The following is a 288,358-nucleotide window of genomic DNA, read 5'->3' as shown; positions in this document are numbered from 1 at the left end:
TTTAAATTTTAGAAAAGACCGAAAGTATCTTCGTAACTTATCTCTATTATATTCTGTTATTCTCGTTTTACAGGTATTTCCAGTAACCTTGAACGACAGGACCCGAACACAGACAGATCGAGGACATGTAATATTTCAAAGGCTCTCCCACCGGGAATCGAAACTGAGACCCCGTCTACTGAACTATCTGATGGTTGGGGTGCCTGGGTCGTTCACAAGGCAAGTAAGCTTGAGACGGACAACATCGTCTTCGTGGGTTTTCTCGGGACACTCCCACTTTCTCATTACACCATTTTGTTAATCATAATTCGCTTGCTTCAATCATAGTCTTCCTCAACCTAACACGCATAATCGTTGGACATTAAACGTAAAGATTTCATTTTCAAGCTGTAAACCCAAACCAATCCGAATCGAAAAACAGTTGTGTTTTCTATTGCTCATTAACGTTTTTTCCACAAAAAATATGTAGAAAAAACATGGGGAATCGTAATTCAATTCAAAAATGTAACAGCAGACTCATAATACCTTAACCTAAAACGAAACAACTACATATCGTTTGAAACATTTCCAAAATATGTACGGATATTCTGAAAAGTGCCAATCAGAGTTGGAGTTGTTCAATGATTTGGTGGGTCGGTGGGTCAAGTGGGGGGGACGTTTTCTGAATGTCAGTTGGTCGTGGGTCAACAGCATGTGTCCCACTGCGACCCACCACCCAGCATTACCCACTGTGACCCGCCACTCACTATGACCCACTGCAACCCACAAAACACCGACATACTCTGCTCACTGCATTGTAGACAGCATCTTCTGAACAGCATGTTTCTTTTAACACTCGACCCTAGCCACAGAAACTAAAAACACGTTTCTTATTGGTTGCAGTTTGCGATTGTCCAAACCAGGCCTGCAAACAGAGGGGGCAAGAGCGTCTGTCTCCCTAAACTTTTCATGATAACTCCAGAACTCAACACAGAAAACTTAATTTAGATATGTGTAAGAGAATTTTTAATCACTTGTTCCCCCTATCATATTCATGGCCCCTCTAAACCACTGTGGCTGGTTGCAGGCCTGGTCCAAACCTGATGTGTGTATTGTGTTGTAATAGAAGAAAATTGTCACTTTGTTGTGGTTGAAGAAAATTGAAAAAGCAGTTGAGGTTAAATTATATCATGGCAGTCAAGGTGGAACAAAACGAGCCCTGCGGGGCTTCTAATGCGTTCCTCCTCCTCCTACTACTACTATTACTATTACTACTACTACTACTACTACTACTACTTCTACTACTACTAATATTACTACTACTACTACTACTACTACTACTACTGCTACTACTACTACTACTTCTTATACAGTGGAATCGTATAGCAAAACTGCACACGTAACGTAAGTAAATCACTTCTTTGAGTATTCTCTTTTATATAAAAATAGAAACAAATCCTTGGACCTGGTTTGAGTCCACGCCAAAAGCAATTATAATTACTAGTGCACTGCACTAGTACGCGCGGCTAAGACCGCCAGTAACAGTGATTTCTGCTGTATTTATATATGCTACGTGGCGATAAACTGATAACTGCAACTTACAACCTCCTATGAGTAGGGTGGAGCGTGATTTAAAAATATGTTTCTGAACATTGGTGAATTTGTCTACGTTTTACTTTCAAGGCCTCCATTTCCCTTTTTCGTTTGTTTCCGTTTACTTTCCTGAGATGAGTATCTCTAGGTGAAAAAAGAACTTGAGCCATTCTTGGTTATTGATATTTGTAATTGTAATAATAGCAATAAGACTTATACTACTACTTGGCTTTCGAGACCATGAGTTTATAGAGGAGCTAACTACAGGAAAAAATACGTTTTTGAATCACTGTAATATATAAGTTATTATATTAAAAAATGAAGTACTATGTGTGCCTAATCGTTACGGTCAAATTGCAGTCAAATGAAATGAATTTTGGTATATAGTTAGGCCTTAATTCAAACTTGGATGTTATCATATTGCTTTCATTGTAATAATATCCTAAGGTATAGTGGGGATAAGAATTTCTGCAAAAAAAAAAAAAAAAAAAAAAAGAGTATCTTACAAGCCGTTCAACTTACGGAGCTGAAATGCAGTATATTATCTCTTTATTGAAAATGAACAGAACGTCTCCTAGCATTTTTTAAACTTCTACTTTATGGGGAGGGGCGGCACTTTCTATATATATGGGAAATTGATAGTGGGTTAGTTTCTAAAAATAACCGAAAACAATCGATATTAGTTGAGACACAAACACTACAGTGCTTTACATCATATATTCATATATGCTTAAAATCAGGGGCGGATCCAGGACGCACTTCTGCGAGGGCAGTGGGTTGTAATACTGCTACTTAGAGCTACTTTTAAGAGCTCCGAACTCTGGGTTTTATTTATATACAAAATAAGAAAGTTTCCTCTTCTGAGGGGCGTTCTTACTATGCGCTTTCTACTATAATAATTGCTGAAGCTTGTTTATTATATGAAGCGCTTAAAGCACAGGGCAATCAACCCATAAAGTTGTGAGAAAAATAGACATAAAATGTATAATATAACCTTCAGTGCGTTGGTCTACTTACCTTGATTTGGGACTGCAGCAATCATGTCAAAAAAAATCGACAAGTACACTGCATTTTCCGAGTGGTCACGGAAAACAGACTTGGAGAAAGGTTATTTAAACAGTTTAAAATAGAAGGAATCAGTTTCAACTGAGACATACAATTTATTATAACAACTAACTTCAAAGAATAACATATAAAGATAACAATGAGAAAACCGATTCCTGGTGAAATTGCTCCGCAATCACGGTTTAATGTCGTTCGAAGTAATTTAACTTTCTTTAACCTATTCATTCAAAGTCCATTAATTTAGATTCAATTTAGAGGTTATTATGTTCAATATAATTCCAAATATTTTACCAAATCTAATGTTATTAATTACATACACTATAGATCTAATAGGAGTCGGGGCCATTCCCAAGTAGGTGACCAATACTCACCTTAAAGTTGACCAAAATATGAAAGAATAAAAAAAGAGATTTAAATTTAGATTTTGTGAATATTAATCACTCACTCACAATGATCCCGTTTCCTTATACAAACCACTAATACACTTCGTTTAACTTCTCATATTCACGACACTATTTCGAAACAATTTCACTACCACAAGATTTTACATGTTCACTTCGTGTAATTACATGTTAACTTGGTGCATTACCTTTGCTTACTACCTGGTTCGATAGGTCAATTTCTACCACGAAACTTAATAGGTGGCAGCAATTAACTATTCGCAATGTTCACCAATGTTTCCATCTCTTAATCGAAATCACAATCACTGACTTTTTTTTTCCTTATGCTTCATATTAAGTTCCTCCCCTCTGGGAAGTTTTGCTTCTTTACAATGGTTATCGAAATGAAAAGAAAAAAAAAATATAATTCACTGTTGAAGTCAAATCACTGCATGCAGAAATAAGGATAGTTCGACTCACCAAGAGTAGTCCAACAACTTCCAGATATTACACGATTACCAATGTCCGGACGTCCTATCTTAAGTCCCAGAAGTAGATGTTCACAACAAGATGAGATCTTCCTCCTTATCTACCACAGATTGACTGGAAGCACCAATGAGATGAAAAGAGTGGGAAACATATCTAGCCTTCGGGTTGACAAAATCGCCTTTCCTCGACCAAGCAGTAGATTCAAGGTAATCAGTTGTCTCAGAAGCAAACACAAACATAGTGGATCCACATAATTCTGAACCTGCAGAATTGTAAAAATACACAACAGTACATTTCTTACAGAAACATTGCATAAACTACACACAAATATATATATATATATAATTTACATTATCTTGGAAATGAACAATTTCTTTTTTTTCTTTCTTAGTTTAGTCATTATTATTATTAATATGTGCAACACTGTTTACATTTCTTGGAGGTAAGTACTTCTTTATAAATTGAACATGACGTTTTAACTTTACATCAGGATTACTAATTAACTCAACCCACACAGTATTGGGTGTTACATAATTCAAAAGTTTGAATGGACCGGAATATTTAGTATCAAACTTGGCATAATATTTCTTATCCAAGGATGATTTTAACATTTTCTTTACAAGTACTAATTCTCCCACAGGCAAATTACTAGGTACATATTTTTTATTATAAGCTTGTTGTCTCCTTTTCCAAGCTTTCTCGATGTTATCAACTATAATATCATTAATCTCTTCTTTATTTTGTGATTTCTCTATTATACCCAAATCTAAAATCCAGTTAACATCTAATGGATTGAACATTTTACGCCCAAGATACAACTCACTTGGACTTTTCTGAGTTTCACTATTTTCAGTTATATTCAAAGTATATTGGATTTGATAAAGATAGTTAGCCCATTTGGTATGATTCTTATTAATATAAGATCTGAGTATCCCTTTAATCGTTTTATTCATACGCTCTGTTCTGTTCGAGGACATAGAATAAGGTGAAGTACAGATGTTTTTAATTCCTAGGCTAAACAAATACTGTTTGAAGTACTCACTACTGAAGTATGACGCATTATCATGCAAAATAGAAAATGGATACCCGTAAGTTAGAAAGATCTTAGTTAATTTAGAACAAATTAATTTAGAATTCAAAGATCTTAAAGGTTCTATTATAACAAATCTACTATAACTATCTGTCAAAACCATAATGTATTTAAATCCATTACTAGTAGGCAAAGCTCCCATACAATCTAAGTGTAGGACATTATTTGGGTATCGAGGCTCCTTAGAATAATAAGTACCATAAGGTTTCCTATTAAGTTCTTGGCTCTCTTGACAAATTTTACATCGTCTCACGAAATCACTAATTTCAGCATACATTTTATCCCAAGTAAACCTAGATGCAACCTTAGAGATAGTTTTCTGGATCCCACCATGACATCCCCCCACTAATTCTTCGTGCCAATACTTTATAACAGAATAGCGCAAAGAATGGGGAATTACTGCACGTAAACCACCATATTTTCTACCATTAGTTCTTTTTAATAGCACACCTTCTTTCAATATGTACGGATCCTTATTTTCCTTTCTCTCTAAAGCTAAAATTATCTCTTTCAACTGAGGATCTTCTCTTTGATGTTCAGCCAGTGGTTTATTAAAGATGGAATGACTCCAGAAATTTACAAAAGAAAGATGGACCTTCTGTTCATTAATAGTATTAATCTCTTCTATATCACTGTTGGGTGGAGTAAAGTCTACATAATTATACATACGACTGATGTAATCTGCAAGATGGTTTTTAAAAGAGCGCAGGTGAATTATATCAAAAGAGTACTTACTTATTTTCTCTATTAAAGAACCATACTTCTTTTGCCTTTTATGATTTCTTAATATCCAAGATAAACTAGCATTGTCAGTATAAATAGTGAATTTCTTTTGCAAGTAAATATCGAACTTATCTAAAGCATAGACTAAACTTTTCATTTCAAGATCGAAAATACTTTTAGACCAATCACTAGATGGAATCATTTTCGAAAAGAAATATACAGGACGAAGACGTCCTTCATCATCATATTGACTTAAGATCGCGCTATAAGCCCTACTACTACTATCTATGTGGATTACAAAAGGACTAGAGAAGTCCGGGACTTTCAATACAATATGATTTATAATGGCCTCTTTTATTTGATCTAGTATCTCATCTTCTTCTTTTCCCCAACGAAATGGTATTTTATTTGATTTTAAAGCATGTAAAGGACCCATTAGTTCACCATAATCTTTCACAAATTTTAAATAATATGACAAGAAACCAATCATCTTACTCAACGCTCTACGATTTTTAGGACGAGGTAGATTTTTAATTACCTGAACTCGGTCATCATCAATCATCATATATCCACCTGAAAATATATAACCTAAAAATTTTATTTTATTTTTACATAGTTTAGTTTTTCTTTTAGAAATAGTAATACCCCATTTTCGTAATCTCTGTAAAACTAGCTCTAATATTTCTTTATGCTTTTCAATAGTATCAGTATGAATAATAATATCGTCACAAAATATATCTAAATAATCTCCTAAGAGATCTCTAAAGATTTTATTCATGATACTAGAAAGAATAAATGGCGAGTTTATGAAACCCATCGGCATTTTCAAATATCTTAACAACCTAGTTGGAGTAGCAAAAGTAGTATATTGCCTAGAGTTTTCATCTAACAATAATTGGTGGAAAGCTCCCTTGGCGTCAAGGACGCTGTAAATCTTATGTTTACCTATATTGGCAATAGTAGCTTCAGCATTAGGAGCTGGAAATCCAGTTACAAGCACTTTTGAATTAATATTAAAATAATTTACCACTAGCCGCTTGGTTCCATCGCGATTATTAACTAGGAAGCACGGAGAAATGTAGGCAGAACTGGAAACTTCCTCAATTACCTTTTTCTTAATTAATTCATCCAAGTATTCATCTAATTCACGCAACTTATGACGTGGCATAGGATATGGTTGAGCTATACTCGGACTTAAATCATTCATTTTAATTTCATAAACAAAATCTTTAACTGTTCCTAATTCTTCATTTATAACGTCCTTATATTTGTCTAAAACGTTCTCAACATATGGTATTAAATCGTCAGAAAAAATATTTTCATGAAGGTTTACTGTACCTGTATTTTCTTCCTCCGGATAAATATCATGGATGGTAGGATTGGAAATTGGTACTCCAGCTGGAATGTCTTGATACTGTTCACCTCCCCTAACATCATGGTCCTGAAGTACAGTGGAAGATCGCTGGCCGGTCCCTGGTTTCGGTTGCAGAACTCTGGACTCCTCCCTACAAAAATTCCGCTTGGCTCTCTTGCGTTGTGTATGGAAACACTGCTGGGCTGTCTGGCCGCTGTTCATGGAATCAGCTGATCGAGGTTGACAAGTGGTTGACGGCTGAATCGTTCGCTGACTAGGTCTGGGTTTCCCCGCTCCCCCTGCGTCAAGGTCGTGAGGCGACACAGAGTTCTCAGGACCAGACCTAAAACGAGAAATTGGTGGGCACAGATCACTGGATTCACAACTAGTTTGTTTCCATTCAGTTAATTTTACGGTTAAATTTAGTTCCGTAAAGTTCAACTCACGTTTACGAATGTTTATATTAACGTTATATTTTTGTAGGAAATCAAGTCCCACTAGCAGTTTTAAAGATGAATGTTGAACCACCGAAAACCAGTTTACAAACTTAACACCATTTATAAAATATATTAGTTCCACTTGTTTAGAGATTTTAATAGGTTCAGAATTCATGACTGAGAGGGTAAAGTTCACTACTCTAGTTTTTGGACGGCACCTACGTTCAATCCTGGCCAACACTCGTTCTTCAATTAAGGACAGGCTACTTCCAGAGTCAATGATACAGGGATACAGATCTCGACAAATCGAAACAGGCATTTGTAATAAGGAGGGAGGTTGTTCCTCACTAACATAGTATGTTTTTTCTCCACGAATATTTCTTTTATTATAAGGACACATTTTCCAAAAATGATTATTAAGACCACATAAATTACATTTACTAAAATTATTCCTCTGCCTATTTTTCTCGTTAACATAACCAAGGGGCTTTACATTCTGATTTTGTTTTTGTGTAATAAATTTATAATCCAACCGGTAACGCCGATTCATTTCGTAACTTTCTGCAAATGCAACTAATTCCTTCTCAGTATGGGGAACTTGAGTAATTATCATTAAATCTCTTATTTCAGGTGGTACAAGGTTCGCAATAGTTTTAGTTAATTCATCCTCCGACATTTTCATATCAAAAATGAATAATACACTTAATTTTTCCTTAATAAAATCTACCAGAGATTCCTCTACTTGCATTATTCTATACAACGTTATTTTCAAGAATTCCATTTTTACTAGCGGAGTAACAAATCTTTCTAAAAATGCTGTTATAATTCTTTCCCAGTCAGTGGTGATATTCAATAGCCTTTGCATTTCCTCGAATGCTGGGCCTGTACATTTACTCAGAGAAGCCACTAACAAAGCTTCTACACAATTTTCGAGTTGGGCTTGTAACAAGTCAAATTTTAATAGAAATTTACATACTTCAAAGCCATTACTTCCATCTATTTCAGGTAACTGACTAACCTGCTTTTCTATAGCTTTATACATGTTATCACCCAAAAGCTTATTAAATTTACATCTTATAGCTGGTCTAACAGCTGGCTTTAACACGCGATGTGGAGGAAGAACCACACCTGCGAAATCAAGCGAGGAATCGTCATTGTTTACTCGCTCGTGTCCGCAGGCATTCGCTCTTTCCCCTTCGCCAAGGTCAACTAGGAGAGAATTCGCCTGGTCATTCTCACCCGTTGAAAAACACTCAAGAAGGTTCTGTGACATTTTTTCCCCCAGGTTTAAATCCTAAAACTATAATTTCTAATATTACGCCTAAATTCCTTCTCGCTATTTTCACTTATTATTACACTTTCAATTAATGACTGGTCTTTCATTCGTACTTCTAATACTCAGGTTCAATTCCAAAATAATATACATATACCTTTCTTTTTAACCAAGTCTTAATATTTCCCGGTAGTAAGCAAAGGTAACTAAATATAATATGCAGCAATCATGTCAAAAAAAATCGACAAGTACACTGCATTTTCCGAGTGGTCACGGAAAACAGACTTGGAGAAAGGTTATTTAAACAGTTTAAAATAGAAGGAATCAGTTTCAACTGAGACATACAATTTATTATAACAACTAACTTCAAAGAATAACATATAAATATAACAATGAGAAAACCGATTCCTGGTGAAATTGCTCCGCAATCACGGTTTAATGTCGTTCGAAGTAATTTAACTTTCTTTAACCTATTCATTCAAAGTCCATTAATTTAGATTCAATTTAGAGGTTATTATGTTCAATATAATTCCAAATATTTTACCAAATCTAATGTTATTAATTACATACACTATAGATCTAATAGGAGTCGGGGCCATTCCCAAGTAGGTGACCAATACTCACCTTAAAGTTGACCAAAAATATGAAAGAATAAAAAAAGAGATTTAAATTTAGATTTTGTGAATATTAATCACTCACTCACAATGATCCCGTTTCCTTATACAAACCACTAATACACTTCGTTTAACTTCTCATATTCACGACACTATTTCGAAACAATTTCACTACCACAAGATTTTACATGTTGACTTCGTGTAATTACATGTTAACTTGGTGCATTACCTTTGCTTACTACCTGGTTCGATAGGTCAATTTCTACCACGAAACTTAATAGGTGGCAGCACATTAACTATTCGCAATGTTCACCAATGTTTCCATCTCTTAATCGAAATCACAATCACTGACTTTTTTTTTCCTTATGCTTCAGGACTAAAAATTTCATCCGTTCTTTCATTGAAAAGTATTGATAATACAACAATAAAATAATTAGGCCATAATAATATCATTGAAATTCAGTATAATTTTACTCATGACAAACACTTTACCATCTTATATTGTAAAGGTCAGATCCATCGTTATTGAAAGAGCAGTGCTTCATCGATTGACGGTAGAAATTCAAACTCCGTTTAGTTAGAATTTCACAATCTGATTGTATTACAAGTGTAAACTCTTTAATCGATAGAGGCCGCGGATCATGTTAGAGTTGATGACGATGTGTTTTGGTGGGTCAGTGGTTCATGGTGAATGGTAGGGTCGGAGTGATCATAGTGTGTACTGGGCCTTAGTAGGTCATGGTGCGTGGTGGGTCACGGTGGGCCATGGGTCAGACAGGGTCACGGTAGGTGGTCGCTCGTGGGTCACGGTGGATGCTGGGTCAAGGTTTCATTGACCACGGCCTCTCCGGTTAACTGGTTTGGGTTCGGTTTAAACTTGAAAAAGAATGTGTCCGTTTATTTCAGAAAACGAACCGTAATTTGGTTCAGTTTTGTTTGAAAATAGACACTATATTGCCACTTTTCAGAATATCCGTATACATTTTGAAAAGTTCCAAACGATATGTAATGGTTTCGTTTTAGGTTAGGGTATTATGAGTCTGCTGTTTCACTTTTGAATGGAATTACGATTCTCCATGTTTATCTATATATATATTTTTTTTCTGAGAACACGTTAATGAGCAATAGAAAATACAAATGTTTTTCGGTTCAGATTGGTTTGGGTTTATAACTTGAAAATGAAATCTTTACGTTTAATGTCCAACGATTATGCGTGTTAGGTTGAAGAGGACTGATTGAAACAAGCGAATTATGATGGACGAATTAGTGGAATGAGAAAGTGGGAGTGTCCCGAGAAAACTCAAGAGCACGATGTGTCCGTCTGAAGCTTATTTGCTTGGGAACAAACCAGGCACCCCAACCATCAGATAGTTCAGTAGACGGGGTCTCAGTTTCGATTCCCGGTGGGAGAGCCTTTGAAATATTACATGTCCTCGATGTATCTGTGTTCGTGTCCCTGTCCTTCAAGGTTACTGGAAATCCCTGTAAAACGAGAATAACCGAATATAATAGAGATAAGTTCCAGAGATATTTTCGGCCTTTTTTAAAATTTAAACTTGAATTCTCTGGACTATAGTATTTTATCATGACCGAAATCAGTGTTTCATCGTTAATAAAATATTGCAATCGTAAACGTTTGCAATTTGCTACGTAGACGAGAATTTCTTGACTCTTACTTAAAAGAGCGGTCTTAGGGTAGTGGCTTGAGCATGTGTTTCGTGGGTTAGGTGTCAGCGGTTCGAGTCCCTCCGAGGATTTTCAGAAAAATATTATAATTTAGAATGTCGATATTTCTGAAGTATAATAATATGAAATATAGTCAGTCAATTTCTCTCGTTCTTACAATTTAGAATTGAAACGTCTTCCTTCACAAGAGAAAGACTAACAACATGATGTCACAGTCTACAATCTCGTTTCCTACTGTCTGATAACTTCGCGTGTTTCAAAAACAATTCATGAATACAAACAGGTCATTCTTCAGGCCTAGTATGAGTCATAAATATGTCTGAAACGTCATTGTGGGATTATTAAGTTCTTTCACTCTTACTAGAAATAATAATATTTTCGTTCGCCATTTTCAACACGTTCCATATATTCGTTCAACAAAAATTGGTCAATAGGAACTATTCTTTTTTATATATTTAATTGTACATTTTCTAAAATATCAAAATAACGCATACATAATCCAATGTCTTTTATCCAAATAAAGGGTGTTACTATGTATCGCAATGAAGAAAAATGCTACTTAGTTTCCGTTAAGGCATCCGAATGTTCGATTTTCGTATTGCCCAGTAGCTGACACCTTCTTCCCCTCGACTTTTCTTATCAAAGTATCTCTTATAACCCATTTGTGTCCAAATTATTTTTCTTTGAATATTTGTTTCTATTGTTGATAAATCTTTACTTTGGACGTAAGTAAATGCCTGACATTTTATACAACGATATATTCTTATTATAATGGTATTGTCAATCTGCACCCATTTTGTCAATACATAATCAGAGGCGCAATAATCAAACATATATATATAGTTAAAAGAGAAAACGTTATTATTGACAAGTTGTCATGGTAAACAGTATTATCAACATGATACACGAAATGGACGGCTATCGATGGAATTTGTTTGTGTAAACAAAAAGAATAAATCAACGATAACTGGATACGAGTGAGGTGATTTCGAAGGATTAAATAAACTGGTTAGTAGCTATTAATTGATATGTTTATTGTAATAACTTGATATATCTGCGAATTAGGGCTAAAGTGTTTATCCGCTTTATCTCGATAGCCATCCATTTCGTGTATCATGTCGATAATACTGTTTACCATGACAACATGTCAATAATAAAGTTTTCTCTTTTAACTATATATATATGTTTGATTATTGCGCCTCTGATCATGTATTGACAAAATAGGTACAGATTGACAATACCATTATAATAAGAATATATCGTTGTAAAATGCATTTTTCCATTTTCAGTGCATAGGTTTTGAGATATCGGATGTCGACATTTGTCGACAATTGTCACAAATGGCCCCAGTATGCATTCTCGTTTTCTTGTCGACAAATGTCGACAATGGGCATGAAAAACATCATGAAAAAAGAGCAGAAAATGTTTACATATTTTGTTATTTTTACTCATTAGCCAATGACAAGATTATATACCATGTTCTTACAACTTCTTCATTTTATTTAAAAAATAATTATGACATTATTTCCTAAAAAGGCAAAATTTCTGCAGACACACTTTCTTCAACTATGCTGTAATACAATATTATATTATCTAATGCAAACAATATTATTGCTGTAAATGTATTTTTTCTAGATATTAATGTTAACACCTTAGTTTTCCAATTAAAATGTATGTTTTAAGTGTTATAATTACCCCAATAATGATCATTTTCTTACTAAATAACTATTACCTGATTTTGAACATCTCGCACGCGTTACCAGCCTCTTAGGGACTTCTGTGAAACACCGCACTGCAATTCATATGACAACCAATTTGACATATGATACACTTCTTTCGTGTAGCTTTTCCGCATAGCCCACACCTCACTTGCGTCTCAGACGTTTCAAGGTGGTGTGTATAGGCCGACAAGTGCACTTCATCAGGTACCCGTTTGTTAACTTTCATGGTTGGTCTACCAGCTGCAGGACGTGGTCTGGTGAACATTCCTAAGTATGCTCGAACAACATATCTAGTAAATCCCAGCAAGTCCAGGTTCTCTGAAGCACCTTTAGGCGTTAAGCGATATAACTGCCATGCATTGTTCATAGTCACGTTAAGAACGTAGGAAATCATTGGCCAGTACCACTTCTTACTTCTAATATTAATGCGATACGTTGCAATATTTTCGTCAAGTCGATCAACTCCCCCCATGTATGTATTGTACGTGACGACAAAAGCTGGTTGAGGGACAATATATTTCTTTCTGTGCACTTGACCATCTTTTCACTGCAGAACTTGGATGCGTACCACAAGCTGTAGAAATGACTTACCGCACTGTAAACATTGTATCGAACTAATGTAATGCCATTTTTCTCATCTGTTACTTGAGAGTGGCTACCTCGAGGACTCTTTTTAAATTGTTTTGGGTCTGATAGCGGTGCTACCTTCCACCCTGTTATTCCTTATTGTTCCAGTTGCCTGATGGCCTTTCTCTTTGAGGTAATGTACGAATGGAACCGAGGAAAAGAAATTGTCAAAAGTGTCAACTGTCTTTCCTGTGGTAGTTCCGATATGGGGTCCATAACCACTGATCCACCAAGTTCAGGCATCGTATTTAAATATTACCCGTTAACGCATCTTGGTAAGGTTCGCCCTGCACGAGGTAGCCAACTCTGGTAGCTAGTGTCCACACTTTGTAACCAAATGATATCGGCTTACCATGTATGTGTTGTTTAGCACCATGCCGCCCGAAATATGGAACCATGGATTCGTCCTCGGAAAGGTATAGATCCCCAGGCCAGTAGTTACGGCACCTTTCATTTAACACACACCACATTGGTCTTATCTTACCAAATCTGTCCTTTGCATCTATTTCCGAATTATAGCAAAAGTGCAAATTCCTCAAAATTTCCTCAAACCGGTTTCTTGACATAGCTTTTACTACAGCAACATTGTGAACGTCGTCAGCTATTTTCCAGTACATTCTGGTTCGGGGAAGAACGTTATAACCCGATAAAAGAAGGATAGCAGAAAACAAACGGAGTTCATCACCCGACAAATTGAAAGACATGTTCCCCTTTTCTTTGGCGTATTGCACTGTGCAGTCAACGATAAATTTTATAACATCATCGTCAAAAAATATCTGAAACAAGTCTACAGGTGTAAAATCTCTTTCTAGAAATGCTGGGCGTTGAAATTCCTTTTGAGAACTGTCTGGAATATCACATTTCTTCCAATCACGCATTTCTGCAGAAATTTTTTCTTTTTTTCTTGGTGTGAAATGAGTTTTGACTTTTATGAGCACTTGGTTGTTCTTATGTATCAGAAACACTCACGGAACACAAATTTTGATCCTCTGATTGAGAATCACAATCACATAGCTCCTGAGCCCAGGTTTCACCATCACCACATCTATCCTGCACCATTCCCTCTTCTGTTACTTTCCTAAACACCAGCTCTGCTCCCGCTCGAAGCTGATTTCCTGATAACTTGTTAAGATCACCTGAGGGACCATCATCATCACTGTCTCCATCACTCACCATTCCGTTTTCTGGTGGCTCGATGAACACTTTAGCCTCCAGAAAGTCTTCAGTCTGCTCATACTCTTCTAGAATGGAAGCTATCTCCTCCACCGTCAAACTGAAATGAGACGAAAAGATATATTATTATTATTATTATTATTATTATTATTATTATTATTATTATTATTATTACTATTACTATTATTATTATTATTATTATTGTTGTTGTAAAATCCTGATTTTCCGCGTTGGGAATATGCGTGGGCGTTCCGAGAGAAACATTCAATAAAACTACTGTACTGTTCCGACACCACTTAACTGTTGGGATAGAAATGAGAGGCACCTAAGAGCTGCGGGATAACAATACCAAATTTATAGCAATAAAGCACACACTAAATGGGGGCGACTCCACCACTAGTCTTAGGTGACTAGAACCATGAGCAAAATTAGACAGGGTAATGAATATGAATTTAGTGTTAAAATAATTTGAAAATAACCAATGCATTTTTATTGAAAATTGGTAGCAATAAGGGTGTTAAGGAATAGATGGTAGAGCAAAGGAATAGCAACTAATTTAGAACAGTCTCACCCTAATTTGAAGTAGTTCCAATCTCCTCCGTCTTACTCATAGGTGATGTTTAGGCGCTGTCCTCGAAGTTCCCGTGACTTGCGGGTTGAGTTGTCTTAATGAAGTCTATGTTAAAAACTTGTCCGACAAACAACATGGCATTGAATGCCGGTCCCAAAGGCAGGGAAACTCCGATATGTCTCGCGTCGTGGTTGAGATCCAAAGACCAAGATCGTGCTCTCTCAATTGCTTTTGAATTGACTGTGCCTCTGACGTCAGAATGAGATGATGGTGACAGCACAGAGTTTCCTGAGCGTGGTCGATTACCCAAAACTGACATCGACCAAGTCCGTGTTTCTACATGTCATCGACTCAACACAAAGTTCTCAAACTTGCTCCTGAGATTGCTAACGTTGGCAGGAAAATGAACCAAAAGGAGACTCTCCTGAGTCAAAATACTTATTTCTATAATCATTACTTCCTTGTTGTAACATCGTGTCGTGGGTAAACGAACGAAACGGACAATGTCTTGTAGTAGCCTGACTATGAGGGGCCAATGAGGTCGAACCAATTGAGAGAAGCAATTGATCTAACAAAGCAAATTAAAAGCGTCGCGTGTGAGACTGTTAAAGGGTGAAAGTTCTACAGGTCGCCAGCATTGTTTATTACAAATTACAAGTACAAAGACTTCCTCAATAACAGCAAAGCAATAGTTAATTAATCTATCGATGTAAAGTCAGCTAGCGACCTACAACCGAATATCGGTGTTAATATCATCAGGCAGTGAACTCTTGAAGGCTGCTTGACTTCCATTGATGGCTGGTTGAATTTCCACATGAAATAAAGATGTCCTATCTTGTCCTTACTTCATATCCGGTAACAGTACTACGAGCCGTCAACTAAGAAAATAGAAAAATAGACACTTTGTTCATTGTTTTTAGTTTCTGTATTGAAATACAAATAGCTTTTGCTGTACTGTACATATTATCACTGTTTACATTATGTTTTATGTACAGTCGGGTCAAAAAGTCGGGACAGCCCCTAAATTTATTCGATTCCCACGAAGAACGAGGAAAACCAATAAAGTAAACAATCATGCGTTCTGGAAATAGTGTTAAAACTAAAGCTATTGACAATGGCTCATAGTGCGCACAAAAGTCTCAAAATGCCGAGACAACAAGAGGGGAAGTCCAATTTTTTTGTCCCCGAGTGTACAATACAAAACAATAAGTTACTAGGCTAAAATAATTTTTACTTTATTTTGCTCATTTCCCTTATCAGCGACACATGTGCCACTAAATTTCGCGGATAAGATGGAGTTTACTGTATTATTATTATTATTATTGCTAGCGTTGAATTATAAATAACAACAATTATATATCTCTGTTTCAGTGAATATAGGGAATATACGAATTGTTGCACGGCATCGATTCAAGTAGGAAATTTAATTCTTCTTCTTATTATTATTTATCGATTTATTTATTTATTTATTTATTGCAACTCAAGGATATCTAGATACAACGGCTTCTGTGTATAGTGCTATGTTGTTGATGATGATGATGAGTGTTCTGCCTGAAGGCAGGTCTTTGATCCGAAGGTCCCTGGGCAAGGTGAACCCATGGTAGTTTGCCATTGCCTTCCATGAGATGATGATGATAATGATGACGTCCAAAGGACGTGACCTACAGTTTAACGTGGGATTACAAGGCAACGAGCATGACCACTCATCCACGGGGGACACTATGTTGATGAAGGAAAAGTTAAATTTTAGTGTTTCTTACATATAAGAGAATAGAAATACGTTGTTTTCTACCAGAAAGTGACTGTAAAATACTTGGTTTGCCTTCCCCCCTCCCAGTTGGAAACATGAGGGGGCAAATGGCCTATTTTAATCTAAAGTTTACGCTTCTGACGTGAAAACAATATTATTCTCCATTCACGAGAGAAGGAAAGTGAATGTACGGCAGTGTGGAGTTCATGGTCTCTCCTGTGACCCCTGTCAACAAATGTCGACACGAAAATTAATGTCAAGATAATACAATGTTCTGCAATGAATAACAGGAAATTTAATAAACATTATTAAAACGACATGTTCTGATAATAAAATTACTGAGCTACTAAAGAAAAGTGACGTAATAATATACAGTAATATACTAACTTGTTAGAGAGAGACATTGTATCTTCTGCTCGCTTCCAGATCTCCATACACAATGCACACCATGTGACACGACGCGGGATGTCGCTGTCCTTATCGTATACAGTGATACCAGCCAACACTAGAGAAAAAAGTTGTCTCGCTTACCTCGATTTTCATTTCAGCTCTAGGGGTCCCAAAACGTCACATCTACAAGTCGACAATGGGCACAAGTGGGATAAGGCAATTCATCCTTATAAAGGATCCAAAACATTTCTTAATATTTTTCTTAACTTGAGTATACTTATTTGCATTGGAATAGAACGTAATACTGAGGTATCAAATGTACAGTAATAATAATAATAATAATAATAATAATAATAATAATAATAATAATAAAAATAATAATAACTTTATTTTCAGTGCCGTGAACAGCTCATTGGCAAAAATACAGCACTATGTTAAGACTATTATACAATCATTTAAAACAGACCAGAAAATTTGTGATATAGAATGAATATTAGTAGGTTAAGACCCTTGTCAGAAGTTTAATATATTCACATTACAAGATTAAAGCTGATTATAAAATAAGATTAAAATAGATACAGTCAATATCGTAAAATACTATTAACAGAACTATGGAAATTAAAGTTTCATTAAACTATCGTTAAAATAATGAGTCAACTTTGCTTAAAATTTCATATCTTCTATGTAAAAGATCCTGGTTACCTATTGTCACATTTCCACATAAAATATTAACTAGAGATATTCTGAAGATATATAATAATAATAAAATCAAGACCCTTGTCATGAAGTTAAAACAGATTAATCTTTGAAAAAAAAATATAATTAAATAAAATCATTGCTCTATTGTTTCTCCCAAAATATGTTCAATTTAAACTGTTACAAGACACTGTCATTCTTCTCAATATTTCACGTTTTGAATTTAGTGCTACCAATGTTGACTGACTTCTTACACTATAACACGGCACTCTTATTCCTATATTTTCCAAGCAGTAATCGCTACTATATTTATTATCCAATACCATTTGAATAAAGTATTTATCCATAAAATTTCTTCTTTCTGCTAGAGATTGAAGTCCCCAAAAAGTTAACCAATATTCATACTCGTGTGTATAGTAGTCCTTTTTCATTTTATAACATAGTAGTCGTATAAAACATTTCTGTACTGATTCAAGTTTGTTAATAAGTATATTAGACAAACTGTTCTAAACGACTGAACCAAATTCAAGTTTGGATCTAACAATTGTCTTATATAAGTACACATCAGAACTACCATTTAAAAAATCAGGCCATTGATTAAAAATAAAACCTATTGTTTTCCTCGTTGATTGCACTAAATCATTTATGTGATTACTAAATTTCAATTGTCTGTCATAAATAATGCCAAGATCTTTAATTTGTTCTACTTTGTTTATTGTTACTCCATGAATTTTATATTTACTGACAAAATATTGAGTTTTATTAGTAAATGTCATATATCTAGTTTTTCCAGAGTTAATAGTTAATAAATTATTCTCGCACCAATGGTTTACTGCATCTGAGTCTTTCTGCAGGAGATAATTATCATACTCATTATTGACTATTCTAAAGAGCTTTATGTCATCTGCGTATACCTTTTGAGTACCTTTTGAATACCTTACTTTTCCAGGTAGGTCATTGATGAATAGAGAAAAAAGAAGCGGACCCAGGGGAGACCCTTGAGGTATTCCCCTCCCTATTTGACCTTGATAGATGTTACCTTGCCAATTTTTACTTTAAGGCCCTTTTTAGAGGCCGTTTAGACGTCATGATAAATCATCAAGGGTAGAGATAAATTTCAGAAATCATAACGTCTAAATTAGTTTATCTCATGATATCTCTCCTGCATATGATACGATGCGATAAGTTCGACATGTTCAACTTATCGCATGCAAGCCAGGTATAGCCCCCCGTAGAGAAACAAAGGAATGAATAGGTCACCGCTTCCAACCCTCCTTGGCTGCCAGCTTCTTGGAAGGAAAGCGGGAAATATCTGGTTAAAAACAGGTTTTGTTAAGAATTTGCTTATACCTGTCGTCCAGCGGTTTGTTCTGTTGACAAAAAGGAAAGAAATATCTTTTCCCCGGTTTCTGTTTATGAAATGCGAAGAGACTTCCAAACTACGAAAGCTACAACAAATTAACCGCTTCAATTTGGTTTGCTTTGATATCTGAAGTTTAACCTCGGCTAAAGCAAAGGTAGATCCATAGTTTAAAATGAGATAAAACCGACTAGCACCGGGAATTGAAATCTGAACCACATACATCAGAAGCGACACGTCCTTGATTGAAACCATTTTCATGTCTTCGAAACAAGTCATTATAACCAACCAGAGATGGCCAACACATCAACCATGGTCTCTAGCCTACCGGCAATCGTGAGAGGTAGCCCGCGGTGGTCTGTGTCACACTATCTGTATCAATCAGTCTCGATGGACTGATTTCTAGTTTCTGATAACAAATGAACGTTTCTGAGAAAATAAAAATGAATTAATTAGGTTTTTTTAAAAATATTTAATCTTAATTTTATTGTTCGTATTTACTTCTTCTTTACTGTCCATCACGTCCTCATTATTAATCTATATTTTGATTAGTAGATCACTAGAGAATTCGGAAATGAGAAGTAGCCCTCAAACCTTAGAAAGCCTAGCCACCCCTGTTGTAAACCTATTCAACATTGTTTTATTTTCGGTTCTTACTCTGGCTTGTCAATCAAGCGCTTTAGTGCTTATCTCATGTTATTATAATCAATTTCGAATTCCAAAATTGTATATAGAAACTTCATAATTAAAATTTCGAATTTTGAATTTATGTATAGTTATTTCATACTTACTTTACTTCTATATAAATTGTATTTTATTTTAAATTATCGTATTAAAATATTTGAACCAAAAGTCACCGCGTTAACCATTATGTTAGTCGGGTTAATCTTCTCCCTAGAACTTCTAAGATTATATGTAATAACATTATATAATATACTGTTCCATAATTCATGCAATTTCATGTCATAATATATATATATATATATATATATATATATATATATATAGATAGATAGATAGATAGATATAGATATAGATATATAGATATATATACAATGATTAAATGAGCGCATACAGTAAATTAGAAATTTTATAATGTAAAATTCAATTAAATAACAATGTACTTGTAATTATAAACCATCATTATATCCACCTGCCATTTCGTCCTCTGTCAAGATGTCCACTGGCCACTTCCTCCATTAGTTTGGGCTGAAATATTTCCTGCTCTTTTGACCATTCTCAATAATATGTTCTTCTGTTATTTTCTGTGTAAATGATAAGAAGTGACCTAGAAGAGGCCCTGATACCGTATGATATGGTCAAATTAAGAAGCACTGAGGAATGATTTGAAAGAGGGTTGCCCAAGATGGAATGTTCTGGAGAAATGTTGAAAGATCTTTATCAAACATTGGATTGACAACGGTTGTAAATAATAATTATCATGATTTTATATAATATTTTTGATTCCCCAGATAATACAGATAATTCAAATTAAACAGAGTTGTTAGATTGATTTTCCATCTAGTATAAAATAACTTATAAATAAAAATTTATTGCCGTTGCTTATAGCCTACCCAATTTGCAAATATATTACAGTGCGGTGTCTTCTAAACGACCCCCCCCCAAGTTGTAGAATTCCTCTAAAGATTTTTGAAAATACCTGCAACAAAAGTTAAAAAGTCATGAATATCCCCTAGAGTGTTAGATTCTCCTCAAAATTAACAGAATTAGACAAAACACTGCTGGTGGTTATTTTACAACTTTATCTCACAACGGTTGAAGAGCTTTACATAGTTCATAGTTCATAGAAATGAATAGTCATAGTTCATTTCTATGCTCAAAGTTAATGTTCTAATTTGCAGTTATTCATTGAGAAACTAATACTGCAAAATTCTAAACTTCGGAAATGAAAAATCAAGTAAAATGTTTTGTTTTAAATAGATTATATCTATATCTATCTACATTATAACTCACAGCATTATTAATCTAATTAATGCGCTTATCGTAGCTCCAGTATTCGGTTGCAGGGGCGTAAATAAGGGGTTTGCGGACCCTGCATTGTGGGGGGCCCACACCATCAGGGAGCTCAAAATTGTGAAGTGGGACGTAGAGAAGGGGTCCCACTCCACGCTGTCTACGGGAGAGCCCAAGCTTTTAGACGCCACTGTTCGGTTGTGCCATTTGTTTGTATGGCTGGAGAAATCAAATTTATGTCAAGATAAATTTGACTTCCAGTTCTGGTTTTGGAGAGTCGCTTGAGTAATCAATCACATTGAAATTAAGATCAATGTACTAAATACTATGAGGTCAATTCGGAAAAGGACTGCCGTTTGATATCAATGGCACACACTCGCAGATACAAAATGTTTATTATACACATGGGAAAAATATCACATTACATTACTTTTCAACATATTCACCATTCAAATTGAGGCACTTGTCATAACGTTTTATAAGGTTTGAATTCCTTCTTACAAAAAAAAAAAAAAAAAAAAAAAAAGTGACAACGTTTTTTCACAGCGTGAAGCTTAGGGTTATTGCCATATATATAGTATGATTTGTGTCTTATTCCGTAGCTCATTGGGTCCGTGCAAATTCCCATTCCCGCGACCAGTGTTCGAGTTTTCGTTTTACTACTTTTTTATTTTTATTTTTTCATCGATCAGATAGGACTCCAGTAAAGAGGAAAATATTGTTACAGTTAAAGGTGTGATTCGATATTCTGCTAGTATTTATTTATATATTTATTGTCAAGCGAACAAAATGAAGTAGAATTTTACAAGCGTAAAACTGTTCTAGATTTTACTATTAATAAGTTTACAGCTCAAAAATAAATTGAATGCTCTTCAATTATAGTCCATAATTAGCTATGGTCAAGAAGATGGATTTAAGTTGTTTTGTGTGTGGTCCGCACATTGGCATCCATCATCTTTAATTCTGGAACTAAATATAACTAATTTTATTTTTCGTTTAGAAATAAAATAGTCACCTTTAGCTCTGAACGAAACAGAGAGCATAGTGCAAAAGGTCACTATGGCATTACATTTCGTTATGTAAAGAAATGAAAAAAAAAGTACATTTATACTTGAAAATGTCGAAGATAATTAGACAAATATTATGAACAATTCTATAATGGAATTAAGCAATAATTTATAATAAAATAAAACTGCAATGAAATGCAGGTGATATGAAGTTAACAAAAATGTTTGCCCCTATATGCTGAAATACAAGTTTCTTGATCAGATAGGGAAACTTCGCCTTGAAATATACACCATGAATTTGATTCTCGATAGAATCTGAAATATGTTAAGATCATGGGATTATTTATCGTAGGATCATAGTTTATACTTCATTTTCTTCAGCACAGTGGCGGATCGAAGGAGGCAGGGTGCGAATTACCGAAGGGGGGGTGAGGGGGATTTTCCCCCTCAATCACATTTTGTTCCCCCCCCCCCAAAGAAGTCAGCTGAAGTATCCCCACCGGGGATGCTCGCTTTCCCCCTCAAACTATGCTTAGTATAACTCCAAATTTCACTGATTTTTGTTATTTCTTGTAAATTTAATCTTCTAGCTGTATTTCGAAATGATCGATGTAAACTGTTCAGTTTTGGTCATTTCTACTTACCACCTAATTACCCACTATTTTCAATGTTGTTTAGTTGAACTATATTATTATGACTACGGTTGTTAGTTGCAACTGTACCTTCGTACCCTTCAGTTCGTCATCGTTTGTGAATTTGAATGTACTAATTGCGTATAACAAAGCCACATATAGATTTATAAATGTTCTTAGCGGTTGGCCAAGAAGAAGTAAACAAATAGCTTCTTCTACCATACTTGTCGAAGTTCGGATATGTCATATTCATCCTCTATATTTGTATCGATTATCATCTTATTTTAATTTTTGTTATAACATGTTATTTCATTTTCCAGTGTACTCATTGTTAGCACATGGTCTTCATTTCCTAATAGGTTGTGTGTATGCAACTCAAAAGTTGCATTTAATTTGTGATAATTAGCATAATAATCACTGCTTTTACAGTTTACGGAAATGAACTTTTGAAACTGTACTCAAAATCTGAGATATAAGTATTCTCTCGTAAGTATATGTTAACGTACACGCTGGGGGATACGCTCGTAGTGAGCAGACATGTTAATGAAGGTGATTTTTAGGTGAATAAGCGAATAATTCAAGATTTGTTTCAGCATTTGTTAATACGACTGGTTCTCCGTGTCTGTATAAGCATTTCAACTGGAGCGTTTTTTTTTTTTTTTTTTTTTAAAGTTAACCCTTCATTTTTCCATCTTTTCGCTGTACATTTTGCTGTCCACGCTAATAATGTTATCTGAAAAACTTCAATGTTTTACTTTATTTGAGTAACGTAGCCCATAGTGAATCAACTCATCTTCAACCTAACAGTAAAGTAATTTTTAAGTGTTGACTTTCTGTGCCCATCACGGAATCGATATTTGGAGAAAAAAAAAGTCGTGATGAGCACAGCTTTAGCTGAAAGTAGAAGCACAAGCTCGAAATTTGAATTGAGAGATTTTAAACATTTGGCTTTCGATTTGACCTTGATGTGAGAAATCGGGACCAGCAACAATCCATTTATTTGATAGGCTAATATCTAGATTTTCTTTTTTAAAAAAAATGTCCGGTTTAACTGATAATTTTAGTGGTTTTCACAAGACTGAAGTAGATTTCTTTTCGCAACCTGTATGTATTAATTCAAAGTGGAAGCTTTCAATATGAGTGGAAAAATTAACATATGCTTGTGATCATGGCTATCGCTCGAGCCGAATTATTAACTAAATAAACCTTAGAGAGCTACGGGGACAAGAGTGAGTACAACATTAAAACACGTTCAGAAAGGTTTAGTGGGGTGTGTGTATGTCAGACAATATATATGTGCATAGTTATTGTCGATAGATTTATTAAATTAATAAATCTCTTATTTATTACAGATGTCACTCACTCACACACACACATACACACACACACACACACACACACACACACACACACACACACATATATATATATATATATATATATATATATATATATATATGGGGGGTAGGGCATTTATTGTCTCATTTTGAAATTTGAACCTTCAGACTATGTCCTTTGGCCTAATTTTAAAATATCTCCCCCGAATCTAGATTATTTAATTCGCACACTGGAAGGAGGGGCTATAGGGGCTCTAGCCCAGCCTTGACGCTCAGGTATACACTGGATAAAATGGGGTTCAATTCTGATTTACACTGGATAAAGCTACAAACTACGATTTAGTCCCTTTCTTTATCATATCCTGGATCCGCCACTGATAGAGCATAATTTTCAACAGTACCACTCATTTGTCCGTATTATACACCAGAAACTGTAAAAAATCGAGGAAAACCGGGAGATTTTTCGATTTTTTCGAAATTATTGCGTCCTTCTGGCCCGGGCTTGGGTTCAGTTAGGGATATGTTTTTTCTTTTTTTGTTAAACGTAGTTATGTAGACAATACGTGTGCAATATTTCAATCCTGTATCTTGAAAATTAAGGTCGGGAAAAAAATTTTGCAATATATATATATATATATATATATATATATATATATATATATATATATATATATATAATATACTGTTCCATAATTCATGCAATTTTCTACAGCACTGGGAGAATATGAAGTTTTCACACTATTAATGTAAAATTTGGCACTCTTATTGAGAAATATCTTAATTTTTTGAATTTCTAAAGGAAATAAGAGAAAATTTCTGTTTAGCCCCCCTTTTGGGGGTGTAAACACAAAAGTACATTTTCCTTATGGGAGATTCAATGTTAAATTTTGGAAGCAGTTTTCTCCAATAATTATTCGTAAAGATTTTGGGGCAAATGAATTGTATTTGTTACAAAATGCAAAAACACTCATTAACAAAGCTAATAAAGCTGTCTCAAACATTATTTTGGGAAGGCCCCCCTTTTGGGGGCAAAGGGCGTAAAAAGGTGGTGGGTGATGTGTTACCAAAATCCCAAAATTTATTTTCGGTGTGCCAGTAAGCGTCAGGTTAATCACGAATAACACATAATTAATGCTCCAATGCTCCTTGCATGTGCCAGGGACTTATATGGGGCTATAGCCCCCTCTCAAAAATATAAAAAAAACTCCATAAATATCCTTAGTAGGGACATACGACAAGAAGGTATTTTTTGTTAATTGATGTGAAATTTGGCGTCACTGTAGCAAAAGAGTATGCGGTTTTCAAATCTGGAATGATATTTTGGTAACGCACCATCTTAGGGGGGCAGAGGGGGCGAAGCATAATTTGGTGGATCTTTATAAAAATTTCAAATTTTATTTTGGAAATTTCAGGAAGCGTTAGATTAATCACAAATGATACAAAATTAATATTCCGATGCTTTTTGCATGTACCAGTGACTGATATTGGGCTACAGCCACCCTTTCAAAATTCATGTAATTTATGATAAATATTCTTCGCAGGTCTTAGGGGGGCACAGGGGGTGAATCAACAGATGATGGATCTTTATAACAATTCAAAAGTTTGTTCCGGAAATGCCAGTAAGCGTCAGATTATTCACAAATGTCACAGAATTAATATTCCAATGCTCCTTACATGTGCCAGTGACTTATATGGGGCTATAGCCCCCTTTTAAAAATAAAAAAAATCACCATAAATATCCTTAGTAGGGACATACGAGAAGAAGGTATTTCTTTGTTAATTAATCAAAAATTTGGCGGCATTGTAGCAAAAAAGTATGCGTTTATGAAATCTGGAGTGTTATTTTGATAACGCACCATCTTAGGGGGGGCAGAGGGGGCGAAGCATAATTTGGTGGATCTTTATAAAAATTTCAAATTTTATTTTGGAAATTTCAGGAAGCGTTAGATTAATCACAAATAATACAAAGTTAATATTCCGATGCTTTTTGCATGTACCAGTGACTGATATTGGGCTACAGCCACCCTTTCAAAATTCATGTAATTTACGATAAATATTCATCGCAGGGACGTACGGGAAGAAGGTAAATATGCTTTACAATTAATGTGGAATTTGTCATTATTGTAGAAGAATGTTTTGATTTTTTTTTTAAATCTTGAATCTAGTGTAAATGAATATCGTCTGTCAGTGTACCAGATTGAGGATATAACTTTGTTGTTTTGTCATCACCGGAATATAATCAAAGATTTTTGCGTTTTTATAAAACAAATTGGACTCTTTTTATAGCATAAAATCACATATACAAGTCACCTGTATATTTTCTGCCCACTTAAGCAAACCAACTCGAACACAAAATGACAATGGAAAATGCCGCGGGTATCACGAACGAAAAAATCTTAATGAGAAGTAATATTTTAAAAGTTAAAAGTGTAATAGGTGACCTTTAAGTTTCAATAATGTTTTCTTTATTCATAAAAAAAAGCATATATTTTCCCTACTTCTTCCACAATAACTGTATGATCCCGCTTTCCACGCAGTAGCTTACTCGTATACTGCACTTGTAAGCACGTCAGGAAATCGTATACTACGGACACATGGTTCTTATAACCGTGTTTCTCTTTTCAATTTTTGGCTTTATCATTTCAAGTAATTCTTCAAATAATTTATCCGGCATTCTAAAATAGTTCGTGTACATTATACTGTCTTCAGTCCTGATTACCTGTACGAGGTTAGCATGAATCCCATGTCCGTATCGTCTTCTAATCCAATCTTTTACCCAGACTTTTCGATTTCTTTTCTTTTTTAAACATAAATACAATGATACCATTGCCACAGACGTGATAAAGTTAAAAGTTGCAGCAACCCTGTCTTCCATTCCAAGGTCTTTATCTCACTACGGCGGGAACAAATTAGCGAGAAACAGGAATTGTTCTTTTCTGACTGACACGGTGCTCACACCGGCTCACACATACACACACACACACACAATCACAAACAGCGTGGTCATCTTTCGTTTGTCTAGGAGACACTCAAAGTTTCTGAAGTAGTTCGCATAATCTCCGAAAGATGTCAGACCCTATAGACCATGTGCTAGAGATATCTACGGAAGATATCGCTGTGTGTAAATAGAAAATATCTCACCTGCATATGATAAAAAAATCTCTACCCTTGATGATTTATCATAACGTCTAAAAAGGGCCTAGACGTTATGATAAATCATCAAGGGTAGAGATTTTTTTATCATATGCAGGTGAGATATTTTCTATTTACACACAGCGATATTTTCCGTAGATATCTCTAGCACATGGTCAATAGGGTCTGACATCTTTCGGAGATTATGCGAACTACTTCAGAAACTTTGAGTGTCTCCTAGACAAACAAAAGATGACCACGCTGTTTGTGAGTGTGTGTGTATGTGTGAGCACCGTGTCAGTCAGAAAAGGACAATTCCTGTTTCTCGCTAATTTTTTCCCGCCGTAGTGAGATAAAGACCTTGGAATGGAAGACAGGGATGCTGCAACTTTTAGCTTTATCACGTCTGTGGCAATGGTATCAGTGTATTTATGTTTAAAAAAGAAAAGAAATCGAAAAGTCTGGGTAAAAGATTGGATTAGAAGACGATACGGACATGGGATTCATGCTAACCTCGTACAGGTAATCAGGACTGAAGACAGTATAATGTACACGAACTATTTTAGAATGCCGGATAAATTATTTGAAGAATTACTAGAAATGATAAAGCCAAAAATTGAAAAGAGAAACACGGTTATAAGAACCATGTGTCCGTAGTATACGATTTCCTGACGTGCTTACAAGTGCAGTATACGAGTAAGCTACTGCGTGGAAAGCGGGATCATACAGTTATTGTGGAAGAAGTAGGGAAAATACAAGCTTTTTTTATGAATAAAGAAAACATTATTGAAACTTAAAGGTCACCTATTACACTTTTAACTTTTAAAATATTACTTCTCATTAAGATTTTTTCGTTCGTGATACCCGCGGCATTTTCCATTGTCATTTTGTGTTCGAGTTGGTTTGCTGAAGTGGGCAGAAAATATACAGGTAACTTGTATGTGTGATTTTATGCTAGAAAAAGAGCCCAATTTGTTTTATAAAAACGCAAAAATCTTTGATTATATTCCGGTGATGACAAAACAACAAAGTTATATCCTCAATCTGGTACACTGACAGACGATATTCATTTACACTAGATTCAAGATTTAAAAAAAAATCAAAACATTCTTCTACAATAATGACAAATTCCACATTAATTGTAAAGTATATTTACCTTCTTCCCGTACGTCCCTGCGAAGAATATTTATCGTAAATTACATGAATTTTGAAAGGGTGGCTGTAGCCCAATACCAGTATCAGTCACTGGTACATGCAAAAAGCATCGGAATATTAATTTTGTATCATTTGTGATTAATCTAACGCTTCCTGAAATTTCCAAAATAAAATTTGAAATTTTTATAAAGATCCACCAAATTATGCTTCGCCCCCTCTGTCCCCCTAAGATGATGCGTTATCAAAATAACATTCCAGATTTCATAAACGCATAATTTTTTTGCTACAATGCCGCCAAAGTTTTGATTAATTAACAAAGAAATACCTTCTTCTCGTATGTCCCTACTAAGGATATTTATGGTAATTTTTTTATTTTTAAAAGGGGGCTATAGCCCCATATAAGTCACTGGCACATGTAAGGAGCATTGGAATATTAATTCTGTGACATTTGTGAATAATCTGACGCTTACTGGCATTTCCGGAACAAACTTTTGAATTGTTATAAAGATCCATCATCTGTTGATTCACCCCCTGTGCCCCCCTAAGACCTGCGAAGAATATTTATCGTAAATTACATGAATTTTGAAAGGGTGGCTGTAGCCCAATATCAGTCACTGGTACATGCAAAAAGCATCGGAATATTAATTTTGTATCATTTGTGATTAATCTAACGCTTCCTGAAATTTCCAAAATAAAATTTGAAATTTTTATAAAGATCCACCAAATTATGCTTCGCCCCCTCTGCCCCCCTAAGATGGTGCGTTACCAAAATATCATTCCAGATTTGAAAAACGCATACTCTTTTGCTACAGTGACGCCAAATTTCACATCAATTAACAAAAAATACCTTCTTGTCGTATGTCCCTACTAAGGATATTTATGGAGTTTTTTTTATATTTTTGAGAGGGGGCTATAGCCCCATATAAGTCCCTGGCACATGCAAGGAGCATTGGAGCATTAATTATGTGTCATTCGTGATTAACCTGACGCTTACTGGCACACCGAAAATAAATTTTGGGATATTGGTAACACATCACCCACCACCTTTTTACGCCCCTTGCCCCCAAAAGGGGGGCCTTCCCAAAATAATGTTTGAGACAGCTTTATTAGCTTTGTTAATGAGTGTTTTTGCATTTTGTAACAAATACAATTCATTTGCCCCAAAATCTTTACGAATAATTATTGGAGAAAACTGCTTCCAAAATTTAACATTGAATCTCCCATAAGGAAAATGAACTTTTGTGTTTACACCCCCAAAAGGGAGGCTAAACAGAAATTTTCTCTTATTTCCTTTAGAAATTCAAAAAATTAAGATATTTCTCAATAAGAGTGCCAAATTTTACATTAATAGTGTGAAAACTTCATCTTCTCCCAGTGCTGTAGAAAATTGCATGAATTATGGAACAGTATATTATATATATATATATATATATATTGCAAAATTTTTTTCCCGACCTTAATTTTCAAGATACAGGATTGAAATATTGCACACGTATTGTCTACATAACTACGTTTTAAAAAAAAGAAAAAAACATATCCCTACCTGAACCCAAGCCCGGGCCAGAAAGACGCAATAATTTCGAAAAAATCTAAAAATCTCCCGGTTTTCCTCGATTTTTTACAGTTTCTGGTGTATAATACGGACAAATGAGTGGTACTGTTGAAAATTATGCTCTATCAGTGGCGGATCCAGGATATGATAAAGAAAGGGACTAAATCGTAGTTTGTAGCTTTATCCAGTGTAAATCAGAATTGAACCCCATTTTATCCAGTGTATACCTGAGCGTCAAGGCTGGGCTAGAGCCCCTATAGCCCCTCCTTCCAGTGTGCGAATTAAATAATCTATATTCGGGGGAGATAAAATTAGGCCAAAGGACATAGTCTGAAGGTTCAAATTTCAAAATGAGACAATAAATGCCCTACCCCCCATATATATATATATATATATATATATATATATATATATATATATATATATATATATATATATATGTCTGTGTGCATGGGCGGCGATTAGGGGGGGCAAAGGGGGGCAGTTTCCCCCCCACTTTTTAAAGTAACCCATTAAGGTATATAGTTTCATTTGGAAATGTAAAGTTTTTGTATGTATTACTGGTTCATAGAAAAAATGGTGCCATATAATATTTGCCGTTGCGTGAGTACGTATTGGTTGTCTTCCCGTGGAGTTAAGAAAGCTACAGGAATTGGGTTTTAATTGCCACCGAAAATAACCCAAAAATTAACCTATTGGTGCACAATTCCAGCATACTTTCACTTCTTACAAGGGCTTGATATGTTAGTCAGCCGCTTTGAAACTAATTCAGAGAACATTTCGCAAAAAAAAAAAAAAAAAAAAGTTATTTAATTACACAGAAATTAACAATTCCTAAAATGTTTTTTCTTCTAATAGTAAGTAATATTGATTAAAGAGAGAGTAACATGAAACAACTTCTACCTTTTCCATTATTTTGCAGTGTAATATACGAGTGAAGTGGTGTGATTAGGGGTGTACGAGTGTATATACAATTAAATTTAGTGAATTCAACATAATTCTAGGTTTTAGGGTTATTTTGTATAACTGGAATGTGGAGTGATTCTAAGTATTGTTTTGATGTGATCAAAAAAAATTTAAAAAAAATGGAAAGTGCAACTAATGGCGACGAACTTGTTTTGGGAAGCTGCAAAAGTTTTTCTTTAAAAAAAAATGTAGCAAATGCTTGTAGTATTTACTGTCTTTCATTTTCATTAATAGAGTAATAACATACATTTAATAGCATGTGTGCAATTAAAAATTAAGTTCTTCATTAATCCCACTTTTAATATAACTTCTACAAAATAAGTCTCATTATTCATTACTATGATTAATATTGTCGTTTCTATTTATTTGTTTTGAAGATTTATTATTAAATAATCTGATTAAACAAATTTCCAGGCAGAATTTTAAGATGCTAATAAGCAAGGAATCAAAATTTATCTTACACTTCGTTGTTTAAGAGCTATTACCTACTCCTGTTGCTCTTGTCAATTTACTTAATAAAATATGAAGTTCCATATACGGTGAAAAAGATATTATCCTATTAGTTATACAACCTTTCGTCAAACAAAGTGCTAGAAACAACCAGGAAAAATTAACATTGATATACATTCAGATCAAGTTTTGCCCCCCCACTTTTACCACCCAATCGCCGCCACTGTCTGTGTGTGTGTGTGTGTGTGTGTGTGTGTGTGTGTGTGTGAGTGACATCTGTAATAAATAAGAGATTTATTATTTTTATAAATCTACCGACAATAACTATGCACATATATATTGTCTGACATACACACACCCCACTAAACCTTTCTGAACGTGTTTTGATGTTGTACTCACTCTTGTCCCCGTAGTTCTCTAAGGTTTATTTAGTTAATAATTCGGCTCGAGCGATAGCCATGATCACAAGCATATGTTAATTTTTCCACTGATATTGAAAGCTTCCACTTTGCATTAATACATACAGGTTGCGAAAAGAAATCTACTTCAGTCTTGTGAAAACCACTAAAATTATCAGTTAAACCGGACATTTTTTTTTTTTTAAAGAAAATCTAGATATTAGCCTATCAAATAAATGGATTGTTGCTGGTCCCGATTTCTCACATCAAGGTCAAATCGAAGGCCAAATATTTAAAATCTCTCAATTCAAATTTCGAGCTTGTGCTTCTACTTCCCGCTAAAGCTGTGCTCATCACGACTTTTTTCTCCAAATATCGATTCCGTGATGGGCACGGAAAGTCAACACTTAAAAATTACTTTACTGTTAGATTGAAGATGAGTTGATTCACTATGGGCTACGTTATTCAAATAAAGTAAAACATTACACTGAAGTTTTTCAGACAACATTAATTGCGTGGACAGCAAACTGTACAGCGAAAAGATGGAAAAATGAAGAGTTAACTTTAAAAAAAAAACCGCTCCAGCTGAAATGCTTATACAGACACGGACAATGACACGGAGAACCAGTCGTATTAACAAATGCTGAAACAAATCTTGAATTATTCGCTTATTCACCTAAAAATCACCTTCATTAACATGTCTGCTCACTACGAGCGTATCCCCCAGCGTGTACGTTAACATATACTTACGAGAGAATACCTATCTCAGATTTTGAGTACAGTTTCAAAAATTCATTTCCGTAAACTGTAAAAGCAGTGATTATTATGCTAATTATCACAAATTAAATGCAACTTTTGAGTTGCATACACACAACCTACTAGGGAATGAAGACCATGTGCTAACAAAGAGTACACTGGAAAATGAAATAACATGTTATAACAAAAATTAAAATAAGATGATAATCGATACAAATATAGAGGATGAATATGACATATCCGAACTTCGCCAAGTATGGTAGAAGAAGCTATTTGTTTACTTCTTCTTGGCCAACCGCTAAGAACATTTATAAATCTATATGTGGCTTTGTTATACGCAATTAGTACATTCAAATTCACAAACGATGACGAACTGAAGGGTACGAAGGTAAAGTTGCAAGAAACAACCGTAGTCATAATAATATAGTTCTACTAAACAACGTTGAAAATAGTGGGTAATTAGGTGGTAAGTAGAAATGACCAAAACTGAACAGTTTACATCGATCATTTCGAAATACAGCTAGAAGATTAAATTTACAAGAAATAACAAAAATCAGTGAAATTTGGAGTTATACTAAGCATAGTTTGAGGGGGAAAGCGAGCATCCCCGGTGGGGATACTTCAGCTGACTTTTTTTGGGGGAAAACAAAATGTGATTGAGGGGGAAAATCCCCCTCACCCCCCCGGTAATTCGCACCCTGCCTCCTTCGATCCGCCACTGTGCTGAAGAAAATGAAGTATAAACTATGATCCTACGATAAATAATCCCATGATCTTAACATATTTCAAATTCTATCGAGAATCAAATTCATGGTGTATATTTCAAGGCGAAGTTTCCCTATCTGATCAAGAAACTTGTATTTCAGCATATAGGGGCAAACATTTTTGTAAACTTCATATCACCTGCATTTCATTGCAGTTTTATTTTATTATAAATTATTGCTTAATTCCATTATAGAATTGTTCATAATATTTGTCTAATTATCTTCGACATTTTCAAGTATAAATGTACTTTTTTTTTCATTTCTTTATATAACGAAATGTAATGCCATAGTGACCTTTTGCACTATGCTCTCTGTTTCGTTCAGAGCTAAAGGTGACTATTTTATTTCTAAACGAAAAATAAAATTAGTTATATTTAGTTCCAGAATTAAAGATGATGGATGCCAATGTGCGGACCACACACAAAACAACTTAAATCCATCTTCTTGACCATAGCTAATTATGGACTATAATTGAAGAGCATTCAATTTATTTTTGAGCTGTAAACTTATTAATAGTAAAATCTAGAACAGTTTTACGCTTGTAAAATTCTACTTCATTTTGTTCGCTTGACAATAAATATATAAATAAATACTAGCAGAATATCGAATCACACCTTTAACTGTAACAATATTTTCCTCTTTACTGGAGTCCTATCTGATCGATGGAAAAATAAAAATAAAAAAGTAGTAAAACGAAAACTCGAACACTGGTCGCGGGAATGGGAATTTGCACGGACCCAATGAGCTACGGAATAAGACACAAATCATACTATATATATGGCAATAACCCTAAGCTTCACGCTGTGAAAGAACGTTGTCACTTTATTTATTTATTTTTTTTTTAAAGAAGGAATTCAAACCTTATAAAACGTTATGACAAGTGCCTCAATTTGAATGGTGAATATGTTGAAAAGTAATGTAATGTGATATTTTTCCCATGTGTATAATAAACATTTTGTATCTGCGAGTGTGTGCCATTGATATCAAACGGCAGTCCTTTTCCGAATTGACCTCATAGTATTTAGTACATTGATCTTAATTTCAATGTGATTGATTACTCAAGCGACTCTCCAAAATCAGAACTGGAAGTCAAATTTATCTTGACATAAATTTGATTTCTCCAGCCATACAAACAAATGGCACAACCGAACAGTGGCGTCTAAAAGCTTGGGCTCTCCCGTAGACAGCGTGGAGTGGGACCCCTTCTCTACGTCCCACTTCACAATTTTGAGCTCCCTGATGGTGTGGGCACCCCACAATGCGGGGTCCGCGAACCCCTTATTTACGCCCCTGCAACCGAATACTGGAGCTACGATAAGCGCATTAATTAGATTAATAATGCTGTGAGTTATAATGTAGATAGATATAGATATAATCTATTTAAAACAAAACATTTTACTTGATTTTTCATTTCCGAAGTTTAGAATTTTGCAGTATTAGTTTCTCAATGAATAACTGCAAATTAGAACATTAACTTTGAGCATAGAAATGAACTATGACTATTCATTTCTATGAACTATGAACTATGTAAAGCTCTTCAAGCGTTGTGAGATAAAGTTGTAAAATAACCACCAGCAGTGTTTTGTCTAATTCTGTTAATTTTGAGGAGAATCTAACACTCTAGGGGATATTCATGACTTTTTAACTTTTGTTGCAGGTATTTTCAAAAATCTTTAGAGGAATTCTACAACTTGGGGGAAGGGTCGTTTAGAAGACATTGCACTGTAATATATTTGCAAATTGGGTAGGCTATAAGCAATGGCAATAAATTTTTATTTATAAGTTATTTTATACTAGATGGAAAATCAATCTAACAACTCTGTTTAATTTGAATTATCTGTATTATCTGGGGAATCAAAAATATTATATAAAATCATGATAATTATTATTTATAACCGTTGTCAATCCAATGTTTGATAAAGATCTTTCAACATTTCTCCAGAACATTCCATCTTGGGCAACCCTCTTTCAAATCATTCCTCAGTGCTTCTTAATTTGACCATACCATACGGTATCAGGGCCTCTTCTAGGTCACTTCTTATCATTTACACAGAAAATAACAGAAGAACATATTATTGAGAGTGGTCAAAAGAGCAGGAAATATTTCAGCCCAAACTAATGGAGGAAGTGGCCAGTGGACATCTTGACAGAGGACGAAATGGCAGGTGGTTTATACATTGTTATAAGTACATTGTTATTTAATTGAATTTTACATTATAAAATTTCTAATTTACTGTATGCGCTCATTTAATCATTGTATATATATATCTATATATCTATATCTATCTATCTATCTATCTATCTATCTATCTATATATATATATATATATATATATATATATATATATATATATATATATATATATATATATATTATGACATGAAATTGCATGAATTATGGAACAGTATATTATATAATGTTATTACATATAATCTTAGAAGTTCTAGGGAGAAGATTAACCCGACTAACATAATGGTTAACGCGGTGACTTTTGGTTCAAATATTTTAATACGATATTTAAAATAAAATACAATTTATATAGAAGTAAAGTAAGTATGAAATAACTATACATAAATTCAAAATTCGAAATTTTAATTATGAAGTATCTATATACAATTTTGGAATTCGAAATTGATTATAATAACATGAGATAAGCACTAAAGCGCTTGATTGACAAACCAGAGTAAGAACCGAAAATAAAACAATATTGAATAGGTTTACAACAGGGGTGGCTAGGCTTTCTAAGGTTTGAGGGCTACTTCTCATTTCCGAATTCTCTAGTGAGCTACTAAACAAAATATAGATTAATAATGAGGACGTGATGGACAGTAAAGAAGAAGTAAATACGAACAATAAAATTAAGATTAAATATTTTTTAAAAAAACCTAATTAATTCATTTTTATTTTCTCAGAAACGTTCATTTGTTATCAGAAACTAGAAATCAGTCCATCGAGACTGATTGATACAGATAGTGTGACACAGACCACCGCGGGCTACCTCTCACGATTGCCGGTAGGCTAGAGACCATGGTTGATGTGTTGGCCATCTCTGGTTGGTTATAATGGCTTGTTTCGAAGACATGAAAAGGGTTTCAATCAAGGACGTGTCGCTTCTGATGTATGTGGTCCAGGTTTCAATTCCCGGTGCTAGTCGGTTTTATCTCATTTTAAACTATGGATCTACCTTTGCTTTAGCCGAGGTTAAACTTCTGATATCAAAGCAAACCAAATTGAAGCGGTTAATTTGTTGTAGCTTTCGTAGTTTGGAAGTCTCCTCGCATTTCATAAACAGAAACCGGGGAAAAGATATTTCTTTCCTTTTTGTCAACAGAACAAACCACTGGACGACAGGTATAAGCAAATTCTTAACAAAACCTGTTTTTAACCAGATATTTCCCGCTTTCCTTCCAAGAAGCTGGCAGCCAAGGAGGGTTGGAAGCGGTGACCTATTCATTCCTTTGTTTCTCTACGGGGGGCTATACCTGGCTTGCATGCGATAAGTTGAACATGTCGAACTTATCGCATCGTATCATATGCAGGAGAGATATCATGAGATAAACTAATTTAGACGTTATGATTTCTGAAATTTATCTCTACCCTTGATGATTTATCATAACGTCTAAACGGCCTCTAAAAGTTCTATTTGATAAGTAACTTTCAAACCATTTAATAATAATAATAATAATAATAATAATAATAATAATAATAATAATAATAATAATAATAATAATAATAATAATAATAACAATATAGCAGACAAATTCTGTATGAGGGCACATTGTATTAAATTCTGTAAAATCGCCCGTAGCGTTAGGCAGAAGTTACAAAATAGCCTGGATTGGAGAGGAGAGTCAGGACCATCAGGACATACCCTTTGCATACGTTCCTACAACTAGCTAAATGTTAAAACAGAAGGTTTAGAGGCAAATTTCATGTAGAAAGTAGGGATACAGAACTCACAAGAACCGTAAGAAAATTTGTTTTTAAGTAAAGGTTATGCCGGCTAAGCTACAGAAGACGTCGATGATGAGAATGAAAGAAATATTGGAATGAAGAAAGTGTGAGGAAGCGGAACCCGGAGGACACCTACACACAGGGTGTTTGTTCAGCACACTGCCCACTAGGCGGTAGCTGGGTGGTAGAGAGTGAACCATTAAATTAACAACACTTCAGTAATAATAATAATAATAATAATAATAATAATAATAATAATAATAATAATAATAATAATAATAATAATAATAATAATAATAATAATAAATGATGGTATTAAAAGTTTCAAAGTTGCCCTAAAATTTGGCAAAACTTACTTAAACGTAGGGATTTTGGAGAAGGGGTTCCGTACCTTTAAGAAACAAACTTTTGCAACTACCCACAGTTTAAACAAAAACCTTCCACTAAAGTTTCATGTAGAATGTATTCTACTGTATGTTTTAAGGAAAATAACTGTAATAAAAATAACTGAATATCACACAACAGTAAGGCATATAATAAACTAATTTTTAGGATATGCAAAAGTAATTATAAAGCTTTGCTACAAAAATACCTACAAAGACCATAATTGAATGAGCTCTGAAATACAAAATGACAAAAAGCCTATAAGATTCAGTCTACAGAGCAATTGTTACTTAAAGAATGCACATGCACTTTTTCAAGAATCAAGACAAGACGAGAAATGTTTACGATACTTTTCGTCCCGTCTCGATTCTCATCTAAAAAGCGAGACGATAATTTGAGTCAGTCTTGTCCCGTCTCGAATGTAAAATGTTAATTCCCAATTTTTTATTTTAGCAATGAGATGAAAAATTCCTCTTCTCGTGGGCAACATTAAACAAAACCAAAATATTCTTGCCAAATGTCTCGTTTCTGCTTGTAAATGGTATGACCTGAACGATAATTAGCTTCTAGCTTTAATCTTCTACGAAATAATAATAATTATTATTAGTTTATTATTATTACTATTATATTTCCTGAAGATTTGAAAGTTGTATGTTACATTTCTTCGTTTCAGAACGTCTTTCTTTTTTTTCTTTTTTTTTTGGATATAAGTGAATAATCTTCGGCAAAGTTTATATTAATAACTTGAGTTGTTTTTAAACCTTTGGTTCACATGTTTGTTTCTTCTCCACACGAAACCACAGATATGACTGATTTAATTCTCATATTCTGCATTTGTTTCAAAGCAGTCACCATTACCTGATCAGTGATTTATATTCGCCACGATACATTGTAACTAAGTTACAAGAGATTTACGTCCTATCTGAACGGCGCATGCACCGAGTCAACTTTTAGGAATCTCCCATTAAATTAGCTTTCAACGGAGCTAAAGGAAACGTATGTGAACGAGTACATAGAGTTCTCCGTAGCAGAATGGATAAAGTCATGGTTCGATAATTACAAGTTTCGTGGTTCGAAACCCGTCTCGATAGCTTCAGATTTTTAAAATTCTTGATTCCTCAGTTATCAAGATCCCTCTTTGCCTTCGTAGTCATCTGATGCTCTAAAAAGAGTTCTCCACCTTAATTCGACAACTATCTAATGTGATTCTCGCAGTTCAAAACCTTCCCTTCCTCTGTTTCACACAAAATCACAAGTTTCGTCGTAATACGAGTGCTGTCCGATCATTTCCCCCCAATTCTAAATCTGTGTATATGAATTATCCCTCTCTGTCTCCATACTTGAGTCTCCTCTCTCTCTCCCTCTCTCTCAATGTCGCCCAGGATTAATATGGCTTGAGATCAAACGTTCGACTTTTGAAACCAAATGTAAGCTCTCTAGCAATATGCTATCGTAACTCTATAAGTTTTTTTTTTTTTTTTTTTTTGCTAAAAGCAGTGTCTTTTATATTTTATTTTTTTGGGAGCGGGGGGGGGGAGATTCTCCGCCGACATAAGAGTCTCATTTTTTTAATTAGTGTATTACTATATATTTGATCAAACAATACGTATTTATGAAACTGAAGAGAGAGGGAATTACACCCTCCTGTCCTGTCCAAATAACGCCCGTGGTACATTTGCTTGCAATTACTGAAGAGAAATGAAATGAATCATTGAATAATACTCATTTCTGTCAGTAGATATTTAAGAACTCTGTGCGTGCATTACAGACTTTAGGAAGCACAAAACCTACTGCCGTTATTGGCAATTTCCATAGATTTCTTAGAGAGCATCTTACTAGCTTGCAGTCTTTAAAGAAGGAAAAGAATGAAACTAAAGGTCTTTATGAAGATCTGGGAACATTGTGTGACATTTTTTTAAATTTCTGCTCTCAAAAATATTTCAGAAAAAGCGAGTGGAAAAGACTATTTTAAAGATATAACGTCGTAAACTTGATTCCAGTTTTTTTCCAGCTGAATGGAAAGAATGTACTAAGTCACACACACTGCTTTAGACAAGGAGAGGTGGAGGAAGGGGAGGAGTTGGATTGAATACTAGAAGCAACTAGTCGATTGAGACATGTATTTCTGGATGCAGTAGGAAGCGGGGCAAGAGTTTGTTATTAATTTGGAGTTAGAATTTGTGTAACGATTTCTGTGCCGCGAAGTGTACCAAACTGTGCGTATCTTTCTTTTAATATTTCCTTTTTGCTTCGAAACTTTCAAATTATAATCTACAAAGATAACATCACATTTAGAAGAGGCTATATCAGTTAAATATCTGTTGGTAAAGGTTTTATTCATTTTTTCAAATAGTATCCTTTATTGGGCACCTTTTCTATAGGATTGGAAAGTGGATTGTAATATTAAAGTGTGCAAACCGTAACTTGGTACCTGTAAATCAGTGATGAGCAAATGCAAGGCCAAGACCAAGACTCGGGCGCGCACGAATACATGAACTTCTGTTTTTGGTCTGAAAAGCGAATAAGACTCCCTATTGCTTCGAAATGTGATATTTCTGTTGTTTTTGTCTTTTTCACATTACTGATAGCGATTAATGTTGGGGGATGGCGGGGAAATCCCCTCTCGTAAAAGTTTATCCCCGGCCCGGCTCGCAGAAATAACATTATATTTTTACATGGAATAAGTATTTTCTTTCCATATATTTATCAAAAACTTCCCCTTCTAGTTCGGAAGTTTAATTCAAACACTGGTTTCGTAGGATGGCCCTATAGGTTTGGTGGGAGATGGTAGGAATGGCCCTATATCTGTCACTAAATTTATTTTCTAGATCTGGCAATACTATATAAGTTGAAAGCGAAAGTTGATAAAATGCGAATTCTGGCAATACTGCAGTTAGTTCAACTGTATGATCTGGAAATTGATCCAGAAAGCTTTTTTCGTACCAAGTATAGTTTGCTGGATATTTGGATTCTCGCAATTGTTAACATATTGCGTTATCCACAAGTCCGGTAACACAAGTAATTTATTCCTTGGTGGTTGGTGTAAAGGGAGATAGGCAACAATAGATGGCAGCACTGTTCTCCTACACAAGTAACGTATTATTTATTATACCTTCTCTGCTGCTTCCACAAATTTAATGTTAGAGAGTAAACTTTCTGAAAAGAAAGTTCAAACCTATTCTAACGGAACAATCCGTGTCAATTTTGGATATTGTGACGTTAGAGCATTCCTCGGACTAGAAGCAGGCAAAGACAAGGTTGAAATCCGGTTAAATAAAGATGAAGCAATTTACATATAGATATACATACTTACTCATCAGCTTGACGTACCATACGTCAACAGCTGCCTTTTGTAACAACCTAGCCTAGCTGAGAATCGTTAACGTGCCTTCGAGGACACTGTGTTGCATACGCACAGTCGAGACCAGCACGCATACGCTCTTACTAGGATTGACAGCGCTTTTCAGTGCTGGAGGGTGACACACATCATCATCATCGTTACACTCTGTGTCATTATTTCATACACTACACATCTCGAAGCGTATCATATTCTTTCATTTGGGCATCAGCCCAGGGGCGGATTTTTCGATGGCGGACTCACGGCTAGGATCAGGCAAAACGATGAAAGGCAAGCACACAGGATTACCGCAAGTTTTAGCTGGACCCACCGATAGCAACACGAAGCTGAGGACCCGCAGGGATCCAAGTCACGCTTCTTCCACAATCAGTAAATCTCAGCAGCAGCGGCGAGGTTCTCAAGCCTCAGTTGCCTCTGCAACTTCAGTCATCTCTTCTGGCTCTGTACGCAGCAGATCGCCACATACTCCAGAACAGACAGACAGTTATGCTGAACGCCTTCAGCAATCTCCACCTACGAAAAAGCAACATCTCGCGTCTAATTCGGATCTTAGCCAAATTCCAATGTACACAGCTTCATCTTCAAATCATGCTGACGGATCTACTTCACCTTCAGTTCACTCAATGTTGCTCACGAATTTCGACGTGAAATTCAACAATGCGAAGCTCGTTGCCATCCAACTTCGCAAGTACCTACCTCGACCAGCTATATCACAAATAGTCCATACGAGGAATGGTATCATATTAAAAGCACCGGATCAGACTCTTCTCACTACAATCAAAAACAAAGTCCCCATCGACACTTTTGGTTCCAATGCGAAGATTCAAGCACTGAACTCTTCCACACGTAAACAGCCTCCACCACCGAAACGATCACCATTGTTATCTGTTGTGATTCGGGGGGTTGACCCCTCTTATACAGATGAAGAGGTCCAAGAGGAGCTCAAGCTAGAAGGTCATACTATTACGAAAGTTCTAAGAATCCGAAACGACCAAGGCCCTACTTATATGGTTCGTGTTCTCACAAACCACCAAGACACCATCGATGAGCTATTGGCATCAGGAGCCTACATTTATAACCACAAACACCGAGTAGAGCCATCACGAACACCAGTTCCTATGCCTATCCGCTGTGAGCGATGCCAGGTTTACAATGCTCATCAGACATCTGATTGTAAAAACATAAGTAAATGTGGCTACTGTGCTGGCCCACATAACACCCGGACTTGTAACAACTTGCAATTGCCACCAAAATGCGCCACTTGTAATGAACAGCATCCGGCCTACAGTTATAAGTGTAAGGCAAAGCCGGACCCTATTCAGGACCATCCTGAACTCGTCGTTCCTTTGCGACCACCGACGCCAGTTCAAACCACTCCACATCCAATTGACGCTCCTGTTTTATTGGACCAGCTACTAACGTTTCTGACACTAGCTCTGCAAAATATTCATCCTTTCATTAGGCCTCATATTCTACAACAAATCATTATAGCAGCAAAAACAACCTTCCATGTCAATTTTACTGCAACATATTCCGGCAATACTGTCCATTTCCATAAATCACATGCTACTACTATCGATTAATATCATGGCTTTAACCTTTCTCTTTCTCAACATCCGGTCACTACCAAAGAACAAAATTTTATTTGAACAGCTTCTTCTCGAAGAGCATGTAACAGTCTTCCTACTTAATGAAACATTTCTTACAAGCTCTCGCTCTTGTCGTTTACCACGATATACCATGCTTCATTCTGCAAACCCTCTACCTACACTTCGAGCTAATGGGGGAGTGGCCATAGGGATTTCTCCTCACATCCCTTTTCGCCAACATCACTATACTGCAACAGCTGTTCCCGAATACCTGATTGCCACTGTTTACTTCAAAAATATCATAATCACACTGGCAACTATATATATAAGACCAAACCATCCATTACCTGAGCAGTTCGTACAATATATCTCCAACACCTTCAATAGATATATTATCATGGCTGACTTCAATATGCATAGCCGCAGCGATGGTGACCGGATCAATTTTGTTAACTTTATAACGACACACACTACTGGAATCATTCTTGATCTTCCGCAAGCTACACGTCCCATCTCAAACACCAAGCCTGACATAGTCATCGCCTCAGCAAATCTTGTCTCACACTGCAATGTCGAAATCCTTGATCTTCTGGGCAGCGATCATGCACCCATCAAGCTCGTCTATAAACCATATTTAGCTACAACTAGTTCTTCATTACCATTGCGAGTGACCTTGCGTTATGATAGAGCTAAATGGGATCAATATCGTACACATATTTCAGACCTCACCAGAGATCTAACCGAACCCACAACAAGCGATGATTTATATCAGACTGTAGACACCATTACCTCTGCAATCCAAGAAGCCAGCAACTTATACATTCCAACCACCCAATCCGTTCCCTATCAACCTAAGCTTCCGCCTCAATACATCGCTATGATCCAACGTTCACGCCAGTTCTATCGAGACTATCTTCGCACTCGCAATCCAGAAGCACTCCGACATCATAAACAACTCCAAAGGACAGTTCACAACTACGTCAAAGCATATAAACTTCGCTCCTGGGTGAAGACATGCAACAATCTTTCCGAAACATCGCATCCTACAAAATTCTGGATTCGCTTTAATGCATTGTGTGGGAAGTTTACTACTACACCCTACCCTATTTTATTAGGCGACACACCTATTACTACTGATCGAGATAAAGCGAATGCATTTGCAGACCACTTACAAGAAATTTTCACACCGTCAACTGACAACGCACCACACGCAGCAGACAGACTTAACACCTCATCGCCACAACTTCAACCAAATATTACTCATATCTTACCTACTAATGCTGCTGTCTCTGCTCTCATCACTGTTCAGGAAATCTCACAAGTTCTTCATAACAAACGAAATACTGCACCAGGCCTCGATAACGTGACATATCGCCAAATCAAAGAAAGTCCTATCTCACTTCTGCTTCTTCTTGCGAATGTTTACACCTTCATACTGCGAACTGGCTACTTTCCTTTAGCTTGGAAAACATCTAAGACGCTTATGTTTCCGAAACCACACAAACCGCCGCAGAATATTGCATCCTATAGACCTATCCAACTTACTTCCACCTTCAGTAAGATCTTAGAGCGCATACTGGTTAAACGATTACATCTTTTCATCGCCGATCATAACTTACTCCCAGTCACTCAAGCAGGTTTTAGGCCAGCCTTCTCTATCAACGATCAGCTACTCCGACTCACAACGCTCATCACACAACATTATAATTCAGCTCAACCTTCTTGTTTAGTGTTATTTGACTTGGAGAAAGCATTCGACAAGGTCTGGCACCTTGGGCTCATATATAAACTTATCAAATTCCAGCTTCCTATCTCATATATCCGCCTCATATATAATTTCATTAACAATCGTATCACCTATATCTCCGTACGTGACAGTTTATCACACCCTATCTTTCTATTCACTGGAGTACCGCAAGGGTCGGCTTTATCTCCTTTACTATATCTTCTGTATGTAGCTGATATGCCCCGATTACCAGATAAAGTACACCTCTTTCAATATGCGGACGACACGGCCCTTCTAGCAGTTGGAACAACTATCCAGCAGATCAATACTATCTTACAGACTGCTATCGAAAGCTTCTACACCTGGTGTACTCTCTGGAGGCTTACTATTAACGCAGCGAAAACTCAGGCCATAGTTTTCTTACCACCCAGACAAACTTCCAAATTCCGTAGAAATCCATGAAAACTCTCTCTCCAGGTTGATGGGGTGCCTATTCAACTCAGTAATACTGTTACATATCTGGGAATTACATACGACCGCCACCTTACCTGGTCGCAACACTTGAAAAATGTTACTACTAAAGCCTATAATAGACTTAATCTCTTGAAACGATTGACTGGTACCACTTGGGGCCTTAAAGCACACACCATACTAAATACGTACAAAGTTTTTTTACGACCAGTCCTCACGTACGGCTTCACTGCTTGGTTAGCTGCTCCGACAAAATTCTACAATAAACTCTTAATCTTAGAACGCCATGCTTTTCGTACAGCGTTCCGTATTAAGCTACCTAGTCCCACAGAGGAACTGTACCGCCGAATTACTTTTCCAACCTTACAATACTATCTTGAAAAGCTGCGGCTAACATATATCACCAAACGTTTCAAAACCCGACATCCTTTACTTCAGGAGACAATGCGATATTTAGCACTTCACCCAACACCTCACCGTTACTATCATTCTCCACTTTCACTTCTCTTCACCTTATATCACTATACTCTACCGCCGTTAGATCCCGCTTTACTTATCATCACAGATTACGTCATTCATGAACATCTTCCTCTCATTCACCCATCATTTCCAGCACAGTGATTACCATTAATTACTAACATGGGCCTCATTCGTTTTCATCATTGCCTAGAGCAGCCCCTAGGCTGAAGATAAGCTCATTTGTCTAACTAACATCACCCACGTGTTGTCCTGTGTATGCACCTCACCACATTATTCACGCCCATTACTAGATCATCTGTATCGTACATGCTATACTTCATCCTTCGTTATGATCATTAATGTTCTTTGCTTATAACATACTGTCTGATTATTTCCTTATGTATTTTCCTTTATTAACAATCATATATATGTAAAGTAACGTTTCATTCATCTATTTATATAATCTATCACACTTCTTACTTTTGGCACTTCTATTGTTCTGATGTTTTGCTTTGTTTTCTCACTTATATATATATTTCTATAATTATCATATTCATATTTATGTTGTGTTCAATTATACTCGCTATTATGTTACTGCCCTTATGTTATTAAAACTACACCTACCACTCAAGTATGATTATGATTGAAAAGATCATAATGTCCTAGTTCTAGTAATAAATAAATAAATAAATAAATTACTCTTAGCCCACCCATGCGTTACATTTTTAACATATTACCTTCACTTCTCACACCTAAGAGAGGGTGTAGCCCTCTAAAAGGGAGCTAGCCTATGGCTAGCACTAAAAAAAAAAAAAAAAACATATAGATATAGTAAAAGGATTTGGGTTTTGTTCAATGAATTCAGAAAAACATATACGGAAACGTTATATTCTTTATATCCTAATTACATTGGCGACTTATTTTCGGGGCAAAAATGTGCCCGCATAACATACTGGAAAATATTGCTGGAGACCTCTAAGCTGGAAAACAATGTTGGATCCAGTAACAATTTATGCTGGTTTTGCTGTAAATTATGCTATTAATTGGACGAAAATTAATGGCCCAGCAATCAAATTCCAGCACAACTTTTCTTTTAATTTGGAGCGGAGGGGACACAAGTTCGGGTACCATGTTGAACTCTAGGTTCCGTCTCCTTAGGATGTTATGAACATTCATCCCATGGAAAGCAATGGCAAACCACCATGGATTCACCTTGCCAAGGGACTTTTAGGTCAAATACCTGCCTTCGGACAAAATATCACATCATTCATTAACAGCCATAGAATAACACATTACAAAATTTTGACCCAGAATATATGCGAGACCATGCGAGAAAGTCTCGCGCGAGACGCGAGATGAGACTCAAAATTTTATGCGAGACGCGAGACGAGACGTCACATTTGCGAGACGAGACGAGACCAACATTTGAGGCTGCCAGATGAGACGAGACTTTTTCATTTCTCGTTTCGTTTCGTCTCGCGTGCATCCCTGTAGGGGAATGTCCACTCTATATAGAACACATCTGTTTTTCATCCTGGCATCACTCGTTTGTGAGGAAATACCTGTCGAAAGTGGATATGGCCGTTCTTGTAGAAATGCTTTTTTGTATGGTAGTATGACGGACCTGTTAATCTTAAGTATGTTGATAGTTATGAAATGCTAAATGTTGGTATTGTTGATCAGAACAATAGCAATCCTTTAAGGCCGATGGCAGGGCTCTGAGGTACTTCGTATGCGCACTGAGGGCATTTTTACAACACTATATTCAAAATCAATGCTTTGCTGTATATTTGTAGATTTTCAACATTTTCCTAGCAAGTCCAAGGTTTCATTTTCATTTTAATAATTTTTGTGGTCTCTCCATTAATGATTTTTGCTAGAACTAGCTGCTACTACCTGCTACCTGACAAACGTAGCGAGTTTCAATGAGTCTGGGCGGGCGCTCACTGCCCACAGAGACGGACTGCTAGTCCCGTTGTGTCGTGTCATCTTGCCACCAAGACAAGTCTTCGCTACATGATAAATCGCTGAATAATTTACTATATCCGTAGCTCCTCTCCAAGTAGCTCCTCTCCCAATAGAGATGCTAAATGAGGAAGCTTAGACGTCTCGAGAAAGACTTCCACAGTCGCGAGAAATGATGCCGGAAAACCGTTTTTTTTTTCTTTGGTCATCGTCTGACCCGGTAATTTTATCGCTAAGACCCAGAATGCTCCAAATCATAACAATATGCCGAACGAAATTTTACAACTTTTAAGTATCCATCACCAATCTCATGTATGGGCACCAGAGACTTTTGAAAGTGATTAATTTTGACAATCGAATTTTGTGATTTTTATTGTAGTTGATTGGACAACTCTCACTGTTTTGTTTTCAAATACGCAAGTTGCGAAAATAGTTTCTTTTCTGTAAACATTTCTTACACGGACTGATTTTTGGTTAAATTCATTATTCGTGTCGTTACCGTCCAAAAATAGGTTTATTTAGTTTAAATGAGATCTTTATTCTGCAATTTTAATAAGAATGACATTACGACGCAAGATGGTATTTGTAAATCTTATTTTCAAAATGTGGACTTTCTTTCGCTATCTACATAGGCAACCAGCATCACTGACCTTAAACGGTAAATTACTATTCACATTACATGAGAACAATCGAAAATAGCCTAATGCGCCTTTAAAAAAACATTTTAACAAAAACGCGCTTTCAATACGCTCCCAAATAGTTTCGCAGCATTTTCTGGTCATTCCGAACAATGTGTGCTGTATAAAGGTATACAGGAGACTAAAAGCTGTATTAAGAAACAATTATTCCAGGTACAAGCATCCGACCAAGAAATCAAGCTTGCTGTCACATGCACCAAGTTTTTGTCAATGTCATGAAAATGTTATTTCTATATTAATTTTATAAGCACACATTAAAAATTTCCAACGGATGCTTGAGCCTCGTAGCCAAGGCCATACCCATGTAGTCGGCACCTATAGTGTACGGAATTACCGATGTTCAATACTACATTTCTCTTTAGTTTCGAAAGAAAAACACGACTAATATGTTTTGAAATGAAATGAAATATCTAATTTAAGGTCCCACGATTATGCACCGAGCCTAAGGAAGACGGTGATGATGGGAAATGAATGAAATGCTGGAATGAAGAAAGTAGGAGAAAACAGGAAAACCCCGAGAAAACCCACTCACAAAGTGTTTGCCCACCAAAAAGCTCACATGGCGCAAACTGGGATTCAACCAGGGACCCCAATAACAACACGTGACTGCTCTACAACCGAGCCGGTACTTGTGCAAGACTCTTACGCAAGAGTCTTGGTCTTGGTCTTGCAGGTATGGTCTTGGTCTTGATCTTGGTCTTGCACTGCACCCCTTAGTCTTGGTCTTGGTCTTGCACCAGGATTGCTGGTCTTGGTCTTGGTCTTGCATGCAAGACTCTTGCAAAAACTGCAAGACCAAGACTCTTGCGCTCATCACTACTGTAAATTATCAAAACATAGCTACTAGACAGGAAAATATGTCAATGTTAAGTCACAAATTTTACACATAACTTATATTTTAAATTTAGAAGTAATTAAATTGAGAGAGATGGCTAATATCGTATGTATAAATGCACTACGATGACTAACCATCTCTTTTAGATGCTTTGTTGATTGTTTCACTCCCAATTCGAGTGTTTTTATGACATAATCTTGTGCTAAAAGCATCTTTATTGGAGCCAAAAGCCAGGAATTCTTAATTAAAAATCTCATTGTACAGTTTGTAACATATGAAGATATTTTGCTATTTTCTGGTAATATGTGATCCATTCTGTCCATCTGTCACATATGCGGTAGAGAGGAAAGCCGACCTTTGTTTGCGAAGCGTTTGAAGATTGTAGGTAACAAAGTAAAATCATATGTTTATTTTCAATGTCAGACTAGTAATTAAGATGGTTTGTCTCGCTTTTGAGCCCCTGTGTTCCTGCCCAGGGTACTTAGAACCATCCCTTCAAAATTTTGGGAATGGATACGTTGGATCAGCCCTTCAAATTTTGAGAGGGGTGCACAGCATCACTTCTTAAATTTTACAAATTGCCCAAATTAAAAATTTGGTACTTTAATATAGGAATGGGATATGTACCTCTGTAAGTTTGGTTGTTCCATCTCTTTCCGTTTTATTGGCAGAAATTTAAATGTGGGATGTTTCTTACATGAGGCAAGTTACATGACTATATAGTTGAGGTAGGGGTTCATATTTTTTCATAAGACTCAGATGCATTGACGCACACCTTTAAATTTTGAGATTACTCTTGTCCATTCCTTAAATATGGGAATTGACAAAAATATAAAATTTGGAAAAATTTCTAAGACTCGAATATATAACTCGTTAAATGTGGTTGGTATTGCTTGTTTCATTTTAAGGGTAAAACATAACGAAAAAGTCAAATTTTGGAAGTTATAGGCCTATTATATCCTCTTTGATGGCGATTTATTGTATTATATGGTTTAGTACAGGGGCTCAGTGCCTCATAAGACATGGGTAGGCCCTACATTGATGTTTCTTTCTTAAAATTTAGGAAGCGTCTATTGACCGAACTTTAAAATTGCGAATTCTCAAAAAATAAAATTTGATAAATATTCTCTAGGAATCGAATAGGAAACGTTGTAATTTTTGTCTTCCAACTTATTTCCCTCTAGTGGCCAAAAAAAAAAAAAAAAAAACTGACAAAATATTCTTTAGTTGTGTGTGATCCATGTCGGTTATTGACCTAATTTACCTTCTTTGATGCCTGAGTAGATGGTGAATTTTCTTACATAAGACACGGAAGCCCTGACATTGCCATACGTATTGACGTACATAAATGTGTCAATGTTTTGAACCAAATTTAGGTTCATAGCATTGTTATACAAACTCTATTAAGTGTTGTTTATACAAGTTTTGAGAGGTGATACCTGGACCAAACGTGTATGAAGCACATAAACCGTGATTTTTTTTTATACCTCATGTGCGTAGGCTATGACTTGTGGCTGCAAATCAAAATGTGACATTTTTGTTTTATATCAATAAGTTTAATTAACTACTTATCATGTTTCAACTCTTAAAATTTCCCACCAATGACTTGTTAGTCAATAATGCGTCTTCTTGTTCATTGCGAAAACTTTCCTGCTCTCGTAAATTTGCTTTATTCACACACTTTCATTGCTCTTACTTTTTAAAGTTTTTATACATACCTGAATAGAGTAGGACATTTCAATCCTTTCTTTTGGGCCCCAAGTCTAATAGTCATTCCTTCTCGCATTAATAACAGTACTACCCTCACTTGGTTTTCTGCAAAATTTCCCTTGTCAGTTTTACTTACTAGGTCAATCCATGCAAAGTGGCCGAGAAAAAAATTGGCACTCGACCTTTTTTTAAAAAAAAAAAAATTCTAATTTTTTCATGAATGTTTATCCTATATCAGGGTACTTCAAAATCACAATTAATTATTTTTTACAACATCCCATGGCGACACAGCGGCTGCCGCCACTTTGCGTTTTTTCGATTTTAGGCATTTACGTTGTTTTGAATATCTCAGCACGTGTTTGTCCTACCAATTTGAAAATTGCTGGACGTCTCCAACTCGTGCAGGGCTAAAACTTTGATCTCTTAACATTTTTGCCTAAAACCACTTGAAGGGGGGTGAAATCAGGGTCTACAGTAGCAACATTTTGGACATTGAAGACATGTTTGGGAAGAGGAAACAACTGACGTAGAGATCTGGATTTGTGTGTGTAGGTTAAGGTGACCAAATCGTCAACTAGAAAAAACGGGACATTTTTTTACGTTTGGATAGGTTACTCGCCTAAATATATGTTTTTGCCTCTCCGTTCTCTCTCTCTCTCTCTCTGTATCTCTCACAAAAAAGGGCAAATTTACACTTTTTTCATTTTAAAACCTATTGAAAAGGTTGTGGAATTAATTAAATAGCAAGTAACTATCAGCAACTAACAATAAATGAAATTTTGAAAACATTACTAAAATATATAAAACATTCATCAATATCTGTCAATCAACAATATCTCTCACTGGCAGAATTTATAACAAACTACTCTCAGCATCAGATTCAACTCCCTTTATTTGCTTTTTCTTACTTTTAAACATTATTTCATTTACTAGTCATTTCAATGGAGTCAAACGATTACACCCTCCCCGCTTGTCAAATGGCTAACGCGTGTGCCTTTGGTGGACGTGGTCCCAGATTCGATTCCTGGTGGGAGATCACAAATAAATTAATTTCGCAATCATTCATTTTCATTAATCATTCGTTTCCTTTAGCGTAAACGACACAAGAACGTTAAAGAAACAAACAAACAAACAAACAAAAAACAATTATAACAGTCTAGCGTGATTGGCAGAAACTGACAGTCATCACTAGGTACATACGATATTTTTTCGGTCGTCATTGCTCAAATAATGATCGATCGTAACAGTGCAATCAACAAGAAAAAACAAACAAACAAACAAAATGTTCATAGTTAATGATAATTACATTTAAAAACTAGTAAATACAGTAGTAGTAGCAGTAGTATCTGATATTGTAGTAGTTCTTTACAAAATAGAAGGAATGTAAAAAATATGGACGTTGCTCTCTTAGAGGAAACCGACTGCAGCAGAAGAGTGAGTTAACAGCCCGCGTCTTGATATGTCTATTCTACATCATAACCACTGTAACTCTGCAAAAGTTTCATTTAATTTTATTATATTCTTTATCGGATATACTTGGAGAAAAAAGAAGTTAGGAAAAAACTCAAATGGATACAATAGAGCTGCACATCGATGTTTTTATAACAGAGATTGTTTTTACTTTGCAATCATATTTAGTTATAATACCTAAATATGTTTACAGATTTCAGTTTATGCTAGTACGTTTACAAGTACGTTTAATGGACTATGTGATAACAGGACTAGATTTATGGTGAAAAAAAAAACTACTGAAATTTGTGGGAAGAAAGGTGGACAAAAACACCGTCTTAGTGTCGGAAAAAATATTAATTAATAATTATATCTTAAGTGTCATTTTAGTATTCATCTACCAAACTCTATTAGTCCATATATTTCGTCTTTCGTCCAGGGAAAGAAAGAATTCGTTTTCAAATACGTTATAATATACGTATAGGCTCTAGACGTTATAATTTCTCATAGCATAAGTAAAATCATGTTATATTTAAAAACATTTATAAAGCTAATAGAAAGCGTCTAGAAAGTAGGGATAATAGACATGACAGTTAACACGGAATTAATAGAAACAAGCATCTTACATTCGCTTCAGAATGAAGATAGGAAGACAACTTTTCAACTAATCCTACCTCTAACTAATTTGAAATAAATAAATAAATAAATAAAGTTTATTCGTTCATTTTGTTATCGATTGACAAACACATTCGTAGGATTAATTTTTCTTAAGTACTGATCATTGGAAACCTGCTTTGTATTCATCCAAATATCTAATTTCAACATGAGGCGTTAAGTGCTTAAAATAAATTACGAAACCGAAGTTTAATGTAAACAAAAATGAACTGAATATTATTCTCTTCTAATTTGCTTAAACTTTTGTGAACTCTGGAACTTTCGTAACCAATAGATCATTCATAATTTATTGATTAAGTGAATTAACTCTTTGAAAAAAAATGAAACCTAAGATCGTATAACTGACCATAGATTTTTTATTGAAAGAATATATTTATTTGGAATAATTTTGTTTTCAAATATCTGTACAAGTAAGTTAGGCTACATATTTTTACTGTATTATGTAATTGCCGTTATTTTAAACTATTATACTTTACTACAATTAAACATAATTCGGGTACTAATTCGTACTAATTCGGGTACTGTGTCAGTTTAGGTATCATACATTACTTTATGATTAATCTACTTCTTTGTTGAGAAAATATTCTCCTACCACTATAGAAATTAATTTATGTTGGGTGTGTTGCATTCCTGGGGTTCCCTTGATCAGATTCACTTTCAGATGGCTTAACCGTTATAGGTATATATACAACGTCAGAACATAAGTCGTAAAAAGTGTAGTAAAACAAGCACCACTCAATTTGTGCTAGGTCGCCGCTAGAATTGCATCTAAATGATTCGGTGGAGGGGTGTAGCAGGTATGTATCTCAAGGGCCCGGTCGTAGGAGTAGGCATATCAGCGACGGTGGGTAGGAGCTAAATTACGTAGATTGTTGTTGAAAAAAATAAAAATAAATGTCATATTTCATTAGTATTACAACGCTGGTGTGGTACTTCCCGAGTAGGTAGAAGTGCACTTTCTGCTTTATTCTTATGTATTTATGTTGTCGATTTAATATGGGTGGTAACGAAGATTGCAGATTATCTATAAGTAGCTTTAAATTTAATTTTAAAAATGGCCTATGTTTAGCAGAAGGGGTCCAGTTCTTTTCTCTAAAAATAAGTTATAATTTTGGTAATTTCTGTTCACATTCTGTTAGTTTATGGTAGGGTTGGTTAGTTTAATTTAGGTTAGGCTAGTTTAGGTTACGTTAGGTTAATTTAGTTGATGTTATATTAGTGTAGAAGTCCTGCATAATTTTCCAAAAAATGATAGTATTTCGCTTATTTCTACTAATATTACGTTAGTTTAGGTTAGTTCAGGTTAGCTTACGTTAGTTTGTTAGGTTAGGTTAGAGTTGGTTACGTTATATTGCGTCTAAGTACTTGCATCACTCATTTCTCCTGTAAATTTTGTGTTTTTTACGTGCTTCTGGACCCCTTGTACTAAACATACCCCTTAAAAATTACCAAAGATGTTGCGTAATAATATTTGACTGTTGGAAGTTATGTTGATTGTTTACATTGTAGTGAGTGTTTGCGCGCGCATGTAGCGGAAGTTGTATTTCTGGAGTGCGGCGGAACACTTAAACTGTAGTAAGTAGTTCGTTGCTTCATGCAGAAAATTATAATGCATTGATTACTTTTCGTTGAATTTTTAAATATTAAATGGTAGTGCGTGTTGTGAAGTATGATATCCTTATTTCATTAAAATGATTTTCAAAGTGTAATTGCATTCAGTGCTTGGAGTGGCTTTGTCGTATGTATATGTGGCCACTGACCGAGCTGATCAGTGTATTAACCCGAAGTGTGTTAAGTAGGAAAGAACATTCAAGAAGTATTTAGTGCGACGAGTAGGCGTGGTAAATTGAGATCGAAAATTGCACGCTTGATTGTTATGCGTATTCCACTTTGTGACGGGTGGGAAATCAGTGAGTGCTATAGTATTGTGGAGGTCGGTAGACTATACCCACATACAATGTGAGGTAAGTTAAGTATTGCAATACTGAGTGTAGGGTAAGGTTGCTTTAGTATAAGTAGTAGTAGTAGAGTAGTAGTATTAGTAGTATTAGTATTAGTAGTAGTAGTAGTAGCAGCAGCAGCAGTAGTAGTAGTAATAGTAGTAGGAACGGGTTAGAAGCCCCGCAGCGGTTGGTTGGGTTCTGTTCTCGACATAAGTATAAGTAGTAGCAGGCTGGCCCACAGGGACACCGGGACGTGTCCCGGTGCGCCCTCCGAAATGTCACAGTATAAATAAAGGTACAAGTTTTTAGTATTAAATTCTTACAGTTTTATTGGTAAAGAACCCGTGAAAGGTGCAGTGCGCCCTTTACATTAGGCGCCCTTCCGAGACCACATCAAAAATGAACCATTTTATTTACTCTTCTGTATAGCACAGTTCTGTACAATAAATACAGTTACTGTTGGCGAAGAACCCGTGAAAGGTACAATGCGCCCTTTACATAAGGCGCCCTACGAAATATCACATTACAGATAAGTGGTTTTAATTATCCTGTATACCAGCTTTGTTTAATAAATAAATTCAAATACTGACTGGTAGTACAGAACCTGTGAAGAATACAAGGCGCCCTTTACATAAGATGCCCTGCGAAATATCACATTATTTTTTAAAAATTTTATTCTTCTGTATTTCAGTTTTGTATTACAAATTCATACAGTTGCTATTGGCAGAGAACGGTTAAGAGTATAATCAGCTACAAAAAATATTATAAAGTTATATAGCTATAAAACAAAACAATGTCATACATCAAGAATAGTTCGGGTAGTCAAACATACGATGCATTTATGTAATACTACACTGACATTAGTCTCTAATTTACGAATTTTACAGCATCGAAGCTTTCACAGTTTTAATATGCATCCATATATCCAAGCATATTGATTGTTCCTGTGTGTTTTAAAGCAGTGTTCGGATAATCAGTACCTGTTGTATTTCTGAAATATAGCTGTATTAGTATCCGTAAAATGTGATCTTCCTGTCTCGACGGCACGGCGCGTCCTCAGGTTGTGGATCGAGGAGAAGGCCTCTGGGATATAGAGGTTAGCTGCGAATATACTGAGTAAGTAGTCGCGAACAGACAAGGAGTGATAATCCAGCTTGAGAATATGGTGTGAGGCTAACAACCTCATCCTGTGAAAATAAAGATTGTTCAGATAAGTTCGCAGAATCCTCGGATCAGAACTGATAACTTGGCACAAATTCCGCAAAGTAAAATCGACATGAGATTTGGATCATGAATTATAAGAAGTTTCTATAGGGCAGGCGCGTTAAAATTTGTAAAAAAAAAAAAAAAAAAAAAAAAAGAGTTTAGAAATAGAGGTTGGACCTAGTGGGATATCAGGAAGTTAGATGAGAAGGAAATGGAGAAGTCAAGTCGGTAAATTTTACGTTCTTTTACGGGGAAGAAATTAAAAACTACCAACCAGAAACAGGGCTTTCCGTTCACAAACGAATACGTAATATCAGCAATTACATAGGTTGAATTTGTTAATGATAGATTTTCTTTCACTTCTCTTAAGGGTCGGGGGTGTAATATTATTGTTTTAAATGCACTGCCCAACAGAAAATAAGGATGGCGATTAAAAAATACAGTTTAAAGAAAGAGTAAAATGGGTATTTGATCATCTCCTGCAATACCATATGAAAATTCTGTTAGGCTGTTTCAATGCGAAGGTAGTACCAGAGGGTATTTTCAAACCAATTATAGGGAATTAATGTTTGCATAAGGAAGGTTGTGACAACGACGTTAGACTCGTGAACTGTGCAATATCCAGAAACCTTATCGTGAAGATTACAAAATTCCAACATCGCGACATTCATAAATATACTTGGACTTCATCAGATGGAAAAACGCATATTCAAATTGATCTGTTTTAGTAGACACAAAAGAACAGTCTAGCACAAATGATGTTCGGTCGTTCAGAGGAGTTGATTATGATAGTGAGAGGGAGACTATCGTGGAATAAAGGAAATATTCAATATCTGAAAACGGAGCGGTTTATTTAAAAAAAAATAATAAAGGAGAGTCAGAGGGTGAGAGGGGAGCCAGATTGAAGTGTCGAGTAGACTCTCGGTTTTAGAAGGTTCGGAGTGCAGTAGTGTTCAAGATACTTAGTTAAAATAGAGATAACATTAAAATTTCAGTAAAAGAAATATTGGAGCACGCAGAAATACGTAGGAACAAACCATGGTTCAACCAGGAATGTACTAAAGTAGCAGAAAAGAGAAAACAGAAGAAACTGCGTTGGCTACAAAATCCGAACGAAATAACTGCATAAAATTTCATTGTCTTCTGGCAGAAAACCTTTAAAACTTTTAGAACAAAGAAACGCGACTTTTGAAAGTTAAAATTAATTAACTTGGAGATAATAGTGAAAACAAAAACATTCGGGGCATGTATAAATGCATCAACGAACTTAAGAAAGGCTATCAACTTCGTGATTATATATTAAAGAAACCTAAAGGAACAGTTCTCACTGATACAGATAGCATCTTAAATAGATGGAAAGATTTCTTTCACGATTTGCTTAACGCATAGCCAAACACTGATGCGCGTGGAGAAAGTGAAATACATGCAGCATAACCGTATATTCCAGAAATAGAAATAGACAGAAATAGAAATCGCTATTTAAAAAATTAAACACACATCTCCGGGTGTGGCGAAATTTTGGTTGACTTAATTTTAGCTGGAGGGGAAAAATTGTAGAGCAAGATACACAAACTCATTTTCATTATCTGGAACAAGGAGGAATTACCACATGAGTGAAGAGAATCGATCATTGTTCCAGTTCAGAAGAAAAGCAACAAAACTAATTAATAATTATCGAGGCATTTCTCTTCTGTCAACATCCAAGAAATCTTCTTAAATATTATATTAGCAAGATTGACTCCATACGCAGATGAAATTATTGGAGATTATCAGAACGGATTTAGGTAAAATCAGTGTGCGAATTAGATAATCTATATTGGGGGTCGATAAAATTAGGCCAACAGGACGTAAAGTCTGAAGGTGCAATACTTCAAAATGAGACAGTATTGTCTTACCCCCCCCCCCACACACACATAAATATGACATCTTTAATAAATAAGAGATTTATTTATTCAATAATCTACTGACAATAACTATGTATGTATATATTGTCTGACATTCACACGCCACACCTAATCTTTCTGAACATGTTTAAATGTACTCACTCTTGTGCCCGTAGTCCTCTAAAGTTCATTTACTTAATAATTCGGCCCAAGCGATAGCCATGATCACAAGCATATGTTAATTTTTCTACTCATATTGAAATCTTCATACGAGAAAAGGATTGTTCTTCCCGATGTCTAGCATCAAAGTCAAATCGAAGGCCAAATATTTGAAAAATCTCAATTCAAATTTCGAGCTTGCGCTTCTACTCCCCGCTAAAGCTGCACTTTTTATGCCTTTTTTTTTAAATATCGATTCCGTGACAGCTCAAGAAGTCAACACTTACAATTACTTTACTCTTAGGTTACAGATGAGTTGATTCACTATGTGCTACGTTATTCAAATAAAGTAAAACGCCAAATTGAAGTTTTCCAGACAACATTATTGGCGACAGCAAACTGTACAGCGAAAAGAAAGATGGAAAAAGCCCCCTCCAGTTGAAGTGCTTATACAGACACAGACAGGCAATGACATGGAGAACCAGTCGTATTAGCAAATGCTGAAACAAATCTTCAATTATGCGCTTACTCACTCTCACATGTCTGCTCACTAGGGGCGCATCCCCAGCGCGTATGTTAACATATAGCCACGAGAGAATATATCTCAGATTTTGAGTAAGTTTCAAAAGTTCATTTCCGTAAACTATAAAAGGCAGTGATTACTATGCTAATTACCACAAATCAAACGCAGCTTTTGAGTTGCATACACACAAACTACAATGAGGACCATGTGCTAACAAAGAATACACTGGAAAATGGAAAAAATATAACAAAATCAAAAATAAGATGACAATCGATACAAATGTAGAGAATGAATATGACATGTCCGAACTTCGCTAAGTATGGTGGAAGAAGCTATTTGTTGACTTCTTCTTGGCCAACCGCTAAGAGCACTTATAAATCCATATGTGAGTTTGTTATCCGCAATTAATACATTCAAATTCACGAACGACGATGAACTGAAGGGTACGAGGATACGGTTGCAAGTAACAACTGTAGTCATAGTAACATAGTTCAACTAAACAACGGTGAAAAAAGTGGGGAAATTAGAAAGTGAATAGTTTACTATTACCAAAAGTGAATAGTTTACATCGCTCATTTCGAAATACAGATAGAAGATTAAACTTACAAGAAATGACAAAAAGCAGTGAAATTTGGCGTTATACTAAGCATAGTTTGAGTGGGAAAGCGAGCATCCCCGGTGGGGATACTTAAGCTGACTTCTTTGGGGGGAACAAAATATGATTGAGGGGGAAAATCCCCCTGATCCCCCCGGTAATTCGCACCCTGGGTAAAACCGATCAACTATCGACCAGATATTTACCATTCGACTAATACTTGAAAAGAAATAAGAGAATACAACATCCTGGCACATCAATTATTGACTTTAGACTCTGGTAGGAGGGAAACATTGTACAACATGCTTACAGAATTTGCAATACCGAAAAAGGTAGATTAATTAAGATATATTTAAATGAATCCCAAAGTAAGGTTCGAGTAGAGAAATTCTTGTTCACGAGCTTTCACGTTGAGAACGTCCTGAAACAAGGAGAAGCGTTGTCGTCATTATGATTTAACTTTGTTCTGGAGAATACGATAAGGAAAATCAAAGACAGCAATCAGGTCCTAGAGCTGAATTTTATTTGCCAGGTTATGGCGTATGCTGATGATGTAAATTTAATAGGTAATGATAGAATAATAGAAATGAATTCAGAAATGTTAATTAACGCTTACAGGGATATAGGCTTAAAAGTAAATGCAGAGAAAATTAAATAAATGGAAGTTTGTCGGGATCGTAATACTGCATTTTATGGATGCGTTTGTAGCTCAAAATATAAAGCGATAATCATGCGAGTATGGTTGCGAAACATGGTCACTGACTCTGAGGGAAAATCGCAGACTGAAAGTATTTGAAAACAAGATTCTTAAACCAATATTCGAACTCCAAAAGGAACGGGAATGGGGAAAGGCGGAAACTTCATAAGAAGGAACTGCATAATTTTATACCGTTTACCAAACATTGTTAGGGTCATCAAGTCTAGGAGGCTCAAATGGTCAGGTTATGTAGCCAGAATGGAAGAAATTAGAAACGTTTTCGAAGTTGTAACTGGAAATCCAAATAGGGAAATGACCGTTAGGAAAACCGAGGCGCAGATGGGAGGACAATATTAAAATGGTTATCGCAGAGATTGAAATATAAAGTAGAAATCAATGGAGAGCATTTGTAAACGCGGCAATGAGCCTCCTGCGTCCATAGGCGTGCTATATTAAGTTGTTGATACATTTAGCTTCTTTTTATTTGACAGAAATGTTATTACAGGAATCAAAAATTTTTTCTGTAGTAAAGAGGATTTCGATTCGAGGTTAGCTATTTACGTGAATATTAAAACAAATTTGGTGGTGATTTTGATATAAAATGGCACCCATACTCTTTCAAAGTCTCTCTCTCTCTCTGTATTATATATATATATATATTCCCGTTTGTATGGGCGCCCTTTTAGTAAACTTGTCCACCGCCGTCATTAGTATCCCAGTACGGCCCTGGGTAGTAGTAGCAGTAGTAATAGTAGTAGCAGTGGTAGTAGTAGTAGTAGTAGTAGTAGTAGCAGTAACAGTAGTAGTAGAAGTAGTAGTAGTAGTAGTAGTTGTTGTTGTTGTTGTTGTAGTTGTAGTAGTAGTAGTATGATTATGATGTATGTATGGAGATTCCATATCGTCATGCTATTTGTATTCTAGGTTCTTTATTTTGTGGGAGGGGTAACTTGGTACATTGTTGATTACAAACATGTCATGTTACCACTTTTTCATAATAAGGTACCGATAATAAACATACTACAACGATATGGGATCTCCACATATGCTAGAATGGCCACACCAGCGTTGTAAAGAATTACCCATATTTCTTCTATATACTTTAAAAATCCACCGTCGCATATAAGAATGAATTAAGAATTTACCTGTATCGAAACATTGCCTTCATATAGCACTGTAATTCATCATGACTTCCTTATGCAATATTATGTGGTTAAAAGCATGCATTTTGCATGACATATTTCTACATTATTAGTCATGTTACATATTAGAGCTCCATATATTTTGATTACTTATAGATTCCTCTTTCATAAATTTTACAAATCTACAACTAAACTTTAATTGTATGTTGTAAACTTCCAAATCAGACCGAAAGAATTAAATTTTTTAAAAGTGTTTGATCTGTGTTGTTTGTTGAAGTTTAGCGTTCGTTTTTAGAACCGAAGCTCGAAGCTATAATAGACATGAACTTACAGTTTAAGGTAGAATCCGAACCGACATAATGTATAATAATTCATAATTACGAAATATTAATAATTACGAATTATTATTAATATTACGAAATATTATTAATAATTCTTAATTACGAATTATGAATTCATAATTCATAATAAAGTCTTCTAAAATTATGAAAAGTTAAGATGCAAAATGAAGGTGTTGACTACATAAATTGCGAAGTTTGGAAAGGTCATTTCAAAATGGAGATTTGACAATTATAATCATGATAGAGCGAACTGGTTCTGCCAGAAAAGGGACTGAACGAGTTAGGTGGAATGCAATAAGACACGTTTGGGAGGGTACGGTTATTCATGAAGCCATGAACAGTGAATCTGAAACATCACGACAACGCCTTGTTTGCCATAACAACTTTTTGTATCAAAACTAAGTTTCCCGTCTTGTGTATGGTATACTTATAATATATACATGTAAACCGTGAATTTCAGAGCATCGTGTAGATAATGACACGATATGAAGTGTAAATAAATTAATATCCTTAATTATGACTGAATTCAATTCTTAGACATGCATCAATTCGTGTTTTCTAAAAGAAAAAGTATGTCCAATACGGAATAAATGGATTGATGCTTTTCAACTATCCATAAAGAAAGTCAAGAAATATAACGAAAATAAATTGAATTTTTAAAAGAGTTCAATAAAAATAAATAAAAGTTATTAAACGTGGTATTTAACTTTCCAGCTCCTGTTCCTTATCCTAAGTTATGTCATACCGCAATTAGCTTTACGAAACAGGTTCCTCTGAAATACGAACTAAATTATAAGACATTTTCGGGCAATTTCATGCGAAGCAAACTCACCTCTAAAATAAACTACCCCTTTGGACTTTTCATATGAATTAGCCATTTGGTAGGATTATTAAGGGAATATTAGTTTATTAAATAACAACAAAATTACATGAATCGTACTTGAGAAAACTGTCAGAAACACCCCATTTAACTAACCATTACCAATATTTTCACAGGAAGTACTTGAAATTTTTATAGAGCAACCCACATTATGCTTTATTTTTTGTGTAATTGTGCTTTATTTTTTTTCCAAATTATGCTTTATTATGCTTTATTGTTAATTTCAGTCGTTGTTTTATATTAATCGTGTATAATGTGAAATATTTACTATGCATTAAATATTCTAAATATCTTGATCTATTCATTAATATTTTATGCATCTAGCTTCTTTCATATTTAATGAAAGTTCTACTTGATGCATTTGTAAAGAGATATGCTTTACTCGGGTCAGTATTTGTTTCACTTGTGTGCGCCTTAGAAGTGCATATATACAGAAAGGGAAAGTAAAAGATATCACCAAAAATACAGGAAGTGCTCAAGTTCAAGAGGTACACATAACAATATAGTGGAGTTCTTGTGTACTATTCATTGTTGGCGGAAAGTTTTCTTCATTTCCTTTTTTCCCCCACATCAAAGCATTACACCGAAAAGTTTACAGAAATAAAAATTAGCTTTTCATTGTTGCATTGTTATGTTCTCAATGATTTTGCTTTGTAAATATTGGTTTAAAAAAATATTAATATAGTATGTATGTTAAACTTGCAGTTAAACAGAATTTTCCAAGAATTGTGCTATATATTTTAAATTATGCTTTATGCTTTATTTTCTAAAATTATGCTTTTAAAATTACTTTCTTCTGGACCCTTAAATAACCACAATCATGTTCAAGATACCACCAATATGTCTAAATTGCTCTAATGCTTTTTACGCTTTTGGGTTGCTCTATTTATGATATATGCAGAGAATAGTCTGGCTGTTTTTGAGGAAATCGTCCGGAAAACTCATAACAAAAATAAAATATCATTTGTGGACTTTTTTGTCTGACAAATTATTTGTACTATATCGTCATGTTATTAACCAAATATATGTTAATAATGATTAATAAATAACTTAAGTCAATTTTGAGAAAATCGTCCGAAAACTACTTATCATTATGAATAAACTGTCACTCGTAGATTTTTCCCAGCAAAATGACTTACACCAAATTCAGAAATATTAATGCAATATTGGCATAAGAAAAATCGTTAGAGCGGTTTGGGAAGAAACTAAACTTTTATTTTCACCCTTCAGTATATTACATTTATTTTTGGGTTAAGAAGTAAACTCAAGAAGCTCTACTATAGAATTTTAAGTATAAAATCTAGCTCTAACTCGTTGACCAATGTGATTTCTATGGGAGTAAACACGCTAGGGTAGTACGGATGAACGAAAAATCAAAATCACTTTTTCAGTATGTAAAGGCCATGAAACATATAAATCAATTGAAATCTCGAATTCGATTTTTTTCACGATCATCGCTCTTACTTCATACTAGGTTTTGTTTACAGTTATACACGACTGACTGTGCGGCAAATAATTGGGGCAACGAATGAATTCAGGTTTTTCACGTAATATTTTATTTTATGGCACAATGATCGTCTGGAATGATCGTTAACAACAATATTAATTACATAGAGGACATACGTATGTGTGCTACGCATATTCTACTTTAAAGTACACCGTCTTGATAGAGTTTAAGGAATCAGAAAATAACGAATGTCATCTTTTCTTATAAGTAGGCTGCGGAAAAAATCACAAAAAACCACAGTCTCAATTTGAGGAATGTATGAGACATTTTTCTAATTGAGGAAGATCTATTTGATCTATTTCTGCGTTGGAGTATCTGGACTGGTCTTACATATTAGTTTATATACCAGCCGACACTACAGAAAATAGGTTACCTAACGTTTATGAAAAGACTGCAATTCAGATTAGACTACTGAAATTAATCTAATATCATGAACTCTTATACCAAGTTGTGTACGTTTTCCATACGTATCACCGTTGCCATTTACAAAACAACACTATCTCTAATCATAGTCATGTTTTCAGTATTTTTTAAAAACAATTTCTTACACCAACTTATGAATGGAATTTTAGCGCTCTTTTAGGCACTTTGTATGTTCGGTTCTTCCCCAAAAGCATTCAAATCATTATATTATATAATAACACCTCTGTGTAACCAATCAATAACAAACATTATTCTTTTTAATACAATAATTGAAGACTTCGGGGCAAAAACAGGTTAAGTCCAAAAAATGAAAATGTAAAGGAGGTAGCTTCCCAAGGGTTTCTCGTAGTCCGATTTTCTCCAAACTTAGCACATATATACTAGACCGAAAATAAATCGACAGGTACTTTTTTGTTTTTTTCGGAAAATAGGTTAAGGGGGCAAGGCCCCATTTTCAAAAAATGCCCCCTTGATTAAAAGGGTCAATTTAAAGAAACGAAACTCTACCGATGCAAAGATGACTTCAAAGTAGGAAATGTGGGTTTTGTGGTTTTTGCGAGAAAAGGATTGCAGAGGCTATGGTCCCCTTCGAAATGACAAAGGACCCCGCACAATCCTTATGGAAATTGGATTTCGGTGGAATTGCTTAAAACCATGTTATGTTGTAAATATGGTGTTCTTGAGAAAAAGTCTCAATGAGCACAGCCACAAATCACTGACCGTTTGGCCACTACAGGGCCACTTTTTTAAAAACAGGCGAACATAACGATATTTTGGATTTCGATAAAAATGATTAAACCCATGATATGTTGTAAATATTGTCATGATGAGAAAAAGTCTTAATGGGGATAACCATCAATCACTGATCGTTTGGCCACTACAGGGCCACTTTTTTGAAAGCAGTCGAAGATAGTGATATTCTAGATTTCGATGAAAATGACTGAGACTGTGATATGTTGTAGATGTTCTGATCCTGAGAAAAAGTTTCAACAGGCATAACCACAAATCACTGACCGTTTGGCCACTACAGGGCCACTTTTTCTGAAAACAGCCGAAGGTAATATTCTGGATTTTTGTAAAAATGACTAAAACTGTTATATGTTGTAGATATTGTGATCCTGATAAGAATTCTTAATGAGGATAACCACCAATCACTGACCGTTTGGCCAATACAGGGCCATAGTTTTGAAAACAGCAGAAGGTAACGTTATTCTGGATTTCGGTGGAATTGTTTAAAACCGTTATATGTTGTAGATATTTTGATCCTGAGAAAAAGTCTGAAGAATCACAACCATCCATCACTGAGCGTTGGGCCACTCTTTTAAACCGAACAAGAGGTAACGTTTTTCTGAACTTCGGTGAAATTGCTTGAAACTGTGATACGTTGTAGATCATGGTATCCTGATAAAAAATCTCAACGGACACAACCACCAACCAGTGACCATTTGGCAACTACGGGGCCACATTTTTTAAAACAGCAGAAGGTAAGGATACTAAGGAATTTTGGTAACCCGGAACCCTAAAAAGTCCGATCCCACAACCGGAAAAATGGATGGGAAGAGTAGCGGCCAACATCATTTAAGCACAGACAACATTCAGATATTCATCTTGCAGGACAAAGGAAAACCTTGGAAAGCGCTAGACAATTTTTCTCAGGGTCACGACACCTACAACTTATCACAGTTTCATGCATTTAAACCGAAATAAAAAATATCGTTATACCCGGCTGTTTTAAAAAACCTGGACCTGTAGTGATCAATCATAATTCGATGGTTGTGTCTTTTAAGACTTTTTCTCATGATGATAAGATCTTCAACATATCTTAGTTTTACTCAATCTTACTGAAATCCAGAACATCGTTATACTCGGCTGTTATCAAGAAAGTATCCCTGTAGTGACCAAACGATTAGTGATTTGTGGTTTGTCCATTGAGTCTTTTTTTCAGGATGATAATATCTACAACATATCACGGTTTCAGTCATTTTCACCGAAATCCAGAACATCACTATCTTCTGTTACTTTCATAAAAGTTGCCTCCTAGTGGCCAAACGGTCAGTGATAGGTGGTTATTCCCATTAAGACTTTTTCTCATCATCACAATATCTACAACATATAATAGTTTTATCATTTTCACCGGAATCCAGAACATCGTTATCTTCGGCTGTTAAAAAAAAAAAAAGTGGCCCTGTAGTGGCCAAACGGTCAGTGATTTGTGGCTGTGCTCATTGAGACTTTTCCTCAGGAACACCATATTTACAACATAACATGGTTTTAAGCAATTCCACCGAAATCCAATTTCCATAAGGATTGTGCGGGGTCCTTTGTCATTTCGAAAAGGGCCATAGCCCCTGCAACCCTTTTCTCGCAAAAAAAAAAAAAAAAACATAAAACCCACATTTCCTACTTTGAAGTCATCTTTGCATCGGCAGAGTTTCGTTTCTTTAATGTGGCCTTTTAATCAAGAGGGCTCATTTTTGAAAAGGGGGCCTTTGCCCCCTTAACTTCTTTTCCGAAAGAAACAAAAAAATACGTGTCGATTTATTTTCGGTTTACATGTGCCAAGTTTGAAGAAAATCGGATGAGTGGAAACCGTTGTGAAGGTACATCCTTTATATTTTCAATTTTTGGACTTAACCTGTTTTTGCCCTAAAGTTTTCAATTATTCATTTGTCTTTTAAACAAATAAATTCAGTGGCACTCTAAAAAATGCCTTTCTTGCCATTATACATTTTTGATCCACTTATTGTTCATTTGTACCACATACACTAGCTGACAGTTCTTGTGCAACATCTTGGAAGTAATAGGCATAGGTGCTTTACTGCTATGGATTTCTATCCAGTTGAACTGGATTCAAATTTCCACAGGTAATAAATTTTTCAATGTTTGAATTTCAATTTCAAACCATATTTGGTGTGATATGAATTATCTTCTCAGTGGAGAACGAAAGAGATGCGAGAGTGGCGTGGAATTTGAGTAGATCCATGAGTAGAGACAACGATTTACAAAGCTATTTCCTTCTTATGTTCCAGATTTTGATATTTTGAGTAAATTTCAATCATTTGATAGCCTAACTCATGTATAAATCTGTTTATTTATTTCTTCTCACAGAAAGCTCGTATGGTAGTAATATACGTATTATACACATATGAGTTATAATACCATTATTATATTTCATTCCTTGGACATCATGCTCGAAACAATAGAGATAAATCTTAGAAGGAGAAACTTTCCGTGCATCAACTATGCAGCAAATGGCTGTTTTACTGTTCCACAGACTTACTAACAGTTCCTCCTGGTTGAAATGTTACTTTAAGTTGGGTTGCATCTGCCCAGGCGTTTGTGATACCAGCAGAAGTACTGAACCCGATCTGATGGAATTAAAGTAGTCAAGGGGGAATTGTACAATATAGGCCTAATTTAAAATATTATATGGAATAATAAATATGGATAGCATATTTTAGTAACTTGAAATTCTAACACAAATGAGCAAGATTCAGATTTTTGATAAAATAAAGTAGCTAGAAAAATATCATGAATTAGTATTATCTGATTGAAACTAGGACACAACATTAGAAGAAAATCTTATTATATTGCATCTCTCCAACAGGACTTGAGTGAGCTGTTCTATCATGTATCTACAATATTTTGTCCTGGTCTGTGCATCTCTTCACCAAGTAGTATGTTTCGATTACTGTTCTATCGAGTGTAACGGGATAAAACACACGATGTGCGTTTACACAGTAAGTATGCAATAAATGAAATCTTAGTTTAATCACTTTTATATCCAGATAATTGGAGCCAAATAAAATTGGTAAGCTAATAATGAAAGGATTGCTGAAATGAATATAGTGGAAAAATATGGAAGAACCCCAATAAAATCCATGAATATATCAGAAACTTACATGCCTTTGTCATGTCATATGATGACAAAATATATCCACGAATAGGTTTCACTAGAGGTAAGAACTGTGCTACTAAGGATTTGCGTCTCAATAAGGACGTAATAGTACACTCTTGTGCCATGATGATTTACTACTTGATAATGTGTTCTTATAATCATATGTCTGCGCGGATATAAAATATCGCATCCGCATCTGCAGCATTTCTATCCGCACCCGCATTGACATCTGCAGATAATGAAGTAGCAACTATATACAACTTACATATTCTATAATAGTCATGATTTCGAAAATATTTTTAAACACATTTTAAATAGCTATCTCTTGTAGTTCTCTGAATCAAACGAAACAATACATTATATCAGTTTCCTCGTAACCAAATACAAACTACCCTAAATAAAATGCAATTGAAATCGCACAGATACAAATTACAAATTAATGAACGATATATGTACTTACCCAAGATCTTCAAATGCAGATATCAGACCAGAATAATACCATTTAGGTGATATCCCCTCTATCAAGTAATTTTAGAGCACAACACTAAGTTTTTGAACTTCATTACTCATAAAAAAGGAGCATTTGTTCATAACACAAAGGCGAAATACAAATAATCGTTATTAATAAATAAAAATTAATCACACCACCGCATACAAATTCACATAAAATCACACTCACTTCATATTTATAATAGAGGTTTTAATGCAAAAATTAAAAAAAAAAAATCGAACGAAACATAATGTTCTCCCTATTATTTGTCCCAGAGACAGCACACTCTCTTTTTACAGGTTGCAAATTTTGGTGTTTAAGGTAAGTTGTTGTTGAGAAAGATTATATCATCGACTGAACTTGGATTCAGACTAGTGAGTCGATCCTCCAGAGTATCGACCTGCAGTTAAAAAACTTCTTTCGGATGGAGTACTTGTATCGGGCACAGGGTGGACAAACAATGCCAATTAGCTCAGAAAGGGATACTGTTTTTTTTTTTTTTTTTTTTTTTTTTGAAAACATCAGGTAATGAGGTCAAAATCCTCGTTCAAATGAAACTTCCTTTGCACATATCTTGTAACTTCATCCATCCGGCTTGATGGACTTCCTGTGGCTTCATCATCAGAAGAATCTTCAAATTCATGAAAGACACCAACAGCGACCTTTTGCTTCTTTATTGGTAGAGATCGTCGTTCTTCTCGGATAGAGTTTTTCATCTTCTTCGCTACCATTTCTCTGGCATTGTTTTCAACTTCTTGCTCATCCTCTGAGAGAAATTTCATACTTTTCTATTTAGGGCGAAGAAAAACTGCCAATTTGTGGATTACTGTTATGTCTCACTTTTCGCTGATAAGTGCAAGCACCTTTTTCTTCAAGTTCTGAAGAAACAAACAGTCTTCTGTCTTTTGTGCCCTCAACATACTTTGAATCTTCTTTTTCCATAATGCAGCAAGAAATAGCGTAGGCCTTTTTGAAGCTGCAAGCTCATCAGAAGCTGCTTTGAGGGTTGAAAAGAATAGTATCAATTTTCTTAACAAATCCCTGTTTACATCATCTAACAAATCTTCTTTGTTTGCTTCCTTCAGAATGAGTAAGATGTTCTTCCAATGTGTTTCGATGCTTTCAAATATAATAGCGAGTGTCAATATCGCCCTTCAGGGTTTTATCGAGTTGATTCTGTAGTCCGGACGTTTTAAACAATGTCGTAAGACCACGGCAAGAACTAATCAAATACGAAGTATCATCCTCTTCTGTGTTTGAATTTGTTGTAGTGTTCTCTACACCTGTGTTTAAAATGTGAGCAGAACACGATATCCTTGTGTATTGCCGCAAAGCAGAGACGATATTTGGACTTCTGTCAGTCACAAACACTACCTGGCCAATAAATTCGATGTTATTGAAACTTCTAAATACGCGAATAATCTCAGTTCTTATATTATCACCAGTCTTTTTCATCTCAGCCAATAACCTAGTACACAAGACGCGTTTTTGTAGTGTTCCTTTGTGAATGTAATAGTGTGTGACCCCTAAATCATTTATTTTTTAATACCGATCACTACACAAATCAACAGTCACTGTACCACCAATACCATCAAGCACTCTCTTCACCTCACTATATACCGTATCTCGAAGAGACGCAGCTTCTTCTGTCAACACCTTAGAAATCGTGGTTGGATGTGGGAGTAGATCTTTTTCATTTACTGGTCCATATTTGGCACCCTTTTAAGCAAGAATTGCGAAAATTCTACAAAACCGTTCCCAGAAACAAACAAACAAAAATTTTTTGAAACAAAGGTCATAAGTCTTTTTTGCTTTAAGTTCGGTGGAAGTAGAACACAATTGTTTTATAGTTTCACATAAAAAAAAACTAATCATCGACGCCTGCTTTAGTTCACTTTTGTCTTTTGTTATATTTTATGTACCTGATTGATGTCCTTTGTAAGTGTAAACTTTCATGCGTTGCAAACATGCCACAATATCTTTAACTTTAGTGTCACCATCATACACATGACCAAAATGTTTCCATATTATTTGTTTCAGTTTTTTTTTCATGCACATAAGTATGTACTCCATGCTTTAATTTGGAAGTAATTGTAGTGGCTGAGGTAGCCTCCATCCCGAACTGGCACTAGTACCAGCAATTGCACTAAATTGAAAAAAAGTGACGAAACTAACAACGCAATACAATCTGCATGCTTTCACAACCACGCTTTTACTGAAACTAGAAGTGAAAATAACTTCGAACACAAATAGGAGGTCTATGCCTTTAATTTCGGGAAGAGGCAATTAAGAGTGGACTGGAGCTTTGCGAGGATGCCGTGAAAAATGGGATAAATTTAACATAGGATTTTTTCAATTTTGCATGATATCACGACCTACACTGCTCATTTGGAGAAAATCGTAAAGCAGGTTTACACATTTAACAATATTATTCAAATTCACGAAGTATTCATAAACTATGTGTGTGTAATTTGCTCAAAATTATTAATATCATTTTTTAATTCCCCATAAGGAAATCAAGATTTACCACTAAACCCGATACCGCTTTTTAGAGAAAGTAATGAGAATTAGCAATTGAGGTGCATACCTTCATAATCTTTGATTCGTCTTTATTGAACCTATAATTTTCTTATTTCTTATTAATTATTATCTACAGAGAAAATGCTAATTAAATTAAAGAGTGCACATTCTCGTAGTAATTAATGTTTAAAAAGTTCAGCATTTTCCCGTTAGATGACTCTGTTCAAAAATGCAGCCGGAGAAAGCAGGCATGCGTTCGTCTTCCGTGACTGGGTTTCTGTCCCATGCCGACACACCGCGGGTGGTGTAGGATGTCACCAAACCCAGTATGAGCGCTTATTTATTGCTAGTCGAAGGAAAGTGGGTGAGAGTGACAGATCTGTAGTTGCCACATTTTTCTTTTTGTGTTATTTCTAAAGTTATTATTTTTTTTTTAAAAAAAAGCACTGTATTAAAACATAATACCTAAGAATTTTGTATACGAGGAAACGATTGCAAAATTCCTAATATATAAAAAGTGATCAGTAAGGGATAATATTAATTATCATTATTTACGTATTACGTTTGTCCTACAGACTGCCTAAGTAGGTTTTAAATGAACACATTTGATTTTTAAAAAAATTAACTACTGAATCCGTAATGACTGAAAGAAACAACCAATTGGAATTGTGCAGCCCAAAAAATCATGATTATGACAAAAACACAATAACAAATTCACGCAGATGTTCATTTCTAATTTATACTTGAGCAAATTAAGCATAATTTATTGTTAGTATATATAGTATTATATTAGTGTTGCCTCCGAGATGGTAAGTATTTTGTAAATTTGAGATGAGATTAGAAAAATGACAATTCTCGTCTCATTTTCGACACTAGAATCGAGACAAGACGATAAATTTCACGAGTCTGGCGAGCAACTCTAGTTTATCCCAGTCTTAGTTCTCAAACTTTGTTTTATTGATACATGAATCATAGCATAAAAATCATAAATTGATAAATTAATTGTACGAACACAGTGAAGAACATTTATCAGTTTTTTTTAAAGAAGAATACGCATGTCGTTATTCCATATGGTTTGAATGTTATATCATTTCCTTCGTGAACCTCTCGTTACGCTGAAGGATTCTGATAACTTGTAGATGAAATTAAGACAAGTGAATTTTAAAACTACGGAAGACTCCCAAACCATCTGAATACAATGCTCAAATTTCGAAGTAGTCGGTTACATCTAAAACTGGTTGTAATAGAGGAATATTATCAATGAAAGAACCTGTTCCTGAGTTCATATTAGATCTATATTTATCTATCTATCTATCTATCTATCTATAATATATATATATATATATATATACATATATATATAGCTGTTTCTTACTGGTTTTGTTCAGTGGCGATAAGTGTTAAAACCAAAAGCGTTAATTTGAACCATTTCAGCTTGAATAGAGGGGGTTAAGGGAGGGTATAGAACCTATTCTTGGAACGCTGAATCGATTGCAAAAAAGGTATATCCTTTTCCTAAAAAGGTATGCCCTTCTCAATATTTTTTACAGTTCTTGCTCGGAAAATGAATATTAAAACCAGAAGTACTGTAAATTGAACCACTTCCGGTTTCGATAGTGTGTTGAAGGTAATAATATATACACTTTTGAGACCATGAATCGATTGCAGAAAAATGTTTTTTGCTATCTATTACCAATCCGAAATGATTAATTTTAATTACCTCTCGTTTGAATAGAGGGTTAATAGAGAAGACAAAACCTGTTTGTGGGATGTTGAACCAATTGCAAAATCCGCATCTCGATATCTCCTATTGATTTGGCTGTGATACCCTACAACAGGCAGACAAACTCGTTCTGTAAGACTTCCGACACTTATCCATAGCATAGTTTGGAAATCTAAAAAATCGGTTCATAAATTTTGTATGTGAATTTACAAAATGAAACGAGACGAGGACATCTTTTTCGATATTCGAAGTTAGAGAAACAAAATTTTCGAAAGCCAAACAAGATGTGACTTACAAAATTTACGAGGTGAGACAAGGAAACCTTATTTCTCGTCTCTTCTCGTGAACAGCACTCTATCAGACACATTTATTATTATATTGATAATAGTATTCGATCTGTGTTACAGAATAGACTTCAATGTTTATCAAAATTGGAGAGTGCGTCTATTACAGTACATTTCTTTGGTTTTGCTACAGTCAATAGGTACTATTTACATAGCGCTTCGCTTATTATTCTATAGCTGTTTATGCTTGCTGTGTTACATTGCTCTAGTTTCGCAGCAAAATGTTTACTTTATCTGAGTTACGGGAAAATAAAAGTGTGTTGCGAAAATGATTTTTAAAAATTGAAAAAAAAAAAAAAAAATGAGGAAAAATAGTCTGACCATTTCTTGACAATTTGGAAAGACATAAGGCAACGTCGTACCAGCATTGATGGGTCGGTTTTGCCAGCGGGAGGGTTGTCCGCTGGCGTTATTTGAGTACTGTTTTTTTTGGGGGGGGGGGGAGGATCTTTCCTTTGAGTTTTCAACCCTTTGTTGTTATATATAGTCTGGAGGAAATTCATCTAAACAAAAAAATTCAGTATGTCAGATCGCTGGCGCAAATCCCGGGGGCATGTCCCATCCAATCTTGGAACTGGGAGGGTACTGTCCCCTCAATAATCCGATTTGAAATGTGGTTTTTGGGGAGAAATGTGATGATTTGTGTCCGATCGTCACAAAGGAAAGTGAGATGAAACAGATGTCCCCCCACAATAAGCCTCAAAATCGCTTAAAAAAACAAACAAACAAGAAAGGTTATGGGAACGGTCTTACCCCCGCCCCCTTTGAATGTTGAAGACCGATTTGCGCTGCTGTGTCAGATGTTTCTTGAGTGTTTCTACCTAATAGTCCGGCAGTCAGCCCATGGTACCGTGCATGTGCGTCCGCATAAAATATTTTTGCATTTTCATGTCCTTTACATCCTCCTAAACAATATTAGGAAGGGTGTCGCTCTTACACCCTTGGGCATTTTCCATAATACCTATTAACCCTTTCGAATCCAATGACGTTAAGCAATTTTTTTGACTTTTTTTTCAAGTGTCTACTGCTTCAACACAATTCATCAGAATTTAATGGTTCATATGTCATTTTCTTTAAAATAATGCAGTCTTTCAAATGCTATAAAGATCATACTCTTACAACGTACGAGAAAAGGGAAATTTAGAAAAAAATCGGAAAATTACTCTGAAAAAAGTACCTTTTTCAACGTTTGGCGCCCTGGGTGAAAGCACGGTATCGCAATATACATTGAAATATTGGTAATGTTCATGCCAATTATTATTTTGATATGTCATATAATGACGTCGTTATAAAATGTTTCTCAATTCTCTGTGCAAGTAAAAAAAAAAAAAGAACCAGGTTTCACCGGTGCGTAGGTTAGGTTTTGATGCAAACTACAGGCTTTGGTACAAGTAAGCAGCTAATGTTTGATACTAATTGTCTGTAGTACTTCACGACGTTGTCTTGTCGTCATTGGATTCGAAAGGGTTACTATGGAAACTAAGTGTTGCTATTACTGATAAATCAAATTTTGTGCATATACCTCAAAGTTATTACCCTACCAAAAACTTCCCGTTGTGTAACACTCAAGGTTTTTCATCGATCCCAAGTTGCTTTAAACATCTTAAAAGTGTTGAAGAATATGTTTTAAAAGTATATATATATATATATATATATATATATATATATATATATATATATATATATATATAGTTTCTATAAAAAATATCCTTGGATTCCTGAAAGCATTGAACGAATTATGTGGTCTTTAGCACTGACCTGAACACTTGTACGTTTGCATTTGCAGCGGCGATTGTTTTATTTATTTATTTTTTCATTATTGCACCGTGCTTCGTCATGACAGAGATAAAACACAGTACATGACAGTTTAGCTGCATGGCATCGACAATAAGCTGTTAAGAATGGTTTATCAGATTAACAACGACAATGAATCATATCAAACACTTCTGGAGATGCCAATGCAGTATTTGATAGCAGTAGCACAAGAACAAGAGATTTCGACGCTTCTTCATGTTTCCAGCCATACAAAGGGGGATCAAATTTGGGAGGCTAAAATTCGCACCCTGACATCCATATCGTCGGCGGCAATTCAAAACCTGCTATGTGCATTTTGCAGGAGAAGCGAAAAACAGTATCCTGGTTAGCTTTTTGGCTTTATAAAAGTGATGTTATAAGTAATATTTGATGCTGCACGTAACTGGTACCTTCTCCTGCAAAATGCACATAGCAGGTTTTGAATTGCCGCCGACGATATGACAGTTTGAATGTGTGCTCTACGCACATCTCGAACAGTCCCGTTGTAGATGAGATACGTTTCAAATTAGGAGGTGGCGTAGCCTTTCGCCTTGATATCTTTGCCATCCACGCATCGACTAGTACATCAAATATATTTTCTCTGCTTTTGCTTTCGTAGAAACGATCATGAAATACTAAGTTTCTTTTACAACATCGCCGACATATGCATGAAATTTTCCAAGTAGCTTGAGTTTGTTGCCGCAGTGCACTCCCTTTTCGATGCCAAAACACTGGGCAACCGTGTCCCACCCTGAGAGAGCATGTGCACCTGGAAGATCTGGAAGAAATGCCTTATCTTTTTCTACGCTTGCACCAACGTCGATAACGGTCCTGATAGTCCCACTGCTTTCTATAGTTAACACTCGCGACAGTTTAAGTGTGAGAAGGAAGTACATGAGACGTATGAAAACATTGGTATTGTCGCACGTAACTGTGATACTCTTCACTCCCTTTTGGGCAATCCTCACTACTTGTTGCACTATGATCACACCTGCTTCGTATGTTGTCCGCAAATCAGTTCTGTGTGCTATCTCTTTGGAGTGAGGTCCTTTCCAGTTATGACCAATTTATAGTCCAGATTTCTGATATGAACATCAGTTAGAAGTTGCTGGATAATTAACTCTGTCAGTTGTATCTTGTTTTCAGTGACAGTAAATACATTTTCCGGGATGAAAATGATGTTCCCAAACTCGGCTTTTGCCTCCTGCTACCAAACTGGCCAGCTCAGGCCAATCGTGTGCCACTCTTAACGCTGTAGTTGCAGTATCTGTCGAATACCAAATACACATTAGATAACCTTGTCTTCTGAAACACGTATTCACATACGTTACTGGAATAGCCATGAACAGTTCCATTGTTCGGACAGTCTACTACCCACAGTATATCACTTCCATCAATCACTGTATCTTCTGGTCTGAGGATTACTCTTGCAGATGCATCAGCTTTTAGCTGATTCATCATGAGCGATTTCGTCTTTGTTATTCTCATCTCCCGATAGTGATCAAACATGGCAATTGGTACCGGGGCAAGTTCATGTTTGAGGACAGGTTGGAAATTGATGTCTCTTGGCCCTTGTGACCCAGGAACACGAGAGCAGATCAACGTGGCAACACATACATCTGTAGTTCCAACGCAAATGGACTTCCTGTTAATAGTCATCGTTATAAATTTCTTTGGTATGCAGAAACCTGCCTGCTAAGAAGCTGAATATTTAACCATTTGATCCATTTCAATATTCAACGCATTGTGGACATTCACTTTTTCTAATGCGATTCTGCCAGTGACTATGTTGGTAAGAGACTGGGAATGGTCATTCGTGTCAAACGGATCAACACACGTTTCTAGCTTACTCGTGAGTTTCTCTCTGTCAATTCTATCTGCTCGAATTGTTGCTGGTTTCTGTTCTTTGCGAGTAGTGACTTCATCCCTCTGACTGTCGTTGGTCAAGTCGGATAGATCTTACAAAATACGACTGAAAATGCGCATGCTGTATGCCCACGTCTTCATACTTTATGGTTTCATTGTCAGTCCGATGATTCCACGGGATCCTTTACCGTATCTCGTAAATGTCGTTTCGATGTACATGTCAGACCAGATGCCGTTCCACAGCCCTTCCTTGTGGTGCATGACGTGCTCCCCTTCCATGAATTTCTTTAGTACATCACCATGATATTTTTGCATTGACTATAAATAATACAAACCGTACCCTGTATAATTGTGATGATCAGCAGAAAAGAAATACGGTCAGCGTTTGCTTTACTGCCCATAGGTGTAGTGGTCATTCACCTTCACGTTCAGCTCTCACAAAACCCATCATAAAAAAAAGGCTTTACTAAATTTTCCACACCATAGTTTGGATGTAGAGCTGCTTGATGCTTTGTTTGTTTTAATATAAGCTCTTCCTTTGAATTTACCGCAAGAAAAATAGGTCTCTAAACTTCTTCAACAACCAATTGAAGAACTCTGAAATTCTATGGGAACATATTACCAGATAGCATTTTTGGAACACTTCCAAATGCTGCCTCCAAAATATCTTCAAGACCATTTCATGTCATCAGACATCCAACGCAACCAATAAAGATAATTAGTCTGTGCAATCCCCCAAGTTTTGGAATGAAAGTTGAAAACCGTTTGGGGTAAAACCAGCTGATGTGCATAGCCAACTTGTACAGTTGCTGGTCGTTTGTGAATATAGTCACATTTTGTCCGCACATATTGGTAAGTCGTATGTTCTCTACCATTGCTGTGAACATGGTGTCGAGGTCTGCAGGATCCATGTCTATTAAGGTGGTATATATGGCCCTTGTAGCTGTTAGAGAGTCTTATCCTTGCTGGCGGCACAATTATGTATTAAATCTAGCAAATTCTAGGGTATCGCGCTCAGTTACTATCCGTTTTATAAATTGGAAATCAAAGTCTCTACATCTAGATAAGAGTGTGCCGTAAAATGATTGTCAATAGAAATATTTTTTTTCTTACTGGCAAATTAATGTTTTCTCGTTCCACGAATACTGTATTTCCTATGGTTAATATAATTTCTGTTTGAATTTTCTGTATATACATAAATTTTACATTATTAAATATGGACTCAACAACAATGGTAAACTGCTCAAAGTATTCTTTGACCACTAAAATATAGGTGTAGACAGCTATATTTCTATGATAGAACAAGATCTTGGAGAGATATAAATGAAAATAGAAATTCCGTTAATGGCGGTAGCTTTTTGTACATACATAAATTTTACATTATTAAATATGAACTCAATAACAATGATAAACTGCTCAAAGTATTCTTTGACCATTAAAACATAGGTGTAGACACCTATATTTCTATGATAGAACAAGATCTTGGAGAGATATAAATGAAAATAGAAATTCCGTTAATGGCGGTAGCTTTTTGTACATACATAAATTTTACATTATTAAATATGAACTCAATAACAATGATAAACTGCTCAAAGTATTCTTTGACCATTAAAACATAGGTGTAGACACCTATATTTCTATGATAGAACAAGATCTTGGAGAGATATAAATGAAAATAGAAATTCCGTTAATGGCGGTAGCTTTTTGTACATACATAAATTTTACATTATTAAATATGAACTCAACAACAATGATAAACTGCTCAAAGTATTCTTTGACCATTAAAACATAGGTGTAGACACCTATATTCATATGATAGAACAAGATCTTGGAGAGATATAAATGAAAATAGAAATTCCGTTAATGGCGTTAGCTTTATGTACATACATAATTTTTACATTATTAAATATGGACTCAACAACAATGGTAAACTGCTAAAAGTATTTTTTTGACCATTCAAACATAGGTATACACACCTATATTCATATGATAAAACAAAAAGTTGAAGAGAGATTAATGAAACTAGAAATTCCGTTAATGGCGGCAGCCATTTCATATTAATGTGTTTTATACAAATTGCCCAAGGGTGTTAGGGCGACACCCTTCCTAATATTACTTGGTAGGGTTAAAAGATTATGAAAACGTGAAAATATTTTATGCGGACGTGAATGCACGGTACACTCAAAATCAGGGGTTTGACGGCCGGACTATAAATTGTGGGTCTTGAATCGGAATTTACCTGGTATACAAATGTACATTTTGAGCATTTTCAGTAATTCAAGATGGCGCCTGTAAAAGTGATAAGAATTTTTCTGGAACATTTTATCAATATGGCGACCGAATTATATATTTTTTTGGGGGGGGGGGTAGATTCCAACAAGAATGTAAAAACGTATGTGAAATTGATGAAAATGGAAAATTCAAATTCAGGACCCTCAAGCTAGGTACACTCATGTCTAAAATGATTGTCGCATATCTATAACTGTCTTCTTGTAAGAATAAAATTTGATAATAATTTTGGAGGCTACTTTTAATGCTGATACTATGTGTATAAGGGAAATGTATATTTGTGGTAAATTTCATAGGAAAAGAATTACAAATACGATAATTAGAATGAGTAAAACAAAATGTTGCTAAATGGACAAGAAAGTTTTATTTTCGTTTTATTGTTCTTATTTACTTCTTTTTTGACATGAAATTTGCCACATACATGTCTTTGCCGGTTATATACATACTAACATTATAAGAAATACCGGGCGAATTCGTTATCAAATTATATTCCTTCAACAATCAACAACAAATTTATAGATATGCGACAATAATTTTGAACATGAGTGTACATACTTAGATATAGTGTAATTTTGGGTTAGGTCTTCATGGTTTTTCCTGACACAACAGCTTAGTAGAACAGGCTTTTCGTGACGATTTGCAAGTATCAGAATCCCGGCTGTTTGTGCTTATAGGTCTCCTGATCCGAGGCTATACAGAGACGAGACCTACAGTTTGAAGTGGAACCCGAACCACTACTTGGGTATTCATCCGAAGCGTTGGACTTCCAGCAGGATTTAAACCTGCGACCACACACGTCGAAAGCAGGCGAGAGTTTCCGGACTCAATCCGTGGATATAACGTCGAGGTAATGATCAAACATAGTGCTGAGACGCTGTTTATTTTCTCGTGTGGCTTGTGCTTGGAAGTCCTTGGTTTGATCTTACAGAGTAGCTCGTTGCGAGAATCATAGAGCCTGGTTTTAGTTACATTTCGTTAGTACAAGTGAAGAAAAAATATTAAAATACTAAGTATTTATTTTTCACTGAGTATAGCGAAATAGTCGACTCGATAACTGCCAAACATGAGAACCGATTCGAATTAAACTTTCACACATTGCTTATTATGGTTCAAAGTACAAGTCAAGTTTTTTGGGGAAGAGAATCGTACAAGGGTAGGAGGTGAAAACGTCTCTAGAAGTGCAAAGATGTAGAAAAATGAAGGTAACATATTAAAAACGAATTTAATGACTATTTTCTGTTATAAGAGCTTCATAAATGTGCAAACATACTATATATGGTTTCAGAAAATGGATTCCAGAACTATATATGGTTTCGGAAAAGAAACAATCATGTCTTTCAATTGCTGTTCAATCTCAAACGAGAAGCAACATTTGTTGAAAGAAAAATAGTTGCACCAACATAAACGAGGAAAAAAAATTATTTTTCTGGCGACGAGAATGTATTCAATCTTAAAATATGTAGAAATAATACGGATCGCCATTCTTTTGAGTTGATTTTGAACTTAACGTCCCGTTTAGCAGCGAGGCTATATGAGATGTGGACCTACTGATTAACGTGGAATCCGAACCACATGAGCTCCCATCGGGAATCGAACCCGAGTCTCACACGCCAAATGCGCGTATGCTAACCTCTTAGCCACGAAGGAGCTCTCGCTACTCTTTTGTACATGAGTGAAAAAAAAGGAGAAATGCACGTAGTTTATTCTTTGGTTTGGATATGACGTACTGAACATAACAAATATGAATTACTGACGCAGAACTATTTGAAATTGATAATTTATCACTTTTGTTTTCCACGACCTATCAACAAATTGGCCAGTGAGGCATATAATTGACATGCGACATTTCTTTCCAATCAGTGGCGTATGGAAGGGAGGAGGCAGAGGGGCCGTTTCCCCCAAAAGAGGTCTGACAATGTACTTTGGTACTTTGACGTTTGTAATTTTTTATATATTTTTATGTTTATATATTTTTTGTTTATGATGTTTCTATATGTACCTATAACAAAACTTGCCCCCCCCCCCCAACACACATCCTGTCTATGCTACTGTTCCAAATGTAATGTAATGTGTTTTAACATGCCTGGAGATAACGAGATAAATTGATTGCGAAATCCATTCTACTAACGAGATATTGGATTTCAAAATTATTATTATTTTCATTTTCTAACATGAAATTGGCAAAACGAAACAAATACGTATTCTCTTCTGTATTCAAATCGTAAACAGGAAGAAAAAAAAAACATGCCATCTTTCCAAAGCGAGCTGAAGTAAGTTTTTTTTTTCCCCGCCTCACCCACGGCCTTCTCTCTCTTTCGAGGGTCAGGGCTCACTCCCGAAACAAAGGTTAGCAGATATCCTAGTAAATACTCCTCCTCCTGCAAGGGCACCCCTGCTGCGTTCAAAAAGGGGCGGGGAGAGGCAGCCAAGCGATATTCCATATACCTGGAGCTTCTGCCTTCCGCCACAGGGCGCTGTTTGACAGCTCCAAAAGAACAAGAAAGCTAGAATGTAGAAACTGAATCATGCTCCAGTCCAAGGATTAGAATTTACCGTTAGGCTGAATTAGGCTTTAGAGCCCCCACTCATTGTTAGACACACTTAGGGTCGGAGAAACAGCGCATTGGTTGTTCTTTCTTCCTTAACCAGAGGCCCAGAACATACATATACACTCACACATACACACACGAAGAGAGAGAGAGAGAGAGAGAGAGAGAGAGAGAGAGAGAGAATTGTTGTTTTAAAACTCCAATCCGTGGGGATTTCATTGAGGTCCTTGGCACCTCTCCGAAGAGAGAAATCTGCGGGGTCGCAAATGTGCATTCGGTATCTGTTGTACTTGAAAGGCAACAGTAAAGAAGAATTTTTTAAGAGAGAGAGAGAGAGAGAGAAAGAGAAAGATAAGCGTACTTTTTTAGATTTTAGCCAGTGAAGAATGATCCCAGACAGCAATTTAAACTTGCTGCAAGTTGCCACAAACTTGCTGTTACAAGGTAAATTAGCTTGCCGCAAGCTATACTATGCAAGCCAATTAGCTTGCTTTAAGCTTGTGGCAAGCTAGTTAGTTACATCTGGGCAAGGCTTGGGGCAAGCTTGTCTTCACAAGTTAAACACAAGTCAAATTATCTCAAACGCAAGCCAATTTAAGCGTATTCTCATCAATGGCAAGCTTTATTAAGCTTATTGCAAGCGAAACTCAATCCAAAGAAGTTATATGGAATCTTGCACTAAGCGAATTTAGATAAAACCGTATGAAATCAGTATAATTTAACGGTCTGACTAAATCTATGCTACAATATATTGTCCCCTCACCTCCCCAATTATCGGAGCATATGCACAACCATGAAAACACCCAAGTCTCCCATCCGCTTCTGCAAAACATCAAAATAAGCATAATTGTTACGGTTTAGTTGTGACACGCAACGCGCCTTTGCTTCTTACAAATATCTAACATGTTGCTATATTAGCCGCGAGTACTTGAAATTTCTACCTTTTTATATAAAAACGCAGAAAAATGTTTATACTTTAAACGCAGCGTTCAGATAAAGTTTATAGTAAGCTGTAAGTTAAACCTGAAGTTTATATTAAAATATCTGCAACAGTTCTGTATTCTTTCGCAAAATAAGTAGGCTCAAATCTGCTGCCATCTATGTTCACATTTATGCTTTATACGTAAATACTACAATTCGTTATGCCTCATAGCGAAATATGAGGAAATAAAGAGCGATATTATAGGTACGTGGGACTAGAGTACTAGAGTACTAGACGGAACAATTAAAAAAAATAATTAAGTTTGTCCTGTATTCAAGCTGAATGCTAACAAGACACTAACAACGCAAACACTACCTTATCGCCGAAAGTAAGGAGGTCAGCGTCACGTGGATTTTGAGAACAACTGAAAATCGAACGCGCGCTGGCTTTTTACTTCAATCTAAAGAAAAGCGTCTCGCAAGCGAAGCGTGGGTTGCCCGCACTACGGCTTGCGCTAAGCAGAAATAAGCTTTTGTGTATAAGCCAAAGCGAAATAAAATCAAATAAAAGCGGCAGGCAAGCTTGCGGCAAGCAAATATGCTGTCTGGGATGTGATTTGTTTACTATTTCGGTGACCTACGCGCTCCTTCAGTTTGTCACAAAAGGCAAAGATAACTCCGCTGACCAGATTTCAGTTTATGAAAGGGGGTGTTGTGTGTTAATTCAGCCAAGGACAAGAATTTTGGTTCTGATCTCTCAGACTGGAAAAACTGGCTGCTAAAAATACTGAAGAGAGCAATAAAAGGACAACTATCTCTTGTCAATTCTTGTCCCTTTGCTATCACTGAGTCACAAGCTTCAAACACACTTACTTTGATTTTAGTTATTTTTCAATCGGTTTGAAAACTTTTAATTCAAAACAAACGTTTGCTAGTGCTCTGTCCACCATCATCACAAATTTCATAGCGTTTTGTTAGGTAGGGAAAATATGTAGGAAACCATATCCGCTATCCACAGAGAAAAGAAATATATATCCGCAGATGCCCATATTGATGCAGATATCCACATCCGCGCAGACCTCTACTTATAACTGTGTGATCAGTGATTTAATAGTTTGATTTCCTTTTATGTTTTTCCTGTTCGATTTTAAAAATGAAATGTTTTTAAATGGGTTAGGAGCATTAGTATAACTTTTACTCTATCAAACACCAATGTGAACAATTTATTATGTGTGGACACTGTATACTCAAAGTTGATTATGTTAATTTTTAGTAAAATGATGAAAACTTCTCTCAATATAATATTCCATTAGTTGAGTACAAACTTTAAAGTGGCAATTAGCCGGCTCTATTGCCGGTTCATTCACATCATATAGAGTGAAATGCTTCTACTACCTAATTCTCAGGAATTGTAAGTTTGGCATTAGAAATATTGTCATGATAACACAGAATTAAAAAAAAAAAAGACGAGGGGAACAAAATATCAATGACAAGCAGCTAAAGGTATTATTGTTTCAAGGAACTTTATCATATTGGAGAATCGCAGTAATTAAAATCAAACTTCTTACCTTCAAGAGTATCCGAGTGAAACTAATCCGATAATGGCATGGAAATTTATTTCAGTAGAATTTTACTCTCTCTGAAGAACACTACATAGTCATCGTCAGAAAGAAAGGAAAGAAAAGAGCATCACAGAATGCTGATTTTAGTTTTAAAGTTTCAGCACACTGGTTGGTCGTCGTTGAATACATGCTGATCGTTGCATCTATACAGAAAATAACGCGTATAATTGTCTGTGAGAAGCAGTTGTGTATGAAGTACGGTATGCATCTTCAATGCTGGATAATGTCAATCGAATGTGGCCGTATAGTGAGCATGTAAGAAGCTAGAGTTATACAGAATTGTGGCTGGCACAGGTCAGGGTGTATCACGGATCAATTTGTAATTTGTCTTTACACGTTAGTATAATAGATATTTACCCAATATCTCCGGGGAGCGATTGAAGAGAAGGATTGTTCGAGGCACCCAAATTAACAGGTAGAAAACCTCCACTACAATCAGAAGCATCTTGGGACTCCTTCAGAATGGGAAAACACTAAAGAACAGTTGTTAACAGGATTCACGAACACCCTAGGCAGGTGCTTAGTATTGATAACATCTATGGTAGTCGGATGAGACTGCACTGGCGAAACATGTATAGGTGGTGATATTCAGCAATGAAGTCATACAATGTGCGGGCAGTTGTATGACAATATGCGGACAGTTGTCATACAAAAACTATACACTGGAAATAGAACAAGCGCATCTCACTATCCATACTATTAATTCAGTGAAGAATAATTAGTACGTTTACGCTTCTGGTCTTAATAATAATAATAATAATAATAATAATAATAATAATAATAATAATAATAATAATAATTAGACCCTTTCAGAGTCCGAAAAAATGACCCTAGATCCTCACGAATTCGCTTTAAATCTGGATCATTTTTCCCTGCGTTTTTGCAAGAGTCAAAGATAGAAATCAAACGATTATATTGTAGCATGTAATTGATAATTTCATTCTAGACAAACAAAATAGCTACAGGACAGAAAATTACGGCAATTTTAAGTTGCAAATGTTATACATTATTTATATTTTTAATCTAGAACTATTAAATAGGTGATGGACATAGGGAAAATATCGTTAACTACAAACCGGCTACGATGATTAACAGTCTGCTTATCACGATATGCAAATAGTTTCACTGTTAGTTCAAGTGTCTCCAAAACATACCTTTATGCAATTTAGGGATGGTACCGAGACCGAGACCGAGACGGGCTTTTATATACCGAGACGAGACCGAGACGGATTTTATATAACCGAGACGAGACGGAGACCGAGACAGGCCTCTATAAATCGAGACGAGACCGAGACGAGACTTAGGTCAGTCTCGAAAGCCTCGGTCTCGTCTCGAATATTGATAAAAATTAAAATTGCCTTCGCTCAAAATTTCTTTCATCACAGTGGATAATATGGGAACGGTTTACTGATGTACATTCCTGTATTTAGGGGATGCCTATCAGGCTCAAACCTCTCCCGAAATAAATTTGTGATCATTTTTTCGCACTGCACGTACAGCACAAATGTTTCTTACCCGTTTCTCAAACCTCTCCCGAAACAAAATCCACTGCTGATGTAGCTTTCTCTCTCTCTCTCTCTTTCTATATATATATAGACGGTGTTTCAAAACAACACCGACAACGTTTGGGAGATGATTCCTGACACCAAGATAAAACAAAAAGTATAGACCAACCTGAGTACACAAATGCTTCCTTTCGGCGTTATAGGCTGCAGAAAACACGAAAACATTAAATTTTTAAAAATACGCTTTCTTTTTCGAAAACTTTCACTAAGAACGAAGATCACTAAATAACAAACGAAGAAACAAATGTCTTGTACTTTGAACTTTGCTGTTTTAACCAAAACCGGTGCATATTATTGCAATGACACAGCTCGGGATGCGTCGAAGTCAAAACACAGCTGTTGAACAAAGTGTTGTTCTGTCATTCACGTGCGAATGAGTGTTCTACGAACGTTCATTTGACGCGTACCGTACAAGTGCTTCCATTTCTCGGTGTTAGTATGACTCAATTGAAGCGTAACATAGCAGCTAACCGTGGAAATATGTACGAGCCGAAATACTGTCTGCTACACAGTAATAGATGTAGAATAATGTATTACAATTACAGTAATTTTTTCCATAGTAGAAATTCATAGTAATGTGAAATACAAAAATATACATTTTTTCCCTGTCTTGCAATTTGTTTGCTATGGAATTAATAATTTTGTTTCGATTTCCTCGCGGCACACCAGTGGTCCATTCGCGGCACACCAGTGTGCCGCGGCACACCGGTTGGGAAACGCTGAACTAATATGTGCTCTATCCAAAAATTACAAGTTTCAGAATACTGCGGTACTCACGCAACAATTTTCAAATAGGGTGTTTGGCTAAGGGCATATAATTTGAAGTACTCACCAAATACCTCTGTAAAAAGCGTTGCAGAAGTACCGCAGGATACTGATACATAGTTATTTGGATAGGGCACACACTAGTTCTTAAGTGAAGTCTTGACCCGACTACGGTTGATCCCATAGTATTAGAGCTATGGACCATTAAAGTTCATTTTTTCATGTTTTCGGCAGCCCGTAACTCTGAAAGGAAGCATTTATGCACCCCGGATGCAGGGGCGTCATTTAGGGGGCAGGAGGGGGCAATTGCCTCCCAAGAGTTTGAAGAATACATATACTTTAATCTAATGTCTACTAATATAATAGTACAAAACGTGAAAGTATTATGTCGGTAGTGCTTTTGTCCCCCTCAAGCAAAGTCTGAAATGACGCCCCTGCCAGGATGGTCTATACTTTTTGTCTTATCTTGGTGTCAGGAATCACCTCCCAAATGTTGTTAGAGTTGTTTTGAAACACCCCGTATATATATATATATATATATATATATATATATATATATAGATAGATAGATAGATAGATAGATAGATAGATAAATAATATAAATAAAATAGAGTTTGTGTGTTTGTCTGTCCGTCTGTCTGCGTGAGGTCTGGGAACCAGACGAGTGGACCGAGAGTTGTCAAATTTTGGTCACGGATACCTTGATCCAGGCCCCAGACCAAGACGAAGTGTGTTTTTTTTATTCAAACCAGAGAGTTTCAGGAGGGGTCACTTCCAAATTCACACCATTTGGCTGATGGCTGGGATTACCGAGAAATGTAAAAATATTAAAAACTGACAGATATTAGTGTCATATCCATATTTTCGTGGTCACTGAGATCAATGGTGACACTTCCAGTAGCGATGACTTCCGCGACCCGGTTTGGATATCAGCACAATTACATAACAGGCATATGCCTTTCATGTTTTCTCAGGAACATGGGAATGTGTATAGTATGTGTCCTATAGTACCTCTGAGAGAGAAATCACATGGATGGCAAGGGATAGTCACAGTCCATGTCCGTCCCTAGGCACATGCCTAATATGTACCTGGGGAACATGCCTATTTTCTGGATATGTTCCCCATGCCGTACGCGTCAATGAACCACAAAATTACTCCCCAAAATATATTAAATCGCCTATATGCGTAATGTGTTTACATTAAGGCGAGTCTAAAAAACAGTTTAAACAAGTAAAAGAAAAAATGTACCCCGGGGTTGAGAAGGCGAACCACCAACCTTTCGATTACTAGCTGCGTGCTCTTTCAACTTGGCCACGGAGGAGATGAAGAAAACGTCCCTTGTAGAGGTATAAATTGTTGAGGTCTTTTGAATTTGGCTAATCAGAGTGCTCCTTTAGCGGCGTATATTCGACGATAACCGTTTGGGATCAGATAAAATCTGCTCGCCACGTAATTTTATAACAAAATGACGAGTATCTATTTACTTTATTTCACGGTTCTTCCATACTCACTTTCAAATGATCAGTGATAGTTGTCATCTAATAAAGTCGATGCGTTTGTTGCTTCTAGTACACAATCGCTTAGAAAAAGAAGTAACAAATGCATCAAAAGTGGGAGATGAATTTAGAACACCTCAATGTCGCATGCCTAGCACATCTTGTGCTGTTAGGATATCTGAAACAGTATGTACCTAAAGGACGTACCAGAACATGACAGATATATGTTCCAAATAACGACATAGAAACAAATGACTGTTAAGAGTGCGAAACTGAGCCAGGTATATAAATGCTATATTTGTGGTATATACCTAGTTGCAAATATCAATTAGGTGTAACAAGTGCCTAAAACTGTAAGAAGCTGAAGTACATACTTAGCACATGAATATCGTATGTGCCAAGTGTCGGGTACCTAAAAAGTAGCTGGGACACCTAAATGGCACATGCCTAGCAAATCTTGTGCTGTTAGGGGCACTTGCGAGGTGGTTACCGATATATGTAAATGTAGTATTGATTGATATTAGTGTCGAATTCAGTTTTCGTGGTCGCTGAGGTTAATGGTGAAACTCGGTTCGCATTACGTTCCAAATTCATCCCATTCGGCCTCGGGCCGGGGGTCACCGGGGGAATACCGAGAATTGTAAAAATAACTCAAAATGATCGATATAAGTGTCAAATTCATATTTTTTTCGGTCGCTAAGATGAATGGTGATATTCCCACAGGCGTTGACTTTCAAATGCAGCCCCCATCGGCTGGGAACCAGCGGGTTTCAGGGGGTGTTTCCCAGGATATGTAACAGTAGTAGAAAATGGCCGATATCTTTTTCTTTCGTTGTTCTGTTTGTTTACATAGATATTTAACTGACCCGTGGAAAGAATGGGTATATCAGCTAGTGTATAATTTTGTACATATTGTGTAAAATATTGAAGGGGAAATTCTTCTAGATACTCTGCAATACAACTAGATAAACAAGCAATGTTGCCAACGCTACATAAATTTGTATTGTATTTTTTCAAATTGCACTACGTAAGGTATTACATATTTCAAATTTCGATATTAAATAAAACCACAGTACCGCATATATTATTCAGTGTAACAAAGGATAATACAGTATCACTGTCATCAACATTTTGAAGATCTCTAATAACTCAAATAGCATGGATGGTGCAATGCGCATCAATTGTATCTTAGCGTCAAATACTATGATTATGGTATAAGGTATTTCGAATGAATGAAGGAACAAAGTTACAATAAATAGAGAATTTCTTTTTCTACAGACTTTACTTCGAAAACGCGCTGACATATCACGTCCCATCATGTAGATGCTTCCGAAAGACTTAAATGATCATAATGCCATTTACAATTGTTATTTCAAACCGTTTTAGAGATACCAAATAAATCAGTAGTGATTGTTATACTGCCAGAGTTGGTGTGGGTCAATGAAAACGTGACCCACGACCCATTGACACACCACTCACCGTGACCCACGACCCACTGACCCACCACCCACCGTGACCCACTCTGACCCACCACCCACCATGAACCTTTCTCATCCACTGTGACCTACTCTGAGTTACCAAAATCCATCGTCATCAACTCTGAACACGACCCACGGCCTCTTCTGTACTGACTAAAGAGTTTACACTTGTAATAATACAAGACTGTGATATTGTCACTAATCGGAGTTTGAATTTCTAGTCAATCGCTCAAGCACCACTCTGTTACAATAACGGTGGATCTGGCCTTTACGATATAATAGTGGTAAAGTGTTTGTCAGTGAGGAAATTGAAACAGTTCGAGGTGGGGGGAAATTAGTGTGTGCCTAAAATATACTTGTACTAAGAGAGTATTCTTGTAAGTGTTAATTCCTCAACGCATTCCAAAGAAACCTCTATTCACAGGAAAATACCCCTGTACAATATGGAAAAGGTTATGGTTTCTCAGTTCACAGTATTTTTCTCACAAAAGACTTGAAAAATCAGTTTTTCATAGTGTATAAAAGTGCTCGGGTACCCTCTGTGAGAGCATCTCCATAAAGTATGCTCATAATTGTAATTTGTGTAATCACTAAAACACAACGTTAAATTTAAGTTTCAAATATGCATAATTGCAATTATTATGAATATTTATTCAAAGTAGTTTACTTAAAGCAAAAAAGAGACTTATTAAAAATTAGGTACAAAGTTGAATAACACAAATAAGCCATTAGTAATACAAGTATACATTTTCCATAACTCGTAATTTGCCACCTTAAAACAAATCTGAAATCAGGTTTATTTCCTTCTCCTCCAGAACTTTTTCGTGGTAAATCATCCGCAGCGGAATGATGTCCATCCTTCAGCCAAGAAATAACAAGCTCATCTACTTTGAGCTTGTCTAGCGGTGGGCCATTAATAAGGCCCGGATTTTTATGTTTTTACATATTTTTTCCTTTGTATGTACGCTGGTGAAAATATGAAATGTTCGCAAATTACGAAGTAAGGAGCCATATAAACCAAAATCATATTACATATTTTTACATATTTTGAAGTCTGTTACATATTTTCCGTCTACTGCACATATTTTTACATAAATTCAGTTTCCTTGCTCCTTTTCGCTAATTTTCTTTAAATAATACGCAAATAAAAATAGGAATATATATAGAAAAATAACTCAAAAAGCACTTTATTTAATTATCTGTATTTTTTCTCTCACTTTGTTCAACCGATTTGCATTGCGGGAAAGCTGCGTTAAAACAAATCGTACACTCTACAATATGCAAAGAAACGTCGTATATATAAAGAAATAAAACAATATAAGGATTTTTGTGCTTATCGCCTTTGCAAGCAGACGCCACTCGGAGTGTGCCGACAAAACAAACTAAAACGCACACAGTTGGCTAGCTTTGTCACCTTTTCTTGTATGTGCAATCTCTACGGGTGGTGCTGTTTCTAATCATGTGTTTACAAAGTCTATTTGTTCCTTGTTAAAGCTTGAACGTATCTATCGAAAGTTAGTGGTTTTCAAACGCGCAGTTATAAATTTGAAAGTTCCAAAAGTAAGCGTTGTTTCTCTTAAATATTTTTTTTCTCTTTTGATATTCAATAATGTGATTTTTATTTCTCCACGAGACAATTTTATTTGTTCTTAGTGAAAATTTGAACGTATTAGTGACAAGTTAGTGACAAAGTTTTTCCATTGCGTAAAATTATTTAGTGGTTCATTGTTCGTCCCAAAAGTAAATGCCTTTTGTTTAAATAAATATTTTTTTTTGTTTATATGTTCAATAATGTGATTTTTTACTTTCTTAATACATATTTTCATTTGTTTCTCCTGAAAATTTGTACGTATCTGTAGGAAGTTATTTACACTTGTTAAGCTTTTATTACATAATATGTAACAGTATATTTATTAGCTAAGAACATAGAACAGACACAAAATAAACACGAAAAATATTTTTACATATTTTCATATTTTTAACATATTTCTTACATATTTCATTGATTTTTGTTACATATTTATGTACATATTTCGGTACTTTGTACTACATAAAAATCCGGGCCTTAGCCATTAACATTGATGAACAACAAGTTAGACAATGTTTGAGCACTTAGTCTATTTCTAATATCAGTCATCTGTAAATTCATAAGGGGAAATCCTCGTTCGCACTCTGTCGTGGAAATTGATAATACTTCTACCCGATTCGTGCAACTCCTCATCGACAATCTGCTTGTTAGACTTAAGTCTGATAACGATATTTCTTGGTCAGTTTTGAAATACTCAGCAAGAAGTATCATCTCTCTATCACCATACAACATCTTTTCCATATCGACCATATCAGTTGGCAATGTCGACTCATGGAGAACAGAAACTTCATCTACCATGCCTTCGATAGGGAATCTTGTGAATAAATTATCAATTAAAGCCTGATAAACTGATGATTTCTTATTTGTTTATAAATTTAATTTTTGTAATTACACATGAAGGTTTGATGCCATTACCAAGTCCCTTCCCCTCTCTAGAAAGTTAAAGGGAACGAGGCTCCTGGAAAGTGTTCTGAGGTGAATGGGAATTTCCCTCCTTCTTCCCCTTCAATTACCACACTGCTGTTTGCATTACGAGGAATTTCAATTAAATTATCATAGTATAATTATTTCCTTGTTGAATTATCGATACTTTTCAGTGGAAAAAAGGATGAAATTTGAAAGTTCCAAATCAAGGTAAGTAAACCAACGTAAAGGAAAAAAAGTGTAAAATTTTCCATATAATTATGCGTATAATCCAAACTTAAAATTTCCGTGTAATTAAGCTTACAGTACAAATTTTATGCCTATTTTTCTCAGAACTTTATGGGTTGATTGTCCTGTGCTGTAAGCGCTCCATATAATAAACATAAGCTTCAGCAATTATTATAGTGGAAAGCAATGGATATATGAAGCCAAGCACTGTTTTTTTGTTCCTGATTTATTTTCTTAAATAACATCGATCGTTTTCGATCATTTTTACAAACCAACTCACTACCAATTTTCCATATAAAGAAAGTGCCTCCCCCCATAAAGGAGAATTTTAAAAAAATGCTAGGACACATTCTGTTTATTTTCAATACACTGAATTTCAAATCCGTAAGTTTAACGGCGTGCGAGATACTTTTTTTTTTTCGCAAAAATTCGGATCCTCGCTACCCACTTAGGATATTAAGCATTATAATGAAAGCAATATAACTGTTGGATTAAGGCCTAATTACATACCAAAAGTAATTTTATTTGACTTTGCAATTTGACCGTGAGACCCGGGTTCGTTTCCCGGTGGGAGCTCATGTGGTTCGGATTCCACGTTAATCAGTAGGTCCACGTCCCATATAGTCTCGCTGCTGAAAGGGACGCTAAACTAAAATCAACTCAACTCAACTCAATTTGACCGTAATGATCAGGCACACAATTACATTCAATTTTTTATATAATAATTTATATATTACAGTTATTCAAAAATGTATTTTTTCAGTAGTTAGCTCCTCTAAAAACTCACAGGTCTCGAAAGCCAAGTAGTAGTATAAGTCCTATTGCTATTATTACAATTAAAAATATCAATATCCAAAAGTGTGTGTTCTTTTTTTCACTTGGTTAGATATACTCACCTCAGGTAAGTAAACAGAAACGAATGGAAAAGGAAGGGAAATGAAGGTCTTGAGAGTTAAACGAAGGCAAATTTACCAGTCTTCAGAAGATACTGTCTACAATGCAGTGAACAGAGTGGGTCGGTAGATCATACTGAGTCCGTGGGTCATGGTGGGTGGTGGGTTGCAGTGGGTCACGGCGGGTCACAGTGGGTCACATCCTGTTGACCCACGACCCACTGACCCACTCGGAAAACTTGAGCCACTTGACCCACTGACTCAACAACCCACTGTCCCACTCCATCTCCGTATTCTGCTTAAAATCACGAATTTGTGATAAATTTTTATAATGATTATTGCTCTACTTTGCTTCTATAACATTACAGCAATAGTTTTTGGTGGTTTTAACTATAACAAGTCGCAGTTACATTATTTTAAGCAGTGTTGACAACTTAACTAAACTGCTAAATATAGTCCAAATAACGTAGCTAAACTGCAAAATATTTTAAAATTACTCGTAATTTGTTTTATGGTGCAAGAATGTTTTGAAAAGTCGACATTTTTCATAGTCTTTGGGCTACTTATAACGTTAATGTCAAAGTTTCCGTTCCAACACGTCCGTGAACTTGGCCCCCCACTTTGAGCACTAACGATAAAATTAGTGTCAATCGTTAGTGCTTCTTAGTGCACCAACCCCTAACGTTAGTGCTTAATTAGTGTAGGAGCTACAAGTAAAAACATTTGAGAGCCAAGTTCACGCTGCCCCGCACTTCAAGCACTAACGAAGTAACTAGTGCCATTGGTTAGTGCATCGTTAGTTCTTCCTATTGCACCAACCCGTGACGTTAGTGCTTCATTAGTGTAGGCTCTAGAGCCAAAACAATGGTACACGCTGGCCCCCCCTCCTCAAGCAATAAGGAAAGAAATAGTGCCGTTCGTTAGTGCATCGTTAGTGCTTCTAGAAAATACTAAAAGTTTCGTTAGTGCTTCACTATTAGAGTAGATATAGCCAATTATAAGTCACGAAACTCCCATAAGAAATGATGGGGAATTTTTCATTGCGTCAAATTACCTCCAAATTCCAAAGCACTATTGACCTCTTCTAGTGCAATCGTTAGTGCATCGTTAGCGCTTCTTACTGCAAAAACCGCTAACGTTAGTGCTTCATTAGTGTAGGAGTTATAAAGAAAAACCATTTGGGGGGGCCAAGTTCACGCTGCCCCCCCACTTCAAGCATTAACGATAAAATTAGTACCATTCGTTAGTGCATCGTTAGTGCTTCTAGAAAACACTTATAGCTTCGTTAGTACTTAAATATTAGTGTGGTTATGACTAATTACATGTCACGAAACTCCCATAAGAAATGCATGGGGAATTTTTCATTGCGTCGAATTACCGCCGAATACAAAGGCACTAATGAATTCTTGTAGTGCAATCCTTAGTGCATCGTTAGTGCTTCTTAGTGCACCAACCCTAACATTAGTGCTTGATTAGTACAGGAACTACAAGTAAAAAACACTTTGGTCCTAGCGTGAACTTGCCCCCCCCACTTTGAGCACTAACGAAAACATTAGTGCCATTCGTTAGTATATCGTTAGTGCTTTCAGAAAATACTAATGGTTTCGTTAGTGCTTCACTATTAGTGTAGATATAGCCAATTGTAAGTCACGAAACTCCCATAAGAAATGCATGGGGAATTTTTCATTGCGTTAAATTACCGCCAAATTCGAAAGCACTAATGATCTCTTTTAGTGCAATCGTTAGTGCATCGTTAGTACTTCTTAGTGCACCAACCCTAACGTTAATGCTTCATTAGTGTAGGAACTACAAGTGAAAAACCCTTTGGGCCTAGCGTGAACTTGCCCCCCACTTTAAGTACTAACGAAAAGATTAATGCCATTCGTTAGTATATCGTTAGTGCTTCCAGAAAATACTAATAGTTTCGTTAGTGCTTCATTATTAGTGTAGATATAGGCAATTATAAGTCACGAAACTCCCATAAGAAAAACCTGGGGATTTTTTCATTAGGTCAAATTCTCACGAAATTCAAATGCAGTAGTTGTCCCTTCTCGTGGCATCGTTAGTGTTTCGTTATTGCTTGCTAGTGTACCAAGACCGAACATTAATGCTTCTCATCGTGAATGCTTTTATTGGCTAGCGTATAGTTAGTTTCCCCTAAGTTTTATTTTCTACTGTCCATACTGTTGATGCGCTAATGTTTGGAGTTCTGCAATAAGAGGTACTAACACTACACTATACTATAACCATTACACTATATGTGGTTATTAGTGCTTTCAAATATGTGGGAAATTTACAAAATGAAAAGTGCTGTGTCTAAATTTAGCCCCGCACGATTCTCAAGTGCTAGTAAAACATTTACATGTTTAGTGCTAAGTAATTTCACATTAGTGCACTAAACAGTAACAATAGCACTATCATACTTTAGTAGTTATTAATGAATAACTCGTTCGGGGCTAACTTTAGATTTTTCAACTTTGACACATTTTTTTAGTAATTGTGCCACAAAAGTGGGACCAACACCAGTGGGTAGTGCATTAATAGAGCCCTATTAAACACTGATTGCTGTCATAGTTTAGGAGTTACAAGTGAATAACACATTCCGTGCTAAATTTAAATTTATCGAAGTTTACAATAATTGTCTCACAGAGGTGGAATAATCGTCAAAGGTTAGTACAGCGTTAATACTCCAAAAAGCTCTAACGTTAGTGAAATTGTAGTTTGGGAATTATTAATGAGTAACTCGGACGAGACTGAATTTAAAAGTACCGAAAAACACTAATTTTCTCACAAAGGTAGGACAAACTTTAAAGGATAGTACATCCTTAAAGCTTCAAAAAGTAATAAGTACTAACGTTATTCCTATCATATTTTTGGACTTATTAATGAAAACTCAACCCGGTCTAACTTTAGGTTTTTCAACTTAAACAGTTTTACACTAATTGTAACAAAAAAGTAGGACAAACACAAGCGTTTACTGCATTGCTAGAGCTATAAAACATTAAGCATTCTCGTTAGTGCTTTCATGAATAGTCCAGATAGGATTGAATTTAAATTTTCGAACTTCACACTAATTGTCCCACAAAGGTAAGATAACCGCCGAAGGTTAGTGACTGTTAGTGCTTCATGAAACACTAATCACTTAACGTCAGTGCCGTCACAGTTTAGGAGTTTTACCAAATAACTCGAGCGGGGCTAACTTCAGGTTTTTCAATTTTTACACAATTATTGTAAAATTCGATAAATTTTAATTGAGTTCCGTCCGAGTTATTCACTGATAACTCCTAAACTATGATAGCACTATCGTCAATGCTTAGTATTTTTGAAGCACTAAAAAAGCACGTTCCTTTAGCGATTATCCTACCTTTGGATTGACAATTATTGTAAAATTCGACAAATTTGAATTTAGACTCGTACGTGTTATTCGTTAATAACACTTAAATTATAACACTAGCATTAGTGCTTATTCAGCGGAGGACTAAACGCTAGTTTGGTCCATTTCTGTCAGACAATTAGCGTAAAATTGTACAAAATTTAAAGATCTAAAGTAGCCTCCCCTCCGAGTTATTCATTTTTAACCCCTAAACTATGATAGCAGTAACATTAGTGCTTAGTGTCTTTCGGAGCACTAACGATGTACTAATCCTTGACGTTTATTCAACCTTTGTGGGACAATTATTGTAAAATTTGCTAAAATTAAATTTAACACAGAGTGAGTTATTCACTTATAACTCTTAAACTATAATCGCGCTAACACTAATGCTTCGTGTTTCGGGAAGCAATAAGGATGCACTTTTGACGTCTATCTCACCTTTGTAGGACAATAATTGTAGAATTAGAAAAATTTCAATTTAGTCTTGCAAATAATGTTCACTAATATAGAGTTGAATCAAAGCACTAACGTTAGAGTTTAGTGTACTAATGGGTACTAACGATGCACTAACCACGTCAAACGTTTTTTTAGTATTTGAGATGCGTGCGGGGCTAAATTTAAACACCACCAAATTTCCACCAAATTTAAAAGCACTAATAACCATATATTAGTATAATGGTTACTATTACGTTCGGGAATTTAACACAATGAAAAATACCCCATGTATTTCTTATGGGAGTTTCCTGACTTATAATTGGCTATATCTACACTAATAGTGAAGCACTAACAAAACTATTAATATTTTCTACAAGCACAAACGATGCACTATCGAATGGTAATAACCTCTTCGTTAGTGCTCAAACTGGGGGGCCAAGTTCACGTTAGGCCCAAAAGTTTTTTTTACTTGTAGTTCCTACACTAATGAAGAACTAACATTACTTAGGCTTGGTGGACTAAAAGCACTAACGATGCACTAAGGATTGCACTAAAAGAAATCATTAGTGCTTTTGAATTTGGCGGTAATTTAACGCAATATAAAATTCCCCATGCATTTCTTCTAGGCGTTTTGTGACTTACAATTGGCTATATCTACACTAATAATGAAGCACTAACAAAACTATTAGTATTTTCTAGAAGCACTAACGATATACTAACGAATGACACTAATCTTTTCGTTAGTGCTCAAAGTGGGGGGCCAAGTTCAGGCTAGGCTCAAAGTGTTTTTACTTGTAGTTCCTACACTAATGAAGCACTAATGTTAGGGTTGGTGCACTAATAAGCACTAACGATTGCACTACAAGAAGTCATTAGTGCTTTGGAATTTGGCGGTAATTTGACGCAATTAAAAATTCCCCATGCATTTCCTCTCGGAGTTTCTTGACTTACAATTGGCTATATCTACACTAATAGTGAAGGACAAACAAAACTATTAGTATTTTCTGAGAGCACTAACGATATACTAACGAATGGCACTAATCTTTCGTTGGTGCTCAAAGTGGGAGGCCAAGTTTACGCTAGGCTCAAAGGTTTTTTACTTGTAGTTCCTACACTAATGAAGCACTAACGCTGGGGTTGGTGCACTAAGAAGAACTAACGATGCACTAACGATTGCATTAAAAGAGATCATTCGTGCTCTCGAATTTGGCGGTAAATTAACGCAATGAAAAATTCCCCATGCATTTCTTATGGGAGTTTCGTGACTTACAATTGGCTATATCTACACTAATAATGAAGCACTAACGAAACCATTAGTATTTTCTGAAAGCACTAACGATATACTAACGAATGACACTAATCTTTTCGTTAGTACTCAAAGTGGGGGGCCAAGTTCACACTAGGACCAAAGTGTTTTTTACTTGTAGTTCCTGTACTAATCAAGCACTAATGTTAGGGTTGGTGCACTAAGAAGCACTAACGATGCACTAAGGATTGCACTACAAGAATTCATTAGTGCCTTTGTATTCGGCGGTAATTCGACGCAATGAAAATTTCCCCATGCATTTCTTATGGGAGTTTCGTGACATGTAATTAGTCATAACCACACTAATATTTAAGCACTAACGAAGCTATAAGTGTTTTCTAGAAGCACTAACGATGCACTAACGAATGGTACTAATTTTATCGTTAATGCTTGAAGTGGGGGGGCAGCGTGAACTTGGCCCCCCCAAATGTTTTTTCTTTATAACTCCTACACTAATGAAGCACTAACGTTAGCGGTTTTTGCAGTAAGAAGCGCTAACGATGCACTAACGATTGCACTAGAAGAGGTCAATAGTGCTTTGGAATTTGGAGGTAATTTGACGCAATGAAAAATTCCCCATCATTTCTTATGGGAGTTTCGTGACTTATAATTGGCTATATCTACTCTAATAGTGAAGCACTAACGAAACTTTTAGTATTTTCTAGAAGCACTAACGATGCACTAACGAACGGCACTATTCCTTTCCTTATTGCTTGAAGTGGGGGGCCAGCGTGTACCATTGTTTTGGCTCTAGAGCCTACACTAATGAAGCACTAACGTCACGGGTTGGTGCACTAGGAAGCACTAACGATGCACTAACCAATGGCACTAGTTATTTCGTTAGTGCTTGAAGTGGGAGGCAGCGTGAACTTGGCCCCCCAAATGTTTTTTGCTTGTAGCTCCTACACTAATTGAGCACTAACGTTAGGGGTTGGTGCACTAAGAAACACTAACGATGCACTAACGATTGACACTAATTTTATCGTTAGTGCTCAAAGTGGGGAGCCAAGTTCACGGACCTCGTTCCAACAATACATGTAAATGCAAATTGTAACTGAAATTAAACGTAACATGAAACTTCTCACAACTTCTCACATGAAACTTATCAGTATCACTAGTTGCTCCCTATGTCTTAGGTCTGGTATACACTTTAGATTAAGACCGTGCTTAATTAAAAGTTCTAATTACACCCTAATTACATTTCACTTGTTTTAGTTTGACCATCGACCGCCTCAAACTCGATCCCTACCATTTAGCTACACTGAAAAAGTCAAGTCCAGATATAAGGTGAAAATGAGGATAAAACGCTTTCTGTTGGGAACACCATGACAAGACGGTGGTGTCAATCATAATACTGGGTGCAACACTCTTATTTCATGCGGCGACGTACGTCAGTAATTGAGAGCACCAATTACTCCTGTGAAAACAGTAATCACCGCTCTCACTTACTGACGTACACTCATGTCCAAAATTATTGTCGTATGTCTATAAATATATTGTTGAAGAATATACTGTAATTTGATAACGAATTCGCCCGGTATTTCTTATGATGTTAGTAGGACTATGTACATAATCTGGAAAGACATGTATGTGGCAAATTTCATGTCAAAAGAGCAGTAAATAAGAACAATAAAAGGAAAAGAAAACTTTCTTGTCCATTTAGCAAGATTTTGTGTTACTGATTCTAATTTTCGTTTTTATGATTCTTTTCCCATGAAATTTACCACAAATATACATTTCCCGATTATACACATATCAGTATTAAAGGTACCCTGCAAAATCATTATCAAATTATATTCTTAAAAGAAGACAGTTATAGATATGCGACAATCATTTTGGACATAAGTGTACATCGCCTAGGAAATAAGGGTGTTTCACCCAGTACTATCATTGACACCACCGTCTTGTCATGGTGTTCCCAACAGAAAGCATTAGTGATGAGCAAATGCAAGACCAAGACCAAGACCCGGGTGGTCTTGGTCTTGGTCTTGGTCTTGCACATGCGGTCTTGGTCTTGGTCTTGCACTGGAACTCTCGGTCTTGGTCTTGGTCTTGGTCTTGCACACCTAGTCTTGGTCTTGGTCTTGGTCTTGCACACCCAGTCTTGGTCTTGCTTGCAAAAGTCTTGCAAGTTTTGCTTTTAAGAAATCTATGATTTTCATAAGGAAATTTTACTCTGTATATAAGGGATAATAAATCCTACATTCCGTCAATAGTGAGGGAAATACAATGTATGTTTCTAAATGTAATATATTTTACCTTCGTGTAAGTGTGATGATACTATACAACATAGGCGATGACCTTTACTTTTTTTTTTTTTTCAATGGGTGATCACGCTTCACTACTTATAAGATAAATCACAACATTTCGTAATATTTTTATATGTTTTAAGAGATCCAATACTCCACTGGTTCCCAAACGGGGAAGCTACCCCTAACAGTGAGACGCATGAAAGAAAACCAAGACGGCACAAATACCATAAATTGCAAAATTATTTTTACACTCTAAAGGCGCCAGATTGTTTTCTTTCCAACCACGATTAGCTCATCTTTGTATTGAGCAAACTCCCAATTAAATATTGAAATTTTGTTTTACTGATTCTAATATGTACTGTATGGGGCAGAAACAAGGACATTACGCAAAAACGATGAAACAATTAGACTTTCGAAATGTGGGCATGGAGAAAAAAAGGAGAGCATCAGCTGGGTTGAACGGAAAACGAATGCGAAGGTTTTAGAAATAGTAGCAGTAGGGGAGAAAAGAAGAATTTTAGATGTAATTAAGAGGAGGACATTGGCTGAGGAGGAACTGTATTATGAGGGACGTGGTAGAGGGAGGGGGCGAAGAAGATTATAGTTGAAGAAAGATATTAAGACAGAAAATTGCTACGTTAAGACGAAGAGACTAGCTGAGGACCACAGTCATCGAAGCTTCTCAGCTACAGCAGGTGACCTGCCAATAATGGCAGAATAGCTATTATTATGACGATGATGATATGTTTTGCAATATTGACCAAAAAAGAGAGAAAAAATTAAAATAACAATAATTAAACCTCTTAATATTTTAGAATATGAAATGAAATTAAATTTGTGAGTTTTACGTCCCACGATTATGCCGGCTAGGCTAAAGGAGACGGTGATGATGAAAAATGAATGAAAATGGTGGAAAGAAGAAAGTGGGAGAAAACGGGAGAACCCCGAGGAAACCCAGGCACACGGTGTTTGTCCACCACAAAGTTCACTTGGCGGGTGCTGAGATCGAACGCGGGACCCCAAAAACCAGAGCTGAACGCTCCACCACTGAGCCACCGCGGTCCATATATTTTAGAATAATTTGAGTGAAAACTGAAAACGACTCAACTGTCTATGTCTTTTGTGTAAACTCAATGTATATAAATACTTTTCACCTACATTAGAAATACATAATAACGGCATCAAACTTCAAGTTATTTGAAATAAGTACGAAATCACTCTCAGTTGTGAATATAGATTATTTATTGTTGTATAATGTTATATCGTTGAATCCTAGATATGCCGTATACCTAAGGGGGCTATAAGTTATATTGATAAACAATTATTCAACGTATAAGCATCCACCTATGAAATCAAACTTGCGGTCACATGCGCTAAGTTTTTGTCAATGTCATGAAAATGTTATTTCAATATTAATTTTATAAGTACACATTAAAAATTTCCAACGGATGCTTGAACCTCAGAGCCAAGGCCATACTCATGTAGTCGGCACCTATGGTGTACGGAATTGCCGATGTTCAATACTACATTTCTTTAGTTTTGGAAGAAGAACACCACTAATATGTTTTGAAATGAAATGAAATATCTACTTTAACGTCCCACGATTATTACACTGAGGCTAAGGGAAACAGTGATGATGAGAAATGGTGGAATGAAGAAAGTACGAGGAAACGGGAAAACCCACGCACAGGGTGTTTGTTCACCAAAGAAGCTCACATAGCGCAAGCTGCGATCGAACCAGGGCCCCATGTACCTGAGGTGAACGCTCTGTCACTGAGCTACCGTGTCCATAACATGCTCTAGTTTATTTTTGCTTATCCACTTCTTATGGACACAACTATTCTTCGTATGATTTCACAAAATCCAATCATGGGCCGTCGTGAATGATCAAATGATGACCAAAGTAAATCAGACACTGAAGTTGTTATAGCTTGTAACAATTCATAGAATTATGCTGTCAGTCGTCTCGTGAACAACCGATTCAAAAAACGACATACTGTAGCTATATGTTACAGGAGCAGATCGACTCACATGGATTGCATAAACTACTGGGAATACATTCACTCCGGCTGTATTTTTACTGGAGCTAAGAAGTTCACGTGAAAGATATAATGATTTTTCCCCTTCCTTTTTACATTCTATAAAAAATCAAGTAGTGTCTATACTTGTGCAAGACTCTTGCGCAAGAGTCTTGGTCTTGGTCTTGGTCTTGGTCTTGCACCCCTTGGTCTTGGTCTTGGTCTTGCATCGGGATTCCTGGTCTTGGTCTTGGTCTTGGTCTTGCATGCAAGACTCTTGCAAAAACTGCAAGACCAAGACTCTTGCGCTCATCACTAGAAAGCATATTATCCTCATTTTCTCCATATATCTGGACATGGCTTTTTTCAGTGTATATGCAATTATTCCAAGACTTACAGTTAATAATACGCATTGTGTTGATTTTTGAGTTGGTTTGTTTTAGTTTAACGTTCCACGGTTATGCTAGGGCGGCTAAAGGAGACGTGAGCTACTGATTATAGTGCAACCATGCAAATTGTATCGAACTTGGACCATGCAAATTGTAATCAAGCGTGCTGCTGACGGCTCTGCTGTAGTCTGCTTACGTCTCTGCGTGACATCATTGAAATTCTATGGTTAATCGGAGCAAAAAATAAATAAAATAAATAATTTTTAAAACTTTTTTTATACTTCACATAAACTACTGCGAAGAGTAGTACGAAGTGTAAAACAAGATATTTCCAAAAGGAAACAAATTATTGTTTTGCCCTACTTAGATGAGTAACAATAACTGTGAGTCCCCAAAGCTGATTTCGTCACCACCGAGGGGCGACATTTTTCCTAGCGTACAAAGAGATAGATCTGCAGTATCCATGACAATTTGTTTAAATTATAGCACTAAATTCTTCAATTTCTTAGGTATTATCCTTTCTTTAGTTCTCAGAGTAGAAATTTTGTAAGCCTGACTGGGGTTTTCGACGCCCTTATGGGTGAGGACCCCAGGATACTGTCCCAGTTGCTCCTGCCTAGTTATGGCTCTGGATATATGCTTACGTAATGCATTACGACCTTATGGACTTGTATAAAAAACAGAATGTACTTAAACTGACACGCGAACTATGCGAAATATCAGACTTTGAATCTAACTTGCTTGGTGATCCAAGCCAAGACTACACATAGCAAAGGTGAGTGCCTTAGCTCCCACCACAAGGTTCAAGAAGGTCGTGCTATAAAGTTTCAATTAAACACGGAGATGTGAAACGGTAATGAAGCATTTGATCAATTTGAAACAAAATATATTGTATAATAATTTATCCTATTTGTTAAGATAATGAACATTATATTCTGTTTTCAAAATGACAGTCAAAGCAGAATGTATTGGATAATAAATGAGAAATTGTAAAATTTCAATTTCGGTCCGATTTAATACATTCGTGCTGCTATGTGTTGCGTTATCCGTTAGGAGGTATTGATCAATTCTGATTCAAAGGAAGGAAATAAACTACTGTATTGTACTGGAGTTAATTTAATAGAGTTTAATTGTATAGGCAGTACTGAGGCTATATCAAACAAAGTCTATTGCTAAAATGTGAAATATGGGTTACTATTAGCGTTTTATCCCAAATATGATACACCCACTGATGATTGAACCTGGAACACATGCATGGAAATCATTAGCGCTAGCAAATTAGCTATGAAGAGGTACACCATACCATAATTGTCAAGAATGAAGGCATAAAATAAGAAGTGGAAACGACAGACTGTACGATAATAATACTTTCACAATTTTAATTTCACACTATTTATTTCGAGACTTTCGAGACGAGACTGAGATTTGTTCCTCGACACCGAGACCGAGATCGAGACAAGCATCTGTTGGCCGAGACGAGACCGAGACGGCGATTTTTGACTCGAGACGAGACCGAGACTGTACAAAGTCTCGTCTCGTCTCGTCTAGTCTCGAAACCATCCCTAATGCAATTACCTTCTTTGGGGAGAACACTAAGAAGTAATTATGGAAACCTTATAGAACTCAATAGTGTACAACCAAGAATACGCATATTTGAAAACATTCTTCTGCTTCCTTCAATAATATGTGACTCATCCCACTCGTATTTTGCGCATTACATTGAAAGAAAACGGGTCTTTGTTTCTAAACAGTTTGAGATTTCAAGAAACAATAATAAATTTTGCTCCGCATAAGGCGAGTTAAATTTCTTTCTTTCTGTTTCTCTGAAAACGATAATGTTACAGTGGATCATATAAAAACATCTGGATTTTTTTCTAAAGTTCTTCGGCCAGTAACTCAGTAACTAGTATTCAAAATAAACATAATAACATGACGAGAAAAATGTTTAAAATTATGAATCTTTATAAAAAAAATATTATGATTTGTTTGTTACATCTATCTGTTGTGCATTGGGTCCTTGGATTTTGTAGTACACAAACACCTTTGAGTTCTCTTGTTTCCTCACTATCGTTCTCATTATCCATCGTCTTTTAGCTTTGGTGCATAATCATGAGACATTAAACTAAACCGAAATGTTTCTCTTTTTAAATTAGACAGCGGCAAAAAAATATTTTAAGCTAAATTTCATTGCAATTCTGCCTTTTGTGAGGAAAGCATATTCGAATATTTAAAATTCAAGAATACTCCGGATGTTTTCCTTGTTTACATAAATGTTTTGAATTCTAAATTAATAGTATGCAACTACAGAAAGAAAGTAGGATTCTTATAAACGACTTTTTATTAGAATTTCAGTAGGTATATATATATATATATATATATATATATATATATATACTAGGTGAAGCATTTAAAACTGTTTTTGGGAATATCTGGAAAACGAAAAATCGGATTTTGAAAAAGTTGTAACAAAAGTTGTTCGTCTCGGAGGCGGACATCCACTGATACCACATTCAACCCCCTACCCCCACCGTCCGGGGGCAGGATGGTGGTTAACTTTGAAATTTTAAATAGTAACTCCGATTTTATTCCCGATTCCGATTGTCCATGTAAAAACACATAACTTTTGTATTAAAAAATTCTTTTAATTCCGTGATAGATGGCGGCGTAATCGACAAAATCAAAATGGCTTACAAACAGTTGAAAAATGAGGCATTCAATAGTGTTTTAGGGAATATCTGGAAAACTACAAATCGTTTTTTGGAAAAGTTGTTAATCACGAAGGGGAACATCCAATGATACCACACTCGACCCTCTACCACACTCGACCCGGGGCGGGAGCGGGTTAATTTTGGAATCGTAAACAGGAATCCCCTTTTGTTATTGCATATTCTGATTCTCCGTGAAAAAATACATAACTTTTGTATTGAACATTTTTTTCGTTACCTGATAGATGGCGCTGTAATCGACAAAAATTCATATGGCACTTGAAAAATGAGACATTTAAAACTGTTTTTGGGAATATCTGGAAAACTACAAACCGGATTTTGAAAAGATTGTAACAAAAGTTGTTGGTCTCGAAGGGAGACATCCAATGATACCACACTCGATCCTCTACCCCCACCCCCGGGGGCGGGAGAAAGGTGAACTTTGAAATCTTAAATAGGAACCCCCATTTGTTATTGCATATTCTGATTTTCCGCGAAGAAATACGTAACTTTTGTATTGAACCTTTTTTCGTTGCGTGATAGATGGAGCTGTAATCGACAAAAATCAAAATAGGCAAAATAAAGATGGGTTACAAACAGTTGGCAAAATTAAAGTAAGTTACAAACAGTTGAAAAATAATATCTCAAGAAATACACATCTGATTAGAAAAGTTAATACTTGTTATATCTTCGCAAATGCTACCAAATTACACAACAGTTGATTCCCCCCCCCCCACACTACCATCTCATATTCAGTTCTTCTTTCAGAAAAAAATGTTCCGGGGGCACTCTTAGTATTCCGAGAGGCACTGCTGGTACTATTCTATTTATTTTTATATTATAGACGTATTATTTTGGTCTCCTCCGGGGAGCACTCTCAGAGCTTCGGGGTTGGGCGGTGCCCCCCCCCCCAAAGAATGCCTGGAAGAAACACTGCTCATATTAGAAGGGCACTCTATAATCTGTAATGAGAAACCGGTGTTTTATATCAAAAACACTTGATTCTCCAGGATTCTCCAGAACTTAATACATTACTTTGTCCACATTGTTAGCGTAATTTCTGTCACAGATGACACTTAAAGAGACAGCACCAACATTCAAGGTTTGATTTCATCAATGTATTAAAATCAAGTTTTAGCGTTTCTCAGGAACAACGACGTTGACGTAGTAATAATTTGTTCCCTTCGGGATGAGTTCCCTTGCTTCTCACCATCCGGAGCAGGACGTTTGTGCGCAAGGCCGTTTCGGCGAGAGATGTTTGGGCGCAAAGCCGTATATCTAAATACGTTAATCTACTTAAATAGGTTATAATTATAATGTATTTCATAACGAGAACCCGGATGTTTTTGCATAAGTTTTGAAAATAGGTACTAATATCACAAATATTCTGTCATAAAAAATAACTGCACAACTTAATAAATTCAGAAAGATGAAATCTGACATCAATTTTCTTTAAATAATATTCAAAAACTAAATTTTCGTTACGTTATTACAGTATGTGCTATGGTAAACAGTCACTGAAAGTCTCAATTGTATTAAATGCTTAGGCCTATTTTTGTTCCAGTAAATTTTTGTATATGCCTAATGCAGGAGGAAAATAAATCTTATGTTACATTTACCATGACATTATCATTACATGACGGAATTATGGGCCAAACGCAGCAAGTATTCTACAATATCAACGGTTTCAAAATTTCTGTACAACAGTACGAATTTTTCATCTGCCCGTATATATTTACTTCTTTCCATGGGAGGGTTTCTTTTCGAAATATTGCCTCGTACACTAAGTTCTGCTTTTTTTCTGTCCTTCGAAGTGCATCGATCAATATTGTTCCGTCAAGTCGATCAATATTGTTCCTTTATTTTAGATATATTATAAGAGACAGAAGTTTGTTTTGGAGTGTCTCAGGCTGCCTACAGTAAATTTTATTTGGACCACTCCTCCTATTTCATTGAATAGTTAGTGCCTATTTTTATGAAATCTGAAATAACTTCCTGTTAATACAATAGAGTCTCAGCTATCCGGCCTAATGGACAGATCGAATAACAAAAAAGCATTCAATAAATACTCACTTCCTGAACCACCCACCCATAGCACTAAAAATGCCATTTATATTCCAAAAACAGCTCTTACTCATTCTTTCTGACCTCTTGGTACAGACCAGTACTTAATAAACATTTCCTAAGTTTTGTAACATTCGTCTTAATAATTTATTATAAAAAATGAAAATGCAAAAATGAAAATATGTGCAGTATTGTACACATTTTAAATCACACTTTTAAAATAACTAAACGTTTAAAAAGCGTTTTTCTTTTTACACAAATTACATGTCCTTATTACATATGTATTAATTTATTAAAAAGAAATATTCTTCCAAAATTAAATCGCATAGTACGGAGCAGGCCGGTAGCCAGCCCAGAAACGTAGGGCAGCGCGGCTGAAGGTAAGGGGACCCGATCTAACCATATTATAGTTCATTTGCAAGCCTACCGTGAAAATTTTAGGGAGGGGGCAGGAAAATTTTACGGCCCCCCTAGATCGGATACTAGAGATCCGAATAATCGAGAATCTTATTATTATTATTATTATTATTATTATTATTATTATTATTATTATTATTATTATTATTATTATTATTATTATTATTATTTTGTTTTACTGGTGCAGATAAGTTGTGCATGACGTGTAGGAACTTTGCTGTGTTCAAGATGTTATTTTTAGTTTTTGCAAAATTGTTGTGGAAGTTTTTTGAGATTTCCAGTGCCTATTTTCATATTTTAGTGCCTAAACATCCGGATTCTAGTTATGAAATACAGTATATGTAGATAGGAAACCTATTTGTATAAAAGGTTTCGCGTTCAAACATTTCGCGCCCAAATGTCTCGCACCCAAGCGGCCCCACTTAAACGTCTCGCGCCAAATGTCATGGACACTCATCATCGAGGTGCTTGTTTCAAGGCGAGTCCCCTTGCCTCTCACCATCGTGGTGCTTGTTTTAGGAGAGTCTCCTTGCTTCTCACACATCTCCATTGTTTACTGAAACAAATGTTCGAAATGATGCCCGTTTTCTGCAACATCCATTGCAAGTGTTACATGTACAGCGAGAGTCTGACCATGGATTGCGACGCAGGATCGCAGTCCTTGCTTCATAAACGGTAATTTGAATGATAAAGAATGTCTCGCAGAAAATAGGCACCATTTCGAACATTTCCTTATCACTTGTCAACGGCGTTTGGGGATGGGCACGAACAAGTTCGAGCTAGTTTTCGGTGAAGCTCGACTCGACTAGAAATAGATTTCTTTGAACTCGACTTGAAACAGACATATTTGAGCTTGATTAGTAAAATTCCCTCCAATTCGACTCGAATTCGAGTCGAGTCGAGTCGACCCAAAACGAGCCAAATCCTGTGTGTAGTTTCAAGCACTCTCTTCAAGTATCCTAATAATAGACAATATAATTATTATCAATGATACTACTGCATACTATTATTATTATTTATTATTACAACACCGTATATAAATATGAAAGATAGGCGGTTTGTATCTCAATAGTAGAAACTAGATCTCTGCCGACCTCGGTAGTGGTGAAGGTGGAATGCGCATTTGAATGAAATTGTAGTTATATTTTCTTCTACATCTGTCTACCTATCTATCTATCTATCTATCTATCTATCTATCTATCTATCTATCTATCTATCTATCTATCTATCTATCTATCTATCTATCTATCTATCTATCTATCTATCTATCTATCTAAGTATCTGTATGACTATTTCTGAAGAGAGTACGGGGAAGTAATGCCCCCATTTCTAGCAAATAAGGTACCATTCGATAATCTAGACTTAGGAAAAACAACATACTGTGCACCAAATTTAATTAATTATGAAGTTTTATCCTTAAAGGGACAGAGTACACATATATTGCAAAAAATGTTGAAAATTCAAAACATTAATACTATATTTATGAATTATCAGGGATCATCTTACTCGGAGCAATGATAAGTGCAGGGATGCAAATAAGCACTCGCCCACTCGCCTGGGCGAGTGGTTTATCGGTGCTGGCGAGTATTTAATGTCATACCGAAGGTAAGTAAATTATCTATTGTGGAATGTGGGCTAGTAGCTTTATCCTTGGACTAGTAAGATTTTGTTGCTTATTTGCATCCCTGGATTAGTGTATATCAGCATCATTTACACAATACGAAATATCAGAACTAAAATTAGAAGTAAAAAACAAATACTATACAACATAGTTTTGTAAATGAACTCCATACATCTTTTCTTCATTTCGGAGAAAATGTTAATATCTCTTTCTTTGAATTCACATCCTACAAAGCTTCCACATTACAAATACCCTTAATTCAGAAAGTCTTTTATTTGTCATACTATTCCTTAAGTAGGTTTTCACTTTTTCAGAGCACTCATTGAACGTTCACAACAAACTGAAGTTAATGGAATGCACAACACTATATTTAGGAACTTTGTTGTTTTGTGATTCACGCTTTGAAGTTCATTACTGAGAATATATTTCAGCAATTGAGGAAGGGAACTGTTTTAGTTACTATCGGAATATAATTTGATAAGTTCATTCTTAAACTGATCTGAGCTAAAAGTATGAGGAAAGTTGGATATCAAGTCATTCAGTTTGTTCTGTGGAAAAATTTATTGATAGATACAAAATTTTGTATAATTTATTCTACAAAGACCAGATTTTTGTATTTTTCAAATCTATCTTTCATATGCAAAATTATTCAGCCAAGAATGTTAAATAAAACTCTCCTTTGATTTTGAGATAAAAAAAATTGTTTCGAACAGAGCAGAAATTTCATTTTCAATTTGTTGTTCGGTAATATTAAATCTTAAGAATTATTTGTCATTTACTGTTTCTAAAATTTCATTTACGCAGAAATTTACTTCTGATTTAGTTTTTTTTCTCTGAAGAACACTAAACAGATGATCAGTATATATAAAGATCTTTCCATATAGAGAAGTAAGAATAAACATTCTGGATTTTTAAAATATAGATTAACCCAATTGCAGATTGAATTGACTAAGAATCTCGGCTGTCAGCTTTTATAATGTGCTCCTTTGTATTGCAAAGCTCACTGTAGTGCATTTGGTTGTGTATACTACTCGTGAACGATAATTCCACTATGTAGGTGATGGATGAGGTAATTGGAAATCTTGCTCTTGCAGAAGCCCTATGCGGCAAGTTGATCGAAAGAAAAAAAAAATAAAAAGCTGTTAAATTACAAATGAACGTTTTCGCTTCATTTTCTAAAATCTTCATTTGTAATTTACACAATGAAGATTTGTTTTTATCACGTAAATAATAACTAAATTAAGTTGGTGACCATACCTAAAACGGTTAAAGGGTAAGATTTTTGAATAATTGTCCCCCTCCCCCTGTATGACCTGACATTACACTGGTGTAGTCATATGATTGACAGACAAGTTTTGACCTCGAAATGTTTCAATCTCTTAATTACAGAAGCTAATCCATTAGCTGTTTCATTTGCAGAAACATCATAAAACCCTAAAAATCTTTTCTCAACTTGTCATTTAGACAATAGAGAGAAATTATGCTCATTCGAAACTTAACAGACGTGTCAGTTGTTTCGTCTGCCTGAATAGATTTAAACTGTATTTTTTTCAATTTTATTTCTTACGTGTTCCTGAATTCCAGTTATTACTGCTTGAATGAAGTCATTCTGAATGTCACCAGAAGTCCACTTGAACATGTTTTCAGTAGGGATGGCCAAATTTTCCAGAATCGGAAATTTCACTTTCGGGATTTTGGAAAAATGCCGAAAAGACGTTGCATGTTTCTCTGCTTTGTTCTCGATGACGTAGATGCTGGCTTTATCATCTGAGCATAGGATTTGAATATTAGTCTTCCCCCCACAAAGAAGACTAAGGGAGATGGTGAAATATTCCTGCACACCCCAATTCCAGGAATATTTTACCTTGATCTATCGGAAAAGCATGATTCTACTGACCAAAGAAGAAATTCGAATACAATCTTCCGTGACGCCACTCCCCTAAAACGCCACATTTAGTGAGTATGTTTTAAACTCTATTTTGTCAGTACTGTTTATGGTTTGCAACGGAACGAAGTATTCAAGCAAAATATACCTGTTATGAAAGTGAATAGAATTGACCTAAGAATTAGTTTTTTTTTTCTGAGTGCAAGAAAAAAATGTTGAGATTAATTATGTTAGTACTAGATAAATGAAAACGAGAGACGCAGGCGATAGTTTAAGATCAGTAATTAAGTCTATAGTTATGTTAGTATTATGTGATTGAAAACGAGAGACACAGGCGGTAGTTTTAGATAAATAATTAAGTCTACTGTGAGCAGTAAAATACAGCGATTGTGTATAAGAAAACATGTATACTAGCAAATAAACACAATGCTAAAATCAAACCAAAATCATTACAGAAAATTTAAAGTAATTCGATATTGTTTCTAGGACACAGAGGAAAATAAACATATATATTTAACATGTCAATAATACTTTGTGTTTGGAGCTATGTGCCATACTTCGAAAGAAAGGAATAAAATTATAAATTCGAATAATGTACCGTAAGTCAAAAAAAAAAAAAAAAAAATATTAAAGAAATAAAGATCAAAGTAAATAGTATCAAATCAAAACTAAAGGAACAGTGAATTCTTAAATCAAACTAAAATACTGAAAATATACGAAGGGTTGCAATCTCTTATTGCCACAATTGACAATATTTTATTAATGAAACAACTGACTTACAATGGTAGTATAGTGGATTTTTTTGTAACAATATAAATTAGTCAACTGTAAATATTGAAGAGTATTGAGTTCATAACCAGACATAGTATGTTATCTTAACTGCATAACATATAACTATAATTTACTCAATGCTAAGCCAATTATGACATAAATAAGCTAAATATTTAAGTATTAAAATTTTGCTTGTCACTTTCCGAGACTTCTTAACATCATGTTACATGCAAAATACACAGTTAAAGTACCTTATTGCATTTTCGCTTGGTTTTGACAAGACAATGGTCTTTCTTGCGGTATTTATAATTTCGTATAGACCATTCCATTGCGATGCTGCAGGATCCAGAATGATTTTTTTTTTTTTTTGCAAACTTGGTCATTTTATATGGACTATTGTCCTTGTTTGCCTTAATTATTTTTCCCTTTTACTTTGCCAAAAGCCAATATAAAAATTTACAAAATCTTATGAAAGTCCTAATTACATTTTCTGACAAAATATTGTTATCTAATGATGTAAAAATAAGTTGTTTTTTTTAACTTTAATTTACCTTGAGGTTTGCTTTCGTCTTTTCTGTGATTTTATCCAAATGTTAATTACTATTGAAAAACATTGTTATTTGACTACAGGTGATTCTTGACTATTTTGCTTTTGCTTCCAACGATTTCTTGATTACAAATACTGTCCTTGTGATTTTTAAAAATAATGTTATGCATGTATCTAGCAGTTAAGATATTACAAAAAACTTTGTTCCATTTTCACCTACCAAATTGCCATTTTTATGAATAAAAATGATGATTTTTTAAATTCTTAGTTCATGGTTTCATTACAATATTCTGTTGGCTCAAACTAAATGTGGTCTCTATATTTTTCGTTTTATTTTTTTTTTCCCTCAAAGGACAACGTTGAGAAATTGTTACCCAGGAAACAAGCTATAGAATTAAAATCTTGTTTGTCAAAATCCAATTTCATGACTAGACGCGTAAACACTACCACGACGTAGAGCTCATCCGTGGCTAAGCGGTTAGCGTACGCGCCTTTGGCGTGGGAGGCCCGGGTTCGATTCCCGGCGGGAGCTCATGTGGTTCGGATTCCACGTTAATCAGTATGTCCACGTCTCATATAGCCTCGCTGCTGAACGGGACATTAAACTCAACTCAACTCAACAACTACCACCACGTAACAGAATAATTTACAAACACACACACAGAGGTTGAAAATCCAGCCGCTATCAACTCGCTTGAACTTCACACTTGTCACTCTCGCAAAATACACAAAAGTGGTACAATTGACAAAACTTAAAATCTTAACTTTTCGCTAGGGGACCTTTTTTCCCTGATGTTGAAAACACATAGCGACAAAACATATAAACTAATGTTCTTCAAGAGTACGTTATAACAATTTAAATTTTTATAGAGGGAACTCGAAAGGTGATTTAAAATAAAAGCAAATAAAAAGAAATAGCAGTCTGTTTCTGACACAAATCTAGCTTAAAATAAACGAGATACGCAACCCTATAAAAGACAGAAAAATAAACGTCTTTTCACAGGTGCTAATACACAGCGAGTCTTTGGACTTAATTTCTCACGTGGCTGTTACTCCTAAGCTTCTATAGGTTTTTGCAAGGGAAATGGAACGAGCAGCGAGATAATGTTAAATTGGGAGGGTTTTGCTAGACGCTGTGCGCTCTGTCTTTGATATAGAAGCATGTCCTAGAAAAGTATCTAGTTTTATCCCAGAAAACAAATAAATAAATTATAGGAAATTTTGAGTTCAGACTCTTTACATTGCAAAATTTTAAGTTAGTAATTTAGACTTAATACAAATAAAGTTCTAAAGGGTAGACGCTGTCATCCCTGTCTCTCATCCAGCCTCGCAACTGGGAGAAGTCACGATTCCAAACAGTTCTAATTATAATTATTCAATTTTTTATGGGATGCAGTAAATGAGAGAAGGTGGAATGCGACAATGGATGTAGCAAAATATGAAAAGGAAAAAGCTTGTTACTGTATTTTAACTTTTGTTATATGTTGATTTTAAATGACGTGTCGACGCTAATGAATAGTTAAATGCGCCGCTTTCCTCTAATCTGTCTGCAGCCTGGAGAATAACCTGCTAGCAAAGAGACTGTACAGGTTTAAGCAATTTATCTTCCTTTAGAAACATTCAGTGAGAGGGAAACGGCTCACATGTGTAATAGTCATGCTGTAGAAAAACTGTAAGTGTGTTCTAGATTTATGTTTTTATTCTTTTGTATTTTATTTCTCAAGTATACCATTGGCGCAGTAAATATTTATATGGAGTTGTGAGGAAAAGGTGATACAGGAAATTATAAACAATCATGTTCTAAGATAGTATAATCAAAGAGTTGATTAATCAATTCTGTACATAAAGTTTAACAATTTACTGCTAAATACATTATTATTATTATTATTATTATTATTATTATTATTATTATTATTATTATTATTATTATTATTATTATTATTATTATTATTATTATTATTATTATTATTCAATTTTGCCTTCAAATAATGCTGCATAGAGTTGTATTGGAGATGATAAATATCAATTTGAAAGAGAACGAGACAGGAACAAATTTATACACTTCTGACATTTTACACCACTTCTGACATAACTTCGAAACGAGAGCTAATCTTGCATTTTCATTAACATTTTCGTTATCAGCATACCCGAAAACATAAAGACAGCTATTTTCATGCCAGTTACAGAAAAAAGTAAAATTTTGTTGGCTAGTGTAATTATTCGCTAATTTCACTAATTGTCTTTCTCTTGCAGAAAAAGAACCAATATGGTGCTTGTACAGATTTGGAAGGTAAAATAAGCACGAAACAAAAGGAGTTAATTCTAAGGAAACATAATGAACTGCGGAATAAAGTAGCGAAAGGTGAACAAAGTGGTCAACCTCCAGCTGCAAATATGCATGTCTTGGTAAGAAAAATTTGGATATAATGTAATTTATAATTTCCATATGAAAATCGAGAAAATATCAAACTATGACCATCTCTAAAGAAAGATCCAAAATTTAGGCTTATTTCTCTAAATTTTCATAAAACGAATTTCTTTAGAATTTCAGGGTCAAGTTTTTGATACAATACGTAGCAATTTATTTTGGTTAGAACATAACATGTGCTTAAAATTCCACGAAGATAGCATACATATGCCACAGACAGTTAGCTCATCTTTGTTACTCTTAAACATTTTATCAAGTCTAGGCCAGCGTAAATTTTCTGATAAATCAGATATAGAAGACAATTCAGTACATATCATCCGTCTATACATATTGAGTAGATGACATAGAAATAAGCATATGTTTTGGTCAACCACGACGAAAACGTAGACTAAAAGAAAAGGTGAAAATATTCAGAAAGGTTGTGGCGTATTATCGCAAGCAATGACAGGCAGCAACGAATTATAACGCAAAAACCGTCTTTGCAGACTCTCGGTCCAAGTACTGAGGAATGATTAAAAGCCCAGCTAAATACATATCTACGAGAAAATAACAAATTGAGAAGTATAAATTCAGATCAGCTACTGGATGCAAGGACATTCTTGAAGTTTGTCTTCATCAATTTTCAGTATAGATTCCTCCATGTGTCCTTGATGTTTCTCCGAGGATTAGACATAGAAACAGTATTAGATTTAACGTGCATCTTACTCCTATATACCGAAACTGGAATTTAACTCTTTCAGTATTGAGCGATATTTTGAATATAGATTTCAGATTCCTTCTAATATAAAATATACTGTATGAACTGCTTGGATCCCAAATGATCTAATTGCAAAATTGAAAATTTCTGGTAGAGAATGTCGAACGTATGACTTCCTTTACGCTAATAAGTTACAAACAGCTTACGCCATGGTTTCTTGAATTCGATATATATATATATATATATATATATACTAAAAGCAGCCACTAATTTAATATTTTAACTCATTGTATTCTTTAATATTTTTAGGAATAAGGGCGGCGACTTATAAATTATTTGAATGCTTAATCAAGAAATAAGAAACATAGAGAAACAGGAAACACAGAGATAAAAAAACATTATATACACATATTTGATTTAGAACTATAACATTATGATGACACTAATAACATGTTGATACCATGGATCAGATTAAGCAAAAAAAAAAAAAAAAAAAAAAAACTGGTTTTTCTCAGACAACACACTTGGACATAACATCATTTGCGAAACACAAAGAATGTACAATGGAACATTCTTCGTTACTAAAACATAACTAATTCATAGGAAACATAACATAACATAACATAAACATAACTAATTCATAGAAAACTGTAATGGATTCGCAGCAGAATATTCATTATGACTAAAACAACACGTTTGACAATTCTCTATATAAATATACAATCAGTGATATTACACATAGATATATTTTCACACTCCTTCAAGAACTAGAACTGAATATTTTAGTGATAAATGAAATCTTTGTGATACCTAAATAACAAGTGAATACTTCTCTCTACACCGGCAGCAATTCCAGAATTCTACAAGAGGGAAGTTACATCAGGAGTTGCTGGTAAACCATCTTTGCTTCCTCCCTGACTTTGTGGTTTCTAGTGATTTTTCATTGCTTCTCCAAAGTAACAAACGCTTTAAAATTATACTTGTCAATAAAAGTTGTTTATATAAAATTAAATTTAAAATTTGTGATTGCATTAGAAAGAAATTGTTTTCGAATTATAATGTAAAAAGGTTTTTGTTTGCATAATTTTTCCAGTCGATAGTTTGATTTAAAATTTTTGTTACAGAGAAATGAAAATTTCCGTTTGCATAAGATTTTTAGTTTATCTTTTAGGGATAAGAACGAAAAATATTTTCAGGAAACTGAAAAATATTTTCAAAGATTTATCTACAATTACAAAAACAATTTTAATGTAAGGAAGTCATTTCTATCAAAGCTATTTTCAAACAAAAAGCTTCAAACTTCAAAATTTGAATATGGAAAACTTTTAATAAAATATTTTTAACGAATTCTTTTAACAAGCACAACCAAAACTTTCTTTTAGTTACATACAAAGTTATTATTTGCTGAGCAAAACAATATACTTTTCAAAAAAAAAAAAAAAAAAAAACTAAATACTTGTGACAGTTTTGCTAACTCTGGCTTCATCAGACACTATGATATACAGGAGTAATGTACACTCCGGATCAAAAAACAGCTAACACCGTGCAGTTAGGCCACACAATATACACCTTCTTATCCCATAATCGTGTCAGGTAAAGTAACCCCTCTCCCTCCTCCTTTGTTCTCTCCTATACTAAAATTAGCTAACAACATAAGCGCAATTCTGATTTCAAACTACACATGTATTAGCAACGATAAAATGAAATAACAAAACCGAGACGAAAAAAATCATAAACTGATGTAGGAAGAAACTGAAACACACATAATGAAAAGTTAAAATCAATAGATGTCTATTACACAGAGATTCAAAAATGAAGCAGAGAGACAGAGAGAAGAAGAAGAAGAAGAAGAAAAGCGAGAACAGATAATACTGTGGAATTCAAACATAGTAAGAAAATAAACTAACATTATAAAGTTCCGTTTCCAGAAATCCAACAGTAATATAGAAATAACGCTTGTTTTCACATATTGTTTCACAACTATTCGAATATATAGAGGATGGTTTAAACATTCATTATGTCACTTTCATAATGAATAGCATACTCAATTTCCAGTAGAACTGTATAACTTCGAGACACATCTAGGATAATGTCAAAATATTAACATACATGCTTTGCTTCCGCGTGGTTCTATTGCAAATTCGGTAGTGTTCATTGGACGTACTGATCCAAAAACATATTCTAATATACCCAGTAGATAGCGTTGGTCATATCTTCTATTTCAGACTACTAATGGAAACTGAACAACAATTGAAACGAAACGAAAAGAAAAAGAAAGAAAGAGAAAATTGAAGAATGCTATTTTACTGCTAAATTTCTATCAGAAATACCCTATATTAAAAGTCCACTGTATCGTAAGGAAAACTTACAAGTGTTCGAAAGCAAAAGTTTATGTTCGTCATAGATGTAGCATGTTTTAAATTTCAACGTAAATAAATCACATTGAATTATAGGATGGAAACAAATTTTGTGTCAAACTAGTACAAATAAAATTCGGTGTTCAAATAACCAAAGAGGTTACCATTTTCTAGTCCTTTCCGAAGATTTATCTGTTCCGAACATCCAGCATTGATTTAATCTCTTCTAGATATAACGTAATTTGCACAAATAGAATGAACACGCTGAGAGCTCAAACTGATCATCTTGTCAGTCGGATGATGTAGACCACCACTGGGTCGAGGATTCAAATCCGTAGTGACCCAATAATTCGACTGAGACTCGGTAACCCAGAAGATCAAAAACAGATTTTACTTACTTCCGTGCGTTTAAGCAGTGTTTCTGTCAAAGATGACCAGGACTGGAGATGTTATCCCCAGAGCACGAAAAACACAACGCCGAAGTTTCCAGCTAATTAGATTATCCAGACCAGGTATATCGAGCTCTTGCTCCCTTTTAACTTTGGAACATGAGGTTTGTGTGTGTGTGAGTGTGTGAAGAGAGAGGGGAAGAAATGAAAGGTGCAAAGACAGGATAGGGAAACGTCAAGAAAGAGAGAGAGGGGGACGAATATAAATATGAAACATACTTATCATTGCAGTCTATCATGTAGAACGCACACTCTGTTTACTCGAATTTTCGCCAGTGATGCTTAGTAAGTTCTCCATCAGAAGATAAATCTCTCTTTCTCTATCAGGCGCTATTTTATGCGAAAAAAGCATATTACGTTATGGGAAATCGAACCAAGATTTCCCATTTGGAAGCCTAGAACGCTACCACTACACCACCGATTGCTTTAGCCAAACTGTTTAACAAATGGTGTAGTGTTTCTTTCTGAGAACGATAACACGAAAAGTGTACACTGCAGATCAATGATGTCTTTGGAATGTCCTGGTAATTCCCTTGCCCTTTCCCAACTAACATTCATAAATCGTTTCTATCATGATACAGATGTTTGCGTCTACATTCTTATGTATTGCTTGTCAAGTATGATAAGTTCGATTCTTCGCAATCCCTTTGTAAAAAATATCTAACTAGATTTGAACCTATGTTAGATAGCCGTATTATTCATAAGACCATTACATTACCCCTACACTATCGGGCCTGAAATTACATCCAAATATTACTAGTTTAGCCCTGATTTTTGGGACGAAACGGCTCCTTCCCGTAACGTCATTTGCACCAAAGTGCATACGAAATTCGATTATTCGACGGCCTAGGGGGAAATTAATGTCCACGAATAAAGTAGAAACATACAATCGTGGAAAAGTTACAGAAATAAAACATGTTTTGCAGTAATTTCGCCGTGAAAGTTTAAAAGTTCAAATAATAAAAATAAAAAAATAATAATAATATTAATAATAATAACCCGTATTATAAAATTGAAAGTAACTATGTTTGTGGCTCCTAATCTCCTGAACCACCCAACCGATCTTGATCAAATTTTCAACATTGATAAGGTTTAGATCTGGGACGACTTTTATTATTTCAGTTTGACGGTCCAACGTAGGAGTCGGAGAGAGGGAGATAAAATTGATTAAATTTTTAACATACGTGAGGTTCGGATCTGAGATGATTTTTATCATTTCAGTTTCACGGGAGAACTTGGGGAGGGAAATAGGAGAAGGAGATATATGAAAATAAATAAACCTTAATGACTCTTGAACTACCAAACAAATCTCGATCAAATTTTCAACTTAGATGAAGTTCGAACCTGAGATGGTTTCTTTCATATCACTTTGGCGGTGTAACTTAAGAGATGGGAAGGAGAAGCGACATTTAAAAAAGAACGAAGAATGGCCGATATTAGTGGCGAAACTATAATTTTTGTAGTCGCTAAGATTAACAGTGGCACATTTGATGCTGTTTAAATCCAAATTCAACCCCGCAACTTAGAGGAGGAAGACACATTAAAATGATCGAAATAACCAATATCAGTGTCGAATTCATAGTTTTCCGGCTCGCTGAGATGAACAATAACAGCGTTTGCACACGTCCCCGGCAATGCCGGATCCGGTTCCGACAATTCCGGCGATGGAATCGGCGGCAATGTAATCAAATGGTGGCTTGCACACGCTCTCCGACCCGGCAAAAAAGCAGGTGGAAGTCCCGGCACCTGCAAATGCAGCCGGACATGTCGGTGTCGAGTCCGGCTCCGGTTTTGTTGGCGGCAATGTTTTCTTATGCGTGGATGCACACGCAGCCGGTAAAGACGGAGCCGGCTTGCTGATAGGTTTCTTCAATCTAGCTACAGTGAGTGGCAAGGCGTTGTGTATTATTGTTTCTTTTCCTGTATTTGGATATTTGTTTACTTCAGCTTTTTTCGTTATTTTCTTTTTTCACATCATATGAATATATAATGAAGAATGAAATAATCAAAATGGCTGTGAGGTACCACAAATACAGGCTTGCTATTTACATAAATTCTCAGCAAGGGAAATTCGGAACTTGTTTGAAAAATAAACACACTGCTGAACAAGACTACACTTATTTAATATAAAACACACATTTACACGTGTAAATGTGTTTTTTTATATTAAATAAGTGGTCTTGTTCAGCAGTGTGTTTATTTTTCTTATTTGATTTGCAAGATGTAAGACTATTATTGTGTGCCATCTTTTTGAATTATCCAACTACGGCAACGCGGAAAGTGAGTCTCACAGATGTATGTATGCATATCAATTTGTTATCTTCTACAGCTGAAACTTACTTAAACGATTTAAACAAAGTGGTCGTTGGATTCGTTTTGATAGAGAATATGTCTTAGCATATATGAAGTCATAATTTAAAAAATCAACATGGCGGAAATGAACAAAATGGAGATACGAAGAAATTATGAATCTAGGATAGTTGTCCAGTGTTTATCCTATTAATTATGCAACCCAGTATATATGAATAATCTTCATAACAAGAAAACAAGGGTTTAAATATCCATCATAATCGAAGAAGTAGGCATTCCCAAGCATAACAAAGGTTGTAAATAAAATTAAAGTCAATAAAAACTAAAACACAACCACAGAAAAACTGAAAAAGCACAAACAGAACAAGAAAATTTCCATTCTTGTGTTTACATGCTGCTTTACCCTATAGATCATAATAAAAATATTCATGTACTCTGTCTTGTCTGGCATTTGTTCCATAGAACGATTGTGGACTGAGTGAATAGGCAGCCGCAATGTTGCCTTTCCAGAAGCTATTATTATTATTATTATTATTATTATTATTATTATTATTATTATTATTATTATTATTATTATTATTATTATTATTAATAATAATAATTTTTATTTTTAAATAGCGGGATCTCCGCCTGTTTCAATTTTGAGAAATTTAAATAGATGTTAAAATTATTGCAACAAAAGTGAAAAAAAGAAAGAAACCAAAAGAAGGCCATATACCTCGTGCACACACATCCACATCCACAAAGAGCAAATAACCTTGTTTTTTCGATCTTCTGTTTAGTCTCCCCCGAGGGGAAAATATAGAAAAATAATAGTTTGCAAGACTGCTTCTATCAATCATTGATAGCGATCAGGTTTCTCCTAAGCATTTTCCTATTGTATGGATTGTCTTTCTTGGCTCCTGCTAGATCATAGTACGTAATTTGGAAGGGGGGGGGGGGTTGTTGAAAGAGGGAAAGGAATGCATAAAGAAGAGTATCTTGTATAGCAGTATGATTTGATTTAATGATTATCAACACAACAGGCTATAGCCGAAATAGCCTATGTTTTTGTTTTACATGGTGCAAGATGCATTACAAAACGGTATCTATGAATGTTATATCGAACATACATATGTAGGCCTATCTAGAACAAAATCTCCCCTGGAAAAAATCTTCCTATGCTGAAGAAAAATATAATTTAGTTCCGTTTCCTCCGTTCGATTCCAGGAATGTACTCGATTCGTCCATCTATATGCAACTACGCAAGCCCGCAGGGGATCAAGGGCTTTCAAATCGGTCTGCAACCTTATCCCTTCCAATTATAGCAGCATTTAATTTTTATTTTATTTATTAAATTATATTTTCTATTTCATGAATTTATTTCTCCCTAATGAACAATTTTCATTTTTAAGAGTGGATGTTTCGGTGTAAACATTGGAACTTTTATACCGAACCAGCCTTACACCTAAACGTCCTTACACCGAGACACCCGTACACCGAAACGCCCTACACCAAAATGTCCTACACCGAAACAGCCGTATCCCTGACTAAAGTGTTTCAGTACGATGTTTTGAATTTCATTGAATTAGTGGAAATGGCACCTTGTCTATGGGACAAGATTACAGACTCATATAAAGACAAGGTCGAAAAGCAGAAAGCCTGGAAAGAAGTATATACAAACCTTGCACAAGACTTCGACACTATGGACGAAAAGAAACGAGAAGCGACAGGTATGTATAGGATAATATAAAATAACAGTGATTCAAACGCTTTCTGTTTACTTACAGTTGATACATAATGTACATTATATGTAAATGAAAATAAAATGTACAATCGAAACAGAAATGGGCCACTTCGATGGTTTCTTCGGGGTACGGACAATTTACCAGCGGACAATTTGCCACCAGCTTTCGCAAATTCTTGACAATTTGACGTGGATTGTGGGTTTAAGTATAGGGTTACTACCTATTGTGACTTGTCAAAATTATTAATTAGCCATGTTTTTCTGCAAATGTTTTTAATTATGCCTATATACGGACCAATTTACAATATACCTTTGTATACAATACTAAACAAAAGATATTTGGGAATTTAGACGTTAATGCTCCTACGTCACTTGATTGACGTAATACAATTAACCTTGTTCTTTGCCTTGAGCTATTTCTCAGATATTGAACGACGCTTCCATTTATTCAAGTCAGTGTGTAATATCACACGGCTGAATATGATTACTAATTAGTTGTACTAAGAAATTGACCGTTTGTTTAGACTTGAGAAAGTAATTTAAAAATTTCGAATCATGTTTCCGCAGGTTTTCATATAATGTATAAAACGAACCTTCCACATGAACAATGGATGGATCCAAATCTTTCTAGTGCTGCTTTGTTTCCTCTTTCTTCGCCTAAGTACAGCAAGGCAAGGATATATCGTTTATTTATTGCTGGACTCATGTTCTATCCTTCACGTTCAAACTCAAACTACCTTTCGGCACCGGCATTACCGGGGTGTGTGTGCAAAGCAGCGCCGCACCGGTTTTGCCGCCTGCGTGTCCAAAGCAGCCCCGGATCCGGTTCCGTCGTTGTCGGTGCCGGATCCGGCATTGCCGGGGACGTGTGCAAATGCTCTAACACTGCAGATGCCGTGCTCCACAACATAGGGTGGAGAGGATATATATCTCATCGAAAATGACCGATATCAAAGAGCGCTTTTAGTAACACTAAACAGTGACTGAGTAAAGGAACATATTACTATTTTCTCTCCATTTAACCCAACGAAGTGGGTAATTGATAATAATAATAATTATAATAAATGAAATGAAATCTTTGAGTTTTACGTCCCACGTTATGCGGGTTAGGCTAAAGGAGACGGTGATTAAGAGAAATGAATGAAATGGTGGAATGAAGAAAGTGGGAGGAAACGGAAGAACCCCGAGAAAACCCACGCACACGGTGTTTGTCCATCACAAAGTTCACTTGGCAGGAGCAGGGTTTGAACTCGGGACCCCATACACCAGAGGTGAACGATCTACCACTGAGCCACCGCGGCTCCAATAATAATAATAGACTACTATACTGTGAATGTGAACATTTATTATTATTATTATTATTAATAATAATAATAATAATAATAATAATAATAATAATAATAATAATAATAATAATAATAATAATTATTATTATTATATTAATAATAATACTTTTGAACTTGCACGGCGAAATTACTACAAAATACGTTTTATTTCTGTAGTTTTTCCTGGATTGTATGTTTTCCTTTATTAGTGGGCATTCATTTCTCTCTAGCCCGGCGAATAAATGAATTTCGTTGTGCACTTTGGTTCGTTCCAAAGATCAGGCCTAAAGTAAGTAATATTTCGTTTGTAATTTCAGGTGGCCCGATAGCGTAGGGGTAAGGTAATGGCCTTATGAATAATACGGCTATCTACCATAGGGTCAAATCTTGTTCACCCCAAAGATATTTTTTTTTAACAAAGGGATTGTGAAGAATCGACTTATCATACTTGACAAGCAATACGTGAGAATGTGGAAGCTAACACCTGTATCATGATAGAAACGATCTACGAATGTTGGTTGGGAAAAGGCAAGGGAATTACCAGGACATTCCAAAGACATCATTGATCTGCAGTGTACACTTTTCGTGTTATCGTTATCAGAAAGAAACACTACACCATGTGTTAAACAAAGTTTGACTAAAGCAATCGGTGGTGAGTTTTGCCGTGATCAGCAGAGTAGTAAACATCCCTGTGGTGTGCCTCCGATCTCAACGAGCTTTCTACGTTCGTTTGAAATTGTTTGTGTGATTAGTTTGCTGTATTTCAGTTGTGTGTCCTCAGTACCAGGAAATACAGTGTACCAGTGTAAACTAACAGTTCATACCAGTGACAAGCAGTTTATTTAATATAGTACCCCGTGTTGTTTTTTCAGCCATGAATAACCTACGGAAAAATACTGTGTGGTTTGCATTTGACAAGACTATAAGAAATATCCCTATTCGGTTGTGCTCATCCAGATTTGGGTAATTAATGAGTTACAGTTATCAATACACGATCTTGAAGTTATTCAACTTCACAATGATGTTTATAGCTTATATTTAAAATTTAAATCGGAAGAGAATGTTGACACATTTTTACGACGACACCCGGAATCACTGGATTTTCGACATGAAAATGGAATAGTAAATCAGGTCAAAATTTCAAATTGCTAGTATAGAGCACACTCGTGTACACATTTTGGATCTCCCGAGTAACGACGAACTCAGTGCTGTGCTTTGCCCCTTTGGGAAGATCATGTCCATAAATGAAGAAATGTGGTCGAGTACCCTCCCTTTTCTCATTTACAATGGCAATCGTGTTGTGCAAATATGTTTAGGGAAACATATTCCCTCAAATATTGCAGTACGCGGTTGTCGTGCTACTGTGATGTATCAAGGTCAACCACCCACGTGCTTCGTTTGTCTGGCTCTAACACACGTCGCAAGCTCCTGCCCTCACAAAACGAAACCTCAGGTGTCTTCAGTTCTCCTTACTGGATTTAAGATTTCTCACCTTTCCACTGGAAAAATGCCCATCACTCCGAACTTTTATCCGTCTTTCAGTGCTAAAATGATAACTAATGACCCTAATGACTAAAATATGGAATTGGGAAACACTTCAGTTGCCAAGGATGCTAAGGACTTCCCCCCTCTTTCAAGTCAACCTGAGCCACTTGTCACAATAGAACCAGAGGAACGGAAACGAGATAGTGGTGTCACCTGTGAGCACCCTATACAACTACGAGAGATACAACACGCTGTGCATACTGTTTCTTCGTCTGAGTGCCCACAAAAACAAGCAGAGTGTGTTCGCTCTCGTTCCTCTTCCACCTCCACTGTGGTAGTTTCTTCTCCCCCTTCAGTGGCTGTAGTGAGTGACCCAGTTTTCAAAAAAAGGAAATCAAAAAGGTTGAAAGACAATGAATCGAAAACAAGTGAGTCGTCTGTGTGGAATTCTCAGACTGTATCGGTCCCAGCGGCAGTGGCACTTGAAAACATAGCAATAGTGAATGAATAACACGTTGTTCCTTATGTACCTGTTGATTAACACCAATGTACCACGCGACAGTCAAAGCAAGTGTTCCGTGTAAAGGCTTCCTTTCCATTCAAGGGCAGGAATGTTACTTGTTTATACTTGAGAGGTAAGCATCTCCTATTGTTCTTCGATCCACACTACATGGCTATCGTTGGCGTTTACATTCTATAAGCATAAACATAGTGTTTACAAATGTGTCGGGACGTTCAAGGTTTTGCAGGGAAATGTTTGCTCTGTATTGTTTATTTATTTTTTCAATTGTTTATACATTGTTTATGCAAGTAATTCCTAATTCCACTTCACGATCTTATATCTTAAATATTCGAGGGATTTCTAGTGATAGTAATTCGTAATCAATTACGTAGTTTTATCACGCAAACATCGGATGAATTCATATTAATGCAAGAAGTAGCATTTTAGAATTGTATCCCTATGTATCGAGCCTATGTGAACGTGGGCCCTCAGCACCGAGGTACTGCAATATTATGTAAAAGAGGTATCGAGGTTAAGAATGTTGTGTATCTTCCATCTGGCAGGGGTATCGCCGTAACTTGTGATAATCTTACTGTGATTAACATTTATGCCTCGAGTGGTTCAAATAATAGGAATGCAAGAGAACAGTTTTACAATGAAGACATTTTACTCTTATTTCCCACTATTCCAAAAAAATAGTATTGACTGGGGACTTTAATGCTGTGAATCTTGGGATAGACACTACCTCGAAGTTCATTCCTTCCCCTGTTCTACAAAAATTAATTTCCTGCCTCAAACTCAAGGACGCTTGGGTTCAACACCGCCAGGATCTTCAGTTTACTTATAAGACTCAAAATATGTCTAGTCGAATTGATAGATGTCATACAACACTTGATTTAATCGCTTCTGTAACCGATATTCATTTATTCCATTCAGTGATCACGCAGCAATACTTTGGACATGCAAGTATAACCTAGGTGTTTCGGTTACTTACGGAAAGACTGCGTGGAAATTAAACAATCAATTACTTAATCATGCTGAAACGAAATACATCTTTCGTATGAAATGGGAGTACTGGCTCCGACAACGTCATTACTATCCAACTTTAAATGAATGGTGGGTTAAATACGTTAAGCCGAAATTACAGTTTTTTTAAATGGCAAGGTCAGGGGTGTAGCCAAGGGGGGGCCCATCGGGGCCGGGCCCCCCCAAATGGTTTCCTGCCCCCCCCAAATGACCAGCTTTTAAAACATCATGACCATCTCGCTTGATTCATTTAAAAGTAACAAAGTTTATTGACAATTAATAATTTATGGTAAAATAGTATGAAGAAATATTGTTTTTTTCCATACCGATCAAAAAATAGTATAGTATATCTTCCTTATACCGATCGAAAAATAGGATACTTTTTTTGTGACAGCAGATTACACAATTTACTGCGATTTATATTTGACAGTTTAAAGACAAACGTTTTAACAAGGTACGACAAATACAACTATAAAACAAAGGTATTAAACTGATTTGTAAGTACAGTATATTTTTATATGCTTTAACAAGTGTTTTAAAGACATAGAGGGTGGAAAATTTGGTGAGAAAAAATGCTTTTATTCAATTTGGATTTCATTCGCTCTCTCTTTTATTTCTACTCAGTGTAACAAAATAATTATGTTTTTTTAGTCACGAATAATAAATATTTTTGTCAGGAAACCGTAAAAAAATTAAGTAAAATTTCAAAGAAAATCAATCTTGTGTAGATAGGTTCTGTATACAAGGTCTTAAATTTAAATATAAAGGTAACCAAGAAAAGTTTTGTTGCTTTTTCACCCACCACCTTCGAACATTGATATGTCACCTAACCTGGAAGATCAAAAACAGTCCCCATCAGCATCAACGACCTTCTGAAAACGTTCTGGAAGGCCATGGAATCCATCGCGGTAGAACTTGGTGGGCCGTGAAACGAAGAAAGTATCAGGTGCATTTTGGACTTTTACTAAGGATTTGAACTGGCATCCTCAAAGGTTATTGTTCAAAGAATGCAACAGGTTATAATCGGACGGTGCAACACACGGGGAATATAGTGGTTGCAATATTGTTTCCCATCCAAGACGGAAAATGGTGTCCTGAGTCATCTTAGACACGTGGGACTTAGCGTTGTCCCGTAAACGAGGACCCATTTGGAATTCAGAAGCGATGGCTCCAGAGTTTTGAGTTTTTGTTGAGCACAGCTCAACTGCTGACACTACACATTTGCACTGATACTCTGACCAGCTGGTATCAGTTCTCGATGCACGATGCACCGAACACAGAGAAGGACCTTATTCTGGAACAATGCTGGTTTCGGCTGTTTTGAAATCGGTTCATGGGAAGCTAACCAATGATGACGGCGCCGTGGAGCTTCGTATAGGACCCACTTTTTATCACATGTCAACGCTGTGTCCAGAAATGGCTACGAAACGGTAAATAAACACAGGCGACTGCCGCGTTGCCTTCTGGCCCGGAGTCAAAATATGTGAGACCCATTGTCCCAATTTGTAGTGCTTCACAAGTTGATGGATGTGCTCCCGAATGGTTTCTCCAGACACTGAATTGTAGTACCAGTTCCTCTTTGTACATGTGTTGGTCTTCTGGCACGTGGTGTTTTCGGGTGTTTCGTCATCGTCCTTAAACTTGTTAAACCATCTCTGCAATGTCCGCGTCGTCACGACACCCTCACCTAAGGGCCTGGCTACAGCGGCGTTTGACCTCCATTTGAACTCGTTCAGCATACATGCTCTTATGACGCTCTGTGGATGTCCCATGTTCCCTCTGTCTTTACGCAAGTTCACGGTGTATCTGAATTGCCACAACCAGGCAGTATGTTGGATATACCCACACCAACAACTGACGTTCGCCTTATCTCCACTCGCATTCAACTCACGGTGTGAGGTCCAATTGAACACAGACTTCCACGAAAAGGGACATAACTTTCTTGGTTACCTTTATAGTTATGCACAAAAGTATAGCGTTTGGTCCCGGACAGTAGTTCTTGATTAAGCATAAAAACTATCTTGAATATAATTTATGAAAATAATAATAATAATAATAATAATAATAATAATAATAATAATAATGATAATAATAAGCTAAAATAGTGTTTTTATTGTTCCAGAAGAAAACCAAAGTTTGCCTTTCTTTCAGGCCTCAAAAACACTAGCAGCAACACTTTTTTTGGCTTTGTACATTGTAGCTGGCCCCCCCTCAAAAACGACGGGCCAACCCAACACAAACCTGCTGGCTACACCCCTAGGCAAGGTACTGAATTACAAAGAGAAAAACGAGGAAGTCTCGCATATCTGTATCGAGCTCTCCAGGAGTGATTGTTCCTCTCCAGTTCACAGCAAAATATGATGGCCATTAACAAACTAAGGCTTGGATCAAACAAACCCAGGCTACTTCGGTCAGAAAATATGCTCATAGCCTGCCTTCAGGTGGTTGTCTTTCCGATGAACATATTACTCTGTATCATTACATGGCTCAACATAAACGTCGGATAGCGAAGGTTATTGACGTAATAAAGCATGATAATCGAAGATCACGTCCCTCCCCGCGATACAGCAGGGTTTTTTCGATCGCTATAGGAACTTGTGCGCCAAACATGAGGCACCTCAAGATGGATACCAGCAATACCTGAATCTCCCCCTTCCCGTCCTGTCGGACAGGGAGCGCAAGTGCTTAATGTCGCCCATCACAGAAGAGGAAATAACTAAGACTCTGGCTCAGTGTAATCGTGACTCCAGTCCTGAGGAAGATGGATTATTGTATGATTTCTATCAAAAGTATTGGGATATAGTCGGGAAGGACATGCTTGCCCTATATAATGAATTATTACAATCTCCGAACGTTCTACAAAATGAGGGCCACGTGATATTTCTTCCAAAATCTGCAGACGCCACAGATGAAACGCAATATAGGCCCATAACTTTGTTAAATACCGACTTAAAATTGTTCACCAAACTTTTAGTGCAGCATCTGCGCAATCTCTTTGCTGATAAAATTAGTCCTTTTCAAGCAGCGCTCAATAAAGAAAAGAATGTGTATTATGCACTTACGAAGATCCGAGATGTAGTAGGATATTTTCTTTTTGCTCGAAACCGGCCTGTCTTTGTCGTTGGACTTTCAAAATGTCTTTGATCGCTTATCACATGATTATCTCTTTGCAGTGCTCAGCATATAAATTTCCGCGTAGCTTCCTTAACATTATCCAGCAACTGTATAGCACGGCGACAGCTAGACTACAGATAAATGGTTTTCTCACGCAGTCCATTTCACTGAAAAGCGGAGTGCGACAAAGTTGTCCCATGTCCATGTTTCTTTTTGGGCTTGCTCTTGAACCTCTTTTATACAAGTTGGCTGCGTATATACAACCTCCGCTTCACGACCTGCAAAATCTCTCCGTCACGGTCTATGCTGATGATGTGAATATTAGTTGTACGACATTATAACAGTTTCACTATATTATTGCCCAATTACGACAATTCAGTGATATTAGTGGTGAACCTATCAATTTCTGTAAAACAAAAGTGTTGACATTTCATAACTGGAAAATGGACTTCAACACTGGAAGTGTTGACATTTCATTCCACAGCTCTTCTCAACTGTTGAAGTAGTAGATCAAGTTAAAATATTGGGTGTTACATTTTCTAATAGTGACAGTATCCATTATGAAAGGATTTGAAATCCATTACTGTATAATGTGCGCGGGTTGTGCCTCCAACAAAAATTACACAAATTAGACCTTATCCAACGAATTTGGTATGTAAATAGTTATTTGTGTTCAAAATTATGGTATTAAGCACACATATATCCGATATCGGACCTATATCTTCGAAAACTTCATTCTGTTATTGGTTGGTTTATTTGGGCAGGACTTTATTTTCGTGACACACGTAACACCCTTACTCTACCTTGGAACCAAGGTGGCTTACAGTTCATTTCGATACGTGAGAAATGTAAGGCGTTTTTCTTAACCAATAATTATAAGCAATATCAATTTCCTGACAGTATTATACATCAGTGGCTTTCGTGCTGGATGGTCTCATTTCCAACACCTAACCCCTCTAATATGGAATCCCTCAAAGACGCCCCTATGTATATTAAATAATACGTCCAAGGTTGTATTATTTGTCAACGCTCTTCAACGCAGGTAAGGAGTACCTGGTATATGATTGGAAATGAGCTTGATCCTACTAATGTTAAATTAAAACATATTGGTGTACTACAAACGGATATGTGTCAATAGTGTGCTCAACCTGATACGATTGAACACAGACTGCAATTCTGTGCTCAATCACCTGATATCTGGAGAACGTTAACACGAATGATAAATGTCATCTGCCGTTTACATGCCACTGTGTTAGAACCTCAGTATATATTGTTTCCAGAATATCATTTCTTTCCGATCACAAAACACAATACTGTAACCTGGTTAATTGGACAATCACTTTTCTATATCATGGATACGTATCCGTGTGGCAATGTTTGATTACATTATTTTTTTTAATAATGCTTGTAAAAGATTTTCTGTACAGTGCGAAAACAAATATTTTGCTCACTACTTACGAATCTTGTATAATGAATATATGAACTGAGATGTTATAAGCTCCTGTAATGTAATCAAATGAAAATTTAAAAAAGGCGGTTAGTGGTAGCGTGCTAGACTTCAAATGGAAAATCATGGTTCGACTCCCCATCATCTAGTATGATTTTCTCGCATAAAATAATGGTTGAAAACAGAGATTTATCTTCTGATGAAGAACTTACAAAGCATCACTGGCGATAATTCGAGTAAACAGTGTGTGCGTTCTACATCATACACTGTAATGATAAGTATTTTTCATATTTATATTCGCCCCCTCTCTCTCTTTCTTGACATTTCTCTATCCCGTCTTTGCGTCTTTCGCTTCTCCTCCCCTCACTCTCTCACGCACACAAGCACTACATGTTCCAAAGTTAAAACGGAGCAAGACCGGGGGATCACATCCCCAGTCCTGGCCACCTCTGACAGAAACACCGTTTAAACGCAAGGGAATAAGTAAAATCTGTTTTTGATCTTCTGCGTTACCGAGTCTCAGTCGAATTACCGGGTCACTACGGATTTGAATCCTCGACCCAGTGGTGGTCTACATCATCCGACTGACAAGATGATCAGTTTGAGCTCTCAGCGTGTTCGTTCTATTTGTGCAAATTACGTTATATCTAGAAGAGATTAAATCAATGCTGGATGTTCGGAACAGATAAATCTTCGGAAAGGACTAGAAAATGGTAACCTCTTTGGTTATTTGGAAACCGAAAAAATGAAAATGAAATGTAATTTTTGAGTTTTACGTCACACAGTTATGCCGGTTAGGCTAAAGGAGACGGTGATGATGAGTAATGAATGAAATGGTGGAATGAAGAAAGTGGGAGGAAACGGGAGAACCCCGAGAAAACTCACGCACACGGTGTTTGTCCAACACAAAGTTCACTTGGCGGGGGCTGGGATCAAACCCGCGACCCCAAGCACAAGAGGTGAACGCTCTACCACTGAGCCACCGCGGCCCATTTGAAAACCGAATTTTGTTTGTACTAGTTCGACACAAAATTTGTTTCCATCCTATAATTCAATGTGTTTTATTCACGTTGAAATTTAAAATATACTACATCTATGAGGAATATAAAATTTTGCTTTCGAACATTTGTAAGTTTTCATTACGATACAGTTTGGACTTTTAATATAGGGATTTCTGATAGAAATTTAGCAGTAAAATAGCACTCTTCAATTTTCTCTTCCTTTTTCTTTTCGTTTCGTTCCATTTTTTTTTTGTTATTTATTTAGAAAACAACACAACAGGCTTAACGCCTAATTATACTGTCGTATAATACATACATAGATATATATATACATTTATCCGTACAATTAATCAATTCACTTCGAGTGTACTCAGAGGTACTCGGTAATAATCCTGTTTCTAAATACATATTCTGACATACTGAATATATCTAAAACATCAGTTTTACGACTCAATTCATTGTAGGAGTCACACATTCTCCACAGCGGAGATTTACTGAGAATATTTGTTCGTGCTCTTTCACAGAAAAATATATCAGTATTCCCTGGTCTTCTTTTGCCTGTTGGAACGCTCAGATATACTTTCGTGAGTAGCTCTGCACAGTCAATTTTATTATTTAATACTTTATATAAAAATAGTAAAACAAACATCTTTCGTCTATTCGTCAACGTTACCGAAATTCGAACTCCTTAATAAGTCCACGTAGGGAATCTGTTTGGGATAGAAAACTGTTTTCTTGTACGTAAGAATTTTTAGAAATTTAAATTGTATGTTTTCTATTGCTTGTAAGTATTTATTTACATTCGGTGTCCAAATAACGCACGCATATTCTAATCGGGACCTTACGTACCAATTATAAAGTTTAATGAATGTTGACTCCTTTCTAAACTCTTTATCCATTCTATAGATAAAACCAGGGGTTCTGAATGCAGCGTCAGAGATTGCATCGATGTGATGAGAGAAGGTCAATTTTGAGTCAAAAATTACTCCTAAATCTTTAACTAAATTTGGTTTACACAGAGATATGCGATTAATTATATGCGGATAATTGATGATATTTTATTTCCTTGAGAATGATAAAGACTTGCATTTAGAGATATTCAATGAATGTTTGTTTTTGTCATACCATTGCCTAACACCCTGTAAATCCTGCTCGAGTTGTGTGCAGTCATCTATTGTGCTTATTTTAGAATATAATTTGAGATCACCGGCAAACAACAGAAAGTGAGAGTTTTTAACATAGGTTGAAATATCATTAATTACAAGAAGAAATAATAGCGGACCTAAATGGGATCCTTGAGGAACACCTGATAATGTGGTAAATTTCGTGGTAATATATCCATTGTAAGAGACAGCTTACTCTCGATTGCACAATAGGAAGCGAAGTACTCTATTGCTCGTTTAGAAAAATTGAGAGATACAAATTTCTGTAGTAGCACGTCATGGTCAACTCTGTCGAAAGCCTTACTGAAATCTGTATAAATAACGTCCACTTGACCGCCTTTGTCCAATTCTCTTGCTATGTAATCCACTACTATTGCTACATTGGTTGTTGTGGATTTATTCCTTAAAAATCCGTGTTGATGTTCAGATATGACAGGCTTAAAATTCTGGTTTAAAATTCTGTTATATAATATGATTTCAAGAACTTTGCCAAAGGGAGATAGGATGGCTACGGGTCTAAAGTTGTCTCTCTCATTCCTGTTCCCAGATTTAGGAATAGGGCAAAGGAGACCTTCTTTTTATTTATTCGGAAATATATTGGTTTTAATAGACATATTAAAGATAATATGGAGTGGATGCTTGAATATATCTAAACAGCCTTTCACCGCATACGGTGGAATGCCATCTATACTAAAAGATGTTTTAGATTTCAGCGCTTTAATAGCCTGCTCAATCTCCTCTAATTCTATTTCCCTTATATGAAAAGTGTCTAATATATTACATTCCGGATTTCTTGTTATTAGATAATCCATGTCGTATTTAGCGGGTACACTACTATATACTAACTGAAAATAATGCGCGAATGCCTGAGAAATTTCTTTGTTATGTTTTAACTCGTTACCATTATATGTTAGAGAATCTGACGAAAGATGCTTGGTTTTACTTTTAATAAAATACCAGAACTGCCGTGGGTCTTTTTCTACAGTAAATTCAGAATGTGAAATAAATGCTTTGTACGCTCTCGAAATTTCTGATTTAATTTATTTTCGTAGTTTCAGGAACTGTTCACGATGGTATGCAATATTATTTAGCCCCTCTTTCCACTTTTTACGATGGTAAGATTTCCGTTTAATTTTTTTTATTATATCATAGGTAAACCAGCGCTGAGAACTGGCATTGACGTGATTTTTAGCAGGGACGCATCGCCTGAATACGTTATAAATCATTCCGTAGAATTTTGAAACAGTACAATTAACATCATATTTTGTAAAAGGCAATCACACGATATTTTGATAATTCTATATATAATTTTATGAAATCACCCCTTTTAAAGTTGAAACCAGTTACTTTAGGAACTTGCTTTAATTTAGTAATATGATTAAGCGTTAAAGATACTAGAATTGCTGGGTGATGTCTATTCTCTCGAACAAGTGGGTACTCTTTAGAAACAACTACATCTTTGATATTAGAAATTACTAGGTCTAATGTGCGGCCATTTGTGTTTTGTATGTCGTTGCATGATGATAAATAAATTAAGGACATAAAGTTATACACATCTTTACACTTGGTTGTTGAGGACATAAGATCAAAACAAGAATTTGTAATTTCTGCAGTATTAAAATCTCCGATGCAGAAAATTGTGCCTCCTGGTGGACAGTTACTCTCGATAAATTGATAAAACTCTATGTATATTTTTAAATTTGAATCCGATGGAATATAAATGGCACAGACAAATACATCTAAAGAATGTAATACTAATTTAACAAGAACACACTCCAGATTTGTATCGCAGGAACTTACATAGTACACATTATATTTTTTAAGAATAGCTATTATTACCTCACCCCCTTTACTCTTGTTAAGCAGGTCAAAATTTGTTGTTGTTCAGTTTGCATTACTAGTCTGAAATGGAGGATATGATCAACGCTATCTACTGGGTATATTAGAATGTGTTTTTGGATCAGCACGTCCAATGAACACTACCGAAATTGCAATAGAACCACGCGGAAACAAAGCATGTATGTTAATATTTTGACATTATCCTAGATGTGTCTCGAAGTTATACAGTTCTACTGGAAATCGAGTATGCTATCCATTATGAAAGTGACATAATGAATGTTTAAGCCATCCTCTATATATTCGAATAGTTGTGAAAAAATATGTGAAAACAAGCGTTATTTCTATATTACTGTTGGATTTCTGGAAACGGAACTTTATAATGTTAGTTTATTTTCTTACTATGTTTGAATTCCACAGTGTTATCTGTTCTCGCTTTTCTTCTTCTTCTTCTCTCTCTGTCTTTCTGCTTCATTTTTGAATCTCTGTGGAATGGACATCCATTGGTTTCAACTTTTTATTGTGTGTGTTTCAGTTTCTTCCTACATCAGTTTATGAATTTTTTTCGTCTCGGTTTTATTTCATTTTATCGTTGCTAATACATGTGTAGTTTAAAATCAGAATTGCTCTTATGTTGTTAGCTAATTTTAGTATAGGAGAGAACAAAGGAGGAGGGAGAGGGGTCTCTTTACCTGACGCGATTATGGGATAAGAAGGTGTATATTGGGCGGCCTAACTGCACGGCGTTAGCTGTTGCAATTTTTTTAATGCGGAGTGTACAATCTCATATACATACAACCGCTGAGACATCTTGCTTCTGGTTGATTCTTAGCAGCAGTCAGTCTCCTTCAAGTATACTGATTTGAAAGTTACTGTATAGAGGCATTTCCATTGTTGCTAATAACTAATCTTAACTAAGAATTAATTAAATTAAATATTTTTTTAGCAAAACAATAATTTAAAAATATGCATAAAAATATAAAAATAAAAACGATAATCATACCTTTCTTTTATTCGGTTTCGGAACATGGTCGCTTACTCGGGAAGAAGAACATGGACTGAAAATATTTGAGAACAAGATCCTGAGACGAATATTCTGACCAAAGAAAAGTGGGAATGGGGAATGGCGGAAACTTCGTAACGAAAAACTACATAAGTTATACCTTTTAGCAAACATTGTTAGGGTCATGAAGTCGAGGAGGCTGAGGTGAGCAGGTCATGTAGCCAGAAAGGAATAAAGTAGAAACCTTCTAAAGTCTTAATTGGGAGTCCAACCGGAAAGTGACTATTAGGAAGACCTAGGCGCGGATGGGAGGACAATATTAAGATGGATCTCACAGAAATAGGAGTACAAAGTAGAAACTGGATCCAGTTAGCTAAGGATAGAAGTCAGTGGAGAACTTTTGTAAATGCGGCATTGAAGCTCCGGGCTCCATAGGCCGTAGAGTTAGTTAGTGAATATACTATATATATATATATATATATATATATATATATATATATATATATATATATATAAGTAAGTTTGGGTGAATCCGGAGAGTTCCGATGTTTCTTTTTTTACTGCTGTCTCGCTAAAGAAAAATATCCAATATTTCTTCATATTATCAAGTGATATGTTGATATGCATGTACAGCCACACAAAAGTATCTCTCCTCTTGAATGCTCTAATTCCATTACTTGGGGTCCAGGTCATTGAAGTTGTGAGAACGCCTAGACAGATGGAACCCAACTTACACGTAACTTTTCTCGGTGCTGATAGCAGTTGGTAGCACTGAGTCAAGACTTTATGCAAGTAACATTGTGAAAAGATGACACACGAAACATTTCTCCATTCTGAGATGAATCTCTCTGGTTCAGAGGGTGTTGTCCAATGAACATCATATGTTAATCTCAATATTGCTGTGTATGTAATGTATTATTTCTTTATATACTGTATATTCAAAGAAATAAAAACACTGATCACACATGAATCAGAAAATGCTTGAAAGTAGACGAAAATATCAAATCTAGAACAACTGTTGGAAATAAGTTTGTAAATCACTGTCGTCATTGACAGACCTTCTCCAATTCTCCTTATTCCAACATCTTTTTCTTTCTAGGGAAGGGAAAAATTTGCTTGTCACACTGAGTATGCATTGAAATTGAAATTCAAACAGGAACACTTGAAAAAATTTCAGCCTGGCCTGGATTCGAACCCGTGTCTACCAAACTGAAGTTCAATGAGCTACTTTTTACTTACTTTTTTACCTTAGAAAGTTTTATTTCTTAAATAACTATTTGAAATAAACATTAAGAATTTTGTTAAGTAAATATATGAAATACAAATGTCGCTAGCATTATAGATATGTAGTAAATCTTTAGAAACAAACTTGAACACCTTCCGTCTATTGTGTTCCGGGGATGATATCAGTTTTGATCTGTCAGTTAAAAAAAGTGAAAAGAACAAACAGTATGTTTGATACAATACCTCTACAAATCCATATTTAGATGTTCTAAACCACAAATTAAGACGTTTAATTCGTATGTATACAATTGTAATCTTCTAGTTCAGCTTCATCATTTAGCCAGCTCAAAACTTTCTCAAAAGATGTATGGGCTGAATATGTATGTGTATCTTCTAAATCATCAGCATTTGGGTTCAGTGATAGTATTGTTGAAAATCGTGCAAATTAAATATTGGCAGTACTTAAAAACACTACAATAATTCCCCATTTGATCCTCGTAACGATACAATGCGTCTGCGACAGAAGGAATAACAATTGAATCGGGAATATGAATAAAAAGTGGAAAACAGAAGATAAAGATTAATTACAACAGAGATAGCATCAGTATCCAACCAAAGTATATTCTACTAGTTTCTCTCGTAATTTCTCGGTGATATTTATATGAAAAATATTGGTGGTCATAGTGAAATAAAAGAAAATTAAAAATGTTTTTTTTATATAAAACAAAAATAAAACAAATCATAGATCTTACTAAAACTAAAAAATGCGGAAAAATTACTTTCCTTAAAAAAATATATATTTATGCATGCCAAGAAAGAAAATGCATGGGGCGTGCTCTCACATAAAATCAATTTATAAATTCTTTAATTTAATTCTCATTTATTATATAAATATATACCTCAATTTATATCAATGATTAAAAAAAAACGAACTTACAATCGTAACATTATATAATAATATTATGTCAGACTTTAAAAGCTTATTAAGTGAATACAGATAAGAATGCTCTCCACTCTTTCTCACAGCTTTAGGTCCCCCGTTATGGTAGCTAGGCTAAAAGAGATGGTGATGATGAGAAATGAATTAAATGGTGCAATGAAGAAAGTGGCAAGAAACGGGAGAACCGTGAGAAAACCCAAGCACACGGTATTTGTCCACCAACAAATTCACTTGGTGCGAGCTGGGATCGAACCAGAAACCATCGCATCAGAGGTGAACGCTCTACCACTTTTTTAAAAATAAATTTATTTTACTCAAGAAATAATTACAACGAAGTGTTTATGCAGCTTTGTCACAAGATAACAAGTCGTAAAATAAATTTTAAAAAAGTAAATTAAAAAACTCAGATGAACATTGTGGAAGTTAAGATAACAAAGTGTTGGCTATAAAATTTGCAACCTTCTTATTACGTATATCCGTTGATAAGTTTAAGTATTCTTTTTGTAAATATTGTACATAGAAGGCTCCCCCTGCTTCTAAGTTGGAAGTAAGTACATTTTACGGTCGTTCCTACATACCGATTGACACTGTGTTCTTTACTAGCTGGATAAAATCGACAATGTGGCCGTAAAATTATGTTAATAATTATATTGTGCTGTGAGCTACGAGTAAGAGGGGCTAAAAAGTGACGTAACTTAAACGATATTTGTTGAGATTCAAGACAGGTTGTGATTCTATGAACTATCATATCTATATTATTACATTTATGACAAATAGAATCACGACTAAAACCATTTTTATTTCGCTTGTCTTTGGTATCAAAAATGTCATGGGCAATCATAAACCAGATAGATTTGCTGGCGACACTCAAATTCGAGTCATTGATATTGGCCCAAATAGTTGTTCATTTACACAAGCAGTCATCTAACTAGAGATGCAAGGGTTGGGAAAAAACCGGCTTTTTTGAAAAAAAAAACTCGGTTTTTTCTGCTTCGCTTTTTTGCTTGGGAAATTTTGGGCTTTTTTCAAAATTCTGCTTTAAATTGATAAAGCAGACATTGTTTCGCTTCTCTATAACACAAAAAATCATTTAATTAGTGGTTGATGCTGATAATAATATAAAACCTCGAAAATAAACCATGAATTTCGAAAAGATATTTCAAACAATTTTACTTCAACATATTTACATTATGAATTCCAAAGGATTAACCAATGTAAATATGTTGAAGTTAGAATATAAGATTTTTTTAACCTCCTACATACAAAAGTAAGCAGGGTTGTCAAAGTAAGCAATGTTGTTTCTGAAAATGCCAAAAACCCGTTTTTTTTTGGGGGGGGGAGTTTAAACCAGGTTTTTTGATTTAGATATTTTGCTTTATGTATTTATATTACATATTCACAGAAATAAGTTTGTTTCGTCTTAGTATTATTATGCAACAACGGGGTTATGTTTTAAGAGCCCCATAAGCTTAAAGAAGTCCGGTCAGTAAATTTCTTAAATTGAGAAACTCCCGCCCTAGCCATCGGGAAAATCCCGTCATTACTCTAAATGTAAAACAATAACAGGAAAATCCTGTTATTGCTTTGCATGTAAAATTTAAAGGTCAACGTATCATAATCAGTACGCTAAAACTGAGGTATTAAATTACAAATTTAGTATGTAGATATCATTGAAAGTCCAATCCAAGCTAATGTTGGAGCTACGTAGGCAATCGATAAATTTTGCCAATTTCTATCAATATATTTAAGCAACGTTGGCTTCTTCATAAAACAACAGGCATTCACGCATTTGGTTTTGTTTCGTATGTTTAGGCTTAACATCCTTACGTAATACCGAGGTTATCAAGGAGAAGAATTTCGCTTAAAGCGACATAAGAACCCCTACTTGGTTTACGCATGAAAGAAGGGTTGTGGTTCGACCGAGAATTGAACATGGGACACCTTGATTAAAAGCTGAAAAGGAAATGAAACTAATGCAGATGGTTTGATGTGGGGAAACGTCACCATGAAGTTCACACGATTCGCATTTTTCGTTCTTTTTATTTTTTGGTTTAGACCAGTTATTAAAAAAAAAACAGCTGGTGTAAACCAGCCAACCCTAAAAGTAAACACTTCTTTAAAAAAATACACAAATAACTAACAAAATTGTATGTAGTATTTTTATTTCAAAATATTCCATACCCTCTTTTGAAACAAAATAAAATTAAAATAAAACATATGATACACTTAAAGGCTTCACATCTACAGCTTTTGGTTCTGTATATTTTTGAAATTCTACAGTTAAGTTTTATATAACCATCGTCACGGTTTACCCAATCCTCAGCTTTTCTGAATTTTTAAAAGGAGGGATTCAACATAACATTACGGAACACCCCCCCCCCCAAAAAAAAAGAAGGACTATGGAATATATTTGAGTTAAGCTAAATACAACTGTACAACAAACATGACTGAGTGGTTAGCTTTTGCGCTTCTATCTGGAAGTCCGGGATTCAACACAGCATTCGACCATTCTGACAAACCTTTTCTTCATTCCATCTGTGAATGTAGAAATAGTGCATGTACTGTGAGTTGACTGACTTCCTTTCTTAGTGTTTTTAAATCGTTATTATTACTAATTACCAGCAGTGACGGTTTTGCGAAGGTTAGGGGAGCGGTCTTTCGGACTGAAGCCTGTTCCCCAAAGTTACGGAATGTCTAAAATAAACGAAATATCTATTAGTTATGCCTTTACTCATAAACTTTAAGCTCCCGTCAAATAAAAATTACGAATGTTTAGAAAAACTAAACATTAGTAAGAAAAACCCCTCCCAAAATACTTTTTTCTAAATCCACCACTAATTCTCAGTATAAAATGATCTTGAACGTTGTATCTGGAAGATTATTGCTAAACATATAAAAGAAACGAAATATTAAATATGCCTGTACTTATAAACTTCAAGCACCTCCCAAATAAAATTAGGACATTTTAGAAAACGAAACAATCAAGATAACCCTCCCAAAGTACTTTTCTAAATCCGCTACTGATTATTTGTGTAAATTGGTATTCAAGATTGTATCCGGAAAATTATTGCTAAATCATTGCACAGCTACAGTATAACAGAAATGTGGAAGTACGGTTTGACGGATATATTGAAAAACGTACGGTTTGACGCATATATAGAGAAACATAAGTTTAACTTTTGCGCTAGAAGCTAGAGTACTCAACTCTTAGAAATGAAACACGGATGACAGACTAAAATGATCTAGAGAAGAAAAAAAATGTTGATAACTCAAAACTTAAAATAAAATTAAATAACCTCTAAAATTGCCCTCAAATACTACATTGTTCATCTTAGCTTTAGTTCGTAAAATATGTGCTCCATCCATCTTGATGGTGAATTTCAGAGCGAAATATGGCATTTAGGTCATGGAATTCTTGTCTAACTATAGAACATACTATAAGAAAGCTATTTAGATAGAAAAATCATGAAAATGAAAAAAGCCAAAATTTTCAAAATTCTCGTTTTTATCCCAAAAAAGCCGGCTTTTTATGTGAAAAAAAAAACATCGATTCAAGAAAGCCGGCTTTTTTTGATCTCTACATCTAACACAATTTTAGGTGGAGCATATAAGTTATTCATTTTAAAAATATACAGGCTTTTACTACGTAAATGTTGGAAATCAAAATGCTGAGACAGATATATATACGTATATGATCAAAAAGAACAGTTTCTAAGTACTTACAGCTTTGAGGTAGGTCAAACACACACAGGGGAAGACTCCTATCTGTTTGGGCTAATACGTAAGTGAGCAGTTGTTGTTACACTAACAGCTTCGTTTGTGTACAAGGTCAGTGATCGAGTAACATACAAAGTGGCAGCTTTTTCGTTTGCGTTTATGTGACCTTGATACCTCCTTGTGAATGTAAACAACACATTACATCATATTTAACACGAAAGACCTGATGTTTCTATAGAAACCAACCACATAAACTTTGAATTTATTCTCCTATTCGTTGAGGCATAGGTAATACATTTGCCAAATACCATATTTTACTTAAAAAATAAACATTTATAAATTCTGCTCTGGAATATAAACAGAAATTTCTGGATTGGTTCACGTAACTTGAATAATGCAGTGTGTTTACAACATTCTTATAGTTATGAGTAATAGTGTTCGTTATGTTATAATAAAAACTAATTCCTAAGATTGTGACACTGTCATTCCGAGGAACGGTATTTATATTCGTAAAATCAATACTATTGTTTATGTTTAAAATATTGATTTACAGACATTTAATCTAGCTCCAGATGCTAACTCATATTCTCGAACACATTCCATCATGAGAGAATAATCTAATTTGGAAAATACAAAAACTGTTACATCATCTGCATAACTAGCCACCTTTAGAGCAGGTGTAATAATATTTAGACCAGATAGGCGGTCATCCATAGCATATAACAGGGTAGAAAGGCTAATAGCAAAAGCCAGCATCGAAAGGGGATCACCTTGTCGTATTGAAGGATTGACACGAATGCTTGTGGAGAGGTGACCGTTAACATTTAACTTCGTATGTGCGTCTTTATAAAAATATCGCATCCAAGTAACAAATTGATCAGTAAAACCAAATTTTTGGAAAACAGACCATAAATAAGAGTGTTCAATATTATCAAAGGCACTTTTAAAATCTAAATTAATCAGAGCCGCTTTAAGAGTGCAATCATTACAAATAGTAATACTATATCTAATAGTTAACAGAAGATTATAGATGGTTTTCTTTTTAACAGCCACATATTGCAAATTATGTAATAATGTATCCATGTATTCTATGAGTCGGTTTTTGATACATCTACAAAAATTTTGATATCTGTATTAAGAAGTGATGTAGCTCTATAACGACTAACATTAGAAGATTGAGCAGTTTTGGGGATAAATATCGTGATGTCTTTATTAGGCGCTTTATAGTCTCTGAAGCAGAGAACCATTAATTGACAATCAATGTTAGTGATCGCCCATTGTTTCAAAATGTAACATACAAAGGGCCAGAGATAGAGTCGTGGCCAGGAGATTTCCCTTGTTTCGCAGCATTAACAGCTCTTTGTACGTCATCTTTAGTAAATGGAGCACATAAAATTTGCATTCGGCATTTTACACTTTAGGCACACTGTCAAGTAATTTATTGTCGCAGCTGGTAGCAGCATCAATCTCAAATGACTGGTAGTAATAATCATACATGGTGTTCCGAATATTGTCCTGGGTAGTTTGCATAGAGCCTTGAGCATCTGTTAGTGACGTAATTAGTTTCCTCCTTTCACGTTTGGCTTCTTTTAACACATGTGTAACAGAGCATTGTTCTTCTTCTGGAAACCCTAGAACTTTACTACGTAACTTAATCCCTTCAATTTTCTGTTAAGGGCGAGGCGATTAGTCATAGCCTCAGTTTGTGCCTGTAAGAAACATCTGTAATAGAAATTATAAAGTTTTAGCTTATCAGCATGAGTGTCAGATGAATATCACGTACAAAAGCTTCGGATTTTATCCTTACAGAATTGATTCCACCACTCCAGATATGTTTTAAACCACTTCTTTTGTTTAAGCCAATAATCCCACTTTTGAGAAAAGACCTGACAAAATGTCATATCTTTAAGCAGACCTTCATTCATGTGATAATACCCGCGTCCTCGAACAAGCTTCTTGTCCTTAATTTTAATTGCATTATTAAACAAAGATGATCAGTGAAACACGTGGGATATCGATATACAGAAACAAGGTGAGGTTTTAAGGAGTCATTGAAATAGAGCCTGTCTATCCTAGAGCTTGAATTTTGGGTAATAAATGTGTCCCCCTATAAGTATGGGTGTTTAAAGTCCCACACATCTACCCAGGACAAATTCTTTACTAATTCATTCAATGTAGGAAAATAATTTAATAAGTCGGTTCTGTTTTGTGAGTTATGATTAAATTATGATCACTTCAAACATAACATTATTTGTGCCACTAAAATATGGCGCGACCTCATTTGCATAAAAATATTCCTTTCTTTTTTATTATTACTTCCACTGGGCGCATAAACATTGATTAGTGTGGTATCATTAACTTGACCTTTTATAATTCTACCATTAGGATGCAATTCTACATTTGAGAGGGGGATCCCTTCTTTAACCAAAATAGAAAAACGAAGGCTATTATATATACAATTATTATATACAATATATGATGGATGTACGTTTACAATTGTTGGACCAACTTCTTGGAGAAAAGCTACATCTATTTCAGATTTAAGTAAAAAGTCATTGAGAGCTTCAATTTTTACTGGTGATTGGATTCCGTTAATATTTATAGTTGCTAGTTTTAAGATAGTACACATAAGTATAGTAGTAAAAACGTGTCGAATTTGAGTAACACACTTCATAATAAAGCACCACTGTTTGTCTGCAAGAACTGATCTTCTGAATGTTTAGGTAGGAGTAGAAACTGTTGGTGACTCACCTGAAGTAGGAATTTCGGTATCAGGTATATATTCCGTACTCACTAATTTCGCTACAGACGACCTAGGTGATACTTCTGAAATTCCCTGATCCGTCTTCTTAGGTTCTTTGATTTGAGCTATAGTCGTTCCTGCTTTCTTCCGTTTCTTGTCTTGGGAGGCTTCCTGAGAATTCCGGGCATCGGGTCCTTTTTTTTTTTACCACTAGAACAACTCACACGGGATAATATGGGATATTTTTCCTTTGACTGAACTGTGAACATGGGACCTAGAGAGGAAACCTCTGATACACTATAGATGCACTTTGGATTCTGATTACCATCAACCACACTAGGGGAGGAAGAAGCACTTTCTAGCAAGACCTTCTTTGTATCCTGCTCAATGACTACGTGAGGTTTCTTTGGAAGATCAAACTCAGCCAGTGGAGAACTACCATGTAAAGTTGGAGGGGCTGAAGATGAGGCCCTGTTCTGGTTGTCACTATTATCCTGGGCATAATTGTCAGAAATTTCTCCGGAACATGGTTGGTTAGGAACACTATCATTAAGCATTACCGGAGCAGTGGCTACAGGACGGCCCTGTACCATAGGGGTAGCAAGCGCAGTCATTAACTTTGGAAAGTCCATATCTGAAGTCAAAGTAGGCAAATTAGCAGGTTTAACCACAGTAATCTCTCGAGTTTGCGAATCTCGAGAGCGTTCCTTATCAGTGTGTTCTAAGGTTGTTGTTGAAACAACGGCCCGTTTTTGACCCTGATAACATTGGTCTTGTAAATGACCGCGTGATTGGCAGTAATAACAAGTACGGTCCTGACCGTAATAAGTTACGAGGAACCTTTGGTTACGAATATCAATGAATGACGGTATAGGCTTTAACAAGTACATAGTCACAATCTTTCTTCCAGATCTAACTTTATAAATAAGGGTATCGTTTAAATTTCATCTCAGATGCTTTTACACTCTCTATAGACAGACAAAGCACGTGTGACATCACTATCACTATATTCCGTGGGAATAGCATGTACTCGCACATGGGTTAAAGGCCGATCAGCTAATTCTAAGGTCACTGCGTATGTTCCACTATCGTCTTGAAAATTAACACTATTACCATGTGCTCGTAACAATTTGTCACACACCAAGTCAGAGAATAACTTAATATATACACATTTACGATAAATATCCAACTCGAGATTTAGTATTTGTTCTTCCTTTAACTGAAATGTGTTTTGAATAAACTCATGGATTTTGATTGGGGGGGACGGTTAGGAATCTCACGGAATCCTAGTTTTAATGTATTCACACGTTTGATATACATGCTGTAATTCTAAATAAATCTCACTAGTCACCACAGGTTGAAAGATATTAGAATCAGGTAAAGCGTAAGTTCCAATCTAATACAGAGTACACTAGGCGCATTCAATGCCACTCGCACGGTAAGACACTGGACGGAGCACCAGTGAAAGACGAGCTACCTCATGGGCAGCAAACACGCAACTGACACTACTCACTAACCGCGCCACTAACTAATACCTAGTTAAAATCGTTTCATGAAAAAATATGAACAATATACTCAAATATAACAAAAAGAAACAAATACAGTGAAACCTCTACTAACGGACACCTCTATAAAGCGGACACCTCCCTTAACGGACATATTTTGTATTCCCCAAATACTGGAATAGGAAAAAGCATATTGACAAACCTCTCTAAAGCGGACACTCTCTAGTACAGACACGGACAGTCTTTTCTGTCTTTTATAGGTATCATTTACCTCCGTATTACGGACACTTTCTCTAGAAATAAGTTGAAAAGTGTAGTAAAAATACATTTTTAGTAATTCATACATGTATCACCAAGGAAGCATTGTGACATTTTGCCCCCTCAACTGTCTGCTCAGCAACCCAGACGAATAGTCTCTGTTTAACAACACTCTTATGTCCTTTTTTGCATCCCACTCCCACCCAAGCTGTTTTAGACACAAAAGTGATTGACAGTTGCCCGCCGTTAGGGATAACACATTATGCTACTGTCCCGTTGGAGTCTCTAAGCAACCAGAAGACAAGTTTAGTACTTTTTGCCCTCAGGTATGTATATTGTCTCAAAAAGAACACTTCAGGACTCCAATTACGCCACAAATTAAAGCGCCATACTGAAAAAGAAGGAAGTACTGATATGAGTACAGTGCAGAGAACTATAATATGTTATTTCCATGTTGTGCCTCGAACATAGAGTATTGGATGACAGAGAATAATGCATGTAATATTCGTAAATTCGTGATTCATGCAAAAATATTTTTTCTAATTGTATATTATCTTGCTCACTAATTTACATAAAAAATACTGAAACCTCTTGAAGGCGGATACCTCTCTATAGCGGACAATTTTTGATTCCCCGCGGCTGTCCGCTTTAGAGAGGTTTCACTGTATAAACGAAATATAAATAAAAATATGAAGAAGAACATATAAGCAACTTGTGTGAACGTCTTAATGACTTACTCGAGATTTCCTTGTTTAACTAAAAAACAAGTTATATAGACGTTCCTCAATGAGGAAAATATCACGAAACGTATTTCAAGTTCAGGCTTCGTCATCGGCAGAGCCGTAACTTGTGGGGGTCAGGGGGCAACTGCCCCCCAGAGAAACTCCCCGCCGTTCGAGGGGGCCCTTTTTGAAACAAAATTTTCTTACTCCATATACGATACGAACATAAAATTAGAAATGAAGCATCAAATAGGGCGGCTAGATTACATAAACATAACAACACACAAAAGATAAATAGAACAAAAATGAGTCCTGGACCCATTTCAGTAAAAATGTCTACTATTAGGGGCTCTAGAAATAATATTTATTCGTATGGCTTTGAGATTTATCAACATTATCCCCTTAATAATTTTGTCATGTATGGAATGGGCCCAGGCAGTAACTAACGGAACCGCAAACCTTACTGTGCGGGAGGGCGCACAGGCTCCGGGGGGGCATAAAGATTAAGAGGAAGTTGGAAAGAGGGGGCCCAAAAATTAGAAAAACAATTTTTCTAGGGCCCAAATACTGGTATTAATGCTTGCCCCGCAGAAAAAATCTAAGTTACGGCGCTGGTAATCGGTTGCAGGGGTGGTCTCGATTTACATTACATTTCGTCTTTACCAGAACTTCTAATTTACAAAGAAGAAAAGACGACAGAAATTATTTTCACATTCTTTGAATTGTATCAACACGTGTAGAAATAGAGAGTTCTATGTTTATAACTACTAGTTTATTTTCTTATATTCATATGAGGAATTTGTGGCAAATACAGCCGGTGGCACTAGCCGAGTGATCTCATGCGTTCGGCTTCTGATCATGAGATGCAATCCACTAGGTTCGAATTCCTCTCAAGAGTAAAGTCGGAATTTTAAATGTCTTTAGTATTTCTGTGTTCGTGTCCTTGTAGTGTTTGGAATACGCCGGAAGGACATGAGCAGCCAGTGGCGAACAATACTCCGATTAGGGCAATTTGTTTAAAAAAATTGTGAAAGCAGGAAACTCCCATTGCAGCTACCTGGGTTCAAATCTCGTCGTGGCAATTATTAATTTTTCTGAATGGGAAGATAATGTTTATGTAATTGGTATTGTAATTGTGTTATTATTATTATTATTATTATTATTATTATTATTATTATTATTATTATTATTATTATTATTATTATTATTATTATTATTATTATTATTATTACCATAGAAGGAAAGAAAAAGTAACATAGCCGAAGGTATTCATAGGAACAGAAATGATATGCAGTATGTCAGATGTTTCTTAGGTTTGCACATGAACGCAATAATATTATAACGTTTATGGATTTACAGATAGAATTATCATTTTATGACAACAAGAAATGGAATATAAATATTTGTTAGCTAATAACAGTAATGCATTTTGTTTCGCCCTTCGTTTAGCTAGAAAGGTGAGGTGACATCTTAAATAGGATCATTCCCGTGACTAGCGTTGTAAGTTCGATCACTATTTGCAATTTGCGCACAGCTAGGAATAATTCCTTGGAATATATTTTTGACCCATACTACAGCAGTAAGAACGTTTAGCTCTTATGTATTCATCAATTCTTGTCCAAACACGTTACTTCCTAGGCAGTTACGAGTGAAGTTGATACGGATGACGCAATTTTTTGTTGTTGGCATTTCACTTCTGGAGGAAGTCGTCTCAACTCTTATACTTCTTGTAGACGATCCAAGAGAGCTTGAACAAGACTCTTGTACAAGACCATTCAAGACTATTTGATGAAAAGACGTCAGCACTGATGTCATTTTTGTCTTGAATTAAATAGTTTCGTTGAAGAAATTTCGTTTCGATCCTGTTCTAAACAATCAAATTCAAGAGCATTCATTAGCCAATCAGCGCTCGAGTTGAGTGCAGGAAAATACAAAACACGTATGATGGCGTCGTGAGACAGAGCGGCAGTTGTTGAATAAATATTTTTTCATTACTCTTTTCCATAATACTCTGATGCTCCAAGTGCACATTATAATAATAAACAAAACTAATTCCTGCGCTGGAAGATATGTTAGTATTTTTTGTTGATAATATATTTTTTGTTGATTTCTATGTTATAGTGCTTGCATCCCTATAAGTATTGTTAAATTTTGAGGCAATGAGAAATATAAGTGTTAATTTGAGAATTTAATATTTAAGAATACCAGGTGTAGATTAAGAAAGAAGAGTCAATTAAATAAAAAAATATACTAACTTTTCTTGATTTAATAAGACGTTTTGTACTGTTATTAATCTCTAATAATATAAAATAATTTTATAGAGATTGAAAATATACTCGCAAACTGAAGTACCCTGGAAATGGTTATGTGTTATCCTATTGTAATCTAATTATTTTATCACGAAATCCACACGTAGTATTTCAGAAGTTATTTCTTAAGGTAGAAATTGCTTTCATGCGTGCCGATTAATTTTAGGAGTGCTTTCTCGTAAGGTACAAATGTGCATCCTAACATATGGCACATATAAGAAAGTGAAAAAATACTAAAATCGAGAATACTATTCAACAGGGTCAGGGCAGGAGCGTAGAAGGGGGTTCACGCGAGAGGCGCGTCATTACCGGAAGTTATATATAGTGCAATAAACATAAGAATAAGAAGCATGTATATATAAGAATAGTGAAACAAACCCTTGAAATCGTATTTACTTATTTGAACTAGACTATAACTATTGTAATGATTTGATACTGGTGACATTAAACTTCTAAACATAAAATACTGGTTTCCTACATTATACAGGCGTGTTCCGACAGGGGAAATTCTTACGGTATCTCAGACAATCCTCCTCCATACGCACTCACACATTTCAACAGGAAAATTACTATTCGTTTGACGGGTTATTCTTAACCAGTACCGGTACCATATATGGGATAGGTTTGTGAAGAAAGTCTGATGCAGATATGGGCAGTAAGTCCAGTAGCTTGAAAAATAGTATCATTGCTTCATTTGGTTTTCTGTGTTTGTCTTTTCTTTAAACAGTCTTCGATGCCATAGCATAAACAACATCAAAAGGCAGTCATTGCCGTGATACACACAATTTTAGGGAAGTTCGATTGTTTTTTCTTTTTGAGTGTGATTCTGTGATCAGCACGCCATTTCAAGAATTATATATTTTTAAAAGTTTAGTATAGGGAACAATTTTATACCTAAGCAGCACTTTACTCTTTTAACGTTAGCTAACCTAACCAGAATTTAATTAATGTAAAAGGGACAAAATGCATAGTGAAAATTCGATGTGCTTGCTGCAAAATCAATTGACCTCTTTTCTAAATTATTATATATAATCTATCAAATTACAAATGTCTGGAGAAAGTTAGGAAAGATGGATTATGATTAATATTATAAATCAGTACGCAGTTTCCCTTTCATTTGTTTTCATATTTACAGTCACTTGTTTTGGACTGCCATCTATCAACCCAAGGATGTTATAAAATAGAGGATCTGCCCATACAACAAAATCGTGAAGCCATACGACACAGTTTCGCCACGCCTACTCTGCTCAGTCCGCGCCACTAAGATTGCAATGTTTCGAGCCAACAATCATGGCGGAAACGAGAGTAGCCAATCAGACGTGCCGGCTCAGACGATGCTCGGTTGTTTTTTGGCTTCACTGAGTTCATATGATGAAGATACGTATGGGCAGATCCTCTATTTTATAACATCCTTGTATCAACCAGTATATAAAACATGATTCAATACCTCTATGATCGTGTAAAAGTTGTTTCAAGTCAACTCAAAACACTTGTTCAAGTGTCTTGAGCAATACTCCTTTCAACATGTAAATTCGTGGTATTGAATGGTCTTGTTCAAGCTTTCTTTGATCGTCTACAAGAAGCATAAGACCCAGAGAAATTGAATATTTTTCATGTTAGTATACATCAGAAGTATCAGTATTAAAAATTATAAAAATTTGCTGAATTACCACAGCCGGTATCGAACTCGCGTCCCCAACATTATGAAACTAACGCTTAAACCACTACTCTAAGACATCATTTCTGGGAGAAGCACAAAATGGAACTGCAGTGAATTCAGTAATTACACACTTTTAAGATTCCAGTATAATAATGCTGAAACTTTCTGATTTCAGTCATGATAAAATAGTAAAGTATTATGCAGAAAGAATAGTCCAGAGAAGTCAACTTTAAATTAACAACTCATATGTACAAAAGCGCTGCCGTACATTTTTGCCTCGGGCCCTGATTTTTCACGGGACGGCATTGGACAGATACTCATATTGATTGGAATCTGGTATTTCAGGGCATTCGATTATTTTTTAAGTTAACTAATTTAACAAACCTTCCTCAGTACCTTGCTTCCAATTTTTAAGCGTTTTACTCACTTTTACAGTTTTTCCACTAACTCTTTAAGCACAGGGGCAAAAACATAGAAACATTGAGGAGAGTTAAAATCACAAACACTATTCGCGCGTTCTTCGCTTGCCTGAAGTAAAACAATAAAATATGGAGAACATGCAATTTTTGATTTTCCATCTTCTATGTAGTGTCAAATCCAGAGTTGGAGTGGGTCAAATGGATCGAGTTTTCTGAGTGGGTCAGTGGGTCGTGGGTCAACAGCATGTGACTCACTGCGGCCCATCATCCAGCGTGACCCACTGCGACCCACCACCCACAGTGACCTACTCTGACCCACCAACTCACTCTGATCACTGCATTCTAGACAGCATCTTTTGAACAGCATATTTTATTCACCGTCGAACCTAGCCATACAAACTAAAAACACGTTTCTGATTGGTTGCAGCTTGCGATTGTCCAAACCTCCTGGTGTATGCATTGTGTATTATAGTAGTAATAAAGGAACATTGTCACTTTCTTGGAATTGTAGAAGAAAATTGAAGAAGCAGTTGAGGTTAAATTTACGTCATGGCAATCAAGGTGGAACAAAACAAGCCCTGCGGTGCTTCTAACCCGCTGCTCCTCCTCCTACTACTACTTATACTGCGGATTCGTATAATAAAACTGCACACGTAACGTAATCATTTTGGAGTATTATTTTCATCTAATTTTAATGAGAAAAAGTGTTTTGAGAATTTTAAAAATAAAATATAAAAATAAAAAAAAACTTTCCTTGGCCCGGGGTTGAACTCACACCAAAACAATTATTACGCTAGTAGTTTCGGCCACTAAGACCGCCAGCAACAGACAAGTCATTTTTGCTATATTTCTGCTACGTGCCTAGAAACGGATAATTCCAACTTACCAGAACCGCGTATTAACTCCTATGAGTAGAGTCGAGCGTGATTTAAAAATGTGCTTCTGAACACTGGTGAATTTGTCTACGTTTTACTTTCAAGGCCTCAATTTCCCTTTTTCATCTGTTTCTGTTTACTTACCTGAGTTGACTAACTGAAAAAAAAAAAACGAGGCATTTTTGGATATTGATATTTGTAAGTTAATTGTGATAATAGAAATAGGACGTATAGTACTACTTGGCTTTCGAGAGGCAGTCTGTGAGTTTTAGAGGAGCTAACTACTGGAAACAACAAAGTTTTGAATCATTGTAGTATATAAATTATTATATAAAAAATAAATGTAACTATGTGTGACTAATCATCACGGCCAAATTGCACTCAAATAAAATGGCTTTTACATATATCGCGAGTTGGAAAATAATGTTACAAGTCTTGAGATGTGACTCCTGCCACTCAGACAAGAAAAAAGTTCTCTTGTGCTTTCGGCTATCAGACATAGTTTCGGATCTACAAGGTGCCTAAAGAGTGGTAAAATGACTTTCGCACGGCAATAGTTCGGAAACTATCCAACGTAAAGAAGGCGGGTAAAAAATTGACTAAAGAAGTCATACCTGCTGTATTGAATTGTGCATGTTTCACAATCCTACCATGCACGCGCAAGGGATTCCCCAATGGAACGTAAGGAGTCCCGGATTATCTGCAAAATGAAAATTGGTCTAAATGGATATGAATATAAAGGGTTTTTACCAGGTAACAATAATTCGTTTGTATTAAGTAGATATCTGGAGCAAACACAAATGGCGGACACCTTCATGCCCGTTGTGTGTGCTTGCATAATCGCCAGATACGGATGCTGGCCAATAGTGACGTTCTGAGTATTAAGTGTAGTGAATTTGTACTCAAATGCTCTACAAAGACATTTGGAGTGTCGGTAAAGCACAACAGATGAAGCATCGTGATTCACATGTGTGAAAACACGTAACGAAAAATGTCCAGAAATGCAATCATACTCAGTAAACGTAAGTTCGAAGCGTCGGAAATGTAAGGAATAGCATCAAAAACACGAAAGTCATTGCCAATTCACCAATAATATTCCCTCAAACTGATGCAATATTATGTGCACGGTTGCATACCAATACGGATGCAACAACTGAGGACGAGCTGAAATTGTGCAAGGGGACTCATAAAGAAATTGGGGAAACTAAAGGAATGTTACAAGTGGGATCGCATCATCGATATTGAAATGTGGCCAACGTCTGTGTTGATATCAACATGTAGCTAATGTACAAATGTCAACATGTCCCACTACTGCTGGGACACCGTCCCACGTGCGAAAAATAGGAAAAAAACTGTTCTACATCCTGCTATTACATCTGGTGCACTTTTTCGTAGAACGTAAGTAGAACATGATAGTATCAATGTCTCTGTTTGTTTGATACATTGTCCCACAGTCGACGGATATGAAAAGGAATCTCTTAATCCATGGTTCAAATTCTGGTAGAGCGTAAAAATAACAAACTTGTATCAAGTCCCACGTCTTCCGGGACATATGACGTACTCGAAACAGGAAAATACCTCCAGAAATTCGTACCTTACACGCAGTGCACATGCCAAGACAAAGATGAAAATGAACCAATTTGGCACATGTAAACTACTGCTGGAACACCATGCATATGTAAAATAAAACAACATGAGAAATAGGAAAAAACGTCTTAAAGCTCTGATTTCTACAACCGTGCAGTAGGAATAACAAAATGAAACACACAAGCTTGTACACCCTGAGGCTGTGCAAGAGCACTTGACAAACAAATTGTGTACTCCTCAAAGAAATGAATACAAAGAAAAAGAGGTTCCCTCGTAGCCTCAGGGCTAGAGCGCTCGCTTTTGCGCGCGTGGTCGCAGTTTCCAATTCTGCAGGGAGCCCACGGCCTCAGATTCAAGACCCGGGTAGTTATTTTCCTATTTTTCTCAGGAGTAGTGGGACGGTGTCTCAGCAGTAGTGGGACATGTTGACATTTGTCCACTAATTACATGTCGATATCAACACACACATTGGCCACATTTCAATACCGATCCTGCGATCCTACTAGTGACATTCCGTTAGTTTCCCCAGTTTCTTAGTGACTCCCCTTGCACAATTTCAGCTCGTCCTCAGTTGTTGCATCCTTATTGCTTTTGCAACTATACACATCGGTTTGAGGGAATATTATTGGTGAATTGGCAACGGCTTTCATGTTCTTGATGCTATTCCTTACATTTCCGACGCTTCGAACTCACATTTACTAAGTATGATTGCATTTCTGGACATTTTTCGTTACGTGTTTTCATACATGTGAATCATGATGCTTCATCTGTTGTGCTTTACTGACATTCCAGATGTCTTTGTAGAACATTTGAGTACAAATTCACTACACTTAATAGTCAGAACGTCACTATTGCCCAGGATTCCGTACCTGGCGATTATGCAACCACACACAACGGACATGAAGGTGTCCGCCATTTTGTATTTGTTCCAGATCTACTTAATACAAACGAATAATTGTTACCTGGTAGAAACCATATCAATTCGTATCCATTTAGACCAATTTTCATTTTGCAGATAATCCGGGACTCCCTACTTTCCTTTGGGGAATCCCTTGCGCGTGCATGATAGGATTGTGAAGCAGGCAGAATTCAATTCAGCAGGTATGACTTCTTCAGTGAGTTTTTTATCCTCCCTCTTTACGTTGGATAGTTTCCGAACTATTGGAGTCCGAAATTCATTATCTCACGCTTTCAGCAGCTTGTAGATCTGAAACTATGTCTGATAGCCGAAAGTTCAAGAAAACTTTTTTCTTCTCTTAGTGGCAGGCGTCACATCTCAAGAGTTGTAACACTTGTTTTGCAACACTCGACATAGTTAGGCCTTAATGCAAACTGTCATGTTATCCTGTTGCGTTCATTATAATAATATCCTAAGTGATAGTGGGGATCCGAATATTTCCGAAAAAAAAATCAGTATCTCACAACTTACGGAGCTGAAATTCAGTATATTAACTCTTTATTGAAAATGAACAGAACGTCTCCTAGCATTTTTTAATATTCCGCTTTATGGGAAGGGGTGCACTTTCTACATATGGTAAATAGATAGTGGGTTAGTTTATAAAATTATCGAAAACGATAGAAATTAATTGAGAAACAAGTTGAGAAAGAAGAAATACAGCCGAGTTCGATTCCCTGCGGGAGATCATGTGGTTTGGATTCACGTTAGTCCGTAATTCATGCCGTAGGCGTCGATGGACCACCGATGGGCAACTAGAGACATCTCGCCAAAAGTTGGCGGCCCCGCAGCGACGATCCACAGAGGCCCCTCTTCCGTTTTAAAAATTAGAATATACCACAGCGGCCTAAGAGCGGCAGAGACGCGGCTAAACGCCAATGAACCACAAAATTACTCCCCCAAAATATGTCAAATCGCCTATATAAGTAATTTATTTACATTAAAAAGAGTCTGAAAAACAGTTAAAAAGTTAAAAAAAAGTGTCCCAGGGTGGGCGGGAACCACGGCCACTGAGGCGATGAAGAAAAAGTCGCTTGTAGAGGCATAAATCCTTGAGGTATTTTTAATTTGTTTAATCAGAGTGCTCCTGAAACCATGTATATTCGACGATAACCGTTTGAGATCAGATAAAGTCAGTTCGCCATGTGATTTTATAACAAAATGATGCGCGTCTATTTACTTTAGTTCATGGTTCTCTCATATTCACTTTCAAATGATCGGCTACAGTTGTCATCTAAATTCATACAATTATATGCACTCATCTCGAGATTTTTCACTTCATGATGTAGAGCCAGGGGTTATTCTTGACACCCGTAGTTCACTTTAGGAACAATTTGTCAGGAAAAACAATATATAATAATAACCGCATGCACATGACTCACGATAGTTCGTGTTGGTCCCTTCGCGATTCTCCGCGACAGATCAAAGAAGCGCGGACCAAAAGGAAGTCCTCGCTGCTATGCAGTGGTAACTTCAATACCCCGACTCTAGATATCTCTTTTGACTCGATGAAACCCTTCTTTCGACGCGACGCAGTCCTTCGACGCGTCGCTATAGCGACGATCGACATTTATCGGCAAGTGGGCCACTAGGTGTTGGCCACGTTTACTACATGGGGTTTCTATGCGAAATTCAAAATTCACATTTTAATTTGAATATTTCAACTGTTACTTTTTATATTACAGGTTATTTCAATATAATAAAACCTGTAGAACCATGTTTAAGCTTTCTAATGGTGTTTGTTCCACGTCTCTAGTGCACATATTAACCATTTTATGACAATTTTTTAATAATCACTGTAACTGAAAAATGCCCTTTTTGACATATTTGAACACCCTGTATGGGGAGACTTTCAGCAGGAGAAGCAATACTTGGAATTTTTTGATCTCCCACTGCAATATAGTTGTGCATTTTTTTTTTTTTTTTTTTTTTTTTTACAAAAATCTGAGATGGTGAAGTCTGTTGACTTGTTGATTTGACATGGAATGTCCCTTTTACAGTTTTTCGAGTAACTCTTTAAGAGCAGGGACGAAAACACATAGACATTGAGGAGAGTAAAAAGCACAAACACTATTCACGTGTTCTTCCTTGCCTTTAGTAAAACAATAAAATATGAGAACATTTTTGGTCTTCTATCTTCTATGTATTGTCAAATCTGTAAAACCAAACAAACAAAGAACAATATTAATACACAAAACGCTCACCATCTATTCATGATATAACTATTGCATGATCCGAATAACTTCAGTATATCCACAAATCATCATTTGTCATACTTTACCGAAATACGTCGTGACTTTTCCGACAACCTGATACTTTAAATGTTGTTAATACGCAAAGTTCATTGATCTCATCACTTAATCACTGTTATGGTCATCAAAACCTTTAGGGTACTTCCCGTAGATATGAAAAGGCGAAATGTAGTATCCAGGCTTGGTGTATCATGCAAGTAAACAAATAAAAAGGAACAGGATGATATTTCCCTCCGCCAAGTCCCCTTCAATGGAGTGTATTGATTATTCACCAAAAAGACGTGAAATCCAATCAGAAAATTCACAAAATATAGAATATATCGCCAAGTCTCGAATTTGCAATAATAATAATAATAATAATAATAATAATAATAATAATAATAATAATAATAATAATAATAATAATAATAATAATAATAATAAAGGAATAACATAATTACAATATCAATTACGTAAACAATACCTTCCAATCAAAAAATAATAATAAATGCCACGCCGGGATTCAACCCCGCGTCACTGTAATGGCAGCTCTCTGCCCTCACACTTTGCCATTAATTCCTCAGACAAAGATAAGAAAATAAACTAGTAGTTATGTTAGATAATCATAGCACACACTATTATTACAGGTGTTGATATAATTCAAAAAATGTGAAAATAATTTCTATCGTCTTTTCTTCTTTAGAAACCAGAAGGTAAAGAAGAATTGTAGGGATGGGCACGAGCGAGTTTGAGCGAATTTTCACTCAAACTCGACTCGACTCGACTCGACTCGAAGCAGACATCTTTGAGCTCGACTCGAAAAATTTCCTCCAACTCGACTCTAATTTACTCGAGTTTCGATTCGAGTCGAGTCAAAACGAGGAAAATCGAACCAAATGCTGTGTGTAGTTTCAAGTACTTTCTTCAAGTATCCTACATAAACAATATAATTATTATCAATGATGCTACTAGTACTACTTCTTCTTCTTCTTCTTCTTCTTCTTCTTCTTCTTCTTATTATTATTATTATTATTATTATTATTATTATTATTATTATTATTATTATTATTATTATATAACACCATGTATAAACATGAAAGAGAGGTATATCTGTATACTAAAGACTAGTTGACTGCTGACCTCGGTAGTCGTTAAGTCTAAAAGGCAAGGACATCGTTCACCAGGTTCTGGATTTGAGTTCCGGAGAAGCAAGCATCTGGGCTCAAACGAAAAATCGCTACAAATTAGAGGGCACCGGCTAAACTTGTTCAAAACTGCTTGACCCGGGTTTAGGGTTCTCAACAGTTCGAACGGATCGGCTCACAGCTCATTCCCTATCGAGCCGAGTCAGTAGCTTACTAACCCAAGCCGGCTCCAGCCGAACCAAACCGAGCTGATGGCTTACCCCAACCAAGCTGGCTCAAGCCGATGGCTCACATGAGCCGAGTAGGTGCCTCATCTCAACCGAATCGGTTCGAGGTGTTCGCTCAGTTGAACCGAGCTGAGTCGAATAACATCACTACCCGGGCTGCTTCGGCTCAAATCTTCGACCGTGCAGGTCTTAGCCATGGTGGTAAGAAATACAGTATATACTTATGTTAGTGCTTACGACATTTTTTTCTTTGAGGCTGTCTCGTTATAAATATCCATTGTCGTCTTGTGAATCGGGAAGAGAAGAGATGCGAGCAATGTCCCATGTGATGAGCAACACAAAATATTCCACATTACTGGTTACATTTCTCGTAGCTTTCGCTTTCCAGTTTAATCAGGTAATGATTCCAAAACGAGCTAAACGAGCGAGCCATTTATCAAACTCAACTCGACTGAAACTCGACCTCAGAGCAGTGACTCGACTTGAAACTCGACTCGAGAAAATTACCTTTGACTCGAATCGAAACTCGACTTGAATTGGCTTCGAGTTTCGAGTCAAGTCGATTTTTAGCTCGATTCGTGCCCATACTTAAAAAAATTGTAATGTAAAACGAGACAATCGCTGAAAACTATGACGTAGCCTTAACTTAAAGAACGTTTCGTCATATTTTCCTCATTGAGGTACGTCTATATAAGTTTTTCTGGTTTAAAGAAAGAAATCTCGAGCAAGTTATTGTGACACTCACATAAGCAACGTCCCTTATAGAGGATTAAATCGTTGAGTCTTTTTAATTTGACCAGCAGAGTGCTGCTTTAACCGTGTATATTCGACGATAACCGTTTGGGATAAGATAAAATGCGTTCTCCATATAATTTTATAATAAAATTACTCGCCTCTATTTACTTTATTTCTAGTTCTCCTATATTCACTTTCTAATATTCGGCGACAGTTACCATCGAAATTCATAAAATTATACGCATACTACTACTACTCTACTACTACTACTAATAATAATAAGAATTACGTAAACAATAACTTCCAATAAAGAAAAAAATGAATGTCACGCCGGGATTCGAACCCATGTTACTGAAATATCAGTTCTCTGCTTTCACGCTTTGCCATCAATTCTTCATGCAAAGGTAAGAAAATAAACTAGTAGTTATGTTATATAAACATAGCACACACTATTTGTGCACGTGTTGAGCAATTCAAAGAATGCGAAAATAATGTCCGCTGGCTTTTCTTTTTCAGAAATTAGAAGTTACGCTGAGGAAGAACTGCAGTAATGTAAATCGGGGCCAGTTAAAAAGGATGAGGTAACCTCATCTTGAAGAACGTTTCGTGATATTTTCCTCATTGTCTAAGTCATTGTGACGCTCGTACGGAACATCTGCGTATACGAGTATTTTGTGTATAGTCTTACATGCAATGCTTTTAACAAGCTAATAGTTGAGATGGAAGATGAAATGACACGGTAGGTAAGTGGTTAGCGCATTGAATTTCTCTTCGGCGGACCCGGGTTCAAATCCCGGTCAGGTCCTAACTTTTTCAAATGTTTCAATTTCAATAGATACTCAATTTACAAGCAAGATCTTCTTTTCTCCAGAAAGAAAAAGATGTAGGAATGAGGAGAATTAGAGAAGGTCTCTCAATGAAGGCAATCATTTACTAACTTATTTCCAGCAGTTGTTCCATATTTGTTATTTTCAGCTACTTTCAAGCATTTCTTGTTTCATGCGTGGTCAGTATTTTTATTTCTCTAAACATACGGTATATAAAGAAATAATACATTAGATACATACCAATATTGAGATTCATGTATGGAGTTCTTTGGAAAACACGATCCGAACCATAGAGATTCATCTTAGAATGGAAAACTGTTTCGTTAGTCACCTACTTTACAATTTTACCTGGAGAAACACCTGGATCAGGACTACCAACTGCTGTCAGTGCGGAGAAAAGTCACGTGTAATTTGGGTTGCATCTGTCTAGGCGTGTTCACAACTGCAAATTACCTGGACCCCAAGTAATGGAATTAGAACACTTAGAGGGGGGAGGAGATACTTTTGTGGTTGGGTGTACAACTGAAACAGTTTTCCTTGATTGGCATGTTAAGAAATGAAAAGTAATTTTCTGAAAACTGACAAGATCTTTGATTTACAAATTTGAAAGGGTGAATCCGGACAGTAGGTTGGCGGTTCCGGACACTGAAGTTTCAAGGAATATATATATATATCATAGATAAATTTTAGCTTAGTATCTTGCTACATTAACATTCTAACATGATAAGTACAGAATTTAAATACAAGTACATGATAAATACATACAAATTACTAACATAGCAATTTCTATACTAATTGATGGTGGAATTGAAAGCTCAATGCACAGTAGTGTAACTATCACTATACCATTTAATCATTAAACATAGTAATCACATCTGGTTCCATTAGAACTACATTGTACTACTGTTTTTTGCTAGTAACAACTAGATTATTAGTAAAATGCATAATATGTATACACTGAGACTAGGCGTCCTGCCCATTTACAGTGTTTGTTTACATATATGGTAAAATATCATTATTTTTACAGAAGAAAAACATACAGAAATTTTTATTGTTTCATTAATTAACTCAGCTCACCATACTACAAATTATATTCCTAAACATTTTTTCAGGCATATTGAATATGTCTATCATTTCACACTTTTCTTCAATATTATTGTAGTGAGAGCTCATTCTCCATAAAGGGGATTTATACAGGATGTCAGTGCATGCTTTCTTACAGTACATGGTACTACTATTGCTTAACCTCGTTCTAGACGTCGGAACATGCAGAAATATATTAGAACTTAGTTCTATGCAATCAATTTTATTATTTATTATTTTATGTAAAAAACTAAATCATTAACATACCTACGTTGCTCTAATGTCGGTATATTGAAATTGTTTGTTAGTTCTGGGTATGATATGTATGCTGGGTACATTCCAGTTTTTTTATACATTAGTAATCTCAAAAATTTGCACTGCACTCTTTCAATCATTTGGATATATTTTCCATTATGAGGAGTCCAAATAACAGAAGTGTGTTCCAGTTGGGATCTGATATACGAATAATATAGTTTCAAAATTGTCATGTGGCTACGGAAGTCTCTACTTACACGACAAACAAATCCAAGACTCTTATAAGCATTGTTTGCAATAGTTTCAATGTGATTTACGAAAGTCAGTTTTGGGTCGAAGGTAACACCAAGGTCTTTAAGAGTTTCCGGCCTACAAAGATTTATACCGTCAATAGTATAATCATAATTTATGTATTTTCCTTTTCTAATAAATGTAATAGCTTTACATTTAGTTATGTTTAGACTGAATTTATTCGAGTGGCACCAGTGTTTTACATTTTCCAAGTCTTCCTGGAGGTTTTTACAGTCTTCAAGTGATTTAATTTGAGTATATAATTTTAAGTCATCTGCAAAGAGTAAAGTATGCGATTTCTTGATGTGCTTAGTTACGTCATTGATAGTGATGAGGAATAACAAAGGTCCAAGGTTTGATCCTTGCGGTACTCACGATGTAGCATTAAAATTGTTGGAGATATGACCTTTGTAAGCTACAGATTGTTTACGATCACGTAAGTATGATGTGAAAAGTACTAATGCTTGCTTAGAAAGATTCATAAGAGCTAGTTTTTCAAGCAAAATGTCGTGGTTAACTAAATCGAACGCCTTCTGAAAGAGTGTATAGATTACTTCCACCTGTTCACCTTTGTCTAGTTCTGAGGATATAAAGTTTGTTATAATTGTCAAATTAGTTGAAGTGGATCTATTCTTGAGAAATCCATGTTGGTATACAGATATACTGGATCTAACATGATTAAGTAAACGATTATGTATTATATATTCATAAATTTTTGCAAATGGGGATAGAATTGCAATTGGTCTAAAGCTTTCTAATTGCAATTGGTCTAAAGCTTAATGACGTATGCCAGTTTTGTGAAGCACTAGTCATAATTCAGATACATCGTGCACAGACAAAATATTGTCCCTTATTGCCTCCTACACATTTTTCATGACTCCAGCTCTTATACACAGTATAGGACAACCAGAAATTTTATTTGCTTCATGATGGTGTATAATAATTCGTCTCACGAAATCCACAGTTGTTTTCATTCATACCCTCGATTGTGTTTGAGGAGACAGTTTGAACCAAACAGCGTTTCGTGATACTTAATCTTTTAGCAACGCCTGACCTTTGGGATGCAGGTTTGCGAGAAGCAACAGTAGGAAAAGATAGGAACTCTTTAATTGAGGACTCTGAAGGCGATTGAGACGTGTTTGGGGATGTGTCTGACAACGCAGAAGACGAATTGTTCCCAGCTGAAGGATCATGTTCATTTGACAAAAGAAATTTATGTTCCCGAATTAGTTGCGGATCAAATGGGAATATACCAGATCTTGTAGCCATTCGGTAGTGTAGGATTTCTGAGCACCTTATGATTAGCATTTTGTAATTTAGTTGTGATGGTAGATCCTAGGATAATTTTATAGCTTTTTCTGGTGATCCGTCGGAGTCCATTTATGGCAAAAATGAATAGACGCTAGATATAAGCAATGGACTTCACGTAGTATTTCACACTCATAAAATGAAAAGCGATAGAAGAGAGAATATTCTGAATCCTCTGAGTTCATTAATTACATTGTCCGGATTTACCTTAACGTAATAAACGTGTCCGAATTCACCCTTCACTAAACATCTGAATTCGCCCGTTTTGAGCACTATAAACTTGTGCACGCGTTGAGCAGGCGCGCGGAAAGTAATGGACTTCTTTCAATATGCAGCAAGTAAAGTAGGGTCTTCGCTTCGATATATGTCTCACTTTACTATTTGCTAACAACCACTTTTGTGTAAAACCTTAACATATTCCACTAAAACAGAGATGCAAATAACCGCTCGCCCACTCGTCCGGGGAGAGTGGTTCATCGGTGCGGGCGAGTATTTAATATCATACCGAAGGTAAGTAAATGATTTCTATTATGGGATGTAAGCTAGTAGTTTTTCCTCTTGGGCTAGTAAAATTTTGTTGCTTATTTGCATCCCTGCACCAAAATGTTACATCAGGTCAAAAAACGTGTATGAATTTACCTGTTTCTTCTTCTTTCCTCCACCGTCGAAACTACGTGTAAGAGTCTTTGCACTTGTTACTAAACACTGAAGTGTAGGAAGGAACGCTGCCTCAAATAGGCGTCATAACAAGTCTCCACATTATATATGAGAAGAACAGTATTATCGTAAGTTTAGGATGTCCGGATTCAGCGACTTTCCGGAATCACCCAAACTTATTGTATATTATATATATATATATATATATATATATATATATATATATATATATATATATATATATATATATATATATATATATATATATATTCAGTAAACCAAAATCGTCTAAGGAAACATTCCTACAACTACAAATCTAATATGATAGATTATTGATCACAATGTTTTTAATGTAGAGACTCGTTTAGTTTATTTAAGGTTTTGTTCGACAAAATAGTACAGTTCAAGTGAATGTGACCTACCAATCAGATTTCGGTAAATATAACTTTCCACGAATTGGTTTCTTCTCAAATATACTATATATTGCAAGGATCTCCACATCACAACAGACGCACGTGTCAGCTCAACACGTGCTAATGATTACGAAGAACCTAGCAGACAACAGGCCAACCCGGAAGACACCGAGGAACACTGAAAGTAGACGGACCTCACGGAAGGACCCGAGGAGGACAAATAAAAGGAGGACCACCGAGGGACCCAGCTTCAGTCGACCAACTGATCGCCTAACCTTTACCTTCCTATGTCGCTGTGGACTAGGAGCACCTCTTCCTTACCCTATGTCGCACTGGGCTAGGGATCCATCTTAAACTCATAATCCAAGCCTAACCTACAACCTGCCAAAGTGTTCTGGAAACTGGCATGAGTGGAAGGGACACCCGGCAAAACATTTAGTATCCCTTCACTTGGTCAATGAGGAAGAGATATTGAATTAGGGACACTTGTATTTATTATATTATATTTTGTAATAAAACTTGGTGAAAGGGGAAAAGACATCCGGTCTATCATTTGACTCTACCAAACATTACAATATGAATAACTCTTCGTTTGTGAAAATTAAATTGCATGTGTATAATTTAAAAATTTAAAATCAAATTGAATTCTAATAATACTAAATTTACATATGATCTAAATGCGATTTAGTAAAGGAATTAACTAATTGTAAGTAGGCTTGAAAAAGAAATCAGTAAAATCAGAGTAAATTAAGCACTAGAGATGCAATTGACACTGTAAACGCGTTGCCTTATCAAGCGCACTGGTGCATGGCTAAAGCATGCTTGTATAACATTGTGTATTATGAATGACCTGCACCTCTAAGCGTTAAAGCATGGATCAAAGTTATAACCAAACGTAGAGCCGCGTAGCAATTAGCATATGTGTCTTTGGAGATTCATGGTAGCAGCTCATAGGGTTTGGGTCTCATGCTAAGCTGTAGGTCAACTTCTCATTTAACTTTGATACTGACAAAGACGCTAAACTCACATCCAATCACAGGTAAACGTTTTGGCCACTTGATCCCAAAGACTAATATATCCAAAGTGCCATAAGTGTTTTAATGCATTGCTGTATCTTATGAAATGTTTTCAGTATATTAATTCTTGATTTTACTAAAGTAACCTGTCACTAGAATAAAAAAAAATTCAAGAGGGAATGTCACCCTAGAATCTGATAAACCATTACGAATCAGTCATTTATTCAAACTCTATCATGTGGAGGAGAAATTATTATTAGGAGTGATTATTTAAGCGGATGGCTCTGGAGGAAATTTAGCTCCGGAGCAAATAAATTTAACAGAGTATTTCTCAGTTCGAGCTCAACTAGATCACTAATAATTTTGCAGTATTAATTTCATTCCCTGTTTATGTTGATCCCTTTCCGGCAGAAATCTTCTGAATCCATCACAGATTCAACATGCTAAGAAAGTAAATTTTGAAATAATTCTTTCTTGGTCAAGAGTTTTAACACAAAAAATTCAAATAGCTAAATATTTCAAGAAACATCAGAAGTCCAAATTTTGTATTCTAAATGACCACTGATAGTGAGTTTCTCGAAAACCATGCATATTTAACAGTCAAAGTTTTATAAGTTAAAAATCGTTGAAGTATGTATTAATCAAACTTTCAATCAATTGTATCGGAAGCTTCCTTTTTTCATGAAGTACTGTCCCACCTTTATTTTCTAACGACTCCCAAGTCACTAAAATACTGATTTGGTCAGTTTAGCATGCATTAAGGAATTTTCTTTCTAGGTATTCGTAATAATTAAATTACGATGTGTTATTTGGCTTTTACCACGACCTAATTCATGTATTAAATAAGATATAATTACTTTTTGGAACATTGTTGATATCTAGGACTTTTTTGGGGAACTATACTGCATAATAGAAATCATTATTTTTAATTTCAAAGAGAGATTAATCCTCATTGCCCATGTAATTTGCTCATTAACATGCGTAACAGTCAAAACATTTTAAATGATCCTCTTTTAATGGATATTTCGTTTACTGAGTAGAAGTAATTTTTAAATTTAATTTACAGAATTATTTCGCGTTGACACTGCAACGTATGACATTCCATCTTTACGTTATTATTCTTACCTAGGTCTATTACAAATAGAATTTATCACGTTGTGATTTTTCTTTAATATTTTTGGTAAATATGTCGAGATGGATTTAGGAACTTTTGCTACTTTGTGTACTCACATACTCACATATATTCTCTCATTTCTTTTTTGAAATTTTCCTTTGAACGAAAATTTTATTAAAAACTTCAGACTAGTTAATTTGGAGTAATTATTAGTTAGCTGCATTTGTTATTAGACAGGCTTGGCTTATTAGAATTGGGTTGCGTATCCCACTCCTGGATGTATCTGTGTTGTTAGTTTAAAAACACATAACACTCATATGCACAGTACAACACAACATATTAAAATATTTCTCTTAAACACAATGTGTATGATTTATTCGTTTTGTCAAGATTAAACACAAATAAAATAAAATATTAAATTTAAATGGATTGTTTTAATATGCAGGTGGTGTGTATCGTATGAGATGTACAGATGCCTGAAATATTTATTGTGTCCTTACATCGTTTATACTCTGCTTAAGTGCATAGCTCTACTTATTCCCCTTTCAGGTAGTTGTCCTAATGAATTTGTAAAAGTAATGAAAACTACATTATATCATGCTGAAAAATATTATGCTTCTTTAATTCTTTAGTAATATTGTTTTTTTAAAATAATTCATATGACTTAAGTGAGTTCTAATCAGAAATCTTGTTTGGATCCCACTTGATAATATCATCTACATATTGATACAAATAGCAAGTGACTGCAACTGGAAAACAAATGACTGTTCAATTGGCAACGCGATCGTAGTTAAAATCACGTAGATTGGCGTTAATTGTGCCTTTAGTGGTTAGATTAGTAACTCTATGATAATAACTTTAAATGCATTTAAAAGCAGAAACTAATAATTGCACTTAAATTTATATTTCTTCTTTTTGTGGGGTAAAATGGAGAAACAAAGCTAAGAGCATTTATCGTGTTTTATAAAATTGAAGGCCCACGTCCAATACTTTTAGCCTTAAGCCTGTCTCAGACGGGACTGAAGTAAGGCTGCGATTCACGATCCAAAACTCACGACATTACTTAACGATCGTGTGAGAAGTAACTTGCCCTTACTTCAGGTTAAAATTTTCTGCTGTCTTTATTTGGATCCTGACTTGGAAGAAATAGAAGCAGTTTCTATTTTCTTCTGGACATCCATACAACTACCAATCAGAAAAGAGTAGCGCCTGACGACACTCAACTTTATTTCTCCCTGTAATTTTAAAACAATGCTGCCTGGACAAGAGAAGCATTATAGATATTAAGAGTCATATGAAAAATATGATTTTTTTGTATAACGTGAAGCACGATATATATTATTTAAAAAAAACTGCAAAAATAAAGACCTTAGAGAAGGTATGCAGTGAAGTAGGTAGTGTCCGCCCGAACATTACAGGTGTGAACAAATGTAATTATATCTTTTAAAAGAATAAAAATAGGTGATTTAAATATATTGTGCAATTTGTATACAAAAAATGTAACGTTTAAAAAAGCGTGCAGGTTTACTTTTGGCGCACCACTCGAAATAATCGTTCAAAAATCAGAATTCCTTCACTAATTTCCTTCTTATTGTTTTCTAAATGATTTGTGTTGAGCGACATGAAAGTATCCACATGACATAGTTAAAATTTAAGGGGGTATCATAAGCAATAGTTGAAAAATTATAATTATTTTACTATTTGCATATAAATACAGCGTTCGGATGCATGCATAAAAACTACAGCCCAAAAAATACAAAACAACCTGCGCTAGGTCGCCACTAAAAAGCATGAATACTATCTAACCGAAGCTGGATGGTCCGAGTGTTAGCGAGGGGGTGTGTCAGCGAAGGTGGATATCCGCATAAGCGAGGGTAGTGAAAACAAATGGATTTTAGCAATGATACGAGTTTCAATAGCATTTGTCATGGTTTCATACTAGTAGCGTTCCACTTATAAACAAAATACAACTTCTGTAAAGCACTTGTAATAATTTTACACTACTAATACTACACTTATAAACATAAAATTCAGATGTGGTGCTCCAAAAGTAAACCAGCACCAGAAACAGAAACAATGGAAGTTGTCATCAGTATTGTGTAACCTATGTGCAATTTTAGGGAACAGTTCTACAATGCTGGCACAATACCAAAAGACCGGATGTAGTGCATAAGAGGAGCCCCTGGCGCGGTATAAGTTTACTTTATGGGCTATTTGGGTATTTTTTGTGGGTAGTGAGCCGAGCGGATACACACCTCTTTATTTTAGCTTTCCGCGCCTGATAACTGCCCTCACTTACAGATTTGGACAAGTCATTTGATTTTCAGTTGTACAATCTGGTGGATACAAGGATCTACAGACCTTTTTTCAGCTGATACAGACTCCCTCATGTTCGTATCTCGCTGCCGAATTTACGGAGTTAATAATTTCAATAGCGTATTGAATTCTGATTAGTCCAATATATATATATATATTGTAGGAACAAGGATCTTCTACAAGTAGTTCATTATTCACCACTGAAAATATGGTGCTTTTCCGTGCATTATTACGGCGAAGAATTCACTCCCTGGTCCATTTACTCTTTCTCAATTTCTCTCGTTTTTCTTTGGGGGGGGGGGGGGGAAGGAGGGCGGATTTTGTGTCGACAATAGAGCAGATATCGCTGCTACGGCTATTTCATAATCTTCGGATGAACTCAGAAAAACAATAATATTTACATTACGACAGTTGATTGTCCTGTGCGTAACACATTCTTCAAGTGTTTTTCGTCTGTTTAATACAGCGACCACGAGAGGCTCTGTTGGTAAAACCTACCTAGTTTTAAGGATCGTCTGAGACCCCTACATCACCTCAGGATAAAATAAATTGCATGGAAGTTTGAGTTAAGCAACACTGTCAAGTTGTAACCTGGATTGAAGACTTAGTTCAAATCCGTGTGAGACGGGCTTGAGTCTATATTGTAACCCACCAAAATGTCTTTTATCCTATTAAATGTATTTTATTGATTTCTTCTTTTGCTATATTTTTAATGAGTGTTTTAAAAGATTGTAAAGGTAATTAATTTTTTAATTTTTAGTGTTTATCCAATATCCTGCAATCATTTCTTTACTCTTATTTCCTTTACTCTTATTTACTCTTTACCTTAAAAGTACATAATTTCAGTGTGTGAACTTACACTCTTTCTATTGCAAGAACAGTCTTAGGGTAATTCATTCAAAAGCTTTGCAATTAGATTTGAACATGTGATATCGCAAAATTCTTGATGTGAATTGAGCAACTATACTTCTGTAAGGGATTGGATTGTATAAGCACTAGGCACATGAAACAATAATTTTACAAGTAAAACGATGAGTTACAGGAAAAATAATGTGGAACTATCGTATTGTCATCAAAATCACGTATGTGTAGAAAAGTTTAGATCTCTAGTTCGTATAAAATTGCTTGTACTTAGATTGACTCTTAACAAAGAAACAGAAAAGTAACATAATAAATGCATTATAAAAATAATATTTCACCATGTAAATAAAATAATAGAAAGAAGAGGTATTATAGGTATCTTTCTGCTCCCTTCGCTTATCGCATGGACTTTGCCTTTAAAACTTATTTCTGACTACAAATTGAATGGTATTCTTTCTTTATTTTTTCTACAGCAAACAAAAATACATATAAGAAACGATGGTATTAAAATAATATTAGCACATACTAATGGTTCCAGCATTCCTATTACTTTAGCGTGTTGCGGATGTGTTAAGAGTCTGGTGTTGGAAGTAACACATTAATGGTATTATCGATTTCACAAAGATACTGTGTTCAGCTTGAAAATAATACCACGAAGTTGTTACAGAACTAAGTGATTGGACGAAGGAAACGGAAACAGAAACAACGCTACGGGGCGCAATTGCGTAAAATCTGCGTAGCGCAACGTAAAGTAAAATATAGAGAAAAAAGAGAAAGATAGAAAATATACAATTATAGTTGCCACGCCCCTTAATCCTTTCGTGGGCAATGGAAAGAAGAGTTCCCTCCAAAGGAGCCTAAGTACACTCTTATTTGCTCCACTGGGACGGAATATTCCCATTAGTTATGAGTCTTTTTCACTATGGAAATGGGAATTGCGCTAGAAAAAATATTTCATTTGTTTGTTTGATTGTTTTGAGTGTGTGTTGGATAACATGTAGGAGGTATCGTCCCATCACTTGTAGAAAAAAATTGTCCCACGAAAGGGTTAACACAAACTAAAACTTAAATTTTGAGTGGCGTAGATGCAAACTATTACTTAATGTGGTCCAAGGTGATAATTCTACATATTTTTATATGTTATGTGTTTTGGTAATAACATCTCCGCTAGCATAGTGGACATAAGCGATTGAGATATTAATATTAATACTTGTGTTACTCTATATTTTCCAGTAGTCAAGGAATCCTTTGAAACCTTTCATTTGTTGAAAGCACAATTACGTACCAAAGGTAGAACAATTTCCTCAAAATCGCGTGTATCAAATAGATACATATGCACTGGAATTTTCAAAGATTTTTTAAGGTAAAGGGTTAGAGGTTCAGAGAAAATTCCTCAATCATCAATTTTATTTCCACCATAATTTTGTTATTTTGTAAATAGTTCTCGTAACCCTAACCAGTAGAGGTTTCGCTTTCTTGTTGGCACACAATTTACCACACTTTTTGCTTAATTAATTTTTTAGATGGTGCAAATGCACAAGGGCGCCTATTTCTCTGTAAATTTTGGAGGGGCATTCAGATCCAGAATGCATATATGGGGATTTTAAGACAAATTGCATTCAAATTATGCAAAATATTGTAAATTCACAAATACAATGAGGGGGCCCACATGAGTTTTGGGGGGCCTTGCCCCCAGGATCGATGCCCTTGCAAATGCAATTGATAAATTAAAACTGTTAAAACGTAACAAAAGCAAACCATTAGGTTAGAATCAAATATCGGCCCATACAACGGAACTAGACATGTAGACCGATACTATAATTGATTGAAGTATAAACAGAAAGCCGTGAAGATATTTTAAACGAAAATTGAGTAAAATTGTGAGTTGTACTTTTGAGAAATTATGATTTAAAATAAAACAGTGTGTAATGTGTAAACGGCATAGTCACAAACATGAAGTTAAGTTAAGGAATCCGGGTTGGGTTATTTTGTCTTGGGGCGATCCCAGGCCAATTACTACCAGTAGAAGTCTCAAAGCTGATACTGAAGTCAGATATTGCACTGAAATGAAAAAAAATGTGGAAGATAATGACGTATATGTTACATATATGAAAGATGTGTCCGTCGGTTGTAGAACATGCGTTTTCAAATATAGTGCGAGAATGACGTTTAATGCTGTATTTAAATACTTATATGGATAATCATTTTCAGTATCAGCTTGTAAGATGACAAAAAATTGGATGAGAGACTGTTAGATGAGAGATAATGTATTTCAGGCTGATATCTGCAAGATTTAATTCGTGTGAGGGATTGGAAGTTTCATCGGGCACGTGCAAAAAATTAACACATCTCAGATGATACAGAGCCATTTTGTTGAGTTAACAGAGTCATTCATCCCGTGTACAATTTAAGATTCTGAAGGTACAATTCTACAATTAACACGTTTGTTTCCCTGTATGTTGGAGTCTTTGTTCAGTTTTTGCAATTATATTAGATTATTTTAGCTTTTAGTGTTCTACTTTCGAATGGCAGCCTCTTTACTGCTTCAGCAATTGGACGTCCCAAACCGAATTAGGAATTAATTTGTTTGTTAATTTTATTAAGAATCCTTAGACGTTTTCAAAGGTAATAAGTGTTTTCTGGGTTGTAGTACTTCTAGCACTTAAAATTTTGGAAGATCTGTCCACTTTATGATTTGAACCTCTTGGCCGTTTATGCGGGCGATTTGCCATCTTGATTTTAGACATTCTTATCATTGGATTGTCTGCAATCTACATTCCATCTATTGATTGTTCTGTCTCCATTTGTCCTTCGGGTGTTACGATAATTTTAACATCTGTATCTTCACATCATTTTGATCGTTTTTGTGGGAGATCTTTCCGTTCCGAGATTTAGATAATCTGACCATTGAAGGATTTGGTCCTACGTAAATCATTGTAAATTTGCAAATAGGTAAGACTATACCACTTTCCAGTAAATGAAAGCTTTTGGTTAATCTACAAACAAGATAACTATACATAAATTGACAAATTATAGGATATACCTGGAAAACCCATCACAAAACTGGGCATAGGTTAATGATATGAAGTAACATGGAATAATGCTTTTCTATAGTATTTATTTCTATTTTTATTTTAGAATTGGGATAAAGAGTTAGAAGAAATTGCTCAAAGGTGGGCGGATCAGTGCACATTTCAACACGATAAGTGCAGGAACAACAAAAGTAAGCCTTATTACTGTAGACATAATCAAAATATTCCTAGTAGAGTTGTTATTCGCGACAGGATTAGAATGCGTATAATGCTTATAATCGAAAAGAGGAAAAGTATTGTACTGTTTACTTAATTATGATTGCGTGAATCTAGTCTTGTTCAGTATAAAATATGTAGATAATGTGTGATCAATTTTAATATTTTATTAACTGTGTTGAATATCTGCATCATCTCTATAATTTTAGTTCATCTATTTTTATTGGAAATTAATTTTCTGTTTTTTTTTTTCAATTGAACTGGAAGTTATTTGGCTTAATTCCCCCATTTGTCCTTCAAATCTATTTAAATAATCTTTATTTCATGAAAATTGATTTAGTCACTTATCTTTAACAATCAATAATCAGGTTTATTCATAATTTAAATAGGAGTCATTTACTATACAGCTTTCGTGTTTTTAAAAAGCAAATAGCATTTAAGTAGATTAGATTAGATAAGTAAATCTATTATCTCAGGCATTCTTTGGAATGAATGCCTTAACTGTTGAATAAAGAGAAGAGGAGAGAAAAGACAGTTATATTGTATTCGTGTGACGATATTACAAGTTTGAATATTTTTAGAAACATTGTCCAGTATTTAAGCAGAATGTGGTCAATGATGTAGCATTTTTACCGAGTGGACTGACAATATGTATCTTGGAACTTTATATTACATTTGTAAACATACGTATAAGATTTCAAAGAAAAGTAACATATTATGGTTATGACATTTATACTAAGGAAGACAACGGAATATTTATAATGAACTTAAAAATGATGATGATGATGATGATGTGATACATCGAAGTATACTTCCAGTTTTAGATCTCGGTGTGGGAGACCAGTTTTCGTTTCCCGGTGGGAGTTCATTTGGCTGAATGGGATGTCAAGCTCTCAACTAACTAACCCATCAGTATTAGAGTTCATAAAATTTAGATGAATTCACTTGTGATCCGTGAAGTGTTCTAACTAACCTAAAAATCATGTATAGAGCAAACCTAAAAATAGATCAATGTCACAAATCTGGGTATCAAAGGCGATCTTTCGCTGAACCATTGTCACCCACAATTAAATTTCGGAATTTTAGTTTCCAAAAATGTGCATCAAGGTCCCTAATAAAGGATCGAAACATCCTTGAAAATATTCTGAAAATCGTGAAATAGAATAAGCAATTCCTTTAAATATAATGACTGGTTGAATCTTTAAAAGCTAGACTCAAATCCGAATAGAAGGAGGAAGTTTTGGTAATATTGTTTGTGAAATATTTAAACTTCCTCCTCACAGGATATGCATTTCAATCAAACCGAAATGATAAAAACTTCAGTCAATCCAAGTGTTATGTTCAAGATTTATTTTAAACAGTTAAAACATTTTCTCACTTTGGCCTTTTATATCTACAAAATTGGAACTACATATATTGTAGGAATTGCCCGCTTTCTTTCCCAGAGGCGGAATTTCCCAAAGCGGCGTAGCATGTGTCACAAAATTTTAATAATGAATTTATATGTCGAGTTTCATCATCCTATGTCGAAATGTTCATGAGATACGTTGCTTGGAGTACTTGTTTAATCCTCTGAGATTACATCCTCCTTTCCCCGAGTATAATATCCATTGTAATGAAAGTAACATGATGAAAAAAAAAAACAGCTCGAAATAACTAAGAAATGATCAGCTAGTGCGCACTGGCTAATTTGGACACGGTTTATAGAATGGGCAACTATGCATAAACACAAAATCTAAGGTGGAAGTACACATTGGGTTAAATTATGAGGGTTTGAAGTGAAGTTAAGCATTGAAAGTGAATAAAAAACTAATTTTGAAGCAGCTTTATCCGGTCAGCAACTATTACAGTGCAGTTGAGCATTTTAGTCATGCGTAATAAGTAGGAGAGCGGCCTGGATGAGTAATTTGTTGAACAGGTATTCGTGTGTTGAAACGTTCAAAAAAGTTTTATTTCGTGCATGTTAAATTCTGTTTCTCATTGACGTCCAATACTAAGTTTCAAACCCTCATTATTTCTGCCCTCGTGTGCATTTCCACTTAAAATGTTATATTTGGGTTTAGTTGAACTGCCTCTAAGTTGTGTACAAGCTTGGTCAAATTCCCAGCTGGCGTTCGCTGACATGAGAGGGTCCCACAAGTTGTCGCTAAAATCTGATTGCCACACAGCACATCTGATAGAGCATCATAAGAAATAAAAATGAGCAAAATTTAAGGTGCTATGGACCAGAAGGATAGGAGCTACGGGGCTTCAAAATTTGAACACCCAAAAAATTATATCATGGAATTGTATACGTTTAAAGTAAATATCTTGAAAACCGTTAAAGCAATTAAAACAAAAGTTGCCCAATATAATGAGAACACAATGCCCTATCGAAAAACTCAAACAGTGTTGCCATAGGTGAAGAAGTGTTGCCAACTCAGCATACAAATATTTTGTTTGAAATAGCACCATATACAAGTATGCACAGATTTGAAATGCACTATTATCACTAAGCATAACCGTGAAGTGCATTTGTACAGTGTTGCACACTATTATAGCTACATGTTATGAAAATATACTATAGAGAAGTCTGATATGTGGCAACAGAGGGTAATAAAGAAATGCACTAGAAACATTTTGCATTATACTTCTGCAAAATCCCCGATGAATAAGCAGACAACTCGCGAAAACAAAATGATACATGCAAGGAAAGAAACACGTGTTTTCTAATTCTGTAAACTGGTTCTCGATTATCTTGTCAATATTTGGGAAGAGTACTTTCTCGGTTACTGTCTTTCGTGATAAGTGACATATTCTTTTACTTCCTCTCCTACATACCACATGATTATGTTAGTACACTGTAATATTGCCATATTCACATTGGAAATATAATTATTTTATTACTACCTCATTTCGTTTCTTGTCATCCAGGATAGCCGTGTGGTTTAGAAGGCTAGACAACCAACATTTTAGGCATCGCGACTTCCAATCCCGCCTCGGACATTTTTGTTGTACTTTTCACCTTACATTTCATTGTAATCTTTTTCTTTCATAGTGATTCGGATCCCACTTTACACTCCTACATAGATTCGGAGCTGACACAGGATGTAAAAATGGCATCACTCAATTTCGTTTTTCAAATGCATCAATATTTTGTGACACTGTTGACATTTTGCTATGTTATGCTATCTGTGTTATGCATTTGAACTGAATTCGTAGTATGAGACCCAGATTCCTTTATTACCATCTGTTTCCACATATACTTTTCCATTGTACATTTTCAGCACACGTAGCTCCAATTGTGTGCAACACTGTACCACTACACTTCACGGTTTTGTTTAGTGATAATAGTGCATTTCAAATCTGTGCTCACTTGTATATAGTGCTATTTCAAGCAAAATATTTTATGCTGAGTTGGCAACACTTCTTCACCTATGGCCACACTGTTTATGGTTTTCGATAGGGCTTTGTGTTATCATTATATTGTGCAACTTTTGTTTTGATTGCTTTAACGGTTTTCAAGATATTTACTTTAAACATATATAATTCCATGATATAATTTTTTGGATATTCAAATTTTGAAGCCCCGTAGCTCCCATTCTTCTCGTCATAGCACCTTAAATTTTGCTCATTTTCATTTCTCATTATGCTCTATCAGATGTGCTATGTGGCAATCAGATTTTAGCGACAATTTGTGGTACCCTCCCGTGTGAGTATTTGATAGTGAGTACTAAACATGTTCCAAACTTCATTATAGAAGGTTTCTCAGTTTTTCTGGATGATTACACGGATATCAATGTCACTTTTATATATTGAACAAATAATTGAAAGTTTCCCTTTTTCACCCTGAAAGTGGAATTTTTAAAGGCGGTGGAGCATGAACTCACGTTTTTAAGAGGTGTTGTATATCAAGTTTCAACTCTCTAATATAATGTGTTCGTGGGATACTCTACCTTTGGCATATCTCTTGAAGCCGCCTTCCCCTTATGATACACATGTTAATGGATGTAACTTGACAGAAAACTGGCTGGAATCAACGGCTTAAAACTGTTTATTCAAATATAATATTTTAAACATCTCACCTGTTTTTGTGTGATTAAGAGATACGACCTTGATGCCATTCTGAAATATTGAGAAACAGAGGGATTCTCTTTTTCTCCCATTGAAACCGAAATTCTAAAAAGACACTTGGATACACGCTCATTCATTTTCAATTAGAAATTTATTTTCAAAGTTTCATCTTCCTAACCTGGAACAGCTCCCTCAGGGATACACAATTTAATGAAAATGTCCTCTCAACAAGCCAATTGGAGGTATACTTATATTAACCATACTTTTATTACCTTCAAAAATTCTTTCCAAATTTTGAGTCATTTCTATGTTAATAAGATTGACAGTGCTGTAATCCTGAATTTTCAGAGAATATATACTGTTTTGTGATCGTCTATGATTGTCATAAAAGCCATAGAAGGCATTTGTTAATGAACAATATAAAACGCATCTAGTAATTAATTCAATTAAAATATAAAGGATTCATTGTTATTTGATAGCCTAAAGGCGTTTCATGTATCTTTCTGATGACACGTCTTACTTAAGTCACACTATTAACAATATAAATTGATGTAGGGTGAGAAAGAACAGGAAAAAATCGCGCCCGATGAGCTAGAAGTAAGAACACTGTTCCCAAATTTAACTCTATAAAATCATTAAGACATGAAATGTTTTTCTCCACTAATAGGTTCTGTGTTGCTTAAAGTTACAAGATTCATACCTTAGATTAAAAATGTTGAAGAAGTTGGTTCTTTTCGGTAGAGGACAAGGTTTTAAGCAATTGAAATATCACAGCTACCGACCTTGAAAACAATTGGATATCCTCTCAGAACAAAAATGCGCCATTTTTCAACGATCAATCCTTTCATCCTAAAACTAACAATTTTTTGTTTTGACTCTATCCAGGCCGGTAGCCAGCCCAAAAATGTAGGGGGGACGGCTGAAGGTAGGGGGGGCGATCCAACCATATTATAGTTCATCACCATGTTATAGTTCATTTGCAATACTACCGTGAAAAATTTAGAGGGGGCCAGCAAAATTTTAGGGGGGTCCGGTCCCCCTAAACCCCCCTTGAATACGGACCTGGTTCTATCATCTATAATAACACAAATAATAATAGTAACAACAATAACAATGAAAAGCTTCGATAAAATATAAGATGTGAAACTAACCTTGAAAAGTTTTCTCCGGAAGCTACTTGCGTTCGTTTGCTCAATGAAACTCGAAAGTGCAACTTTTAACTATCCTCATATTTAGAAAACTTGAACAAAGTTGTTTGAAGAATCACCATTAGCTATCTCTGGAATAATATATTCTTCCTCTGGAGCTATTCACATCTTTTAGTTCGAACACTTATCACATAAAATTCTTAATAATAACACTAGTAAAAGATTTTAAAAGCTGGAACTACTTTCAACACTACAGTTTTCCTCTAGAACTATTTGCACTGGTTTACTTAAGAACACTCCAACGCGCATCTTTAGATTCTTCACAAAAAATTTTACTACCGCGTTTTGCACAAACTCTTGATATACTGTCATTTGCAGCACGTGGTTTTGAAATCAAGTGTTCACATATTTCTGAGGCATGAACTGATCAAGTGATGGTCCATTTGAATTGATAAACATAGGACTGGAGATATGAGTAATCAGCAATGATGATCTCAAGTCAGTGAGAATGAAGACAAATAATAATAATAATAATAATAATAATAATAATAATAATAATAATAATAATAATAAAAAAAATGTATATTCCTTTTTAGATCATGTTCTCCATGTTCTCCATGACGTTTATTTCCCTTAACACATGAACTACCAAAGGGTTTATTTTGACCCCTCAACGTCATTCATCATTGTTTAATTTTAACATTAATTAAAATATGCTGAACAGGTTGCACCACTTTTATCTACAATCAGAGTTATTACATCCTAAATATTAAATTTCAATTATTATTGGTTTTGTTTAAAATTGAAGATTTACCTAAAATTAAGATTTACAGATTTACCTGGGGGGTCATTTCGACACCTGTCTATTTTTTTCCGTGGAGCAATGAAGATGAATCACATAAATGTAAAGTGTCTCTTGTCTGACTGCTAGTGCGTTTGGAATGTCATGCACACAAAGAGGTTTGAGAAATGATGAGATTAGTAAGGTTTGATCCCATACCTCCGAGAAGTGAAAAACACAAAACTGACAGATTTTGCTTATTTTCCGATATTTGGTATCAGTTTATTGAACATTTCCAAAGGCGTTTCAATCTCCATACTGATTTCACTATTGGTGAGAAGCTCTTCCGAATGAAATCCCGTTCATTTATTCAGTTGATGGTTAGCAACCCAGATAAATATGGGGTCAAATTTTAGACGCTTGTTGATGTAAAGAACAAATATATTGTAAATAGTTTTCCATATCTAGGAAAAGATGAAAAGAGGCCAAGAACAACTCTCTTGCTGAACATGTAGTTCTACAGCTTGTACAACGCTTACAATCGGGATTGCAAGTAACGTATGAAAACATTACTTATCTACATTTTGCAAGGGAACTAAAGAATATCGAAATAAGTTTGTTTGATATTATCCGAACAACAGGAGGGAAATTCTAACTTCAGTACGTTCCAATAATAAAGATTTGTATACCACAGACAACTCAAAGCCATGGACGATATCGCACTCACCGTATATCCATGCTACAAGAACAAAAATTACTGATGTTGACCACCCTTCACACTGACGTACAAGTAATGAGTGGTGACGGAAAGAACAGTTTTGTTTTACAACCAGCAGAAAGTTTGTGTAGACATTGTACACCAGATGACTCGTAAATATTCTATCAAGGCTGCTAGCAGGAGATGGTCGGTACAGCTCTGTTAAAACCTACTTGAGTAGGCCGTCATAAACTCTCATGTCGTGTACAAATGTACTACCAGAAAGAATATTAGTAGAGAGAACTTTCTTCTGAAGTTGGCTAAGAAACTTCCTGAGAAAGTGAGATAAAAGCGTGTTTCGATAGAAAATTTACCAGTAACATCAACAACTTCTATCTGAAAACGGAAGAAGTGCCAGATCAGGAACTGTAAGGGAACTAAAACTCTGAATCAATGTTTTCGATTCAAGAAATTTGCTTGTGGATTGCGCACTAATGTAGTTCCAAAGTACAGCGTGTGCAGCACATGCCCTGAATGAGGAAAAGCACCACGGTTTGTGATTTTCGAGTAAAGCACTGAAACTAAAATAATGTATTTGCAGATTGAGATTGAAAGATCTTATTTTAGGAACAGAGCTGGATGTATGTGTGTGTAGAGTTTGTATTTATGATTTACTCCTGAAATTTGTATACGTTTATTTGCTCGTATTTTATATTTTTAAATAAATGTGTAATCTATGCACATTTATAAACACATATTTCAACAACCTCAAGGGTGGGGGTGGGGGTTGAAATCTGGTTAAAAGCAGCGCTGTATATAGAAGGAAAACCCTAGGGGGTAGTGAAACCTCAGACTATGATAGATATATCATGAGTTTACTATAAAACTTCAAAAATAAAATAGTAGGTTAAATTATTTTAAGGGAGCGACTCCGGGCTAGATCCGAAACTGGATGAAGCTAATGTGGTTTTTAAAGTATATCAATTTGGTATATCCAGTCACATCAAGTCTTGGTTGCCTAAGGATCGTTAAATACCAACCTAAAAACTTCTAAAACATATGGGGTCAAAATGACCCCTTTGGTAGTTTTTGTATAATTAATTTCCCGGTAGTTCTAGTGTTAATTATTTTAGAAGTAAAGTGCTGAAATGTCCCAAAACAATTGTTTATTTCTGAGTAGGCGTCAGAACACAATCTGGATCTCATTCTGTCTGCCACACTTTGAATGAACTGACGAGTATTTATTGCAACTATCTTCTTGTTTTTGCTTTTCAGAATTATATTTTGAAACACACTATCCTTTACAGCCTGAAATCCTAATTGCGTATGATTATCTGGCTCATTGAAACTTTCGATTACCTTTATAGTTCGTTTCACTAGATGATCAGCTCTTGGCAGCCTTACTATTTGTGATTGTAACTCCTTTGACATCATAGCTAAATCTTGCAAAACCTCATACATTAGTCCTAAATCCAGAAACAAAATACTAGACTCGCGAGACTTTTTCTCAAACCTTGAAATGTTGCTTTCATGTTTGAATCTATTGTGCTATCCTGCAATTTCTTAGTGAATTGAAGAAAGAGTACTCCGAATGACGTCCACACAGCCTTTATGGTCCTGAATGTGCTTGCAACCCACCACATCCTCAGAACTCGTTATACTTTCAGAAACTACACACCGAGCTAGTGGCACGCTTCTTCCATTGCGCGACAACACCAAGGGAACTGACTGTATAAAATATACAATTTGTCCATGAAAGCTTTGAAATGACCAGTACCCCGAACATCATTGACAGCGTCAAACATTGATAGTTCAAATCTATGGTTCAAGCAGTGCCATGAAATCTGTTTAGCATATTTCTTTTTCAGTCTTCTCACAACTCGAGAAAGTTTTCCGCGCATTACGGTAGCCCCATCAGTAGTAATCACAATCAAATTTTCTCTCAGATAGTCTTCAGGATGACTATGCATTTTAAAAGAATTCAACAACTTGGATTCTTGTGTTCGGTATTCTGGAAATCTAACTCAATTATGTCAAATAATACATAATTAGGAGCTTTACCTCCCAAAACACTATTACATATACAACAAGAGCAGTTTTATTTCCCAAACTAATTGATTCGTCAATAAGAAGACTAAATTTTGATCCTGTAGTTATCATTGACGGAACCAATTGGTTTCTTATTTCCTAAGCCGCATGAGAGACAATATTGGTATCATTGTAATGGGGATATAAAACGGAATTCGTATTTATTCCATTTATCTCCTGTAAACAAATCAAATTCTCGTGATCTGAAAACGGTAGGGTTTTTGTTTGCCAGGTAGTAAGGTGTTCGAAATATTTTGATGGTGATATCCTCAGCAGTTGAAATAAGTTTCCAAATGTCATGTTCGATGCTCTTTGCCTGTTGATTTGCTGTATTTTTTAACACTAGAACGGCGGGGTTTTTGATACTCTCTAGAACGGCGGGAGTGGGTCAAAAATGACCCATTCCATTTTTATTAAATATTTGTATTCTAAACCACTAATATTTATTGCATAATAAAACGTAACTTTCATTCAATAAAACAAAATGCTTCTTTGAACTCTAGCTTATTATTTATTGATAAATGTGTTTTTTGCCAATAACACAAATTTAAGAAACATGCTATTTTTTATGAATACAATATTATTAGAATTATATTATTAAATGTATTATATACAATGTCAGTTTATTATATAGTAATGTTATATATCATTTTAATTCCTAGATAGTTATTATTCTTAGATAGTTTGTTCAAGCGCATGACCTAACTGAACTAAACTAACCTAATCTACACACATCTAAACTTGCAGTCTTACACAGAACAAAGTTCAGTCACCCCTCTACAAGGCGAAGTGTCATACAAAAACATTGTTCACAAATAAAACCGTGACGTATTACACAAAAAAATATTTTACTAATATGATTGTAATACGCACTTATGCATTTCTATAACTTTGCTCTCCCTATTTAGAATTTGTGGAAACTTAACCTGACATAACCTAAAATAGCATACACAGTCGTAAACTTGCAGTAGTTCAAACCAGAAAAAGTCAGTATAGTGTGATTGTTTTATAAATAAGATTTGCTAGGTTCTAATCATGAAAGCTCTGACATGAAAAGAATTGTAAACTGTTCTTTCGAAAAACTCCTTAGAGATTCTACTTCTTTGGTTGAAATATAATTTATCCAAACATAAGAGAAAGTTCGTTGTCTCCCATTTAGACCTCTAAAATTTTTGGTTTCGGTAGCTTTGAAATTTCTGATTACTCCACAGGCTAGTAGTCAAAGAATTCTTGGCAGCGCCGGAAATTGAACTGGGGATCCCTCAATCCGTACTCAGCCATGTTCACCACTAGACCAGCGGGGCGGTCATATAGTGGCGATCACAGTGAGAGCTTCGGTTTTCTTCTCCCAACCCGTTTGGTATATAGGAACCTTGTTCCAATTCGTCTGGTCAGCGTGGGAGCAGTAGACCAAGTCCTCCCTCCGGGGAGAGGCCTCAACCAATAGTGGATCGAATATGGCTGTGGGCAATTTATCACTATTTATTTGTGCTATAAACGTCTTCCCATGAAACATTTCAACATAGTGATACCAACAAAAAAACACTAGCTATATATTTTCACATTACCATGCAAATTGTTTGCAAATTTTTTGTTAAAATGATTGAAAATATTATGAATATTTTGTTACGATGTAAGACATATAATTTGTGTTATAATAATAATAATAATAATAATAATAATAATAATAATAATAATAATAATAATAATAATAATAGTCTTACCAATTTTACGACGCTTATTTGCAGAAGTATGGTTTTCTGTGTTTATTTCTTCCTCTTTCAATATTTCATCCGAATCATCATATTCGTTGTTATTCGGCAGGTACTCTTCATCTGAAGAAATATCAAGGCATTCAGCGTCAGACTCGGCATCACTTATGTCATTGGAATTTGCAAGTATTTCATCCAGTGTCATCAGATTCTTGCTCATAATGAGTGTTCGAAATAGCACATCAGTCCGAAAATAATGAGATTCTCCTAATCAACAGACTTTCTAAAGTATTACTAACTCCAACTAAACCGACAAAATTGCTGAAAAGCTGGTCTTGAACACGAGGCGGAATGGGAGAGTATTATGAGAAAGGACGGTCGCAAAATAAAGACGCTAGCCAGCAGTGTTGCTACAATGCAACAAAATATCACTAATAAAAGAGGTGGGTCAAAATTGACCCACGCCGCCGTTCTAGTATAATTGTTTGTTATTTCAAAAGGCAAAGTGTGGATAAGACTGATACTTACTACAAATATTTCTTCAAGAGAATGAGTAAAAGTCACAAAAGTTCGATCCGATTCGTAAGAAAATAGAAAAGTTGTTAAAACATAAAGTTTGAAATGGGTAAAAAATGACCCAGCCGCCGTTCTAGTGTTAAGCAATTTTGTGCTCTTCTGATGCATTATATTTCTTTATTTTATCTCGACGGCTAGATAGCTGAGATGCTCGGTTGTTAGCAGAGACCTCAATCTTGTGTTGGTTCCACTCTTCTAAAATACAAATTCTTTCTTCTCTGCACACCTTAATTTCCCAATAAATGAGCAAATACTACATTCAAATTATAACGATAACTATGTTACTATGGACAATGGTCCGTACCGTATATCATTTTCTTTTATGGTCGGATCTGCCTATTTATGTTATTTAGTTTGGGCCAGACGCGAATACCTATGATCTTTACAGTTAATTTAGAACATAAAAGGTACGCCATTGTGAATGAGTGTAATTCGTTTATAAAGAAGACATTTTGTAAAGTATATTCGAAAAATACATAAATTCCCATATATCATATTCTGTGTTATGTCATTTTGAACAATTAGTGAATTACGTTTAAGCAATTCTTTATCACTTTAAAACGAACTTAGAGCAAATATTTAACGAAGTGTGGACTGAATTAAACGTTATATACGTATATTTAATGGTTCCAGAACCCGAGAACTTCGAGACTAGCTAGAAGCTAAGTACGCCAGTCACGTTTGGTGTCATTAATACTGTATATGATATTGCAAAGTAAAAAGGTGTGTCATTCTATTAAGGTGAATATACAAAGTGATGTTCACAATGCTGGTAATCGCGTTGAGGAGATTAATACTTCACCATCATACTCCATATCTAATTTGGCTATTATGATTCAACAGGTAGGACAATCGATGATACAATAATTAGAACAAAACGATGCCCGCATTGAACAAATATCACAGCAAGTAACAGATTGTGTCGAAGCTCAAATTGAACAATTAAATACGAGATTAAAGAAAACGAATTCCAAAATGGAGTTGATCCTTCAAAATTTTGAGACTATGCAACTTACAGTCAACGTCTTGAAAATTCAAGCAAATGATAATTCGAATCAAATTAAGAAGCTGCAGGAAGAAGTTCAAGTACTTAAGCAAAAACTTAAAACGTAGAATGGTAATCATATTTCCAGTGGTTAATGTAGCAGATTTACCACCTCAAGCACCTGAAATTCAACTTAGTGAAGAGGATCATTCACAGACAGTATAGTACCTACTACTGAAAAATCTATGTCTAATTGAACATTAATTCGAATTGGAGATTTTAAGATTGGAGGGCAGATGATTAACCAGATCAGATATGCGGATGATATGGATTTAATAGCTAAAACCGAAGGACTACAGGAGATGATTGATAAACTAGTTAACACTAAAAAACTATATGGAATGGAAATCAACATCGAAAAGTCGGAATTCATGAGAATAACCCGTGGAAACATGCCCTTTCGGATCAGAATAAAACAAAGAGAACTTGAAGATGTCAATAATTTTTAAGTATCTGGGAAGAATTTTGACGAGAGATGCTTACTGCATCAAAGAGATCAGGTCAAGAATTGCCATAGCTAAAGAAGCATTCAACAAGAAAAGATCAATCATTCTTATCTAGCAGGCTCAATATTAGACTTAAGAGGTTGGTCAAGTGCTATATATGGAGCATTAGACTGTATGGTTCAAAGATTTGGATATTACGGGTGTTAGAGAAGAAATATTTGCAGAGATTTGAAATGTGGTGTTGGAGGAAGATGGAGAAAATAAAATGGACAGAGACAAAAATAAACGAAGATGTTTTAAAACAGATAAGAGAGAAGAGGACAATTCTATCCAGCATCCTTCGTAGGAAAGCCGATTGCATTAGATACAATTTGAGAAAAAATTGTCTTCTTCAGACTGCCATAGAAGGAAAGATGGAAGGGAAGCGATGAATAGAAAGTAGAAGAACACAACTGATCCATAATTTGAAAAATAGAGGAAAATATTAGAAGTTAAAAGAGGAAGCTGAAGATCGGGAAAAGTGCAAGAAACATTTCCAGGCCTCCATCTAAAATTGAAAAAAATCTTCATTAGTTCTGCAGGAACTGTCGAAAAGCAGAATACTTAATAATAATTATAATTCGGACAGTGAAGGTGAAGGAAGAACATTTATATCAAATGTGGCTCCTGGTCTTCATGTGCAGAAGAATATTTCGACTCATGTAAAAAACACTAGACTAGGTCTCATTTTGAATTTAGCGAGGTTAGGTACATGACTAAATTTAGCGATAGATCAGACGACATAACGGCAATTATTTCACTAGAAAAAATTGAACAAGAGCGTGATTTAACCGGTATACCTTTTCTGAGAATAATAACATATTTTGCTACCACTCTGTTCTGCTTGGTACGATGCTGTAAAGACTAAATTACAAGGGTATGCAGATTTCAAAAATGCTTTAGTACCTAATTTTGAAAATGATTTTATGCTAGCTAATCGGGATTTGAGATTTGATTTATTAAATCTGGAAAGTAGTGGTGATACAGCTAATCACCCTTGGATTTATCACTACTTCAATTAATTTGTAAAGACAACATTATAGCCGCAGGATGTTGAACTTAAATGATTTCTTCAGGGCTTAAAATTCTTAACATATTTCAAATTATGCCCAAAATTCGAACTGAATATGTATATTTCAAGGTTAAGTGTTAAGTATCTATTCAAGAAACTTATATTTCAGCATATGAGAAAGAATATTTTTGCTAACTTTTAATACCGTGCACTCTATTGCAATTTCTTTTAGTATAAACCATTGCTTAGTCTATCACAGACGTATTCATATTGTTTGTCACATCATCTTCGACGTTTTCAAGTTTAAATATGTTAATTTTTAAAATTTATTTATGTAACGAAATGTGAGTTCCCTCGTGGCTAAGCAGTTAGCGTGCACGCCTTTTTCGTGAGAGTCACGGGATCGATTTCCGTCGGCAGCTTATGTTGTTTGGATCCTTCGGTAGTCTGTAGAATGACATTTCTGTAAAGAACGCTAACTCTTATCAACAAACCAAACATTGTCTGTTTTTAAATCGGTTAATCCAAGCATCTAAAACTTGGTGTTAAAGGAAGCGAGAGTCGGGCTTCAGATATTGAGTACAAATAAATTAGGACTCAGGGACTCTAATATCGACTACCTGTGATTTGTCATTTTATTACGAGGACGAGTCAAAAATTATGTACACTTTTGTCATAACTTTCCTAACATTGCGCACTTTGTCTTGTGTCCTCGCATATTCTATTATTATACTGTTGTGGTAATGCTGTGAAAGTGTGACCTTAATTCCTCCATTTTTAATCCTTCTGTTGCAGATATATTATGGCTACTCCATTAGAAGTTTGCACCAAAGAGGAACAACGAGCAGTGATCCAATTCCTCTGGTCGGAGGGTGTCAAAGTGTGAGGCATTCATCGCAGACTATCATCGGAATACGGGAGAAGTGCACTATCACGTAAAACTGTGTTTTTATGGCTAGAGAAATTTAAAAGTGATCGAATAATGTAACGCATGAAGAGGAAGCAGGACGGCCATCAACCTCCACTACAGATGAACACATTCAGCAAGCTCGAGAAACGGTTGTGTCGAATAGGCGAATCACTATCGATGAGGTAGCAGCTGCTTTGAACATCAGTCATGGCTCTGCCCATCAAATTATCCACGACGAGCTCGGTTTTCATAAAGTCTGTGCACGGTGGGTACCAAGAAAGCTTCAGAAACCACAGAACACAAACTCACTCGTGTTAGAGTCTTTTGAGTTATTGGAACACCCTCCCTACGGGCCAGACCTAGCTCCATCTGACTTTCACTTGTTTGGGCCACTCAAGGATGCTTTGCGTGGTAGCGTGCCTCAGATTTAGACGTGCAAATTGCAGTGAAGAAGTGGCTTCACGGCCAACCGAAAAGCTTTTATTTAGAAGGAATACGTAAGTTCGTTGACCGTTAAGCGAAGTGCATTGATAAAGAGTAAGCTTATGTAAAAAAATGATGTACATAGTATAACCCTATCTTCATGCAAATAAACTCTAAAATGAAAAGTGTAGATAATTTTTGACTTTCCCTCGTATTATTTGCTTAGTAATAAATTCCAGAAAGACCTAAAAGAAGCAATTTAATAGAGAGACAATATCTTGGGAAGGTATTTCAATGATTAGTTAGCTGAAACGTCAGTTTCGCCGTCTATGGCGTGGAAATCATGGATTTGATTGTCTGTGAGAATACATGTTGTAATTCTACATCAAAAAATAGGTCGATTCAAACTCGAGTAGTTCATTGGCTTTCACATTAAACAACAATTTATTTATTATATTATACTGTATTCGTTTCATTACAGTTAATTGATTGGTATTTGCTATCTTGATTCGTCTTTCCGATTCATACAGCTTCGGTGTTGAAAGGGAAAGATAAACGCTAACCTGAGCAATCAATAGGGTCACGTTTGTTGCAGTTTCTGTGATATGAAATTGAACGTTTTCTGTATTTATGTCCAAAGTGCTGAATGTTGGAATTGGCTGAAGTTGGCTATGAAAATCTCTGTTTATAAACTCTGATATAAAACAAAAGAACACATGTTCCAGCGTTTTCGAAATTCCCGCTACTAAGAGAGAAAACTGTCGTCGACTCAATAAGATCAACATTTCTCTTTCCTTTGTCAGAAAATGTACAATGTGAGGGTTCTTTTAAGTTGAAGGTATTATATCCGGCATATAAACTCACACAAAAATAAATGAAAATGTATTTCAGCATTTTCAAAAATTATAATCCTAAGGGTGAAAACTAGTGTCGATTTTATAATATCCAAGATTCCTTTTCCTTATTGAGAAAGTGCCCATTTTAAGGATTACCTTAAGTGTGAAATATGAAAATGTATACATAAACTCTTAAACAAAAACAGTGTCTACAAAACTTTCGATTCTGAAAAAAGTAAAGAGCCGATTTCTATAATAAGAATTTCCGTTATTTCTTCAGAAAATGCTTAACGCAAGAATTTCGTTTTCGAAAGTTCCGCTTGTTGAAGATGAAGGGGACAAAACGTAGTATTATATGGAAGAATGAAAGCAATTCACGGAAAATTGAAGGCATGTTAATCCATGTAGAAACTTGATAATTGGATAGAAAACTCATTTGAGTAAGAAAACAATGAATATGAAAGGATTCTTTTTTTAATGTGTATATCAAGGGAGAAAAAGGTAAAAAGGTGATTCAAATATTTTACCCAGAATTCATTATCACATAAATCAATGAAGTTAGTGAAATTAAGCTCGTCATAACACTCGCCATTCACAATGAAATAATGCGTGTCCCAGCGTGTTAAAACACCTTTTTAAGAGAAAAGCGGCATTTTTATTATCTCTTTCACCGTATTGAAAACAGTTTCAGTTATTTCTGATCACATCACGGAAAAAAATGGCTACAAAATTCCCAATTAATTTTGGAACATACATAGAACCTACCTAGAGCTAGGTTTCAGGCACTACTTTGATTAAAGGACATTTACGTATAGGATTCAGCACTAATGAGGTAAACAGAGAATATCATTAGCCCCTCAAGTTAGGAAGATGTAATATGTATATAAATTGTCACTATGAATAAGGGAAATCGTGAACAGTCATTTTCCACAATTCTAGATTTAAGGAGATGGAAGGGGTCTGACTTAATCGAGGGGGTCAAGGGCTAGAGGGAGTCGAGGGAGAAAAATAATGACATGAGGAAGTAAAAATAATCACTTAAAGGAGTCGAGGGAGTAAAAATATTTAATCGAGAGAGTCAAGGGAGTAAAAACATTCACTCCAGGGAGTAAAAATAGACCTCGAGGGAGTAGAGGGAGTAAAAATATTCATTCGAGGGAGTCGAGGGAGTAAAAACATTCACTCGAGGGAGTAGAAATAATCACTCTAGCAAGTCAAGGGGGCAAAAATATTCACTCGAGGGAGTCGAGGGAGTAAAAATATTCACATCAGGCAGTAAAAATATTCACTCGAGGGAGTAAAAATAATTACTCGAGGAAATAATTACTATAAAGATGCGATTCTTAATATTTTCGTTTCTTTATAGAAACCATTTCAATGCTAATGAAAAAGTAAAAATAAAAGTGCAAAAGTAAAAATAAAAATGATAAACAAAAATTAATCTACAATTTTTAACATTTTCGTTTCATTACATGAATTCCTATTTCTAATGTTAATGCAAACTGAAAATAAAATTTAATTCTTAGCATGTGAGTTTCATTACATGAAACTATATTACTAGTGTTGATACAACTAAAAATAGGAATGCAAAAAAATTAAAAGTATAAGTTAAAATAAAAATGCAAAAGGAAAAATAAAAATGAAATTGTTAACACGTTCGTTTCATTACATGAGTCTATTTCTTATGTTCATGGAAACTAAAAATAAAAATGCAAGAGTAAAATTAAAAAAAAACAGCTTTGCAAACAACTGCAAACGTAAAATAAGAAATACAAAACTAAAGTAAAAATTTAAAAATGTAAAACTGAAAATAAAATTTTTATAAATCTATCCTAACATATTCGTTTAATTATATGAAACATTATTTCTAATGTTAGTGGAACGAAAATAAAAATGTAAAAAGAAAATTAAAAAGTATAATTTAATTCTAAAATTAACTAAATTGAAACTATAATTTAATTATAACTGAAAAATAAAAAGAATGTTAGTTTAAAAACAAACAAAAAATGTAAAAATAAATAAAAATATATACTTCATCGTACTTTACTTTGATTGTGTAAAACTTTAATTCTTAAAATATATGAAATTCATTCGTGTTAAATAAGTTTATCATAATTTAAATAGTTTTTTGTCTATGGTAAAATCCTCTCATATTGTTTTTAATTCTTCACATAGTGACTAATTTTTTTTTCATCCAAGTTTGTTATAACAAACAACCAAAAGATAAACTGTATGTATAATTAAAGTTTTTTCAAGATAAAATAAATTCCGTACGTAATGATCTTAATCAACAACAATACTAAGTTTACTCAAAGAAAACAATAATAAACAAAAGCAAATAAAATAAATGAATAATAATAATTTATTATATCATTCAAAATTAAATCATGTTTATATTACAAATATTTAAAACAAAGTGTTAACGCAAACTTAAAATTTTATATGTTAAGTTTTCTTAAAATGGTGTTTAATATATTGAATGTTTACGATTTCATATGAACAAGTACACGTCGGCCAATTTAATGTTGAAGATTATAGTTTTTCTGATTTCAACAACACAAAATTTCCGTCGGCGGACACATTACTTCTTTTTTCCGTGAAGTTATAGTCTTTGTTTTCGGTAATAAGTTTTCATTTTAGTTTATGCTAGGTCTTGCAAATGTTTAAGTGCACTAGCACTGCAGTTCGTAACACTTGTCTTATTCATTTTATTTTACTAGTTATCAAATCAAAACTTTTGCACACTAATTATTTTGCAAATATAAATAGAATATTTGATATCACACATGTAACACTAACGCAATCACGTACAAAGTCAACGAATAATTACGAATAATGAATAAAAGAAAAATGCATTAGAACAAAAAATGTTAAAGAAATAACACGTAAATTGTAAACTTGAAGTTAACAATCATGAATTTCACAAAACAATATTGTCTTCTACAAATGTTCTTGCACATAATATTTATATATCATAACGTTAAAATATAGTTCACAGTTGATAAAATATTCATTTACTGTAATATGTAAACGTAATTTCTCATTTCATTGGTTTCACAGTTCATTTCGTTAAATGTTATGTAATTGATATCCTTTCTCAATACCTTTTCCCGAAGAATCGTCACCAGTTCCTAAATATATGATGGATTACTTATTACACTTTCATAATTCTTATTAAATTGCTTCTGCGTATCATGTCCAATAATATGAGACTCACTGTACACAAAAAAACTGGTCTTCTACCCTTTCCGATGTCATAAAACACCATGCCCAAGTTTCATATGAAATAGGGTTCACCATTAAACAATAATATACTTGTTGGTTATAAATTCCATTTGCACATCCGCTACACATTAGCGCATAATCTGGTTGCCAGTCAATAATGCTGTTTTTCACACAGTTCACATCAACGTTATTATATATAAATGCACATGTAATGTTTTGTAAATTAGTTAATAATGACGGTGAATCCTCACGAAATTTTGAAGAATCATTGATTGTGTATGTCTTATCATCTTCCAATTTTAATTTTGGAAAAGATTCGTTATCTTCAGTTCCAACTTTTGATTAATTTATATACTGAGATGCAACTTCAACGTCGTCATCATCATCGGAAATATAAATTATTTCCTCAGTATCACTCCATGAAATATCAGAGTTCCACTCAAATTCGTTGGCTACAACAATCTCACGTTGAATAATTGCTTCTTCTGGTGCCATAGTTAGAATGATACTTTATATTTTTCAAAGCAACGTATTTAAAGAAAAATCTAGGTTAACGAAATCAATCACGTGATGCGATCACAATCATATTGTTTCCAAAAGGTCATCCGTCCGCGCATACCCGCGCGTATTTTTCCGTTCGCGCGCCCACGCATGCACCGCTCACCCCGCAACGCGTTTCCGGGACCGATCGCTAGGGTGCGTGTTGAAACAAGTTTTTCTCGTCTTTCAAATGTTAACATCCTTAAAATTCATATAGTGTTTTCTTTGAATTCAAGGTATTTGTACGGTAAGTACATGTGCGGTTTTTCATATACATCAAAGGAAAATAATATAATAGTATTCATTAATTTTATAACGTTCTTACAGAACTTGGAATACCGAGAAAGCTAATTAGATTAATTAAGATATGTTTAAATGAATCCCAAAGTAAAGTCCGGGTAGGAAAATTTTTGTCCACGAGCTTTCAAAGTCGAAAATGGCCTGAAACAAAGAGATGCGTTGTCGCCATTATTATTTAACTTCGTTTTAGAATACGCTATAAGGAAAATCAAAGATAGCAACCAGGGCTTACAGTTGAACGGTATTCACCAGGTTATGGCATATGCTGATGATGTAAATTTAATAGGAGATGATAGGAGAACAATAGAAAGAAATGCAGAGATCTTATTAAATGCTTGCAGGGACATGAGTTTAGAAGTAAATGCAGAGAAAACTAAATACATGGAAGTGCGTCGAGACCGGAATACAGCAAATTATGGGTGCGTTAAAATACTAAATAATACTTTTGATAAAGTGGATACTTTCAAATATCTAGGATCAATATTAACAGAGGAAAATCATATTCACGGAGAAATTAAATGTCGACTAAAAGCAGGGAATTCGTGTTACTATTCGGTTCAAAATCTCTTGTCGTCGCGAATTCTGTCGAAGAATTTGAAACTTAAAATATACAAAGCGATAATCATGCCTGTAGTTCTGTTTGGCTGCGAAACATGGTCACTTACTCTGAGGGAAGAACATAGACTGAAAGTATTTGAGAAGAAGATCCTGAGACGAATATTCGGACCCAAGAGGAACGGAAATGGGGAATGGCGGAAACTACATAACGAGGAACTACATAATTTATACGGTTTACCCAACATTGTTAGGGTCGTCAAGTCTAGGAGGCTTAGATGGGCGGGTCATGTAGCTAGAATGGAAGAAAGTAGAGACGCTTTCAAAGTCTTGACTGGAAGACCAATCGGAAAACGACCATTAGGAAGACCTAGGCGCAGATGGGAGGACAATATTAAGATGGATCTCGCAGAGATTGGAATACAGAGTAGAAACTGGATGCAGTTAGCTAAGGATAGAAGTCAGTGGAGAGCTTTTGTGAACGCGGCATTGAACCTCCGGGTTCCATAGGCCATAGAGTTAGTTAGTTAGTTAGTATTCGTTAATTTTATTACATCGGTGCAAACATTTCGGAATACATTTGCTTACATTAAAAATTTTCTTTCAAAATATTACACAAAGAAAACTCGCTTCCTTTAAAAAAACACCTAAAGACAAACAAATGCGTTCTAACAAAATACCTTTCTTTCACCTCCTTCCACTAATCCTTTACCGTTAAAACCTAGCATATAAGAGTCTCCCACCCCCTTCCACTCTTCTCTTTGTTCATACACCGACAGAGAATGTTTTATTTTATCCTTAACAACAGGTTTATTATACCCTATTCTTTAACATATATATTAACAATAACTTTTATGATACACTATTCTTCTCTACCTACAATAACAAAAGGTTTTATGACCTTTCCTTCTATATAACAATAGAATTTACCTCCCCCTTTTTCTTGGCATATAGCAAAGACACTACTAAACACAATACTTACCATGGCCACAGCGAAGATAAAATTATATTCTAGATAGGCTTCCGCCACACATATTTCCGTATAAATCAAAGAAACCGAAACTTCATACGTGATGTAATCAAATCGCTTCTTTCTTCTGAACGCTGTCATTTTTAACTGCTATGAAGAACTTATCAGCAATATCTTTGTTACGTTATTAAATCACTTTAATTGAAACCACGTGATTCCCTCACATAATTAGTTACGTACCATCATATTCAAACTAAATTGCACATTTGTATAGATGAATTCATTGAAATGGTTGCCAGAGTGATTTACCTATAACGAAAAACTCCAAAATCTTCTAAATATTTTCAATTAACTTTCATTTCTAAGATGATCTTCCTCTAGCTTTTGGGCTTTCAAGTGTAGGATGACATCTCTCCCATTTATATGAAAGAATAATACAGATAAATTACTTTGTCTAATTGCTAAATTCTAGCAAGAAATTTTATAGCAACATTTGTCCACGCCAACCCCGTGAATCACATGCAAGGATAGTTCATTTGCTTGAAAGTTAATGTCAATGAATTTTAACCTTCTTAAAGCTACAATTGAGTATGTTGTAAATGTATCGGATTTGTTGAGAGAAAGCTTACTCTATCTAGTGATACGTCTCAGTAGAACAATAGCTATGCTTTGCATGCTACTGTTTTTATATTTGCCGAAATCATTTTTCGTTCCATCATCACACAGGACAAAATGTAACTTTTTATTATTCTGGAAACAAGTTCTTTTTTCACTGAAGCTAACTTGTATTGTATTGAATGATAATGTTTCAAAGTAAGAAATAACAATGTTTTGTATATAAAAAATGTTCAAGACAAAAGTGTAAATATTATTTGTTTTATGAAGATACAATGATAATTCCATTTTGGTGGATTATATTATCGAGTTATTGCGCATGGAAGATCATTTTGTTTATGAAACTAGGGATTAAGTTTATATATTGTTTCTTGTTACATTTCAAAAGGGATTCGTGTAAGTCATTGTAATTATTATAATTATAGACGCTATTAGATAGTGTAAAATATGATTTTATCATTCTGTGAATCTGCAGTCAACATAGTCTTTTTATGTATAATATCAGGTTTCCTCCAAGATTGAAATAAAGAAATGAGTTTCTGAGAAGTTTAAACAGGAGTAAAGGTCTCAGTTAATAAGCATAATGCTTGGTATGAGTGCAGAAAAATATTCAGATTATGAATATGTACTATGCAAAAAACAATGTGCAACATAAGAAAATGAATAAATGATTAGTTCAAACTACATATTACCTTATATGTGCAAAAGCTTATCACTATAGTATTATGGTTTGTTTATTTTTACAAATATATGCATGGAATCAATGATACAGACATCTCTATTTCTTCATAGGTCTTCCTAACTTTAAATATTTGTGCAAAATCATGTTCATAATTAGTTTGAATTATTTGGAAAATTTCTTCTTTCACATTATTGTCATTAACTTTTTCTAAAGTTTTCACTTTTAAGGTTTGTGTATCTAACATAACACAAATATCCAGTATTTTGTGTTCATACTCACATGCACATGCTTGATATAATATTGTTATGTTCGAATTCCACAGACACATCCCTTAATACATACTGTAGATATTATTTTGATGAACGCTTACATGAGTACAAGTCCGCACCTGTAAATAAAGCGTTTTCGTTTTCTTCAAAAAATATTTACATACCTTATAGCACGTACACACTTCATAGAATCAGCCTTTTAAACAAACTTCATATTTTATTCTTTGTATATCATATTTTCGTTACCACACATACTCTGTAGAAACATATTCTACATCTTTTACATGCTACACAATACATATTGATTGCGTACAATGTATATGCTTTTTTGTACAACGTTAAATATCTTGTTTTTTACTATTGTTCATTTCATCAAATATTTTGAAGTCTGTACCTATCTAAACAAATCAGTGCTTCCTAAAGTTACCCTAAACTATAATTTTACATTAAACACTAATTTGTTTGGTTTGGCATATACTTAAAATATTTAATAGTAGAAATGAAGTATTTTCTGCTTTTCAGCGCTTGTTCCAAGACTGTTATTAAGTTTATAAAGAAAGATATTGACTCCCGGTGCAGTTTTTGCCTTTTCCATCTGAGCTTTAAGATTCCTCGCGAAAAATGTGCGGTTTCTTAGAATTGTTTATGCACATTCCCTGTCGTTCATTCCTATGTTGTTCTCTGTCCCTCAGGTTTCCCTTGTTCTATTTTATAAATTGGTGTGCTGTTTCATACTCTACACGGTTTTATAAGTTGACTCGAGTTCTTATTTACTGCATCATCATCATAAATTTGGCAACATACCATACTGTTATGCGTCATCTAGCTGTCAGTGTTTGGTGCAATAGTACTATGAAAGATAGTATTTTTCTTGAGCTCACCCAAATGGTCTTACCGATAGCGCCTTTGGGTCATGTTCCGGGTTCAATTCCATGCGGGAATAATCAAAGGCAGCCCGTTGTTCGGATTTCACCGTACGCTGTACATCCACGTCTCATATAGTGTCGATAGTAGAAAGAGGCTTCAAGAAAGCGCATTAACAATTCTTATCTGGATAGACAATATTTCTGAACGTCACTAGGATTAAACTGTCAACGCAGTGCAAAGTTATTTAGTCTGATTCTTACTAGACGCTGTATTCGTACATTTTATGTTTCTGTTCTGAATTTCTTCGTATGATATCTTAGTGATTCTATTCATAGCATTACAGTAGCATAATTCTGTGAAAAAATATACAGGAAAAACGAAATTGTGTGTTCATTCCGTGCAGCAAGTAGGTTTGTGAGTGTATTATTTTTCTTCAAGAGTCACCATAAAGCATTGTTCAGTAAAAATCTTTTAAACGAAAAGAAGCCGAGATCAAACACTGTGTAGACAAATGAGATATAGAAAACTGTAAGATTTTAGCTTTAGGTACTTACATAATAATTGAGCGCATAACTGGTGCTCCGAGAATACTTGTTTCTAGGATCGAACCATATCCTATGAACAATAGCAAAAGTTGAGTTGATTTAGAGTTGGTTTAGAGCAAACATATGAAATTTTATTCGTTTTGGTAGGACATAAGAGAATGTAAATGCGCTACATTTTTATATTGCTCTCACGTTTAACGATTATATTCTTCAGACTATTGCAGAAATTGCGATATAAAATGTAATAATAATAAAAGAGTGGGCTGCTCAAAACGAGACAGAACTGAAATCTTAGCCTAACTCTTATGCAAACGAAACCTAACGCATTAAGTTTCCTCTATTAATCTGAAAATATTATCACACCTTATGATAACAAAATGCAAACGAAACCTAACGCATTAAGTTTCCTCTACTAACTTGAAAATATTATCATACCTTATGATAACAAAACTTATCTCCTAGCTATATGATTATCATGCGTTTCTTTTAAATAAGAGCTCCAGGTTCCATTCTGCGTGAGAGTTCATGTTGCTGCGATTCCATATTAAGGACCTACTCCCATATTAATGTCATTCTGGAATGACACTAAACTTAAACCTGGTTTTGTTTCGCGAAAGTATAATATTATAGTTAACTTTCTCACTTGAATACAAATATAGTTATTTGTTATAATTTAGTATCTTTATTAATATATACATTATTAGTTGTACATTATAAAAATAGTGTTTACCTGATGATTTTAAATGAATCAAGTTTATTCATGCTAAATTAAGTATAAGAGCATAAGATATTTATGTTTGTAAAACACTATCATATCAACGTGGTCAATAGAAAGAATACCGACATGTAGAACATTAATATTTATTTACATAGATTTCAACTAAAATACTTGATTTCACCAATGCAATATCCTTAACAAAATAAGGCTGTGTAGAGAATGTGTAGTTTTCTGAAAATTATTTGGTAAAAAAATAAATAATCTCTTGATTATTAAGGTATGTCTGCTTAATAGTTATGTCCAGCTACCTCTCTTTAAAAATATTCTACTCATAATTGAAGAAACAATATTTTATGAATGCACCTGCAAGAAAATTGTAAAGGTTTATAGAATAAGTGTTCAGAACAAAAACTTCTACAGATTTTACTCCTTTAGCCTCACGGGCATAACTGTGGGACGTAAAACTCAAACTCAGATTTTAGTTCAGTAGTTTCCAAAGATTGGTATGCTGTTTCCGTTTGTGTTTTAAAGTTATTCTGTACATTCATGAACGGAAGTTACATTCTTTCATTAAAGAATTCTGTGATGTAAATTTCAAATAGAAAATCGAATTTAGAAACTAGTTCCATTTTCATAGATACAAACATATTACATGTAAAAAGCTGGAGAAGTTGTTTTTGTCAGCTAATTCCTCTTGATGAGAATGGGAACAAACTTTTGTTCAAAGACGTACATGCAGAGTTATTCTCAGTATATATAACCATTGTATATTTATTTGACCTAGATAGGTATACACCGGACGAGCTAGAACAATTACTATTATTCCGAGATTTTGGACTTGCTAAGGTAATGTCACTTCTCACTTTGCTAAGTTAGACCACTTCACAAATTTGAGTGCATTAGGAGAACTAAGAAATGGGATGCTTTAAGTCAAGATGAAACAAACGTGTAGCTTATTTATATGATTATAGTTTGATTTCGTCTAGTAAACACCGGTAAGTTGCAAGCTGAGAATCCAATTATGAAAGCTTTACTCGAAAATTTCAATTTAACCCACGGTATAACGCATTTAATATATTTAGGTGGACTTAATAAGCTTACTTAATTACGCGTATTACATAATATATGAAAGATTTATAAAATACACTTTTGTTCTTCATCTTGAGCACAGATAAATGTTTGATTATTTATCTTAATTCAAGTTTAATGCCAGTTAAGGGCGCTGAACGCTTTATGACAAAATTATTCGCACATTAACTATTCGATGGTACGCTTCAATTTAATTATTAGAAAGTTCTTAGTAACAGTTGTGCATATAAATAAATATTTACTAATCCGATGATTGTAATCATTGATCCGTATTTTGTATTTGTTTCTCTCTGGCATCTTGATCAATTTCTAATGATTTGCCACTAACTGTAAGACGTGTTTACTGATACAAATATGCAACCCATTGTTTTGCTATCATTTTTCTTTCTTTTCTACTTCATCTTTTTCCCTAGGAAATTCATCTGTAGGACAAAATTTAGGCTACAAGGGTCAAACTATGGCTTTGAGTGGTGAGGATGAAATAGTGGAAGACCTTATACAACAGTGGTATAACGAAGTATCTCTGTATACTTACTCCGAAAAATTTATCTTCCAGTAAGTAAAATTTTCCACCTTTGTTGTAGAAATACATCCACAACAAATATTAGGATGCCTTTAATTTCATTAATGTAAGGAACTATATAGAATGTTAGTATAGCATATTGATACTTGTAGCGATAGGAAGATAATTATTTACCTATAATGCTTACGCAGTGCAGTCATCAATCTCAATGAAGTTATCAGTTTCAATGGTTTCTTAAGTCGACACAAAATATGTCAAAAAATCTTATCTTTACCCTAACAAAAGAAATATGGAAATAATTAAGGGGAAAATTCTCCAATAGAATAGTCACTGTTATATTTTGCATAGTGCAGAGTGTGAACAATATTGAGTTAAAACTAATAGTCTTATTGCATCAACATACTATATTATAAAGTGAAATATATTACTAAATATCCCAGCACCAAAAATAAAGATTGTACTGATATTATTTTATTTGTTTATTTTTATAAGAGTTGAACTGTCCGACACTTAAGTGATTGACTGTTAAAGAATGCCACAAGTGAGCAAAAATATTTACTATTGCATTGTATATTTAGTTACCACTGGAAATGAAGATAAACCACATTAAATAATAGGTCGACGGAAATTTCTAATCGCAATAGAACACAAAATGTTCCAAAGAAACTGCTTTGGACTTATGTAAAAATCAGATATTTTTGTGAATGACTATTCGTATCTGATCTAACATATGCTCAGTACTAACATGGATAATAGTGCTTACGAAAAGGTCATGAAGGTACAGCGAAAACTTCTCAGACAAAGAAGTAATACATGTTACTAAAAGCTATTACAATTAATCATTTGTTTAGTGTGACTTCCTAAAATGAAATAATGATAGAATGAAAGTTTCACTTATTGAAAAAGGCTCTTGTCGTAATGGTAAGAAATTTCAGAGATAGGCCTTGGTATTTACTTTCAGTTTTTGTGTGGTTTAGTGGCTCATAATGTCTTATATTCATTTTCTGTGTTAACGTTCGAAGTGGTGTGTATCTGAGTTTTACAATATAATTAACAAATAGCTAAGATTTAAAGTGTAATGTGACAGAATGTTAAACTAAATCATTGATGTAACAGTTTATGCTTAAGCACTGAGATAAGTGTAATGATTATGTTGTAGAGCACCGGAGCTGCCCAAAGCTCTAAGCACTGCAGTTTCCCCTCTCAGTACCACGGCACCGAGATAGAATAGGGTCGCCATCCTGTGAGGACCATCAAGCACAGGCACTCGCGAGATTAAAAAAATGAGAAAATACTCAAAGCGAAACATGTGGAAAAGCGAACGAACAACGTCTGACCTAAGCGAAGCTGCACCACACCTAATCATACGAGTAGGCACGGGGAAGCCCTTATCTCACACACACTTAACTTAAATTGTTACTATTGGTAAAAAGGTCTCATGCAATTAAATATATTGATATGATCTAAGATATATCTAGGATTAAAAAATATCAAAGAATGGGAAGTATAGTAAATCTTTTATTGAATTAGGAACTTTGGCTTGTAAGTTATACTGAAAATCAAAAAATTGCACAAACACAGTAACAAACCACAGATTTAAATGTTTAAAAAAAGTATTCAGGAACTGCTATGGACAGGTTCCTACTCCTTTAACGTAGCTAAAACATCTTCACGAAAACAAGTAATAGCTTGTGTCATTAAGGTGTAATTTCACCCAACATTATAGCAGTGAGCTTAATAGCTGACTTCAGAGATAACTAAAGTTAATGCAAACATAGGTACTTATGACCAAAGCACGAAATTAAACCTTGTCACTTTACCTTTAACAGGATGACAAAAGAAATCGGTTCTAACTTTATAATGACTTGTGGTAATAATCGTTACATGGAAATAACAACAAAACAAATTATACAGCAATAAGAAACATTGAAATGAACACTTAAGTGAGCGCGCTTACTAAAAAAGAATTAATACAGAAACCATAGAATGAAAACTTGAGTGAGAATTTTCTTACCTGTATCAGGATAAAAGGCTACATTAAAACATAACAAAATGACATGTCAATAATAATTCCTTGTACCATTTATGTAAAAACCTTTCAAAACTTGAAGCTTCCATTTTCCAGGAAAAAACATGTTTGCGCTTGTTTGACAAAAGAAATGACATTTTACGTTAGCACGTGGAGTAGCATAATAGCTGCACTTTATGAAATCTAAACCACTCAGAAAAAGGGACTAGAACATGTAAATAAGACGAAACTGAATAGCATTCACTAAAGTACTAAGAACACATCACTTATACTTTATTAATAAGACATAAATAAGGAAGAGATAATTCACACTTGCACTGATAAAACCCATGTAGAAGAAGTGACTTTCCTTGAATACAAGATAAAGCAATGAATACACTCGGTAAACGCATACACAGCAACTGCAGACGAGCTTCAGCACTAAAGAGGTGCATTATCGCACCAGCATATAAAATGCAACTTAACTGATTAAGTGGATGATGCTATAAATGAACAAACGATGTTGGAAACTGCCTGTAGACATTACATTCTCTTCGCAATGCACACCGTGGAAACACTACTGCCGCACTAACATTACATTCCAGTATGGCACAAATAACTTAACACAAAGGTTAAGTGTAAGCTATAAAGAGCTGACTCTCCGTGGCTTCATTAAATTACGATTAATTTCACTATTCCATGATGCTATTCCTCGACACCTTAAACTGCTTAGTATAAAACGCTAAGCATAAACACAAAGAAGCTCACTTCTAAGGGCAAGCAAAATAAGTGCATATTCCAGCTTAGAAGCTAAGCTTAAACAACAACTGTGCTTGCCACGCCAGGCAAGTATGCTCAAAGTAAAACACTGCCATCATGGGATACAATTCCCGACAACAAGTGGACAACTAAATAACAGTCAAGGTCTGTAAAGACCAAGTGGAAACTAGTCATCATTAAAAGTAGACACATCTTCATCAAATAGCCACTAAATAAAAGTAGACATGAGGCTCAACCAATGAGCACTGATTGCAAAATCTTCGGGTAAACAGACGAAGTTAACTTCATTGTAACTTATGTATTAAATAACATCGACAGTATGACGCTCCTGTAGAGATGTGTCTGAACATCCATGTGAGGCGTAGCTGGACATCCATGTGAGGACGGGCTGAACACAGGCGAAGAAGCCGGTAGGCCTTAAGTCTAGACGCAAAAGCTTACATGCTTTAACATAGGAGAAGTTCGTACATTATCTAGTATCGAGTCCAGATAAAATCACAGTTGCACACAGGAGAAGCTAACTGCAAACATTGGAACTGCATTCATAAGCTGGACGCATAAAAATACTTACTATCCATTGCCATTTAGAGATTGGCGACAAAATATGTTGAATGAATAAACAGTTGAAGATATGAATTGATTTGATATTTTGCACACGATAAAAACACAGGATAGAACGTGATGCTGTCCGTTAAACACATTTCTAATTAAGTTATACTTCTTGAGAAATAGTCAATGCAGAACTAGAGTTAACAATATTAGAGATAAATTGACTGACTTCTTGGAATTGAACGAAACATCAACTGGGTAAGGGCTCCACGACGAAATTTAAGCAGACATTATTATGTTATTATAAACACTGAAGAAAAGGTCAAAAATAGCTTCCAAAACATAGTTAACAACACTTCCTGGACAGCAAGTAGCACTACTGTAGATAGGGCAGTTTATCATTGCCTAGATTCCAGATGAAATTGCAAATACTTTGAAAAAAGTTAAACACTACAACCGAGCACACATGTGCGAAGCTGGTAAGAATACTAGAGGTTAACTTACTTCATTTTAACACCATAAGTCACATTAAATTAACTATTACTAGAGCCCTTGAGATGCTGTTCATTCATATTGTAAATTGTGATGAACAGTTTTAGATGATCCAGTATAAGATTTTTCTTTTCAAGCTGAAATTGAGCTTCTTGATCACGGCACTGTGTGTGTCTTCCGTCTAGTGCATCACTTCCCTTTCGCGCCAGCGGAAGATGGAAACATCAGAGTTGCCAGATTTATAAAAAGAAAATTGATATACAAAATCTCAAAAAATGTTACAAATAAAAATTACTAGAATACAGCGGGGCATTACAATGTATCACTTTAAAACTTAAGTTATTAGGTGGCTAACTTCTTTCAGCAACTGTTCGAACAATACACTCTATTCTTACATTCTGCATTCATGTGAAAGACTGATCTTATAATGGTGCACACAAATACTTACTGACTTACGTGGTATTAAGCACCACGACACATGAATCAAACTTTCTATTAGTACAAAGAATTTCGTCACAATTATTACCGTACTTACAGTAGCACTGATGCTGCAATGTGCATCATTTAAGATGACACATTGGTGCATGTATTATTTTAGTGAACACAGTATATTGAGACTAATTTGTTTAAAATAATTTAATAGTTTATGGTTAGGGAATCATTAAGTGCATAATGAGTTGAGGCTACTTTCATTACTGCTGACTAAAACTTCTGGCTTCGGTGTCTACGAATGGCTGTTACAAACTTACGACATTAAAATAGTAGTACATCTGCGGAATTTATAATTCCTAGTAGATTTTAAGAACATTTGCTCAGTATTAGTAAAGCAACCATTGGCAGCACCGCTTCTGTTCAGTGTTACTGCTCTTCCCTGTGTCTTTTGTCCAACACACAAACTTAGAAGACGAAGAAATAGAAAGACAAGGAGTAAAGAATGTTTTAAGGCATAACAGTTGACATAAAAACGAACGTAGTGGTACACAATTTTTCAATCTGAATTCTCATGCTCAAAAATAGTCATGCACCCAAATCTGATTGCATGATGAGTGATGAATGGAATGCAGGTGAAGTCATATTGACGTATTTGTAAGTTATTTCATTATAATGAATGAAATGTGAATGATGTCATGCTGACGTAATATATGTCAACGTATAGTCATTTCGTGCAAGTAAACCGATCCACTAGACATTTTCCAACTTTAAAATATAAGAATACTTTTCGATATCTGGATAGTATTCTTAGTAATAACATGAAGTGCGAACGTGAAATAAAAGCAAGGATAGGAATGGCGAAAGAAGCCTTTAGGAGGAAGAAGTCTGTTTTGTGGGACCTTGAAGAAAGAGTTGAGAAAAAGACTCATAAAATGCTTCGTGTGGAGTGTTGTACTGTATGGGGTGGAAACGTGGACATTACGTAAAGGTGATGAAAATCGAATGGAAGCCTTCGAAATGTGGGTGTGGAGAAGAATGGAAAGAATTAGTTGGGTCGAGCGCAAAACGATTGAGAGAGTGTTAGAAATGGTGGGTGAGAAAAGAACGCTTTTAGATATTATTAGGAAGAGGAAGAGAAACTGGTTGGGACATTGCCTAAGAAGAGATTGTATCATGAGGGACGTCCTAGAGGGCATGGTGTCGGGAAAGAGAGGGAGGGGCGAAGGAGACTACAATTAATGGATGATATAAAAACGGAAAGATCATACGCGAAGACGAAGTTAGCGGAGGACCGTGGAGCATGGAAGCTTCTCAGCTGCGTCAAGGGACCTGCCAGTAAAGGCAGAATACCTATGATGATGATGATGATAATACCATTGCGTACTGAGTAGAAATGAAAGGCCCCTTTTAACTAATAGTTTGTGGAACACCTATGAAGAACCTGTATTTAAAGCTTACAAGCCTCTTTTGTTCTTTAATTTCCAATAGTGGATATCTTGCAGGTGAAAAACATTTTTATCATCTTCAACACACTACTAATTTAGAACCAAACTTAGTAGGTGTAACGTCACTACATGAGATTTTGTATCGTATTTTCTGTAGTAAAATATCAACCTCTTTAGCTGACTTCATCACTTCACGTGTGGTAAGGAACTTAACCCAGGTTGAAACTTTTGCTAGAACCAGCAAAAAATCTTGGTGGAACTTGCTGGTTTAGTGGAAGGGTTGGTTTTATCCCAGGAAAATACCGGACCAGCAACAGATGCTGATTATATCTGGTAAATAACCACAGTTTCTTGCTGGTTTCAATCATATGTTGCTGGTTAGCTGGAAAATTATCTCCATGAAAATACGCTGGCATCTCGAAACTTTTGCTGGATACTACAAACTATATGTTCAAAATCAATATTTACTAAACATATCAATTGGCTTCTACAGACATCCATTCTATACGTATACTCCTAGTATAAATATATGTGTGTTGTATATAAGTAAAAGGAAGTGGAATGATATATTTGAAAAATAACAGGTATAGGTATCAAAGTTATATAAGTAGTTTATGAATGGCTATTTTCTACTTTTATCGGTTTTGAAAAGAAATTTTTTTGCTGATTTTGAGTTTCAAGAGAAATTTTCTGAATATCGATGACTTTCCTGTTTCTCGATTTTCCAGAAAATTCTAAAAAGAATTCTTATTTATTCAGATATCCGAAAAATCTTTTTACGAAAATTTATCGTGTTCCAATTTGGTTTTTCTGATTTTCGAAAACATCCGAAGTTTATCTCCCTTTTTGGAAAAAAACTCTCCGAATTCCGATTATCTGAGAAACGATGTCCATCTGTACTGTTTTCGGAAACATAGTTTTCCAGTATCTGGAAAATTTTCTGTTTTCCGTAAAATTCTCCATCTTCCATTTTTCTGAAAATTTTTCCAAAATTTTCCGTTTTTCGCTTTTCCGTAGCTTACAAGAAACAGGATAGTTTGCTGGTTTGTTACATGTTTTGCTGGTAAGGTGGAAAATATGCTGGTATCCCTGTAATTTTGGTGGAAACTATAAATATGTGTATTGGAACCATATTTGATAAATAGATTGATTGATTGTAGCAAATATTCATCATATACACATACTGTGGAAAATATTGGTCTAGTATAATTTAAAAGGAAACAAAAGTACATTTTTGACAAATTAATTTTCATCAAAGCTATATTTCATGTTGAGAAAGCTTTTTCCATTGTTTTAATCTCTTTACATGGCACTATGAAACAAGTTGAAAACAGAATGCACATCTAACGCCAAAACACATATATAATTAGCTGTCGAACTGGTGCATGTATGGAATTGTTCGTATAAGGATTCAAGCAACACCAATGCCACCAAGATTACAAACCCTTCGCACTGAGTCGCAAACATTGAGTGACGTCATATTGACTAGGGAAACCGTATAGTTTGTTTGTGTGCGTGTGTGCTGTTGGTTACGGATCCAGCGAAATAGACTGACATAAAGTTTTTATTTAAATATTAAACTAATATCACTGTTGTTCTTATTTCAAAGTTATTGAAACAAATGTTGTGTATTTGTCGTAATGAAGAATTCTAGTGTTTGTTTTCCATTTATGGATAAGGAAGAAAAATGGACGTTTGTTTTTAAAAGACGAATTATGTTCCAAATAGTAACTGTAAGGTAAGAACTAATTTTTATTACTACTTGTCATTTTTAGATACATAAATCATGTCTCACAGGCTTAAAGGGTAGAGAAGAGAAATAGGTAGCCACAAAAGTGGTAATTCCAAGATTAAAATGAGTTACTGTAATTATAAGAGAACTGTAAACTTATTAGATGTCGTAGAATTTTTACATCATCTACGTAGAAATTAAATGTTACATGTAAGAATGAATATGAATTATTGTACGAAGGGTGTTGGTTTACTTTTGGCGCACCATATTTTGGAAGTTAAAATTCAATACTATGCATGATGGCATAAAGAACAAATTTCTGGAAGTGATAGCATTAAATAGAAAATAACACACCTGTATTTTATATTCACAAGTGTAGTGATACTAGAGTAAAATCATTACAAGTGCTTTACTACGGATAAATGAGTTCATATGGAATATTTTCCACCGGCGTTGTATTTCTACACAATACAGAAGGTTTATGTTTACAGGTGGACCACTACTAGTATGAAACCATGACAAGTGCTATTGTAACTCGTAACATTGCAAAGACCCACTTGCTTTTACTACCCTCGCTGACGCGTATACCCACCTTTGCTGACGCGTCTGCTCTCTTGGGAGGCACCTCCTCGAAGCGTGGACCACCCAGCTTCGTATTAACTTGACTTGGTTAGATGGCGTTCGTGCTTTTTAGTGGATACTTAGTTCATGTAGTTATGTGATTTTTTTGCACTTTAGCTTCTATGCATAGAGCCTATGTTTAGCACAAAGGGTCCAGCTCTTTTTTTAAAAATATTACAATTTTGGTAGTTTCTGTTCACACTAGGTTAGGTTAGTTTGTTATGTAATGTTAGTGTAGGTGTCCAGCATAATCTGGTCAGCTTAGGTTAGGTTAAGTTAGATTTAGTTACGTTATACTGCGTTTAAGTATTTGCATCGTCCATTTCTCTTGTACATTTTGTGTTTTTTATGCTTCTGGACATCTTCTGCTAAACATACTCTTATGCATGAATCCGAACGCCTTATTTATACAGAGCTCCTCCGTGGCTAAGAGGTTAGCGTACGCGCCTTTGGCGTGGGAGACCCGGGTTCGGTTCCCGGCGGGAGCTCATGTGGTTCGGATTCCACGTTAATCAGTAGGTCCACGTCTCATATAGCCTCGCTGCTGAAAGGGACGCTAAACTAAAATCAACTCAACAACTTATTTATACACAAATCGTAGAAGAATTGTAATTTTCCAACAGTTCCTTATGATGACCACTTTGAGTTTTAACTATGCCAACTAAGATATTTTAACGTCTCCCAGCGCAAATCATTTAGGAAACAATAAGAAGAAAATTAGTGACATAATTCTAATTTTTAACAATTATATCGAGTGGTTCCCCAAAAGTAAACCTGTATAGTACGAAGTGAGATTTTTATGTGACAAAGGAAGTCGCATGCAGCTCTACAATAGGTCGGCAAATTAAATAAAATATTATAATGTACTTTTGTTGCTTAAAATAATTTCCTAAGACATTCTGCATTCTTATTTTACTGGTGCATGACCGTTACTTTGCACTGATTTATAATGGGTTGGCTGCCGCGGATGGCAGCCCAGAAATACCAAGCTTACGAAGAAATGAACAGAATCAGACTAAATGTGATAATGAAAGTAACAAATTTTAGAGAGGTCATTACTGTAGGCTGCTTAATAACGGAGAAGACATAAGTTAAATTGTGGACTGTATATGTTTGTGGATTGATTAGGTATGAAGTGAGGTGGTAGTAGAGCATAATCTGACAGTGTTTCGAACGCACTGTGTTATTAACTAACTTGTAATATGTATTCTGGTGTATTAACATGGGGGTCAACTTGGAATAGAAGGAGCCCTGCGTAGCTTCTAACTCCCTTCCCTCGCTGATGATCGCTCAGCTAAGTTTCATAACGTAAGTAAATAACTTTTTTTATCAATAAAGTTGTGTGTGCAAAGTAGACTATATACCACGTGACATATAACGCACTGGTAGTGCAACTTCAGTGCAAATTTAACCTTATTCTACAGGAAGATATAATATTTAAGCGTCCGCATTGTTTTAGTCATTAATGAGTGGTGCGTAGTTTGCAACACTTCAATACTAATTTTCAAAGAATACTAATTTTGCGCAGTAATATTATATTGAAGTTTACGAATGCAGCAAAGAGCAAAAGAAGCATAAAAATAAAAAAAATAGAATTTTTGTGCTTATAATTGAATAGTGAAGGCCAGAAATGAAACGGGTACGTAAGACATGTGAAATTAACAACAGGTAAATTGTTATGCAACGTTGGAAACAGTTTCATGTAGGTTATATCCAGGTCCCATCTGGGGCAGTTTAGCCTTGATAATATGGATGTGATTGATTGCTGTACTATAAAATCGTATTTTCTATGTGCATATTTTCATTCATAAAATATTAATTTCTGTATGTACCAAATACAATTTCACTGACTTACGAAACGTTCGTTAACCCTCGAACCGTACACCTTAATTTCTGTTACATTAACCGTACACTGGGTTATTGGATGCCCCAAAAATAAAAACTCATTGTTTCAGGGAAAAATGTTAATTGATTTTGACAAACTGCTTGAACATATTCTTTACATCTCCACCTTCTGCAAAAACATACTTTTACACACTCCTTTATGGTTTACAAGTGTGTAATCTGTCAAATAAAATATATCTCATTCTCTTTTATCTTCTCTTGCTTTGTGGTGATATTCACATAAACCCTGGTCCATCTGGTCCAGACTCCACCAGTGGTTTTAATATTTATTACCAGAATGTTCGTAGTAAAAACAAATTACTCGAATGCTCAATCAACCTAGGCGAGATAATGGAACTGAGTTGCCTTGCAGTGACTGAATCGTGGCTCAATGAATCTGTGAACGACAGTGAACTCAATTTCTCAAATAATTTCTCCATCTTTCGTAAAGACCGCATAACTCGTGGAGGTGGAGTGATGATTTGTATAAATAATAAGTGGAAGAGCAAGAGAAGATTGGAACTTGAACGGAATTGTGAACTTATCTGGGTGTGTTTATTTCAAAGTGTAGCTCTGTGTTTATTGGGTGCTTCTATAGACCGCATAACAACACTCCTCAGTACATCTTAGAAGCTTGCCATGACTCACTGTTACAAGCATTATCACTTGGTGACGTCATCCTATTGGGTGATTTCAACCTCTCCATCACGTGGCAGGACAGTAAGCATGGCATCGGTAAAGACGGAAATGACAATTATTTCATGGACAATTTTATTCATGGACTTGGACTGGGTCAGCACAATATGCATAATACCTGCAAAAATAGCAATCTGGATTTTGTTCTCTCGTAGATTAGAGCCTCGTCGTATTGTTCCATGCAGAAATCTCTTTCCCTCGGACCACGATTCCTTGGATGTTTCATTCAATTTCTCCCCCTCCAGTACTACAAACCAGCCCCTTAAAAGTAGGTCACAACTTCTTTGGAAGAAAGCCCCTGGGGCGACATCTGTCGGGCTATTGAACTCTTTCCTTGGTGTTTGTTGGAGGCAGGATCTGTCGACGAGGCGGTGGACCTATTCACATCTGTTGTCCACTCAACTATAAAGGATTTTGTCCCTGTAAAAACATCAAAATCGAAGAAGTTTCCGGTCTGGTTCGACAATGAGCTGCGTGATCTTCTTAAAAACAAAAAGGTTGCCTGGAATCTATGGAAGTCACATCCGAGTGACCACACATACAAACAATTCGCTAAAATTAGAAGCTTTACGAAGAAGGTACAATGATGTAAGTACTTTGAATACATGGACTCAATTGGTGATTTTACTGTTAGCAACCCTAAACTATTTTGGACTGTAATTAAATCTCGATCGAAATCTCCCGGCATACCAGCAACAGCTCATGACGAGAATTTTGAAGCTAGTGATGGTGAGAGACCCGATCTTTTTAATAACTACTTCTGTAAAACATTTACCGCCTTTCCCCCTAAAACCCATCTTCCCCCTCTCCTCCTCATTTGTACTAACATCTTATCAGACCTCTCTACCACCCCGGGTGAGGTTTTGGTTCTCTTGCAGTCGCTTTCTCCACATAGATCTCTTGGGCCCGACAACATTGGCTCTCTCTATCTTAACAAAACTGCTTCAGCTATTTCAGTTCCTTTATCCATCCTATTCAATAGATGCTTCAGAGAAGGATATTATCCCACCAGCTGGAAATTAGCTCATGTGACCCCAATATATAAATCAGGACTTAAAGATCAAGTATCCTCCTATAGGCCAATCTCTCTTCTTTCTGTAATATCTATTATCTGCGAAAAGATAATCAAAGACAGGCTTCTCAAATTCACGTCGCCTTACATTCACACTTCTCAGCATGGTTTTCTACCGAAAAGCTCAAGTCTCACAAACTTAAGTACTCTTCTTTCCTGTGCAGTTCAATGTATAAATAACAATACTCAATTAGATGCCATTTATTTTGATCTCTCAAAGGCCTTTGATTCTGTCAGTCACATTCTTCTTCTCCACAAGCTTTCCAATAGGTTTAATGTACATAGTAAATTTCTCTCTTTAATCACCAGCTATCTAAAGGGACGTAAACAGAAAGTTCTTCTTTCAGGGGCGACTTCTAACCCCCAACCTGTGATCTCGGGGGTGCCTCAGGGAAGCGTACTAGGGCCCCTGCTATTTGTCCTGTATTTGTCCTGTATACTAGGGGTCCTCACCTATCAGTTAATCCTAGTGGCCTTTTGCTTTTTGCTGACGATTGCAAATTATATAGAGAAATATCATGTTTCCATGACACAATTGCCCTACAGGGAGACATAAATTATCTTGTAGACTGGTGTGAAATGTGGCATTTGAAACTTAATAGTAAGAAATGTGATGGTATTACAATTACTCTGAAAAAGTCTCCTGTTCCCTCCAAATACCATATTAACGATTCCCCTATAACACATTCTGCCAGTCATAATGATCTTGGTGTCATCTTTGATTCCAAACTCTCGTTCTCTGACCACATCTCCTCAATAGTTAAGAAGTCAATGCGTATGCTGGGGCTTCTTTACCGATTCACTGAACTACGTACTGTGGCATCATTAACAACATTCTATAAAACTCTTATAGCACCCAAGATCGAATACTGTTCTCCCATATGGGCCATGGCCGCACCTACACATCTCTCTAGACTTGAGTCTGTTCTCAATTTCTTTATTGCAATAGTACGTTTTCGTGTTCCCGCAGTTCGAATATTACCTAAGGAGGAAATTTTGCGATATCTTAATATCCAGACGCCAGAAGTACGCAGAAATAACTCTGATTTGAAGTTTCTTCATAAGATTGTAAATGGGAACCTAAGATCAGAAACCCTAATTCAACAACTATCCTTACATGTCCCTTCCCGCAAAACCCGGAATACCCACCTATTCCATCTTGCACGCCCTAGGTTGACAAGTATACAGAGGTCCCTTTTTCACCGAGTACCCAACTATCATAATAATCTAACCAGTGAGGTGGACATTTTTTCGAGCTACCCGGTGTTTGAAAGAGCAATAAAACGTGTGCTGGCTAAATAATATTACTTGTGCACTCTTTGTTAATACTATTGATGTTACTGTTGTTGTTTATTTTTAAATTGTTTTTCTTTTTCTTTTTTCCTGCTTGTTGATATTTCCCTGTGTAAAATGGCACAATTATGCTGTATCTGGGAATTTGTTTAATAAATAAATAAATAAATATACTTTTAGTAGCAGATTTTGGAGTCTCATAGTTTTTAGGGCCTTTTTTTACTTTTTTTCATTGCAATTGGCACAGACACATATGAGATAATAACAAAAACTTACTCTAACCGTACGCTGGGGCACTGAGTGCCCCAACAACACTCTATAAACAAAACGTATGTGTCATGATAACAGTAAACAAAGCAACTGACAGCCCGTCAAAGACTAGTAAAAGTCAAGGGAGATGGCAGTGCTGAGTGTTACGAACTCAAATCTACAGCAAAAAGAAAATTTGCAAGTAAACTGCTTACACTCAGCACATCGGATGATGGTTTTCGAAACAATGTTTCGTGGACAGATACTGCATCGTTTGCCTTCCGGTTGACGGGTTCGCCTAATCCTCTTTCTCAGATGCGATGCTTCTGCATTTTCATCATTTCCTTCTGGATCATTTGAACTAGGTCATAACTGGCTAGCACTAGGTACATATCCTTGAGACATCAGATGAAAACACGTCTTGTATAAGATCATCTTCCAAAAATTCTTATCATTTTAACTTTCAGACTTATTATCAAATGCCTCCGGTTTATCAGGCTGAGAAGAAGGTAGTAACTCATTTAAAATATCCTACTTAGTTACTATTTTATGCATTGTAAGTAAAATTCTGCAAACAGTACATAAAATCACGTATAATACTGTGCATCAATCCCTTGTCGGTCTGAGAGCTCAGATAATGCGCTAATAGATAACGTAATTGGGGATGCCAGAACCGACAAGTTGCGCTCAGGATTTTGTATACATTGTACTTGACAGAACGTAAGGTACGGGATCTGACCTGGGTTGCATTTAAATAAAATCAAACATATGCAAAAGAAACAGACTGCGATGTTAAAGGGGATGAGACGGGTGAGAAGGGAGTAACTTTGAGGACAGTTTAACCTACTTGCACTTACTTGTAGATCTGTATGTTGCCTTTTTGATGATTCTCCCAATGGGCTGACGTCCGTCCATCTCTCTATCTGGCTGGCTGATCGTTCAAGCAGTCGAAGGTTAAGGGTTAGCGAAACCCAGACAGGAAAACCAACTTTACGAAGACCGCAAATTCAATCAAAGTCGAAACTTCTTTTTAGAAAAAAAAAATCATCGTCGTTAACAGCTATATAACGTCAGCTGAAACAAAAGTGCTCTTTAGGACAGAGCAAGGCTAAATTTGTCGTAAGCTTGAAAATGAAGTTCGCGGTTTACATCGTAACTCGTCTCTTATTCTATATCGACTGCCTCTTCCAAAAGTCTCTCGATCGTTTTGTTTAGCGTCTCTTCCGGGTTCATATCCTCGGTCATTAACTATGTTTTCCGTCTTGATGAAAAAGTGCGTGCTCGTAGATTAACCAAGGTAAGGTGATGGTAGGAATGCGGGCAGGGAAGCAATCTGTTGTTTTTATTAATTAAGAAATTACAAGTAAAAGAAAGAAATAACAGACAGCAGGAAGACTTCCTAGTAGGGAAGGCAAATGAACTTAAAAAAAAAGTTGAAAAGTGATTTAACATTAAATGAATGATTATGCTTTTCACTGTAATGAGTTTTAAAATAAAATGTCCCATAGTTCTAATTAAAATATTTTGTTGTGTGTCTAAATACACATATCTTCACATCCCCCCCTGAAATCAAAGTCCTGAATGAAAACATTTCGGAGCCAAAAAACTTTTTAGTTTTTCCATTTAAGAAAAACAGTAGCATCTTTGTAGTTCCATTCAGTCTTCATAATAAAGACACAGCAGCAAATATAGTCTGGAAAGGATCATGTGGTGAGAAAAGATGAGTACAGCATAAATTTTCACAACACTAACACAGTTGATAGCATAACAGTCAATGCCAAATGACGTAAACACAGCAACGTTGATGTTGTGAACACAGCATCACTAAGCACAAAATGTAGGTCTGGAAATCACAGGTACCATGTCCTTACACATCACATTACTGGAAAGTTCATTCAGAACAAGTAGATCATAGGAGTAGGGTAGACAGGTATATAATAGTAACATCACAAAAATTGGGGGATACAGTCAATGACTGCCTAAAACACGTAAGATATGAGGGTAGGGACAATAATTGGATATAATAATGGAATGAATAAAAATTGACAAAAAAAATCAGAGGAAAAGGCAAAAATAATAACTAAACCGTAATCCATACGTATATATCTGTATAATATATTATATAGTAAATAAAAAACTCAAACTTCAATAAAGTTTTAAGTCTATAATCAAAATAACCATTACGCGGTAGAAGAAAAATTAATCTAACTACCCATAGAAAGAACAGATAAAACAACACAAAAAATGTTGTTTTCAGGTTTTAGAAAAACGAATTGTGGAGAATTTAGTTCCACAATGACCGACGTATTGGCAGAGTTATAGCCCTCTGCACTGGCTATTAAAACCTTAAAAAAATCAACATGACAGACTATCACCAAACATATTCCTACATCCCTAACTAAATATGCGATAAAAGAGAGAAAGAAGTCTTTTCTTCTGGTACAAAAGTAAAAGTACATATACCCACAGGCAAATGTGGAACCAAGTCAATTTTTCAAATATACAAAAATATATATCATATAAGCACAAATCTTCGTCATACTTAAATCCCAAGTCATCTTCATGATCAAATACGCAAGTTTACTATATACACTGCAGGCAATAAAAAAAATTGATAATTCAAAAAGATCACTAAAATCACATAAGAGGTTATAACAGTGTATATTCCTTTTAAAAGAATACATTGACTGAGTATGTTAGCAATAACTAGTAACAAATCGTAGGATCAAATACAAAATCCAGGAAAAACTTCATTCTTCTTTACATCAACATTTGGGTCATAAAATGCATCTTGAAAAATGCAAAAAAAAAAAACGTAGTAATTTCTTCTTCATTACCATCATAACATAGCATACAAATATCAGTTCACAGTTGCGTCTATCTCCCTTGTTTTCTTCTGTTAAGCAAAGTGTATTAATGGGATGTTGATTTGGCGCCAAGATACTAATTTATTCAGTTTATAAGCTGTTGATAAGATGACCAAAAAAAACATGTTCTACAAAGTTAACCAACACTTCTAAGTGACTGAAAAAGCAATGATGTCTATATGAGTACTCCTTTTTCTCCTTCTCTTCGTTGTAATTGTTATTGCTGGCAAGACTTAGAAACACAAACAAATCAAAGCAAATTCCATAATGACAGGCCAGTGTCAAAGCAAAATTCGTCACCAACTTCACAGATATTCCTAATCCATCAAATCTTCCTTTGAGAACCGTCTTCCTTTCCCTTTCTTTTTTTTAAAAAAACTTCATTGCAGAGAAACAGCTTCCGCTTCTTTTCCTTCTTCCAAGGGAAAGTACACAGGTAAAAGACGCTGATAGAGATCCCAATTCTCCTTGTCGAAAATACATAATATAATACGATCTACGTTGTCCACATGATCCTCTAAAAATTTTCCTGTATTTAGCAATGCAATTCTCGCAACACGTTCCTTAGGGAAATGAAATGCACTAGCAGCGATGCAAGGAAAAGCCACAGTTGAAAACAGATTTTTCAACAGAAAATCAAAACAATTGTTATAACAATTCTCCAGAGTCTTCTTGTTCCCATCTCTGGGACCACACGTCAATAATACATGCTCAGCAGGGAGATTATAGCCTGGAGCAATCTTCACTTCTCCTGGTTTCAAAGAACGTATTTTCTCATAATCTTTACGAAATGCTTCTCCTGCAGCTTCTTGGATACTTCTATCTGCTCCTCATAATGGAATAAGTAATTCATTCGTGGGGTTGACAACAGCGTCAGCTTTAATCATAGTGATATCTCCTCGAAAAACACTGATTTTCTTGTTGATTGCAGAATTGGCACCAAACTTCGGTTTCAAACCGTAACAATTCTTCCCTCTTTCAGCCCAAGTGGGTAACACTGTTCAACAAATTTTGATCGAAAGTATGTAAATTCTTTGAAATTGCGATTTTTACATTCATTTAGGCATAATATGAAAAGAAATGATAATAGAAGAATTTTCTTAGCTCAGGTTGTGAAAAAACGCCTTTGTACAACAGTAGCTCTATATATACAAAAGTATTAATATTTATAGAACATTTAAGCAAAATCCTTGTAAAAACCTACATTTCACTTTTTTTTATCTATTTCACTGTGATGTGATAAGCTGGGGAGTTAAGAAGTACCCTAACCTATAGCTTTCTATACCCTTGTACTTCCTTTTTCAAAATTGCGCAAATACCAGTTTCACAGCGATACAGAAAATAAAGTAACCGTGGTCAAGTTAAACATTAACAATTCCGTAATAAAAATCAGTATTAATATCAAAACATGAAAAATATGTACAAATACCTCTTTGTGCAAGAACTACACTGCAATGTAGACAAAAGTTTCAAGTGATCCCTTGTACAGGATTATGTTTATTTTATTTTGTGCGTCTTCGCTTGGCTTTCCTTTTGTAGGTTACATCTGGAGCATCCCTTGCAATAGTCCAACAGTAGTCGGCCAATATGTTAGAACTCCACTTTCCCTCATATCTCCTCTCCATGGCTGCAATATCTTGATGGAAACGCTCACCATGTTCATCACTTACTGCTCCACAATCTTCGGGAAAAAAGTCTAGATGTGAATGAAGAAAGTGGAGTTTCAGAGACATACTGCAACCGAGATTTTCGTAGCACAATAACAACTTTGCTGCCAGTTGTTTGTAATTTGTTGCTCGCTGTCTTCCCAAGAACTGTGAACAAACACTTTTCAAGCTTTCCCACGCAGCTTTCTCCTCACCTTGGAGAATTTCGTCGAACTTGTTATATTTGAATAGTTGTCTAATCTGTGGCCCTATGAAAACACCTCTTTTAACTTTGGCATCACTTAATCGAGGGAATTGTCCTCTTAGGTACTTATAGGCCTCATCCTCTTGATTCATGCTCTTAACAAAACTTTTCATAAGATCTAATTTAATATGTAGAGATGGAAGCAAAATTCGGTTACGATCTACCAGTGGTTCATGCTGCACATTTTTCACTCCCGGCTGAAGAGTTTCTCTGGTACACCAATCACTTACGGTAATGAGATCCACGATCTCTACTGTTTCATTCACATATAAAGCAACAATACTTTGTATAGTCTAACTGCATACCTAGCAACAGTGCTATTAGTTTAAGGTCACCACAAATGAGCCACTGAAAATCGTAATATTTAATGGCTTGAAGTAAACGTTTCAAGTTTTCATAGGATTCCTTCATATGAACTGCGTAACCTACACGAATTGAAGGAAGTTCATTTCCAATATGTAAAAGCACTGCCTTTAAACTCACCTTGGACGAATCTATAAAGAGCCTCCACTCCGTAGGTTCGTAATTAATTTTAAGTGCCCTCATGAGACCATTTACATCTGTACATGCCACAAGTGTGTCTTCCATAGTAAAAATTGAAGTGAACATTTTCTCCCTATTCCGATACACTGAAATATTTACTTTTTCCTGCAATAAATTCCATTGTTTTAAGCGTGACGCTAAAACTTCGGCTTTGCTTTTCGAGAGGTCCAAGTCTCTGATTAGATCACTTAGTTCCTCTTGAGTAAGTCTCTGTGGTTCACATGGAGGTTCTTCTACAACAAACGTAGGGTCCTTCGAAGTACTTGATTCAGGAGCTTCAACTTCTTGATCATCATCAGAAAAAAGATCGTATTCTTTAGGTGGGTCAGGAACAGGTAGTCCTTCTCCATGTGGAACAGGGCGCATTGCAGAAGGAATGTTAGAATAGATCAAGGCCCGCTTCTTCTTCGTGGAAATTGACTTCTTGACTGAAGGAACCATACAAAAATAACAATCTCTGATGTGGTCGCTTGGCTCCCTCTAAATCATGGGCACTGCAAAAAGCATTAAGCGCCCCTTCCCAATAATCCAATTTCTTAGTTTGCTGGCACAAGTGTTACACACAATGTGGGGTGCCCAAGATTTATCTTGGTCTCCAATTTTACAACCAAAGTAATATTGATAGGCTTTTCTTATTAGTGGTGTTATAGTCTGCTTTTGTGAGGAAAATGTCACTTCCTCACACACGTAGGAGAAGTTATCCGCACTGTTTACACAATTTCGCGGCATTTTTGTTTATTGAAATCCTCAAAATGCCACTTGAAATAGTTCCGACAGCTATTTAAAAATATACATTCGAAATACCAGTATTTTTGCGTACTTGTAGTTGTATTTTTATGTCCTGCACTACACAAACGTCACACCCAAAACGCTGATAACTGCACTAAACCTGTCTTTTCTAACAATAGCAGAACACTACTGAGATGAGGAACACAATGAAACCAAGCGTTCATATACTTTCTCCAGTGTTGCCGGATCAGTGTAACATTTTACCCCAAACGAAGCGAATATATTTATTTTTAAAGCGTTATTATTAGACATGCCTGTAAAACAAAAAGTAGAGCAAATATTCGAAAATAACTTTCAAATTCGTGATCAGCACCACAAAATCAAAAAGAATTAGCTGATTTTGTTCAATTTACATTTTCGTTGTTGAACAGTGTAATTGGTTGGCAATCACAACCTCACGAAGATTCACAGATGGAATATCTTCTTCTTTCTCTATCATGTTTAACGCAGGATTAAAAACAATTTCATAATGTTATTCTTTTTCTTCCAATCTCTTATGTTTCTCTTCCTGTGCTTCGGCACGGCAGGCATTCGCAGTAGCATTCTCAACAACGTTTCGTATATCTAAGTCAACGTCATCTTCTTCTCCCTCTTCCTCGTTTCCCTTTTCCTGTTTCTCGCAGTACTTCTTTAATCTTTGTACTGCAATCGAATCAACTTTGAATCTTCCTAGCGCAGTCCTGAACTTAACAAAATAGGAATTTGGATGGTCAATATCCTGAATGATTCCTGGACCAAAATAACGTCCACTGAAAGCTCTGGTGGATCCATTCTTCATGGTACTGTCCATAATCCATACCTTGTCTCCGACTTTGAAATTGGGTTTCGAATGACGTTTGTCATAGAATTTTGTTGCCGTCTCACGTGTCTGGAACCATTTATCATGGGCTTTGTCTCGTATTTCTCCAAGATGCCTTAAACGTTCAGCATTGAACTGAAATTGACAGGGATGTCCAAAATTGTTTTGTGTAGCATCCTACATCTGAATTCAAGCAAAAGTACAAAAGGGCTGTATCTAGAGAATACATTGACAGTTAAATTGTGGGCTAACACAACAAATGGAAGCAGGTCGACCCATTTCCCTTGATGCTTATTACACAACGCAGATATCAGTCTCTGTTCAATGTTTCGGATATCTATCACAGTGCCGTTAGCGTAATGAGCTTGAACATTTACAAATCGAATCTTAGCTCCAATCATTGCATACAACTCCTTAAATAGGTTACTTGCAAAACATGGACCTTTGTCTGTGACTAATTCTTTAAAAATACCGTATTTCAAAATTACATTTTTATAAAGAAAACTACTTACAGAACACGCTGTTATATCTGCTAATGAACCACAAATAGTATAACGGGTAGCAGCATCGACAACGAGAATCAAATATTTGTGTCTGAAAATATTACTCGAGGAATACACCCCTCCAATGTCTACGAAAATGCGATAGAAGGGCGGAACTTGGGGATACGTTTGCAATGCATCATAAGCAGAACCAGGTTTATTTTTGCTTGACTGACAACTTAAACATTCCTTACATTTCTGATAGATATATTGTTTCATATTAGGGAAATACACAGATTTCACTAAAAGATCATATGTCTTAGAAGAGCCTCCGTGACTTGAACCAATGGCAGAAGTATGAGCCGCATCAAAAACTTTATAGCGTAATTAAACAAGAACAGCAACTAAAAATTTCATACAACTAGATGTTTTTTGTTTTCTATACAAAATTCCTTCTTTAACCGTGTAATAAAATGCTTGTCTTTCAATTTTTGGATTTTCTTTTCCTTCATTTCTAACGAATCAAAAACATCCTTATAAAATGGGACCTTCATTTGTTCATCTCTGAGAGAAGGCTCGTCATTTAGCATATTGTTACACTCAGTAACAGTGGAAGAAAATACTCGAGGGTCTTCCTAATTTTGTTGCTCGTCAGAAATGTCCCTGGGGGCACGAGAAAAACGTGAAAGAGCGTCAGCTTCTGTTAGACACCCAGTTACATGTGTGACAGTAAAGTTATATTGTTCAATAAAACTAAGCCACCTAGCAAATTTACCTACATTTTTTGTCTGTTTCAGAAACAATAAACTCTTACAATCGGTTTTCAAGTAAAAGTGACGTCCTAGTAAAAAATAACGAAAGGATCGATAGGCATATATAATGCTCAAAAATTCAAGTTAATAAGAATGTCTAAATTTTTCAGTTTTATTTAAGCTACGGCTACAATAAGCAATGGGTGCTAACTCTGGGTCATCTGGAGAACATATAGGTTGTTTGACCACGGCAGCAAGACAACGTGTTGATGTATCACAGAACAAGTATACAGGGTTTTTTTTTTTGGATTATAATGCATTAAATATGGTGATTTTATGATAAGGTCTTGAAAAGCATCTTGTTGCTTTTGTGTCCACTTAAACGGTACATCCTTTCTGAGAAGCGAGTTCAAAGGCTCAGCGATTTCAGAAAAAATAGGTAAGGATCGTCTTAGAGAGCTAGCTAATCATAGAAAACTTTTCACATGTTTTTTCGTCTTCGGACGTTCATAATTACTAATGGAGTCAGTTATTTTTTTTTTTGAATATTCGCAAACCATCGTACGAAATTTCGTGTCCCAAAATCGTTAATGAAAAATAAGACAACTTCGTTTTTTCTGGTGCAAGTTTAAGACCGCGTTCTCTAATTCGTTGAAGTAACTTCTTGGTGAAGTTGATAACATCCTCAAAAGTGTTTCCACCCCAGAAAAAATCATCAAGGTACCCAAAAATTTGTTCAGATTCTAATCCTTTCAGTGTCATTTTCACTAATCTGTTTAAACCAGCGGAACTAGTAATAAGACCTTGTGGGAGAGCTGTAAAACAAAAAGAACCAATTCCTGGGATTAAAAAGACAGTGACATGTTGATATTCCTCAGCGATCTTCACCTGAAAGAAACCGCTGAGCAAGTCAGAGCAGCAGAGGTAGCGACACTTACGAAGACGCGAATAGTGTCTTCTATCGACGGTACAGGAAAACTGTCTGGTGCAATATGAAGTTTAATAGCCCTACAATCAAAAACAAATCTGAAAGATCCAGACTTCTTTTTCACGAGAAGAATAGGTGAGTTATAACTCGATATACACCTCCTAATGACCTTTAGTTTAAGCAAAGTATCAACCTGTTTTTTAACTTATTCTCTTAAGTGGCAGGGAATTGTATACTGATTGATGTGAACTGGGACGTCATGTAGCTATGTAACCCTTGGCCACTGCAAAATCATCCTCTGACCAAGAAAACCAATCCTTATAATCCTCTATAACAGAATAAAACATTTGCTTCTGATCGTCAGAAAGTTGAGCGTTAATATCCACACGCTTGATTTCAAAACCAGTAGGAAAGTTAGTGATATCTTGTTTACTGGCTAAACCATGATTTTGAACACTATCTGTATAATTTGTGTAATGTACACCCGGCCTAATGTCAATAGCTGCACCTAAGTGAAGATTTTTCTCTAAACACAACTTTTTGTTGGTTGGGTTGACTACTCTAATAACAGGATTTTCTCATTAGGTTGCAAAATATTCTTAACTCCCACTAAATCATTAATTTTATGAACGCTGGAATTTGTTGGTAAAGTAGCAGATTTCGCCGTTATGAAATATGCTTGCATTAAGTTCGCTGTTTGTTCTGAAACTGTGCCTATAGCATGCCTCTCAGGTAGCGCGTGATCTGTGGGCTTCTTAAACCTAACCACGTGAACTATGTGAATATCCTGGTTAATAGTAACATGTTGAGGAAGTAACCAATCATTCCCCAACAAAATAGAAGATGCAAATTTGTCTACAACTCTAAAGGTATGCGTAAATGAATAGCCGTCAATTTAGAACTTGAGCACAGCTAACGTATTAATTTCAATTCCTTTACCCGAGATGCAACGAATGATAATACGTCTTTTAACAAGTCTGGTGTTAGGAGGAAGAAGCTCCCTAGTGCAAATAGAAATTTGACTACCAGAGTCCATCAACGAATTATACACTTTGTTTCCAATAATTTTGATACAAGGCATAATCCTATCCCTAGCAATAGGCGTAGTTATTGTATGAGTCTTAAAAGCAGGTCTCACCATTCCCTGAATTATTTCCGCTATGTAAAACATTACAATTATCACTTCCCTTGAATTGTGCTATATTGCACTCTAATGTTTTAGCTGGACAGTGTATATTATGGTTCGCGTGAGACGTACTATGATTCTCTTTGCGCCTTTTTCTGTTTGTTCTTAGCAATAACAGAAGTATTCGTTGTAGAGCTCATTCTATTGTGCATATTATTATTATTATTATTATTATTATTATTGGCACTCTTACATTCAGAGGAACAAAAAGGAGAAAAAAGTTACATTTCGGTTGATGAAGCGGGATAGAATCTACAGACTGTTGATTACCGCATTCTTTCCCAGCGGATAAGATATCATGATGCAAACGCGCATTTCTTTTCTCTCCTGTTGTTCCTCGAGAGGAAATGAAACATGAGAATTATCGCGTAATGAAACATCAGCTACCATAGCGATAAATTCCGGTGTACTATACTGCAAGATTTGTTCTTTCGAATTAGCTTTAATAAGCGTCTTATAATTCACGATTAACTCACCTGACTGGTCTTGTAATATAAATTCACACAACGCATCAACGGATGAAAACGATTTATTGCATGTGAGCTTAAAGTACTGAGGCAATAATCCTTCAACTATGAAATTGATTTGTTGTTGTATATGCACAGCTTTATCAAAACTAAGTATGAGCTTCTCATATATATATATATATATATATATATATATATATATATATATGTCATAATAGGTTCCCCTTCTTTTTGATCTCTAGAACGAATAGTGTCTTCCGTAACCTTAACTACAAAACCTCCAAATAATGTATTCATACGTCTCTTTATGTCTACATACGACAAGTTCACAAATTCGTCTGTCCTAGTTAAAGTTAGAAACCACGACAAGGCCCCGTCCCGTAATAGATATGGAAGCAAATCACGTTTCTTCACTGCATTGAACTCATAAATGACGCAGTAAGATTCAAAATACTCAAAAAAACCAATAACGTCTTCCCCATACTTGCCGTGAAAAAATATGGGGCGCAAAATCGAATCTAGAGACTAAGTCGAGCTTGTGCCATAATGCTAATATACACCATTTCCTCTAAGTATCTCTAAATAGTATGATTAAAAAGCACATAAAACAAAATAACACAACAAATTGAGAAGATGGAGGGAGGGTGGTAAAATAAATAGAAATTCATAAAATTCTAACGGTGGGCGGCGAACAAACTAAAGTAAAATATTTGAAAACACGAGGATCTTAAAGCATCTACCACCAGGTGCATCCGCCCCTTGTCGGTCTGAGAGCTCAGATAATGCGCTAATAGATAACGTAATTGGGGATGCCAGAACCTACAAGTTGCGCCCAGGATTTTGAGTTGAGTTGATTTTGAGTTTATCGTCCCGTTCAGCAGCGAGGCTATATGAGACGTGGACCTACTGATTAACGTGGAATCCGAACCACATGAGCTCCCGCCGGGAATCGAACCCGGGTCTCCCGCGCCAAAGGCACGTACGCTAACCGCTTAGCCACGGAGGAGCTCTGCCCAGGATTTTCTATACATTGTACTTGACAGAACGTAAGGTACGGGATCTGACCTGGGTTGCATTTAAATAAAATCAAACATATGCAAAAGAAACAGACTGTGATGTTAAAGGGGTTGAGACGGGTGAGAAGGAGTAACTTTGAGGACAGTTTAACCTACTTGCACTTACTTGTAGATCTGTATGTTGCCTTTTTGATGATTCTCCCAATGGGCTGACGTCCGTCCATCTCTCTATCTGGCTGGCTGATCGTTCAAGCAGTCGAAGGTTAAGGGTTAGCGAAACCCAGACAGGAAAACCAACTTTACGAAGACCGCAAATTCAATCAAAGTCGAAACTTCTTTTTAGAAAAAAAATCATCGTCGTTAACAGCTATATAACGTCAGCTGAAACAAAAGTGCTCTTTAGGACAGAGCAAGGCTAAATTTATCGTAAGCTTGAAAATGAAGTTCGCGGTCTACATCTTAACTCGTCTCTAATTCCATATCGACTGCCTCTTCCAAAAGTCTCTCGATCGTTTTGTTTAGCGTCCCTTCCGGGTTCATATCCTCGGTCATTAACTATGTTTTCCGTCTTGATGAAAAAGTGCGTGCTCGTAGATTAACCAAGGTAAGGTGATGGTAGGAATGCGGACGGGGAAGCAATCTGTTGTTTTTATTAATTAAGAAATTACAAGTGAAAGAAAGAAATAACAGACAGCAGGAAGACTTCCTAGTAGGGAAGGCAAATGAACTTAAAAAAAAGTCGAAAAGTGATTTAACATTAAATGAATGATTATGCTTTTCACTGTAATGAGTTTTAAAATAAAATGTCTCATAGTTCTAAATAAAATATTTTGTTATGCGTCTAAATACACATATCTTCTCAATGCTGTGGAAATAAATATAGACACGTGAAGAAAAACTTACTGTAACCGTACACTTTGGCACTGAGTGCCCCAACAATACTCTATAGACAACACAAGTGTGTCATTATCACAGTAAACAAGGCAACTGACAGCCCTCCAAAGACGAGTAAAAGTCAAGGGAGATGGCAGTGCTGAGTGTTACGAACTGAAATCTACAGCAAAACGAAACTTCCCTGTGGCACTGAGTGTCCTGGTGTACGGTTCGAGGGTTAGGGAGTTATTGCGTACTATCTTATTTTAGAATAGTACAGTTACATTCATGAAATATATTAACAATGTATTTTCACTCCCTTAGAAAGTGTTTCTGGAGGGGATAAAGTATATTATGTATCTGTACCCAACCTACACGAGGTTTCTGTTCGTTGTCAGCTTTGTACGATTTTCTGTAGCATAAAAAATCTCAATTCCTACCATACCGCTTACACTTTTATGCACGGGAGGGCGAATTAAGTGAGATTTCAGTTTTCTTACATGTGTTAGAAATTCTCCGAAAGTCGGAATATTCTCTTTCCCATGCACTCATCCATTTCATCCGAGGGATTAGCAGTTTTATTCCTACCTATTCTAAATCTGCAACAAATATTTTATTTAATTCGCCAACCTACTCCACGTCTACGCGCTTGATACTAATAAATTAAGCGATGGGTAACATACACGGGTTCCATAATCTTACATTTTACAGTACATGAGCGCGAGAAGGCGTAGATCACGTGTAAATTCTCTACGAATGTAAAGTTCAGTACTTGGGCGAGAGAGTGTGTGAATACAAAATCATCAGTTGTTTAAAGAAGTGGATGCAATAAGGCTTGTGAATACAATTTCTTTAAAGATAAGATTCCCTACATGGCGATAATAGGTAACATGACGACTTAATATGTAATTAAAAAAACAAACGTAAATATGTCTGTATGCTTCAACGAAAGATAATTTTTTTTAAATATGTGAATATTTTTTATAATTTGTGTAAGCCTAATCCTTTGTGGGATGACATTTAGTATTTCCCCCAAATCCATTGACGACTCCGGAATCGCCACTGTGCCTTACAGTAAGCGTTGAGGGTCACGGCTCAGTGGTATTCACATGTTCAAGGCTTTATCTTTAATTGATATCTTCAGATCTTTTAAAACGACGTATCTTATTTTTAACCTGGTAACTTCTTTAAGTAGCACATTTTATTATTGGAGGAAGTTATTCTGAGTATTGGTGGAAGTTATTCCCTTTCTTTTTTTTTTCTTAAGAATTTTAATGTAAGTGCACAGAACATAAAATAGATTATTACAATTTTTATGTTTCTCACGTAAATAGAATATTTAGTCTTGTTCTCCACACTTTCTTCAATAGGATGTGAAAACCTCGTAGTATTATATTAACGATTGGAACAAGCAACCGATTTTTTACCATCAATTTCTCTATAGGTGTGAATTTAATGATAAACAAAGAAGGAAAAAGTGCATGACTGGATCGGGACTCGAACCTGGGATATTTGGTGTACTGCGCAAATGCGTTAATCGCTACGCTACTTATTCCACTTGCTGTGATCTAGTGAAAGAGCATTGAGTTCAGCAGTAAAAGTTTATGGTTGTTCAGGGAACGGACTCGGTAGCATCGGAGTGGTTAACGCATCGGGTTGATACGCCGAAGATTGATTCATTATTTGATTCGGTTGATTCGATTTGATTTCATTATTTGAATTTTAGTTTAGAGTCCCTTTAGCAGCGATTATATATGGGACGTGGACTGCAGCTTAATGTGGAATCAGATCCACATGAGCTAACGCCGGGAATCGGACCCGGGTCTCCCACATCAAAGAATGGCTGATTCGAATCTCGGTGCAGTGATGCACTTTTTCACCCTTTCTGTAATCCTGTACTAGTTTTAATTTCACAGTATATGAAGTAGGAGATTGAAAAAGCGAGAAAAACTCGTCAATATACTTCTATTTACTTGTAAAATATAAAAATTGTAATAGGTATATTCTTTTTAGTGTTAAATGTAGTTATAGTGAGTTTAATTTAAAAGAAACGATTTTTTCATTTAGGGTAGGTCCTCAAAAATAAGGTGAATTATCTAGTGACAAGATTGAAAATAAAATACGTTTCTTTTAAAAGTATAGAAGTTCAAGCTTTAACAGTGAAGAGCTATTTGCTAAACATATTATAAGCCTTCAGGGTCCTTGACATTGGAAACTTGACAAGAACTCCGTAATATCGTAAAACTCATCTAATTTGTAATTTATAGAAAGAAATCAAAAATAAATAAGAACAAGTAAAAAGGAAATAATCGGAGAAAAACGCAACTATTCCAAATTAATTTTCATTGCATAGAATAGATTACTTTTCTTACTTCATTCAATCTGCCTTCAGCATTAGCCGGGAAACAGACATGCAGACAGAGCAGAAGATTGAAAAAATTCAACGAAACTGCAAACCTAAGATAGAAATGCATTGAGGAGAGCTTTCCCATCGCCAGGAAATCGATTTGCTGAGGTATGGACGCTTCATCGCTCGAAGAATGCCATACGAAGTTACAAATAGGACTAACTATTTGTAACATTAAGCTTTTTGCCTATAAAATTCTGTCACGCAAGATCTCTGTGTGCGAGCTCATCCTATTTGCTTTACTTCATCACCGAAAAACAAATTAATATGAGGAAGAAGATATCCAATTTGTAAAAAGACTGTTTTATAAACCTTTGGATCCTTCAGAGTACTTAGAAGATACCCTCGACGTCATCCCAAAAAGAGGGAAGTCGCCGAAAACATCGCCCTTACAGAAGAGAAGGGAAGAGACGATTGCTAGCCGACTACGATGCTGGGACCCCGACTCCTTATTGGTCACCGCACGGGACTGATCTTGTAGCAATTTTGATGTCCAATGAATTAGAGGACTTTCATTCTTCTTTATGGACTAAACAAGTGCCACCGAACAACTTTTACAAACTGTGTTAGTAGTGAAGTGTTGGTTTGAGTGTTGGTGTTAATTACGACGAACTGGAATGGAAAATTTTAAGTCCGTAAGTAGTAATCATTTATTGACATACATCTGGATCTCTTGCAGTTTCTTTACAAATGCCTATAACTCTGCTCTCCCGTCTGAATGTCTGTTTTTAGGCTAAGTGTTGTTTTCAGTCCGACACTAATCAAAATTTTCCCAGAAACTAGATCCCAAATTAGATTCATTTTAAAAACAAAGGTACTCGCATTGAGCCTCACACACTACATTTGCTATTAATGGATGTTTCCTTTTGCTCACATTTTCCATTTGCTTCCACGAAATTTGTGTACCTTTTATTTACTCAAATAATCTCCCTAGTAGAATAAACATGAGAATACGTTCTAGATTTGTAGGTGTAGAAACCTCATCTGGAAAAGAGCCTTTAGTGTGCGCTGTGCCTCTGAGCCGAGGTAAGCCTCAGTAGCATAGGCACACAATGATATTGTATGGTATTTTCTTCAGGAATACAAAGAGGATTCTACTAATTTTATAAGTTCAGTTGAATTATTTCTTTCTTGATTATTTTTACGTCCCACAACTATACCATCCAGGCTAAATCAAATAAATATTCACAACAAATGCACATAGCCTTGGAACTAACTACGAACTCCTTGTGCCGGAAGTGGGTGTTCTACCATTGAGCCAGTCTGATTATTTTTCTTTCTTAACCCCAAGAGGTAGAAATCCATTGGTATAAGGTCTGGAGATATCATCATGGAACTGAAGACAGCCATCACGGAAAATTAATCTATAATGCGGTGGGACTTAATCTTTTCAGTACAATTTGGAGAAATCGTCAGTTGCATTTATCATGCTTGAGAACTTCTTCCTTAGGATATGTAATTGGGAACACGTCGAGATATATAATTTTTATCACAATTTAATTACGGGTTCTTCTGCATTCACATAAAACGTCCAATAAATGTAAATCATAACTGCTAAAGATAAAAGGACAACACAAAAAGTAAAATGAAATGAAATCTTTCAGTTTAACGTCCCACGATTATGCTTTTCACAGTAAGGTAGACGGGTGATTAAGGCAAGTGAATGATTATGGAAGAATCGGTGGAATGAAAACGTGGAAGTAAACGAAAGTACCCAGGGAAAATCTACTGACACGATGCAATCCACCGCGAATTTCTTATTCGGAGATGGAACCACAGACCTTACGCACCGGAAGTATACTCGCCGCGACCTTATCCTGATAGCCGAGATACGCAACTTCAATTCGGGCGACTCCGCGCATGTTACATAGTTCTTCACGTTACACACGTAAAACATTACTTAGGAGATCAATTCAAAGAGCTAATTGAGTTCAAGTATATAAAAATGTTAATATAGAAACAATATTTAAAATAGAAGGTACTAGATTTATTAGTAACGGGTTGTGAAAATGACGTCACGACTCAGAATCGGAAAGAGAGAAGGAAAGAAAAGAGTGAAAAGCCGGTAGCTAAGATGTGAGTCTCTTGCAAGTGTTGCAAGATTATAAACTTGAAAAATCTTTTATCAAAAACAGAAGACCCGTAAAATTAGTTAATTGATCAATGTTAGAAATCGTCCACAATGAATAGGAAATGGCTTAATATTTTATAGGATACATAAATTAAATAGAGTTGCTACCCCGTAAGAAACTTCTTTGCTTGCTGATAAATGAAACAAAAGAAAGAATGGGACTCACATGTAACTTCTGCAATTTTTGTGCAGAGAGTAACACTGCTCTGCCAAATATCATCTTCGCGCTTGCGTTAGTGTGGGTACGTGGGTGTAGTGAAACTGAAACCATGGAGAGTGTTAAGCGCGAAATTGAAATCATGAATGAATCCGAATTATCTTCTCAGTATTATCGCAAACATGAGGAAGGGAAACCTCTTTAAAGTCAAGCAAAGTAAATTGTCAACAATGTGTACTCTCGACTAAGAGAAAAATATGCAGCCAAAACTGTTGAAGAAAATGTTGATATGATTGTTGCCGGTTCGCAGCTGGTTTACTCATTGCTAACGTAGAATTGTTGTGCTTTGAAAAAAAAATCGTATTTTTAATTTATTATGTGGGAGGTTGGCTGCTTGTGTGTTTCTGTGTATGATTGACCTTTTCCAGGTAGATATATGAGAGTAACTTCATTTATTATCCTTTCTTACCTTAATCAATTGAAATGAATAATCAAAATAGTTTTCATGCTCTCGAGTTTTAATTGTGAGGATTGCAAATACATCACGTGCGAATTTTCAATACATTTATTACTATTGTCGTGTCTTCATGAATTATTAAAAACAAATAAACCAAGAAACATTTTTCGTAGCGGCAGGAAAAGAACGAGAAATCACCGCTCCGCGCATGTCAGCTGAGACCCAGAGCAGCGCCAGTTGAAACCCTGGCGAATGAGAACCCAACCAAAACACACACACATGCACATACAAAGGCTTTCCTGCGAAAAGGTTCGCGCGGCAACATGTATTAATGCGCTTGTGATTCGGCTCTCAAGTTAACATTGCGTTTAGTATAAGCACTAGCCCACTTTTTATTTTAATTCGCCCCAATCGGGGTATCGTTCGCCAGCTGCACCTCACGTCCTTTCGACGTATTCCGAACACTAAAGGATACAAACATAGAAATATCGAGGACAGTTAAAATGCTGACCTTGCTCTTCAGAAGGATCAGTTTGCTTCATCTCACAATAGTCAACGTAACATCTCAGACCGCTCGGCTACACCCACCGGCTTAAAATGAAATGAAATGTTTTAGTTTAATATCCCAATATGCCTTTTAGCCTAAGTAAGACGTTGATTAAAGAACAAATGAATGATGATAGAAAAATTGGAGGAATGAGAAAATGGGAGGAAACGGGCACCCGAGAAAACCCACGGACACGATGATCTCTACGAGAAACTTACTTGGATGTTGATCAAACCAGGGAACCCACACAAGAGGCTACCACTGAGCTACCACGCTTCCCGTATGACAAAAAGTGAGATAGAATAATATCAGTCGATTCTTTCGAGTTTGAATTCTCTGCTTATCTCCCACACCTATTACCTGAAAATTTTAATTTAATAAGGTATGCAAGTTTTTGGTTCATTGAAAAGAACATAGAAGAAAAACAGACATTTTCAGGCCTGTCACATCTTTATGTGTCGAAACGCAATATAAATGATGTTAAAATACTATACAGTTCGAATTAAGAAGTAAGTTTATTATTATTATTTTTTACGTGAACAGAAAATCCTAGACTGAGTCTTGATAATAGCAACTTAAACAAAAGATTCATTAACTATCATTAATTAACTATCATTTGAAATAACTATGAAGTCAACGGGTTAAATGATCAACACAAGTTTATTTTCACACAGCTTCATTTCCGGACATATTTGTATTTCCAATGCAATAACTTATCAAAACTAAATCTGCATTAATTAACTAAAAATTTATCTTACAAATTAAAGAGGTGTAATTAGTGTATTTATTACTTTGACTTTCACTTACCAGCAAAATACTTAGTTTTACTTTTTTCCTTTACTTTACAGAATCATGGACAGCCGTATGGATGGAATTCCAATTACGCTTTGTGTAAAATAATCACTGAACGTATGCCAAAAGATTATGTCGTAACGTTTTCACAAGAGGAAGATACTAATATAAAGAATTTTATGTGAGAGGAAAAGTGACAAAAAATAGAGTGCAGCGTTTATTGTAAACGTCGAGTTATTTGCGCTGGAAGAAACATTTTTGTTCTGATACTTCGGTATAATATGAAAATGATATTAATGTTTTAACAAAGAATCTCTCAGGAAAGTGGTAGTTGGCATTGAAAGTTTCCTCAATTTTTATATGACACATGTGTACCTATATTGTTTATTTCATGTGATATACTGGTTTCTCTTACTGTGCCCATATTGCGTTTCCATTTATGAATTCTCATTTAAAGAAACGAGAAAAAATGGTCAGGAGAATATGTGGAAACACATAAGCGATAGTGATCTCCGTCTGCATAGCAACGAATAATGGGATTGGAAGTCAACTATTCATTATTCAGTGGAATGTACACTCTTTGGCTAATCGAGACTTCTGGAACAAAGTACAAATTTCTTAGAGATAGAAAGAAGAAAGAATTAAAAATGACTTTTAACTCAACACTCTGTAAAGTCTTACAAGCTTGCCTATATACGGAATTCAAATACTATTTTTTTCTTTTGGGTGGTTGATTTGGAATGTATTGTCCCGTTCAATGCTGAAGCTGCATGAGACGTGAACCTACAACTTAACATTGGAATCCGAACCACATGATCTTCCAGCGAGTGGTAATTCCTTGTGAACAAAGCTAAAAAGGAGTTTGCATTAAACTGGGAGATACATACTCGATTTCCACTTCCGTTATTTCTTATATTGTATATTGGAGTTAATTATCGCAGGCTTTCCAATCATCCTATATATCCTATTTTTCTATATATTTGCGTCTCTTCTTATAAACTCCTACATTTCCTACATTTTAAAGAAACCTCATATATTTTTGTGGCATTGTTACTTCCACTTGTAAAAATAACATAAGAAAATAAGGTGTGGATGGTTGGAGGGCCTTTTGTCTTTACAGTAGGGTGGTTGAATGGAGACACGTCTGTGTTCCGTCCTTTCCTGGTCATTGTCTAAAGATAATTACATCAAACAATATACAGTTAGCGCAAAAAGTATTCATACACCTACAAAATGGAACAAAAAGTAAACTAGTTTCGTCATATTCATTAACAGGTTCTTTGAAGTGGTGATTTTAAAGACTTTTAAATAATTTATTTATATGTATCAATACTTTTTGAACTAACTGTAGACAAATAATTGTAGAATATGTTACACATGGTCAAATCTTACCTTAAAAGCGCCAGCTGCAGAATGTTTACATTTTAGATTTTATTTTACATTTCAGATGATTGTTTCAGGAAGGGTACAGCAGAATTTCTGCATCTTCTCCGTAGCGTTTTCAGTATTCCATTGTCATTTATGCATTTTCTATACTAAGAAACTCGTATAAAATTTCGCAACGATATAATTACGCATTTAGTTACATATAGAGTGGAATGTATGTTCATATAACAATTGGTGTAATGCATGTGCATTTTTAAAAAAAAAAAAAAATACCTATTGGATAATTGAAATGTTCCTTTTTCACAGCTTCACGAAACCTCCTATATCTTTTCATCGTCATTTCATTAGAATTAAATTATTTCATTAGCATTGGAAAGCCTGTTGTCGCTACAAGTAAGTTCTTAATTGCGTAACAGTTTCGATTCAACATCAAGTGACCAAACATGAACGGGTTGTGCGGGGAAATGTGAATATTGTGTGTTCCAGGTGTTGTGTTTGTTACTTGTGTTTAGTAGACTAGTTCTATGCATTCTTTAATGTACAAAAGTTCTTGTTACATATGCAAATTTAGAGTTAATAAAGATTACGTTGATAACGTAATTTTATAAGCGTATAAATCACAGACCAAATATGGACACATTCTATGTGCTCCATCGTGAACGGATGGGAAGAAATTTATTTGTGGGTGTATAAATATTGTTTCACATTTTAAGGAAATGCTTTCTCTCAAAATTTAATAACGTAAAGTATTAGGCTATGTTGTAATTCGATAAGACATTGGACAATTTGGTCGCAAGTGTACGGAATATCTTTTATCCGCTTCGATGGAGCATATAGTAGTATCGACACAGATTATGTATGTAGATATTAGATAATTTTGTAAATTTACATACATAAGCCTAAACTTTTTTTCATGCATGTATGTAAAATTACAAACGGAGATGGTGCCAAACTGTTTGCCAACCCTCTAGTAAATCCATTTATACTCTTGAATTTCTAAACAATTTACATGTTTGACAGTAAAATATGTTCTACTCCACGATGTATTTTTACACGATAGAGTGTAGAAATGCATCTTCAAATGTAAAATATTTTACAATGGAAAATATATTTTGTTTTACGACTTTAAGAGATGAAAATTTATTTACATAGACGCTTGGCAAACACATTGCAACTTTTTGTGTGTAAAAATACCTATGATTTTTTAAAAATGTGTTCAGTGTTGAGATGTGAGTACAGTTGGCTTTAATTTGAAATAACAAGTTCTCAATATTGTTTAGAGTCTCGATAGTTTTTGATACAATGCTTGCAGTTTATATAGACTGTTATTCATGATTTCAAGTGTATAGGGAATTCTGGTTTGAAAAGGTTATTATCCCATAATGTAATCATCATGAAAAGAAAACCGTGGGAAAGGGATACAGCGAATATTTCTTGTTGGAACCAGTCTAAGATCAATCAAATATACCAGGATCATCTAGCAACACATGACGGAAGTTGTCCCAAATACCTGAAAAAATGCTGGTCTTTTTTTAGTCCAGCAACAAATTGTTGCACGATTTGATGGAAATATTTCTGGAAAATCTGATGCTGGATGCTTGACCAGCAATAATATTTCAGCAGAAATTTCAACCTGGGAAAAATAGCCTTGAATATATTATGATAGATACTAATTTGAACGATATTACTGTAGGAGAACAATGATGCGTACATCTTAAACAACTGTAGTGCAATTCTTCTTACGTTGCATAAGCTTGTTGAGTCGCTGACAATTTCATCCTAATGATAAAATCCTTATGCGCAATGTTGCAATTTTTTAAATTTGCAGTGTTCCGATGTTTAGAAATGGTTCTTTTTCTTAAACTTTTAAATTTTTCCTAGTCTATCTAAAATATAATCTAGGAAATTAAACAAAAATTTTCAATAACTTTTAGATTAGGCAAATATTACAAAAATGTTGAAGCAAAATGTTTTCAAACCTAACATTATCAATCAAAATATTTAATTTATAATTTAAAACAAAATTGTTGATAAAAATTAAATGTAAATGTTTAAAGAATCAGTCAATCTGTTGCTCGAAAGATAACTTTCCAAGACTAAACTAGATTATGAGTTGTCCCAGAAATACAAAGTTTGAATTGTTCTTGAATATCAATCGATATTTATAATTATTTATAGGGTTTCATGTCATAAATTTATAAGTTTTCTTCTGAAAACATGAAATATGAACTAAGATGCTTAAAATTATGACAATTAATATGATTTTAAATATGTATAGTATGAAGCAAATTCAATTTTTTTCCATATTTGGTTTCTAAATTCTGGGAGAAGTCCTGGGTTAAATCCATGATCAATTTTTTGTGTGATAAATTTTCAAAAAAAGAATTAAAATAAAATATTTGAACAAGGATTTTCAAATTTATTGAAAAAATCATACAGAATTACAAAACAAGAATTGCCAAACAGTGGTTGAGAAATACTTTAACAATTAAAAGTTTTAAACATAAGTGGTGAAAAATTTTGAAACTTTTGAACACAAAAAATCAAAGTAATCATCTAGTTAGATTAATCTAAAGCAGCCGCTCTCAACATTTTCCACATTACCTCCCCCTTTAGATTCTACAATACATGTGAAGGACCCCTTGAAATACATACTGCTAGTATTTATATTTTGACCCCCATAGGTGTAGTATGGGTGGTTTTGATTTTTCTTTCCAGTGGTATATATGTGATGCCTGCGCCGTAATCGGGTAGGCCTGGGTTTCAAACCTGGAGCCGGACACCTTGACTAAGATGTTCCAAATATATAAATAAATGCAGCACGAAAAGAAAATTAACCATAATAACCTATCCATCAAGTATAGAAAAAAGTATTTTTCTGAAGTATAGGCAACTTCTTGTAGGTCAAATATCACTTCTCACGCAAATAGACTTGTCTTATTAATTCGATCACTTAATTAAAATGGTGTATTTCTCAACACTGCATGTGCATTTTTAAGAGTGGCTTGCGGACTCGCTGGGATCGTCTTGCAGACCCCAGGTTGGGATAGGCTGCTGTAAAGACTTTCGTATTGAGCATGAGAATTTTTACCAACGACCTTAGATTATAAATCGTAAATACAAATCTTAAGATTCAAACTGAAAAATTGTTAACACATATTCATTGCCAAAGGTCTGAATGCACTGCTGTTTTTCTTTGTTAAATTTCCAACAAAAGACATCTATCCATACAAAGCCTAGTTTATTGGACTTGCCATATAAAATAAACATCTTTGCTCACGTAAAGAATAGAACATATATACTAATCCTGTTTTCATACAAACAAATTTATTGAGTACATATTATGAGTAGAGGCCGAATGTTAGGCAAAATGCTTATTCTTTAATATTAAAGATATGATCAAAAGCAATGTTCTAAAGTTTATAGTTTCAATTTAAACCAATTTTATTTTGCCTCTTTTGCCTATTTAACCCTTTACTAAGTAAATAATTACTTTAGTGCCTAATGTTGCTTATTCTATGCATTTTCTTCAAAGTAAGACTACATAGTAATTTATATATACAGAGTGATTCTTTTGAAACTCACAGATTTTATATGGGTCTAGAATTTGTAACTGAAGTCCGATTTTCATGTAGTATGTGGCAAATGATCAACGAAGGATGGGAGATTTACGGGACTATGTTTACTGGATTAAATTCATTCTCGGTAATATCGGTCACACCTCAAGAAAAACAGTAAATATTCGCCAGTGTACCTTACAATTGCATTGAAATTTTGGATTTTTGAAACGAAATTGCAGAATAAAAATTAAGTGTAAGTAAGAATCAAATTAAGTGATAGTGGTAAGAGTCATAAATCACATGTTGAATAGCTATAGCCGGGTTTTTGCGACAAATGACAGAGAGATTTCTTGGGAGACCTAAGAAGTCGATAACTGATATCTTCCACAACACCTGCATGCGGGGTCCGATCTTTCCTTGTCTCTCTCAGAATCGGCCCTATTCCTTCCAATTTATTCACTAGCGACCATATTATGTTCCTGTCTGGGGCAGAACGTGAGGGAAATTTGTTTCTAAATTGCGTAGCAACAACACATTCCGTTCTCCAAAAACATTTAAGGATAAACTTACATTGCTTCAAAGAGTGCACTAGTGTGTACTCTTACTGTGTCCTAATCATATTCACACAGTAGCACATAACTGTACATCGTAATTCCCAATACAACGGCCCACTTTTTTGTTTCTTATTGATCTTGGCAAGATTGTCATCTAACAAAGAAAACTCAAATTTCCATACCACACTGCATCTCATTCGAATTGTAAGGTACACTGGCCAATATTTGCTGTTCTTCTTGAGGCGTGACCAATATTAGCCCGGATGAATGTAAACCAATAAACATAGTTCTGTCCCATCCTCCCTTGATCATTTGCCACAAATCGCATAACCATCGGACTTCAGTTAGAAATCCTAGGCCTAAATGAAATCCGTAAATTTTAAAAAAATCACACTAAATATATATATATATGGAATGCATGTCAAGCTTCGTTTTTATATATGCCAAGTGAATTTTGTGGCGGACAAACAACATGTGCGTTGCTTTTCTAGGGGTTCTCCCTTTTCCTCCATCTTTCTTCATTCTACAATTTCATTCATTTCTCATCAATCACCGTCTCCTTTAGCGTAGTCGGCATAACCGTGGGTCGTAAACTTAAAGATTTTTTTCATTTTTATAAAGTATAGTAAAAGAAGCTAAGATATTAAGGAACAGGTACAATTCTATGTTCTTTGAACATGATCTATGACTTGAATCTGCTTTTTTAATTGTATGGAGTACGTATCTCCATTATTTCGAGTTACATTTTAGTACTTATTTTTAAAATTTTAAGTGCTTATTTGCCTGCCTATTTTCCAGGTTTTTAATGCCTAAAGATCCGGTCTCTAATTATGAGTTTAATTACTAAACAATTTCAAAATTCACTTGATTCCTATGTTCTTACATTTTCATATATACGTCACACTAATAATAACTCTTAAGAAGGAACCAACACAACTACTGTGTGCTGCGTAATTTGAGGATGTTAATTATTTTAAACGAGACTGTACTTAATAATTTGTCGACTTCCTTGTGAAGATATTGTTTGTGCTGAACCGGTCTTCGATTCACTACCCTATACACTTAACCCAACTTCGAAAGTCAATTGGAAAGCTAACTGGTATACGAGGCAATTAATTCCATTTTTTGGTCGCTACATATAACAAGGCCTGCTACTTGATGTGGTAAGCACGCATCGGCAAATTGATTGCGCAGTCTCTCCAACTATAATCCTGTTAAGTTGTAGTGTCAGAGAGTTTAGTATCATCCACTACTCCACTGCTGTTGCGAGGAAAGTTATGATGCAGATATCTGGTCCAAGTCCTCTTATTATAGCTACTGGTGCGACCATTCTGGTGGGTTAGAGACTGGCCAGCCTTTCAAACTTGCCATGATGGCTCCTAAGCCTGTGCTGAGAAAAGGATAAGAGAACCCCCAAATTGCTCAGATAACAAACCCTTGTGGTGTTTATGGTTATTGAGGGTTGGAAAATAATTCGTGGATATGGAGTAACATCAAATTTCTGCGTAAGATCTTTCTTGCTCTCGTCTGTTTATCCTTCATGCATTGGAGACATTTCCGGTCGACATTGTAGACTAGCGTGCACAATGAGCTGTCCTCAAATAAGAGATTAACTTGTGCAATTGGGTTGGGTGGATTAAGTGCCAACTCAACTCGGTCTCATTCGCAGTAGGTCGCCAACAAATGGCATGAACTAACGCTCCTATCTGGGGAAATGAGACTTCAGTTATCCATGTAAACATTCTTTTCGCATGATAAATGTATATGATATCTTAGCGTGTATAGTTAAAGTAGTTGGATTAACTGTGTATACTCCTTATCACTACCAGGGAGACCTTTACCTTCCAGATGACATTGAATCCTACTGCAATCTGTTCTACATCAGTCATTAAATTTAAAAATGTACGGACTACATTAACCATAATTTAAGTTCTCCAGGGGCTGAGACCTCGTCACCCTTACATGATGGAGAGCTACACTTCTCCCAAATGATGACATGTGTCATTGAGTCCGGGAGAAAGCAAATGATTCAATGTATGCAGTTCCTCTGCATATAAACTAGAAGTAGTCTGGTATTGTTTGGACCGACTTCTCAGGACACGAGATTTCGGCAGACTAATAAATAATACTGTTTATTTACTGGCTAACTGGTAGTAGTTTCAAATTTTGGAAACAGCCTTATAAAGAGAACGTAAATTTATTTTTCTGTTTCTTCTTCTTGTAATAATCGGATTGTTTATACAATAATTACTTTTTTACAACATTTGCTCTAGCGATCCAGTCTATGTATTTCACTGTTCCGGTATTGTACGAACTGCTTCAACTGTAACTTGATGCAACCCCGTATTGCATGGATGATCGTACGAGAAGAGTGATCAAATCCCAATCTCTAATGCAATTTAATTACATCTTGTATAAGAGGAGGAGGTCTCAATTCCAAATAGTGACTAACACATACCATAGGATTCTGGAGGAGGTACAGATTATCTCGATTCATCGCGGTATCTCTTTGTCTGTGTGAACTCAATCTACCCTGGTTTCGAGACGTTCCTGAATACGGTAGGACCCTGGCGGACTGTGGTAACACCATGTCATTCGGTAGCTGGGATTTATATTGGCTGAACATGAGCTCATCTAACCCTCTGCTGATAACGCTGCAGAATTTAGAAGAGTCCTTTTACCAGTATGTAAACAGCTGGACTCTTAGGTCTTCGGTCCATTTGCAAAATGAGCGTATCTCATCACTCTACTTGTGATGTGGGCTTAAGCACTACTGCCCGTTGCAGGAGGTCTACACACTGAATTATTTGTCACTACGGATCGGTGACTGGGAGGTGGTTTTCGGTTCTTCTGCACGTCAGATGTACCCTGATGAACCATCTAATATCTCGCAGTGCTAGAATTTCAATGTGAAGAATGTCAATACGTATAGGAAACGGAGGTAACAACATAATCAGTCGGGAGTGGTATGTCAAAAGTATGAGGTAGTCACGTCGAATTCATGTTTGTGTAAAACACAGAAGAGGTGCAACACTTTCAACATCCATTCAAAGCCCATCAGAGTGGCCAGTGCTTCAAATGAATACGAAAGATACAAAAATAACAATAATAATGAGTACACTTCTCAAATGAGAGAAGTGTATCCGAGAGCAGATGGTTGTCGTAAGAATTCCCACTGGCGATGTTGAGCCTTGCCTGAAAAAGCATTCCAAACTTAGAATCTCCATTGCCATTGCTTTAATTACTTCTCGAAAATATGTTTTATTTTAGGAATCTGATGTTTGTACGCAAATTGAGCTTGATGAACCTAAATGTTGAACTGAAATCCCCAGTCCCTTTTTTTATCTAGCAAACTCCACAGGGTTTATCTTGTAGATACTAGCATTCGTCTCAAACAAGTACCATCTCATCGTCATACATTTCTGACGCCAAATTAAGCTAGCATATGGATCGTCGTCTAAACAACCCTCTTCACTCTAAAAGGAAAGAAAATGTCAATCAATTTGCAATCAAACTTCAATTTCACAGAAATATATTATGGAGGAAATCCAGATTGTAGACAGTAGATGGCTCAGGGAACAAGGTAACTGTAATGTTCATCCTCCCAGTAAAGCATATAACTTTCTTCAGTGCAATCCTAAAGGCTTCAGAAATTATTCTAAGGAATTAGAAAACTGGTTTGCACTCGCTCACTGGCACTTATCTGTTTGCAGAAAACTCACTATCAGCCAGTACAGTCTTATATTTTTTTTTTGGTTACACCATTTAGAAGTATAATAAATAGTAGAATGGTCGCACTGCTGGCGGTGTAGCCATAGTTGCAGGGGTAAAAGTTGATCTGAAAAGGTGGGGGGACGGTAGGTAGCGGCATAACACCACGTCGTTCCCCCTGCCTATCTTTGCTCATTGTAATATTCGGAACTGGGAAGACGCCGTACGTATTTTCTCGAGATGGGGTGACGGCGTACCCCCGCGTTTCCCCGCACTTTTACCCCTGCATAGCTGTATTGGATGGCTTTCATTCTCGGCATATTAAAGATATTTTTTAGTTAGTAAGCGTTTCAGTTGCTACTTTTCCTCTCTTATCAGCTCACGGTTTGTTTGATATTCCTTGTTCTGAAACATTTTGGGCAGCAAGCTTCTTCAACTCTGCGATCAACTTGAACTACTGATGATTGTTGTCTTAGAACTCAATCATGCTATTATAATAGATTAACAAGCCCTATGGCATCATCCATACAGTAATAACATTTATAGAGTAATATTATTTTCCATCAATACATTAATATCAGTATTTAGTCATAATAGGAAGTATCTTGTTGCAATGAAAAATATATTAATATACAGTTAGCTGTTAAATACAATATCATTTTGTAACAAATACAAATGCTAGTTAGTACACAATGAAAATATATAACGAAAGTATTTTATTTCTTCTATCTGCTTTGTTATATCGTTTAGTTAATAAGAAGTGTATTTAGCACGAGACATTTATTATTATTATTATTATTATTAGAATGGGATATGGACATTATACTGCACTCGTTTGGGCAGATACTACAAAGGTTGGTTGTGGAATATCGAAATATAATCACAATGGTTGGTATAAGTTGCTACTTGTCTGCGACTACCATCCAGCTGGCAACATGTTAACTGCCGAGATTTACAAACGAGGATCCGCCTGCAGTGCTTGCGGAACGGAAAAATGTAATGACAAGTTAGATGGTCTTTGCGGTAAGAACATTAACTCCCTAATATTAATTAATCTTTTCTTTCTTAATATTTATTGACATAAACGACATGATTTCATTATTTAATGTATTTTAAGTTGTATAATGCATTTTATATTACTGCAGAACTACTACTTTTCCATTCACAGGGCTTAGTACGAAAGGAAATTCAGCTAAAGCAATCAAATGAGGACAACAAAGAAGGGAAAGTTAAAAACCGACTTTTTATATACTCTGGATCAACCATCTTTAGTTGTTCTTTCATCGCAGGTGTCGGGTTTACCTTATAATAGGACTATTTTTGTATCTTATGGAAGAATACCTTTAACATCTGGTTGCCACGTCATTTATTGTTTAATACCTAATTCGTACTCAATGTTCGTACACTATTACGTATTTTTTATTTTTCCTGATTATGTCATATAATGAATAACTACTATAAATACAGTGAAACTTCTATATAGCGGACACCATTGGGGAATGTAAAAGTGTCCGCTATTCGGAGAAAAGCTTAGGATGCTACGCAATACAAGTAAAGGAGACTATAAACACTATAATATGGCTATTAACACAAATTAGGACGGCAATATATTCGTTTATTTTAGTAATAGAATTATGTACTGTGTGTTTCAGATGTAAAGCATCACGGGCAGTAGCCAATGGTGCGCGATATTCCGCACGGTGTTGTTGGATTGCAGACTCCCCTTGCCCTTCTCGCTTTTCCTCCAGTTGAGATTATGACATACATTGGTAACATTATTCACAATGAAAATACATTATTCCAGCAAACTCAAGAATTTTGACTGTGCATCCTAACTAAATTACTTACATATTAACTTTTCCTGTGGATATACTAAACACTCGTCTGCAACACTACTTTCACTATCGTCTATGTCAGTTAATATTTCGTCATTGTCTGAATCTGAGTTTTGTAAATTTATTATCATGGGCTAAAAAAATTAAACACAAAAATAATTTTTCGAGCCTGATTTCGTAGCACTTTTTTTTTAAAAAAAAGAAAAACTCCGCGCTTGTACTCGGTTTGCTTAAAACGACATTGTCAACTCTAATTTTGGAGAACAAACGAACTACCAGGAAAGAAAGCAATTTAGACACTGATGAATTCTGTTTATGCTAGAAGAGAAGTTACGTTCCTACACAACTAGCCCCTTTGTTTCCTTATCAGTTTTCATAACAAGTAACACTCTTGGGCTTGGTGTAGGTGTCACTAAAGCAATCCGTCTGATTCCTAAGCAACTCGATATACTCGAGTTTGTTTTGGGTTACAATAATTTATGACACCATTCAGACGCCTGGTGCTTTTGAATTCCTTGTGGAGGAGAAAAGAGGGAATAAAAGTCGCACATAATAAGGTGAAACGTGAAAGAAAAAAGGCAGAAAACATCCTGCGTTTCTTCTGTAGAATAAGGAGGAATCTATCTTGAAGTAAATTTAAAACAATATTACGAACTTCCCATACTTTGTTCTTACGATGTTAGGCATATGTATAGAAGAAACGCAGTATCTTTTCTGTTTCTTTTTTTCTTTCACGTTTCACTACCATATTATGTGCGATATATATATGCAAATGAGGGACGTTTATAATAAAATATGAAAATTTTAAAAATCAATCATCATCAATACGGTTTCTGTACCTAATTAAAACAACTAAAACTAATCATATGCTTTATATTCTCATTTCCCTAAATGGACGCACACCGTATGAATTCACTACTATATTATTGCATAATAATATCTGAGTTGATATTTTTTCGAGTTTTTTCTTTACTATTTTAACCCACATAAATACAAAGTCAGATAAACAGACTGCTATAAACAGCATTTGTTTCCTTATGAATAGCTTATTGATTCATCTCCTACAATCCGGGTTTCAACTTCAGTACTGTCAGGATCCGTCTTTCGATTAGGTAGCATCGTGAAAATATAATATGTTTATAGTATTATGGTGAGTTAAAATACTTTCATATTCTGAAAGAGATCATTTGTTCTCTTTTAAATGTGTGAAAAGCTTTCCTCCCCCTGAAAGTAATGTTCCCTAGAGCAACCTGCTGGTTACACCCCTGATTATTCTGTAATAAAAGTTGAGTTCTATTTCCAAATTGAAGAAAAATCCACTGGAAATTAAACGCGGGACTCACCGCTCGTTTTACTAATTCTTTTATATGGAAACCTTTAAAAGCGTGTATCATAAAAACAGTTCACATAAAAAGATGTAGTTTTCACGTATGTGTTCGTAATTCGTTTCTCTACTTCGTAAAGTGAGCAGTTGATGTGCTAATTCAATATTTCTAATAAGCGCCTCTGGTATTGTCAAGATTCGCAGTAGCACGAGAAGTATGCGTGCAGAACTGCTTGTCGCGAATTGTCAACACCGCTCAAAGCCAATTGGATGCCGCGTGAAGCCAACTCAAGGCCATGCCGCTTGTCATTTGAAACACACAATACAGTACTTACGTCTTTTGTGTATATGTTGAAAACACAAACTTGTTTCTACAGTATTAATACAGTATGAGCTTTTGAAAACTGTCTTTTATAGCGTATAGTTCTTTCATTGAACTACTTTAGGGCAGATCCAGGTAGTTTAAAAAATCTTCAATCTTTCTTTGAACTACAATATCCTTTGCAATTGTCTTCTCAATTTGTGATTCAAGAGCAAATGTTAAACTCATCCCCGCTTCATTTTTTTTTGTTTAAAAAATAATGTTTTAGTCTTCTTACTTCTTCAAGAGCTTATTTACTTGTAAGAAGAGAATAGTTCGGTTTGACGTCATCTTTATCTTCTTCTCCGTTCTCTACCTCATCATCACACTCTTCCTGCTGAAGATCTTGTACCAGTTCAGCAATGTCGGTTGAAACATCTTCAGTGTAAAGCGCATCATCAAAAGTACCATAGTCTTCAGATTCACCAAATGGCTCTAACAAACGACAAAGTTCACGTTTATTTAGATCATGTTTCTCAACATTGTCATCAATAACTGAACCGTGTTCATCCTTGTAAACAAATCCTGCCTTTTGGAAACAGTTTCTCACAGTAGTAGAGGATACTTCCTTCAAGGTCGAAGATATCCACAGAATTGCATCCAACACACTGATACATTTTGCCAAATCATATGCACATTCAACACTGTCCATACGAGACAAAATATGTCTCAACACTTTTTGTCTATAAAAAACTTTAAAATTGTAAATAATCCCTTCATCTAAGGACTGGCAACACGAAGTAGTGTTCGGCGGGAGAAAGACTAGTTTTACATTTCTTAAAGTAGCGTTGCAATGGGAAGTGGTATTATCCAAGAACAAAATTACTTTCCTCTTTCCCCTTCCCATTTTTCTATTAAATGCTTGCAACCAATTAGTCATGATTTCCCTTGTCATCCAGGACCGTCTATTTGAATACCACAGTACTTTCAATTTACTTAAATCTATTTCCTTGAAACACCTAGGTTTTTCAGCTTTACCAATAATAAGAGGCTTTTCAAATTCACCTTCCATGCTGACACACAATAGGACAGTAAGTCTTTCTTTTGAAATTTTTCCACCTGCACATTTTTTACCCCTCAGACACATTGTTTTACTGGGAAGAGCTCTGAAAAAGAGTCCAGTCTCGTCACAATTGAAAATGTTTTTCTCTTCATAACCTTCACAGATTTCGGATATCTTTTTGCGCCACTCCGACACAATGTCTTCGTCAACTGAACTTGATTCACCGCACACGTTTCGAAAAGAGATATTATGTCTAATTCTAAATTTGTCAAGCCATTCTACGGATGCTTTGAAATCTTGATCGTTTGGCGATTTCGAGTACTTTTTCACGGACAAGAGGTCCACTCACTGGTATAATGTTGCTACGAGCACGACAAAATCATTCAAAAGTTAACTGGTCATCTTTCAATCCAGGCGTGTTTGGAAAAGAGTGTTTTCCAGTAGGGGTTTCGTTACCAGTCCGTAACTGAGGAAATTCCTTTTTATTTCTTAAAATATCACTGATTTGTGTCTTTCCAATTTGAAACCGGCGACCCATGTCTCGCACACAAAGTTTCTCTTTTTCACGGACACTTATGATCTCGACTTTCTCACTCAATGTTAATCGTTTCCGTTTCTGTGACATTTTGACACATGCGTTACAAACATCACAAGACACTCACAACCTTTTTTTGTACACTCTATAGCTCCTCTTTTAAATACGTAGTTAACTTGCAGCCAGACGAAGTGAGATACACGAGACGTAATTCTATTATCCGAACAATGCCGATGAGGGCTCCCAAACAATGTGTACTAAGAAAAAACAAAAAAACATTTACTTTATACTAGCCCATTTTTACTTGAAATATAGAAAATGGAAGATTATTTTCTTGGCTGTCCGTTATTTGGAAGTTCTACATAGGTGCTGGGGAATAGATTTCAGTGTCCGCGTCCGTTATTGAGAATGTCCGCTATTCAGAAGTAACCTTTCCATTATTGTGCAATGTATTTCTGTCGAGGAATTAAAAAGTGTCCGTTATTTAGAGATGTTCGCTATTTAAAGGTGTCCGTTAGGAGAAGTTTCACTGTAATTAGAAAAGAATCGTTTCAACGGTCCTAGAAGAGGGTTTACAAGCATATGAATTAGAAACTTATTTTGTTCGTCTCTTATACGTGCAATGTCTCATTGACAAGAAGAAGAAGCATGACGAAACACGTACAGTGTAGATAAGGGGAGAGAAAATGTGAACGGTTTTCTAAATAAAACATTTAAACAGAGATTCATCAACAGGGGTCACTAAGCCATTAATTTAAAGTTTTCCAACGATCTCCATAATTAGTATCCTATTAAGAGACAAACTACCGTATATTTTTTTACTGGTTGAATGATACGGTACCTAGAACATCTGTATCAGAGATCAAATCTAGAAATACCAGCGACTTACTAGGAAGCTTATACACATGTGAAAAAACCAATATCTACTTGATTACTGGAGAAGATTTTCGATTTGCACATCCTTAGTGATGGGTAAATTCCCGGGAAAATATTTTTCGGGAATATTCCCTGGGAAAATTCCCCTGAAGATTCCCAAAATGGGAATTTTCCGGGAACTTATATGCAAACACAAAGAAAATTGCATTCTATTAGCATATTATGATTTCAAAATGAAATTCGTTTTTATCACAGTGTACTTATTACTGTTGTCTCCAGAGGATTCTTTAAAATTTATATTCTGAACGGTATTATGTTATTTTATTATTATTTTATGCTATTTAGAGACTACGCATAGGCCTAAATGTATGTTTACTTACAATATGATTTATGCGAGTAAATATATGAACATTTGGTATAGAAAGTCCACATATCTTTACACCGCTAAACAGTTTAAATTTGTATGTAAGTATATTTTCTAAACTTCAGCCTACTATTAGCATTATAATCACATTCAATTTTTAAATGATATAAACAAAGTAGGTTGGTAACTGGCAGAAGACATACGTAGTCTCTCGAAAAATTCGTAAGGTTGCCAATGTATGGGATGGCATATATACAGAATGTACATTTTAAGTACACAGTGCTTTGTTACTGTGTTCTCACTGTGTACTATTAAATCTCTAACTTTAGAAGATACGCTATTTCAAACAATATACATAGTGTTACAAAATTACGCCAACAAATCTTGATACCTGATTACACATGTAAAGAAAGCAAACAAATCCAAATTAACACAGGTCGGCAGAAACCGGTACAAACGAAACATCCTGAGAAGCAACCCTAAGTTTGATATGTAAATATTTCAATTTAAAATATATCTATTTACGACTACAGAGATTCCCTTTATTCAATATCAGATTCTTTCTTAGAGAGCGAAATTCGAATCAGAGACTGCTGACAGACCGACATCTATTACTGACGATGGTGCGGGGTGTATGGATAGTGCTTCACCTGTACCTTTACAGAATTTCTACATTACTTTACAAACTGGTTCCTTTCGATCATTCATAAATTAGTACCTTGCTACTTTCTCATGCAAATGGAAATGGAAATTTAAAGATCATATTATTAATTAGTTATATAATGTACAGTCAACGAATTTCAATTTTTTAAACCTCAAAATTATTTAAAACCTACAAGTAAATGATATTAAATGAAAATAAAGTATTAGTCATATGGTTCCTCTAATTTGGAAAATAAAGTAAAGAAATGGAAATAAATTCCTTCCCGGGAATTTATATGCCAGGGAAAAAACCGGGAATATTCCCACTGCCCATCACTACACATCCTACACAATAGCTCCATGAAGCTCAAACCAATTTTCGAAAGATTTTGTTTAAACTGATACCATTGCGTCATCGCCGTCAACTTCAACGTCCAATTTATAATTACCTCTTCATTAAATCCAAAGTCGAACGGATAAATCCGGTTTTTGAATAAACAATAATAAATTAGATTCCAATGTAAATTATGGTGAACACGACAATCAATTTAAATAATTCGAGCCGCCTGCTTTGGTAGTAGAGAGTTATAAACGTATTTGGTGTATAAGTCCCTGATTCGATTCCAGCTCGCGCAATGTAGGCTTTGTGGTTGACAAATCCGTATAAGTAGTTTTACTCGAAGTTCTTAGATATCCTCCCACTTGCTTTTCACCTTCCGTCTTCTATCCCTTCGGTTCCTAATTGTGAGACATTGAACTAGAAAAAAGTTTCAAAGGTTAATTGTACGAGAGGTAATGGAAACGTTTCAGCAGCCAGTCTGAAAACAGACATCTGGAATTCTGGAAATTGTTTTATTCATTTTCAAAACATTCACCTTTAAGATCGATATACTTCTGCATACGTGAAAAACAATTTAGAAAGTGTATTATCCACTATGAGGCCGTTACCTCAAAAACTGCTATTCGGAATGCAGTAGCAGCTGCTTCAGGTGACACAAATAGCTCACCAAACATTTTACTTTTTGTGTATGGGACAAAATTCATTATGTGCGAAATGAGTACGGACAATGAATAATTAATGTTGTACTCCTCAAACAAACAATTTTTATTTATTTTCACCAATATTGAAACGCCTGAACGGTGGATTGCTGTTTAGTTTCGGGTTCACATGAATAGATTCAAGTTTCGATTCTTGTAACTATGTATTAAATCAAATTTGACTTATTTTGGTGGATTGTTTTGTTCATTTCTTACATCAATCGAGGAGTTTGATATAATAAGGGCGTAAGCGAGTTTACAGCCTTTTCGCATCAAACGTATTTGTGGCTTTTGACATTCTTGTTTAGCCTGCATATTACATTGTTTTATGTAAGAAAAAACACTACTTAAATTTTTAACACCGTTTTCCTCCAACTGCATGTTTCAGACTTAAGCCCTTATTGCATCAAACTCCTCAATTGACACGAGAGTAGTGCTAGACCCTTTGGGCGCAACTGAGTCAGCAAAATCTTTCAATGTCCTCTACCTCTGGATTCAAAGTACCTTATTTGGGGTTAATGCTGAGGGGCATATACAGTGTGTCTATAAAAGAACTCCGGGATTTTGAGGCAAAATATTTTAATTAAGTAAAAAACGTACATACATGTGTTATACATGATTGGAAAGCTTACATTTTCAAGTTTTTTTTAACAATTTAATAAAGTTCAATATGAGCCCCGCCGGGGTTTTGAGGCAAAATAAGTAAAAAATAACGTACATACATGTGTTATACATGATTGAAAAGCTTACATTTTCACGTTTGTTTTAACAATTTAATAAAGTTCAATATGAGCCCCGTGAGTGGCACAGCACACATCGTAACGGTACTCTATCTCTTGCCATGTCCTGGCCAGCATTTCTGGGGGGACGGTTGCCACGCAATTGACTATTCGTTCGGTGAGATGGCTAACATTACGAATTTTCTCCGCATACAAAAGATTCTTGATATGCCCCCAGAGGAAAAATGCCCCCTATGACCAGATATGCCCCCCTATGAGCCAAATAACACATTGAGCCTTTTGTTGTGGCGTCACCATAGCGCGAAGCGCAACAATCCACACGGCACGGCACTGATTCACTGACTACCGCAGCCGCTACGTCGTCTCAAGGTCAACGCTCCGCAGCGCTGCCACCTGTTGATAAAAACATTTCCAATTAGTATGACTAAAACTTTTTGAGCTAGTCGTTTCAGAGAAATTAACTAAATTTTGTTCTCTTTTATCGTTAATAATATATGAATTTTTAAAATCCCGGAGTTCTTTTATAAACACCCTGTAGAACTACTCCACTAAATTTTGGCAATGGAAACCTGACCCACTCCTAAATGTTGGGAGGGGCACACAGGATCTGCCCCTTAAATTTGTTTGCCAAATCTAAAAATTTGGTATGTAGTATGATCATAGTGTCTCTTCTGTAAATTTACAGTCGTCCATCTTGTTCCCTTTTATGGGTAAAAAGTGGCCAAAATATGGTAGAGCGATGACTGAGGGGTAGAGTGCATTAGATCCTTGGTTCGATCCCAGCTGGCGCCACATGAGCTTTCTGGTGGACATACACCGTGTACGTGGGTTTTATCGGGCTTCTTCCGTCTCCTCCCACTTTCTTCATTCCACTTTTTTATTCATTTCTCATCATCACCCTTAACCTAGCCGGCCTAACCGTGGGACCTAAAACTTAAAGATTTCACTTCATTTCATTTTCTAAATTTCTGGAAGGAGTACATTGGCTTACCCAATTTAGAAACTGTCAAAAAATTGGTATATAATCTTTAGGATATAAATATATACTTTTATAAATGTTGTTTGTTGGTTCTGTTTATTACAGGGATGGAAAATGAACCGGTACTTCCGAAAACGCTCCGAACCAGTTCCTGAACCGGTTCTGGGTTGTGGCTCTTGTTCAGGAACCTGTTCAAGGACCATTCTGTTCCTTCAGGAAGTGGTTTTCGAACCGGTTCTGAGATGTTAAGAGCAGAGAGGAGTGGTTCTAGGAACGGGTTTGAAATGTTAGGGAAAAGGTCGAACGGGTTCTGGTAGCGGTTCTGAGATGTTAGAAAAAAGGGCGAACCAGTTCTGGGAGCGGTTTCGAGATGTTAGAAAACAAGTCGAACTGGTTCTGGGAGCGGTTCTGAGTTTCGGCTGTTGTTCAAGAAACGGTTCACGAATCGTTTTCATACGAAGTGATTTTCAGCCCCGCTCTGAGAGTGAAGACAGGAGCGTTTCATGAACCGGTTCTGATATGATAGGAAAACGTCAAACCGGTTTTGACAGCTGTTCTTACATGTTTGTGAAATATATATCGGAAAAGTATATGAGCCCAGTTATAGTGATACTACATTTCGGTATGTATAGATTTATTGAGTGCCATCGCCTATTTTTAATATTCCACTGAATGTAATTTGTCTTATATTGATATTTTGCATCTGAAAATCAATTCTTTGCTTTATTACATTTTCCTTCTTTCTTTCCTTTTCTTCTTTTTGTACTATACATTCATGTATTATCTCGACATGATCATATATTAGAGCATTATCATAAATTTACTTTTCTCAAATTACTGTACTTTCCTTTTTCGATAATATTGTGAATCTAATATTTGTTTATTTCATGTATTTTCCACTAATACTACTTTCTTCTATTCTCTAACGTTATTTCTATATCATCACATATAAGATGTCCGCAGTCCACAGTCCATACAGTTAAAAGATACTGGTGTTACCAGTAGTGTTGCTAACTGGCACAAGCGTCAAGTAGAATCTGGCAATGTTTAGCATTACTGGGGAAAAATGATAAACACGCTTTGAATCCATCCGCAGACTTACTTTTCTCGCATTTAAAACGATCTGGTCACTTATATTCATCTGTCCTAGTATTTAACATTTATTTGTTTTGAACTAAATATTCAAATGTACTAGGTGGATTTATGGTTACCATTTACTTTTTTAATGCATGATGAGCGTGTATTAATTTAAATTAAGTAAAAAATCCATCACATGACACGATCTATGTTTTGAGTTATGGTGGCTCAGGGGTAGGGAGTTCATCGCCGTTACGTGGGGTCTGTGCTTCAATGCCAGGTCGCGCCAAGTGGTGATGGATAAACACAGCGTGCATAGTTGTTCTAATGTTATCATATTTCGTCCCATTTTCTTCATTCAATTATTTCATTCGTTATCATCATCCCGTCTTCCTTAGCCTCGGTGTATAGTCCTGGGACGATTCAGAATATATTTAATCCATGTATTCTATAGACCTGTCAACTTCTTTTCTCCTCACCCAGTAAAGTTTGTCATTTTCTTTGGTAAAACAAAATGGTCCTTTTGTATTCTCCCTCCACGGATGCTTATTTATGGAAATCAGATAGAGGTGGTCTTCAAGGTCACAATAGTGGCCGAACTAAACAGTGTTTGTTCCGTGGAATGTGGTAGCGTTTTGTATAGTTCCATGCTGTTTTAATTTGTGTTGTGTGCTGATTAGCTTCGTTTTTATCACATGAAGAGTAAGAAGATCCACAGCCAAAAAAGAAATATTTTAAAAATTATTTTATGAAGAGAGAGGTTAATAGGTAAAAACCAAGCAATGAAAACAGGTACCGGTGCTTAAGCGGCTAGAGTTACTGGTGTTTAAGTAAGTACAGGTCAACAGAGCGGTGAGCGGGTCGTGGCCACAAGTGGAACTAACAGCAAAACATCCCTTGGCAGCAGAGTTACCAAGTACAGAATATGTTGCAATAATCTTCGTCCTAAGTAAAATACAATCTACGCATTTTTGTTTGATCGAATGGCATGTGAAATGCACGAGAATTTTGAAATACTATTCAGTACATTACTACTTTAATAATGTGATGCAATATTATTTAATACTGTGTTTAAAGGAGATTTGTGAAAATTTAGTCTGATGACTGGTAATTGATGGAGAGTTAGATTTTTCGAGAGTAACATTGATATATAATTTGTGGTTCGCGAAACAATAGTTCTTACTACAAGTAGACGACCCTAGGATTTGAACCCGGGATTTCAGCAATTTTGAAACCAAAATGCTAAATGCAAACTTTTACTTGTTCTCATTACGTTACAGATTTGCTTTAGGGAGTCCACCATGTGAAAAATATTTAAAGTACTGGCACATGCCATTTTTCACAATTGTTCAAAAAATAAAGTAAAATTGTTAACTTACCTAATAGTCAAGTGTTGCAATATCATTCATTGCAGGGTATTCTCCAATTTTATCCGCCGTGCCTGTTGAACTTCCTTCTGCCGTGTCGGTCTCTCAATCTGTGATGTCGCCATTTTTACTACTAGAATAATCACTATCATCATCTAAAGCAACAGATATTATCATATGTTCAAGTTCTTCTTCTAATAGCCCATCTCTTATCCAGTATTGTTCTGCTATCTTCTTCGTATTGTAGTGACCGCTCAAGCTCTCAAGGGGAACTAGGCCCGGAGCGGTATCATCAGTAGGAATGTTTAGTGTTTGATATTAATAACACTACTTCTATCACTTGCGTGGAAGGTAAAAGCTCGTGGAATAGTCGTTTCCTCAATTACACAATTGTCTGTGAGATTCATAAGGCAACACAAGCATGGTAAACACAATGAAAATGATTTAGATGAGTTCTCTAAGAGTCACACCGATAGCATTGGCGTGAACAAGGTACGGTGTGATTTATGATTCTAAGGTTAAAGGCTAAGACCTAAACAATAGGTCAGTCGTTCAATCTGAGAGTGGCGCAACAAAGCACCGAACCCCGGCGGAAGTCATCTCATAACACAAGATGACGAAACGGATACTTAGAAATTACTTGCCCGTCATATTATCACATTATATACATTTTAGTAAGTTAAACACATAATAAAGAAGTAAATAGATACAAATAACGTGTGCCACTCGGGTGGCGATAGGAGATACCTCCTGAGATGGCCCGTACAACAAAGGAAGGGAATTCAAAAACATCCCGATATCACTAGTTGCATCAACAGGAGGCGACGAAACAACAATGAATGAGTGCGTCTTCGCCATAAATGAGAGGGTTCAAGCAAATGGGCAGTTAAGGATGTAAAGTAGTTGAACGACCAAACAGTTAGGACAAAAGAACATTATCAACGTAATTAAGTAAATTAAAAGGCTTAAGAATTATTCATTTACACATCAAATAATAGGCCAATTCAGGAAGTGACTCTCCTTAATCATTTGCAAAAATTAGATCACAACCACAAGATTGATGAACGCAAGAATAGAAAGACGGTAACGTTGAGATAAAAATCAGTATTACGATCACATTAGCTACATTAAAAGGCACTTCCTACCAAAGCCCTCCTAAACTATTCACTGGTGACACACAACACAAATTGCGAATCGAATCACAACACTTTATCATCGTAGACGAAATTAACTCATATACTGACAGTAGGAGACTGACAGTGATTATTAGTAGCACGAGCGGTTTGTTTAAAGGATGTTTAGTTCTTACCTGTAGGCGGATGCGGAGCAGACGTCAATTGCATACGTCTTAGTCGAGACAGAATATTTGTGTAACTTACCCGGTAACGTCCCTCGACTACGAAGGATTCCTGGAAGTCAACAGGACTCTGAAACACCAGACAACTTGCACAAACAACTCGAATGGCGGCCCACCGTGAGGTGGCTTATCACTTAATTCGCAGCGTGTAATACCAGGTGGAGACGTTACCCATTAAAGTAATTACGATTAGGTTTGGGATTTTGACATCGGTCTGTCGGATCAATGAAGATATTAACAATAGAGCGAATGTGCTGCAGAAAGGTTTATTAAAGATAACGTATACTTGAGATTACATTTTTTCCAGGAATTTCCTAGCTTTCAGTTGTTCACCTAAAATTTGTCTGTTTAGTTGGTTTTCTATTGGATTTTTTCTCTGCGTGTAGCGCAGGACAGCAAATTTATGGCATTTTAGTATACTTAATACCTCTTTAGTCTTCTTCCAGTTGCAAAATCCTACAGTAGAAAAAGCGTCTTCCATGGTTTTAGTAAGAACTTAGTAGTAGAGCCTCGTTATATCTCGCCGAGCCAGCAAAATTTTCTCGATTCTGATTGGTGGAGAGAGGTCACGTGATGTTAGGACCCGCCCACGCGGGAAATTCAAATTTAGCCACGCCCGCAGGTCCTGTGGCATGACGTCATGAGTCACCCTGCGAGGAAATCCCTCACTCTCTTTTATGACCGGGATGTTTGAAATGTGTTCCCTTTTAGGGGTAAGATGAATGCTTTGGTACCACGATGCTGATTGGCTGATAGATGTCACGTGATCTTAGGACCTGGGATTTTTGAAATTCGTTCCCTTTTATGGGTATCCTCTCTGATGAGTACTTGGTACCTCGATTTTGATTGGCTGATATCCGTCACACGATTTTAGACCCGCCACACCGTGAACAGTTTACATGGCATAACGTTATGAGTCAACTTTGTGGGGAAATCCGTCACTCTGAATTTTTGAAATTCGTTTTATTTTAAGGTTATCCTCTTTGATGAGTGCTTTGGTACCTCGATTTTGATTGGTTGATAGAAGTCACATGATCTTAGCCCCAACCCATGTGGGAAATAAAAATCTTTTAGGTTACGTGATATGACGTCATGAGGCCAGGTGATCCATCCTTGACCGTGATTTTTGAATTTCGTTTCCTTTTTTGGTTGCCCTTTTTGGTACCATGATGGTGTACTGAAGTTCACCTTAAATATTATTGTTTTCTTGCGTCGGTAAGATGGTTAACCTCTTTCTAACCTTGATGGAGAAGGAGCCCACCTTATATGTTCACGTGTGGAGATTGAGCACAGAATCTTGTCCTTGAACTAGTATGTCTCTGAAAGGATACATTTATTTTTCAACAATGGTGAAAGAAGGGTCCATCCTTGTCGCTTGTAGATTTCATTGTTAGAATTCTTATAAAACATTGTTGTGAGTTTGAGCGATTTTTTAAATGCTCAGCGTTTTGTTGCTCAGTAAGCGCTTCATTGACGGATAGAGTGTTGCCAGATTTTTCTTATTTAAACTGCTCCGATTCTTTTCGAAACGGTTCCTCAGAGTGCGAGAATTGTCAAACTAAAAATTTTTCAAACCAAAAAAAAATTGAAACTAAATTTTTCAAATCTAAAAATCTTTCAAACCCAAAAAATTTAAGCAAAATTTTTAGAACTAAAAAAATTGAAAAAAAATCAAAACAAAAATTTTTCGAACCAAAAAATGAAACATTTTTTCGAACTAAAACAATATTCAAAACTAAAAAAATTCAAAACAAAAATTATTCGAACTAAATTTTCAAACCAACTTTTTTGAACTAAACCAATTTTTAAAAACAAAAGTTTCGAACTAAAAGATTTAAATTACATTTAAAAATTTTCAAATTAAACTTTTTCTCGAACTAAACTTTTAAAATTTTTGAACTAAAAAGTAAAAACCAAATTTTGGAAAATAAAAATTTTAAATTAGTTTTTCGAACAAAATAGTCATCTAATCATTTAAACTAATCATTTAAACCAAATGTTGGAAAAATTTTCCACCTCAAATTCTCAAATCAAATTTTCAAGATTAACATTATTTGAAAACGAGTGTTCGGGGTTTCAAGAAATAATAAAACATATTTTTCAACTTGTTGTATTTTAACGAAATGTATTTGCTCTTCTCATACATTTTTATTAACATGATAAGTGGTGAGTCTAGTTCAATGAATATTTTGGACGTGTCACCATCTTCGAATCCTGCAGATGTATCCTGTAAAGAAAAAGAAGAAACAATAAATTACTTTACGGATTTGTTTTCCCTAACAATAAAAAAGAGTAAATATTGATAAGAGAGAAATAAAACTTACTCGTAAAAGATGAATATGTAGCACTCTTTGATCAGTTCCCTCTTCCTCCTCAGGGTGCGAGATGACTGCATTTTTTCTTGGTGTTGCTGCTTTATGAAGTCTTCTGGGTACGAGGTGACTGCATTTTTTCTTGGTATTGTTGCTTTATGATCACGGGGAAAAAAGGAAAAAGACTAAAGGTGGCCTCATTGGGTATTTACAGTTTTTCTTCATCTTCTTTTTCTTGTTCCAGCTACCGTTTTTTAACATACCCGTACGGAACCGTATCATAGGAATTGAGTTCTCTGAATCGCCGTTGTGTATACTGGATGCTGTAATTTTTTCTTCTTTGCGACTGACGATGGTAGGGTCTTTCGTCCTGCATATTTTATGAAGGATGGAAATGGTGACTTGTCCACGGCATTGATTCGTAATCATTTCTTTTAGGGTGTTTAAATTTAATTGCTGTCCTGCATCGTAGTTTAAGGTAAATTCTCTAATTTTGCATATGTAGCTAGGGACGTTGGTGTCTGGATTATATATTTCTTAACTGTAATTTTTCGACCCTCCACTAACAAATGTCTTAATGTATGCTCGTTGTCCATAAGAATCCATCTAATCTGATAAACATCCCAAATACGTGGAAGGCTCAATGATTGGCTCCAACGGCTTTTCTGTAAATATCACAGAATCAGTGTCCAAATATAAAACACGTTCCTGCAACATTTCCAAGTACTTGTACAACTCCAGACGTGCCTGACATGTAAATGCTTCTAAAACGACATTGGTGTTTTGATTTTGAACAGGCACATGTTCTTTGTACTCCCAGAACGCATACAACATGGTATCGTTGATGGATACAATTTGATGGAAATCAATATCGGGAAAACTGAGCTTTCATAAAATTCTTCCCACCGATCAATAATCGTTGTCTGGCTAAAATTTGTAGCTTGCAAGAGCTTTCTCCATAGAGAATTAAGACAAAGTTTAGATAAGCTTCTTCGTTCTGAATTATTTTCAATTTTGGGCGGGTCCAAAGCATTACCTTCTCGCTCCAGGACGGTCTGTATAAATTTCGTTTTGTCTTCATCGTTGACACATGAACTTGACCATCCACAAACTTCCATTTTCGATTTCAAAAATATATTGATGTATTCCGTGAACAAACCACAAGGTTTCGTGATGAGGTCATAATCTCAAATTTCAAAGATTTCCACCGGTTGATATCCTAATTCTATTGCCTTTTGTATTTCATATGATACCCATGTTCCAGTCAGACATCGTTCCTGATCGTTGTGTGTACACGTTGCTGTAGGGTCTGGGTTCATTTCTTCAGCACAAGCAGCACACAGCGGAAACAGTAGTTTCTTGTTGCATCGATATGGGAGGAGACCATGATAAAAGTGGCGACTTGGCAATATCGTCATTTTGATCAGACCATTGACTTTATTTATTGGTGGTATATTTTCATCACCTTATAGATAAATTCTAGGATGTCCTACAGGGTATTTAGCGCACTTATTGATGAACGGATACAGAGAAACAATATCAAAATATTTTATTTTTTTCCTGCTTTTTCGTCGACTTGATGGTACAATTAAACACAATTTGTCCTACCTCCAAAAAAGCTATCTCTTGGATTTATGGGGCTGCGATTCATGTATGGGCGATTCTTGAGATACGTAGCCATTGCTGGATTTTGTTTCAAGAACTGCTTAAATTCGCACTCCCACATTTCATTACAATGTATCCCAATTCACGCAGTCTTGCATTTTTTGTTGCGTCCGTACATAACGGAATTCCATGGTGTCTTCCGGATTGCCGTAAATGGGTTGATTACGGCCTGTAGTAATACACACTTTACAACCATGATAAAAACAGCCGGCATAGATGCGCTCCTGTAACGTCTCGGGATCTTGGTAGTAGCCATCAACATGGAATTCCGCAATAAATACTTCTTTTTGTCGAGCCGCATGTAAGATTTGTTTACCTTCGATTTTTTCAAAGTAGGCCAGCCATTGCATTGCAGCGATTGATTGTGTACTACTCCATCGATAACCATGTGCCGGTAGAATTCCAATAGTTTGGGTTTGAGGAAATTCCGGCGGAATACTAAATTGGAAGCGCTTGCAATTGTTATCGTCTCCAAGAAGGGATTCACTTTGGTATCTGCTTCAAATGACGTCATAAACGAAACACATGCTTGTCGCAGTACATTGACATCTTGAATACAATAGTTGATAATTTCCTTCTGGAAATCAAACGTATCATTACGATGGTCGTTGTACCACTGCATGAACTTGTTCCTGTCTTCGACGGACATTTCATTTGCATCATAATACTTCGTTTTTGGAAATGGTCCAATATACATTTGATTTTCCTTTTTGTTGAAGAAATGCGGAAAGTATCCTTTGGTTGCAGGTAAACTGAACGCTTTAAACAATTTGCTTACTGCCATAGGTAGGAAGTTTAAAGAGTCAATGAATGTTAGATTATTTAATCTTAAACTCAGTATCTTGGTTCCATTTAATATGACATCAGGTCACCATAGACATTGTTCTACCATAGTCTTTAGAATAAAATGTCCATCGTAACCCTTCGAGTTGTGAGTGAGGCAGAAAATTCTATGTATGTTGGGACGACGTTCCCGCAAGTACTGAAGAAAATCATAAATTGGGACCTCTCCTTGGAAAATATGCTGGCGCTGACCACAAGTACTACAAGACTGCTGGATATTATCATTCTCAACACATGCATAACATACTCGTTGTGCAACCAATAAATTCGGAACGTGTACAAAGATGTTATCGTCAGTATTTTTGTCCTGCATGGATTCTATATCGTAAAAAAATCAATAAGGCTTTCTTTGCATGCATGAGTGAAGGGACACCAGGTTTCAAACATTGCTGATCAGGAAGTATGAAACATTGATGCGAAGCTGGAACAATCTTCTTACATAGATTACAAAAGATCTTATTGCAGTCATGAATGCGTTGTCCACTTCGTACAAAAAAGAATATACTCTGTAACATCTAGTGCATTGCTTCATCATTTTACATACAGGTTCCCCTTGATGATATATAACATTACGATGATTACTAAAACATTCTTCACCGTAAAATTGACGATTGCAGTCGTTGCACAGCATCAACGTTTGGTTCTTGTCGCATACAGGTCTTTGTAAACATTTGGAGCATGTTACAGGACAATTTTTCACATGTCTGTTATGATGATCATACTTTCTATGGCACGCTTCACAATAGAACTTGGAGTTAAAACAAGCAGTTAAAAATTGGATAATATGAAAATGACCAGCGAAACAAATTAAATTTATGGGAGTGCGATTTTCATCGTTGGCATCCTCGTGCATGATGTCACGGAATGAGAAACTGTTGTACACTGTTATTTTATATTCTTTAAGATAACTAGAATTGTCGAATTTCATTTACACGGACACCATGGTCCAAATTCACTCCTGCATTTGTACATAACGCATCCTCTTCTTGGTCCACAATACATTTTCTCTGATTTTGATATTGCTTGTATCGTTTCATATTGACATTCTTTTATTTCTTCAGACCAATATCTATGACAAGGGCGTACGCCAGGCATCTTGAATCTTGATTTTTACGCATACAATCCCTCGCTTGCTACGTAACAATTCTTCATTTTGAAGTATTCCTTGGGCTAAACTATCTCCATATCCGTATCCTCTTGGAATATCCACACGACGAAAAAAACGGTGAATGGCTCGTGAAGGAGAAGCGAATTGTTGTTCTGCAATATCCTTTCGAACGAGGTAGTAGGGTAAAAATAGCCGAAAATTTCTCACAACCCAGAACTAAATACTATTGAAATGATTTTTTGCTCTAACGTTAATGGGTATCGGTACTCTTCAAAAGCGAAATGCTAAAGAATGAAACTTTGCGAAAATTGTTCTATGAGTACTTGAATTTTGGACCACAGTTTTCAACAAATTTTGCTGTTAGGATCTATGTAACACATTTGATATAACCATAATTATTGTTTTTGTACATTTTACATATAAATTGTCTCTCTCTAATAATGTTCTAAATTATTAAATTGAAATTGGAAATTATATTGCGATATTTTCCGTATACAGGGCGATTCAAAGTCAGGCACCCTAGGACAAATAGGTAAAATATATATGGAACATCCGTACATAGCTAAAATTATTTTGTACGTTTATTTTATATATCTATTTTACTTCTATATAAAATATTTGCTGCTGTGGCATACATGCTACCTCTATTTGCTGCGACAGGGCACAATATGTATGCTAAGTATGGACAGATATACCTTCAGATGATGCAGAAGTTACAATTTTCACATCCATGCTCATACGATCAGTCTCATATCCAATGGAAATCATGTCATCCGTCGAACATCAGAAAACTGGAAAGGAATTCTCGGAATTTGCAATTGAACAGAGTACGATGCGTGCTATCAACAGTAGATAAGGTTTAATTCACGGTCATGGAATGACACAAAATACGTGGGACACATGGATTCAATGTGTGTGTATATATATTTGGAGAGATGTATTCTGCTATGACATCTTTAACTGGAACTAACTGAACGTCAACAGAGTGCACAACATTGTGAGCTATTGCCATCACGTATTAAGAAGGACAGGAGTAATCGAAGATTTACGATACAATGGCTGAATAATCATAAATCTTTTTCAGTGTACGACTCATCATTGCGCAATGTAACAACCGGCGTTGTAGCAGAAGTTGATGACAAAGTGAACTGTGACGATGTAGACGTTGTTAGTAATGGAATACATCAGAAGTTGGATGACAAATCTTGGAATACCGTTAGATTGAAGAAGACTGACCAAGCAGAAACATCACAGCATGTAGGAAAAGGAGTTCACAATGGTAATAGTATTCACTATTTCGACAATCCAACTCTCTTCTATCGACTTGTTACTCTCGTTGAACTCGAGCACACACCACCCCAGGATTTAGCACACGAACTCACTGCCACACCACCAAAAGCTGCACTAATTCATTCACTTATGAAAGGATTTGAAAGCGTTACACCGCAGGCATTTGAGGAACCTGAGCTATCAGAATCATTCATTATTGATGGCGGATGTTGCTTCGACACGTAGTCATACTGCAAATTTGTATGTTAGCATTTTCATGTTCCATGCATAGTAGTATTTGACGGGTACCGAAATGGCATCAACGACCATGAGCCCATCAAAGACTATGGGCATCAACGCCGCAGGATTCATCCTGCAGCACCCAATGTGAAAATTTCATTGAGTGCACCAGCATACAATAACCAGCTTGCGTTCCTCTCAAACGAAAAGAACATTGATCACCTAATAGGTTTGTTGTCTACAGAGTTGAGAGCAAATGGCCACATCATCAACAGAGCACAGAATGATGATAACACAATTAACATGGCTCTTAAGAAGGAACAAATTACAGTTGTGGTGGATGACCAGATGTACTGGTGATGCTGCTGTATCATGCTGATGATTCGGTGGGTAAATGTTTCATGAAATCACTTGCAAAGGGAAAGAGGCATGAACGGAAACCACTCTATGGTGTCAGAAGTATCCCATTGGACCATTAGTTGGCAGGCACCTCCTGTTCATTCATGCAGTTAGCTGGTACAATACAATGTGAGCACCTCACAAACAAGGAAAGGCGAAAATTCTGAAGACAATTCAAAAGAATGTAACTCTCAAGAATGTGCAGAAGTATTTCTTTCAGATAATTTGTCAGTGGATTCAGTCTCAAAAGCAGGCAAGCAATTCTTCATTTTGTATGGCGGTACACAAACTGACGATGTCCCTCTAGTTCGTTACACAACCTACATGCGAATAACAGCAGTAGCATCGAGATCAGTTCCCGAATAGCTCCCACCCCGAGCCGTGCATGTTCATTCGCAAAATTTACATGCAAGTACAACAATGGAAAACTTTATCAACGACAGAAATGGATCCTCTTGAATGGAGTTGGTTACTCAAAGGTCAACATCTATGAAAATCCAGCACCTGATTTCATCTTAAAAGTTGTACGTTGTCAGTGCAAAGCACTGGGAAGAAAATTATGTAGTAGCACGAGCTGCTCCTGCAGAAAACAGATTAAAGTGTATGTTGCATATCAATACTGCTATGGCGATGGCTGTACTAATGGTCTTGAAAGCATAAGAATTTCCGTAGACAATTCATCATGCGAAGAAAGCTTCTAATTAGAAAAGAAACGTGGAAAATTGCCCTTAAATTCACAATCAAACATTGTGTTAATGTGCGTCGGTATACCGGAGCACTGAAATGTGCGTACCGTAAACTCCGAATTCGTGAACGAATCTGCAGGGGACTTCTGTGAATGCGTATAAGTACTGTATATAATACTGAAAATGAGTGCTGTACAATAAAAATTCATAAAAAGTAGTGGTTATGTTAAAGTAATTACACAATTAAATTTAGAAGCCTCTAGCAAAAAAAAAAAAAAAAAGTGGGCAAATTTGTTTTATTAGTGAGCCGAATACAGAACGGGTCATTAGGACTCGCATGTACAGAGGTGAAGTAGGAATAAACACTGGCAAGGAATTCAGTCAAGACAGCATATAGAAAATAACTTCGCAAACAAAATAAATAATAACTGACCATTGGATTTCAGTTACTTGCATATAAGGTTTGGAAACAAAGAATGAAACATTGAAATCAAGGAAACATAAAATTATAAGAGAAGTCAAAGAAGTATTTTGTGTTTAAATAAAATAACAAATATTTCACACAGGACAGAAACAGGTTATGGAATATAAATTACACTGAAATGGAAATTCATACATGTACGGTATATTTTAATTTTTACAGTTATGAATCAAAAAACAATTCAAATTTTTAAAGTTCACTCAGGGGCAATATGATGAAAGCGCTGGGAGACTTCCTACTTACAAAAGTACAAACTACGTTTGAAAATATTGAACTTTTATTCTCATCCATGTTTACCTCGCGGCTCATGTGCATATATTACCCATTTGTCTTATCGTGCCGAACTTTTGAGTCACCCTGTGTATACCCATCTGTACCAGTATTGAAATTTCAACAAATTTTGACTATAAATTGCCACTGTCTTATTACGGACGAAAATAGACTGCACTGCATGCATAAAACAACTTTTGTGTATAATAACTGGTATTACTTCAATAACGGCATTTGTTTCAAAACGCAATTTTGAGTTACAACTTCAACCCGGAATATCTCGAATTTCGCAGACTTCCAGATTTTAGCATTCTCTTGTTACTTCATTCATAGCTACCTGATCTCATATCCCAAAGATTATTAAAATAGTATTTAGTTCCGGGTCAACCTCTAATTTTACCCTACTAAGGCCCACATTGTCTCCAGTGTTATGTTTCGTGCTTGGCGAAAGCTTACCCAAAATGGTTTATTGGTGTTGCGTGACGATATTACCGATAAACCAACCATCGGCTCATCGTCGACATTAGGGATGCGCACGAGTCGAGACATGTCTCGAATCTGTACTCGACTCGAATTCGAGTCGAGACACACTTTGTAAAATTCGAGCCAGTCGAGACAAACGTATTTCTCGACTCGAATTTTCGAGTCGAGACACGAGTCGAGTCGAGACAGCTCCTAAAAATTTCGACTCGACTCGAATGTCTCGAAAATCTTTCTATAACTTTTAATATTATTTTGAAGAAAGTACTTATTCAGAAACACTTGGTACGAGAATTTCGGAAACTTCAGGACTTGCCAGGTGTTCGAGGAGTGTTGTGGTGAGTGTCTTCAACAAGTGGCAAAACTAAGGGGAAACGACGTCCAAACGTCGAGGGGTTGGGCGCCCCCACTTCATACATTTGTCCGACGCCGTAGGCTGGACAGACTGGTAAAACAGGACAGGCAGCGAAGTGCGTCGGAACCAACATCAGAGTTTAATGCTGGGCAAAGTACAAGTATGTCTGAACTAGTGTTGTAAAATTTCCGGAAATTTTGAACATGGTAAAAAACCGCTTTTTTTCGATTTATTTCTTGAAAAATTGGAAAAATTAAAAAAATAAAAATATTTGTATTAGGTTAATTTTACTAGTAATCATATCTTTTTTCTTCAAACGCTTGAAAAATATAAGTTCAAAAATTTCAATATTGCGAATATTAAAAAATAGCACTCGAAAATAAAACTATTTCAATCAGTTTCTATATATTAAAATACTAGATTTACGCGCATATGTTTGTCTCCAGTCCTTTCGACAATGAGATCTTGAACCCACAAGTGCTAAAAACGTGAAGTTTTCATTGGTCTATTCCAAATTTTGTGTAAATTGCCCAGTTCGAATTGAATATTTAAAAGAACGTGGCCATTAGTTCTTTATTACATTTTTAGGGGTACAGTGGAAGTACTGAAATTTTTGAAAAAGTAAAGCATCATATATGAGTTATATATTCCAACATCGCATAGTTGTATATAGGGGCTATATATCTCTCAGGTGTTTGTTTCATAGGCAAATTATAAGAAAACGAAGGATAACCATTTCTCCAGTCTAAGATGAATCTTCATTGTTTGGGGAGTTTTTTCACAATGAACTTGGTATATCTCTGACATAATTAATTGTATGTGTAATTTATTTACTTATTACATAATGCATGCAAAAAGAAAGGAAACATTGATCATATATGAATTATAAATTCCAACTACAAGTGGGCTCAAATCTTGCAAACGGTGCGAAATATTGAAAAAAAAATAATCGAAAAAATTTCCCGTTTATGAAAACCCTTGCCGATTTCTATGAAGGCGTCCTTCACTTGTATCTGTACAGTGACATGTACAGATATGAGGAATGACAAGGAGATTCATGCTCATATGTGAATGATGCGCTGTGTAGAGAGCGCAGGTTCAGCTAGTCTGCACTTATTTCTTTATGTCATTTATTCGTGAATGTGCATTAATTACAGAACTTTTACAGTTACATACAAGCCTACCAACATGAAGTGTTTCTGTTGCAACAAATAGGTCTCTTGAATGAAACTGAGTTCTTAATATGCTCCTTGATCTAGTGAAGTTTTGTTATTTTAACCAAATCACTTCTTAAATAGACAAACTTCAGTAATACTCATGCACTAAAACATATAATTTTTATTATTTAATATTTTAATATACACACTTACATAAACTTTATGTACAAAATCCTGTACGTATGTAAACAAACACATGTTTTTAGTGCGACAGATTATCTATTACAATCAAAATGAAAGTGACTATGTTTCTAACTTAATAACTCCTGAATCATCACACCGACCTCCATAAAATTTTCAACATAGATGAGGTTCGGATTGATTTTTATCATTTCACTTTGAAGGTGCACCTTTAGGGAAGGGGAGAGGGGAAAATGACAGATATTAGTGTCGAATCAATAATTTTCGGGGTCGCTGAAATGAACAATGACAGTTTCGATGCCCTTTAAATCAAAATTCGGCCCCACAACTTGGAGGAGGGAGAAGATATATAAAAATTATTGAAAATGACCGATATTAGTGTCGAATCCATAGTTTTCGGGGTCGCTGAGATGAACAGTGACACTTCCGGCCGTTTAAATAGAAATTCAGTCCCATTAGTATTCTAAGGGGGATGGTGTAATGTAAAGGTAATTGAAAATTACCGGTATTAATGTCGAATTCATAGTTTTGGGGCTCCATAAGTTCATTGGTGACAGTTTTGTGCCCTTTGTGTCCAAAATGAAACGTATTCTCCCCATGCGAAAACCGGGTATTCTGCAAGTCTGTAATAATAACGAACGGAAATTTCACATATCCAACCCTTTAATATTTTCTCGCTGCTCAAATTCACTCACTTGTGCGGTATATGTGTGTATGTGTAAATAAGATCCTCTCTCTTTTTGAGTTTTTCGAAAAATATACAAAGAATAAAGAGGGATTTTACCAGAAATCAGAAAACTAAAAAGTAGAATTAAAACCTGTTGCTTTAAGTATTTTTCCGTTAGCGAAATACATTGTATATACAGTAGGACGTCGATAATCCGAACGTCAAAAATCCGAACCCGGTCCCTAGAAGCTTTTTACATTTTGTCTTAACGCTAGCGATAAACAAACAATAGTGTGTCCGTCGACGTTGAGTGAAGTTAGTGTTTTTACAAAAGTTCATTCATACACATTGTTTGTCATGTATTTTTATTTTTATTTTCCCTTAGGTCTACAAGTTTTAAGTGTGACTTACAAGATCAGTGTAATTTAGTGCACGAGCAGTTTCTTCAGAAACATTAAATGTAAGTAGCCTTACGTTCGGTATTGTAATTACTCTATGTACTTAATAACCACTGTATCGATTGAAGAACATGCCGTACAGTATATGTAAGCCTAAATGGCATTTTTTGTCATTTTAGAAAACTCGAACTACCTGTAGTCCCAATTAGTTCGGATTTTCGACTTCCTACTGTATATGCTGTAGACATGTTACAGCAACTAAGATTACTAGCATCAGGCCAAAAGATAGTTTTAAACTATATTTTCCTATTTTTGCCAATATTTCCGAACATTTTTTTCTAATGGATTCAAATTTTCCGGAAATTTTACATAGAACAAGGAAAATATCTCTATAAAATATATGTTTGATTTAACATATTAACTAAAATGATTCTGGCCCAGTTATTTTAGCACTTCCGTGCCATCAAGGGGGAACTTCATAATATTGCTCAAGATAATTTTAATGCGTCTATACTAATTAAGCTAAATAGGATTATATTTTAGTTTCTTTTGTAACCATAACTCCATTCTATCACAGTGCTAACTTTGAAGTGTTTGGATGAGTTTTGCACAAAATTTCCCCTATTCTAATACAAGAAACATAAGTACTCAATTATCTTAACTCTAAACTAATAAATACAAACACTTTTAATTTTGAAAGCATAATATAATAAAATATTCGAAAATTTCAATTTTACTAAAATTTTCCGTTGTTTTCCAAGCTCGGGAGAACCGTAAACAAATTGTTTTTTAAACCCAAACTTTCCTTTTTCCCCAGGCCTTCACAACACTAGTCTGAACACACATTGCACCGAACACTCCTAATGATGGACCTCCGCAGTCGATGATCCATTCATGTGCGAATGTTAACATCACGACATCGGCAACTACGACTGAAATAAACACGTGACCATCGCCACTGGACCTTGGCACAGTGGCAGAGCGTTGCATTGTCTGATGGATCCCGATACCTTCTTCATCATGACGATGGGAGGGCGCGAATCCTTCGGATTCCAAGGGAACAGCTCCTTGACACTTGTACTGCGAGACGGAGACAAGCGGGCTGCGGCTTAATTATTATCTAGGGAACATTCACGTGAGCATCCATGTGTCTAGTGGAGCTCGAGCAAGGCACCATGACGGCCAAGGCGTATCGCACACTGCTTGCAGACTACGGACACTCCTTCATGACGATCATGTTCCCCAACTGTAGTAGTATTTTTCGACAAGATAATGCACCATGTTACAAGGCCAGGAATGTGATGGAGTGGTTCTAGGAACACAGGAGCGAGTACCAAGTGATGTGCTAGCCCCTCGACTCGCCGGAACTGAACCCAATCGAACACATCTGGAATGTGATTGAACGTGACGTCACGGCGCATCGCCCCTCCCCGGAATTTACGGGAATTAGGTGACCCGTGTGTGCATATGTTGTGTCAACTCTCTCCGGCAACCTACCAAGGATCATTGCGTCCATGCCAAGACACGTCGCCGTTGTTATCCGTTCCAAAGGTCGACATACTGATAATTAGGTAGGTAGTCATAATGGTCTGGCTGATGTGTGCGTATATTTTAACTTGTATATTTTGTCTCGACTCGAATTTCGAGACAGAGACTGTCGAGTCGAGACACGATTCGAGACAGAAACATATTTTCGAGTCGAGACTCGAGTCGAAACAACATTTTCTCGAGACGAGTCGAAACAGGCTTAAATCTCGACTCGACTCGACTCGTGCGTAACTCTAGTCGACATTAGCTAATAAATGATCAAGCATTTCTTGAAAACTGTTGTGTACATATTGAATAATATTGGTTCCTACGTTGATGCGTTAAATTGTACTTTCATCATTCTGCTCTCAATATTAAATCGTTTATAATGACGAGTGATTTCGTTACGAATGGTGAAACCCGATTCGGCCATGGTTAAAAATGAAAAAACAAACAAACAGGTACAATTACGGTAAAAAGAAATATGTAAGGGTGAAAAGGCATTGAGCAGCGTTAATTTACTTCAAAAGAAAAAGAAAGAAAAATCTGAATCACCTGATAAACAGGAAATCATAACGTTTGTGATAAATACTTAACTAAGCAATTCATCTGAAGGTCATGAGTTTGATACCCGGCGGGGGCGCTTACTGTCTCATTATTAAAGCACACGTACTAGAAATCAGTTTTTTTTCGGATACCATGTCTTAAATTATTATGTTACTTAAATGAGTGTTTTATTGCTGTCATACTGGAAATCAAACTCAAGACCATTACATCAGCATGTAACTGACCTAAAATTCTGTAATGGTAGAAATAATGCATGAAATGAATGAACCTTTCAATAGTGCTGAGATACGACAAAGTATACGTAAGCATTTTCCCCTCAACTTTAAAATGATGTATTTGCAAGTTTAAGAGATTCATCAAACATTAATATAACGCATATGTAGTTGTCAAAACAAAATCTGTATAGCGTAAAACCAAATATTCAAATATTCATGCATTCTTATTTTTCATCGTGGCTAAGCGGTTCGTGTACATGGTTCTGACATGGAAGGCCCTGGTTCAATCTTCGGTGGGTTTGCTTTCCACGTCGGGGCGATGTCAAGCCTTTTCGGGAATTTAATAATATTATTCTCATGCATAGTTTTCGAAATTTATCATACATTCTTTGCAAAACTATGCTATTTCTGACTATGGTTCAATTCCAGGCGGGACTCTCAGATTCAACATTAAACTAAATGGATACTAAACTAAAACAATGGTTTGAAATGGAATCGAACAATATCATTCTCATGCCTAGTTTTTGAAATTTTGTAATATATTCTTTTCAAAACTAAGCTAATTGGTTAGCGTACACACCGCTGACATGGAAACAATAACTTTAAAGGGCATCCGCTAGTGCGTGAGGTATCTGATTCGATCCCCGTTTTATGAAGAACAACGTCGTGCCCTGTTTCCTCCCACTCCCTAATTAATCTACGATCATCCATTTACTCTCCCATAGTCAAATGGGAACGATATTTCATGCTTAAAGTAAAGCAGTGTGTTAGTGATAACAATGTTACCCTCATGCGTAATACGTTTCAAAATCACTCCATTGATATTGAATAAAAATGGTTTTCTAATCTTGTGTGATGATAAAACCACAATGAACTTACCTCAAATTCAATAAACGAAACTCGGTAAACTAGTTTTTACAGTGGCACAAGAAGTACACTTTCTTCACTTGGTAGCTGAGGGTGGTGTACGATTTGAAAAATTAAATTAAGTTTCTATTTAGGTCGCTATGAAAACGACGTCACCATCCACCAATCAGAAACGAGGAAATTCATAAATGACATCACAACGAACCAATCAAAAAGCTGCTTTCAATATTGCGATCGTCATGAATCACGAACCAAAACAATTTGTAACAATCAATCGTGACGTTATTCAAGTTTCTCAATAGTTATGAAATCTTTAATAGAACATCTAGTATCGCAATTCTGATCATGGCATCATCCCGAATGCTTTCTGGCTGGATCACGTCACTACCTTTCCTAACTGTGACGACATTTCAATTTCCTCATATTTAATAAGAGAATGTCAATGTTTGCTTTTTCTCATGAATCATGCTGACACACTTGTAGTAAAACAAAAGTAAGATGATACAACATTCGCTGACGTTTGCATTTAAATCATATGTGATTTTGTGTCAACACACAAAGAAGTCTCTCAGCATTTAATTTTAATCCACGAACGAAAACGTTATTTTCTTTTACATATCTTAAAGTATATCGTTTCACGGACCATGGTTTAAATCCCACCAAGCACGATTAAAACTGAGCTCGTTCATAGCTAAGCGGTTAGCATACACGTCTTTGGTTTGAAAGACCTGGGTTCGATTCCTCGAGAAATATTCCTTAGGATTTTCTTTTTGGTTTCCCAAACTTGGTGTACATTTCACAATCTGGTTTTAAATTTTTAGTTCGAAAATTTTAAAAATTTAGTTCGAAATTTTTAGAGTTAATCTACAAGCGACAAGGATGGTCTACTGTTTCACCATTGTTAAAAAACAAATGTATCCTTTCAGATACATTCTAATTCAAGGGCAAGATTCTATATACAATCTCAACACGTAAATATATAAGGTGGATTCCCTCTCCATAAAGGTAAGAGTCATATTACCAGTGAAAGGGAACGATAATATTTAAGGTGGAGGGTCCAAACCCTAAAGGGAAACTTCGAAGTACCAAAAAGATAACCATAAAAGGAAGGAATTCTAAAATCACGGTCAAGGGTGGATCGCCTGATCTCAGGACGTCATATCATGTGACCTGAAAATTTAAATTTCTTGCGTTGGTGGGGCTATGATCATGTGATTTCTATCAACTAATCAAAATCGAGGTACCAAAGCACTCATCAAAGAAAATAACCATTAAAGGAAACGAATTTCAAAAATTCAAAGTGAGGGATTTCCACACAAAGTGACTCATAACGTTATACCATGTAACATGTTCACGGTGTGGCGGGTCTAAAATCATGTGACGGCTATTAGCCAATCAAAATCGAAGTACCAAGTACTCATCAGAGAGAATACCCATAAAAGGGAACGAATTTCAAAAATCTCAGGTCCTAAGATCACGTGACATCTATCAGTCAATCAGCATCATGGTACCAAAGCATTCATCTTACCCCTAAAAGAGAACAAATTTCAAAAATCCCGGTCATAAAAGAGAGTAAGGGATTTCCACGCAGGGTGACTCATGATGTCATACCACGTGACTTGGGGGTTTGGCTAAGTTTAGATTTCCCGCGTGAGCGGGTACTAAAATCACTTTGACCTATCTCCAGAAATCAGAATCGAGAAAATTTTGCTGACTCGGCGAGATATAAGGGGGCCCCTCCTACTAACTTAAAAAAAAATGTTTTTCAAGATGTCCATACAGTAAAAACAGAAAAGGAAAAAATGTTGTTTGGATCGACGTGCAGCCACGGAAGGAACCTACTTGGAACCAAGTTGGCAAATTTCAATGTTCGACCTTTCAGAGACTGTTGTGGAAAATTTGTAGGTAACACTAAAGTCTAATTGGGCTTTGAAAGGTTCGAAGGGTTTGGGAAATCTGAACCACTTGCTAGACGTGGAGATTGAGATGTTTCTTCTATAGACACTGATGGTGATGGTGACTGATGCAAGATTTGAATTTCCATTATATATTTCAAGTTGTAATGTATCAGCTGAACTATCATTTGAATTATTTTTTCTCTTCTTTTCTTCAACAATGGCACTGCTTTGGCCCACGTGCTGTCTTCTTTTCTTTTTCTTATGACAAATTGACCCATTTCAAACAAACAAAAAACACTAAACAGAAACAAGAGATGAAAAACTACATATCAACGTTATATTCACAGTAACACATAAACACAGCCTTCTAAATAACTTTACTGTTGGAGAAAACACGCTGCAAAATATGTCCTTTCAAAAACAGTGGCGCACTTGCGCACAGCCCAATTGACGAAGTTCAACAATACATTAGAAAGAACACGCAAAGAGACCTACGTTACCCGCACACGAAGAAAAATGTCTTTTTAGGCAGGTGTTGAGTTAAATTTCCGAAACTAAACAGTGTTGTAAGTCTTCCATCAATTGTCCAGGTTGGATCAATCAATGGTGGTATTTTTACACGAAGCCGATACAGCAAGAGTCTTTATATTAATTTTTTTTAAAAATCCACATTTTGTCTTTTCTCTTTGTAATGATATAAGTGTAGAGGCAAAGGATCTTTTTAGATACTCAGAAAGCGACATTTTTTTCTTGCAGCTAGCACTTTCTTGGAGACTGAAGATAAAATCTCAAGGCAGAAATATTTGAAACTGAGAATGAAACTTTTTATAAGTACTAAGTCAAATCCGAAATATTTTTGCCTTGGAACCGAGTGTAAATCTTTCACAATGCGGTAGCTATTCATAATGAAAAGACACACTGAGAATTGCTTACTTTCAATTAGAATCTACTATTTTCATAAAGATACTAGCTCACATACACAATTAATTATAATGTCAGTAATAGTCTATATAGTGTTCATTAGGCCAAACACTCCATACAATAAAGATTCATCTTATACTGAAGAAATAGTTATGCTTCGTTTTTCATTATCATTTGACCATGAAACAAATGTGCGGTGTTGGGATGTATAAATCGTTGAGATATGATGCTTTACTTTGTAAATTTTCAATACTTCCGCGTACTCCTAAAAAATGTAATAAAGAAATAACGCCCATTTAAAAAATATTCAATTATGACTCAACAATCTTCACAAAATTTGCAATCAATCAGTGAAATCGGCATCTTTCCAGAGCTTGTAGTTTCCGAGATATCATTGTTACAAGAATTCGCCACAAACATATAAACTTTTCTTGACCACGAACATATAAACGTAGCATTTCAATATATAGATATTTCAAAATTTTCTTTTTCCTGCAAATGAATGTGTGCACGCTTTATGGTAGTTATCGATGTAGCTAATACATTGTCGCTACTTTCTGTATTTCATTTATATATATCCTGGTCAATTGTTACAGAATTTCCTTCAATGAAACTGAATTCCTTTCAAATCCAGAAATTATTATTTGAAAATTGACGTTCCCATTCCAGTATTTCATCTTTTTTGCCGAGATATTTGGGGAAGAATTCCTGCTATACAATCTTCTGGGGGGACAATTCCCTCCTAGAAAATTTCTGGAAGGACGCGTCCCCCTCATCCACCTGGCTGGCACGCCCATGTTACACCAAATAGTTTCTGTGGTATAAAAACATCATGTGCGTGGATTTTATCGATTTATCCGTTTTCTCACACTTGGTTTCACCATTTCGTTCATTCATATCATCACCATCCCCTTTACACTGCCTATACGTGGGACGTAAAACTGATTAATTTCATTTTTAATTTTACCTTATATATATCTTGGGATGGATAGTATAAGGGGCCTTGTTTGTAGGTAATCGTTTGCTGTGTAGAAAATTGAAATTCTTTTTCATTTTACTGTAGAAAGTTACTATACTCAAGTTATTGTAATGTGACCCTGTCGCTTCTTTATGCATGCTTCTTAGTCTCTCTTCGTTGTATTCAGGTGCGTAAAATCGAAATCTTGTAGAATACGTTGTTCCCTATACGTGAGCTCCTAAGTACATCGAATTGTGGTACAAAAAGAGGAGCTACAGAGAATCATGCATAATCACCTGGCAAAAAAGATCTATGTCCTAATTACATTATCTTATCACCGCAAGAGCTGTATCACAATACTACTCATAGGTCCTGGCGTAGCCTGTTGATCATCTTACATCTGAGAAAACATTCGTTCTCGAAGTACGCACTGTATTATAAGACTCCAAAACTGAAAAAGTGGTCGCCAGAAGTAACATTGATAATTGAACTGATTTCTATTTAGGTTCTTTGGCGTAGTAATGAGACTATATAGAACAAAATAAACTGTTTCAAATGGAAGCTGAACAACCAGTCTGTTTACAGATCTCTGACCGAGAATTTAGCCCGTGGTCACTTGCATCAAAGACAAGCATGCTTATCACTAGATCAGCCAGAAGGGTTACAAAATATGCCAATCAATGAAGAAACAAGCAAACAAAGAAAGTATCTATTCTGGATTTGAGGAAAATGAAAACCCAGAACATAGTAGGAGCACATAGACTTAAAATTTCCAATTCCAGTAAATATTTCACATTAATGTTCTAAGTCTTATAAAATTAGTTTTTTTAGAGGTCAAAAGGTAGCGCCACAGTTGCACAGTAGAATAATATCGCTTCTTATGTGAGTGATACTTGGTCCGATTTCATGCATGGGACCGTGTGGTGGAGAACATCATTTCGCAGAAATACATAGAACATTACAGGATAACGTTAAAGAAAATTTCCATTTCAATTCAGAACGATGTGTGGGATATAATATTAAAGCGTGTAAATTATTAGTTGAAAATAGTCATGAGATAATATCTTTGAAAATAAATAATAGTATTCTTATAAGTATTTAGTTTGTTAAAGCTTTTGAGTAAATTCCAATATGCCAAAACAATTACAAAACCTCTTCTTGATTTAAAGTAACTAACTAACTAACTCTATGGGCTATGGAACCCGGAGGTTCAATACCGCGTTCACAAAAACTCTCCACTGACTTCCATCCTTAGCTAACTGCATCCAGTTTCTACTCTGTATTCCAATCTCTGCTAGACCCATCTTAATATTGTCCTCCCATCTGTGCTTAGGTCTTCCTAATGGTTGTTTTCCGATTGGTCTTCCAGTCAAGACCTTGAAAGCGTTTCTACTTTCTACCATTCTAGCTACATGACCTGCCCAACTAAGCTTCCTAGACTTGACGACCCTAACAATGTTGGGTAAACCGTATAAATTATGTAGTTCCTCGTTATGAAGTTTCCGCCATTCCCCATTCCCGTTCCTCTTGGGTCCGAATATTCGTCTCAGGATCTTGTTCTCAAATACTTTCAGTCTATGTTCTTCCCTCAGGGTAAGCGACCATGTTTCGCAACCATACAGAACAACAGGCATGATTATAGTTTTATATTTTATTTTAAGCTTCAAATTCCTCGACGGAATTCGCGACGACAAGAGATTTTGAACCGAATAGTAACACGAATTCCCTGCTTTTAGTCGACATTTAATTTTTTCGTAAATATGATTTTCCTCTGTTAATATTGATACTAAATATTTGAAATTATTCATTTTATCAAAAGTATTATTTAATATTTTAACGCATTCACAATTTGCCGTATTACGGTCCCGACGCACTTCCATATATTTAGTTTTCTCTGCATTTACTTCTAAACCTATGTCCCTGCAAACGTTTAATAAGATCTCTGCATTTCTTTCTATTGCTCTGCTATCATCTCCTATTAAATTTACATCATCATCATATGCCATAACTTGGTGAATACCGTTCAACTCTGGCCCTGATTCCTAGCTTTAATTTTCCTTATGGCGTATTCCAACAAAAAGTTAATAATGGCAACAACGCCTTGTTTCATGCCATTTTCGACGTGAAACCTCGTGGACAAAAATTTTCCTACCCGGACTTTACTTTGGGATTCATTTAAAAATATGTTAATTAATCTAATTAGCTTTCTCGGTATTCCAAGTTCTGTAAGAACGTTGTATAATGTTTCTCTCCTAACCGAATCGTACGCCTTTCTAAAATCAATAAGTAGTTGATGTACCGGGGTATTGTATTCCCACTTTTTTCGAGTATTTGGCGAATGGTAAATATTTGGTCGATAGTTGATCGATTTCGTCTAAATCTGCATTGATAATCTCCAATCATTTCATCTGCGTATGGGTTAATCTTGCTAATGGAATATTTGAAAAGATTTTATAGGATGTTGACAGAAGAGAATTGCCTCGATAATTATTACAGTCAGTTTTGTCGCCCTTCTTGTGAATTGCAACAATGATTGATGCTTTCCACTCTTTTGGCAATTCTTCCTTTTTCCAGATAAGGAGAATGAGTATGTGTATCTTGTTCCACAATTTTTCGCCTCCAGCTAAAATTAACTGAGCCGGAATTTCATCTACACCCGGAGATTTGTGTTTCTTTAATTTCTTTATAGCGGTTTCTTCTTCTGTTCGGTTGGCTTCTGGAATATACGGTTCTGCGGTATGTATCTCTCTTTCTCCACGCACACTAGTTTTTGGTTGCGTGTTAAGTAAATCGTCAAAGAAATCTTTCCATCTATTTAAGATGCTATCCATATCAGTGAGAACTGTACCGTCAGATTTCTTTAATATATAAACACGAGGTTGATAGCCTTTCTTAAATTCGCTGATCCCCTTATACATGTCCCGGATGCTTTTATTTTTACTATTATCTTCAAGTTCCTTAATTTTAGGTTTCAAAAAATCACGTTTCTTTGTTCTACAAGTTTTGGAAGTTTCCTGCCTGGTATCTGCGAAATTTTGTGTAGTTATTTCATTCGGATTTTAGTCAGCGTAATTTTGCCTGTTTTCTCTTCTCTGTTAGTTTAATGCATTCCTGGTCGAACCATGGTTTGTTCCTACGTATTTCCACGTGGCCCAGTTTTTCTTTTGCTGAAATTTTAATGCTATCTCTAATTCCAACCCTCAACACTAGTGTACTCCGAATCTTTTGATTTAAAGTAACTGAAAATAATAAGACAAAACATGAATAATTTCTTATTCTAGAAATGTATTTATCTTCGCCTAGGCCACCATACTTCCTACTTCTGATTTCTAGGTTAGTTAGGTTTATGAGTCTAAATCCATATTGTGTAATGATTGCTAGAATTGAAAGTTAGAAACATATAAGAATGTCTAACTAGTAATTCGGAAAAAAATTCGGATGTTCTTAATATGTCAGAATTTTCCACAGATTTCAAGGATCAGAATATTGATCTAAAACTCAACTTCAATAACTCAATAGCCACAACAACTCAAATCCTAACATCAACGTGTAATTTGTTACGGCCCATAAGCCAAGATCAATGAGCAAACAGTTATGAAACTTAGATAAAGAAGCGATTTCGAATCGAACTTTACCCTCTCTAAAGTAGAAAGATTTACAATTGAGGGTATGAGCACAACTTTCACTGACCTGATTGATCTTAATAGACATTTATCTTCGCTTTTTGATTGTTCATAATCTGAAACTAAAATATCATAGAATTGACATTTCGAATATCACATCTTTCTTAACCTTACATTTTGTATAATTACCTACGCCTGTGGAATGGTCCTGTAATGCTGATCTCTTGGAGGACAGCTAGTGTGGTTGGGGATGTCCTTTAGTGTAAGAATTGCTCTTGCGTGATAGTTTGAGCACTCGCTAACTATACCTAATTCAAATCCCTGTGGTAGTTTCCAGTTCTTTGCAACCTTGATGTTGGATAAGAACACACAACACAAGACTAATAAAACTCAACATTAAATATATAATTGGTTTAGACCACAAAACGTAACAGTTTGAAATGAAAAAAATGAAAGAAACTAACGCAAGTCCCTCTGCTGAGAATAGTTCTCAGGTTGTAATATTATTAGACGCTCTTTACAGTACATGATAGGAAATGTAGATTTTATGATGATTCATAAATCCTAATTGGTTGGTGGGTTGGTTTGAGGTTTAATTTCCCTCTTTAACACTAATGCCGTGTGTAACATGGGTCTATAGTTTATCATTAAATCCGAACCACATGATCTGCCATTAGGAATTGAACAAGACCTCTTACGCCAAAGGTGCGTATGTGAAATATATAGACAGAAGGAGCTTCTTAATGCTGATTATATGTGGTTTAGTGTAAGCATGCGTGATCGATGTGCTTTTATTTTGATGCACCTAGAACTAAGAGTTTCGTTAACACTATGTGTAAATATAACGAAGCAAAGACATTTAAATAGTGAAAATGTACATGTCTAGCTGTAACTTACAATATTAATATACTGTAATATATGCTCATATAACAAATTTAATTTAAATTACTCGCTGAAGAAAACAATAAGCTTGCTTCAAAAATTATAACCGTGTAACAGTTTAGTTTCGCCAACTACCCACTTTAGCTTCATCAGACACTCAGACATAATAATTTTTACAATAAATGCATTATTTTCCTCAGCGGGTAGTTTAAATCAATTTTAAGTCTGTAAGTCAAACCTTGAACAATGGAAAACACTACAGTTGATATAATAAGAATATATATCTTATATTTGTTTTATCACTTTGGTTTGTCTATTCCTATGATGAATTAATTTATAGTTCCGTGTGGTGTGTGTTCTCTTTTTCCCCTCAGAACAATCTTCTGTTATCCTTCTGTATGTCTGAGTTTTACTGCGAGACCAGTACGGTATAAGAAAAGAGGTGAGGAAACATAAGCATGTTCTGAGAACAGTGTTACTAGTACCAGTAGTTATACCATGTTAAATATTGTATCTTTTCAAATTTCCCCCGTTGTAGGGCACCGGTCTGCCAAGAGGTCGGGTAATGGACATTACCTAACTTTTAAATATTTATAGCGAACGTAGGATAGCATATCCGTAGGATCTATTGACCGCATATTTGTCCAAACATCTGTTTCTTTGGACTTATGTGTGGTTACCTATGCTGTAACCTTCGGATCTGTTTGCTTCTGAACATCCTCTGTAATATAATTGGAAGTCCCATAGTAACAGTGTCACCTACAATCAGCTTCTTCCGCCACCACATCGCCCACATACTCAAAATGTATTCGTAACTACTTATTCGATATTTTAAAATTCTTTCGCACCAGTGTAGTATTGTCATGGATAAATCATGTATCCGGGTTGGATGGAATATCAAAAGAATAATGAACTCTGAATATAGCAATTGCTGTGTAGTTCATAAAATGTTCCGTATAGTGTAGCATGTAGTTAGATAAAATAAATTTTAAGGAATAATCAAATTTGTTCTTTTGTTTACTAAGTAATTTAATTAAAAACAACGCAAACCAGTAGGTAAATGCATCTTGCAAAAGCATTCAAAATTTAGAATTTACAATGTAATTCTTCATGTACATACTTTCATTGACAAAATTCCTGCCTTTACAAATTGTTTCGAAATATCACCTCCCCAATTCCTTTTGTTATCTACAACTATGGTGAGAAACTTATGACCATACATTTAAGCCTTTCTATTTCATTTCAGGGGAAATAAAACCCATAGAAGGTTATAAATCTGGCAAGGAAGGCAATTCTGATAAAGACAACAAAGATAAAGAAGACAATAAAGATGATAAAGCCAATAAAGACGATAAAGACAATGGAAACTATGTAAAAGCTAATATTACCATCTTACTCTTCGCTCTTTTAATGTTGGAGATATGGGATCAAAGACAGAAAACGATTTATTTATAAGGACTTTCTTCAGTTTTGTAATAATGCGAAATATGAAAAATTTACTACAGATACACGCAATAAGCATATTAATTCGATAGTTGTATTAATATTCATTTTATAAATATAAATGATAGAAAATATTGTTCAAATGATTAGAATTGCAAAATAAATTATTATATCTCTTGTGTAACTTGAATATACTAAATTGACGACAATGTGTACCATATACTGTATGTGTTTTACGAATGTAGTATAAAATGTACAGCAGAATTACTGACGTTTATATACGAAAGAAACAAAATTCTTACAATTATTTAAACATCAATACTATCTCTATAATATCAATAACTTTTATCGATAATAGCAAATAAATAGAAGCTATTAGGGATGCAAGGTCAAAGAACTTTTCATTTCTCAGAACATCTAGACAAACTTAGATGAGTGATTCATACATTTCATTCTATTTCCTCTCTACATCGACGCCCTTTCCTAACATTTATTCCTAATTTCCTAACATTTCCTAACATACGGGGAAACATTTCCATCTTTTAATCTGCGTGTATGAGTACTGAGATGCCACGTAGTATTATTTACAGACAGTGAAACGTCCTTTAGATGCTTTTGTCCACTCAATTTACGTCGTAAAGTGTCCGGAAATCCCTAACGTCCTTTGGGGAATCCCTTGCGCCGCCGTTGCATAAATCTGAAAACTGCAAATTTGGATAGAGTAGGTTAGGATCCTTTGAAGATATCATGCCGCATCACGTCTACGCTCAATAGTTTGTGCAATATTTAACTCTAAAGTTTGTTTTCTCACGCTTTCGGCAGCCTATAACACGTAAACGACGCGGTTTTCGCCCTATGTTCATTGGAAATTTTTGTTTGCTTTACTCTTAGGAACCAGTCTTTTCCTTTTGTGCAACGAATTTAGCGCCATGCTATATATATATACGTATATATATATATATATATATATATATATATATATATATATATATATATATATATATATATATAATTTTGTGATGGGTAAAGAAATGACATTTGGAATGTAATGCAGGAAGCGGATAATGTAATGGCATTAACATAACATGAAAAAATAACTATTAATAATGCAATTACAAGTTAAAGCTGAATTGTTAATGTCTTATGTTTAAATCACGAAATTCACTAATTCGAAGTCTAGTGTGTGTTTGTGATATGCGACAACGGTTCTTAAATATGAAGAGAAGAGAAAACTTAATCTGTTTTTAATGTAAGTTGAAAGCCTGGTTCTGGATTTAGTTAGCCACCGTTTACTGTCTGCATACATACAGAATTAGATAAGGAAATCTGTACAAACTAAAATAAGGAAATGAGAGATAATGAAACTCTTAAGTAGTGTAATAGAAACTACATAATAACAAATGTAAGATGGAAGTGAGACTTGGCTAATAAACAGAGGCTAAGTCACCATCATATGTTAATCTTTTAGTTTCAGAAGTCACAACATTGTGTAATTTCATGAAGCAGAAAACAAAAACTGAATATACACATAGCCTATGTTTGTAAACTACTACATTACTATTCATATACTAAAGATCAAACTATACTACACACTAAATTCAGTTTTACCATTGTAAATAATAATTTATTATGGGTAATGTATTTCAAATCAGGTCTCATCTCTGTCAAGAGTTTAACGATATTTTATGAAACACGTTTATAATGTTGGGGTAATCTAACTTTGGTTTCTGTTCGAAACTCGGTTTTCTGAATTTTATTGACTTCGGTTTCTGTTTAAACGACAGTAACATATCATTAGCTTCTCTGAGAAAGGGGAACTGTCATCCAAAAAGAGAAGAACAGCAAACTTACAAAAACGTTATGTGACAGTAGCGTAACTTCTTTGGAAAGCCGAGAGCGGCCCGTCAACATCTTTTTACCATGGTGAAATTTCCAAAATGTCGTAAATAAATTCTAAATTTTGTCACTAACGATAAGATCTTAAACGATTCGTGTGTAGGGCCGTACTTGCTCAGTGATAAACCTAACGTCTAGTGCTATGGATCGTCGATTCGATCCGTGCTCATGTCGTATGGACTTTTTGGTGCATACACACCGTGTTTGTAGGTTTACTCTCGTTTCCTCCCACTCTTTTCGTTTCATAATGCATCTCTTCATCATCCGTCCGGCTTGAGCCGAAGTTTAATAAAGGACTTTTAAGTTAAACTCAAATTCAACAATGCCGGTCACTTGTAAATGGTTCAGCAGTCTTAAAAGTAAATGATTCCCTGTCACTGAATCACACATGCAACAAATTTAAAACCATATACTAGAAAACCCCCAAAGCTATGAAATGTTGAAACTTGAATAAATCGTAAATACATTAAAACGTCGAACCGTATTATCCTGATCCTGTTGTCTATAGGCTAACGCAGCGTTTCCCAACCTTTTTCAACTTGCGGCACACTACGTTTGCTACTTGGATTCTCGCGGCACACTTATAGATATTATTTCTAAATGTAAAACACAGTTATATTTTTCTGTGATTATTGATCTCCCAGAGAAGAAAGCTCGATCACTGGTTTTTCCCCGTGGTAAATCATTATGCTTATTTTTCATTTTAATTTAAAAATAGAAAACAATTGCAATGAAATATTGGCCTCATTTTTTTAAAATACGCTTTCTTTTAAAAACTGTATCCAACCTTTTACCAGGAAGGAAGATCACTAAATACCGAACGAACAAACAAATCTCTTTTACTTTTAAAACACAAATGTAGGTAATTTGTCGAAAGGATTGAATGATATTTTAAATTTTCAAGTTGCAACAATAAAGAAGCAATAATGTCTTAACAATGACAACAAATACTTTTATCAACATTAGAAATATACAGAATAGTAACATAGTATGAAATTTAAAATTGTAGATTCACAGTAGAGGTTCATAGTAATGTGAAATACAAATATACTTTTTTCCTAACGTTTTACAATTTGATTGCTATAAAATTAATAATTTTGTTTCGATTCTTCGCGGCACACCAGAGGCTCATTCACGGCACACCAGTGTGCCGCGGCACACCGGTTGGGAAACGCTGGGCTAACGTATCGGAATTGGTATTACCTGCTTCTTGTCATCTTGACTGACGTTTTTCAGGATATGTTCACTATGCACATAGCACAAAATATTTCAGAAATATCCCGTTTAGATCTAGTGCTGAAAATCCGAAATTTGGTGCAAAACGGAGAAGTGGTTATTATTCTGTTTTGTTTTTAGGCGCACCTAATGCCCTTACCTTTATTTTCTGGTCTCCAAGTAACCTGAGGAATAATCGCAACTTCTCAAAGGGAGAGTTTGACAACACTATCATCGAAAGAGTACAATGACCAAGCAGTTTCTGCTAGTTGTGCCAATAACTTTTTCATGGTAGAAATACTAACTACACCATGAGCATTCTTAGCGATGTGCTCATATTAGATCAGCAGACTATTGAGAATTAATTTTTTCAGATTTGTGGCTCTTATCAATCGTCGAGATTCACGGCACTTCGGTTGATAATTAATGAAATAATTGCATCCACGTTGCAAAGTTGCATTATATAGCGACACAAGGCAAAGCTTAGCACACGAATTTATGGTGCGAATAATGGGATTATGACAGGTGTTCTCTCCAGAGGGAGATTTGAGGATTCAAGTTTTTGACCATCAATTTAATGTGGAAACACTTGTGTCTTTACTGAACATTAAACTTGACAGCCTTTGGAAAATCGATAGTGGGGAAAGATACAGGTGATATCTTCTGTATGTTGGTTAACGTGAGACATGACTGCCTCACTACCTTCATTTATGATTCCACTTTTAATATCACTCTGAAGCTTGTAAGTCTTTCTTCACTTGAAAAATTCATCCTAGCACCTTATTGAAAGACAAAGAAAAACTGATTTCAGATTTATGTTTAGAATATCAAGATCACGCGATCACACCTGCATGAAAGAATAAGAGAGAACTCATTTCTGGTTTTGCTTCACTGACTGTTGAGAAGTCAGTTCTTGTGACTCTAACGCTGACATAAATAACGTAAGAACTTTAAGTTGCCAGAACCCGAATTAAATAGTTCTTGCGCTCCTTTACAGTGGCAGTGAGCCGATGTTCAAACCTCAAAGTTGCTTTAATTTGAACGTAGTGGTTCGGGGCTAAGATAACCAGAATCTGTAAGAGTCATCCTGAGAAACTCACTGATTTGTTAAAGAGTCCATAGAATAATTAATTAATTAGAATTAGAGGATGGAATGGAATGAGTAACACCAGATGACTATACACAATTCACATATAAACACTAGTAGAACGTTAAATAGAGATAAAATTAAATTTAAATGGGGAAGGGGACAGGATACAAAGGTATTTAAAGAAATTTACCACTTGAGCTGACCAGGAATTTTCTTCTATAATGAAATGATTGGTAATTCAACTTTGCCTTGCCAATATTGGTTATTCAACATTAAAAAATAGTTATTTTTCAATTGGAAAGTTGTATGACTTCTGGGTGCTATTTCAATTGTTCAGATAATTTTCTTAATGTTCACTCAGGAAGACGAATATATTGTTTGATATACTAAACAAATGCACACACACACACACACACACACACATATATATATATATATATATATATATATATATATATATATATATATATATATATATATATATATATATATATATATATATACAGGGTGCGGCACGTAAAACCGGCCCGTCGTAATATTCTGGTATATTGTGTTTTTGGCAACACTTAAATAATCTACCTTCCTACCAAGAGATGGCGTGTCGAGGTCGGGTCGACTTACGTGACCTGCAGCAGTCACGTGCAGCCGCAGCCAGTGAAACTTGTCGAAACCAGTTGAGAAAAAGGCCTCGTTGTGTTAAGGCGGGTGAATGTCAGTGTGTGATAATGCCGTATTCGATACCCGAGCGTGTTTCCATTGTTGAAGGGTTCATTCTCACTGGATATTTTGTGAAAACAAAGAATTTGTTTCGGGAGAAATTTCCAGGACGATCTGTGCCAGCAAAAAGCACCATTCAGGAATTGATTGAAAAATGTCGGCGTACTGGATCGGTTCAAAATGCTCGCAGGAAGAGACGACCATCTGTTTGCACACCTGAATTAAAGATGCAGGTGGAGGAGATAATGAAAAGAAGTCCTCGAAAGTCAACCAGGAGATTGAGTCAACAGGTTCATGCGAGTGAGAGAAGTTGCAGACGTGTTTTAAGGGGACTGAAGTTAAAACCGTACCGCATAAGTGTTGTGCAAGAACTGAAGGAGCCTGACCTGCAGAAGAGGGTGCATTTCTGTTCATGGCTGTTGAGCAATGTTGCCAGTGGTTTCTTGGATCCACTACTGCTCTTCATGAGTGACGAGGCGTGGTTCCACCTGTCTGGGTACGTAAATTCCCAAAACAACCGGTATTGGTCGACAGAAAATCCACACGCAATCCACCAGGTACCCTTGCACGATGAGAAGATTGGTGTTTGGTGTGCCATTTCCGCCACACGCGTTATTGGGCCCATATTCTTTGAGACGACAGTGAACAGTGACGTGTATATGGGAATCCTCGAGGAGTTTTATACACACTTAACCGAAGAGGAATGTCAGTTATGTTACTTTCAGCAGGACGGTGCAACATGCCACACATCAGCTGCATCATTGTCCCTTGTGCATGAGATGTTTACACCAGAGAGGACAATCAGCAAAGGCTTGTGGCCTCCGGAAGAGTATACGAAACAAATCCACACACAATTGAAGAACTCAAGACCAGGATCCAGGATGTTATCAATAGCATTACAACACAAGAACTGACAAGGGTATATATGAATCTCCTCAATCGTGCTCACATGTGTGTTGAAGTGGGCGGAGGACACTTTCTGCACCTGCTGTGAAGGTGAGTAGTCATATTCAATACATTACATTTCATTTATGTGTTGTAGTTAATCATATTCAATACATTACATTTTATTTTATGTGTTCATTTTACGGGCCGTTTTTACGTGCCGCACCCTATATATATATATATATATATATATATATATATATATATATATATATATATATATATATATATATATATATATATATATACGCTGATGTCCAAAACGTGGAAGCGAAGAAACCAGTCGCCGGTAACATGGTCTGTCCCGGCATAATAATGGACTGACATAGTAAGTTACAGTTTGCGGAAGGAGTGACTATAACTGACGCGAGCTATTGTAATGTTCTTCTCCGTCATGTTTCTTTCTTACGTGGAGCTGTTGGTCTAGAGTTTCGTTTTATAGATCACAATTCTCATCCACATCGTACAACTGCCGGGTCCACCCTCTTGATTAAGAGGATATTCATGGAATAAAGTGGCCAGCTTACTCCCCGAATCTCAACCACGTAGAGCACCCTTGGGATGCTTTGGAGAGATGTGTTGTCGAGCGTATACCTCCACCCAGTACTCTTCGAGACCTCTAACAGGCCCTCAAGTAGGAGTGGCCAGCCATGCCACAAGAGCTGTTTGGTAATCTTGTTTCCAGTATGGCACGTCGATATCAGTTGTGAGAGGATAACATATTCCATACAGATGTTTCTACGTGAATACTCTACTATACTATTCTTTCGTGCAATCTGCACATAAGTTGCGGCATTGGATATGCCTGCTTTCCATAGTCATCATGTATGACTCTGTTCCTGTACTAGACACTCTATTAATAAAATGACTATGAGGTTACCCCATATATTGTATTTCTAACCCCAACGAACACTTGTACAACTTGGTATTTTCAGGTCCTAGGTCACTTTATATTTCGTGCTTAAGTTTTCAACATCTGTATATAATGCCCATTCTGCGAACTTGGAGAATACGTTTCAGGGAAATGTTTGAATCCCCATCCACCTTAAAATATTTATTTTAATGGAAATTTAATGAAAAATATATAGAAGATACTCTACTTTTGACATAAATATTGAAACTCCTAGCCGCCCCAAAATAGGTTTCTGATCAAATTTATATGATTAAAACGACCAGCTCGAAGTGGGTACTATCTTCCAAAAGTCTTTCCAAACGTGTACGAAGTTTTCCCTATCGCAAACACTATGAATTTCACAAAAATTTCAGTAATTTGTAACACTTTATTTTTCATCTTCTCTCATCCTCAGCTGATGGGGATAACTTTGGACATAAACGCCATTAGAAGCACCACTATAATTTCAGCGATTCAGAAAACTATGGATTCAACACTAATATCAGCCGTTTTGCAATATTTTCCATGCCCTTTTTCAAACTTTTACCCCTTGGGATTTCTTACTCCCACAGTGATTATTCCAGATTGAAAGTGTCCCAAGTTTGCTTAAAATTACTCCAGCCTTTCCGGAGTTTTGCAGGAATATACATTCATCCACATGCATCCAAATATTTATAGATGTGTGAGCGAAACATCGACTCTGCCCCTGTAAATTCTCAATCTAGCTGACATGCTCGTTCATGCCTAAACTTGGGATTGATTTCTTGGCGATTGTAACCTAATAGCTTAACGAACCCAAACTATGGATTTGGTACTAATTTCAGCCTCCCATCCTGATGAGGGTTGAACTTGGACTTTAAGGCTATGGGAATTTTAATTATTAATAATAGTGACATCTAGAACTATGGATTCCATACCAATATCGGTCGTTTCTATTATTTTTAAATGTCAACCTCTTCCCAGTAACCCAGAAGTGCTAAACGGAGTTAAACGTAGCTTTATATGGTAAAATAAAATGCAATCTGTAAGTTGTACGTTCCACGATTTTGAAGACTAGGCTAAAGAAGAAGGTGATGATTACAAATTAAAGAAATGGTGGAATTAAGAAAGTGGAAGTGAACGGGAAAAAACGAGAAATTCCACAAACCTACGTACACGGTGTCTGTTCACAAAAAAGTTCATTTGGCGCAAGCTGGTATAAAATCCAAGATCCCATGCACCATGAGTGAACGCTCTACCACTGAAACACCACTTGATTTAAATGATATGTCGGCAATCATCTTAAAGACCCCGAAAACTATGAATCCGATACAATATCGGACGTTTACCGCTTCCATTCTGGTAGACGTGCTAACAGATCTTATCCCTACTTTAGGGGGGGGGCGGTGGCTCAGTGGTAGAGCGTTCACCTCTGGTGCTTGGGGTCCCGGGTTCAAACCCTGCTCCCGCCAAGTGAACTTTGTGGTGGACAAACACCGTGCTCGTGGGTTTTCTCGGGGTTCTCCCGTTTCCTCCCACTTTCTTCATTCC

General features: G+C 35.6%; 2 protein-coding genes across 3 annotated transcripts; one reads left to right on the top strand and one right to left on the bottom strand.

Moving 5' to 3' along the window:
* Window positions 1-12,137: 12,137 nt before the first annotated feature.
* LOC145684738 (uncharacterized) lies at window positions 12,138-17,006 on the bottom strand. The gene is made up of 2 exons (XM_081757114.1): window positions 16,913-17,006; window positions 12,138-14,304 (listed from the first exon to the last, which is right to left on the bottom strand). Exons 1-2 carry the CDS (start codon window positions 16,957-16,959, stop codon window positions 13,980-13,982), a joined length of 372 nt encoding a protein of 123 aa, XP_081613240.1. The 5' UTR covers window positions 16,960-17,006; the 3' UTR covers window positions 12,138-13,979.
* Window positions 17,007-52,595: 35,589 nt separating this feature from the next.
* On the top strand, window positions 52,596-280,398 carry LOC145686300 (venom allergen 5-like). Of its 2 annotated transcripts, XM_081759445.1 has the most exons (8): window positions 52,596-52,778; window positions 67,272-67,404; window positions 114,655-114,807; window positions 172,802-172,886; window positions 199,466-199,607; window positions 241,949-242,166; window positions 267,160-267,234; window positions 279,877-279,998. In XM_081759445.1, exons 2-7 carry the CDS (start codon window positions 67,294-67,296, stop codon window positions 267,201-267,203), a joined length of 753 nt encoding a protein of 250 aa, XP_081615571.1. In that variant the 5' UTR covers window positions 52,596-52,778; window positions 67,272-67,293; the 3' UTR covers window positions 267,204-267,234; window positions 279,877-279,998. The 2 variants fall into 2 exon arrangements, with proteins under 2 accessions (XP_081615571.1, XP_081615570.1); XM_081759444.1 differs by lacking the exon at window positions 267,160-267,234 and having other exon boundaries at window positions 52,597-52,778; window positions 279,877-280,398.
* The last annotated feature ends 7,960 nt before the right edge of the window (window positions 280,399-288,358 follow it).

The sequence above is a fragment of the Thermobia domestica genome, chromosome 5 (genome assembly GCF_964235325.1).
Source record: "Thermobia domestica chromosome 5, izTheDome1.hap1.1, whole genome shotgun sequence".
Taxonomy (NCBI): Eukaryota; Metazoa; Arthropoda; class Insecta; order Zygentoma; family Lepismatidae; genus Thermobia; species Thermobia domestica.
This window is presented reverse-complemented; position numbering and strand designations above follow the sequence as displayed.

What these genes read in the sequence shown, in the direction of transcription:
- LOC145684738 (XM_081757114.1), bottom strand. Translation starts at nt 16,959, where the DNA reads ATGGAGATCTGGAAGCGAGCAGAAGATACAATGTCTCTCTCTAACAA. An exon ending in ACAATGTCTCTCTCTAACAA is followed by an intron (nt 14,305 to 16,912) that starts GTTAGTATATTA and finishes GTCTCATTTCAG; the next exon opens with TTTGACGGTGGAGGAGATAG.
- LOC145686300 (XM_081759444.1), top strand. Translation starts at nt 67,294, where the DNA reads ATGTATCTACAATATTTTGTCCTGGTCTGTGCATCTCTTCACCAAGTA. An exon ending in TCCGAAAAATTTATCTTCCA is followed by an intron (nt 199,608 to 241,948) that starts GTAAGTAAAATT and finishes TATTATTATTAG; the next exon opens with AATGGGATATGGACATTATA. An exon ending in CAAGTTAGATGGTCTTTGCG is followed by an intron (nt 242,167 to 279,876) that starts GTAAGAACATTA and finishes ATTTCATTTCAG; the next exon opens with GGGAAATAAAACCCATAGAA.